The sequence below is a fragment of the Notolepis coatsorum genome, assembly GCF_963971535.1.
Source record: "Notolepis coatsorum genome assembly, chromosome: 12".
In the NCBI taxonomy this organism is placed as follows: Eukaryota; Metazoa; Chordata; class Actinopteri; order Aulopiformes; family Paralepididae; genus Notolepis; species Notolepis coatsorum.
The window spans coordinates 10,807,481-11,095,838 of NC_140176.1; the positions used below are offsets into that span (position 1 = coordinate 10,807,481).

The window sequence follows — 288,358 nt, forward strand, 5'->3', positions numbered from 1 at the left end:
TATACGGATATACATGGAGTCAGAGAGCCTCTGACGGCCTGAGAGTGTTTCGCTGGGGTGTACTACGATGCAACAAACATTTGTATTTCTGCCCCAAAGAGAGAAATTGGAAATCTCCTCAAGCGTGAATGCACAAGCCAGCCCAAAATAGTGACGACTCAGAGAGGAATGGTCCAAGGCTCTCCTTCTCATTTGCAATTAATAAACATACTCTCCCATGTTTAGTAAGAAAATAATTGTTGAAACTGCGTTAAGATAAGATAAGATAAGATATTCCTTTATTGATCCCCTTGGGGAAATTCAGGCATCATAGCAGCATGGGGAAGGGGGGGGGGGGGGGGGGTGGTACAGGTAGTAAAAACAACACAGGCAGTGTAAACAATTAGGTCAATTTGGTCAGTATAGTTTACTATCTAACTAGCTGAAAAAAATATATATTCACAGTGTCACATAAGGTGCAGTATGCATAAGGTAGTGTTATAATTGACTATCTACTGAGTATATCTATCTTGGATTATGGTGACATAATATATAGACATCCTGCATGAAAATGAGGGTCCACCCTCAATAATCTCTGATAATCTAAATGAGGGGTGAATGAACAATATTAATCTTTATTCTAGTATGGTTTCTATACTTGAATACTACTTAATAATACTATACAATATAATATACTGGCGGCCGGGTAGCACAGCGGACCAAGCGTCTGTCTACCACCGCAGAGACACTGGTATCGAATCCGGCTGTCAGCGGTGCCTCCGGCTTGGCCGGCCGTCATACTGACACAATTGGCAGTGTCAGCGGGAGGGAAGCCGGTGGGTGGTAATCTGGTCGTTGTAACAGCGACTCCTACAGGTCGGTCAGGGCGCCTGCACAGCGAGGGGGGGAAATGGTGATGGTAGTGTGACCTCCCACGCATTACACTTCACCAATGAGAGTCCGCGCTGTCAGGTGAAAAGAGGCTGCTGGCTGTCTCCTATGTATCGGAGGAAGCATGTGATAGACTTCAGGGCTCCCTAGACCGACCAGTGGGGGGCACATGCGCACAACGACCAGGAAGGGGAGGGGGGAATTGGCATAAACGACTAAAATTGGGATGGGAGGAAAATACAGAAAAACAGGAGGAGAAAAAGTGGATAAAAAAAACCAATATAATATACTATAATATATAGTATTGAACAAGCTGGAAGGAAGGCTAGCTCTGTGGTGAGAGTCGAGCTGATCAAACTAGAGGTGGTGGCAGAGAAGAAGATGAGAAGTCAAGTCATCTTTATTTCTATAGCACAATTTACAAATGACTAAAGCCAAACCAAAGTGCTTTACATGTACATGATAAAAACACATACACTACAGTAATAAGTAAATACACCAAAATTACAGAAAAGGTACTGTACAATTAAGAAAAAGACAAGAAACAAGGTGCAATATAAAAGAGACAAGAAATTGGATGAAAAGTCCAGAGTAGCAGCAAAAGTGGCAGGCTAACTCTGGTCAAAGGCCAGGGGAAAGAGGTGCGTTTTGAGCAGTGATTTAAAATCCCACTGTATGGGGGCGACAGTGGCTCAGGAGGAGGGAGAGAGCAGTCGTCTGGCAATCCGGAGGTTCCCGGTTCGATTCCCGCTCCTCCCGGCCAGCGTGTCGAATCGATGTGTCCTTGAGCAAGACACTTAACCCCTAATTGCTCCCGATGAGCAGGTTGGCACCTTGCATGGTTGCCTCCGCCGTCTGTGTGTGAATGTGTGAGTGAATGCGTGAATGAATGGGTAAAATGTGAGTAACAAATTGTAAAGCGCTTTGGATAAAAGCGCTATATAAAAATGCAGCCATTTACCATTTACCAAAAGCCTCTAGGCTCTGGGCAGATCTTATGTGGGGGTCTGGAGAGGCTGTTCCAGAGCCGAGCGGCAGCAGCAGCGAAGGCTCTATCTCCACTAGTTTTAAGCCTGGTCCTATAGGCACCTCCAGCAGCAGATGGTCAGCAGACCTTAGGGCTCTGGATGGGGTGTGGTGGTGATGCAGGAGCTATCCTGTGTCTACTGTGTGTGTGTCCTGCTCCACAACCGTGGGCAGGGAGGGACTGCTGCCAGAACTGTAGAACTTGAGAAACTATTTGGAATGTCTGATCACCTAACCTGCATGGACTACAGTGTAGGATCCAATCCAATCTGAATAAGGGTACACAGGTGCAATATACAGGACTACTGATGCATATCAAGCCAGTTAGGGTACCTTGTGTGTATACTGTACCTGTATATTGCACCTGTGTACTCTTATTCATAGTATATATTCAGATTGGAATTCTTTATTGCCCATATTTAACCCTAACCTTAACCATAACAACCACATGCCAACTGTAAACCTAAAATTAATAGCTTCTTGTGGGGCTCGGCCAATGTCCCCACAATGACCCAAAAAAAACGTACTTATGGGGACTATTAGTCCCCACAACAGTTGGCAAACAAACAAACAGACAATCAGACACACACACACACACACGCACGCACACACACGCACGCACACACACGCACACACACACGCGCGCGCACACACACACACACACACACACACACACACACACACACACACACACATGCACACTCTCCATTCTCCCAGCTGCTACTGCTATCTCTGTAAACTGGTCCTAATTGGTGTAAATATTGGGTAATGTACTGAGGTGGCGAGAGATAACCTATTTGTCAGATATCCAGTCAGCCTTTCAGCCTCCACTGATTAAACAGCTCACATCAACACAGGCCAGGAGTGGTGTCCCCCCCCCCCCCCCCCCCCCCCCCCACACACACACACACACACACACACAGGGGCGTCGTTTTGGTATGGCAAGGTATGGCACTCACCATACCTTGGCAAATTAATATTTATAAAAAAGATTTTTTTTTTTTTTTAATATAAATTCAAATGTTGATTTAGAATGTCAACATTATGAACAAAGCTTCGAACTATTCGGTACAGCCCTATCCTGTTTTGATATTGTCAATTATCTCACTTTTACTATCTATAGGTGACTTTTAGGTAACTAACTCAAATATGCCGCCAGGAAGGAAAATGGACATACGGACGTTTTTTTGTCAAAGGGCAGCAGAGACAGTGCAGTTCAGCATTCAGTAACCCATTAGTTAAAATTACATTCTGCTCAGCATAATTTGTATGCAAAATATTGTGGTTCCCTGCTTTAGTCTGTTGACACATTTATATACTAAATGCTTTTGTAGTCCTGTGTCATACCTAAATGTCATATAAGTGAATTGTATAGAAACAACTCACCAAAAGTGACTATTGCACAACTGATTTGACCCAAAAATCCACCAAGGGGGGGGGACAAATGAATGAATGAATGAAAACTTTATTTAACAGATTGCAGAATGGGTACAATACAGTACGGCTCAATACACACAATTGTTAAGGGGATGCAGACCTGAGAAAGACGTTTGTCTTGTTTCCATCAGGGTCCCCCATTTTCAATTCATATAGACATTTATGACATACACAACATACATGACATTTATGGCATAGGGACATATAGGTATTTAGTACTGATACATTTGTGACATAAACGGTATTCAAATATACAGTACTGTTACCCCTAGATCCTGACAGAGTATATACATATGATGGGGAGGGGACTGTACATTAGGAGGGGGTGGATGGGTGGGAGAGAAATATACATACGGCGGGGAGGGAATATATACATGCGGTGGGGAGGAGACTGTCTATTAGGAGGTGGTGGGGGTTTTGGGCATTTACGGTGGCCAGTTTCGAATTGCAGCCTCCCGTAGGTGCTCTTTAAGAGCGGTTTTGAATGTGGGTAGGGATTCACATTCCTTTACAGCTTTGGGTAGGGCATTCCACATTGATGTGGCATAATTGCGAAACGTGTTTAGTCCCTTGTTTGAGCCGAATCTGGGTTTAACATGATTTGTTGAGCTTCCTCTGGTGTAGTGGTTGTGGTATTCACTGACCTTTGGGAAGTATTTGGACATGTACATGGGTACCTTAGTCGTATAGTGTATCTTATAGACCAGGCCCATTGCAAGTTGCTGTACTCTGTCGTCTACTCTAAGCCATCCTAGGTTGTCAAAGTGGGCAGGGGTGAGGTGGGTTCTGGAGGTAAGGTCAAGTAGTAGTCTGACCAGTTTGTTTTGTGATGTTTGTAATTTTGTTTTAAGCGCCTTTGAGGTGCTTTGGTACCATGAGGTGCACGCATAGTCGTAGTACCCTTGAATGAGTGCTCCTGCCAGAGTCTTCAGGGTATTCTTGTTTACCAGAGAGGAGATCCGGTACAAGAATCTAGTTCGTTGGTTGACTTTTTTTATTACATTGGATGCCATTTTGTCACAGGAAAGATTTGCCTCTAGGATGGAAACCAGGTAGGTAATTTCATCTTTCCTTGTGACAATATTGTCACCCACTGCAACTGAGAAGCCGTCGGTCTTGCTGAGTTTGTTATTTGAACCGAAGAGAATGGACTCTGTTTTGCCCATGTGTAATGATAGTTTGTTATCAGCGAGCCATATGCAGATTTTGCCTATAGTTCTGAGCTGAGGGTTTTTTCAACCTGCAACTTGTTCTTGTCAGAGACCAGCAGGGCTGAGTCGTCCGCAAACAGGAACAAGTTGCAGTCACAGGCTGACAACATGTCATTTGCATAAATTAGGAAGAGTAGCGGTCCTAGTATGCTTCCTTGTGGAACACCACAGCTCACTGTGAGGGGGGGATAGAGTACCGTTTACCTCTACCATCTGTTCTCTCCCCTCCAGGTAGGATTGCATCCAGCTCACTTATAAACTATCAAAACCAATTGCTTTTAGCTTGTCAATCAGAATGGAGTGATTGACAGTGTCGAAGGCCTTTTGTAGGTCCAAGTCAAGTCAAGTCAAGTCAAGTCAGTTTTATTTGTATAGCACATTTCCAGGCAGCGGCAGCTGACACCAAAGTGCTTCACAAGCAAGTTGATAAAAACAAATTAGTGTGAGGCAAGGTATAAGATTAAAAGAAAGAAAAAAAACATAGCAAAGCAATGAAAGCAACAAAAACAAACAGTATGGTGCAAGATATAGGATTAAAAACATAATAAAGCAATGAAAGTAATAAAAACTGGTAGGACACAGTAAAACAAAGAGGATAGAAGGGCCAGGGGTCTAGTGGTGGTTAAGTAGGGGGGAAGGCCAAGGAGAACAGGTAGGTTTTCAAGAGTGATTTAAAAGCCTGTACGGTCTGGGCAGTCCGTACGCTGAGGGGGAGGCTGTTCCACAGTCACTTTTGTAGGTCCAGCATGACCAATGCCGCAGTATTTGCCCGCGTCCACCTCTTGTTTGATGTGGTCGTTCAAATAGAGAAGGCATGTGTCAGTGGAGTGGGACGTTCTGAAGCCAGATTGGAATTCGTAGATTAGATTTTTTTTCCGCCAGGTACTTTTCGACCTGTTCGTAGACTATTTTCTCCATGACTTTCGAGATGGAGGTAAGAATAGAAACAGGGCGGTAGTTGCCTGGGTCTAATTTGCTGCCCTTTTTGTGCAGAGGGGTTACTCTCGCAATTTTGAAGTCCTTGGGGACGTGTCCCTGTTTTATAGAGAGGTTTATTATGTGTGTGATGACTGGGGTGATGGTGGCTGCTGCATCTCTGAGGAATTTGGAGGGGATGTTGTCATGGCCAGTGGCCTTGTTAGGTTGGAGGGCGCTCAATTTTTTTAGTACCTCATCGGTTGTTACCATTTCAAGTTTGAAGTCGTCTTTGTGGACCCCTAGGTTTTTGTAGTATGCTACTGTCTATGTGTTCTACCCCATAATGCCCTGAGTGGGAGGGTAGTTTGTTTACCAGTGTTGTGGCTATGTTTGTGAAGAAGATGTTTAAGTAATTGGCTACATCCAGCTTGTCTGTGATGAGCATGTTGTCCGTCTTTATGTTTATGTTTGAGAATCTGGTTTTAAGTTTTTTACTGCAGCCTAGTTGATTATTGAGTAATTTCCAAAGTTCGCGGGTTTGTTTTTGTTTTCCTCAGTTTTGTCGTTGATGAAATTTCTTTTTGCGGTTTTGATCATGGTGTTTACGTCATTTCTTAGTCTGTTTATTTGAATTTTTAGTTCAACCACGTGGGCTTGGAATTCACTGTTTGAGCTTTTGAAAAGCTTTGTCTGACTTTTATGAATACTCTGGATGTAATGCTATTCATTTATTTTGAATGTCTATAGGTTGAAATACTCTGGATGTAATGCTATTAATTTCTGCCACTATGGTTCTAACTGTTGTCTCTAACACACACTACACAGCACAGTCGAAGTGTAAAGATCCCCCCCCCCCCCCCCCCCCCGCACATGTTCCCCCTTTATTTTATTATCCCAGCAAGGAAATTATCATCATAATATGGTAATATTATGGTAAGTAGCATTGTAGTGGAGCCACTACATGACTAATGTTATGTGATCCACGTGTTATTGTACAGTAACAACCTATTCATCCATAATTACAGGGGGAAGTTGAATGTCCTTTTTTTTTTTTTTTGTACAGTGAAACATATCCGCCGCCAACACAATAATGAATTCTAAATGTTGGTACAACACTGCCCTCTGTTGACCAAACGTGTCAGCACAGTGTATTTCTATCACTCGTCTCACCAGACACAAATCTGAGAAGAGCTGCCTATAGTGGGCGGTATGGTGGCACAGTGGTTAGCACTGCTGCCTCACAGCAAGAAGGTCCTGGGTTCGGACCCCAGCAGGGGGCCTTTCTGTGTGGAGTTTGCATGTTCTTCCTGTGTTCATGTGGTTATCCAACTCCAGTACATGGCGGCAATGCAAGTTATGCAACAATCATGGATGCACAAAAAAACTACCATTGTGTGTCCAATGTGGGAAGAGCATCAGACAAGTTGGAATTGTAAAGATTCACCAGCGCAGTCATACAGGAGAGAGGCCCCACCACAGTGACCAGTGTGAGAAGAGCTTGAGTAACTCTGGAAGCTTAAAGAGACACCAGCAAATTCACCATCTATATGGTACGTTCCACAGGTTAGAATAACCACTCTCTTTTCCTCCACTATTTCCATATTCCATACAGATCTTTTCTCTTAGATTGAAAAGGAGGTGCTGTTGTGGCCCCACACTGGAACCCCCCCCCTTTCTGATCAGATCAATGGAATCTGTTTAATGTTAAGCAACTCCTCAAAACTCACAATATGCTCACTTTTGTCGATGGCCTGTTATATTCTCAGGGTTCCCACTCGTCCTGGCAAAGCTGGAAATTCAGAGACTAGTTTTCCAGTCATGGAAAACCTGGAAAAGTGACTAAAATGTCCAAATATCCTGGAAGAAAATCTATGCTGTCTTGGAAATGTTTAATAGTATTTTATCCCCTCACTCATGTCATGTATTTTTTATCAGAAACTCGACTGATAATAGCAGTGTAGCTGAATTTGTGGCCCACGCTCCCTTTGTCTTGGCCACCATGGCGTTTGACAAGCTCATGCTTATTCTCCTTATTTTTAAAGTGCTGTAAAATCCTAACCGTAATGACTACAAAACGTACATTTTGTGCAGCTAAAGAGAAAGTAATTAAGCATTACATCACGCGACGGAGTGTGTTATAGAAATTAGATCACACCTATGGGTGGTTGTTAGGCCCGAGGCACAGCCGAGGGTCGTTAGGTGTGATCTAATTTCTATAACACACGACTTCAAGTGGTGTAATACTTTTATACAATGGCCGAATTCATCCAACCTTATTGCTATACAATAAACACACAGTAATTGAAGCATAAGAGATGTATTCACAAAACCATCCGCAGAAAAAGTAGGTGTCCGGGACATCCAGTGAAATCGCTTCGTGCGACAGTGTCCTTTTGCAGAGGCAGGTTGCTACAAAGCATGCCATATAACAGTGAAGTTACCGGTTGTTATTTGATTGATTGATTGAAAGTTTTATTAACAGATTGCAGAATGGGTACAATACAGTACAGCTCAATACACACAATTGTTAAGGGGATGCAGACCAGAGAAAGACTTTCGTCTTGTTTACATCAGGATCCCCCATTTTCAATGCATCATAACATATATGACATACAGATAGACAGTGCTACATCTATACATAGGTTGCTACAAAGCATGCCATCTAACAGTGAAGTTAGCGGTTGTTATTTGATTGATTGATTGAAAATTGTATTAACAGATTGCAGAATGGGTACAATACAGTACAGCTCAATACACACAATTGTTAAGGGGATGCAGACCAGAGAAAGACTTTCATCTTGTTTACATCAGGGTCCCCCATTTTCAATGCATCATAACATATATGACATACAGATAGACAGTGCTACATCTATACATAGGTTGCTACAAAGCATGCCATCTAACAGTGAAGTTAGCGGTTGTTATTTGATTGATTGATTGATTGAAAATTGTATTAACAGGAGAGGGAGGTTCTACAACGAATGCCATCTAACAACACACTTCCCGCGATTTATATTTTGTTTCACAATGAGTCATGAGACTCATGACCAACATTGTGTAAGCAACTAACACATTCCACGTGACTTTATCGTTTTTGAATGAGTCGTTATGACGATATCAATAGGTACGTCCATTCATAAAGATTATTAATTTGTCCGCCATCTTGGTTTCATTCATAAAACACGAACGGCGGAGTGATTCGGAAAAAAATGTATTAGGTTGTGGGCGGGTTCTGGGATCACGTGGAGTGTGTTATGAGAAATAACAACGTCTGAAAGAAGTGTTTCAGCCAATCAGAATCAAGAAATTTGCATGCCATTGTATATAAGTATACATGACAGAAGGCATGTAGGCCTGCAGAATAGTCTTGTTCACCGCAAATGAACCTTTTCTGACCATTTGCTTTGTTTGTTTGCAACGGTTTGCAGCAAACACAAAGCAAACACAAAGCTAACATTTTAAATAAGTTGCAATTGTTTGCCTTGTTCGCTGAATTTTGACGCACCTCTGAACAGTTTTTTGAATGAATGAATGAATGAATGAATGAATGAATGAATGAATGAATGAATGAATGAAAACTTTATTAACAGATTGCAGAATGGGTACAGTGCAGTACAGCTCAATACATACAATTGTTAAGGGGATGCAGACCAGAGAAAGACTTTCGTCTTGTTTACACCAGGGTCCCCCATTTCCAAATCATCGTAACATATATGACATACATGACATACAGATAGACAGTACTGCTACATCTATACATTTATGACATACCAGATTTGCAATTACAGTACTGTATTTGTGATACAAAAAGAGTCCAGAAAGAAAAGAGTATATACATTAGGCGTAGAAACTGTACATTGGATTGGGTAGGTGGGGGTGGGACTGTACATTGGAGGTGGTTGGGGGGGGGGGGGGGGGGTGTAGGAGTGGGGGGGGGGGGGGGGGGACTGTACATTGGAGGTGGTTGGGTGGGTGGGGGGGGGGGGTGGGTAGGAGGGGTGGGTGGGGGACACTGTACAACTGTACAAACAACACTGTACATTGGATTATTGACAAGACCATACTTGGTAATTTACTGTACATTGGCGGGGGTTGTGTTCGGACATTTACAGGGGCCAGTTTCGAGTTGCAGTCTCCCTTAGGTGTTTTTTGAGAGTGTTTTTGAAAGTGGGTAGTGATTCACATTCCTTTACAGCTTTGGGTAGGGCGTTCCACATTGATGTGGCATAATTGCGAAACGTGTTTAGTCCCTTGTTTGAGCCGAATCTGGGTTTAACATGATTTGTGGAGCTCCCTCTGGTGTTGTGATCGTGGTATTCACTGACCTTTGGGAAGTATTTAGTCATGTACATGGGTACCTTGGTCGTGTAGTGTATCTTGTAGACCAGGCCCATTGCAAGTTGCTGTACTCTGTCGTCTACTCTAAGCCATCCTAGGTTGTCAAAGTGGGCAGGGGTGAGGTGGGTTCTAGGAGTAAGGTCAAGCAGTAGTCTGACCAGTTTGTTTTGAGATGTTTGTAATTTTGTTTTTAGCGCCTTTGAGGTGCTTTGGTACCATGAGGTGCAAGCATAGTCGTAGTACCCTTGAATGAGTGCTCCTGCTAGAGTCTTCAGGGTATTCTTGTTTACCAGTGAGGAGATCCGGTACAAGAAACGAGTTCGTTGGTTGACTTTTTTTATTACATTGGATGCCATTTTGTCACAGGAAAGATTTGCCTCTAGGATGGAACCCAGGTAGGTAATATCTTCTTTCCTTGTGACAATATTGTCACCCACTGTAACTGAGAAGCCGTCGGTCTTGCTGAGTTTGTTATTTGAACCGAAGAGAATGGACTCTGTTTTGCCCATGTGTAATGATAGTTTGTTATCAGCGAGCCATATGCAGATTTTGCTTAGTTCTGAGCTGAGGGTTTTTTCAACCTGTAATTTGTTCTTGTCAGAGACCAGCAGGGCTGAGTCGTCCGCAAACAGGAACAAGTTGCAAAGTTTTAACAAAGTTAAACAAATAAAACTTGATTCACATTAATTTGCACATTGACATTCAGTACTACTCACATTATGAATTGAAAATGGGGGACCCTGATGTAAACAAGACGAACGTTTTTCTCTGGTCTGCATCCCCTTAACCCTTTCACTGCCGCACTACCAAACGGTTAACCCTTTCACTGCGACAATACACTGAAGGTTAACCCTTTCACTGCCACACGACAGCCAGTTGTGTGATAGTAAAGGGTTAACCTTCTGTAGTGTGGCAGTGAAAGGGTTAACAATTGTGTGTATTGAGCTGTACTGTATTGTACCCATTCTGCAATCTGTTAATTAAAGTTTTCAATCAATCAATCAATCACACTCTGATTTGTCTCAATAGTACCCAGCTGCAGCTCCGGAGACCAGCGCGTACAAGCCCCGCACATACAAGCCCGCACATAGCAACCCCTCGCTTCCATTGGCTGATTTTGGTCACGTGATTTTGGGTCACGTTGCACGTTGCACTGCGGGATTGATTGATTGATTGATTGAAAACTTTATTAACAGATTGCCGTATGATTTGGGTCACGTTGCACTGCGGGATTGATTGATTGATTGATTGATTGATTCATTGATTCATTGATTCATTGATTGATTGATTGAAAACTTTATTAACAGATTGATTGATTGATTGAAAACTTTATTAACAGATTGCCGAATGGGTACACGTGACCACAGGCCCTGATTGATTGATTGAAAACTTTATTAACAGATTGTAGAATGGGTACACGTGACCTGACCGATTGATTGATTGATTGATTGATTGATTGATTGATTGATTGATTGAAAACTTTATTAACAGATTGCAGAATGGGTACAGTGACCGATTGATTGATTGATTGATTGATTGATTGATTGATTGATTGATTGAAAACTTTATTAACAGATTGCAGAATGCAGTACAGCTCAATACACACAATTGTTAAGGGGATGCAGACCATGCAGTACGGTTACATTTGTGACATACAGTAAATATATACAAGGGGGAGGGAACTGTACATTTATGATGAATTGAAAATGGGGGACCCTGATGTAAACAAGACGGAAGTCTTTCTCTGGTCTGCATCCCCTTAACAATTGTGTGTATTGAGCTGTACTGCAGATATATTTCAATTGCCTTACTTATTTACATAAGTATTATAGGCCTACAGCAGTATTGTACAGACAGTCTGTGTGAAGTCTGTGTGGTTATCCAGCTGCACAAAGGCAGAGCAAGAGGCTCTACAGAGGGTGGTGATGATAAAGCCATGATAAAGACCTTCAATCAGCTGAAGGGGAATCCCTCCAAGCTGCTGTCAGCGCTACACACCTTCGGCCGCTCTGGTATCAGCCATGCATCAAAACGTGCACACGCACTCAGGCGAGTCGCTAACCGTGCTGGGCCAAGTATAGCGGCTCAACCCACCTCTGTTGCCCGTCGTAAAATGAAGCTTGGGGGTCGACGACGGCTCGCTGCGGGGAGGCCGAAGAAAAGTGTGGTGAGCACAGACCATCGCTATAGTTTCCCAACAGGAGTAAAGTCTGGAACGCACCACAGCCTGTCACAAGCAGTAGAGATGTGTCGTAGCAATCCGAAGTGACATTGACCACCAATATAGCATGTACATAAAGACCCAGTGCCTCATCCGTAGCTAATATTGCACTACCACAGGACCTAGCATGTCCTACCATGCTCTGTAAATAACTTATGTACATATACCGATATGCCCTACTCTGTTTACTTGTTTTATTGCACAATGTCGTTCTATTGGATTCTATTATATGTTATTACTATTGTATTATGCACATCTTTGCGGGCACGACCACCCGCATTTAATTTTTTTTTTTTTTTTGATATTTTTTGCACAAATCTCTCCAATATTCAAAACATCTCTTTCCACATCACCATATGCAACTTCCAAGATTTGCCTTTTTCTTTTTTGTAAGAACATACAAAACATGTAAAGGACTCATACAAATACATTAACAACTCAAGTTCAAGTTCAAGTTCTTTAATAGTTGTCATACAGAAGTACAGAATACTTTCATACAAAATGCTTCTTACTGTTACGCTCCAGAGACTGTGCTAGACAAGATAGTATCAAATAACATAATAACATAATATAGCATGAATTTAGAAGAAGAAAATGAGGTCACAGTGTTCGGTAAGCGTCCCAGACACATGTAGGTGTGCATGATAGCATGCATGCATGTGTGTCTCCAACATATGTATGTGGGTACGTGTATTGATTGATTGATTGATTGAATTGATTGATTGATTGAAAAGTTTATTAACAGATTGCAGAATGGGTACAACTGACATGGAAAATAAAAAAGACTTACGAAAAAAAGAAAAATACTATACTAAACATTGTGCGTATACATCCCTGATATATATACTTTGCATGTAGACCGATCTACCTGCGAGCAGGTATGTGCTGCATCCTCTATCGGGATGCCACCCTTCTCCATATTGCATGTGAGAGAAAGCGTCCCAGACACATGTAGGTGTGCATGATAGCATGCATGCATGTGTGTCTCCAACATATGTATGTGGGTACGTGTATTGATTGATTGATTGAATTGATTGATTGATTGATTGAAAAGTTTATTAACAGATTGCAGAATGGGTACAGTACAGTACATCTCAATACATACAATTGTTAAGGGGATGCAGACCAGAGAAAGACTTTCATCTTGTTTACATCAGGGTCCCCCATTTTCAATTCATCATAACATATATGACATACATGACATACAGATAGACAGTACTGCTACATCTATACATTTATGACATATCAGATTTGCAAATACAGTACTGTTTGTGATACAAAAGTGTCCAGAAAAGGAGTGTATATACATTTGGCGTAGAAACTGTACATTGGAGGAGGTTGGTGGGGTGGGGTTGGGTGGGTTGGGTGAGGGCTGTGTACGTAAGCATGTGTACATGCCTCACATGTGTGTGTGTGTGCATCTTCCAGGTATGCGACTGTACTCCTATCTCTTGTGTGTGTCTCGTATCCATGTGTGCCTCCGCCCCCTATGTGAGTGTATATCTCAGGTGTGCATATATATGTGCGTCTCAGCTACGTATGTGTGTGTCTCCTATGTACATGTATATCCCCCATATGTGTCAGTGAGAGCCTATACCTCAACTATGTGTATATGTAGGTGTGTGTATGCCTATTTCCTATAAGTGAGTATGTGCATGTATGTGTGCCCCTGACATGTATAACTTAGCCTTGTGCATATGAGTGTGTGTAAACCTATTATGTACACATACGAATATGTGTATCCTAGATACTTGTATGCGGCTAAACATGCACATATGAGAGTGTGATAGAGACAGTGACCATTCCATAGATATACCATCCGGACATAAAATCCATGTACATACATATATAACACATTATAAAGTACAAGTACCATCAGATCAGATCCCCTTTTTCATATTCATCCTTGATATCATTGTAACCCCACCTTAATCATTTGTCCCCAGACCGTTCAGTCAGGTGTAGAAAACTGTCCCATAAACGTGTATGCAAATAAACAACTTGTGACAAATAAAACTCTTGACTTGACCACCAGCCTCTCTATCTAAATGTTATATTGTTAACTGTCTAGTTAGGCATTAACTGTGTTAATCTAAATGTTATATTGTTAACTGTCTAGTTAAGGCATTAACTGGGTTAATTAATCTAAATGTTATATTGTTAACTGTCTAGTTAAGGCATTAACTGGGTTAAGTGGGGAGTGCGTCATGGTACAGTTTCAGTAAGTGGGGAGTGTAAACAAGTTGAACGCGTCACGTGAAATAACGTTACGTGAATAAACATATAACGTTACAATGTACAGTTTCTGACAGCTGGCTGTGTTGTGAAATGTGCATAACGTTATGAATAAACCGCGAAGTCACGCGAAATAACGTTATAAACGCGAATCTGGTAGTATATTTATTTGTATCTTCTTGAGATGATAACATTAACATCCGCATTTTACCGCATGGCGAGCTAAACCAATCAGAGAGGGGCTTCGCTCAACCAATCAAAGAGGGGGCTGCAGAAATGGAGCCCAACCAATCAGAGAGGCGTCTGCAGAACTTCAGCCATTGGGTGGGACCCAAATCACGTCACCAAAATCAGCCAATGGAAGCGAGGGGTTGCTATGTGCGGTGCTTGTATGTGCGGGGCTTGTAAGCGCTGGTCTCCGGAGCTGCAGCTGGAAGCATCTCATTTGTCTTCCACGGTCATGCGGTCCTCCTTGGTTTTCCAATCCGGTAGGTGGCACTGTGGCGAAAAACGAGGGTCCTGAGACTGTACTGTAGGTCTCCGCTGCTATGCCGGATTACGCCAAACCGAAACTGTTGTTTGGGAGTGGACTCTTCGAATAGTTTGGCACAGGTTTGGCGTCCCCTGCCCTGGGGTAATCGACACTTGCCAATTTGGTATAGTTAGTATAGCAAGTTGTATAATATATATTCGTCCGGACACATCACATAACGTTACATTAACAGTTAACGCGAACCTAAACCCGTTTTAGAAATTGTATTGGCAACTTTCACCGAACGGTATTTGAAGTTAAGAGCGCGACACGCGTTGTGGACCCGCGGTGTGCGTGCGTGTTGTTGCCATTGTTCGCTAAGTTAGCCGTCTGGTGGTCCACGCCATTTCACTGGACATACTTTAGAAAGGCGAGAGAAAACATGTCGCGTCTTAACGGTGTGGTGGATAATCTCTCGTTGTCTTTCCAAGACGACACGAGAGGCCGTAGAAAGTTACTTGTGTATGACTGTCGCTTCGAGGACAGAAGAAGTAGAACCGACACAGGTCCAGCAGAGAGGCGGCAGCTGGAGACATCCCATTTGGACTTTGACCACTTTCTGCAAGAAGTATCGAAGGCAAGGAGACAACAACACGGCATGCCGCATGTTTCTTCTTCTTCAACCCCTGCTGCTAGCCAGTGTGTACCGAGGACAGCTAATGTTGGTCGAATACAAAAATCTAACACAATCATTATTATTATTATTATTATTATTAAGAATTCCAATGCACATGTTATTCCATTTCCCAGTTATTTGCATCAGGAGAACTTCTTCTGACACTCATCTTCAAAACACCAGTTTCATGGTTTAAATAGAGCGCCTTGCTCTCTAGTCCTCTCTTCCAACAATAGTTGTCTCTCTTCCAACATGGCTGCCTGTAAACAGAATAATCTGGCTGGTGGTAATTGTATTGAATTGTTTTTTTTGTATTTTCTATTGAAATTCTATCAAATGTGCTAAATATAGATGCAACAATGCATTTTTAAGTTTTGAAAGATTGCGTCCCTCCCAACTATTCTTTGACATCTGTAAGGTTTGCTTGTATATAAGCGTATGTATATATTTTCTCCCACCCACCCCCTCCTAATGTACAGTCAGTCTCCTCCCCATCATATGTATATATTTTCTGTCAGGATCTCTGGGTAACAGTACTGTATATTTGCATATCGTATATGTCACAAATGTAACAGTACTATATACCTTTATGTCATGTATGTCCCTATGTCATAAATGTCATGTATGTTGTGTATGTCATAAATGTCACTATGAATTGAAAATGGGGGACCCTGATGTAAACAACACACGTATTTCTCTGGTCTGCATCCCCTTAACAATTGTGTGTATTGAGTCATACTGTATTGTACCCATTCTGCAATCTGTTAAATAAAGTTTTCATTCATCCATGGTCTAGGAAAATGATATCAATATCTGTGAACAAAACTTCCCAAACCAGAAACCAAGAGAACACTTGATTATGTCATCGGGGATGAAATGTAAACGGTTCCACAGACAATGGGAGACTGATACAATGTGGACCCCACAGAATATTTGTTTGAGTTCGTATACCCAAATGAGCTGTAGTAGTGTTCTTAGTTCTAAATGTAGGCTACATTTTATCAGGGTTCCCACTCGTCCTTGAAAGCCTGATTGATTGAAAACTTTATTTAACTGATTGTAGAATGGGTACAATACACACAGTACAGCTCAATACACACAATTGTTAAGGGGATGCAGACCAGAGAAAGACTTTCGTCTTGTTTACATCAGGGTTCCCCATTTTCAATTCATAATGACATTTATGACATACACAACATGCAGATATATCACGATGACATTTATGACATACAGATATACAGTACTGTTACATTTGTGACATGCATGATACAGTACTGTTGAACAGAGATCCTAACAGAAAATATATACATACGAGGGGGCGGAGACTGTACATTACCGTCCCAACCAACTAACGTTAGCAGCTGAGCTAGCTAGCAACATCCAGGCGACGTACAACCACCACGATGGATTTTAAATGAAACAATCAAGATGTGCTTTAAGCTCACAACACCAAAAGACCCGGTCATCGACGGAAACAACCGTGGTGGAATCATTCTTTCCCTGGGGAGGAAAAAACCCCATTCACAAAAGTTGGCCAGACCAAGAGCACTCTCCAGGAGGTGTATCTGCGTCACTGTCAGAGTCAACAAATCAAGAGAAGACTTCAGGAAGACTAGATTAGAGTTTGCCAAAAAACATTAAAAAAAAAGCCTGCACAGTTCTGGGTTCTGGAACAACATCCTGGGGGGGGGGGGGTGCAAGGTTGGACATTTTACAGGGGCCAGTTTCTAATTGCAGCCTCCCATAGTATAGTGCTCTCTGGACATTCAGAGACTACGGTAGATTTCCAGTTATGGAAAACCTGGACATTGACTAAAATGACCAAATATCCTGGGGAAATTGTGTATTTAAAATGTATTTTAGCTGTATTTTGTATTAGCTCCACACTCAGATAACTTCTGTAAAACTAGGTGGTGTTGTGGGAAATTATTTGACCAAGTCCGGTGAATTTTAAGAGAAATTTAGATTTGAGTCAATGGATAGGATTTTAGATTGATTGATTGAAAAGGTTGAATGAATGAATGACAACTTTATTTAACGGATTGCAGAATGGGTACAATACAGTACGGCTCAATACACACAATTGTTAAGGGGATGCAGACCTGAGAAAGACGTTTGTCTTGTTTACATCAGGGTCCCCCATTTTCAATTCATATAGACATTTATGACATACACAACATACATGACATTCATGGCATAGGGACATAGGTGTTTAGTACTGATACATTTGTGACATAAACGGTATTCAAATATACAGTACTGTTACCCCTAGATCCTGACAGAGTATATACATATGATGGTGAGGGGACTGTACATTAGGAGGGGGTGGGTGGGAGAGAAATATACATGTGGTGGGGAGGAGATTGTCTATTAGGAGGTGGTGGGGGTTTTGGGCATTTACGGTGGCCAGTTTCGAATTGCAGCCTCCCGTAGGTGCTCTTTAAGAGCGGTTTTGAATGTGGGTAGGGATTCACATTCCTTTACAGCTTTGGGTAGGGCGTTCCACATTGATGTGGCATAATTGCGAAACGTGTTTAGTCCCTTGTTTGAGCCGAATCTGGGTTTAACATGATTTGTTGAGCTTCCTCTGGTGTTGTGGTCGTGGTATTCACTGACCTTTGGGAAGTATTTTGACATGTACATGGGTACCTTAGTCGTATAGTGTATCTTGTAGACCAGGCCCATTGCAAGTTGCTGTACTCTGTCGTCCACTCTAAGCCATCCTAGGTTGTCAAAATGGGCAGGGGTGAGGTGGGTTCTAGGAGTAAGGTCAAGCAGTAGTCTGACCAGTTTGTTTTGTGATGTTTGTAATCTTGTTTTTAGCGCCTTCGAGGTGCTTTGGTACCATGAGGATGAGGTGCAAGCATAGTCGTAGTACCCTTGAATGAGTGCTCCTGTTAGAGTCGTTAGGCTATTCTTGTTTACCAGAGAGGAGATCCGGTACACGAATCTTGTTCGTTGGTTGACTTTTTTGATTACATTGGTTGCCATTTTGTCAGATGGGCCTGGTTTATTCTGTGCCGAGTCTCAGTTCGATACGGAGAGCAGAAGACTATCTGCGAAGTGAGCCCAGAGGCCTTATAGTAAAAAAAAGCGTGGGATGAATACTGATAAGCTGCACCTGCATGACTGTTATGAGAAAGTTGGTCGTTAGAGTGGTTCCAAACAAAAATATGCTCTAGTCTATACGCTAGATAATCTATACCCAGTAAGATGGTTTATATCGTAAATGGAGTAAAGGAATAATATAAATATTGCACAAATAATGTAAGAGGGTGCACATATGATTTTTCCACAATGTGTGTATTTTGTTTGAACTGTTGCTATGATTGTAGCAGCTCTGCCCAATTGAGGGCCCCTATTTTTTGGCAGCCATGGCATTTGATAAACTTTGATTTGATTGATTGAAAACTTTATTAACAGATTGATGAATGGGTACAATACAGTACGGCTCAATACAAACAATTGTTAATGAAGGGGATGCATTGCAGACCAGAGAAAGACTTTCGTCTTGTTTACATCAGGGTCCCCCATTTTCAATTCATGACATTTATGACATACACGACATTAGGGCTGGGCGATATGGCCAAAAACGTTATCGCGATAAAATTATAAAATTATTTTCATATAACTCGATATCGATAATTATCGTCGATATAATGTCTGTCAAGTTTAATTAACTTCTTATGCCCGGCGCCGATGGACGGGCTATTAATAGATTTGTTTTGCTGCTGCGAATGTCTCGAGTTGATGTAGGGCTGGGCGATATGACGATATTATATAAATATCGGGTACAGTTCATTAACGATACACTTTTTCAACGTATCGTGGATATCGTGATGTTTTGCCCAAGAGGATTGTGTCGCGTCAATCTGTCCACACGTTACTCGTTCATATCTCAGCCCGTGCTGAGATGAGCCCATTCCGCGGTCTGTTAATAAAGTTTTCAATCAGACAGATGTATGGATGAATGAATGAATGAAAACTTTATTTAACAGATTGCAGAATGGGTACAATACAGTACGGCTCAATACATACAATTGTTAAGGGGATGCAGACCTGAGAAAGACGTTTGTCTTGTTTCCATCAGGGTCCCCCATTTTCAATTCATATAGACATATATGACATACATGACATACAGATAGTCAGTACTGCTACATCTATACATTTATGACATACCAGATTTGCAAATACAGTACTGTTTGTGATACAGAAGGAGTCAAGAAAAGGGAGTATATACATTTGACGTAGAAACTGTACATTGGAGGAGGTTGGGTGGGGGGGGGTTGGGTACATTGGGATATTGACAACCATACTGGGTAATTTACATTGGAGGTGGTTGGGGGGGGGGCGGGGGGCACACTGTATAAACAAGTAACACTGTACATTGAGGGGGGGGGGGAGGAGACACTGTACAAACAAACACAATTGTACATTGAACTATTGACAAAACCATACTAGGTAAATGACTGTACATTGGAGGGGGTTGGGTTAGGATATTTACAGGGGCCAGTGTTGAATTGCAGTCTCCCGTAGGTGTCCCTTGAGAGAGGTTTTGAAAGTGGGTAGTGATCCACATTCCTTTACAGCTTTGGGTAGGGCGTTCCACATTGATGTGGCATAATTGCGAAACGTGTTTAGTCCCTTATTTGAGCCGAATCTGGGTTTAACATGATTTGTGGAGCTCCCTCTGGTGTTGTGATCGTGGTATTCACTGACCTTTGGGAAGTATTTTGACATGTACATGGGTACCTTGGTCGTGTAGTGTATCTTGTAGACCAGGCCCATTGCAAGTTGTTGTACTCTGTCGTCTACTCTAAGCCATCCTAGGTTGTCAAAGTGGGCAGGGGTGAGGTGGGTTCTAGGAGTAAGGTCAAGCAGTAGTCTGACCAGTTTGTTTTGAGATGTTTGTAATTTTGTTTTTAGCGCCTTTGAGGTGCTTTGGTACCATGAGGTGCAAGCATAGTCGTAGTACCCCTGAATGAGTGCTCCTGCCAGAGTCTTCAGGGTGTTCTTGTTTACCAGAGAGGAGATCCGGTACAAGAATCGAGTTCGTTGGTTGACTTTTTTTATTACATTGGATGCCATTTTGTCACAGGAGAGATTAGCCTCTAGGATGGAACCCAGGTAGGTAATTTCATCTTTCCTTGTGACAATATTGTCACCCACTGTAACTGAGAAGCCGTCGGTCTTGCTGAGTTTGTTATTTGAACCGAAGAGAATGGACTCTGTTTTGCCCATGTGTAATGATAGTTTGTTATCAGCGAGCCATATGCAGATTCTGCCTAGTTCCGAGCTGAGGGTTTTTTCAACCTGTAACTTGTTCTTGTCAGAGACCAGCAGGGCTGAGTCGTCCGCAAACAGGAACAAGTTGCAGTCACAAGCTGACGACATGTCATTTGCATAAATTAGGAACAGTAGCGGTCCTAGTATGCTTCCTTGTGGAACACCACAGCTCACTGTGAGGGGGGGGGATAGGGTACCGTTTACCTCCACCATCTGTTCCCTCCCCTCAAGGTAGGATTGCATCCAGCTCACTGATAGACTATCAAAACCAATTGCTTTTAGCTTGTCAATCAGAATGGAGTGATTGACCGTGTCAAAGGCCTTTTGTAGGTCCAGCATGACCATGCCGCAGTATTTGCCTGCGTCCACCTCTTGTTTGATGTGGTCATTCAAATAGAGAAGGCATGTGTCAGGCATGTGGAAAGGCTTTTATTATAACATTCGTTGTAGTAAAATCATTATGCCTCATTTAGTCATCCTGTTGAGCACTGGTCTCCTGCTCGACGGCCGCGGGGAGCTAACGTTAGTAGCTTTGTTGACGTTGTTCAGCCACAGGACATTCAGGAAGTAAAAAACTAGGAGCTTGCCGATTGGTGCTAAGAACAGCAGGGCGGGTGCAAGCGCTGTGACGTAATTGGCAGACTCGACTGTCAATCAAAATTATATGTTTCCGTCAGAATGAATGAGTGAAGACTTTGTTAAAGGGTTGCAGAATGGGTACAATACAGTACAGGAGGATGAAGACCAGAAAAAGACTTTCGACTTTTTTACATAAGGGTCCTCCATTTTCAATTCATCAAAACATTTAGAGACATACATATATACAGTAGTTTCATTAAAATGCTATTTATTGATTGATTGATTGATTGATTGATTTAAAACTTTATTAACATATTGCAGAATGGGTACAGTACAGCTCAATACATACAATTGTTAAGGGGATGCAGACCAGAGAAAGACTTTAGTCTTGTTTACATCAGGGTCCCCCATTTTCAATTCATCATATTTCATATCTAAATCATATAATATCTCATTGCTAAATATATGCAATATATAATCTAATAATCTAAATCTAATATATAATATAAAAATGCTAAATGCATGGGTATTTTATTTTGTCTTTAATGTTAGCTTGCAAAATCAAATACTGTCTTGGTAAGCCTCATAATGAATTGTTTGGGGTAAAAAAGAAAAACATCGTGATGTGTATCGTGTATCGCCGAAAGGTCAGAAAATATTGTGATATCATATTTAGGCCATATCGCCCAGCCCTAAGTTGATGTCGTCATCAGTCCGCGCACGTTAGCAGTTAGCTAGAGCAAGCGGTGTATCCCATGACAATGTACTAAATATGACCCTAAAATACTCTGTTCCGCCCCAATACATTGCAACGACGTCCACCGTATACCCCACACTACTATAACCGTTACCCTCAGAATTCAAAACACACACCAACTCGGCAGGTAAACTATAAAATAGCGCCGTGCAAGCTAGTAATTATCCTAGCCAGCCTCGTTTCCAAGCGGTGTATCCCATGACAATGTACTAAATATGACCATAAAATACTCTGTTCCGCCCCAATACATTGCAACGACGTCCACCGTATACCCCACACTACTATAACAGTTACCCTCAGAATTCAAAACACACACCAACTCGGCAGGTAAACTATAAAATAGCGCCGTGCAAGCTAATTATCCTAGCCAGCCTTGTTTCCAAGCGGTGTATCCCATGACAATGTACTAAATATGACCATAAAATACTCTGTTCCGCCCCAATACATTGCAACGACGTCCACCCAGGGTTTCCGTTAGAAAAAATTGTTGCCGGCCTCAGTGTCCGGTAGATTTCAATCTACCGGTCAAATGAGAGACATTCCGGTCAGAGTTTATTGAGCTTAAAAACAATTGATAGGCAAAAGAATGACAACAAAACAAAAGAATGACATCATCAAGGCATGTAGATTTATAATATTTTTACTTAAAACTAGGCTACTTTTGCGTATAAAGTCATTATATTCCAAATAAAATAAGTCCAGAGACTCGTGCTGCTGCCGACTTTAAATCAAATAGGTGTCTGTGGGCAGTCGCCCGACATTAATAAACAACAGTCTGTTATAATCACATTTTTATGAGCTAACGAATTCCGTTATATTGGACATTTGTATTAATTATATCAAGCGAAGAACTGAGAAATTTGGCAGAGAGAGACGGCAACATTATCATGGGTCTGCGTGACGACTCTCTCTCTCCACCTCCCAATTCTCCACTTGCACAATCTCAAAGTAGCCATTTCCGACTGACTTCCGGTTGCCAATGGCACTTCCTGTCCCATCCAAATACATTGGTTTTAGCTACTTTTCTCCCCTTATTTAAACAACTTTGTCGTCACAGAGAGGCAATGAAACGTTTGTATTATTATAGTATAGAATGTATTTAATAAGCAAACGTTTGTCAGCAGGGTTTTTGGGCTGTATTTCATGTAAAAACGTTTACTGTTAGCTAATGCTGGCTGAGCAAGGAAACTAACAGAAGCTAGTGGTTAAACAGGCCGGATTAGCTTTGAGCTAACTATCTTTCCCGACCCATGTATTCATTCCATTCTAAACATAACGTTAGTTTACAAAACATGACCCGTCTATATAACGTTGAGGAACAAATTATATAGACGGGTAATGTTTTGAACAACTAACGTTACGTTTAGAATGGAATGCATCGGCAAAGATCCGTTAGCTCAAAGCTATTCCGGCCAGTTTATCAACTTCCTGTCATTTAGAAATATGATTTTATAGTGAAAATCATTACCAAAACGTCCGGAAAAACCTAACGGGAGCATTATAGACGGTCATACAAATGTACAAATGCTATAAGGTGGCAAGAAATGCACTATAAACAATACTTTGCGGCGTCGTTTCTTGCGCTAGCCTCTTGTTAGCCAGCATTAGCCTTAATAGCTTTGAGCTAAGGATCTTTGCCGATGCATAAAGTATTGTTTATAGTGCATTTCTTGCCACCTTATAGCATTTGTACATTTGTATGACCGTCTATAATGCTCCCGTTAGGTTTTTCCGGACGTTTTGGTAATGATTTTCACTATAAAATCATATTTCTAAATGACAGGAAGTTGATAAACTGGCCGGAATAGCTTTGAGCTAACGGATCTTTGCCGATGCATTCCATTCTAAACGTAACGTTAGTTGTTCAAAACATTACCCGTCTATATAATTTGTTCCTCAACGTTATATAGACGGTCATGTTTTGTAAACTAACGTTATGTTTAGAATGGAATGAATACATGGGTCGGGAAAGATAGTTAGCTCAAAGCTAATCCGGAAGGACAGCTAACAGTAGCTACTGTCTAACTGTGATGCATTTTCTGTTTGCAGTCCAATGTTCACCAAAACACACACCCACACACTTATAATTTGTTCCTCAACGTTATATAGACAGGTCATGTTTTGTAAACTAACGTTATGTTTAGAATGGAATGAATACATGGGTCGGGAAAGATAGTTAGCTCAAAGCTAATCCGGAAGGACAGCTAACAGTAGCTACTGTCTAACTGTGATGCATTTTCTGTTTGCAGTCCAATGTTCACCAAAACACACACCCACACACTTATAATTTGTTCCTCAACGTTATATAGACAGGTCATGTTTTGTAAACTAACGTTATGTTTAGAATGGAATGAATACATGGGTCGGGAAAGATAGTTAGCTCAAAGCTAATCCGGAAGGACAGCTAACAGTAGCTACTGTCTAACTGTGATGCATTTTCTGTTTGCAGTCCAATGTTCACCAAAACACACACCCACACACTTATAATTTGTTCCTCAACGTTATATAGACGGGTCATGTTTTTTTTTTTTTTTTTTTTTATTGGTCTTTTTTCCCCTCCATTTTCCTCCGATTTTCTCCCATCCCAATGTTAGTCGTATGCCAATTCCCAGTCCCTTCCTGGTCGCTGCGCACTTACCCCCCACAGTCAGATCATCTGGGAGAGTGGAGGCTACCACGTGCTTCCTCCGACACACGTCCAGCCAATCACCGCTTCTTTTCACCTGGCAGCACGGATTCTCATTGAGAGGGCGTAGCGTGTGGGAGGACCACACTATCCCCCTCACGTCCAATCCGCGCTTAGCAGGCGCCCCGACCGAACTGTAGGAGTCGCTGTTTACAACGACCCGGACCCACCCCGCCAGCTTCTCCCACCCTCTGATACAGCCAATTGTATCAGTGCAGACGGCCAGCCAAGCTGGTGACAACCCCGGAGCTGTGAGCTGGATTCGAACAGGCAAATCCAGCTCAGCTCCGGGGCTGGTGACGAACGCAATCTCCGCTCGGCCACCTAACCGCCCTGACAGGTCATGTTTTCTAAACTAACGTTATGTTTAGAATGGAATGAATACATGTGTCGGGAAAGATAGTTAGCTCAAAGCTAATCCGGCCTGTTTAACCACTAGCTTCTGTTAGCTAATGCTGGCTGAGCAAGGAAACTAACAGTAAACGTTTTTACATGAAATACAGCCCAAAAACCCTGCTGACAAACGTTTGCTTATTAAATACATTCTATACTATAATAATACAAACGTTTCATTGCCTCTCTGTGACGACAAAGTTGTTTAAATAAGGGGAGAAAAGTAGCTAAAACCAATGTATTTGGATCGGCCAGGAAGTGCTATTGGCAACCGGAAGTCAGCCGGAAGTCCCTATATTCAGGTTGTGCAAGTGTGACTTATTTGCGAGAGTATGGCGCTGCAGAGCAGCAGATTCAGCTGTTATTGGCTCTTTTCTGGGAACCGCACAACAGCGCCCCCCACCCAACATTGAATTGAAAATGGCTGAATTGGAGTACTGCTGGAGTACTGCATTGTGCTGCTGTTGCTCCGGCTCTGCAGCTTCACAAAAGTTCGCACACCCAGCACTAAGCTCTCGCTGACAACGTCGTTGTCATTATTAGAAGCAACGATGAAACAAATCATGTAATGATTGTTTCGTTCATCGCATAGGCTATTTAATTTTAGCCTATTTTAATACAATTCAAATAATCAAATTGTGCTTAGACTCAGGGAATTATTTTCACCGGACATTAAGACCGGAGAGATTAAATATGTCGGACTTCAACAGATTTTGCCGGTCAAATACCGGTAATTACCGGCTAACGGAAACGCTGCGTCCACCGTATACCCCACACTACTATAACAGTTACCCTCAGAATTCAAAACACACACCAACTCGGCAGGTAAACTATAAAATAGCGCCATGCAAGCTAATTATCCTAGCCAGCCTTGTTTACTACTTGAGTCATACCTCTCTACGTCTCCTTCCGCTGTCGGCCATCTCCTTCACTGATTGGTTGTTAGTGCGTGTGCTCATATCCAAGCTTGGAAAATCGATATATCGAAACTTTGCGACCACGTTTCATGTTTATTTCGAGGAAATAATTTATCGCGATAGTTATCGTTATCGTTTTATCGCCCAGCCCTACACGACATACACATATACAGTACTGTTATATCCAGACATTTATGACATACAAGATACACAAATATACGGTACTGTTTCAGAGAAAGAGATCATAAAAAAATATATATACATTCGAGGGGGAAGAAACTGTACATTGGAGAGGGTTGGGTGGGTGGGGGGGGTTTGGACATTTACCGGGGCCAGTTTCGAATTGCAGCCACCTGTGGGTGCTCTTTGAGAGCGGTTTTGAAGGAGGGTAGGGATTCACATTATTTTACGGCTGTGGGTAGGGCGTTCCACATTGTTGTGGCATAATTGCGAAATGTGTTTAGTCCCTTGTTTGAGCCGAATCTGGGTTGAACATGATTTGTGGAACTCCCTCTGGTGTTGTGGTCGTGGAATTCACTGACCTTTGGTAGAGCCATATGAAATCCGTTTTCCAAATTCCATAATTTTTCTTCCCAAATTCAGTTTTCTTTCCGTTTTAATATTTCAGAATTCTGTATTTAGTTTATTTTTTGTATTTATTATTATTTTTTAGCATTTTTACAGCTTTTCTGTTTACGCAGGACCGATAGAGGAGAGGGAGAACGGGAGGAGATGTGGGGAAGACATGCGACAAATATCGCCGGGAGCAGGAGGCGAACCCGGGACGGCCGCGTAGCCGTAGGTGTGCGAGGCACTATGCCACGAGGGCGCCCTGTATTTAGCTTTTTACGCTCATTTTACCATCAGAAATAGTGACTAATAAGTGGGAATGAATTTAATAAGATATAACAGTCCATTTAATGTTTTTAAGTGCTGCAACTCAGAAATACAGTTCAATTTTAAACAAAGTCTTACACAAACTCTCCTCTTGAGTCTGCTGATGTAATGGTCGTTTGAAGAGCTGGTGTGTTTTCGGAAGCACAGTGTTTTCCCTTGTTTCTGACATGGCTTTTGGAGACTAAGTGATCTTCGCATTTGTTTTTGCGGGTCCACTCCACGGTATGTTGACAGAATTTGCAAAATTCTGAGGCATAAAAGTCATTAGGATACTGCTCTGCTCTGAGGCTGCGGTTACACCTTTCGTTTCATTTTCGTTTCATTGTCATACGCGTTTCGCCGCGACGTCCTGCGCCTCGAGTCACACTTTCGTTTTTTGTTTGTTTTTGTCACCTGAGCACACTGATGTAGTACACTGCCAAAGCAGTAGGTGGCGAACATGAAGGCAATTTCAACCAATCAGAACTTGAATGTGCCAATACACTTCCTGGTAGCTCCAGCAAAGAAAATGTCAACAAGGCAGACGCCTATGGGCGCCACCATCTTGCCTATTTACTCAATGCAGCAATTCTTTTTCAGCAAAGCCTAATAAAAGTGCAATAAACAAAACGGATACATTCACTGTGTGTTCTGCCTGTCATTTGTTGATGAAACAAAACTAACATCAACACAAGTGACCACCAAGAGCGGATAGTTTAGTCTAAAAAAAGATCGGTAGCATTGTTAGCTGCATGCTAACGTCAATGGAGTATGCCATTATAACAGTATAGCATTGTGGCTAGAAGCTAACGTTAGCTCACGCTATTTAGCCAGCACCAAACTGATGATATCGAGAGCTATCAGTAGTTAGATAACATTAGAGACAACGCTGTGTGTATTAAACAAAGGTGAATAGATGACTGGGCCATTTTGTTTAATGCTTGTTAAGTTGAAAGAGGAACTCTGAGCTAACAGGGTCTGAATCCTGATAGCTCACGTTAGCCAGCTGCTCATGCAATCGGTAATGCTAGCAGAATGAATGGATGTAAACTTTATTTAACATATTGCATATGGGTACAATACAATACGGCTCAATACAAACAATTGTTAAGGGAATGCAGACTGTTGTAGCTTGGACTGGGGTCCTTATAACAATAACTTGACAACACATGGTAGCTGAAGCTATTTGGGACACGGAGCTCTGTCCCAAACACACACACCTGGACAAGAGGCAGGGGAACTATGTGAGAATGCTATTCATCGACTACAGCTCGGCATTCAATACCATAGTCCCCTCCATACTCATAGCCAAGCTCAGGGACCTGGGCTTGGGCTATGACCTCTGCCAGTGGGTCTTGGACTTCCTGACTGGCAGACCCCAGGTGGTGAGAGCAGGCAACTGCACCTCCTCATCCATCACCCTCAACATAGGGGCCCCCCAGGGCTGTGTTCTGAGTCCCCTCCTCTACTCCCTGTACACACACGACTGTGTGGCTCAGCGGAGTAGCAATACAATTGTCAAATTTGCTGACGACACAGTGGTGGTGGGCCTGATCTCTGCCAACGACGAGAGGGCCTACCTGGAAGAGGTCAAGGTCCTGGCGGGATGGTGCCAGGAAAACAGCCTCTCCCTGAACGTCAGCAAAACAAAGGAGATGATTGTGGACTTCAGGAGGTCGGGGGTCAAGGACTACAGCCCCCTCAGCATCGACGGGGCACCGGTTGAGAGAGTCAACAGCTTCAAGTACCTCGGAGCCTACATATCCGAGGACCTGACATGGACCACACACATTGACAGTGTTGTGAAGAAGGCACGACAACGCCTCTACTTCCTCAGGCGCCTAAGGAAGTTCCAAGTCAGCCAGAAGATCCTTAAGAACTTCTACTCATGTACAATAGAGAGCATCTTGACCGGCAACATCACCTCCTGGTTTGGGAATAGCACTGCACAAGACCGAAGCAGACTACAAAGAGTGACACGTTCAGCCGAACGCACAATTGGAGGGGGGCTCCCCACCCTCCAGAACATTTACTACAAGCGTTGCAAGGGCAAGGCTAAGAGAATCATTAAAGACTCCAGTCACCCGAACAACTGCCTCTTTGAACTGCTGCGGTCAGGCAAGCGATACCGGAGTCTCAAGGCGAGCACAGAAAGACTCAGAAGAAGCTTCTATCCCCAGGCCATCAGGCTGCTAAACGAACAATGAATGAACACTACACAACAACAACCACCAAACGCACATAGCACACACATCCACACGCACACACCCACTTTAAACAAACACACTGTAGCACCCACTCCACACACTTTATAGCACACACCCACTTTAAACAAACACACTGTAGCACCCACTCCCCACACTTTATATTTATATTTATGGATGAAGGATTGCACTACAACTCGTACACCTTACTGTAAATTGTACCTAAAATTGTACCTCATCCCATTTCTGCTTTGCACTAGATAGTACTGTACATTAGTACACTGCATAGTATTGTGTATTGTATATTATATGGTAACTCAGAACATTGTACATATGTCTATACCGAACACTGTGACCTCATTTTCTTCTTCTAAATTCATGCTATATTATGTTATTATGTTATTTGATACTATCTTGTCTAGCACAGTCTCTGGAGCGTAACAGTAAGAAGCATTTTGTATGAAAGTATTCTGTACTTCTGTATGACAACTATTAAAGAACTTGAACTTGAACTTGAACTGTTGTCACCGGAAGGGCACGCAGATGGTATCTACTGCGCATGGGCGTTTTCGCAACAACTGCTCCGTGCTGACTACACGCTGTTGTCGAAGCGTTTTTTTTGCGTATCTCCAAACGCAAACACAATTTTGCGTTTCAGCCGTATCCACAAAAAAACACCAAAAAACGCATTTCTGTGTAGATAGGACATCAAACGTCGTCAAAAACGTATAAAAAAACGCCAGGAATACACTAGTCTAACCATAGCCTCAGACTACCATTGACCTCATCCTGACCTCTGACAAGTCCAAGATCTCCAATAAAGGGGTTATAGCATGCGGTTAAGTGATCATTATAATTCTGTACCCGCAAAAAGCTAAAACAAAAGGCTGGCTGTCACAAAACAGTCACATCTAGAGACCTCAAAACCTACTCTAGCGAGGCCTTTAACCTTGAACTGGAGAGCCTGGACTGGTCAGATGAGCTCAATGGTACACTGGTTGAAGAAACATGGCTTGGTTTCAAAACCAAATTTTCAACAATACTAAACAACATGGCCCCCCTAAGAACCACCAGGGTAAAAAAAAAACGCGCTGAGCTGTGGATGCACACTGAAATACTGACCGCTATGAAAAACCAGAGACAAAAATTTTGTAATAGTCAGTCAAAGCTTAGTTAAACTGAGTTTTATGGCAATGTACAGCACAGTGCTATTAGTATGCACTGCAGTATTTATTGCTAATTAAATAAACAAAAGAAGTCACACAGAAAATAAATAGATCTGTTTAACAGACATTGCTTCTGTGGGATATTTGTGGATATCCTGATGAAGAATGTTCTCAGTCAACCGAGGTTTGGATAATAACAAGGTTTATTAACCAAACAGATAGAATACATAGAGAGAATGGCTGAGGGCTTCCCCCAGGTAAAAGACCTCGATAGATCTCGGGAGGAGACCTATATAGGTAACAAGGGGGGGGGGGTGGTCCCATTTGATAGGTCAGATGGGGGGGGGTACAGGTTTGGGGAGAGGGGAGGGGGATGTCTTATTCCACAGATAGGGGGGGGGGGGCACAGGTAAGGGGATATAGGGGAGGGGAATATATTTACATGAGAACATTATATTATACCACAATACTCACTTTTCTCTATTATAATGTGGGTGAGATTAATGTATAATATACCAGGGTTGTTTGGAACAGGTAAAAGTGAATGGGTATGGTACAAGAATGGGACCGATGTAATCCATCGGTTATCAGATAATGAATAAAATAGAAAACAATTACAATAATGAAAATTTTGGCCGATGTGATGTTGGTTGGCATAACTAGGCCTGTCACGATAACACATTTTGCTGGGCGATTAATTGTCCCAGAAATTATTGCGATAAGTGATATTATTGCGGTTTTGAGAGAAATAATTTTTTTGAGAAATGTATTTCCCAAAAGTTTTCAATCAACTTTTTTTTTTTACTAATATAATGATAATAGCATAATAATGCAAGGAAACCGTTTCAAAGTGCAATAAACCTTTATTTAACATTGGAAGACATTTTAAATATCCTAAATTACTACCTAACCAATCAGATATGAGGTAGCGTCAGAAGCAGAGTAACCTCGTTCCCAGTTTTATCTCCGTGAGAGCAATGATAAAACGAGCAGAGCAATGTGTGTGGACAAGAGGCAGGTTGCTACGTTTACTGTAGGAAGGGGCTTTTAGACCCATGTTTTTATTTTTTGCTTCGAAAAGAGGGACGTGGGACATTAGGTAAAATGGCTGTGCAGTATACAACCAAAAGCGGGACACCTGGTCACCCTAATTGTGGCTCGCATTTGTTTACTGTGGCTCGCGGATTATGTGATGGGCAAGCTACTTGGAAAATGTAGTAAGCTACACTACCAGTTACTCTCGATTAAAATATAGCTCAACAATAATCAAATAAACACAAATATATACTATCTCTATTGGAATGGAGACTTTTCAGCACAGGATAAACTAGGGATGGGCAAAAAAAAACAGATCGATTGATCACATGATGTACTTGAGTACTCGTGGAGGAAAACGCTGTACAAAATAAACGTCTTTTCCGGTGTTTTAGACTTTGCTCTTTTATTTTGAAACCCACCGACCGGAAGTATTGTTGTTATTATCCTAGCAGAACCTATGAGCGGACAACTTGTGTCGTCCGGTTCTGTGTTTTTGAGCTAATGATAAAACAAATGTTGAGATTGTTGGTGAACAACTAACTTTAGGTTAGTTTTAACGTTAGCTACTAACGTTAGATGCAGCTACTACAGGCAATCAACGATGAGGAGGAAGCGTCATAGCATCAACGCTAGATCTTTAATCTTTATTTAGCAGTCCAGTTTCTCCGGGCAGTAGCGTATAGCGTTTGTTCACGCTACATCACTACTTAGGTCTAAAAATAGCTACACTACAAAGAACGCTACTTGGTTCAAAAGGAGCGACGCTACCATCACGCTACTGAGAAATGTAGTTAAGCTATGTAGCGTTGCTACTGCCCAACATACGCATGGTGCTCACAGGAGCTCCCGTGCTGTACTCTGTAGTAACGTCAGCGGCCCGCCTCCCCACACGGAGAGGTACTGGTTCCCGCCTCATTAAAACAAACACGCAAATAGCAATTAATTGCGCCCGTCAAAATCATTGCATTCATTTTCATTATTGCGCGATAAATTGATTTATTGCTTATTGCAACAGGCCTAGGCATAACAGTTTAAAATAGAATTATTTACATATATGATTCATGACATGATCGACTGGACTGCGGTCTGTGTTATTTTGATATCAGAGATGTGGGAATAGATATCACCCTTTTCTTTTATTTATCGCTCAAAATACCTATATCAATGAGTGGTCCTCAACTCTGATATCAAACAACAATTAACATAATCATTAGAAGCTATAGCTGTGCAAATATCTTGGCATACCTTCAGTCGTTCATGTCGTGACTCAGGGGAGCTAATGTGATGGTTGTGCATACAGGCATAGTAATAAAACTATTACATACATGTGAGCACTGTCTGTGTGGTCAGAGTGCACAGGGTGAAAAACAAAATTGTGTGCATAATTATTAGGAATAGGATTTACACATAAGGCTAATGTGTACAAAAACATTTTAACAACCGTTAACCTGGTGGTTAATAAAAGTAACATGATTGATTATGGGAAACTGTTCAAAAAAATATATATGCACATTTTATAATGATTCTTGATGAAATTACTTAGGATCCAGTTGTATTTAACCTGAGCTTGAGTGTCACTTTCATCTGTGATTGTCTCAGTTTTGTTGGTCTTTACTTAGAATCAGGCAATTTTCTCCATTTCTTCTCTATAAATGAGGAGATAAAACGTCTTATGCATCGCTTCTGTATGTAATTCTAGTGCATATACTATCAACTGTTCACCATACAGGTGCAAAACAACAACGTTACATGTCCTCTTCTATGAGAGAATAAATAAACTGATTCTTTCTTGTCTGACAATACAATTTTGTAACCTAAGTAATTCAAATGTGATGTAATACAGTAACACAGTAACATTTAAATAAATACATAATAATGTGGACAATGTGGCGTTCAGATGCCTCTTGGTCCACAGGTCTCTGATGATGTCTCTCTTCTTGACGGTGCAGTCGGGAACATTCACTCCTCCATCATTCAGAGGGGGCCTACAGGAGGTCGTCGTCCACTCCCTGTGTACCTTGTCAAGGGTCACCGGTAGCAGTGGGGCGGTCAACTATAGTGGCCTTGCAGACTCTTTTCCTGGAGCCTATGTTGTTCTCCCTCACCACCACACATCCGCCACTGTGCTCACGCTTGGCCCCCATCAGGCCTAGAGACATGGTGGTCAGGGCGTTTTTGAATGTGTTGTGCTGGTTTCGCTGTCCTCTCCTCGTCATTGCGGTACCACTTGATGGAGGGCGAGGGCCCGCCGGTGTAGTGGCTAGTCAGTAGGACGCTCTCTCTCACCGGATGACAAGCTTATCATCGGAATCCATCTTGATGGTCGGGGCTTTGGTTCCCATCTGCAGGTAATGGGTTTGGTCTGCCGTGGTCTGCAGTGCCGGGGTGGAGGCCGTCAAAGGTTGATCTCCTCTTCGTCAGTGTCTCCTTGGTCAGTCTCCTTCGTGGTCCCCTGCTCCACTTTCTTGGGGACGTCTGTGGGCTGGGTTGGATGGCGGCTCTCCCACGGTTGCTGTCGTCGTCCTGGTTGTGTCTGCAGCTCCTTGGCGGCGTCCCTGGTGGTCCTATGCTGTCGTGGGTCGCTCATGTCGCTGGGTTGTGTTCCTCTCTGCCTGGTCCTGCCGTCGTTCGTGGTTCAGGTCACGCGTCGTCTCACTCCTTCTCACTTGTCGTGTCCTCTCACCAATATGATCTGAGGATGATAATTGCCTTAGAAAACCTCCTCATATAAAAGATTCAACGCCTTTCTGCTAAAGAGGAAAATCATTTTGGGATTAATTCAATTCATTGTAAATAAAATCACTTAATTGAAAATAGGAAATGCAAGCCAATTGCATTAGCAGTGATTCCTTATGTCAAGAAGGTCACATTCACTACAATCTTATCAGATCTTGTATCTAACTAGATCTTACAGCATTAGGCTTTAAATAAAATTGTAAATGAATGGCCAAAGTCTTGAATCAGATAAAATAGCTCTTTTTCTTCATAGTCTGTGATGTTAAATTGAAGTTGATCTTACCTGTGCGATGGGTGTGCCTCAGGATACTTACCTCGTCACGCCTTCTCTGGCGTTCTTCACGTCTCAGTGTGGCTTGTCATAATTTAGCATGGGGAAAAACATAAAATCTAGGCAGCCAGTTAATTTTGCATGAAAAACAATCATTTGTTTTGTCATCTAACCCTAACTAACCTTATTGTCATGCACTCGTCCTAATACAACTACCCTACACTGTGGCACTCAACCTTTGATGACTTGTTGCTCTGCTGATAGAGTTGTGCTCTTCCTGATGTCTTGTCGCACAGAATCTGTGAGTCGCTTTGGATAAAAGTGTCAACTAAATGATCAATGTACGTGTATACCTTGTACATTTAGATAATTGTGCTTCAATTTTGGTGGTTGATATTTTGCAGTCATGGAAATGTATTAGTTGTTAAAAGAATAGTCATGCATGTTATTGGTTATAAACAGAGAATAGAAGGAGGAGATTGTAAGTAAAGTTGTTTTCATCATTAATCTTTCATCTCGGGCACTTCTACTTTGTCTGGTTTTATTCAGAATGCATCTCTAATTCGTGTGCCTCTTGAAAAGAGATGATGAAAACGACTGGTTAGTTATTGTTAGTATGGGAATTAGGTAGATTTTCATGACTGCAACATCATCACTTGTCTGATTCATGTTAATTAAGTGGTTCCATCCATTGTTATTCATTGTCAGGTGAGTCCACCAAACCTCTGGTCAGAGTACAGGCATTTGCATTGCTTTGTCTCTCTCACGCCATACCCTGTGGGTTTCAAGTGCCCACTCTGAATATTGTCTGTTATCGTTGGCGTTCCTGTAAAAGAAATTTACATGTGGGTGTTTGGATGCAGATTTGTTTTAAATGGTCAATCGATTGTCTCTCAACTCCACACCATCTTCGGTTGAGTCTCGTGGTAAAAAAGAGAAAATCTGCATCTAAAGCGATACTTCCTACTATACTTAGTATAGTGGAGATACTAAGTTGTCTCTATAGGTGTGGTCAGACTGGCTATTTGCATTGTCTTTCACCTCCACATCGTCCTCAGCTGGTTTGAGTGAGTGTTTAAACACTACTTTGTAATTCAATTTAGAGTTAACTCAGTCTGCCTCTCCTGTAAATACAAAAGACATGTTAATTTCCCACTCCTCTAAGACCATCTGAGTGGGTTCTCCTTGATTGTCTGTGAGCTTAACAAAAACATCAGCTAGTTCTCATCCATCCCATCCTAGGATGTAATGATAGTGTTATCATTTATCAATCATATCGCATATGTACACAAGCACCATAAGTATGTGGAACCACACATTTTGAATCATGTTTAAAAATGTCTTACAATGGAAAGGGCTAGTTATCTTTCATTGGTTCTTTAGATAAACACATTAACTCAAGTGAATATAACCTACTTGTTAACCTAAACATCTTACTTTTAAACATAATCTATGTTGTTTGTGTCCAAGTTTTCAACATTAAAAGCTTATAAAGTCTAATCTAACGCTGTTTATGTGGACTACAATTCCTGTACTGCCATATACTGGAAACCGGAAGTGTTTGTTTAGCTCCCCGTATTGGTCAGTATGACCGGTACGCCCACAGATGCATTATAATTCTGAAACAGACATTGCAATTAGCTTTATGTGACTTATAACGTGTACAGTAATGAAAAAAAAAAACAATCACTCAAGCGATATGGGATAGCTGTAATTTACTGCAATGAGAAGATAGTTATGTCATGCAGTTACATTAGGATTTCATACTTACCGGAAAAAGCTGCCGTGTTGGATCCTCACAGTTCAGTTCAGTTATTGAATAACCATATTAACTTACCCCCTTTTGTGCCCATGTGTATCTTTAATCGAATAGTGGTTCCTGAGGCTGTAGCACGTTACGTGTCGTCAATGCAATGCTCGGCTCGTTTCTCTTGGTTGTCTGGGACAATGCGTTCCTGGAAACACTCTTCTGCATCTCGCCACAGCAACTCAACACTTTCCAATAGCAGCGCGCACATACATATACAAATAAAACATATACTACACGTGGATTTCATATACCCTCGCCCTCGGGCATATTAAACTTTACGTTCGCCTATGGATAAGCTCATAACAAAACCATAACTCCACGGCGCGCATATCGTGACGTCATCGCTCCAAGCGACGTTCATGCGTTACCATTCGCCTCGGAAATAACGCTTTGCAATCCTGCAGTAAGTTCCGCGAGCTCTCAATAGCCTGGAATTTACCTAAACCCAGCGCTTTGTTACCGAATGAGCGCGCCTGTGCATATGTGAAAACGTAAACAAACTGAAACGATAAAACTATACTTCCCAAATGGTAGTTCCCGTGGGCCGGTTTTGTTGGTTCCAAATATTACTATCCTAGTTTGTCGCGTGAATTGCACCTCAATGTTATTCTCTGTATAACGGTACTCGTCTCTCAATGCTCGGCGCGATATCAGTCGGCATATTGTGCGCATACAAACGAGACTTTAAACAGACAAACAATCATTAATACATATAAGTTAACGTGTGTGTATATCTGACTGTATTGGATCGCTGTTTGTTTAGTCGACCAGCATCTGCTGCGACAAGGCATTTATCCCTTGACATAACTATACATCGTTACTAAAGTCATAACGACCGAATACTGAACTTCGAAATTTAATAGCGATATATTAGATTATATATACCTTTTAATCATACTCTCGGTCCCTTCAACCCGCGACTAATGTCCCGTTAAATGTACATTCACGTACTGCCGAGGCATCGCCGGTCATCTTCCCGCTATCTGTATAATCAATTGGTTAATTCAATCCGAATACATCGTTTTCAGGAATGGAAGAGGTTGTGAGCTTAGTTTGAGGTTGAAACTATGAATATTATGACGCTACTCTGGTCATTTCTAATTATGATTCCATCAGCTTCTCGGTCCTAACTTCCCGCCTCTTTGCAGAGGAATCACAGAACGTTTTTAACAGAGTAGCGTTTTCCAAGGATATCACATCTAATAAGCCCACGTTTCTTGCCTTGTTGCCTATATTTTAGTCTGCATCAGCTAGACTTGGGTTAGCAATCCAACAACCTTATTTTGTGCCTTAGCTTTTGGTCGGCTCCAACTCGACCTGGAATAGCACTTCAACCTTTGTGCCTAAACTTTTGGGAATAGCACATATAACCCATCCTCTCAGAACCGCCTGATAAGGACCCAGGTGCACGCGCGCCCTGGTAACGATTCTCAATACAGATCAGATATATTAATGCACATTATTCTTACTCAGCCATGATCTCAATATTTGACAACATTCTGTAATATTCACCTGGCACAGAGAAAAGCGGGAAGGTTTTAATTCCTTGCCATACATTTTTGGTCGACCATCTATTATACTCACTTTTCTCTGTATAGCTGAAACAATACAGCACGCCGGTAGGACGCAAGAATGTCCGTCACAAGTTCGTAGACGCCAATTGTGGGATATTTGTGGATATCCTGATGAAGAATGTTCTCAGTCAACCGAGGTTTGGATAATAACAAGGTTTATTAACCAAACAGATAGAATACATAGAGAGAATGGCTGAGGGCTTCCCCCAGGTAATCAGCTGAAATGACCCAGGTAAAAGACCTCGATAGATCTCGGGAGGAGACCTATATAGGTAACAAGGGGGGGGGGGGGGGGTCCCATTTGATAGGTCAGATGGGGGGGGGGGGGGGTACAGGTTTGGGGGGAGGGCGATGTCTTATTCCACAGATAGGGGGGGGGGGGCACAGGTTAGGGGATATAGGGGAGGGGAATATATTTACATGAGAACATTATATTATACCACACTTCACTTTCAGAATGTTTTAGTCATAACAGGCCAGCCTTTACTGTGTTTTTGGAACATACACATCAAGTAACATAACCTCACCTATATTTAGTAAATCTAGCTTCACTTTCAGAATGTTTTAGGTTATAACAAGCCAGCCTTTACTGTGTTCCTGGAACATACACATCAAGTAACTTAACCACACCTATATTTGGTAACTTATTTTTGGAAATGAGATGTAGGTTGTGTAGCCTACACAGGACAGATCATCCAGTGAGCTCTGAGCTGAAGGAACATGCAAGGCACCACCAAGTTCAAGTTTTTCAAGTTTCTTTAATAGTTGTCATACAGAAGTACAGAATACTTTCATACAAAATGCTTCTTACTGTTACGCTCCAGAGACTGTGCTAGACAAGATAGTATCAAATAACATAGTATAGCATGTAATTTAGAAGAAGAAAATGAGGTCACAGTGTTCGGTATAGACATATGTACAATGTTCTGAGTTACCATATAATATACAATACTATGCAGTGTACTAATGTACAGTACTATATAGTGCAAAGCAGAAATGGGATGAGGTACAATTTAGGTACAATTTACAGTAAGGTGTACGGGTTGTAGTGCAATCCTTCATTAATAAATATAAAGTGTGGGGAGTGGGTGCTACAGTGTGTTTGTTTAAAGTGGGTGTGTGCTATAAAGTGTGTGGAGTGGGTGCTACAGTGTGTTTGTTTAAAGTGAGTGTGTGCGTGTGGATGTGTGTGCTATGTGCGTTTGGTGGTTGTTGTTGTGTAGTGTTCATTGTTCGTTTAGCAGCCTGATGGCCTGGGGATAGAAGCTTCTTCTGAGTCTTTCTGTGCTCGCCTTGAGACTCCGGTATCGCTTGCCTGACCGCAGCAGTTCAAAGAGGCAGTTGTTCGGGTGACTGGAGTCTTTAATGATTCTCTTAGCCTTGCCCTTGCAACGCTTGTTGTAAATGTTCTGGAGGGTGGGGAGCCCCCCTCCAATTGTGCGTTCGGCTGAACGTGTCACTCTTTGTAGTCTGCTTCGGTCTTGTGCAGTGCTATTCCCAAACCAGGAGGTGATGTTGCCGGTCAAGATGCTCTCTATTGTACATGAGTAGAAGTTCTTAAGGATCTTCTGACTGACTTGGAACTTCCTTAGGCGCCTGAGGAAGTAGAGGCGTTGTCGTGCCTTCTTCACAACACTGTCAATGTGTGTGGTCCATGTCAAGTCCTCGGATATGTAGGCTCCGAGGTACTTAAAGCTGTTGACTCTCTCAACCGGTGCCCCGTCGATGCTGAGGGGGCTGTAGTCCTTGACCCCCGACCTCCTGAAGTCCACAATCATCTCCTTTGTTTTGCTGACGTTCAGGGAGAGGCTGTTTTCCTGGCACCATCCCGCCAGGGAGGAGCAGATGTAGCCCTTTACTAGCTTCTCAAAGCACTTCATGGCTATGGAGGTGAGAGCTACAGGGCGGTAGTCGTTGAGGCAAGCAGGCTTGGATTTTTTGGGTACAGGGATAATAGTGGACTTCTTCAGGCAGGTGGGGATGACAGCCTGTTCTAAGGACAGGTTAAATATGTCAGTGAATACTGGGGCCAGTTGGTCGGCACAGACTTTTAGGACGCGGCCGGGGATGCCGTCCGGACCTGCTGCCTTCCTGATATTCACTTTTTTAAAGGTCCGCCTCACCTCATGCTCTGTTACCCTGAACACTGCGCCTCCATCAGCAGCCGACCCCCCCCCCATTTGCCATGGCTTGTGAGCTGGTGTTGTCGTTACCAGCATCAAACCTCGCATAGAAGGTATTGAGGTCATTTGCTAAGGAGATGTCACTGTTCAGTTTGAGGGAGGCGCCTTTGTAGTCTGTCATCGTTTTGAGCCCCTGCCACATAGCTCTAGAGTCAGCTTGTTCAAACTGGAGTTCAATTTTATCCCTGTAGCTCCGTTTGGCCTCTGACACTGTCCTCCTTACGTTGTATCGCGCCACCTTGTGGTCATTCATGTTGCCTGCCACTCGTTGTATGCTTTGGTGCGCTCTCTCAGAGCTTCACGGACGGATTTGTCTACCCAGGGTTTTTGATTTGGGTAAACTCTCATTTTGGTAGTGGGGATTGTTTCTTCCACCGAAGTACAAACATAGTCCAGCACTGTCTCCGTGTAGACATTAATGTTATCTGTGTCGCGGAACACATTCCAGTCTGTGCAGTCAAACGCAGACTGGAGCGTCTCCTCTGACGTCAAATCCCATTTCTGCACCTCTCGCGAGACTACAGGAGTACTTTTGATTCTCTGTTTGTACATTGGTGAAAGAAAGATGGACGCGTGATCTGATTTACCAAAGCCACTATCAGAATGAGCCAGACCAAATGTCATTGCATCAAAACAAGTTTATATGAAACTAAAATAAACTGTAGCAACTGTGGAACTCTCAGAGTCTCTGCCCAGGGCCATCCAAAACTCCCCCACTATTGCTGTCTTCAAGAGGGGTGTGAAGCGACATCTGCAACAATAGGTTAGGTTGCAGTGGGTGCTTGGCCACCACTCTTGAAGAACAGGAACATGACGTGCTGTAATGAGGCTCTTTCAGAAAATTGTGTTGTCTATTTTATCTACCATACTTGTTGTATCTATCTTATCTTCTTAACTCTCTCTTTGTGATTTATTGTATTCTTCTTGGGACCATGTTGGAAACAAGTCGACAGACTTTCACATGTTATCCTTGTACCCCTTGTTTTTATACCTTTGTATAAATTGTATGTACTAAATAAAAATCAAATCAAATCAACAGCCAAACATTCTATGCATGAGTTGGGGGAGATATACAGTAGAATAGCACTAGAGAGGGGTATGGGGAGAGGGATGGAGAAAAAGAGTGTCAGATAGGGGCAGAGAGAAATGGAGAGGGGCATGAAGAGAGAGGGGCAGAGAGATGGAGAGAGGTAGGGAAAGAAACGGGCGGAGAGAGGAGCAGAGAGATGGAGAGGCAGGGAGAGGGATAAAGAGAAGGAGAGAGGGAGGGAGATGGAGAGGCAGGGAGAGAGGAGCAGAGAGATGGAGAGGCAGGGAGAGGGATAAAGAAGGAGAGAGGGAGGGAGATGGAGAGGCAGGGAGAGAGGAGCAGAGAGATGGAGAGGCAGGGAGAGGGATAAAGAGAAGGAGGGAGGGAGGGAGAGGCAGAGAGAGAGGAGCAGGGAGAGGGATAAAGAGAAGGAGGGAGGGAGATGGAGAAGCAGGGAGAGAGGGGCAGAGACAGACACTCTTAATTTACTTAGTTCCTTCTCACACACCCTTCCATGGGCTAGCTAGCCAGCCAGTAGACACTCAGTGTCCTCTGTCTTGACTATGAACTAGCTAGGTAGTCTCTCTCTCTCTCTCTCTCTCTCTCTCTCTCTCTCTCTCTCTCTCTCTCTCTCTCTCTCTCTCTCTCTCTCTCTCTCTCTCTCTCTCTCTCTCTCTCTCTCTCTCTCTCTCTCGCTCTCTCTCGCTCTCTCTCTCTCTCTCTCTCTCTCTCTCTCTCTCTCTCTCTCTCTCTCTCTCTCTCGATAATCGTTTTATCATCATATCGTAGACTTCGTAGCCCACAGATTCCCACCCCATGACACTTGTCATATCACTGTATATCTGTCAACGTGACACTTGTCATATTACTGTATATCTGTCACGTGACACTAGTCATATCACTGTATATCTGTCAACGTGACACTTGTCATATTACTGTATATCTGTCACGTGACACTAGTCATATTACTGTATCTGTCACGTGACACTAGTCATATTACTGTATCTGTCACGTGACACTTGTCATATTACTGTATCTGTCACGTGACACTAGTCATATTACTGTATCTGTCACGTGACACTTGTCATATCACTGTATCTGTCACGTGACACTTGTCATATCACTGTACTCTATCTCACGTGACACTTGTCATATTACTGTACTCGATCTCACGTGACACTTGTCATATCACTGTACTGTATATCTGTCACATGACACTTGTCATATTACTGTATCTGTCACGTGACACTAGTCATATTACTGTATCTGTCACGTGACACTTGTCGTATCACTAACCTTTTGACATTTTCTCTCTGCAGGAATTTTCCATTTCCTCAAAAGAGACATTTGTCGTCATGACTACTGACAGAACAGTGTTGGATTGCAACAAATTTGGTGAGTGAGACTGTGAGACGCACCTTGTTAAAGGACCAACTTCCTCTTTACAAATGACAAATTCACAGATTTTCAGGTACATTCTGTAAAATTTATTGAATATTGACAACACGAAAATAAAGCAGTTTATGTAAACTATGTGGCCGATGTCTACAATTGACAGCAGTGTTTCCCCTAGGATTTTTTTGGTGGGGGGGTAGTAGGCACCCCAAAACTACTAGTGTTGTCGCGGGGCGCGCGTGTCACGGATACATGGCGTCAACAGTGTCGTCATGGACGCCGCGCGCAGTAAGGTGGTTGTTAGTATCGGTGCATTTCTCTACACTGAGCTGAGATGAAACGATTGCACATAAATTAGGTAAATAAATATTAACAATATTGATTTACAACACATAAATTAAGTTATTTACAATTATACATACAGTAGTGACAACACACATATGAACTATTTACAATACAGGGAGTGTTTCCCACAGGATTTTGTGAGACTGTGGTGGGTGAACCTTGGACCCTCTAGGACAGTGTTTCTCAACTGGTGGGTCGCGACCCAAACGTGTGCCGCGGGGCCATTTTGGCCATTTTGATGTGTGTAAAAAAAAAAAAAAAAAAAATTTATAGTTTTTTTTTTTTGCACTACCCATCTTTGTGAAAGTGGCTTCTCAGCTCTGGTCCAGCTGAAGACAAAGCAGAGGAAAATATTGGACATTGAGCATGACCTCAGAGTTTCTTTGTCTACCATCACCCCAGACTTTGAGACTCAGGAGCAAACAACATACCCAGTTATCCCATTAGTTCCCTGTGATGTTAAGCTAAGAAGTCTGCTAAGAAGCATATTATTTATTATTATTATTTTATTTCATTGTGTTTTAACCCTAGTTGCACTTTTTTTTACAACCCCAGTTATCCCATTAGTTCCCCCAAACTTACTGTAGGTCTGTTATGTTAAGCTAAGAAGTCTGCTAAGAAGCATATATTATTTATTATTATTATTATTAAATTTTTGTTGCACTTTTTTGTGTTTATTTCATGTTTTTAACAGTGCATGAAAGATTGTGTATTACTGCAAAAAAAAATCATAGTGGTTAAAAAATTTGGGTCGCGACTTAATGACTAAGGAAAATGTTGGGTCCCGAGGCTAGACCAGTTGAGAACCACTGCTCTAGGAGTCTAGGGGGGTCCGGGGGCATGCTCCCCTGGAATTGGTATTTTTTTTTTTTACATTTTAAAGTTAAATGCATCAATCTGGTGCACTTTGAGAGCAAAATAAAGAGGCCAGATCTATGATGAACTTTGTGCTCAAAACACAAAATCTACTACTACTAGAGAATAAATTTGAGCCATCAAAGAAATTAAGCAAAAGTGGTTACCTGTGTTGAACTTAGGGCTGGGCGATCTAACGATAACGATAAATATCGCGATATATTTTAATAATCGATATCGAATATCGGAAGATTTTTTTTTTTTTTTTATATAATTTTTTTTTTGTGACCTGCAACATGGCAGTTTTAAAACCAGAGACAGTGGACAGACTTGTCTTTCTTGCCTGCAACTTAAAGTAATGGCTTTGCTTGTCCAAATGACAATACTGACCAAATTGAGATTTATTTTTCTCTTGTCCATTTATTTTGTTTGCTTTCTAATTTAAAATACAGTTTGAAACCGTCTGTACACAGTAGGCTATGTGTGCTAGCAGAGCTAGACACAAGTCACGGTGCACATGTGCGGTGGTTTGTCCACCAAAAAAGCGCCAAAAGATCGAAAATAAACTAGCAGAGCCAGAACTGTTCAACTCCCCTGGAGCCACAGCCAGCAGAGAAGCCGGTTTACTTTCGCTTTTAAACCAGCTGCAGCCTGAGAACTGGAGTGTGAGGGGATGTAACACTAAAGATGGCGGCAACGACAAAGAATTGCTGCAAAATAAACATACATCTGTTTAACTTTTTACTTATAACAATTTCGATAATTATCGATATCGAGAAATATGATAACATTATCATATCGTTATCGCGATATGATTTTTTGCCATATCGCCCAGCCCTAGTTGAACTGGTTTATTATTCTTAAAATATACTGGATTACTATTACTACCACTGCCAATACTACTGATACATCCCTATTGGCAATGTATCAGTCTAGGTAATTAATGGGAAACACTGAGGGAGGCACATACAACACTCATAACTATTTACAACCAGTGTCCGAGCGAGCGCACTCAAGTTGTTTGGAAATTCTGAGTGCACACTGGACGCTCTGACCAAAGAGTCAGTTTATCAGAGTGGAGCAGATTCTCAGAGTGAATTTATTAACTCACCTTAACTAGGGCCCTATGAAATCTGTTTTTATCTTTTCCTGTTTTCGGATATGAATTTTCCTGTTTTCGGATTTCTCTGATTTAATATTTTTTCCTTTGGATTTAATAATATTTAATAATAGTACATCTGCAAACAGTGCAGTGCCAGTGTAGTTCAATGTTCAGTGCCAGTTAGGTTATGAGTATTTTTTTTTCAATTCAGTTCAGTTCAATGCAGTTCAACTGCCAGTGCAGTGCAATAACTAAATAATAATTAAATAGTTAAATAATACAAAATAATAATTTGTTTAAAAGAAATCAGAAAAAAACTGTAAAATGTAATTTATTTCAAAGAGATGTCCTTTAACACTTTCAGTGCCAGCAGGGGGCGCACGATTTAGTGCTTGAATGCCCATCATCCACTTCAATGTTAGCGTTAATAACGCCTAATCTATGTTTTAAATTATGGCTATGTGTCTAATCTGCCCGTCGCTTATCAATGACTCATTTTCCAGTCAACATTGTCGAAGCGGATTGTTTTTTTATCGGTTCATTTCCGTTTTATAGCATTTTGAAAAGCCCTCGTTTTCAAGGAAAATTAAAAGATTCGATAATAAACGCCCTGTACTGGAATATTCTAGAATACACAAAAACGTTGTAATTTTTCAGCCTATTTATGAATCGTTTTCAAATAAACGCTAGATTATCGATAGTATATGTGTACGTATGCACGCTATATAGGCGATCTGAAAAATCGATTATCTGATTTCCTCAAAGCCATCGCCCACACACACACACACACACACACACACACACACACACACACACACATAGGGCGAACGCTGAGAGCTCAGCGAATACAACTCTGATTATCCCAAGACTTGTAAAATAGATTCCAGATGTTCTCCAAAAAGATCATTCTAATTCCTGATCGCCATTCCAAAAATCGATTGCTTTTATTGATCCAACGCTGGGTGCTCGAAAAACACATATTCCACGCTGTTCTGAGGGACCAGAATGACTGCAATCGGCTCGGGTTACATGCCTGAAAAGTAAAATGTGGATTCCGGATTTTTCGTTTCTCATCCATTTTCATTGAGTCCATTCCAAAAGGGTGCATTACCATCTGGGAGACGATAGGGGGCGCTTTTTTCACATCTGAGCTCCTGATGGGGCTGGTTTCCCAACGAGAGACTCGGTTGATGAAATATGAATTCAGATCGCTAATAAAAAAATAACACGCTAATTGTCGTGGTGGGCATTCAGGGGGCGGGCTGATAACACGTGTTATGTCGTGGTGGGCACTGAAAGAGTTAAAGGTTCATGCTTCTCCCCATCTCTGGCTGACATCACCATTGTGATACATGATGGTTAGACCTTTGTGTTTTCCTCAGTGAGGGATTCTCTTTTGTCGGTCAGCAGCGTTTTGTACTTGCTGAAGCTTCTCTCTGTATAATTATTTAAAGAAAATATATATATATATATAAAAAATATCAACATTATCTGGCCATCCTCAGTAAATAGTAAATACTATCAAACTTTCCAAAGACCAGAGTTGGGACGGGCCCCAGCGCACACACACACACACACAGAAATGGATAATGGCTTATATGAACTATCCAGTTCATATATCAACTTATATCAACTATCCAGTTCGTTTTTATAGTGTAACGTTACATGAAGGAGAGCGAGAGAGAGACTGAGACTTGTTACGTGCGACGCTAGTCAGTCTCGGAGTTGTCTCGGAATGGATTTGGTAGCTTTTTTCTGCGTCTCTGTAGACCGTGTCGCACCACCGTTTTAAAGTCTTAGTGAAGATTGATTTATATGAAAACCGATGTATGTATAATTTAGCTAGCTCGCCAACATTACTGTGATTAAAGCAAAATTTTATAAAAAAAAACAATAAAAAAAAGAAAATAATAATTGTAATAAAAAAATGTATTATACTTTTTTTCAGGGGGGGCGGGGGGTCCCGTTGGCAATGGTAGGGGAAACACTGGACAGTAACATGTAGGAACACTGGTATAGTCCTTAAATTAAATCAAGACACAGTCGGTAGCTATCAGGCCTACTTGTTCTTTAATTAATCCAGGACACAGTAGGTAGCTATCAGGCCTACTTGTTCTTTAATTAATCCAGGACACAGTAGATAGCTATTTCCTGCAAACATTTCTCAGATCCTTCTAAAGGCCCAATGCCCCATTGTATGGACAGACCTAGGATACAAAAAAATAAATATATGTATGTCTACATGTGAATGGGCTCGAGGCAAGTGCAATACTGTACAGTGCCTGTCTTGGTTTGCTTTCCTTTTTGCTTGTTTTTCTTTTTGTTTTGTTTTTGCTTTCTTACACCGGTTCCTGACAGGCAGCGAGCGAGCGAACTGGAGACGAAATTGCGCGCGACACTGTCCTGATATGACGCGGCGCGTGTCCGAGTGTGTGTGTGTGTGTGTTACCTGGAAGCACGGGCAAAGCAGCCTGCGATTCTCGAACCAATAAAAAGTGTTTAGGGGCGGGACTCGGCCGCGTAATCGCTCAACTAGAGACACAGCGAGCGAATATTTGAGGGGGGAACGACATCGCCGCTCAGTTCGCTGTCGCTCGCGGCAGGTCAGGATAGTCTGATTGAAACTAATACATTTTAATCACTTTTTCTCGCTCGCGTCGCTCTATGTCAGGAAGGGGTGTTATGGTGTGGATGATGGCATAGATGAACTGGAGGAACCCCCCCCCCACCCCCCTTGTCCCAATGTGTGTTTTTGTAATGTAAGTAACTGTACGTGAAAAATCTATAAAAAAAACAAAAAAAAATAAAAAGAACTAAAAACTATAAATTAGTTCATTTTTGAAACCATGAACTTTAGTTAAAAATTTTGAATTATGAACTATGAACTGAAAAATTGTGAACTGAACTAGTTCATGTAGAAAGTGAACTTTCCCAACACTGGTGTAATGATAGTTTGTTATCAGCGAGCCAATTTGGGTCGCGACCCGTAAATGGTAAATGGCTGCTTTTTTATATAGCGCTTTTATCCAAAGTGCTTTACAATTTGTTCCTCACATTTTACCCATTCACTCACACATTCACACACCGACGGCGGAGGCAACCATGCAAGGTGCCAACCTGCTCATCGGGAGCAATTAGGGGTCAGTGTTTCCCACAGGATTTTGTGAGACTGTGGTGGGTGAACCTTGGCCCCTCTAGGGGGGATTTTTTTTTGTTTTAATGTTAAATGTATCAATCTGGTGCACTTTGAGAGCAAAATAATGATCTATGATGAACTTTGTGCTCAAAACACAAAATCGACTAGAGCATACATTTGAGCCATCAAAGAAATGAAGCAAAAGTGGTTACCTGTGTTGAACTGGTTTATTTTTTAGAAAGAAAAAAATATATACTGGATTATTATTACGACTACTACCACTGCCAATACTACTGACACGTCCCTATTGGCAAACTTTATATTTAAAAAAAATTATTTTAATATTTTATAAATATTAATTATTAATTATTATTTTTTGGTTCATTATAAAACTGTGGCGGGATCTAGGTAATTAATTAATGGGAAACACTGAGGGTTAAGTGTCTTGCTCAAGGACACATCGACACGCTGCCCGGGAGGAGTGGGAATCGAACCGGGAACCTCCTGATTGCCAGACGACTGCTCTACCTCCTGAGCCACTGTCGCCCCCCCGTAGTTTGAGAACCACTGGCCTATTCTAATATGCATTTATATTACACAGCGAGATCTTATTATACTTTATTTCACAATTTCTTTGCAGAGGAGCGGCAAGATGGCCAGACCCTCCATCTGTTCCAGAATGAGACGCAAGTCTTGTCTGCAGCAACAGAGCAGTTCATCAGGTTCACACCTCATTACCACACCATGGTCGAGAGCGGCATGTACGAGTACTACAACAGCGAGGAGCAGAGTGGACTACGTGAGTTACAGCGTACATGACTCATCTAATCCACTGGCGAGCTGGTACACTTGGGACCACAGCTTAGGCCACAGACTTAAAAGGAACACACCAACATTTTGGGACAATTAGCTTATCGTCTTCTCCAGAGAGAGACACGAAGATAGATACCAGTTTCCTCTCTGTGCGTTCAGTAGAAAGCTATCTGGCTGCACGTTAGCCTAGCTTAGCACAATGAATGGAAGCGGACAGTGCCGGTTAGCCTAGGCATTGTCCAACTAACACCTCTCCCGCAGGCTAACCGGCACTGTCCGCTTCCATTCATTGTGCTAAGCTAACATTATGGGAAATGGGCTTACCGTCTTCTTCAGAGTCAGACAAGATGATAGATAATATGGTATGTTTCAAAGACATGGTTTGCTAGACATGTGTGCTGAATGTCTACCATAAGGTAACTGGCTAATGACAAACTATCTTGATTTTCTTCAGCTTATGCATTTGCTGAGCTGATCGACAACGCGCTCTCTGCAACATCGAAGAACGTAGGAGTGAGGACGATTGAGATCATATCGGTTAGTCGTGGAACTGCTCTTTTGTATTTATTTCAATGTCTTACTTTACATTGCATTATAGTTTATAATTTATGTTTATATTCAAGCTTATAGCAGTAATGATGGAAGGCATGGTCTGTTAATGGCTTGTTATTAATCTGTATAATGTAACTCATAATGGAGACTCATTTCTCTCTTGTTATTCATCTGTATGGTATAACTTAATTTCAAATTTCACTCTTGTTATTCATCTGTATAGTATAACTTAATTTCAACTTTCACTCTTGTTATTCATCTGTATAGTATAACTTAATTTCAAATTTCACTCTTGTTATTCATCTGTATAGTACAACTTAATTTCAAATTTCACTCTTGTTATTCATCTGTATAGTATAACTTAATTTCAAATTTCACTCTTGTTATTCATCTGTATAGTATAACTTAATTTCAAATTTCACTCTTGTTATTCATCTGTATAGTATAACTTAATTTCAAATTTCACTCTTGTTATTCATCTGTATAGTATAACTTAATTTCAAATTTCACTCTTTTTATTCATCTGTATAGTATAACTTAATTTCAAATTTCACTCTTGTTATTCATCTGTATAGTATAACTTAATTTCAAATTTCACTCTTGTTATTCATCTGTATAGTATAACTTAATTTCAAATTTCACTCTTGTTATTCATCTGTATAGTATAACTTAATTTCAAATTTCACTCTTGTTATTCATCTGTATAGTATAACTTAATTTCAAATTTCACTCTTGTTATTCATCTGTATAGTATAACTTAACACTATGGGTGCCGGCCAGAAATCCGGAAAATGACTGTGGATTGCCAGCGCTATTTGTCTATGGAGAAATTCCCCTTCTTTGCAGGGCTATAACTTTTTAAATTATATTGCTACATTGCCATTATTAGGGCCCATTCAAAGTCCTATATGTATTGTTCATTGTGTAGCAACGTTAAACTTTTTCATTCACATATTCATAGTAAAGTATGGTCTAATGTATAAGTATGTTTTCATCTCTTTCTGCAGCTTTCTCCAGAACGTGATATATAGCCCCAAATGCATTATATTGATGATGAAATACAGTTTGATGGCAATCGGGGCGATATAAAAAATTTCAATTGGACGTACTTCTAGAATGATCTACGTATGATCTGATGATGACCGGATGGGCGGGGGATCGTTTATAATTCCGTGGGCAGCGTTATATCATTCATCTAGTGTGGGTGATATGTTCATCATAACAGTTTATATGGAATACGATCAAAAATAACGCTGAATCTTACCGTATCCTCCTCGCGCCGTTGGGCGATGAGCGTGGAACAGTCATTTACCTATTATGGTATGTAGAAATATCGGGTCCATTTCCAGCTTGTATAATAGTATATATGTCCAAATCATGTTGTTTATCGAGTTATTGGCAATCGATCGCTATGTATTGTGTCGAGATCGAGTCCCGGTAGCCAAACAGAGTGCCCGGAAGTAATACGGCAGACCAGCACAACCTCCATAGCCACCAGATGGCGCTCCTGAACCGCCAGAGAGCTCAGTGGGTCCTCCTGGTGGATCTCAGGCCAGCGGAGGGGAAATATGAATCCGATCGCAGATTTTTGAAATATTGATATAAGGACGCTGTAAAGCCTCCTCCGGCAACTTGAGCATGGCCGGGAATGACGCTTTTAAGCGTTTTCCGGCAGTCAAAGTGTTAATTTCAAATTTCACTCTTGTTATTCATCTGTATAGTATAACTTAATTTCAAATTTCACTCTTATTCATCTGTATAGTATAATTTAATTTCAAATTTCACTCTTGTTATTCATCTCTATAGTATAACTTAATTTCAAATTTCACTCTTGTTATTCATCTGTATAGTATAACTTAATTTCAAATTTCACTCTTGTTATTCATCTGTATAGTATAACTTAATTTCAAATTTCACTCTTGTTATTCATCTGTATAGTATAACTTAATCTCTAATTTCTCTCCTGTCTCCCAGCAGCTCGATGAGGCCATGGGGAAGCCTGCCGTGATGGTCTTAGACAACGGCTGTGGGATGACGTCTAAGCAGCTCAATAACTGGGCGGTGTACAGGCTCTCGAAATTCACCAGGCAAAACAGTACATTTGGAAGGTCGGCTCATCATGATCTAGTAGCCTGACCCTCATTACGACGGTCATTTCATGTATTTTTATTTATTTATCCTTTATTTATCCAGGAATGTCCCATTGAGATACAAGATCTCTTCTTCCAGGGAGTTCTGACCTGATTAGATAATCAGCCGAAAAATTACAACGTGATGACTGGATTACAGTCAAATGCCCTTTTCTCGTCTTTTTCCTGGAATTACTCAAAAGCACCCAAACCATACTTGTAACTGAGGGGTACAATTCCCTGACTGTATTGTTAGATATGATACTTACTACCACTACCTCTTGTACTTTAGACTCTGGCCACCCAGTACTAGGCATAAATAATTATGGTAAACACTCCCACGTAGATGAAACGATCCAACACAAATGTACCAAGTCGAAAGTCTGCGTTTAATAATAATTAATACATAGCAAAAGGTATGTAGAGCAATCACTTAATTACATTTATGATTTGAAATAGGATGCACTTTTATGGCAAATGAGTATTCGTTGGTATATCAATAGAGAACGTCCAATCTCTGGTGGCGCAGGCGGTAAATATACAACCTGGAATATTTAAGGAATAATAGCAATGATACTTTGATGATTATAGAACTGGATACACTAGGGGGGAATTCCGGTCGCTTGTAAGACAACTGGAGAAGGGGGGGGGGGGGGGGTAGAGTCTGGCTGTATCCGTCTGGCCGAGGGTATCCTGGGAGAACCCACGGTTGTGCGGCTCGGTGCCTCAGCGATCCTCGATCCACAGATGAAAGCAGTTGGACTCTCTGTGGGCCGGCTTCCTCCGGTCCACGATGGAGAGACGTGAAGCGACCTCGTCGTGTAGAGCGTCTCCTCACCTGTCGTCCTCTCCGGGGGGGGGTTTCCAACACACGGCAGTGTTGGTCTTTATCCATAGAATAATCACTGTATACAAAGCATAATCCGTGCCTGGGAAGGCGGGCTGTCGTCGGTAGAATAATCCGGTATGCAGGTCCACTCGCTCGTCGGCTCTGGGGCTCCTCGGGTGCAGCCTCACATGGGGTCGGCCACCCTGGATAAGCAGCCAGTTCTACCCGAAACGATGGGGGTACTGACTACGATAGTATTCTCACCGCACGAAGCACTACATATGAATAGACTATTATTAGCTTAATAGACTACGTCCAACTCGACGATATAGTGCCAAATATGACTATTCAAATATTAATATACACGATGTCTCAATACCGATGGTAGGCCGAACTTGGCCTTACTCCCACACGTGGCGTCGCGGGGAGGCTTTACGTCTGTCACTCTATTGGAGGGTAAGAAACTGGACTAAAAAGGAAGTCCTACTTTAGTAGCGCAGTATATATACGCACTATGAACAAATAGTACCATTAGTGGTGCGGTAGCCAGATTCCTACGCGGAACTAGGACTTGTTCGTACATGTTGAGCGGTACGTTTGAACTGGGTCTGGGGGGTATGGCAGCCTGGCACCAAGGTCTCGACCAATAGTAGAATGGAGACTATTATGGGATGTTCAGTAGGCTAGAATGGATATTCAATGCATATTGTACAAGGAATATACAAGGGATATCAGGGAATATTAGAGAATATACAAATACAATTAAATATATATATATAAATAAATATATATATTCGGTTTAATCTGGCCCTTCACAACAGCCACCCCCTGATTGGTCCCAGACCTAATCAGTTAAGCAGAGACAGATTAATCGCGTTGTCTATTTACACATAAGGGTTTGCTGTAGGGGTCAGTCAACTTCACAAAGTCATAGGGTTATAGGGTCATGGTCATCATCGATTGTGTCTGGGAGTCGGGGCAGTTCTATGAGCCTCGCCGTGGGACGGGTGTAAGTGCGACCCTGGACAAGCACTTCAGCTGCTCGGACCTTGCCGTCGGCACCGGTGATCACTTTGCTTACGCGGCCGGCCGGCCACATAGCTCTGGGCAGTGATTGATCAATAATCATGACGACTGTTCCTTCTGTCAAATTGTCTCTCTCCTTTACCCACTTCTGGCGGGTCTGTAGAGACGGTAGGTAGTGCAGTAGGAATGTCCTTTGTTGTGCACTCTCTATGGTAGTGCAATCATCTATGTTGGGGTCTGCGGAGATAACAGGGCTCAATCCACAGAACATAAGTTTCTTATTCTCGGCCTCCTCTTGACTTGCTTCCCTCGGGATAGGCGTGGGCCACTCTCCTTCCGGGAGCTTTAGGAATGCTGGGCCGTCACTGTAGACATTGCGACGGGTGAGGTCATCTAGGGGCATTCCCCGGGTGATGACGTCAGCTGGGTTCTGTTTTGTATCAACGTAGCGCCACTCTGTTTCTCCGGTTAATTCTTTGGTTAAGTCTTGAATCTCGGTGACTCTGACTCCCACGAAGACTTTGTACTTGCATGAGTCCGATTTGATCCAGGCGAGTACCGTCGTGGAATCTGACCACAGGATTGTTCTAGACACCGGTATGGTGAGCTCACGTTGGATGAGCGTGGCTAGGTGCGCTCCGGCTAGGGCTGCGCAGAGCTCTAGACGTGGGATAGATTGTTGCTTGCGTGGGGCTATTCTCGAGCGGGCGAGGACAAATGCTGTGTAGATCTCTCCCCCCTCTTCTTGGGCCCGCAAGTAGGCTACTGATCCGTATGCGACCTCTGAGGCGTCACTGAAGACGTGTAAGTCCATTTTACATGTCTCTGGCCTCACCGTGGGTGGGAAGTAGCTTCGGCGCATATTAACGCCTGGGAGTGAGTGGAGCTCCATCTCCCACTCTCTCCAGGTGGATGCAAGGTGTGCGGGAATGGGGTCGTCCCAGCCCTGGTCCTTGTCCCACAATGCTCGTACAATCATTTTTGCCCTGGTGGTGTACGGTAGAATACATCCTAGCGGGTCATATTGTCGGGCGAGTGTTGTGTACACACTCCGTCTGGTGGTCGGCGCCGCCGCCGGCCTTCCCTGCTCCGTAGTCAGGGGCTTGTGTCTGTAGTGAAGCGAATCTGTTTTGAATCGCCACACCAATCCCAGGGTCATCTCCTGGGCTTCTCCCGGGATTGTAGCCATCCAGGTCTCGCTGCTGGCTGCCTTGTCCTCGGAGGAGAGGCTGCGCAGTACTTGCGGATCGCTGCTGGCCCACTGCCTGAGATCAAAGCCGCCTTTGATCAATGAGGCGCGGAGTTTAATCAGGAGAGCCTCGGCTTCTTCCTGGGTTGAAAGGCTTTGTAGACAGTTGTCTACGTAGAAGCTGTTCTTTACGCTGTGTCGGACCTCTTCGTCCGCTGCTGGGTCCTCTGCTACATGTTTCTGTAGTGCAAATGTAGCACAGCAGGGGCTGCACGTCGTTCCGAAGGGGAGGACTTCCCATTGGTAGATGGCTGGGTGCTCATCTCCTGGCTTCTCTCTCCATAGGAACCGTAACAGGGGCTTGTCCTCCTCTACTAATCTCACCTGCAGGAAAATTCCTTTAATGTCCCCGCTGATGGCCACCTTTTCCTGGCGGAAGCGGAGTAGAACGCCGAGTAGGGAGGGGCCGAGTGTGGGACCGGGCAGTAACTCTTTATTCAGATTTTGGGATCCGATCTGGTAGCTGCAGTTAAATACTATGCGGTCTTTACCGTTGTGATGGACCTTGTGGTGAGGCACGTACCACGATTCAGTGGTCTGGTCAGCCTCTTTAATGTCCATCTTTGTGACGTGTCCCGCTGTGATGAGCTTCTCAATCTCGGCGCGGTATACACTCTCTTGGGCGGGGTTCTTGGCTAAGCGCCGCTCCATGTTCAGCAGGTACCGTTCTGTGGCGTCTGTCTTGGCGTGGAAAGTAGGCATTCCTTCTCGCCGCAGGAGTGGCGTGGCGTATCTCAACACGCCGTTGACCGGGACTCTCTTGGTCCCTGTCTCGAGGAGGTGAATGGCGTAAATGTCATCTTTAGAGCGAATGTCTTTCTTTCCGTTCTTAAAGGGCATTTGTTCCAAGGTCCATAGCCGCTCTACGTGTTGCAGGAGTGCGGTCTCTCCCTCTGTGACTCGGGAGTGGAGACATCTAGTGGCTGTACTTCGGTTGAGAGATTTGGCGAGCGGGCCTTGGAGAGTCCATCCCAAACGGGTCTCGACTGCTGCAGGACAGCCTCGGGGTCCGGTATGAACCCGGTCTATCGGGACAATGAGGTCTGCATGGTCGGAGCCTATCAACAGGGTCGGCATAGCATTGTCTATGAGCGGGATCGGTAACTTGCGCAGATGTGCATATTTCTCCATCAGCTTGGCGACGGGGTATGTGTACCGCGACAGTCCTATTTCTTGGCTGGTGAAAGCGTCTGTAATCTGGTACCGTCGCTCAGGCTGGCCGCTTGCTGCGATAGAGAATGAGACATTCTCGCCCTTTATCGTCTTCAAATCTCGTCTTATTGTCCGAATTGTCATTTGGGTTTCGCTTCCCCGCAGCCCTAGCTGGGCCGCAGCGGAGGCGAGCAGAAGGGTCTTCTCTGACCCGTCATCGAGGACGGCGTAAGTGTCCAGGACTTTATTCTGGTAGCTTAGTGTCACACGCACTACTTTTAGGAGTACTCGGGCTCCACTGCTGCTGGCGGGATCGATGTACATGACGCTCACTTTGCTGCTGGATGGTGCGGGTGAAGGGCGCCTTCTGTTACTGTCGTGAAGTATGTCCAGATGGGCTCCATCGCACTTGGTGCACCTTTTCTTTAAGCGGCATTCGGCTGCCATGTGTGAGCGCGCACAGCGAAAACAGCGCTTGTTGGACTTTATCCATTGACTTGCTTCCTCCGCGTTCAGCTTGGGGAAGGAGTCACATTGCGCTAGCCAGTGTTCTTTCTCACAGTAGGGGCACACTATCTTCCACTTCTCCGTTCTGGAGGGGGTACTGTGGCTCCTGCTGCTCGGTACTGACTCCGATTGGTGCATCACAGTCACCGATCTTCTTCCATCATTTAGTCGTCTGGTTCCTTCTCTGGAGCCAGGGGTGCTCCGTCCGAATGTATCTAGCCGTAGGCTGCTGACTTCTCTCGCCAGGAAGTCTGCTAGATCGAGGAGGTTCGGTTCGGGGCCATTCGGGTCTCGGTGGTCTCTCTGCCGCCTAAAACGCTCTTGTCGAGCGGGCGGCAGCTTCTCCAAGATCCTTTCCACATTTGAGTTGGCGTAAAGTTCATGCCTCCCCTTCTCTCTCTGCGCTCCCAACATCCCTACCAGGGACTGCACTCTGATGGACAGGTCGTCCAGTGCTCGATTGTCTATTGCTGGGGGTAAGCGGTCGATGTGTCGGATCTCCTGGATCACGTAATCCCATATGCGCCCATACCTCTGGTCCAATGCTACCAGCGCTGCTGTGTATGGGGTGGTGGAAGTCGCGTAGGCGAGCGCTATATTATGTGCGCGGGATACCTTTAAGTGCTTCAGTAGGATGGCGTATTTATGGCGTTCATCCAATACATCCACCAACATGGTCTCCAGACACATGCGGAGTTCTGTATACTGGGCCCGGTTCTCTTGGGTGAAGTCGGGTACCATAGGCGTGCCAATGTATGACGCTGACTGTGGATACATCGGCGAGCGTTGGGGGAGAGGCCTCCTAGGCGAGTCTCCTCCCGCTCCTTGGTATGGGCTGGTACCGGCAGTGTACCATGGCCCGCTTGTCCAGGTGCTGTTCCTCGGTGCGGGTCGTGCGTCGTGCTCACCCGTGTGTAGAGTCGGGGGTCTGTAGCGCAGCTCCGCGGGAGTATAGCCTGGGCTGTACCGGACCTCCTGGTCCGGTAGAGTACTGTGCTGTCGTCGGGCGCGGTTCTCCTCCTCTTCCTCTTCGTCTTCAGTTAGGTCATCCAGTGCTTGTAGTCTCTGGTTTAGCCTCTCCACAGGATATGCTGCTCCTTCCCGGTTGCTAGGTCTCGCTTGGACCGGTGGGGGGAGGTGGTCTGTGGGGGGTATAGACCTCGTCTGTTGGTCAAGTTCAGGGTTGTTTACTCGGCTAGGGGATGCCGCCCTGGAGGTGTGTCTAGACGAGTTCCTGGAGCCTCTGGCGGAGGGAGAGGGTGTTGTCCGTCTGATCAGCTGTTCTATTAGTTGCGCTTGCTGTCTGTCGCGCTCTGCGTCCCGTAGAGCACCAGCAGCTGCTCGCTGGCTGTCTGCTCGGTCTCGGGCCACATTCTCTTCCATCTGAATGCGTCTTATTTCTAGTAGTATATGCTCTTCTTCGCTCCGCTGCTGGATCTGCAGTCGGTCGCGTTCAGCAGCGGCGTTCAGGCTGATGAGGAAGGCCTGCTGTAGGGTCCTCTCTGCCTCGCTGGGAGAAGGCGGTTGTATAGGGGAGCCTTCCCTCGGGGTACTCCTTGCGGAGCCTTGGAGCTCTATCTCCACGGTGCTCTCCCCGTCTTCTTCCGTGCCGAGTTCTCTCTCGGTAGCGTTGTATTCCTCCCGGGACTCATCGGGGACTACTTCTTCAGTACTGTGAAGTCATGTCTGGTTCCCACTGGTCCCCACCGTGAGCTTGGTCAGTTACATTAGAACCCGTAGGGGCCTCTATGGTCGGGGTAGTCTGGGCATTGGGGTTAGACATACTTTTACTTTCTAGTTTTACCGCGTTTACTGTTAGTAGAAGACTAGGTTGTTGACTGACAGCGTAAGCCTCTAAGTACTGAGGGAGCCGTCGTTCGCGCTGCGGGTGTTGGTTAGGAGGATCGTTTCGTGGAGTGTTCATCATAGGCCATTTCAATATTAATAACACTATATTAATATTACACTAATTACCCTCCGGCTCGAAGGACCAATTGTAACTGAGGGGTACAATTCCCTGACTGTATTGTTAGATATGATACTTACTACCACTACCTCTTGTACTTTAGACTCTGGCCACCCAGTACTAGGCATAAATAATTATGGTAAACACTCCCACGTAGATGAAACGATCCAACACAAATGTACCAAGTCGAAAGTCTGCGTTTAATAATAATTAATACATAGCAAAAGGTATGTAGAGCAATCACTTAATTACATTTATGATTTGAAATAGGATGCACTTTTATGGCAAATGAGTATTCGTTGGTATATCAATAGAGAACGTCCAATCTCTGGTGGCGCAGGCGGTAAATATACAACCTGGAATATTTAAGGAATAATAGCAATGATACTTTGATGATTATAGAACTGGATACACTAGGGGGGAATTCCGGTCGCTTGTAAGACAACTGGAGAAGGGGGGGGGGGGGGTAGAGTCTGGCTGTATCCGTCTGGCCGAGGGTATCCTGGGAGAACCCACGGTTGTGCGGCTCGGTGCCTCAGCGATCCTCGATCCACAGATGAAAGCAGTTGGACTCTCTGTGGGCCGGCTTCCTCCGGTCCACGATGGAGAGACGTGAAGCGACCTCGTCGTGTAGAGCGTCTCCTCACCTGTCGTCCTCTCCGGGGGGGGGTTTCCAACACACGGCAGTGTTGGTCTTTATCCATAGAATAATCACTGTATACAAAGCATAATCCGTGCCTGGGAAGGCGGGCTGTCGTCGGTAGAATAATCCGGTATGCAGGTCCACTCGCTCGTCGGCTCTGGGGCTCCTCGGGTGCAGCCTCACATGGGGTCGGCCACCCTGGATAAGCAGCCAGTTCTACCCGAAACGATGGGGGTACTGACTACGATAGTATTCTCACCGCACGAAGCACTACATATGAATAGACTATTATTAGCTTAATAGACTACGTCCAACTCGACGATATAGTGCCAAATATGACTATTCAAATATTAATATACACGATGTCTCAATACCGATGGTAGGCCGAACTTGGCCTTACTCCCACACGTGGCGTCGCGGGGAGGCTTTACGTCTGTCACTCTATTGGAGGGTAAGAAACTGGACTAAAAAGGAAGTCCTACTTTAGTAGCGCAGTATATATACGCACTATGAACAAATAGTACCATTAGTGGTGCGGTAGCCAGATTCCTACGCGGAACTAGGACTTGTTCGTACATGTTGAGCGGTACGTTTTAACTGGGTCTGGGGGGTATGGCAGCCTGGCACCAAGGTCTCGACCAATAGTAGAATGGAGACTATTATGGGATGTTCAGTAGGCTAGAATGGATATTCAATGCATATTGTACAAGGAATATACAAGGGATATCAGGGAATATTAGAGAATATACAAATACAATTAAATATATTTATATAAATAAATATATATATTCGGTTTAATCTGGCCCTTCACAACAATACTCATATTCAAAACGGTATAAAACGGAAATGTACGGATGAAAAAACAATCTGTTTTGGGCATGTTGACTGGAAGCAACTCACTGACAGTCGACGGCGTTATTAGACCCATAGATAAGATATAAGATATATTTTAAGCACTCGCAAATGTCGCAGTCTAAAACTATATCCATTGAATAAAGACCTGGCGATGAAGGGGGATCAGCGCCCCCTGCTGCTGGTGGTCAATGTGTTAATATACCTAGCTATTACCTAAATGTATAGATAAATTCACCATTAATGAAGATTCAGCTATTTAGAATATAGAATAGAACAAGCAAAGCAAGCTTGTTTGGTTCCAGCTCAAATATAATTCACTTAGTGTCTCCCACTTTCTTTGTATTGGATGGAAGAAGTAAGGTGTGGGACTACATATAAAAACTATATATATATGAATAATATCAGCCGATATATCGATATTGGAATATTTTACTCCCTAATATCAGTATCGGCATCTGCCCCAAAGATAAAAAGAAATCGGTCGGGCTCTATTGTAAAGGTGCAACTAGTCCTCAACTAAAGACATTCTTAGTTGACTAATAGCTTTAAATCTAATGTTAAACAATATTTTGTCCCCCTCACTGCAGTGAAAACGCAGGATATGTTCGGCCAGACCCCGTCCCACGCAGCCTAAACAGTGACATCTCTTACTTTGGAGTAGGAGGAAAGCAGGCCGCGTTCTTCATTGGGGATTCAACCAGGGTAAATACTTGATTGATTGATTGATTTTCTTTTATTTGTCTCGAACATAGAAACATAAAACAAGTTTAAAAAAAAAAAGAAAAAATGATAGGCAGTGTTAGCGGGTGGGAAGCCGGTGGGGTATGTGTCCAGGTCGTTATAAACTGCGACTCCTACAGTTTATAACGTAGACTGTGTTCAGCAGGGAGTGGATCTGGGGGAAATGGCGTGAACCTCCGCACTCGTTACGTTCCCCCAGTGAAAAGAAGCGGCTGGCGACTCCACATGTATCGGAGAAGGCATGTGGTAGTTCTATAAATAGAAACAAATAAATAATAATAATAATAAAGCAGGTGCATTGGTTGCCGCAATCCTTCGCCGTTAACCATACTGTTTGTTCCCGGAGAGTCAGCATTGCCTTGGCTCGGGCTGATCGCTATACTAACTCGTTTGGCTGAGTTAGGGGGAGGGGAGCCGTGGGTGGGTCCTGGGTGTTGTGGACAGCGACCCCTACAGTTCGGTCGGGGCGCCTGCTCAGCGAAGGTGGGATCTGGTGAGAGGTAGTGCGGCCTCCCACACGTTACACTCTCCCAGTGAGAATCTGCGCGGCCAGGCTGGCTGCCAGCTGGCTGCACATGCGTCGGAGGAAAGCATGTGACAGTCTCCGGCCTCTCGGACCAACAGTAGGGGAAAGTGCGCAACAACCAGGAAGGGGGGTGGGAATTGGCATAACGACTAACAGTGGGATGGGAGAAAAATCGGAAAAAAGGAGGGGAAAAAAAACATACTGTTTGTGTCATTTTTGATAAATGCGCAGACTGACTGGGTTATTTTTCTGGCCTGTTGTGGGTCGCAGCTCAAAATCTACGCTTCTCTTAGCCCGCTTCATTTTGCAAGTTGCCCGAGCTACATGTATAGTCACTTCTCCGCACCTACTCCCAAACTCTGCACGCGCAGATTGATAAACCTAGATCTCTGGACAATCCAGAGAGTCTCCGTGGGCAATCTGCGCATGCAGAGTTCGGGAGTACGTGCGGAAAAGTGACGATAGCTTGGGCCGAGAAAGTGCCGATCGACTTGGGATTGGTCTCTCTGTGACATGCAAGTCTGTTGGCTCACGTCTCCAGCACCCCCACAGCCGTAGCTACAACCACTTAAAGGGAAGATGAAGCAGTGCGATAAATACATATTCATAGCATCACATTAGTATTTAGATAAGCCACAGAAGAAGTCACGTTATAAAAATAAGCAGTTTCTAAGAAAAAACGATTTGTTGTGTACATTTCTGAAGCATTTAGCATTATGGGCGCGGCCATTTTGTTGCTGACGTCATACCGTGGCTTGGGTGTATACACTCTGGTTAGCTGCCTATATTGAATGGGTCAGTCAGCAAATAAAATGTTGCCTACAAAACAACGGGACCGCGGTGGTTCTGTTTGTATTGCTCCTGGCTGTTCAAACTAATTTTACCATGTGAGAGAGAGGAAAGTTGGTTAATTTCCACAAACTACCAGTGAAAAAAACAGTGTTGTTGACATGTTGGCTCGGGCTGGCTGCACTCAGGCGGCGCGACCAGCCTGTTGGACAGGGAAGGAGGATCTGCAGAGAACACTTCATTGCCTCGGATTATGTTGTTGGGGTGGGATGTTTGTCCAGAAGACCACTAATCAGCTGAAGCCGGACGCGGTTCCCTCGGTCTTCGACAGACAGACCGGCGTTAGCTCTCGGGGCCCGGCGTTAGCTCTCGCTAGCTAGCGTTAGCAACCGGAGCGTCGCGGAGCATTCAGCCTGCTGGCTACACAGCTTGTGTAGCCAGCAGGCTGAATGCTCCGCGACGCTGGTTGAAGTGGGTCTAGGTAGCCAGCAGGCTGAATGCTCCGCGACGCTGGTTGAAGTGGGTCTAGGTAGCCAGCAGGCTGAATGCTCCGCGACGCTGGTTGAAGTGGGTCTAGGTAGCCAGCAGGCTGAATGCTCCGCGACGCTCCGGTTGCTAACGCTAGCTAGCGAGAGCTAACGCCTGGCCCCGGCTGGTGCCAACTAGCTAGCGATCGCTCCCGAGAGCTAACGCCGGTCTGTCTGTCGAAGACCGAGGGAACCGCGTCCGGCTTCAGCTGATTAGTGGTCTTCTGGACAAACATCCCACCCCAACAACATAATCCGAGGCAATGAAGTGTTCGCTGCAGATCCTCCTTCCCTGTCCAACAGGCTGGTCGCGCCGTCTGGGTGCAGGCAGCCCGAGCCAACATGTCAACAACACTGTTTTTTTCACTGGTAGTTTGTGGAAATTAACCAACTTTCCTCTCTCTCACATGGTAAAATTAGTTTGAACAGCCAGGAGCAATACAAACAGAACCACCGCGGTCCCGTTGTTTTGTAGGCAACATTTTATTTGCTGACTGACCCATTCAATATAGGCAGCTAACCAGAGTGTATACACCCAAGCCACGGTATGACGTCAGCCATGACGTCAGCAACAAAATGGCGGCGCCCATGTTGAAAACAGGGATATTATATTATATTTTTCAGACAAATAAGATAGATTTCACATTTGATTATAGAACCCTGTCTTACACAAGGTACACAACAAACAAACTAGGATCACATTGCTCACTGCTTCATCTCCACTTTAATGTCAAGGCTCTCATCCACATTCATTCATGTTCTCCCCCCGCTCTCTCCTCCATGAGCTCAATGTAACAATTTTACAAATATAATAATAAGTAATATAATATATAAAATAATATATAGCACCTTTCACACATGGACCGCAGTCCAAAAGTGGCCCACAGCAAATGGCATACAATGAACATAGGCATACAGTCAGTTAGCAATACAGTTGAGAATAAAAACAATGCATAAAGTGCAGACATAAGAATAGGTATAAAAGTAGTGCAACGTAGAACGTGCAGACATAAGAATAGGTATAAAATAAGTACAATTAGTACAGTGTTGCTCGAAGGCATGTGAACCCCCCCGGAACAGCCATTCCCCCAAACACCCCACACTACTACAATATAAACACCCATATTACTACCTACTATGCTAATATGTCTATACTACTATGCACTCAGAGTGTAGCACTCAAGTTCAAGACTGCTAGAGGAACAATGCCACCACTTATCCTTAGTTGCCACAGGTGTACCACTCCTGCTGACTTGTTGTACACAATTTGTAAGTTGCTTTGGATAAAAGCGTCAGCTAAGATAAGATAAAATTATCCTTTATTAATCCCCTTGGGGCAATTCGGGTGTCAAAGCAGCATGGGGGGGATACAGAGCTTCACATTCCTATACAGTCCAGTATATATATATTTATATAGATACAATATAAAATATAAATATAAATACAAATACAATATAATATAAAAAAAAAATACGACTAAAATTAAGACGGGGAGAAAAACAGAGAAAAATCGGAGAAAGAGAGGATTTAAAAAAAAAAAGTACAAATACAAGATAGTCTAGTGATGGGAGTCTCTAGTTCTCAAGTTCTGACAATGATAGTTCTGGCAGCAGTGCTAAATGACTAAATATAAATGTACCATAGAAAAGCGTTGTTTGTCTTTTATGTCTTTGTTGTAGATTATCACGAAAGCAAAGGGCTCCCTGGACGTCCATGAGCTTATTCTCTCAAAAGAGGAGTTTGAGAGGAAGGAGAAGAACAACGAGGATATTTACAGTGGCATCATCAGAAATAGGAAGGTATGTGTTCTTTAAAGCCCCAATCCTGATTTTTATTGACTGTGAAAGTATGGGGAATATTCGTATATATATATGTACTTGACAAGTTTAATTTGTAGATGGAAAATATGCTTTTTGGAACAATAACCCATCATGAATCAGAATGTAGATCTGTTTAACTCCAATGTTTACAGATGATACCAACGCGAGCGTATTGCAGCGCCCAAAAGCCCCAAATAATTTTTTTTAACTTTTGTCTAAATGGCTGCATTTATATGGCGCTTTCATCCAAAACGCTTTACAATTTGTTCCTCACATTTTACCCATTCACTCACACATTCACTCACCGTTGGCAGAGGCGACCATGCAAGGTGCCAACCTGCACACCGGGAGCAGTGTCTTGTCTAGTGTTAATCATTGTATAAGATCTCATTCAATGAATTACAGAATGGAAATATATATAATTTTAAAAATGTTGGTGGTAAGTCTACCAATTTGTTTACGTTGTTTGGATCATGTAGTGAGCCTTTAAATAGCTCTGTGCAGAATATGTCTCGCCGGCCCTGTTCAGACCTGTATGTAGCATCCAGACTGTGTCTAGATCCAGTTGAGATGGATGTCAGTTCACACCTGGCATCAGAATGCATCTCAACATGCGTCTCCAGTGACTCGTGATCATCAGGTGGCATCTTCGTTCCGAAGGTCGCCTATCACTCTCCAACCCATTCTGTCCCCACTTCTTCTCTCCAACTCCGTGACTCCGCCTCTCACTCCGCTCCAATCACAAGACGTCGTCTACCCAGCCTCTTCTTGGTCTTCCACTTCCTCTCTCGCCATCCACCTTCCCCATCATCACCACCTTCTTGAACATCTCCCCGCTGGATCCTCTCAGCACGTGCCCGCACGTCATGACCGAAGGAAAAGCCTGCGTGCCACTCACACACCGCCATGCACGGCGACGGGAATGCCAACCCTGCGGGGGCCGCGCCATCTCCCCCAGTCCCGGTGCCCCCGCCACCACCAGAAAAAATCAGCGAATCCCACGCCCCCACTCCCAAACTCCACAGAGGAATGACAGGCCCCAGGACCCACAGCCACGCCAAAGGAGCCACAACTCCAAACACTCAAGCAGACAGACACAACAAATGAGAAGACACGTAGGATGTGGGAACGGAAAAAGGATAGAAAGCACAGAGGAAATTGGTAGCTATTCTTTTTGTCTGACAGTCAGCACATTTCCCATTAAGTTGGCATGTTCCTTTAAGAGCTGCAAAGATCTGGTGAAATGATCACGCTCCTGCATTTTATATCACAATATATATATATATATATATATATATATATATATATATATATATATATATATATATATATATATATATATATATATCACCAAAAATAAAGATATTGCAATGTAGATTTATTTTCCAACATTGTGCAGGCCTAGTTCCTAGGAGACTTGTTTATAGTTTTGGGATATGGGTGGGATTATGAGCATAATTGCCCGTAATCAGCGTTTTCTTTTTCTTTTTGTGGAGTGTTCCTTTAAGTTAAGGGTTTTTATTATTTTATTACAGCGTATTCACCTTATCTTGGCTCGCTCACTTTCATCCGTTCCAGATCCATTTCCTTGTTGCTGAAGATGCTAGCTTGTGTGGATATTCCCAAACCAAATAAATGTCTATCTGTACACGTACGCACGCACACACACACATACACTGTATATGGGTGACACATTTAAGGAAAAACCTGAATAAGTTATATTTATGATCAAATGTGTGGTATATATTTTTGAACATACATGTAAATATAAACATTCATTAGCACATGTTCAGATATCATCAATATAACCATTCAATAGAGTCAGCATTTTAAAGGACATAGGTACTGCCAGTTTCAACGTTTGGTGCCTGTGCAAATAAAACGTCTAGGACACCTATATTTTTAGGTTTCAGTAAATAAGATAGTGTCTTGAGAAGGTAGCAGATGGTAAAGCCCAAGGGTCAACGTGGCATTTCAGTCACTACTGTAGATAGTTACACCTCATAGAAATGAAACAAAATAAAGTGCAGACTTTCATTTAATTTTAAGTATTTTCATCCAAATTAGGTGAACGATGTAGGAATTACAACAATTTCTATGTGCCTCCCTCTTTTTAAGGGACCAAAAGTAATTTGACAATTGGCTGCTCAGCTGGTCCATGGCCAGGTGGGTTATTCCCTCATTATTTCATTCATAAGCAGTTAAAAGGTCTAGAGTTAATTTCAAATGTGGTATTTGTATTTGGAATCTGTTGCTCTGTCAACTCAATATGAGCCATCATTGGGCAGAACAATCCCATCAGAGATAGCAAAAACATTAGGTGTGGCCAAATCAACTGTTTTGGTACATTCTTAAAAAGAAAACAAACCTCAGCAACACCAAAATACCTGGAATACCACAGAAAACAACTGTGGTGGATGACAGAAGATTATTTTCCCTGGTGAAGAGAAAACCCTTCACAACAGTTGTCCAGATCAAGAACACTCTCCAGGAGGTACTGTAGGCATATCTGTGTCAAAGTCAACAATCAAGAAAATACTCACCAGAGTGAATACAGAGGGTTCACCACAAGATGTAAGACATTGGTGAGCCGCAAAAAGCATCTAAAAAGCCAGTACATTTCCTGGAACAACATAATTTTTTTTCTTCTATAAAAAAAAATTATTTTCAACATCAACACCCTTTGGAGGCCAAACCCGAGATAAGTCGCGTTAACTCGCCATGCTCTGGGCGCCAAACCCGAGAAATCCCGGGTTTTAATCGATATTTCTTTTATTAGCTATATCCATTAATTTTTCATCCATCCAGCCTGACGTTATCATTGGGAATGGGTCTGAGCTCGCAAAGGGCAAATACCGCCAACTAACGTCTCCCGGATGGTATTGCATCATTGGAATCCCTCTGGCTGGGGCTGTGCATCAATCTAAGAAGTCTGGTCCAGGTTTTCCTTCTCGGGCATGCAGTATCGTTATAACACATTGACTGGGGACATTCGGAGCAGCGTGGATTATGTGTTTTGGACATATAACGTTGGATCAATAAACGCTATCAATATTTGGAATGGCGATCAGTTATTGATGACTATTCTTCTGCATTTGTGACATGCCTGGTGCACCCAGCAATCACAGCGCAGGCATGTCACAAATGCAGAAGAAGAGAAGAAGCCATTTTGATGCAACGCTGCCTCGTGATGTTTACACGTTTATAAAAATTATTTTAAATGTTTATTAGCAACGCCGAGCTTTCAAACCATCACATATCTCTGTCCGAAACCCTCGTGCAACTGTGAGTACCTTTGAAAGTTGTCTGTGATACTTGTATAACGAACGGTTCGGGCAGAACCAGTGCTTCATCGTAAATCTAGGTTGGTTAGCTATGGACTAGCAAGTGACTGTGGATTCACTCGTCCAAACCCTGTTGGTGTGCTTGGTATATAATGTTGTATCCTCCTGCAGGTTGCACCATCTCTCCTTGGTGTATAATGTTGTGTCTTCCTGCAGGTTGCACCATCTCTCCTTGGTGTAATAATGTTGTATCCTCCTGCAGGTTGCACCATCTCTCCTTGGTGTAATAATGTTGTATCTTCCTGCAGGTTGCACCATCTCTCCTTGGTATATAATGTTGTATCTTCCTGCCGGTTGCACCATCTCTCCTTGGTGTATAATGTTGTATCCTCCTGCAGGTTGCACCATCTCTCCTTGGTGTATAATGTTGTATCTTCCTGCAGGTTGCACCATCTCTCCTTGGTGTATAATGTTGTATCCTCCTGCAGGTTGCACCATCTCTCCTTGGTGTATAATGTTGTATCTTCCTGCAGGTTGCACCATCTCTCCTTGGTATATAATGTTGTATCCTCCTGCAGGTTGCACCATCTCTCCTTGGTGTATAATGTTGTATTTTCCTGCAGGTTGCACCATCTCTCCTTGGTGTATAATGTTGTATCCTCCTGCAGGTTGCACCATCTCTCCTTGGTGTAATAATGTTGTATCTTCCTGCAGGTTGCACCATCTCTCCTTGGTGTATAATGTTGTATCCTCCTGCAGGTTGCACCATCTCTCCTTGGTGTATAATGTTGTATCCTCCTGCAGGTTGCACCATCTCTCCTTGGTGTATAATGTTGTATCCTCCTGCAGGTTGCACCATCTCTCCTTGGTGTATAATGTTGTATCGTCCTGCCGGTTGCACCATCTCTCCTTGGTGTATAATGTTGTATCCTCCTGCAGGTTGCACCATCTCTCCTTGGTGTATAATGTTGTATCCTCCTGCCGGTTGCACCATCTCTCCTTGGTGTATAATGTTGTATCCTCCTGCAGGTTGCACCATCTCTCCTTGGTGTATAATGTTGTATCCTCCTGCAGGTTGCACCATCTCTCCTTGGTGTAATAATGTTGTATCTTCCTGCAGGTTGGCGACTCCTCACACGTGAAGGAAGACGGGGAGCAGTTTCTCATCCCAATTATCGCGATGGAATTTGAGAAAGAGAGTTTCACCGCGGTGATAATCACCGGAGTAGTCTCTGAACACGTCGCCTTGCTCAAAGAACAATTCCACCTGTGGACCAGAGAACTGGCGTGAGTTCATCCGGGTTATTTATTATAGTTTTGATTTATTGTTTAGTTTATTTAATGTTTAGTTTTTTTTTATTAGTTTCAGTTTATTAGTTTATCCCTGACTAACTCCCCATTGTTGCAACATGCATGTGTGAGTGTGTGTAGCCATTAATTCCACATTACTTATTAACATTAACAGGAATAATTAGAATTCTATAACTGAGCTAGAAAAGGTTAAACAATATCGTATACTGTTACACATATACAGATGCATTCCGTACAGAGTGAAATAAGCTACCAACAGTGTTCTTTACAGAGTGAAATAAGTGACCAACAGTGTTCCGTAATTTCAACGTGGAATTAAGGAACATCAAAATAAAAGCACACGTTGAACTTGATCATGCATATTTATTATAACATTTAATTACAGCACTATGTTATCAATACACATTTATAAAACAAGGCATATTTAGCCAAAATATGTTGCCAGAACATAAAAAAATAAAAAATAAATCTTAAAATTTGTAAAACAAAATGTACTTGCTAATGCGCAACCCCAATGTCACCTACCCACGACCCCACTTTGGGTCGCAACCCGTAGTTTGAGAACCGTTGGTCTATATTACCGGTAATCAACACCATTGTGTATAGAATATGGTTACTCTATATTAATCAACATCATTGTGTATAGAAAATGGTTAGCCTATATTAATAAACACCATTGTGTATAGAACATGGTTAGTGAATACTGTGAACAATGTTCAGACATGGGCACAATTTGTCATTACGCAGACTTTAGGTTGCAACATGTCTTTTTTTAATATCCTGTGAGATAATGAGACGACAATATAAATTATCGCTATCCAACTTCCAACTATACAACTTCCTAAAATTAAATGAGGACAAAACTGAAATCCTACTGGTCGGCCCTATAACAAAAAGAGAAATGTTACAGAGCAATATGGGGCAACTTACTCCTTGGATCAAACCCAAAGTCTTGGTGTTATAATAGACTCAGACCTAAGCTTTAAATCACACATCAACAAGGTGACAAAAACATCATTCTTCCACCTTAGAAACATTGCTAAGGTAGAGCCATTTATAAATCAAAAGGACGCTGAAAAACGGATCCATGCCTTTATCTCAAGCCAACTTGACTACTGTAATGCACTCCTCAAAAAACACGCAATGACTCCAACAAAACTCTGCAGCTAGGCCACTAACTAGGAGAGACCAAATCAGTCCAGTATTAGCTACCCTGCACTGGCTTCTGGTAACATTTAGAATCAATTTCAAGGTCCTTCTCCTTATATACAAAGCACTAAATGGAACAGGACCAAGCTACATTGCGAATTCTCTTGTCAACTACAGTATGTGCCTTCTAGAATATTACGATCATCTACTACTATATATATATATATAATATATACTGGTCTATTGAAGGATCCCAACCACAGCCTAAAGAAAATCTGGGACGCAGCCTTCGCAAACTATGCACCAAAGCTATGGAACATCCTACCTATGGACATTAGGGAAGCTAGATCTCTAAATATTTTCAAAAATGGCACTGCACTATTTTACTCTTTTTATTATTGTCTATTTTAAAACTGCCATACAATCAAACCATAAACTAGCCTATTGGGATGTTGGATCCTAATGTGAAAAACAATTTATATACAGTATGTCTGCAATGCATGTTTTGTGCCTGTCTTTTTTGCTGCTGTGGAGCACTTTGAGCTGCAATTCTTGTATGAAAGGTGCTATACAAATAAAGTGTATTATTGTTATTATTATTATTATTATTTTTATTATTATTATTATTATTATTATTATTATTATTATTATTATTATTATTATTATTATTATTATTATTATTATTATTATTATTATTATTATTATTATTATTATTATTATTATTATAAATTAGTACTTTACACGTTGCCCTTACATTGAGCCACTAGATTGAGGATTTACACACAAGGTCGTCTGGAGTTAGAACTATTGCAGCTTTCCAGCTGGTTTGAAAATATACCACACTGGCCTAAGAAACTCACTATAACCTTTGATACGACGTACGGTTTGCAACCATTTCCTCAGCAGAACATACATGAACCTGGGTTTGCACAAGGTCCTTGAAGTGCTTAAAGTGCTTGATTTTTTTTACAAAAAAAAGTCGAGGCCTGGAATTCCTTGAAAACAGCCCATTTTTTTAACAAGGTGCTTAAAAAGTCCTTGAAATTCAAATCAACCATTCACATTGAATGATTTGTTTATCCATGATAAAATTGTTCTGAATCAAGAATGTTTTTCTTTTAATTTAAAGTAACTAATTGTCGGAAATGAGTTTTAAGCCATACATATTGGATCAGGTTTATTTTCTATAAAAAATTGCATTTAAAAGTTAATTGTATCCTTTTAAATGCCCTTTTAAAATGAAAAATAGTGCTTGGAAAAGTACTTGAATTTCATTTTGCAATGTCTGTGGGAACCCTGACATGTATTTGATTAATCGTGTGCTTCCTATTTTTGGAAAAGAACATGTACAATGGTTTTTTTAAGGCTTAAAACACGTTATTGGAGCCTGGTGAGAGGATGTAGTACGTTTCTCAATACTCAAGGGATCAGTGAAATGATGGCCTGTACTAGTCAACGTCATGCCAGACGAAGTTTACGCAGGGCCGAGCCTGTCCTTTAATTCTTTGTTTTCCTCTCATCCGTTTTAGTCACATTTACCACTACTACATACATGGTGTCCATGGGAATGGCGGTCAAAACAGTCGTCCCAACCTTGACATCCAGGTAAGGCCGTGCTTGTTAGTAGGGATGGGAATCACCAGAGCCCTGTATCTATCTACAATAATGTATCTTCTTGTCTGACTCTGGAGGAGACGATTTCCCTTTTTAATCCTGGTGTGTTCCTTTTAAAGGAACACACCAACATTTGGAGAAATTAGCTTACCATCTTCTCCAGAGAGAGACAAGAAGATAGATACCCGTTTCCTCTCTGTGTGTTCAGTAGAAAGCTATCTGGCTGCATGTTAGCTTAGCTCAATGAATGGAAGCGGACAGTGCCGGTTAGCCTTCGGGAGAGGTGTTAGTTGGACAATGCCTAGGCTAACCGCCCATGTCCGCTTCCATTCATTGTGCTAAGCTAGGCTAACGTGCAGCCAGATAGCTTTCTACTGAACGCACAGTAGAGGAAACTGGTATCTATCTTCTTGTCTCTCTCTCTGGAGAAGACGATCAGCTAATTTCCCCAAATGTTGGCGCGTTCCTTTAACTCGCTCTTCCACCAGATCACCCTGCGGGAGAAGCTCAACCGGCCCCCCCGTATAGTGGAGCTCAAGCAGGTGCAGGACGACATGCAGACGCTCTACATCAGCGCCGCTGCCGCCGACACGTTCGAGTTCAACGCCTGCGCCAACTTAGACTCCAAAGTGGAAGGAGTGTTGAGATACCACCCCTTCCTCTACGACAAGGAGACCTACCCCGCAGACCCCTCCAGCACACAAGGTAACAATCTACCCCGCAGACCCCTACGTCACACCAGGTAACAATCTACACCGCAGACCCCTACGTCACACCAGGTAACAATCTACACCGCAGACCCCTACGTCACACCAGGTAACAATCTACCCCGCAGACCCCTCCAGCACACCAGGTAACAATCTACCCCGCAGACCCCTACGTCACACAAGGTAACAATCTACCCTGCAGACCCCTACGTCACACAAGGTAACAATCTACCCCGCAGACCCCTCCAGCACACCAGGTAACAATCTACCCCGCAGACCCCTACGTCACACCAGGTAACAATCTACCCCGCAGACCCCTACGTCACACCAGGTAACAATCTGCAGCCCGATCTCATTTAAAATATGTAAATAAAGTACTAATCGACCACAGGAAAAAAGGTACATAATGTACATTATATTATTGCTCAACCGGCCCCCCCGTATAGTGGAGCTCAAGCAGGTGCAGGACGACATGCAGACGCTCTACATCAGCGCCGCTGCCGCCGACACGTTCGAGTTCAACGCCTGCGCCAACTTAGACTCCAAAGTGGAAGGAGTGTTGAGATACCACCCCTTCCTCTACGACAAGGAGACCTACCCCGCAGACCCCTCCAGCACACAAGGTAACAATCTACCCCGCAGACCCCTACGTCACACCAGGTAACAATCTACACCGCAGACCCCTACGTCACACCAGGTAACAATCTACACCGCAGACCCCTACGTCACACCAGGTAACAATCTACCCCGCAGACCCCTCCAGCACACCAGGTAACAATCTACCCCGCAGACCCCTACGTCACACAAGGTAACAATCTACCCTGCAGACCCCTACGTCACACAAGGTAACAATCTACCCCGCAGACCCCTACGTCACACAAGGTAACAATCTACCCTGCAGACCCCTACGTCACACAAGGTAACAATCTACCCCGCAGACCCCTCCAGCACACCAGGTAACAATCTACCCCGCAGACCCCTACGTCACACCAGGTAACAATCTACCCCGCAGACCCCTACGTCACACCAGGTAACAATCTGCAGCCCGATCTCATTTAAAATATGTAAATAAAGTACTAATCGACCACAGGAAAAAAGGTACATAATGTACATTATATTATTGCCAAGTAATATATTTACGCATTGTATAACGAAAATGTAACATAATGTATTACAAATAAGTACATATTTTACATATTGAAATTTCTTTTAAAGTTTTCAGAAAGCTTTTAAGTTCCCCAGCTGGGGATCGAACCCTAACCTTAAAGGAAAACTCCAACATTTTGGGAAATTAGCTTATTTAACATCTTCCCTGGAGTTAGACAAGAAGATACATACCTTTTTTGTCTCTGTGCGTGCATTTTAGCTTTGGGAATAGACGCTCCGTTAGCATAGCTTAGCTTCATCACTGGAAGTGGGGGAGGGTTAGAGCCTTACAGTGCCTTACAGTGTATTGCAAGGTCTGACATTGACCAAACTTGATATGCATGACCTTGGTGGGCTCTAGGTCAACTCCTGAAAAGGGGGTCAATGTCAGACTTTGCAATCAAAAGTTAGGGGGCTAATAACCCTTGCCATAATTTCAGTGCGCCCCCTAACTTTTGATTGCAAGGTCTGACATTGACCCCCTTTTCAGGAGTTGACCTAGAGCCCACCAAGGTCATGCATATCAAGTTTGGTCAATGTCAGACCTTGCAATACACTGTAAGGCACTGTAAGGCTCTAACCCTCCCCCACTTCCAGTGATGAAGCTAAGCTATGCTAACGGAGCGTCTATTCCCAAAGCTAAAATGCACGCACAGAGACAAAAAAGGTATGTATCTTCTTGTCTAACTCCAGGGAAGATGTTAAATAAGCTAATTTCCCAAAATGTTGGAGTTCCCCTTTAACCCTAACTTTATGTCTTAACCATAACCTTAACGTTAAGCGAATGTTAAAACTAACCTTAACTCTAACTATAATCGTAGTTGGATAGTGGTGAGAGCACTTATAATTTATATTCATACTGTATATAAATGATATAGGTAATGCGTCTAAAATTTAAAAAAATGTAATTTTTGCTGACGATACAAATGTTTTCTGTGAGGGAGAGAACCTCCAAATGCTTTTAAAGAATGTCGCAGCTGAGCTATCCAAGCTGAAAGTGTGGTTTGATGTAAATAAATGATCATTAAATATAAAAAAAATAAATAATCATGATATTTGGTAAACGTGATATACAAGTAAATACACCGGTTGAACTAATGATTGATAGTATTAAACTGGAGAGGGTATTTGAGAATAAATTTCTGGGTGTGATAATAGACCACAAACTCAACTGGAAACCTCATATCAAATATGTCAGGACTAAATTGGCACGGAGTGTTGGTGTTTTATGCAAGATAAGACACATTCTAAACCAAAAAACACTGTATACACTGTACTGTACACTCTTCCTACCATATATGAGCTACTGTGCGGAGGTGTGGGGTAATACCTACAAAAGCACTCTACAGCCAATATGCACCATGCAAAAAAAAAGCAATAAGAATAATCAACAATGTAGGATATTATGAACACACCAATAACTTATTTATAAAGCTACAAGCATTGAAATGTATGGACTTAGTGGATTTCAAAACTGCCCTCATTGTATACAAAGCCAGATACAAACTAATCCCAGGCAACATTCAAAAATGGTTCAGAGACAGGGAAGGATAATATAACTTAAGAGGGAGAGGGAATCTTAAACAACCAATGGTACACACTACGCTGAAAAGCATGTGCATATCGGTGTGTGGAGTGAAGTTGTGGAATAATTTACCTGAATACATCAAACTGAGTAAACATGTGGCACAATTTAAAAAGCAGCAAAAAAAATACACATTAGAGAAATACAGAAATGAGTAATGAGGATAAACAAAGTTATGTTATATTGTGTTATGTAGTGCTGTACTATATTCACTGCTGTCAAGTGAATCAAGTTTCTTTTTAAAATCTTTTTTTAATATAAGTAAAAGTATATTCTATATTGAAATATACTAAATTATGTTATATCTAGTCAAATTAATGGAAGAACAAACATAAATGTAAGGGGGTAGGGATCAATAAGCTTAGCTTCCCTCTACTCCTTTTTTGGACATGTCTGCTAACCAAACACATTGCTCTTGACCTTTTGTTTATAATTCCCTTTTTTTTATTTTTTTTTTTTATGTTTTTTAATTTGTTATGATTGTTTGGTTTGACGGAACAAGATACCGTGATTTGTTTGGAGAAATATGGAGAAGTACATGTTCAAAAATAAACTATTCATTCATTCATTCATTCATTCATTCATTCATTCATTCATTCATTCATTCATTCATTCACTCTCCCGTGACTGCAAGGATTGTTGTTGTTGGTTCAACTCCTGGTTGCAGCGTTTGTTTTGGACTTTTGCGATACGTGATACGTAAATATATTACTTATGGCTATAACATAAATGTACATTATGTACCTTTTTCCTGTCGTTGATTAGTACTTTGTTTACGTTTTCTGATGAGCATTTTAGATAGATAGATAGATAGATAGATAGATAGATACTTTATTAATCCCCTTGGGGAAATTCAGGGTATCTCGCAGCTCACATAGTGTACAGACATTTGACCATTCCCATACAGTAGTTACACGTTATGTCTGCATCATGAATTAAAATAAGTACATGATAAAATTCAATTAAATCATACCCATCAATATTAAAAATTAAAATTAAAATAGGAGCGTGATTAGATAAAAGCAGGTGTATAAAAACAGGTGTAAAAAACAGATGTAAAAACAGGTGTAAAAACAGGTGTAACTATAATACGCTGTTGTACAGTCTGATGGCTGTGGGGACAAAGGACCTCCTGTGCCGCTCAGTCCGTGAGTGCAGGGAGATGAGCCGTCCGCTGCGACTGCTGCTCTGCCCCACCAGGGTGTGGTGAAGAGGGTGGTTGGTATTGCCCATGATGGCCAGCAGCTTGCTCTGAGTGCGGCTCTCCACCACGGTCCCCAGTGGGTCCAGTCTCCTCCCTACCACTGAGCCAGCCTTCTTGACCAGCTTATCCAGCCGTCTGGTATCCCTGGCCGTGGTATTACCACCCCAACAGACAGCGGCGTAGAGGAGCACACTTGACACCACTGCCTGATAAAACATAAACAACATTTCCCCACACACATTAAAAGATCTGAGCCTCCTAAGGAAGAACAGCCTGCTCTGTCCTTTCTTGTAAAGTGCTTCCGCATTAGCAGCCCAGGCCAGCTTATCATCTAGGTGCACTCCTAAATATTTGTATGATTGCACCGTCTCAATGTTGTTTCCCCGTATGCTGACTGGTACGTTTTGACTCAACTTTGGTTTTGTCGTCTGCATCGATAATAGTAGTTCTGTATCGTAACGGCTCTCGCTCGGCGTCACTTCCGCACTGTACCTCGCTTGTGCACGCGCACTGAATAAAATTCCACAATGTACCTTTATATCCCAGTATTCGTCTGACCACACCCCCATCAGCTTACCTTCATAAGCAGGTGTGTGGCCACCTACTCGCCTCCTTCTTCGCTTTCACCACAAGGAAGTGCTTTTGGTAGATCCCCACTTGACGAGGTTGCTAAGTTGAAGACAGTTGAGACGTGTTTACATTGTGCTTATTTTTTTCTTCTCTCATAAATATTCAAAAAGAAAAATCTAAGTCATAATGTCTACCTCGGAGAGTAGACCCACTCTTCACCAGCGGTTCTCCATTCCTGCCTCCGTCGTGCGTTCTGGTGCGGGGCTGTTGCCACTTTCGTGGTTGCCAGCCAAGCCCGGGAGACAGCCGATGGGTAGTTTGCCTCTCCGAGGAGCCGGTGCATCGGTGGCGGTGGCCTGATCCCGACTCTGGTTCCTCTGGTTCCAGGGAATCGTCCGTTCTTGAGCGGCCGGTTCCTTTGGTTCCGGAGGATTTGCGACGCAAACTTTTCGCGTCTGCCCGTTCACGTCGCAAGATGGTGTCCTGCAGACACGAACGGCCTGGGTTTGGGGAATTGCTGGAGACCAGCGAGGATGCGTCGGTCTCTGCATGCCCTATGGAAACTGAGGATTACATGGTAGAGGCGGACGGATTCTTGTTTGAAGGCCCAGTGGAGGCGAGTATCCCACCCGTCCAGGTAGCACTGGAGGGGGGTGAAATGTCTCCTTGGGGTGCCTTGTTCGAGGATGTCGGGGAACCACCTCGGCCTCATCAGCAGGATGCCCTGCTATCAGCCACATCAGACTGTGGCTCCTCAACCGGTCGAAGCCTGCTGCATGTTCGGTGGAGGGAAGTCAGCAGGGGGAACTGCGTGCTTTGTTCCCCGAGCTCATGGCAGTAGCGGCCGCTGCAAACGACGTGCCGCTGCCGCAGCCATTGCCTGCTCCTGCCCCCAATGATCTCATAGGTCATCTCTGGCAGCGTCGCCCGGTGAGAGGGGTGGACGTTGTCTACCCATTTTTCCCCTCAATGGGGGCCTATGTTCGTCGGGGCCAGGTGGTGTCTCACATCATGGGCCTTACTCCCGCCTACGTACCAGTTACGCGGGTGGCGGGGTTGGTCGAAGGTATGAGAGAGGATGTGCCACGGCTTGATAGGCCGATGGCCGCTCTCCTCTGTCCGGATATGGTGTGGGAACCGTTATGCAAGCCGGTTCTCCAGGGAAAATCGGCTAGGCGATTGGCATATTGGGGTGACCAGTCATTTGTCGCTGGTACACAGTCGCTGGCTGCTGCTTCTAACATCGCACAGCTGGCTAGATTTGTATCGGGGATAATGACGGGCGGCACGGAACTGACCGAGGTACAACACGATCAGATCACCCAGGCGGCAGGAGCTGTCCTGCATCTTACCCAGGTGCAGGCCATAGCCGCTGGGAAAGTGCGCGCCCTGGCTACCCTGAACCAGCGCCACCTTTGGCTGGAGCAGGCCCGTGTGCCAGAGAAGAAGAGAGCCCCTCTTCTGACGGCCAACCTCTCTGATGCTGGACTATTCGGGAAGGCCCTGCAGCTGATGACCTCAACGTGCAGAGAGATGGCAGAGGAGAGATCCGTTCTCCAACCCCATTTTCCGCCTCCCGTCCTCGCCGGTGGAGTCAGAAGGCTTCCACGTCGTCGAGCTACCTCCGCCGTGCCTACCACTGCCTCCGCCGCCACTGCTGGCCCATCCAAGTAGGCCAGGAGGAGAGACGGTGCTTCTGCTGCCGCCGGCCCATCTACGACCGGAGGAGACGGTAGGGATCGACGAGACCAGCAGCCGATTGTCTACCGTCCCTCCGGGGCTTCTCGGGGTGGCAAAACCCGAGCGGCTCAAGGCAGCAGACGCCGCTGAATTAGTGACTTTTTCCCCCTGTGGTCCCCTCTATACCCCTCCCCGGCCCTCTCATATTTTGTGCCTAAATAAAAAGTCCCCTTAAAGGGGGACTGTATTTTTTGGCCGAACAAACTGTGTGTTTCTTCACCAATACATATGATGAGGCTGCGAAATGTGAATACATTGTTTACATTGAGGGATGAGTTACGTTCGTGTTATGAGATTAAGCAAGGTCTGCAAGCATACACTCAGTCATAGAAAGGTTCTATCTTAGCCTGACGCTCCACATGCAGGTAGAAGCTGGTTGTATGATCTGTTGCTTACACAAAGTAATGTTGATCCACAACACTGTTGTGTTAGTTGCAGTAATACTCGTATACACACGTTCCACGGCCTAGCCGTTATACTATCTGTCAGTGTTTTTTCTATGTACAACATAGAATGCGGGTGTAGGATTCACACACACACACGACTTGGTTTTGTTATAAATCCTGTTCACAGTCTGTGGGTAGCGTGCATTGTATTAGCTTACGCTATGCATTAGCGTTCTACCAAAGGTTTCAAATGCTACAGTTGTTATTGTGTGTAGGGGTAAAGGGTTTTTTGTGAGGGGGTGCCGAATAAACCCCTCCTTCCCACTTGATTGGTCGAGGGGATTTTTTCTCATCTCCTGTTGAGCCAGTCAGGGCCAACGACTTGGCGGGGGAGGGGGGGGGGGGGGGGGAGGGGTTGTCCTGACGCGGCTCCTATTACAAACAGGAGTTGTGTGCGGGGTTTCCCCCCGTCATAGCATATACGTTGCTATGACGACGGCTTCCGTGAGTTAGATCTTTACGTAAGGTCTGTGGTGTCAAAGTGTCGGGTTAGAGCGTAGGGCTTACGGGTCTGCTATGCTCGATTTTATGTGTAAACTTGAGTCAGTTGGTCACGTGACTCACAGTTGCCATGTCTTTTTCATACTACGACTCATGTGGGAAGGCTTTCTGGGGATTTTCGGTCTAAACCCTCTAAATAAGGGGTGACTGGATGTAAAAATATAAACAGTTTTTACTCCCGGCTGTGCAGATTGGGTTTTATGCTGTTGATGCTTCCTTCTTTTTTATTAAAAGGAGTTGGGGTTAGGGAGCATCACACCCCTCTTGTCGTTCCCCTGGGCGCCTTGGGGATTCAATGAAAGGTCTAAATAGCCTGTTTATTGATGTGGATATGCCCGATGCACACATAGTGCTAGCTCGGGGTGTTCTGTTGAACATCAGGCGACTGACTGGTGCGCCTTGGTTGCTTGGGGTTAAAACAGCGTTTTTATAAAGCAACTGGGATGGGGGTTTTTTCCTCTTCCGACGACCTATGTTGGTTGTCGACGGATTCTCGTTCATATCTGGGGGATGATGACGGAATGGATCTGAACATATGTAGAGGGGTCTCACGCCCTGGGGGTGGGCCACCGGGCACGGTTCGCACCGAACGGCTGGGTGGCGCCTTCTTTTCATGTTTTAAGGTCAAACACGCATATCTGCCCCTTCTCTTGGAGTAGGCATGTCGGCGTGGTTAGGGCACGGGACTGGTTCTGGTCACGCTGGTCCGGATCAGTTAAACCCGTTGTCCGCCGGGGTTGGGTTTGCTCTTGACCCCGTGATTTCTGGGGGCAGTAACGAGGTTGTTCCTTCCGTTCGTTCCCGGGTGGCATGCGGGTTGTGCGTGTGTGTAGTCGTGGGGTCAGGCCACGGTCTGCTCACCCTGTGCGTTGAGTTGCTTGAGTGCCTCTTCGCACGGTCCGGTCCGTCGCCCTCCCGTGATCCTCCAATAGGGGGGGTACCCTCCATTAGGGGGGGTCGGGGGGGCTCCTCCCTGATCTGATGGTTGTGGGGGGCCTCAGCGGGGTGTATTTGTCGGCCGATGGCTCTCGCTCGGCCTCCCTTTGTGCGGAAGTGACGCCGAGCGAGAGCCGTTACGATACAGAACGATAGGTTATAACTATAACCAAGTTCTGTTAGTAATGGTGACGCTCGGCGTCCGCCGCCACTGCAGCCCTTGATCTCACCTTGTGGTGAAAGCTTGGGAAGGAGGCGAGTAGGTGGCCACACACCTGCTTATGAAGGTAAGCTGATGGGGGTGTGGTCAGACGAATACTGGGATATAAAGGTACATTGTGGAATTTTATTCAGTGCGCGTGCACAAGCGAGGTACAGTGCGGAAGTGACGCCGAGCGTCACCATTACTAACAGAACTTGGTTATAGTTATAACCTATCGTTCACAGATTTGTTTGTCATTCTTATTCAGGGTTTCCCCCAGGAAAAAGTTAGCTTTTTTAAACACATGGTGGCACTGGTGCCTTGTCATAGTGGCACTGCACCACTATACTATTGTTTAGGATATTTATCATATTTATTCATTATTTGGTTGCATTTGCTTTGTCCTTTTAGCACCCCCTGAGGAGAGTGAAGATGACACGGTGGCTGTGAATCAAGCCAGGGGAAAGAGGCCCATCTTCGAGTGTTTCTGGAACGGAAGATTGATACCGTACACCACAGTGTCTGAGTGAGGACCCGAACCATGTTGTATATTTCATGCATAAATGAGGTGCACAGATACTGATAGCAGGCTAAATGACTCCCACTCAGTGTAGACGAATGTTACAGATACCAGAGGGGGGGGATTCACATGTGTTCTTCCTGTGGCCCAGGACAGTTTGTTGTGTACCTTGGGTAAGACATGGTCCTATAATCAAATGTGAAATCCTGCTTATTTGTCTGAAAACTCAAATGTAATTTCCCTGTTTTTGCCATGGGCGCTGCCCAGGGGCGTTTTTAGGGTTAGAAAACATTGGGGGCTTCAGCCCAGGGGGGTGGAGGGGTGCCCCCCCCCGCCTGTTACTGTTCCGCAACTGTAAGTTACTTCCGGGGTAGGCCTGATTGGCCCCGACAGGCACGTGACAAGCGCGGCCACGCCCCGCGGCGGCGCGGCAGCCTCAGGACGCGCAACGATCGATATGCACATTGGCTAATCATAAATCCCATTATTCCACGCTGAAAAAAAACGTTCGGCAAGCTGATCCAAGATGGAGGGGCTTCGTTTGGAATCAAGGATCTATGATCCGCCCACAGGACTGTAAAAGCATTTTTTTTTTTAAATCCCATCAATGATACTGCAGTGGAGCGATGGCGCCCCTAAGCGGATCTGGCCGGTACTGCATGTTTCGAAAATCAAATATGTGGAAAGATCCTGCTAGTGGATCGGGTACCTAATAAGCGTTATAAATATGGAATAAAACAATAACAACTTGCCACGAGTATATACGTGGCTCTGGTCCACAACGCATGGAATCGAAACACGTATATACTCGTGTCTGGTTCTTAAAGTGTTATAGGCTAAACACTGTGCGTAAAATATAGGCTAAGCGGTGGTAAAAGGCAACTTTGGCTATAGCCTTCTAAAACAGGCTAAACTTCATTTTGGCTTCTTGAGTTCACATTTCTTTGGTTTGCAGTGGTGCATCTGCGGGCCAATGTTCCGAGACATATTACATTTGATTTGTTAGGCTATTTGAATACACCAGCCCTAAATGGTGAATTCAAATAGCCTAACAATTATACAAATATATAAATATGTTGCGTAACATTGGCTGTTGCGTTGTTGCAAACTGGGGAGGTGTGAATTAAAGAAGTTAATACTAATAACAGGCTGAAAAAACAATTAGCCTATTTAATAGGCTAAACACAGCGCGTAAAATATAGGCTAAACAGTGCGTAAAAGTGCGACGTCTTTTATGCTGCGCTGTGACAGCACTCCATCGTCGTGGACACTGGACAGCCAGCTGAAGCGTGTGGGCCATACATCCCAAAGTAAAGGGTTAACCGTCTGTATTGTCACAGTGAAAGGGTTAACCGGCTGTCGTGTGGCAGTGAAAGGGTTAACGGGGTCTGCTTGTTGCAGGTTGGACTGGTGCGCCCATACAGTTAACGGGGTCTGCTTGTTGCAGGTTGGACTGGTGCGCCCATACAGTTAACAGGGTCTGCTTGTTGCAGGTTCGACTGGTGCGCCCGGCCCAAGAAAGGGGCGCCGCTGCCTGCGGAGTGTTACAGCCGCTTCTCGGGGGTGCTCTTCAGCAACGACAGGTTCCCGGTCAGCAAGAACAAGCTGAAGTTCATGGACCTGGAGCTGCAGCTGAAGGACAAGGCGACCATCTTCACCCGCGTGGTCAACGGACAGGTACTCTTTTGATTGATTGATTGATTGATTGATTGATTGATTGAAGTTTATTTCAAATATGCAACAACAACAAACAAACCTGTGAGTCTATGGAACACACATCTGTAAGGTTTCTTTCAATACAATTCATTGTTATTAGGGATGTCCGATATTATCGGCCTACCGATATTATCGGCCGATATTGGCATTCAAATGTGATATAGAAAATTATCGGTATCGGTTTAAAAAGAAATATATATATATAGAAGATAGATACCAGTAGATACCTCTGTGCGTTCGGTAGAAAGCTATCTGGCTGCACGTTAGCCTAGCTTAGCACAATGAATGGAAGCGGACAGTGCCGGTTAGCCTAGGCATTGTTCAACTAACACCTCTCCCAAAGGCTAACCGGCATTGTCCGCTTCCATTCATTGTGCTAAGCTAGGCTTACGTGTATCTTAAAATTTTATCTTAAAGGCCAACTTGCAGGTTGTATTTTTGTTCAATAAACAATGTGACTAGGGCAACAGTGACTTTCATGAAGAGGGGGAAAAAATTATCTAAATTGACCCAGTTTTAGCGTTTTTATCAAACATTTTGTCGACCAAACCACAATCACCACGCACATGCATATTTTAATCCATGGTTCATAACGTGCATGTGTCATCTTAATGATGACGTCACACAAGGTGCAGGGCAGCGAGGGCCTGAGAGTCACTCGCAGGTAGTGGCAGGAAGCAGAGAGCCTTGCTACTACTAGCCGAGGACGGAGCTAGTCTCTGTTTCACCTAACACTATTGCTCCGTGATCATAGCCATTCATCTCTAAAGCTAACCACTATTTGTAAAAGCCACAACCACGTTACCATATTTGTAATAATGTAAATCATTGTGTCGTTGTACATATTGTGTATATAACGTTAGTAGCTAAGTTAGCTAGCTTGCTAGCCAGCATTCTCGAAACTCCTAACATCACCCGATTTAAAATGGTTCTCGCCTCTTTGTATACCTTTGTCCTCACAAGTATTCTGCCAGGGAACTTATGGACACGACAATAGTAGTAGTTATAAGGTGTTTGAGCTTGTAACGTTAACGTTAGTTAGCTAATGGCTATCGTAGTAGCCCGTTTCGTGACCGTGATGCACCGAGTGCTATCCGAGGGGCTACTATCGTATCAACATGCCGTGACGTGTAGCTTGCTAGCCGGCATGATGTGTGTGCAGTGCTTTGCCCCACAGGTCTGAGAAGAGGACCTGCACATTTGACTCGTTCCCCAAACTCTTTTACATGGCCCGATTTAAAATGGTTCACGACAGTAGCCATAATGCTAACGTTAGCGGGGTGACGTTAGCCAGAGCCATATAGCCAGTAGTACTATGACCCGGACGGGCATAAGGCATAAGTTGCCTCGAGTGACGTCACGGCCCTGCTAGCGTCTGATAAGCTTTTTCATTTGCTCCGTGCATGTTATTCGTGCGTGGACCTTTTTAACCCTTTCTGAGTGGCATTTCCGGCGTCAAATGGAAAAAAAAATAATGAAATTAGATACAAATGATGTAAACTACCCATAATTGAAGAGTAGGGTTTAACCTGCAAGTTGGCCTTTAAAAAAACGTTTTTTTTATTTTTATTTTTTTTTACAATACATATCGCCACAGTCTACGATGTGTATCGCAATGTATATTTAATATTTTCTCAGTAGAAAGCTATCTGGCTGCAAGCTAGCCTAGCTTAGCACAAATTAATCGAAGGGGATATGGACCACTAGCCTAGCTTAAAACTCCAGGGGAGGCGTTTTTGGCCAACAGCTAGGCTAGCTGGTCCATATCTGCTTCTATTAATTTGTGCTAAGCTACGCTAGCTTTCAAGAAGCCTATTGGAACGTTAGGTTCTGATATGATGTTGATTAATATATCTGCATTATTGTATCCCATTTTATGCTTGGCTCTTGCTGCTTGTTTTACACAGATTTGATGTCTTATTTCTTACTGATGTAAAGCACTTTGAACTGCAATCCCCTGTATGAAAGGTGCTATACAAATAAAGTCTATTATATTCTATTAGCTTGCAGCCAGATAGCTTTTTTACTCAACGCGCAGAGAGGACATCGGTATCTATCCTCTTGTTTGACTCTGGCGAAGACGATGATAAGCGCATTTCCCATACTTTTGGCGTGTTCCTTTTAAAGCTTTTCTGACTATGACGTCAACAGGAACAACGGGTTAAGATCCATAAGGAGTTCAATCAGTGGCTGAAGAACTGCCACGAGAGGTTGGACAAGCAGGTGAAGTTCGTGGGCTACAAGGCCACCGTCACGCGGACGGACGTGAACACCAAGAGGATGCAGCATCCCTGGGCCACCTTCTCCTCCATCGTATGGGACGAGAAAACATACAAGGCGGGCCAATGTGTGAGTACATCATGCCTTTCCTGTAAATCAAGTCGAGTGTTCCTTTATTTTGATTTGAATTTGATTTGAAATCTTTATTTCGAACATGTAAATAAAACAAAAACAAATCATTAATATATCATTAAAATTAAAATAAATAAAAAAGAACATAACTCAATTTACATGTTCGAAAAGGAATAGGAAGAAGTATACGCTTATTTTATCCTACCCCTTTTCCACTACTCAAAATGAATGTAATTCCTTACTGATTTAAATCCTTACAAAACAAATACTGTATATATATATATACAAATTAGGGGTGTAAAGGTACACGTATCCGTACCGAACCGAACCGTTTCAGTGTGTACCGTACCGTACCGAACAGCTGTGTAGTGTACCGAACTAATACAACGGTATGTTAACCACTAACGACCGCCCACCGGGGGCTGTTTTTTTCACAATCTAATATAATTATAATTATTAAAAAAGATTAAAATTAAAAATACAAGTCGATTATTAATTTCAATATAGAATATTCGTTGACAGCCCTACAAGTACAATTAGTTACTGCACACTACATCACCCCTGAGTGGAGCATGGAAAGCCAAACCTTCCCCCCACTGTACCGAAAACCCGTACCAAACCTTGACTTCAAAACCAAGGTAACGTACCGTACCGGGTTTTTTTTGTGTGCCGTTACACCCCTAATACAAATATGGTATAAAACATAAAGAATATATGTAAAACGTGAATAATAAAACAATTTAAACACCCCGTGAATGTCAAATCCCTTCCTCATTCATCCCTTTACCTCGTGAAAATAATTTCTTTATAACTCCTTTGACTCTTTGACACACACGTCTCATTCAGGTGAAGCTCCAGAGATCCCACGTCTACGGCTCCATCGAGGAGTTCCTGCTGTACGGCGACCACGACGGGGACGTGTACTCCACCTGTGGACAGGTCAAACTGGCTCTGGTGAGGGAGAAATGGTTGACTTAATTTAAAGGAACACGCCAACATTAAAAGACAAATGTGACCGCTACCAGCGATGTGTCATACATTGAAATCTGAAAATATTTGAGGAACATAATGCTTATTTGAATCTATTTTTTTTATTTTTTTTATATCTTCCCCCCCACCCCCCTCCTTTTTTTCGATTTTTCTCCCATCCCACTGTTAGTCGTTATGCCAATTCCCAACCCCCTTCCTGGTTGTTGCGCACTCCCCCCTACTGTTGGAGACTGTCACATGCTTTCCTCTGACGCATGTGCAGCCAGCCGGCAGCCAGCCTGGCAGCGCAGATTCTTACCAGGAGAGTGTAACGTGTGGAAGGTCACACTACCTCCCTCCGGATCCTACCCTCGCTGTGCAGGTGCCCCGACTGAACTGTAGGGGTCGCTGTCCAAAACGCCCAGGACCCACCCATCAGCTTTCCCACCCCTAACACTGCCAATTGTGTTAGTGTGAACGACCAGCCAAGCTGATAGCAACGCCGAGAGCTGGATTCGAACCCAGCGTCTCCAGCGTTGATGGCGAGCGCCTTGCCCACTACACCACCTAGCCGCCTTATTTGAATCTAGTTAAACCTCAAGTCTCGGAGCAGAGCAAATTCTAGTTTGTCTGCATTTTTAACACCTTAACACGGATACTAGGTGTGTGCACAATAGCTCTTAAATCCACCCCTAACCACTCCCCCACTGGATTATCTGTCATCTGTCAGTGACTCAAAAATGATCTAGAACTTTGCCGTTTTTAAACCAATAGAGATATTCAGAAAAAAAAATCTATAGTGTTTTCCACAGCCTTAGGAAGCTGTGCAGACTAACAGCACGCTGCCATGCAAACACAGAAGTGCTTTATGAGGATGAGATTGTCTTTTTCTGGCATGCAATGTTAGGTTGTTAATGTCTTCTTTGATAGTAGGTATTTAACTTTGATAAAGTTAGGTAAAACCACAAAAATAAATAGTGTAAAAAAAAAATAAGAATAATAAATGCTGATCCTAAACAAAAATAACAAAATCAGTTTTTAGAAAAGCGCTTTGTTTGTTTGTGTTTGATTATGTTACATCCCTAAAGGAATGGCAACTATTACCATTGTATTACTATAACATTTTCTTTGTTTCTAAAAAAGTTTTGTGTACATGTAGTATAAGTCTAGTGTCTTTTGAAAGTGACACAAGTTCGAAACTGACGCTTGTTGGCTGTTTGGTTTTATAACCCGAGATTGGGATGTAATAGGTCAAGCAGGGTGTCAATCAAATGTCCACTGTATGCACACATCAAGGAAGCAAAAAGGAACATAATCCTGGTAACGGGGGAGACTACAATATATTTACATTTGTTAGCCATGCTAGCGATCTAAGGAATAAATCAATGCCGAAGCTAGATATGTAAAAGACTCACACTCACTGCCATGCTAATTTGGCAAAATTCGATCCAGCCATTTTCGTTTGAAACAACCTTTAGTCGGGGTAGTGCCATGGTTTCTCCATAGAACCCTGTTGTACCTTTCTAGAGCAGCAGCTCACAAACTGGTAGGGGACAACCAGTGGCGTTGCGCAATATCTCGGGGCCCCCCCGCAGCTCAGACCATGAGGCCCCGCCCACTCCCCTAAATCAATAATAACGTGAAAACAATTGCGGGCTCCCCGCGAGGTCCATCCCATAACAGCCGACCCTAATGTCCAGGCCAGCTCACCCTCCGCCTATGCAGGCTCTGACACTACTTGCAGTTTCAGTAAATCCTCTTAATTACAATGACCCATAATCTCGTGCCATGTCTGAATATCGTTACTGGCCGTCCCGCTACAACACACATCATTATTATCATCACACTGGACATTGCGGCCACTTAAACCATGTACTAAAACATTTACGGATTAGATTCCAGTTCCAATGTAACCTGTAGTCTACTCGTACCATTCTGCAATCTGTTAAATAAAGTTTTCATTCATTCATTCATTCATGAACAGCAGATCAGTTGTTGCAGATCACCGCGGCGAGTGATGGACAGCATATCAGATGCATGAAAACACGACTCCATACCTTGTTTGTTGTTCAGTGCTCCAAACATGAAACATGTCAAATATCCACTCGCCGCCCTCCAATTCCAGATTGGCGACAGTTGTCATCATTGTTGTTGTTTCCCCGTTGCAAAAAAGCTATCCAACGATGTTTTTTTTTTTTTTTTTAACACATTTTGTTACTCGCTCCATCTCGAAAGTGAAAGTGCTTTAGGGAAATATACACACACGGCCCGGTGGGACTATTCCATTGGTTCTCCCAGTCCACGTGACCATTTCTAGCATTTCAATTGGCTATAGTGACAGACAGGCCTTTGATTCCTACCGGTAGATCATACAGCTTCAACACTGGCCTCTCGCAACTCTGCTGTCCGGAGTCTGACACAACATAGCAGGGAGGGGGGGCCCCGCCCTCTGCGTGAGATGCATCCAGCTGCAGCCCCACAGAACCATACTGGGCTCCCGCTCCTTACAGCTTCAACACTGGCCTCTCGCAACTCTGCTGTCCGGAGTCTGACACAACATAGCAGGGAGGGGGGGCCCCGCCCTCTGCGTGAGATGCATCCAGCTGCAGCCCCACAGAACCATACTGGGCTCCTCTCACTGCCACACTGCTGTTCCCGCACGTTACGACATCTAAGAAGATAGCCTACAGTGGGGGCGGGGCCCCCTAGGCTCCGGGGCCCCCCCGCACCGCAGGGGCCTCCGCGACGCCACTGGGGATAACTCAGTCACGTGATTCAGCGGGTAATGCTGATTGGCTATAGTGTGGCAGGTGACTGGTGTATGTTTCACAAAATAGGCAAATAGGAGTTCCAGTGCTGTGTTTTACACCGTATGTATGAAACATTAACACTACTTCCAACCCTCTGAAACCTAATGAGTCTGTGTATCATCCCACATTAACATTACAGGCTTTTGAAGGCCGTAGTGTGGCTCAGTTTTTTAGGACAAATATCCAGATATCCTATAAAACTTGCGATTGCACGGAATCCATTGATACCAAACATGTCGGATACTATTTTTACCTGGAAAGGGGATCAATATCGCTCCAAAGTTCCCATCCCAAGGATTCCCATTTGCTGATGCCATAGCACGACTGTATAGGTTTCTGTACTGTAGTTTGAAACATTTGTATTATTATTTCTTCCGTGCAATTAATTAAAATGTCTTTAAAAGGGACCAAAAATGTTTACTTGAAAAGTGTAACCCTACTTCAAAGTGTAATGGTGTGTTGCGTGATGTGGCTCATGATGGTTCTCCTTCTTCAGGAACCAAGGGCGCTCCATGACGAGTTCAGGACCGTCCTCATATCAAAGATCGACCGGACGGTCACCAAAGCTGCCATCAATAAAGCCATCGGCGACGACCTCGCCAAGTGAGCAAGGCATTTGAGTAGCGGATTGGAGGGGTGGTGGGATTTGGTGGTTCAATCCCTATGCACCCATGTATTTAGTTAAAGGAACACGCCAATTTTTTTTGGAAATTAGCTTTACCGTCTTCTCCAGGGAGAGACAAGAAGACAGATGCCAGTTTCCTCTCTGTGCGTTCAGTAGAAAGCTATCTGGCTGCATGTTAGCCTAGCTTAGCACAATGAATGGAAGCGGACCGTGCCGGTTAGCGGTTAGCCTTCGGGGAGAGGTGTTAGTTGGACAATGCCTAGGCTAACCGGCACTGTCCGCTTCCATTCATTGTGCTGTGCTAGGCTAGCTTGCAGCCGGATAGCTTTCTGCTGAACACACAGAGAGGAAATTGGTGTCTTTATTATCTTGGCAAATTGGCCATAATGTTGGCGTGTTCCTTTAACCCATTGAAACCGGGAAACACATTTGTGTGTATATGCAGGCTATATAATGCATTCTTAGCGGGCGTTTTAGGTCTAAAATGGGTGTGATTAGTCTCTTCATCATATCCAGTAATGTGGTTTATTTTGTATTCCAGGCTGCCAGATAATCTGAAGGTGAAGTGGCCAAAAGGTAACCCATGGTCAACGAACGCTGTTCAACCTGCAGGGACTATATTAGGTAATATTGTTACTTAGGCTGTCAAAATTAACGCACAATTATTTTAACGCCACTGTTCCTTTTAATGCACAATTAACGTTTTTAACTCATTCCCCGCCAACAACGAGTTTACTCGTTATTGGGAGCCGACGCTTGAACGCCAACAATGAGTATAGTCGTTATTTGATCGTTTTTCCTTTTTTTCTATATTTGTATTCATTATTCACCCAGGGACCTTGGTGTTAGCATAGGGAATGAGTCTGAGATAGCCAAAGTGCAATACCTGCCGCATCCAGCTAGATGGCGGTATCGAGCACCCTTTGTAACCTTGTGTAACGGCCGAATGTCTCCGGTCTCACTTTTCCTTGTCGGCCGAATGGAGCGGTTCTCCCGGTTCCATTGAAGCGTGTCAAATATCAAGTTCAAGTTCAAGTTTCTTTATTAGTTGACATGCAAAGATACAGAATACCTTCACATGGAATGCTTTTTTCTGTTATGCTCCTATGAGGATCATAGGACGCTTGGATCATACACATACAGCTCATTACAGTAATATTCCCCAATTATTACATTTTAGATAGTAATAATGGTACAGAGCCTTGAGACAAACATATGCATATTCACCACCGCAAACAGACTGGCAGCCGTCATAGGCAGCGCCATTTACGGAAGGAGGGGGGAGTGGGTTGGGGTTGTTACAGGGCTGTAGGGGGGGGGGGGGGGTGATCCCTCACACGAGGCAGCCGACAGTGCAGCGCCAATGCAGAGGAAGGGGGGGGGGGGGGGGAGGTGGGGGGGAGTGCACAAGCCAAGTCCTGGGTGGGGGAGGTAGGGATTGCGGGTGGGGAAGCCTCTCGCCACTCTTATCTCCCAGAGGGCCTTCGACTCCAGCAGCTCCCTGTTTCGACCTTGGTCCAGGAATTTGTTTTGGCTGACTGACTGGCCCATTTATCCCAGCCACGTCACTTTAAATTTTATTTGAATAGAGTGAAATATAACTCTATTGATTTGAGTGGAGTGAGTTTTAACAACTCCGTCCAAATTACTGAATGCATTATTAGTCCAAGTGTCCAAGTGTCTTATCAGTTCATTTTGGTAGATCCTGTGCGCGGTAAACAGATCCAAAATCTTCTTATTGCAGTCCAAAAGCTTCGATAATCCAAAAATGACCATGTCTTCAAGTTGGTAGCCCGATTATGATGTCCCAATAGGCAGAGAGGGTTAGCCTTATTCTGCTTCTTGAAGAAAATATGCAATCCACTGATTAGATCCATTTAGAGTTGATTTGAGTATAGTCCGGCCACCGGCACGAAGCAGAGCATAGCAGCGTCGGGCACCATGGAGCAGTAGAGGCGGCGGTAGGAACGGCCTTGAAGGCCTAGGGAGAGAGGAAAGAAATGCGACTTGTCTCTGCAAGAGGTGGGAGGAGAAGATCTTGTAACCCGTTAAATGCCAGTGTGTGTGATGGCAATATTTTCAATATATCAAATGCAAAGTGGAATTTTCTGGGGGGGGTTATTACAGGCTAGTATATGTCAATGATTAGCAACAACACTGATTTCAAAGGATTTCATTTTTTTTGTAATATCAGATAAAATAAATACTCTGCCAATAAATGCCAGGGTTAGCTAGAGACCATGAGTAACTATGCCAAAGTGACTCATAAAGTAAAAAGGTACTGTGTAGCTCAAGTCTCCTTGATAACAGAGGTCAATGTGAACCCACTGCTCCCATGACCTCATAACATCACCTCTTAACCCTTTGCTAGTAGTTTGTAGTTTGTAGAGTCCTATTACCTTATTTCACACCCAGACCTACCTCCCCCAGACCCTGAGACCTACCTCCCCCAGACCCTGAGACCTACCTCCCCCAAACCCTGAGACCTACCTCCCCCAGACCCTGAGACCTACCTCCCCCAAACCTACCTCCCCCAGACCCTGAGACCTACCTCCCCCAGACCCTGAGACCTACCTCCCCCAGACCCCGAGACCTACCTCCCCCAGACCTACCTCCCCCAGACCCCGAGACCTACCTCCCCCAGACCTACCTCCCCCAGACCCAGAGACCTACCTCCCCCAGACCCCGAGACCTACCTCCCCCAGACCTACCTCCCCCAGACCCCGAGACCTACCTCCCCCAGACCCAGAGACCTACCTTCCCAAGACCTACCTCCCCCAGACCCTGAGACCTACCTCCCAGGCCCCAGACCTACCTCCCCCAGACCCCGAGACCTACCTCCCCCAGACCTACCTCCCCCAGACCCCGAGACCTACCTCCCCCAGACCTACCTCCCCCAGACCCAGAGACCTACCTCCCCCAGACCCTGAGACCTACCTCCCCCAGACCCCGAGACCTACCTCCCCCAGACCCCGAGACCTACCTCCCCCAGACCTACCTCCCCCAGACCCCGAGACCTACCTCCCCCAGACCCAGAGACCTACCTCCCCCAGACCTACCTCCCCATGACCTACCTCCCCATGACCTACCTCCCCCAGACCCCGAGACCTACCTCCCCCAGACCCCGAGACCTACCTCCCCCAGACCCAGAGACCTACCTCCCCCAGACCTACCTCCCCATGACCTACCTCCCCATGACCTACCTCCCCCAGACCCAGAGACCTACCTCCCCCAGACCCCGAGACCTACCTCCCCCAGACCCCGAGACCTACCTTCCCCAGACCTACCTCCCCCAGACCCCGAGACCTACCTCCCCCAGACCCCGAGACCTACCTCCCCATGACCTACCTCCCCCAGACCCTGAGACCTACCTCCCCCAGACCCAGAGACCTACCTCCCCCAGACCTACCTCCCCCAGACCCTGAGACCTACCTCCCCCAGACCCCGAGACCTACCTTCCCAAGACCTACCTCCCCCAGACCCTGAGACCTACCTCCCCCAGACCCAGAGACCTACCTCCCCATGACCTACCTCCCCCAGACCCTGAGACCTACCTCCCCCAGACCCAGAGACCCACCTCCCCAAGACCTACCTCCCCCAGACCCTGAGACCTACCTCCCCAAGACCTACCTCCCCCAGACCCTGAGACCTACCTCCCCCAGACCCCGAGACCTACCTCCCCCAGACCTACCTCCCCCAGACCTACCTCCCCCAGACCTACCTCCCCCAGACCCTGAGACCTACCTCCCCCAGACCCAGAGACCTACCTCCCCCAGACCTACCTCCCCCAGGTGTCAGGTCGTACAGTTTCATGTCAAAAGGTCAATGTAGGGGAGCTCCAGTAGCTCACCACGTACCGCGAGTGCTATTTCAGCGCCGTGGACAACCGCGCTCGCGCGGATCTGGGGCTGAGTGCGTTCGAATCCCGGACGGCAACCGTGCCTTTCCCAGAGTGTCTTCCCCCCCATCTGAACCCTTTCAGCCTGCTTCTGTCGGTCGAACTTGACCAAGTATGAATGCGAAGAAAAGCGATAAACGCTAAAAAGAACCAGGTGACTGGTCAAAGTTTGAAAAAAAAAGGTCAATGTATTCAGATGAGTTTGTACATTGCTGTTTAAGGTATATTTTGCTATTACAATGGCTATAGGGCGCAACGTGAATTCTACTGAATCCATAGGCGTTTCGTCCACGCTACTATTTTCAAATCAAATGCATATGATAGGTATCATGTTTCATCATGAATGCATGAAAGGGGGGGGGGGGGGGTCGTTTCTGATTAATTGATTGCCAATAACGGCATTCGTTATTACCACAACACACGGCGATCAGGGGGATGGGTATGAAAACCATGCACGATCAAGCTGAAATTGACGTCAGATTGTCCTTACCTGTGGTCGGTGGTATTCCAAAAATAATATTTGATCGCCATCTGGTCCATCCTATGCCCATCTGGTCCACGACATAACCCACCACAACATATGGATCGGGGGTCCCGAAAACGATTCAATGCGATCAAGTGAAGCCCTAGGTTTCCCATTACTAGAAAAGTCCGTCCGGAGACATTTAAGTGTTACACCCGGTCTGGAACAGGGTTTACTGCACTCTCGATACTGCCTACTAGCAGGATCTGGCCGGTACTGCACCTTCGGAGTCCCAGTATGCCTTTTAACGGCAACATACAGGTCCCTGACATTGAATAGGATATTAAAATAGAAAAACAAGGGGAAACGGTCAAATAACGTATATTATACGTTTTTGGCCATCAACCGCTGGTGCCCAATAACGTATATATACGCGAATGGCCCCGAAAGTGTTAACAGTGATCTAATGCATCATTTAGTTATCTGTACCTTTTGATAGTGATCTAATGTACGTTTTGATAGTGATCTAATGTATCATTTAGTAATATGTACCTTTTGATAGTGATCTAATGTACGTTTTGATAGTGATCTAATTTATATTTTAGTAATCTGTACCTTTTGTTAGTGATTTAATGTATCATTTAGTAATCTGTACCTTTTGATAGTGATCTAATGTACATTTTGATAGTGATCTAATGTATCATTTAGTAATCTGTACCTTTTGATAGTGATATAATGTATCATTTAGTTATCTGTACCTTTTGATAGTGATCTAATGTACGTTTTGATAGTGATCTAATGTATATTTTAGTAATCTACCTTTTGATAGTGATATAATGTATCATTTAGTAATCTGTACCTTTTGATAGTGATCTAATGTACGTTTTGATAGTGATCTAATGTATATTTTAGTAATGTACCTTTTGATAGTGATATAATGTATCATTTAGTAATCTGTACCTTTTGATAGTGATCTAATATTTTCTTCCTCCTTCCTGTTTCAGGGCCACTGCATGTGGAAATCCTCAACAAGAAAGGAGACTCTATATCCACGATGCCCTCAGGCGGCAACAAGAAACTCATGATTGAACTCCGAGTTGTCTGGCATGGTGAGATCATCAGTGTTTCATCTGAGTAGACTAGTGCTAGTGCTCTAGTCTGGTGTGGCTGTGTCCTATTTGTGCTCTGTCCCCTCCTGTGTGGCCGTGTCCTATAAGGCTGTCCCCGAAGCCTGTTTTTGGGATTCGAACTTCGTCAGAGTTTTTAACGAATGTTCGAACCTTCGTTTTTTTTTTTTAAATATATATATTAAAAAAATTATTCAAAACTAAATTCTCAATTTGAATAAAGTGATTCATCTGATTAAATTAGTCTCTCTTTTTTTTATCAACTTTCTTTAATCAATATCTAATCAGTTTTTAATCCTATAATATTAGTGTAGCCTAATCTTTATCTGCAACTGTGAAGAAAAACCCCATTGGTTTAAACAGAATGAATAGACACAAAATATAAAAGAAATTAAAAGAAATGTTTATTAAAAATAAAAAATTCGAATGTTGATTTAGAATTTGAATGCCAACGTAACGAACGAAGGTTCGAACGTTTGGGCTCAGCCCTAATGTCCTATTGTGCTCCTGTGTGGCTGTGTCCTATTTGTGCTCTGTCCCCTCCGGTGTGGCTGTGTCCTATTTGTGCTCTGTCCCCTCCGGTGTGGCTGTGTCCTATTTGTGCTCTGTCCCCTCCGGTGTGGCTGTGTCCTATTTGTGCTCTGTCCCCTCCGGTGTGGCTGTGTCCTATTTGTGCTCTGTCCCCTCCGGTGTGGCTGTGTCCTATTTGTGCTCTGTCCCCTTGTCTGTCCCCTTGTCTGAAAAGCAGTGTGTGTTGGATTGGAAGAACGTCTACAAACTCATAATGTCTGTCCTCCATTCATCTGCAGGTCCTAATGGTGATCAAGAGACAAACTCTCACATTGCTCAGTTTTCATCAAAGTGGGCGTACTGGTTCAAAACGATGGGTACTGTTCTTATTTCTTTTTCATATGGTGTCATTTTGGCAATTTGAGTTAATGTCCTTTTTTGTTTGTTGATTGCCAAAACATTTCTCGCCGCACGGCCGAGAAAGCGCCATCATTAATGATTGTATAATGACATTTAAAAAGTCTAGACCCCGAAAAATAAGACATCACCCCTTTCCCCTTTTTTATTATTATATTATGCATCTTTTTTCCTGTGGTCAATTAGTACTTTATTTACATTTTCTGATGAGACCATGTTGTCATGCAATATTATCCCAAACATCTTGCCGTCTGTTTGTAGAGAATCTGAACAAGTTGGGGAAACACACACTCTACCTGAACACTGTCCTCAATGAAAGCAATGCCAGTTTCTTGGCTGGAAAAGAGCTACCCAGCTACAAACTACACTTCACCATCACAGGTAATGTAAACACAGCACAGACCATCATGCCCAATATATCAACTCAAGTTTCAAGTTTCTTTAATAGTTGTCATACAGAAGTACAGAATACTTTTGTACAAAATGCTATCCATGATGTGTGCCCTAACCTCTCCTGTCTACCCTTTACCCCCCCCCCCTTTCTCTCTCCTGTCTACCTCTCTTTCTCTCTCCTGTCTACCTCTCTTTCTTTCTCCTGCCTACCTCTCTTTCTCTCTCCTGTCTACCTCTCTTTCTCTCTCCTGTCTACCTCTCTTTCTCTCTCCTGTCTACCTCTCTTTCTCTCTCTCCTGTCTACCTCTCTTCCTCTCTCCTGTCTACCTCTCTTTCTCTCTACTGTCTACCTCTCTTTCTCTCTCCTGTCTACCTCTCTTCCTCTCTCCTGTCTACCTCTCTTTCTCTCTCCTGTCTACCTCTCTTTCTCTCTCTCCTGTCTACCTCTCTTTCTCTCTCCTGTCTACCTCTCTTTCTCTCTCTCCTGTCTACCTCTCTTTCTCTCTCTCCTGTCTACCTCTCTTTCTCTCTCCTGTCTACCTCTTTCTCTCTCCTGTCTACCTCTCTTTCTCTCTCCTGTCTACCTCTTTCTCTCTCCTGTCTACCTCTCTTTCTCTCTCTCCTGTCTACCTCTTTCTCTCTCCTGTCTACCTCTCTTTCTCTCTCCTGTCTACCTCTCTTTCTCTCTCCTGTCTACCTCTCTTTCTCTCTCTCCTGTCTACCTCTCTTTCTCTCTCTCCTGTCTACCTCTCTTTCTCTCTCTCCTGTCTACCTCTCTTTCTCTCTCTCCTGTCTACCTCTCTTTCTCTCTCCTGTCTACCTCTTTCTCTCTCCTGTCTACCTCTCTTTCTCTCTCCTGTCTACCTCTCTTTCTCTCTCCTGTCTACCTCTCTTTCTCTCTCTCCTGTCTACCTCTTTCTCTCTACTGTATACCTCTCTTTCTCTCTCCTATCTACCCCTCTCCCTCTCTTTGTTTCTTTGTTTCTTTGTTTCCCTCCCTCCCTCTCAGAGGGTAGTGCAGTGAGTTTCGTAGTGGGTGCATTGAGCTCCCCTCTCCACGTCGGGGTGCCCTTTGACATTCCGCTGGAGTTCGTGGACGACTACGACCACCCAGCCATGCCCCCTGTAGATGCCAAACCTGGACTTGAATGCAGGTGGGTGTTACTGAGAAAGTACACTTTCTTGATGCAATGTCTCTGAATTTGGTTTACAAGTAGGGTGTGCTACTGATAGATATGATTAGGGATGCTCGATATTGGCTTTTTTACCGATACCGATATACCGATATTGTCCAACTCTTAATTTCCGATACCGATATCAACCGATATCAACCGATACCGATATATGCAGGGTTTCCCCCCCAATTTTTTTTTATAATTTCAGGTAATTAACATTACATATCTCTTGTTGTGGAATTAACACAACATTATGCATACTTTTGACAATAAATAAAATCTGAATTTGTTCTTACTTGCTTGCCTGGGTAAATAAAGGTTATAGAAATGTAAAAAAAAATTATAATAATAATTTTTGAAAATTGATACCGATATTTTCCGATATCACATTTTAATGCCGATAATATCGGTAGGCCGATAATATCGGACATCCCTAGATATTATGTATTCTAAGTTGGATGTGAGTTAATCAGTAGTTTGTTTCTCTGTCTCAGTGGTCTGGATGTGAGTTAATCAGTAGTTAGTTTCTCTGTCTCAGTGGTCTGGATGTGAGTTAATCAGTAGTTTGTTTCTCTGTCTCAGTGGTCTGGATGTGAGTTAATCAGTAGTTTGTTTCTCTGTCTCAGTGGTCTGGATGTGAGTTAATCAGTAGTTTGTTTCTCTGTCTCAGTGGTCTGGATGTGAGTTAATCAGTAGTTTGTTTCTCTGTCTCAGTGGTCTGGATGTGAGTTAATCAGTAGTTTGTTTCTCTGTCTCAGTGGTCTGGATGTGAGTTCATCAGTAGTTTGTTTCTCTGTCTCAGTGGTCTGGATGTGAGTTAATCAGTAGTTTGTTTCTCTGTCTCAGTGGTCTGGATGTGAGTTAATCAGTAGTTTGTTTCTCTGTCTCAGTGGTCTGGATGTGAGTTAATCAGTAGTTTGTTTCTCTGTCTCAGTGGTCTGGATGTGAGTTAATCAGTAGTTTGTTTCTCTGTCTCAGTGGTCTGGATGTGAGTTAATCAGTAGTTTGTTTCTCTGTCTCAGTGGTCTGGATGTGAGTTAATCAGTAGTTTGTTTCTCTGTCTCAGTGGTCTGGATGTGAGTTAATCAGTAGTTTGTTTCTCTGTCTCAGTGGTCTGGATGTGAGTTAATCAGTAGTTTGTTTCTCTGTCTCAGTGGTCTGGATGTGAGTTAATCAGTAGTTAGTTTCTCTGTCTCAGTGGTCTGGATGTGAGTTAATCAGTAGCAGTGTTGTCACAATACAAAGATTTAGACTTTTATACCAATATCAGTCCAAGTATCACGATACCGATTCTAAAGCTATACCACGGCAAAAACCTAAAATATCAGGAAAAGTAAGATGACAGAACATGGACAATTATTTATAAAATGAATTTATATATATTTTGTCGCTGTTGAAACGTAAATAATCTAAAATAATACAACGATTCTGTTACAGCTGCTGAGCTATATACTATAGCTAATGTCCATTTGTTATTATGTGTACTATGTGTTATCTCTCCACGCTATGTTAGTGCCAAAAGACTATATATATATATAGCCTAATTAACACATGAGAGTGGCGAATGAGAGAGAGAGAGAGATAGATAGATATTCTAATTTTATTTGTCTCGCTTAATTCGACACACGCGCATAAGAGAGTCGTGCGCGCACAGTGCACACAGAGGAAGACATACACAAGTGCGTAGTGACGTAGCGTTGCCATCAAAGCAACAAGCTAGACCGTTGAGAGCGTGTGTGATGGAGAAGCTGCCTTTGCTAGCTAGACTAGATGTGTTGAGTATTTGTCTGTGACTATTTTCCCTATGCTCAGTCGACACTGTTGACACGCCCACTTCGCAAAGCGTGCTCTCTCTCTCACACACACTGCTCCGGTCACGCATCCTGCTCGTATAAAATACGCATCAGGCTATTATTAAGTATACTAGTATTTAAGTATCTAGACTAGGGATGTCCGATATTATCGGCCGATATTGGCATTCAAATTAGGGCTGCAACTAATGACTAATTTGGTAGTCGACTAATCTGCAGATTATTTTTTCGATTAGTCGACTAATCGAAAACCAATGTAAACAACAACAACAACAACAACAAAAAAAATGTTTTTTTTTTATTAACTTTTTTTAATTGCCTATCTTTGTGAAAGTGGCTTCTCAGCTCTGGTCCAGCTGAAGACAAAGTGGAGGAACAGATTGGACATTGAGCATGACCTCAGAGTTGCTTGTCTACCATCACCCCAGACTTTGAGACTCTTGTCAGGACCAAACAACAACATCATAACATGATGATCCCATAGCAAATTAAAATAATGACTCATGAAACATTTGAATTTGGATCTTTAAGCCACTTTAAATGAAAATGTATTTGAAGAACAATACAGCAATCACTCATAACAAGATAAATAAATTAAATAATACAAATTAAAGTGGAAGTGTACTTTAATTAACTTTTGTTTGCTGTGTGTGAGAGGAGTCCGTGTGTGTGTGTATGTGTGTGTGTCTTACTCTGATCGCTGTGTGAGTGAGAGGAGTGTGTGTACTGTGTAATTTGTGTGTGTGTCTTACTCTGATCGCTGTGTGAGTGAGAGGTGTGTACTGTGTAATTTGTGTATGTGTGTGTGTCTTACTCTGATCGCTGTGTGTGAGTGAGAGGAGTGTGAATGTGTGTGTGTCTTACTCTGATCGCTGTGTGTGAGAGAGAGGAGTGTGAATGTGTGTGTGTCTTACTCTGATCGCTGTGTGTGAGAGAGAGGAGTGTGAATGTGTGTGTGTCTTACTCTGATCGCTGTGTGTGAGTGAGAGGAGTGTGTATGTGTGTGTGTCTTACTCTGATCGCTGTGTGTGAGTGAGAGGAGTGTGTATGTGTGTGTGTCTTACTCTGATTGCTGTGTGTGAGTGAGAGGAGTGTGTATGTGTCTGTCTTACTCTGATCGCTGTGTGTGAGTGAGAGGAGTGCGTGTGTAATGTATTGTGTGTCTAGTCTGATCATCATCTCCTGCAGGGGAACAATGTTTTCAATGTCCAAAATTTGCTATGGGATCATCATGTTATGATGTTGTCTGGAACCCTGAGAAGCCACTCTCACAAAGATAGGTAGTGCACAAAAAAAAAAAAAAAAAAAAAAAAAAAATTAAATAATTTTTTTTTTTTTTTTTAATGACTAATCGACGCAACAATTTCTCGTCGACGATTTTTTATAATCGACGTCGTCGATTATGTCGACTAATCGTTGCAGCCCTAATTCAAATGTAATTATCGGAAATGATCTGTATCGGTTTTTTGTTCTTTTTACATTTATTTAACCTTTATTTACCCAGGCAAGCAAGTAAGAACAAATTCTTAATTAATTTATCGTCAAAAGTATGCATAATGTTGTGTTCATTCCATGACAAGAGATGTGTAATGTTAATTACCTGAAATTATTCCGTTTTTTGGGGGGGGGGGGGGGGGACCCGCATATATCGGTATCGGTTGATATTGGTATCGGAGTTGGACAATATCGGTATATCGGATATCGGTAAAAAAGTCAATATCGAACATTCCTAATCTAGACTAATAAAATTGTGGAGTATTGAACCATTTTTAACAGCTGGGTATCGCAATACTTTTCTAGTATCGGTGTATCGTGCAACAACCCTAATCAGTCGTTTGTTTCTCTGTCTCAGTGGTCTGGATGTGAGCTACGAGTACGTGGTCACCTGTGGGACAACGTTAACCATCCGAGGTGTCAGGGTCAGCGGCAAAGTGCAGAGTTACCACTCTAAGGTGAGAGATAAATGCACTCCTGTTTTTCTGTCCTAATTTGGTTTAGCAAAATTCAGGCAAACATATTATAGGTAAGTAAAAAGGGCCGACACCCAATTTAAAGCAACACGCCAACATTTTGAGAAACAGTGCCGGTTAGCCTAGGCATTGTCCAACTAACACCTCTCCCGAAGGCTAACCGGCACTGTCCGCTGCCATTCATTGTGCTAAGCTAGGCTAACGTGCAGCCAGATAGCTTTCTACTGAACGCACAGAGAGGAAACTGGTATCTATCTTCTTGTCTCTCTGGAGAAGACTTAGCCCCTTTCGTGACTGATGCGAGCCCTGCTTGAATACGCAGTCACTGGTTCCCACGTTACTAGCCATGTTAATGTGCGCCTCAAGCACTGCTTAAAAGCGAGCGGTGGGTCCAAAATATATCACATAGACATTTCAAAGGTACCCACCGTTGCGGCAGGGTTTGAAAGTTCGGCGTTGCTAATAAACATTTTAAATAATTTTTATAAACTGGTCAACACTGCATTATTTCCGGCGTTGGGTGCATGATGCGCATGCGCTGTGATCACAGCGCAGGCGCACCAGGCAGCCAAATACGGAAATGCAGTGTTGATCAGTTTATAATTTTTTTTTAAATGTTTATTAGCAACGGCGAGCTTTCAAACCCTGCCGCGTGTGTGTGTGAAACCCTAATGCAACGGTGAGTACCTTTGAAATGTCTATGTGATATATTTTGGACCCACCGCTCGCTTTTAAGCAGTGCTTGAGGCGCACATTAACACTTGGACTGCCATGAAACGTCTTTTCACGTCATTGCTGGCCATGCTCAAGTTGCCGGGGGACGCTGTACAGCGTCCTTATATCAATATTTCAAAAATCTGCGATCGGATTCATATGTCCCCTCCGCTGGCCTGAGATCCACCAGCAGGACCCACTGAGCTCTCTGGCGGTTCAGGAGCGCCATCTGGTGGCCGATCGGCGCAATCGCCAAACAGGATGTTGAATAGAGGTTGTCATGACGACCGTAGTACTTCCGGGCGCTCGCTATAGTTCATGGGACTCTGGCTCGTCACGCTACACGGTGATCGATTGGCAATAACTCGATAAACAACATGATTTGGACGTATATACCATTATACAAGCTGGAGATGGACCGGGTAAAAATATATCCCATAATGATAAGATTTCTACTCGACGATGATCGCCCAACGGCGCGCGGAGACTGGGGTGAGTTTCAGCGTGTAACGTTACCGTCTTCGATACTAACTGCTATTATCAACATTTGACCCACATTAGATGATTGGTATAACGCTGCCCACGGAATTATAAACGCCCCCTCGCCCATCCGGTCAACATCAGATGCCGTGTAGTAACTTCTAGAAGTACGTCTAGTTGGAATTTTTTATATCGCGCTGATTGCCATCAAACTGTATTTCATCATCAATATAATGCATTTGGGGCTATATATCACGTTCTGGAGAAAGCTGCAGAAAGAGATGAAAACATACTTATACATTAGACCATACTTTACTATGAATATGTGAATGAAAAAGTTTAACGTTGCTACACAATGAACAATACATATAGGACTTTGAATGGGCCCTAATAATGGCAATGTAGCAATATAATTTAAAAAGTTATAGCCCTGCAAAGAAGGGGACTTTCTCCATAGACAAATAGCGCTGGCAATCTATGGTATATCATGAATTTAACCTTAGGCAACCAAAGTGTTAACATGGCTAGTAACGTGGGAACCAGTGACTGCGTATTCAAGCAGGGCTCGCATCACAGTCACGAAAGGGGCTAGAGAAGACTGTAAGCTAATTTCCCCAAATGTTGGCGTGTTCCTTTTAACACTTTGCCGCCCAACCACGAGTTAACTCGTGTTTCGATTCCACCCGTTGAGGACTTAACTCGTGGCAAGTTGTTATTGTTTAATTCCATATTAATAACGGTATTAACGTCCCCGATCGACTTGCAGGATCTACCCGCATATTTGATTTCCGAAACATGCAATACCGGCCAGATCCTCTTAGGGGCGCCATCGCTCCACTGCAGTATCATTGAGGCCGAATGGGAAAATAATTTTTTTTACTCTCTGGGGCGTTTCATATGAGCCTGGATCCCAGCCGAACATCCTCCATCTTTGATCACGTTACCGAACGCAGATTTCAGCCTGGAATAATGGGATTTATGATCAGCCAATGGACATATCGATCTACCAGATTCCGATGAATAATGACGAAATGCTGCCGGCGATCACATGGCCTGACGGTAGGATACTATTCACCCAAATTACAGCCGGATTGGACATTGTTGTAACACGCAAGCGATCGATCAGTTGAATGTGGCTACTTGAACGCACACTGTATTGCTAATCAATAATATTAATCGGCTTCCCCCGCCGCCCCCATTTCATCCATAGATGCTCTGTAATAGTCCGGATGCTAAGCAGTTTGTTTTATTTCATTCGTATACATACAACAGAAATGGCGTTTGATATAACGTGACTAGCCTTTAGCCTCATATCTAGCTTCCCAGAAAAAAGACGAGACGAAAACTGCGATAAAGCTTATATTCACGGCGCTATAAAATGACAACCAACCAATGGATTTTTTTTCTTCTTTAAGCCATTATGAAGGCACGGTTTATGCACTCAAGTGACAATGAGAATGGACAGATAGCAATACTATAAAGTATATATATAGCTGTTAGAAAGTACATCGGTTTGTTAACAAACCCTGGTCGTCCAGAACCATATTACACTGCAAACCGTGGTCGCCAATGTGTTAAGAATTCCTACATGTTCCTATAGTCTAAAACAGTCTAAACATTTTAGTGATAACAAATGATTTTAGTGATCTCTCCCTAATCCAGTGGTCCTCAAACTTTTTAGTGATCTCGCCCTAATCCAGTGGTTCTCAAACTTTTTCTAAATTGGTTTAGTTTAAATGTATTGAAATAACATCAATATCATGAGCTTTCAAATTGTGCAACCACTTAACAATAACATTCTACATCAGTAACAATAACCAAAAATTGAGGGGAAAATAATTAAATCAATCCCTTTGCTAGAACAAAAACATAGATAACAATACAGTTCAATGTATTGACTGTGTGCTTTTAAAAAAAGATAGAAAAATCTCACCAAGAGAGAGATGAGCTTCGTCGTACAACACGGCACGGTGGTGTAGTGGTTAACACTGTCGCCTCACAGCAAGAAGGTCCAGGGTTCGATTCCCGCTTGGGGACCAGGTTTCCATGATGCCAGTTACCCAGGTGGGGGTATCTCCCGGGCCTTTCTGTGTGGAGTTTGCATGTTCTCCCCGTGCTCGCAAGGGTTCCCCCCCCGATAAGATAAACCCAATGGAAAAACATGCACAACAATAGATCGCTAACGCTGTGGCGTCCTTGACGAAGACGGACAGGAGCACTTGGATTGGTCCCCTGGCGCGGCTCACGTTGACGCCTGTCTGCTCCCGGCTGCCCTTGGGGGGGAAGGACGACGGGATGGGTTTATCGCAGATACGAATTGCATGCATGCATCGCATGTGTGCCGATTGATGACCTCTGAGCAGGTCCTAAATTATTATTATTATTATTGACTTGGTTTGGGTTTATTGATGTTACCATCACACTTGTTTATTGATGTCAGGCTCAGCTTCCCTCAGGGCAGATGATTTACAGGGGTTTTTGTAGACACAGTACTGAATTCTGCCATCCGGACACATACTATTTGAAATATGGATATAGAATATAGAATATCAGGCCTATAAATTACCTTATTATGGCCAAGTCACACGTCTATGGGTCGGGCCGTGTGTATGCTTTTACCAACGCATTTGTGTTTCCGGGTTCCTGTTTTGCGCTCTGATTGGCCACTGACCTATGCTATTACGCCCCCCTTTACGCTCTCGCCTGAGACGCGCTGTGAAGCACCGCAGCGGGGCGAGGCGGTGGTTTCAATCACTGAGCTGTCTGTCTGTTGTTGTGTGTCTTCTTAGGTTCGGCTACTGTACATGGAGATGAGACCCCCCGCCTCTCTCTCCATACAGTACCAGCAGCTGCAGGTCTGACGAGCACAGAGTTGCCAGTCGATAATTCTTGCTATTTAAAAATATTCCTCTTCTTCTCCCCCACTACTCCTCCAACGGGTGGTGGATGGTTTTATGTTGACGGTAGATGGGGAAACACAACTAACACTCATCTTTATTAAATGTTGTTTCGGGGTTTTCCCACGAGAATGCACGCCTGGTTGCGTCTATTATGGAGAGAGAGGCGGGGGGTCTCATCTCCATATACAGTAGCCGAACCGAAGACACACAACAACAGACAGACAGCTCGGGGAGAAACCCGAGCGCGTCTCAGGCAAGAGCGTAAAGGGGGGGCGTAATAGCATAGGTCAGTGGCCAATCGGAGCGCAAAACAGGAACCCGGAAACACAAATGTGTTGGTAAAAGCATACACGCGGTCGGGCCAAATCTCCCCTTTCCAATGGCAGAGTTCAATCTGGATTTAGTACCACCAGGCGCCCCTGACAGGGCAGCAAAAATACAGAAAAATGTTTTGTACACTTGATCTCAAGAAGTTTCAAGTTTCTTTATTAGTTGTCATACAAAGATACAGAATACTTTTATATGAAATGCTTTTTTCCGCTATGCTCCTGAGAGTGTGCTAGATAAAAATAGATAAAGTATAAAATAGAAAGTCAAGTACGTAGGTGAGTTATTCACCGTCAAAGATTAATTAAAGATTAATTAAATATGAAAAAAGTATATTCTCCTTTGGTTCATTACAATTTACTCAAGCATAGTAACCGACACAATATTTCTGTCACTGGGAATACATTCCCTGAGGTCCATAGATGTCCCTAGATACCAAGAACATGTAAATGGACCTTGTAGAAGTGGAACAATCTTCCATCTACTTGGGTATGTACTTTTAGGCACATTTTCTCAAGATATGACTAGGACTTAAGAGGTTAACACATTCATGGCCATTTGGATCCGTTTAAAATCACTGTAGACGGCCAGCATTTCTAAACAGACTTGCATAGTCCGTGGGGCTGTTTTCGGATATACAGAAGCTACAGTTAAAACTCAAGCTACATATGATCGGTATGATGGTCCACCACGAATGCATGAAGGGGGGGGACGGGGGGGGGGGGGGGGGGACGGGGGGGGACGTGGTTTCTGATTATTGATTACCAATAACCGCATTAGCCTCATTCGTTGATCGGGTGGATGGCTATCAAAACAAGCCCTGATCAGCATGTAATTTACGTGAAAAAGATCTTACCGTGGGCCGGTTGGATCCCCCAGAGCATTTCTCAGTTATCGATCGCCATCTGGTAGATCGATATGTCCATTGGCTGATGATATATTCCTTTACTGCATAGTGAATTCGGCGTTGCAAAAGGTATTCCAAGCTACTATGCTGCACATCCAGAATCCAGCTAACTGGAAACTCCATTGAAAGTCAAAAAAAGAGTGCACCGTTCTGCCACAGGGCACACTGCATTATCGAGACAGCGCCCCTAAGAGGATCTGGCCGGTAATGCACTTTTCAGAATTCGAAGAGGAGGGTAGATCTGCAGTGCAGCTCGGTGACATCGAGTAGGTTAATACAATGGAATAAAAGCCAAAACAACCTTGCCACGGACATGTCCATGGTTGGTCCTCAACCGTTGGATTCGAAACACAGATTTATACGTGGCCGGCCCCGAATGTGTTAAAGGGAGATGCACAAGTCAAGGACCGCCTGGCTAATCTTTTATAAACACAGGGGCACCAGTTTCACAGCCGTCTACCAAAACAAAGAACAGAGAAGCTCCGATAACAACAGACACAGAGGGAGTGACACGTCATTATCTGATCATGAGATGTTGCTGCTATATATATTAATGTTCAAAATCTCAAATAGTGCTCCTTTAAAAACAACATTTCCTTAACACACAAATACCCATTTATTCCGGTGAAATAGGTAGAAACGGTAACAATGTGAGAAACACTGATACATAATGTGTATATTTATTTTGTTTTGCAGACACATGACCTGAAGGTGGTCTTACCTGGTCTCAGACAGGACTCGCAGACTGTCAAGATCAGTCTTCTCCCCGGTGAGGCATTATTTAATTCATTCACACATCTTTATACTAGGGCTGGGCGATTAATCGATTTTATCGATTAATTCGAATGAATGATTTAGGACGATTTAAAAAAAAAAAATCTTTTTATTTTTTAAGAGTCACCTTTTATTTTACAAAAAGTGATGTTTGGTGAAAGTTAGATTTGCACTTTATTAATCCCAATAGGGAAATTCATTCTTGTTTGATGATCAAGAGGCACCTTTTATTTGTTTTAAGTGAAGTTTGGTGAAAAAGCAAGTTATTGCACTATTAATCCCAATAGGGACATTCATTTTTATTTGATCAAGAGTAACCTTTTATATATATATATATATATATATATATATATATATATATATATATATATATATATATATATATATATATAAAAGGTTACTTTTGATCAAATAAAAATGAAACGCCAAGGAAAAGAAAACTAGAAACGCCAAGGAAATCATTCAAATAAGCTTTGTTTTTATTTGACACAAAAATTATCAAACCAAGATGAATTTCCCTATTGGGATTGAAGTGCAAACCTAACTTTCACCAATCTTCACTTTTAAAAATTATATATACCGTATATATATACCGTATATAATTTTTTTTTTTTTAAGTGAAGATTGGTGAAAGTTAGGTTTGCACTTCAATCCCAATAGGGAAATTCATCTTGGTTTGATCATTTTTGTGTCAAATAAAAACAAAGCTTATTTGAATGATTTCCTTGGCGTTTCTAGTTTTTAAGAGAGAAAAATCGATTAAAATCGTAAATCGGATGTGGTGTGAAAAAATCTGAGATTTTATTTTTAGACCATATCGCCCCCAGCCCTACTTTATATTGTATATAAGGCCATCCATGGGAAGCTTCTCTTATACCTCTCTAGCTTACTTTCCTTTTCCTCTAGTAGCTGCCAGACCAGGTCCACTATATGGCTACTGCTACTATAAGATGCAACACTGAACGGCACAGAAAATTCTTCATTCCGGCAGCCATCAGACTTTATAACGCATCACTGTGCCTCACTGCATCACTGAGCACAGGGTGACAGTACTATCTTCCTGGACATTTACTTTTAAACCGACATTGTACATTTTGACACTTTTATACTGTATACTCACTGTATATTTCTGTATATTTTGACTGTAATATTTTAGAATGTATATACATAACATAGAAAATGTATATCCCGGACTGTATTTGTATTCTTATTCGTGACATGTTTACTGTGAGCGATCTGTAGTGCCAAATTTCCCTTGGGAGGAATAAAGTATTTCTATTTCTATTCTACCGGTATTCTATAAAAGATTCTGAAAGAAAGAGTAGTCACTGAACTAGGAAAGACAGCCTTCTCCCACTTTGCACCTCTGGCTTGGAATGACCTGCAGCAGCTCATCCAACTGGGATGCCCTGGTCTGACTTGGCAAATTCAAATATTAATTGCAGAGGTCCTTGCAGGAAGTGTCCTTGCTTTCTGTGATTTTTGTCCCCGATGATTATTTCTGTAGCGCTTTCAGCTATGCACTTTTGTTGTTATGTATATTTTATGTTTTTATGTACTGTATATTGTATTGCTGCTTTTATCTTGGCCAGGTCTACCTTGCAAAAGAGATATTTTTATTTGTATTATTATTAATTTAACAATCAACAAAATCATCAATCATGTTTGTACAACAGTGGTCTTAGAATCCTGATTTACAAGCTAGCGTTCCAGGTTCCTCACTGGTTTATTTGTCAAACAGTCAACGGCCCGTTGGCTTTGAGTTATTGCTGCACGTTCTGTTATAAGAAACGGCGACTGCCGACTGGTCCAACGAGTGATTTATGGCAGTAACCTGGAGGTCAAAGATGAGACAAAATACCCTGAGCTGTGGAAAGGACGATGGAGGAAGACAAGCATCATCATCATCATCAAACCTTTATTTATACTTGTTAAAACCAAACACATGTGGTCCAGCTGGTAGCTTAGTGACATCAAACCTGACATCAAATAGTTTTCTTGCAGTGCTTTTTGTCATTTATGTGTATACATTCTATTTGAGACAGAAATACAGCCTAATACAGCGACCTCCTTAATGTACTAATTGTAAAATACAAAAGAAGTGGTGAGTGCTTTCAGCTATTACGCCCTAAAACTCTTTATTTGATTGTCTTATTTTTCTTTATTTCTATTATTTTTACTTAAATATTTTATTATAATTTTTTATGATTTAGTTAGTTATTCTTTTATGTCTCATTTTACTGTTTATACTAGTATCTACTATCCTACTATGTCTATACTACTACCTACTATGCTACAATGTCTATACTGCTATGCTACTATGTATATACTACTACCTACTATGCTAATACTGTATGTCTATACTACTACTATCTACTATGTACTATGCTACCATGTCTATACTAATACCTGCTATGCTAATTATCTATACTACTATGAGTGTAGCACTCAAGTTCAACACTGCTAGATGAACGATACTTCTTACTCTTCGCTGCCAGAGGTATACCCCTTTTGCTGACTTGTTGTTGTACACAATTTGTAAGTGGCTTTAGATAAAAGTGTCCGCTGACTGACTACACACAGTATGTAAAATGTGAACGTATCACAAATGTTGTGCTCGTTTTCCAGGTAAACCACATTCTCTCCACGTGACGCCAGACGAGAGCCCCGTCACCATAGAGAACAAAAGCCCTATGAGCTTTAACATCGAGATCCACGACGAAGCTGGAAACATCACGGCGCACCCCAAGATGATCGTCCGCTGTCAGGTACGGGACATTCCCAGCAATAAATACAGCCCAACAACACGACACGACACACAACACAACATAACCCTCGGAAGAGACTAGTCCTAGACTAAGGAGAAGTCGCCTATTCTCGGTCCTTGCCCCACAATGGTGGAACGAACTTCCCACCACAGTTAGGACAGCCGAAACCCGTCCAATCTTTCGCCGTCGACTAAAGACGCACTTCTTCAATCATTATTTGAAATGAAAAAAAATATATATATATAAATACAAAAATAAAACTCTAACCCTAACTAACCTTACTGTCAAGCACTTGTCCTAATAAACTAACCTACACTGTAGCACTCAACACTTTGATGAACATTGTTACTCAGCTGATAGAGTTGTACTCTTCCTACTGTCTTGTTGTACAAAACTTGTAAGTCGCTTTGGATAAAAGCGTCAGCTAAATGACAAAAATGTAAATGTCGCCCATCTGGTCAGGAACTTGGTTAGTGTAAGGGGGGAGGGGGAGAGGGGGGCCAAGGGAGTTCAGAGTCCGAACGGCTGTTGGAAAGAAGCTGTCCTTGAAGTGGGTGGTTTTTTGCGAGGATAGACTTGAAGCGCCTACCCGAGGGCAGGGGCTGAAACGGGGGTAAACTTGAAGCGCCTACCTGAGGGCAAGGGCTGAAACGGGGGGTGTGCTCGGTGTGAGGGGTCCATTTTTCGGGCACGGGTGGTTCTGCGGGAGGTGAAGATGGAGTCCAGGGAGGGAAGGTCACAACCTATAATTTTGGAGGCCTTGTTGATGATGCGCTGGCGTTTGTGAATGGAGTGTTTTTGTGCAGTACCAGACTATGATTGATGAGGTGAGTATGCTTTGTAGGATGACAGTATAAAATTGGACCAGCAGGTGGTGGTGGTTTGACCCAGTTGCCTGAGGAAGTACAGACGCTGCTGGGCCTTTTTTGTGATGGAGGGGGTGTTGGTGTCCCATTTTAATCATGTCACATTGTAGTGCATGAGGTACACAACCTTTTTTTGGTGTGTAAATTAAAAGGACAGACAAGACGTATGGATTTCAGTCCCAAAGTAGTTGGATAGTTTTAAAATGTCAAATCAGTCATTTTTCAGTGATTAAGACTATTTCAATTTTGATCCTATTCTAAAAAGAACATGTTTTATCATTGATCCTATTCTAAAAATAACATGTTTTATGATTGATCCTATTCTAAAAAGGACATCTGTTTTATCATTCATCCTATTCTAGAAAGAACATCTGTTTTATCATTCATCCTATTCTAGAAAGAACATCTGTTTTATCATCGATCCTATTCTAAAAGGAACATGTTTTATCATCGATCCTATTCTAAAAGGAACATGTTTTATTATTGATCCTATTCTAAAAAGAACATGTTTTTATCATCAATCCTATTCTAAAAGGTCCTTGTCAAACACATTTTCTTAGTAAACCAAGAGGGGGAAGTTTGCTGGAATAGAATCATGATCTTGCTGGGCCAAACGAATTACTTCACTATGTTGTCATAGTTGGACCTGGTGTTTTAAGATCCAGCAGTTGAATGAGAAACATGGATTCCAACCAAACAGACACGGTCACACTCAGGAGAAGTATATCTCTCGGGTTTATGTCCGTCATAAAGAATAGTATTACTGGTCGTTCAGGTAAACAGTCCAGTTTCGAAATCACATCATCTTTTCCTGGAAGGACTGGGCAACAAAAAGCCTTTTCTCCTTCGCATTTGGTCATAGTTTACTGATTTGTCGTTTAAAGGTAGAATCTGTAATGCCATCAAACGGCAACCTCTATAGTGTTGGGCAAGTTACTCAATCGTCAAGTTTTCTGATTACACAGCTGTGGTGGGCCTGATCTCTGCAAACGACGAGAGGGCCTACCTGGGAGAGGTGGAGAACCTGGCGCTGTGGTGCCGGGAGAACAGCCTCTCCCTGAACGTCAGCAAAACCAAATAACGTATTGTGGACTTTAGGAGGTCTGGGGCAAGGACCTACAGCCCCTTCAGCATCTATGGGGCGCCGGGTCGAGAGAGGGAACAATGTCAAGTACCTCGGGGGCCACATATCCAAGGACTCGACATAGACAGTGTAGTGAAGAAGGCACGGCAGCGCCTCTACTTCCTCAGGCGCCTAAGGGAGTTCAAAGTGAGTCCGAAGATCTTAAAGAACTTCTACTCGTGGGGCGGCTACGTGGCGTAGTGGGCAAGGCGCTCGCCACGAAATGCTGGAGACGCTGGGCTCGTCAGTTCGAGCCCAGCGCTCCACATTTGCTTTCAGTTTAGCTGGTCGTCCGTACTAATACACATTGGCCGTATTAGGGGGTGGGAAACTGATGGGTGGGGATCGGGCGTTGTGGACAGCGACTCCTACAGGTCGGTTGGTGCGCCTGCGCAGTAGAATCAGGAAGTGTCGGGGGCAGCGTGAGCCTCCCACGCGTTACTCCTCGCCACTGAGATCGAGCTGCGCAGGTGAAAAGATGCGACTGCTGTTACCTCAAGTACCGGAGGGGACTCGTGCTATGTATGACTTAGTCCACATTGCAGCCGGCTTGTGGGAGGCAAGAAACGGCGTCCGTGACAGGGGAGGGTTGAATTGGATGATACGAAATTGGGATGGGAGAAAATATAGAAAATGGGAGAAAAAGTGGATAAAAAAAAAAAGAACTTCTACTCGTGCACAATAGAGAGCATCCTGACTGGTAACATCACCTCCTGGATTGGGAATAGCACCGCACACGACCGCAGCAGACTGCAGAGTGCGGCTATATCAGCCGAACGCACAATTGGAGGTGGGCTTCTTCCCACTCTCCTGGACATTTACACCAGGCGCTGCAGTATGAGGCGCCGTTTGGGACAAAAGCCTGACTAATACAAGACACCGCCTATCCAAAGCCTGACTTATACAGGACACCGCCTATCCAGTTATCCTGCGCGACCCAGTTGGTCCGCGAGAGAGGGCCAGTTGGTGCGCCGATTGGGACAAAAGCCTGTCGAATACGAGACACCGAGGCCCAGTTGGTCCGCGCCCGCCGACATGTTTTTTCGAATACAGACACCAAGGTCCAGTTGGTCTGCACGCGCCGAGCCGCCAACATGTTTTTTCGAATACAGACATCGAGGTCCAGTTGGTCCGCGCGCGCTGACATGTTGGGTGTCGCTCGCGGACCAACACTTAAAAGAATAAAGTGGTGTACTCCTTAATTTATGCACTTACAATCACCAGAAAGGCTTTCGAAATGCCATGTTGGCCTCAATATTTCCAAAACAAATATGAAAAGGTTATGAAATGAACAACATAAACAAGAATGTGATAAAATATGTAATAAAACGGAGCTCAGACTGTATCTGTATTACATGTCATATATGTTATGATGAATTGAAAATGGGGGACCCGGACGTAAACAAGACGAAAGTCTTTCTCTGGTCTGCAACAATTGTATGTATTGAGCTGTACTGTACTACCCATTCTGCAATCTGTTTTCAATCAATCTATCTCAACGCATACGTTTGATCGTAGAAATCGTGACGTCAGAGTGTCTTCGATAATGTTGGGGGTCCTTAATTCCTGTATGCGAATTCTTATTGGCATCATGCAGCACTATCATCATCATCCGTATCAACTAACATTACAAGTACATTAGAGGAGGAAGTTGGACACATGTTTCATCATTAAATACTAGTATACTAATATACTAACATTACCATTTGTAGACCATAATATGAGTACATGAGAAGCACTTTGTTCACTTCAAGTAAAGGGATACTTGCCTTACTAAGGTTTATTTTGTCACATACATACCAGGGCATACCGTTTTTTTTAAGCTATAGCAATCATCATACTAGCTAGTTTTGATTATTTGCTGACATTTAATGATGAAACATGTGTCCAACTTCCTCCTCTAATGTACTTGTAATGTTAGTTGATACGGATGATGATGATAGTGCTGCATGATGCCAATAAGAATTCGCATACAGGAATTAAGGACCCCCAACATTATCGAAGACACTCTGACGTCACGATTTCTACGATCAAATGTATGCGTTGAGATAGATTGATTGAAAACAGATTGCAGAAGGGGTACAGTACATTACAGCTCAATACATACAATTGTTAAGGGGATGCAGACCAGAGAAAGACTTTCGTCTTGTTTACGTCCGGGTCCCCCATTTTCAATTCATCATAACATATATGACATGTAATACAGATACAGTCTGAGCTCCGTTTTTATTACATATTTTATCACATTCTTGTTTATGTTGTTCATTTCATAACCTTTTCATATAATTTGTTTTGAAAATATTGAGGCCAACATGGCATTTCGAAAGCCTTTCTGGTGATTGTAAGTGCATAAATTAAGGAGTACACCACTTTATTCTTTTAAGTGTTGGTCCGCGAGCGATACCCATCTGGGTGGCCCGCGGACCCATCTGGGCCTCTCTCGCCGGACATCTGGGCCTCTCTCGCGTACCAAAAGTTGTCCGCGCGCACGGATCAAAACATGTCAGCGCGCACGGACCAACTGGACCTCGGTGTCTGTATTCGACAAAACATGTCGGCGCGCGCAGACCAACTGGACCTCGGTGTCTGTATTCGAAAAAACATGTCGGCGGGCGCGGACCAACTGGGCCTCGGTGTCTCGTATTCGACAGGCTTTTGTCCCAATCGGCGCACCAACTGGCCCTCTCTCGCGGACCAACTGGGTCGCGCAGGATAACTGGATAGGCGGTGTCCTGTATAAGTCAGGCTTTGGATAGGCGGTGTCTTGTATTAGTCAGGCTTTTGTCCCAAACGGCGCCTCATACTGCAGCGCCTAGTCAAAGAGAATAGTCAAAGACTCTATAGCCACCCAAACAACTGCCTCTTTGCACTGCTGCGGTCAGGCAAGCGCTACCGGAGTCTCATGGCCGGTACAGAGAGACTCAGAAGAAGCTTCTATCCCCAGGCCTATCATGATGCTCAATGATTCTATATGCAACACTAACACACCCATCTACATTCATTGCACACACATCCACATGAACACACTCACTTTAAACAAACATTCACCTTTAAAAGTCCCCTATTGTAAAAATGGCCTTTTCCAGTGTTTTGCATTGTTTTCAAGCTATGTGGGGTTGTACCAACACAAAATGTGAAATCTCTACCAAGTCCCGTTTCTGCAGTTCAGCTGAGACGATAACGCCCCTCACTGAAACATTCTGAATTGACTCGGATCTGTGACGTGTAAGAAATCTGATCTGCCACCGCCCGCCCGCCCACAATCAACTGTGATTGGAGGAGTTAGCATAACGTTGAAAGTATGAGCAAAAACGGGCAAGCAGCGAGAGGAAATAATGCGGAAGCGGTTTCCACAGCAGAGTTGCCACCTTCAGCTGTTCCACTGTCAGCACTTTCTCAAAAGTGTTCGACGGTGTTCCTAATCGTTTCCTAATGATACCGTGCTCCACAAGCAATGAGCCAGGGCAGTGGCAGTTTTTGGACTACACGCTGTTGTTCAGGAGACTCAGCCGCGGCTGAGATGAGACTCTTCCTTCACCGGCAGCGCTTCTCTCCTCTGTCTCTCCCTCTCACAGACACTCACACACATACTGAACGGCAGCGCTTCTCTCCTCTCGTCTCACAGACACACACACTCGCCCAACTTACGTCACATACACGCACATACACGCACGCACACACACACAGGTGGGTGACTGTCAATCAAAGCGCATTGCGAGTATGGGCGGAGCCCAGCCAAAAACAGCTTGTACTTTGGAAGGGGAGAAAGTGGTGCACCAAAGTACTTGATTAAAAATACAAAACAATGCATTTTATTGAAAAAAAAAAAACGTACAGATGTGTTCCATAGATTCACAGGAATGGGATGCTCGATATTGGCTTTTTTACCGATACCGATATACCGATATTGTCCAACTCTTAATTTCCAATACCGATATCAACCGATATCGATATATGCAGGGTCTCCCCCCCCCCCCCCCCCCCCCCCCAAATGGAATAATTTCAGGTAATTAACATTACATATATCTTGTTGTGGAATTAACACAACATTATGCATACTTTTGACAATAAATAAAATCAGAATTTGTTCTTACTTGCTTGCCTCGGTAAATAAAGTTTATAGAAATGTAAAAAAAAAAAATATATATATATATATTTTTTTAAACCGATACCGATATTTTCCGATATCACATTTTAATGCCGATATCGGCCGATAATATCGGACATCCCTACTTTTAACACTACACCATATTTGATCTATTTATTACAAAATATTTGCACTACATTTATTCCATACCTAATCTTTGCATTTTGTACCTAATTATTTGCATTATTGTACTTCATTTTGTACTTTAGGTTGTACTTTAGTTTGTATATTGTATTTTTTTGTAGTGTTTTTTTTTTTTTTTTTTTTTTTTACTGTATGAAGCACATTCTCCGGGGGCTCATACAGAACCAAGCATTTCACTGTAATGAACATGTACTTTATATGTGACAAATAAAATAAAACTTGAAACTTGAACTTGATAGTACATAGTAGGTAGTAGTATAGACATAATAGCTTAGTAAATAGTAGCATAATACATAGTATATAGTAGTATAGGCATAGTAACATAGTACATGCTCCAGTATGTTCAGAACTCAGCTGCCAGGGTTCTCACTCACGCCAAGCCCTGGCAGCACATCACCCCCACCCTCATCCACCTCCACTGGCTCCCAGTCAAGTTCTGCATCACCTTCAAACTCCTGCTCCTCACCTACAAGTCCCTCCATGCCCTCGCCACCCCGTTACCTGTCTGATCTCCTCCACCAGCACACTCCATCCCGGAACCTACGATCCTCTGATCTAGGTCTCCTCTCCATCCCTCGCACCAGGTTACGGACTTTTGGGGACAGAGTTTTCAGCGTGGCGTCCCCTACCCTCTGGAACTCTCTCCCCTTCGAAATCCGCAACGCCCCAACCCCTGGACACCTTCAAATCTGCTCTAAAAACACACCTCTTCACCAAGGCTTTTCCCCATCAGTTCGTTTAGATTAGATTAGGTCCATTATCCCTTACCTTCCCTCATCCCCCTTTCTTCCCCCTATTTCCCTAGCCCTATTTTTTTGTCCCGATTGTGAAGCGACCTTGGGTTCTATGAAAGGCGCTATATAAATTTGATCTATTATTATTATTATTACTACTACATAAGAACACAGTAAGAAGGTTAGAGCACCCTGTGCGCACTAGTCTCAGCTGCCTGGAAGCCACCCTTCTCTTCTAGATACAGATGGTCACCACTAATGCTTATTTCCACGTCTGCTGATTTAGAAGTTCATGTTTTTCTCCGTGGTTTTTTGAAGGTGCCTGAGCTTCAAACTGTGGCTGTCGACTGCAGCGCCACTGGAGCCGGGCTTCTCGTGACCAAACCAATCGACCTCAAGATGACGAAAGGAGAAGAAAAGACCATCAGCGTAAAGTTTGACCTGCTTGTAAGTGTTACACCGGTGTAATTCTCGATTACCTCTGTCTTGTTTATTTCAAAGATCCACGGGGTGAGACTTTGATTGTGATTTGATTTTTTATAAATTTTGATTTGAAATCTTTATTTCGAACATGTAAATAAATACAAACAATATAAAATCAAAACAAATCGTTGATATCAAGAAATTAAATGAAAAACAAATTATAAAAAAAAAGCAAAACATAACTCAATTTACATGTTCGAAAAGGAGTAGGAAGAAGTATACACTTATTTAATCCTACCCCTTTTCCACTACTCGAATGAGTGTACTAATTTAAAACCTTACAAAACAAATATATATATATATATGCAAAACAAAAAAAACTAAAATTGTATATGTAAAACATGAAAGAAATCAAATAATTCACACCCGTGTGTGAATGTCAAATCCCTTCTCTAGAGCATGAAGCACATCACGGCGGTGGTGAGGGAGCTGAGGGTGGTGCCCAGCACACAGGTCACCCTGCTGGAGGTCTACTGTGAGAGCAGTGGCAACGTGCTGAGGGACAAGGAGGAGGTGGCGTGGGGAGCCGGAGACGTGCTGGACAACCTGAACTACCGGCTGTATGACGAGGGGGGCAGGGAGGTCCCTCTCACAGACGGACTGGCCTCCAGAATAAAGGTATATCTACAGTTGCAATCAAAAAATGATTCAACCCCCATTGCATATTGGGCTTTTTGGCTCAAATATACAATTTCCCAACCTGCTGCAAACGTGATGCATAGCCAGACACTAGCTTCTTCTTCTGACAGCGTTCCTGAGGAATCTTAGCCCATTCCTCGTGGGCAATGGCCTCCAGTTCAGTGATATTCTTTGGTGTGCGTTTTTGCAACTGCCTTCTTCAAATCCCACCAGAGATTCTCTTATGTGGGGTTCAAGTCAGGTGACTGTGATGGCCACTCTAAAATCGTCCATTTCTTCTTCTGAAACCAAGCCTTGGTGGACTTTGAGGTATGCTTGGGATCATTGTCCCGTTGGAAGGTCCAATGACGCCCAAGCTTTAGCTTCATCACAGACGGCATGACGTTTCCTCCTATGATTTCCTGATACTTGACTGAATCCATGATGCCCCCCCCTCACACGCTGCAGGTTTCCAGTGCCAGAGGCAGCAAAGCAGCCCCAGAGCATCACTGAGCCACCACCATGCTTCACTGTAGGCAGGGTGTTCTTTTCAGCATAATGCTTCATCCTTCTTCCTCCAGACACACCGCTGATCCATAGGCCCAAAGAGTTCCAGTTTTGTTTCATCGCTCCACAGAACAGAACTCCAAAACCTCTGTGGCTTATTTATATTGTTTTGAGCATATTTGAGACGACTTTTCTTTGTGCTTTTGGGTCAGTAGTGGTGTACGTCTTGGAGTCCGGGCATGGAACCCTTCAGTGTTTAGTATGCGCCTTACTGCGCAAACTGAAACCTCAGTGCCTGCTGCCACCAAGTCTTGCTGCAGGTCCTTTGCAGTCAGTCGAGGGTTTTTGACCACTTGCCTCTTCAGGAATCTGGTGTCGGCCGCTGATAGCTTCCTCTTTCTGCCACGTCCACGTAGTGTAGCCACTGTTCCTTTAACTTTGAACTTGCGAACTACGGTTCCAACTGTATTTCTAGGAACATTCAGTGCTTTTGCTATCTTTTTGTATCCTTTTCCTTGTTTGTGCGAGGCAATTATCTCTTCCCTGAACCTTTTGGACAATTCTTTTCACTTAGCCATAATTTCTAACATGCAATCAAACGTCACTCTCAACAAACCCTTAGCCAGTCCAAGTATTTATGTGTTCTATCTCAAGCACACTTGAACTAATTGCCCTTGATTAGTTGCACCAGGTGTGCTTGAGACAGGGGGTTGAATAATCTTGAGACAGGGGGTTAAATAATCTTGAGACTGCAGTAGTGATTAAAGGTAGCATTTTCTGTTGAATTTTGATAAAAACCATTGTAATTTTCATTTAATTTAACTATTTAAACTGTTCTTGTCTACTTTGTTTATTGCAAACAGCTGACAATTAAAAATGTTTGCCAAAAAGCCCAATATGCAATGGGGGTTGAATAATTTTTATTGCAACTGTATATGACGAGGGAGGTCCCTCTCACAGATGGACTGGCCTCCAGAATAAAGGTATATCTATATGACGAGGGAGGCAGGGAGGTCCCTCTCACAGATGGACTGGCCTCCAGAATAAAGGTATATCTATATGACGAGGGAGGCAGGGAAGTCCCTCTCACAGATGGACTGGCCTCCAGAATAAAGGTATATCTATATGACGAGGGAGGTCCCTCTCACAGATGGACTGGCCTCCAGAATAAAGGTATATCTATATGACGAGGGAGGCAGGGAGGTCCCTCTCACAGACGGACTGGCCTCCAGAATAAAGGTATATCTATATGACGAGGGAGCTCTGTCTTACATCTTACAACACATATACAGAAACTACAAATAGCTCAAAATAAGGCTGCAAGGCTAGCTCTCCACTGTTCAAAGCGCACTAACATTGGAGTTATGCACAGACAATTATCATGGCTTCCGGTTGAGAAACGTCTGCAATCCCGTCTCATTACTTTTCTCAGAAATGTTCAAGTTGTCAAAAAACCACAGTATTTTTATGATCATATAGTTTACATAAGAGAAGAACATGACCATATGACCAGACAAGCTACGTCAGGCCATCTAATGGCACCTAAACCGAGAACAAATCTACTAAAATCTTCTGTGACTTACAGAGCTATCATGGAATGGAACTCATTGCCAAGCTACTTAGCTGAAATAGAAGAGGAAGTTAAAGTGCCATCTGCTGATGAGCATGCACTGAGCCCTTATGGCATAGCGGTGAAAACCAGTTGACTGTTGGTTGTGTTTAAGTTGATGGCGGTGAGTGCTGCTCAGGAAGCACTATTTGTTTGATTTTAGTTATTTTATTTGAATGCTTTTTGCTGGTAGATATCTTGTTCAATATCATCCTAACTGATGTTGATAGTGATGTAATTGATGATGTGATTGATGTTGATGTAATGTATTGAATGTTGTTGTATATTTGTGTGTGCCTGACCCCAGGAAGAATGGCTTTTGTCAAGTGCAAAAGCGAATGGGGATCCTAAATAAACATAAACATAAACACTTGTTCTTCACTCATTCTGCACTGGTTGCCGTCAAGCACCAAGCTCATTGTCACTTGAGAATGTTACTGAATATTTGAATCCTGTCTCGATGAAGTCATCGTTTCACCTTTGTTGTTTGTTGTGTGTGTGTGTGTGTGTGTGTGTGTGTGTGTGTGTGTGTGTGTGTGTGTGTGTGTGTGTGTGTCAGGTGAACTGGACGGCTGACGTGAATCTGGAGGACGTGGCCCAGGGGAACCTACCCACCATCCAGGTGCAGACACTGGTGCATGAGAAGCACTTCTACCAGGTGTCCTACCAAGACCAGAATGTGCTGGTAAACACCTCCTTCACTGTGATGTAAGTCCCATATGACACAGACAGGACTGTCAGAAACACCACCTCCTTCACTGTGATGTAAGTCCCATATGACACAGACAGGACTGTCAGAAACAGCACCTCCTTCACTGTAATGTAAGTCCCATATGACACAGACAGGACTGTCAGAAACACCACCTCCTTCACTGTAATGTAAGTCCCATATGACACAGACAGGACTGTCAGAAACACCACCTCCTTCACTGTAATGTAAGTCCCATATGACACAGACAGGACTGTCAGAAACACCACCTCCTTCACTGTGATGTAAGTCCCATATGACACAGACAGGACTGTCAGAAACACCACCTCCTTCACTGTAATGTAAGTCCCATATGACACAGACAGGACTGTCAGAAACACCACCTCCTTCACTGTAATGTAAGTCCCATATGACACAGACAGGACTGTCAGAAACAGCACCTCCTTCACTGTAATGTAAGTCCCATATGACACAGACAGGACTGTCAGAAACACCACCTCCTTCACTGTAATGTAAGTCCCATATGACACAGACAGGACTGTCAGAAACACCACCTCCTTCCCCGTAGTGTCAGTCCCATATGACGCAGACAGGACTGTAAAAAACAGCACCTCCATCACAAATCAAATCAAATGTATTTGTAAACCACCTCTAGTTTGGTGGTGATGTTGGTTGCTGGTTGCTTAATTAGTATTAGTTTGCTTTGTTTGATAATAATAATAATAATAATAATAACTATTTGTATAGCACTTTTCATACAGAGGTTGCAGTTCAAAGTGCTTCACAACAGTAAAAAATAAAGGCATAAGCGAGCATAAAAAGATAGACAGGTAGAATCACAGTGTTTCACATTAGGATCTAGCATCCCAATAGGCTCTCCGCTTACAGTTTTCAGTAACACAAATGGTAAAAAGTTTAAAATGATTCAGTTTAAAAATAGTCAAAAAATTATAAAATAGAACGGACATAAAAAATACAGGCATGAGCGAGCATAGCAAGATATGGCAAATCACAGTGTTTCACATTAGGATCTAGCATCCTAATAGGCTCTCTATTCAGTAATACAAATAATCACAGTGTTTCACATTTGGATCTAGCAAATAATAAAAATAGTTTAAAATGATTCAGTTTAAAAATAGTCATCAGTAAGAAGTAAAAAGTGCAATAACCGACACATGAATTTGATAGGCAGTGTATAAGAGTAGGCAGGGTAAGAATAGTGCAGGTAAATACAAGTTGTGTCAGGATATCCCTGATGTTTCCTCTTGCCACTAGGTGGTAGCAGATATCTATCAGTGAAATGCCTGAGCAAAGAGATGGGTTTTAAGCTGTCTTTTAAAGATGTCTAGTGAGTTGGCTTCCCTGATGTTTTGGGGTAGTTTGTTCCATAGTTTTGGGGCATAGTTGATAAAGGCTGCATTACCGATCCTCTTTTGACTGCTTCTGGGAGCCTCTAGTAGTCCAGCAGCTGATGATTGCAGTGTTCTTGCTGGTGTGTAATTTATTAGAGTGTTGGCGATGTAGCTAGGTCCCTGTCCATTTAGAGCTTTGTATGTAAGGAGAAGGACCTTAAAGTCAATTCTAAATGTTACAGGAAGCCAGTGTAAAGCAGCTAAGACTGGACTAATGTGCTCTCTCCTTTTGGTTCTAGTTAGCAGTCGGGCTGCAGAGTTTTGGATTAGCTGAAGCCTCTCTGTGGTTTTCTTAGGGAGACCTGTGAAAAGTGCATTACAGTAGTCTAACCGGCTAGATATGAATGCATGAATTAGCTTCTCAGCATCGTTCTGATTAATAAATGGTCGTACTTTTGCTATATTTCTGAGATGGAAGAACGATGTTTTCGTCACTTTGCTAATATGAGAATTGAAGTTCAGTTCTGAATCTATGATAACCCCAAGACTAGTGACCTCAGATTTGATCCAAGGGGTTAGTCCCCCCAGGTTCTTTATTAATGTTTCTTTTTTAGTTTTGGAGCCGATAATTAGAATTTCAGTTTTGTTCTCGTTTAGTTTCAGGAAGTTCTTACTCATCCATTTATTTATTGCCAGTAAGCAGTCTGTAATGGAGCTAATCGCTGTATCATTTGGTTCAGCAGATATGTACAGTTGTGTATCATCCGCATAGCTATGGAAATCTACATTATGTTCTCTGATGATATCATCATCATTTCTTTTTTGTTATTGTTTGTTGTATTCATTGCATGTTCGAAATAAAGACTTCAAATAAAAAAAAATTAAATCACCCAGCGGTAACATGTAAAGGGAGAAGAGTAAAGGACCTAAGCAACTCCCTTGTGCAACTCCATAGTTGTTGTCGTATATATCAGACATGTGATCTCCTAGTTTAACATAGAATTTCCTCCCTCTGATGTATGTTTTAAACCAGCCCAGCACATGTTCTGAGAAACCGACATGGTTTTCAAGACGATCGATTAGAATATCGTGATCGATTGTATCAAATGCTGCACTGAGATCTAACAGGATAAGGATGGAGATCTTATTCTCGTCAGAGTTTAGTCTGAGGTCACTGATTATTTTGGTGAGGGCAGTTTCAGTGCTATGATATTTTCTGAATCCTGACTGAAATTCTTCTAAGATGTTGTTTTCTTCAAGAAAGGAATTTATTTGAACTGAAACTATCTTTTCAAGTACTTTACTAATGAATGGTAGGTTGGATATTGGACGATAATTTGCCATTTCATTACTATCCAAGTTAGGTTTTTTTAGTAATGGCTTTACAACTGCTGTTTTAAAGGCATCCGGGAAAATACCAGTCCTAAGGGAAGTGTTTATGATATCTAGCACAGGGCTTGAAACACTATTAAATACCCGTTTGAAGAAAGCTGTAGGTATAGGGTCAATGTCTGAGGTGGAGGAGTTACATTCTGAGACAGTTTTGCAGAGTACATCTAATGTGATGCATGTGAAACTTCTCATGGTTACATTGCACGGTTTGCCGCAATCAGCTGTATTTCCATCATGAGTAATGCTGGCCCTGATCAAGGTTATTTTGTTGTTAAAGAATAGTGCAAGTTCTTCACACTTAACCGTTGATGACTGAGGAGGTGTAGGGGCAGTGTTGAGTAGTACATTAATAGTGGAAAAGAGGATTCTGGAGTTTCCAGCATTTTCTGTAATGATTTTAGAGAAGTAATCTTTCCTTGCTAAGCGGATGGTTTTATTATAAGCAGTTAAAGCATCTTTGTATATATCACAGCATATGGTGGTTTTTGTTTTTCTCCATTTTCGCTCCGCTGCACGACATTTCCTTTTTTCTTCGTTGACCATATTATAGTTTAACCAGGGCGAGGCTCTAGTTTTCTTCTTTTTCGTTTTTAATGGGGCGACAGAATTTAATATAGATGACATTGCATCATTGAGATTTTCTACCATTTCATTTAGAGAGCGGTCATGATTGTGTGGTTCATGTAGTCTGATAAGATCAATGAACTTTGATTCAGCTTTGTCGTTTAGGAGCCTCTTTTTAACTATGATTTATTTTTTTGTTTTAGTAAGGGTTATTTGAGTATCAAAAAATATACAGTGATGGTCGGAGAGAGGTAATTCAGTTATTGAGATATTTGTTATGCTTAGCCCAGTTGTTGTTATAACTAAGTCTAGTGTATTCCCAAGCCTGTGAGTTGCATTTGTTATATGCTGTATTAGGTCAAAGCTATCCAGTAGATTTTTTAGTTCTATAGTTTTGGAGTCTGTTTTCTTATTAAAATGGATGTTCAAGTCTCCATTTAGGATCACCTTATCATATCCGGTAACACATAGTGAGATCAGTTCAGAGAGCTCCTGTATAAATATTGGTGAGTGTCTAGGCGGGCGGTATATTGTGACAATAATAGTTGATTCTGTTTTTAGTTCAATGGCAAGATATTCCATTGACATGAACTCGCCTAGTTCTTTGATTCTAAACAAGAGTTTTGAGGAGAAGATTGCTGCAACTCCTCCGCCCCTTTTATTTTTTCTGGGTATTTGAAAAAAGTTATAGTCTGGTGGACCAGCTTCTATCATTATTGATGTAGCTGTGTCATTATTTAGCCATGTCTCTACTAGGCAGATGCAATCTAAGTTATTTTCTTTAATCAGATCATTTACTAAGAATGTTTTATTATTCAGTGATCTCACATTTAGGAAAGCTAATTTTATTTGTTGGACTTCTTTAGAGGAGGTCTGCTTTGGCTTGACCGTGATGGCCCTGAGGTTAATAGCAGGTAAACGCATTGATGGCGTATATTTTTCACCATGCCATTGGCTGGTTATGATTACTGGTATGTTTTGAGAGATGGCATGGCAATTGTGCTATACTGCACTGCACTGATTGTACTGTGCTTTCGGGGACATTTGATCAGACGAGATGACCTTGTGTGATATGGGGGGGGGGGGGGGACGCCTTGTGCTGCTGCACTTCGTGGTGAGATTGTGTCCTTCATGACTATCTCTCGTGCTGGTATGAGCTTAATATTCTTGGAGGCCAGGCATCAAGGCATGACGCATGTTTGCTGCTAGGAGCTTTGAACCTAAGCGATTTGGGAAGAAGCCATTTCTTTGAAAACGTTCTGGGTTATTCCAGAAAACATTGAAGTTGTCAATGAATTTCAGGCTGTGTACAAGACATGCAGCCCCTAACCATGAATAAAAATTTAGGAGTCGACTGATGGCTTTTATTTGTATTCTTTTTTCTTTTCAGACCATTACCTGATGAAGCGAAACAACTGAAAGCTACTCTGAGTGACTGCAACATCAGGATGGGTGAAGCCCTGCCTGGAATGATCTGTGAGTCTTTAACATGATCTGCCCTTAACACATCCTGCGCCAAAAACGAGTTTACTCGTTATTGCCCGCCAATCTAATAACACCAACAACGAGTTTACTCGTTTTTATGATCGTTATTTCCTTTATTCGCTATTGCCATTCATAATTCATCCAGGAAGGCTCCGGGAGCCAGCTGGACTGTGTCTGATATTGCAACGCCTCAATACCGCTGCCTGGTGAATTTCGGGCGAGTTGCACTCCACTCTAAACCGGATGTGGCGCTCTGTGCATCGGGGAAAATGTTCCGGCAGAGCTATCTTGTTTCGTGGATCCAGACAAACACCTCGAGTGCATTGGATCGCTTTCGAGACGCAAGAATCAAGATGCTTTCGGCGTTTATTGTGTCGTACAAACGGAAAATGGATCTAGCAGATTGAAATCAAATAATTGGAATATTTTTTCTCTAGACTCATCGGCCACAGGTAAGAGGAATCTAACGTTAATTCCAGCTCGATTGTCCATTTATTTCATTGCAATCCATCTGATCAACGTATGATGTCGTACTAAAGAAAGCCGTTACTGACAATCAAGGAATCATAAATGACCCCCCCTCCCCCTTTCCTTCACGCATGATGGAGCATAATGTATAGCGATCATATGCATTTGAATTTTTTAATATAGCGTGTATAGGAACGAAACGCCAATCGATTATGTATAATATGTGTCGGGGCCTATAACTCGCGTTTAGGGGTGTCCCGATCCGATCACGTGATCGGGATCGGGGGCCGATCACGTGATTTTCAGAAGATCGGGATCGGGAAAAAAAAAGAGGACAAAAAATGGGATATTTTTTATTTATTTAAAAAAAAATGTTTAATTAAAAAAAAAGGTTCACGTCTTAAACTCATACTGAGGCCTTAGTTTTGGTTTTAAATTGCATATCATCATTCATTTATTTATTGTCACAGAGCAGAAGAATTTTGCCAAAACAAACGCATTTCCTTTGATTTAATTATACATCAAATGATTTATGTCAAGGATGAGGGACATCCACTAGTTGCAGAACTTGCAGTCACCTGATTTTTACAGACGATGGCACCATTGCTCTCATGAAGCAGCAGGTTGGAGGCGGAGTTTTTAGATTACTCCGGTTGCAATGCCTCGCTTGAATGAAGTTAACTTTTCACCTGGATAACGTCAACATTCAGGGTGAATGTAATGTGAGAAATTGGGATGGGAGAAAAAAATTATATATATAAAAAAAAAATTATCGGATCGGGAAAGATCGGTATCGGTAGATACTCAAAATCACATGATCGGGATCGGATAGGGAGCAAAAAAACGTGATCGGGACATCCCTACTCGCGTTCTAGGAATTACTGCTCTACACTCTAAAAACATACTGACATTCACGACGGTACTAACACGACAATGTATAAATGGAAAAATGTACGTTCCCACATCCGGAACGATAGATACCCGATGTTGAATGGGCCATATTAATGTATATATAGCCATAATATTTAAAAAGTTATAGCCCTGCAAAGAAGGTGAGCGACTCCATAGGGTTACAGCACTGGCAGAGAGTGGTATAAGATGGGCAAACTAAAGGAACACGCCAACATTTTTCAGTAGAAAGCTATCTGGCTGCACGTTAGCCTAGCTTAGCACAATGAATGGAAGCGGACAGTGCTGGCTAGTTATGATAATATTATTTTTTGTCCACTTTTTCTCCTCCTATTTTTCTGTATTTTTCCTCCCATCCCAATATTTTTGTCAATATGCCAATTCCCCCCTCCCCTTCCTGGTCGTTGTGCGCATGTGCCTCCCACTGGTCGGTCTAGGGAGCCCTGAAGTCTATCACATGCTTCCTCCGATACATAGGAGACAGCCAGCAGCCTCTTTTCACCTGGCAGCGAGGACTGTCATTGGTGAAGTGTAACGCGTGGGAGGTCACACTACCTTCACCATTTCCCTCCCTCGCTGTGCAGGCGCCCTGACCGACCTGTAGGAGTCGCTGTTTACAACAACCAGATTACCACCCACCGGCTTCCCTCCCGCTGACACTGCCAATTGTGCCAGTATGACGACCGGCCAAGCCAGAAGCAACGCTGACAGCCGGATTCGATACCAGTGTCTCTGCAGTGGTAGACAGACGCTCAGTCCGCTGTGCTACCCGGCCGCCCCATCTTTATTGTTTATTTATGGTTTATTCTGATGTTGAAAAATGTCTTTCAATATAAAACGTGGTGAAATTATTTGAATGTGTATTAGTATAAATGTTTTAACAACACTGTGATAATAATACAGAAAACTGATCATTTTGGTCACTATAACTGTTGTGAAGGGCCAGATTAAACCGAATATATATATTTATTTATATATATATATTTAATTGTATTTGTATATTCTCTAATATTCCCTGATATCCCTTGTATATTCCTTGTACAATATGCATTGAATATCCATTCTAGCCTACTGAACATCCCATAATAGTCTCCATTCTACTATTGGTCGAGACCTTGGTGCCAGGCTGCCATACCCCTCAGACCCAGTTCAAACGTACCGCTCGACATGTACGAACAAGTCCTAGTTCCGCGTAGGAATTTGGCTACCGCACCACTATTGGGACTATTTGTTCATAGTGCGTATATATACTGCGCTACTAAAGTAGGACTTTCTTTTTCAGTCCAGTTTCTTACCCTCCAATAGAGTCACAGACGTAAAGCCTCCCCGCGACGCCACGTGTGGGAGTAAGGCCAAGTTCGCCTACCATCGGTATTGAGACATCGTGTATATTAATATTTGAATAGTCATATTTGGCACTATATCGTCGAGTTGGACGTAGTCTATTAAGCTAATAATAGTCTGTTAATATATAGTGCTTCGTGCGGTGAGAATACTACCGTAGTCAGTACCCCATCGTTTCGGGCAGAGAACTGGCCGCTTACCCAGGGTGGTTGACCCTATGTGAAGCTGCACCCGAGGAGCCCCAGAGCCGACGAGCGAGTGGACCTGTATACCGGATTATTCTACCGACGACAGCCCGCCTTCCCAGGCACGGATTATGCTTTGGATACTTTGATTATTCCATGGATAAAGACCCCCGACACTGCCGTGTGTTGGAACCCCCCCCCCCTGGAGAGGACGCAAGGTGAGGAGACGCTCTGCAAGACGAGGTCGCTTCACGTCTCTCCCCCGTGGACCGGAGAGAGCCGGCCCACAAAGAGTCCACCTGCTTTCATCTGTGGTCCAAGGATCGCCGGCGCATTGAACGGCACTACAGTGGGTTCACCTGGGATACCCTTGGCCGGACGAGGCAGCCGGATTCTACCCCCCCCCCCCCCCTCCTACTCCTGTCGGCTTACAAGCGACCGGATTAACCCCCTCTAGTGTATCTAGTATAATCATTAAAGTATAATTGCTGTTATTCCTTAACTATTCCAGGTCGTATATTTACCACCTGCGCCTTCAGAGATTGGACATTCTCTATTGATATACCGACGAATACTCCTTGCCATAAAAGTGCATACTATTTCAATTCATAAATGTAATTAAGTGATTAAGTGCTTATTCTACACACCATCGCTGTGTAGAAATAAAGACCTGTTTCTAATTCGTACATTTGTGTTGGATCCGTTTCATCTACGTGAGAGTGTTCATGATAATATATTTATGCCGTGTACTGGGTGGCCGAATATTAAGTACAAAGGTAGTGGTAGTAAGTATCATATCTAGTAATACAGTCAGGGAATTGTACCCCTCAGTTACAATTGGTCCTTCGAGCCGGAGGGTAATTAGTGTAATATTAATATAGTGTTATTAATATTGAAATGGCCTATGATGAACACTCCACGAAACGATCCTCCTAACCAACGCCCGCAGCGCGAACGACGGCTCCCTCAGTACTTAGAGGCTTACGCTGTCAGTCAACAACCTAGTCTTCTACTAACAGTAAACGCGGTAAAACTAGAAAGTAAAAGTATGTCTAACCCCAACGCCCAGACTACCCCGACCATAGAGGCCCCTACGGGCTCTAATGTAACTGACCAAGTTCACGGTGGGGACCAGTGGGAACCAGACATGACTTCACACCCCGCCAGTACTGAAGAAGTAGTCCCCGATGAGTCCCGGGAGGAATACAACGCTACCGAGAGAGAACTCGGCACGGAAGAAGACGGGGAGAGCACCGTGGAGATAGAACTCCAAGGCTCCGCAAGGAGTACCCAGAGGGAAGGCTCCCCTATACAACCGCCTTCTCCCAGCGAGGCAGAGAGGACCCTACAGCAGGCCTTCCTCATCAGCCTGAACGCCGCTGCTGAACGCGACCGACTGCAGATCCAGCAGCGGAGCGAAGAAGAGCATATACGTCTAGAAATAAGACGCATTCAGATGGAAGAGAATGTGGCCCGAGACCGAGCAGACAGCCAGCGAGCAGCTGCTGGTGCTCTACGGGACGCAGAGCGCGACAGACAGCAAGCGCAACTAATAGAACAGCTGATCAGACGGACAACACCCTCTCCCTCCGCCAGAGGCTCCAGGAACTCGTCTAGACACACCTCCAGGGCGGCATCCCCTAGCCGAGTAAACAACCCTGAACTTGACCAACAGACGAGGTCTATACCCCCCACAGACCACCTCCCCCCACCGGTCCAAGCGAGACCTAGCAACCGGGAAGGAGCAGCATATCCTGTGGAGAGGCTAAACCAGAGACTGCAAGCACTGGATGACCTAACTGAAGACGAAGAGGAAGAGGAGGAGAACCACGCCCGAAGACAGCACAGTACTCTACCGGACCAGGAGGCCCGGTACAGCCCAGGCTATACTCCCGCGGAGCTGCGCTACAGACCCCCGACTCTATACCCGGGTGAGCACGACGCACGACCCGCACCGAGGAACAGCACCTGGACAAGCGGGCCATGGTACACTGCCGGTACCAGCCCATACCAAGGAGCGGGAGGAGACTCGCCTAGGAGGCCTCTCCCCCAACGCTCGCCGATGTATCCACAGTCAGCGTCATACATTGGCACGCCTATGGTACCCGACTTCACCCAAGAGAACCGGGCCCAGTATACAGAACTCCGCATGTGTCTGGAGACCATGTTGGTGGATGTATTGGATGAACGCCACAAATACGTCATCCTACTGAAGCACTTAAAGGTACCCCGCGCACATAATATAGCGCTCGCCTACGCGACTTCCACCACCCCATACACAGCAGCGCTGGTAGCATTGGACCAGAGGTATGGGCGCATATGGGATTACGTGATCCAGGAGATCCGACACATCGACCGCTTACCCCCAGCAATAGACAATCGAGCACTGGACGACCTGTCCATCAGAGTGCAGTCCCTGGTAGGGATGTTGGGAGCGCAAAGAGAGAAGGGGAGGCATGAACTTTACGCCAACTCAAATGTGGAAAGGATCCTGGAGAAGCTGCCGCCCGCTCGTCAGGAGCGCTTTAGGCGGCAGAGGGACCACAGAGACCCGAATGGCCCCGAACCGAACCTCCTCGATCTAGCAGACTTCCTGGCGAGAGAAGTCAGCAGCCTACGGCTAGATACATTCGGACGGAGCACCCCTGGCTCCAGAGAAGGAACCAGACGACTAAATGATGGAAGAAGATCGGTGACTGTGATGCACCAATCGGAGTCAGTACCGAGCAGCAGGAGCCACAGTACCCCCTCCAGAACGGAGAAGTGGAAGATAGTGTGCCCCTACTGTGAGAAAGAACACTGGCTAGCGCAATGTGACTCCTTCCCCAAGCTGAACACGGAGGAAGCAGGTCAATGGATAAAGTCCAACAAGCGCTGTTTTCGCTGTGCGCGCTCACACATGGCAGCCGAATGCCGCTTAAAGAAAAGGTGCACCAAGTGCGATGGAGCCCATCTGGACATACTTCACGACAGTAACAGACGGCGCCCTTCACCTGCAACATCCAGCCGCAAAGCGAGCGTCATGTACATCGATCCCGCCAGCAGCAGTGGAGCCCGAGTACTCCTAAAAGTAGTGCGTGTGACACTAAGCTACCAGAATAAAGTCCTGGACACTTACGCCGTCCTCGATGACGGGTCAGAGAAGACCCTGCTGCTCGCCTCCGCTGCGGCCCAGCTAGGGCTGCGGGGAAGCGAAACCCAAATGACAATTCGGACAATAAGACGAGATTTGAAGACGATAAAGGGCGAGAATGTCTCATTCTCTATCGCAGCAAGCGGCCAGCCTGAGCGACGGTACCAGATTGCAGACGCTTTCACCAGCCAAGAAATAGGACTGTCGCGGTACACATACCCCGTCGCCAAGCTGATGGAGAAATATGCACATCTGCGCAAGTTACCGATCCCGCTCATAGACAATGCTATGCCGACCCTGTTGATAGGCTCCGACCATGCAGACCTCATTGTCCCGATAGACCGGGTTCATACCGGACCCCGAGGCTGCCCTGCAGCAGTCGAGACCCGTTTGGGATGGACTCTCCAAGGCCCGCTCGCCAAATCTCTCAACCGAAGTACAGCCACTAGATGTCTCCACTCCCGAGTCACAGAGGGAGAAACCGCACTCCTGCAACACGTAGAGCGGCTATGGACCTTGGAACAAATGCCCTTTAAGAACGGAAAGAAAGACATTCGCTCTAAAGATGACATTTACGCCATTCACCTCCTCGAGACAGGGACCAAGAGAGTCCCGGTCAACGGCGTGTTGAGATACGCCACGCCACTCCTGCGGCGAGAAGGAATGCCTACTTTCCACGCCAAGACAGACGCCACAGAACGGTACCTGCTGAACACGGAGCGGCGCTTAGCCAAGAACCCCGCCCAAGAGAGTGTATACCGCGCTGAGATTGAGAAGCTCATCACAGCGGGACACGTCACAAAGATGGACATTAAAGAGGCTGACCAGACCACTGAATCGTGGTACGTGCCCCACCACAAGGTCCATCACAACGGTAAAGACCGCATAGTATTTAACTGCAGCTACCAGATCGGATCCCAAAATCTGAATAAAGAGTTACTGCCCGGTCCCACACTCGGCCCCTCCCTACTCTGCGTTCTACTCCGCTTCCGCCAGGAAAAGGTGGCCATCAGCGGGGACATTAAAGGAATGTTCCTGCAGGTGAGATTAGTAGAGGCGGACAAGCCCCTGTTACGGTTCCTATGGAGAGAGAAGCCAGGAGATAAGCACCCAGCCATCTACCAATGGGAAGTCCTCCCCTTCGGAACGACGTGCAGCCCCTGCTGTGCGACATTTGCACTACAGAAACATGTAGCAGAGGACCCAGCAGCGGACGAAGAGGTCCGACACAGCGTAAAGAACAGCTTCTACGTAGACAACTGTCTACAAAGCCTTTCAACCCAGGAAGAAGCCGAGGCTCTCTTGATTAAACTCCGCGCCTCATTGATCAAAGGCGGCTTTGATCTCAGGCAGTGGGCCAGCAGCGATCCGCAAGTACTGCGCAGCCTCTCCTCCGAGGACAAGGCAGCCAGCAGCGAGACCTGGATGGCTACAATCCCGGGAGAAGCCCAGGAGATGACCCTGGGATTGGTGTGGCGATTCAAAACAGATTCGCTTCACTACAGACACAAGCCCCTGACTACGGAGCAGGGAAGGCCGGCGGCGGCGCCGACCACCAGACAGAGTGTGTACACAACACTCGCCCGGCAATATGACCCGCTAGGATGTATTCTACCGTACACCACCAGGGCAAAAATGATTGTACGAGCATTGTGGGACAAGGACCAGGGCTGGGACGACCCCATTCCCGCACACCTTGCATCCACCTGGAGAGAGTGGGAGATGGAGCTCCACTCACTCCCAGGCGTTAATATGCGCCGAAGCTACTTCCCACCCACGGTGAGGCCAGAGACATGTAAAATGGACTTACACGTCTTCAGTGACGCCTCAGAGGTCGCATACGGATCAGTAGCCTACTTGCGGGCCCAAGACCAGGGGGGAGAGATCTACACAGCATTTGTCCTCGCCCGCTCGAGAATAGCCCCACGCAAGCAACAATCTATCCCACGTCTAGAGCTCTGCGCAGCCCTAGCCGGAGCGCACCTAGCCACGCTCATCCAACGTGAGCTCACCATACCGGTGTCTAGAACAATCCTGTGGTCAGATTCCACGACGGTACTCGCCTGGATCAAATCGGACTCATGCAAGTACAAAGTCTTCGTGGGAGTCAGAGTAACCGAGATTCAAGACTTAACCGAAGAGTTAACCGGAGAAACAGAGTGGCGCTACGTTGATACAAAACAGAACCCAGCTGACGTCATCACCCGGGGGATGCCCCTGGATGACCTCACCCGTCGCAATGTCTACAGTGACGGCCCCGCATTCCTAAGACTCCCGGAAGGACAGTGGCCCATGCCTATCCCGAGGGAAGCAAGTCCAGAGGAGGTGGAAATTAAGAAGTCTGTGTTCTGTGGATTGAGCACCGTAGCCTTTACCGACCCTAACATAGACGATTGCACGTCCATAGAGAGTGCACAACAAAGAACATTCCTGCGGTACCACCCGGAGTGCAAGTCCCCCGCTGATATGTCAGCAGCTAACTACGAGGAAGCAGAATTGCTTCTACTGCAGCGAGCCCAGAGAGACTCGTTCCCCGATGAATTGGCCTGTCTACAGGGAGGAAAGCCCGTCCCATCCGACAGCAGATTAATTCATCTGGCCCCCGAGAGCGACGCTCACACCCTCATCAGAGTGGGTGGTCGCCTACGCAGAGCCCCCAATCTACCGGATGACATTAAATACCCGATCGTATTGAACAGCCGACACAAGGTCACAGAGCTGATTATAAAGAAATACGATGAGGATGTACATCACGCAGGAGCAGAAAGAGTCTTCGCGGAAATCAGACGTCGTTACTGGATCCTACAAGGAAGAGAGGCGGTACGACGCTTCCAGCGAACATGTCTAGACTGCCGCAAGTGGCGCGCGCAGCCCAGCATACCAAGGATGGCTGACCTTCCTCCATGTCGCCTCCGAATCGGTGACAAGCCATTCCACTCAACGGGTATGGACTGCTTTGGCCCGCTGCACATAAAGAAAGGAAGAGGAACCGAGAAGCGGTGGGGTATTGTATTCAAATGCATGACCACCAGAGCGATACACATCGAGCTTCTCCCGACCATGAGCACAGACTCATTCCTTATGGCCTTCCGTAGATTCACATCACGGAAAGGAAGACCGTCTACCCTATTGTCCGATCATGGGACAAACTTCAAAGGCGGCGAAAGAGAGCTGAGAGAGAGCTTCCAAGCTATGGGCCCAGAACTTAAGACCCACCTCGCTCCAGCACAGGTTGATTTCCAATTCAACCCCCCAAACGCACCCCACTTCGGTGGCACTTGGGAACGAGAAGTGCGCTCCATAAAGACAGCCCTGTACGCAGTACTTGGGGCCCAGACTGTGGCGGAAGAAGTCCTAATGACAGTCCTCACGGAGATTGAGGGAGTACTTAACTCGAAGCCCCTCGGATATGTCTCCAGTGATGTGGCGGATATCGACCCAGTTACCCCCAACACACTCCTGATGGGGCGGCTAGATCCGGCATTACCCCAGACAATGTACCGGCCTGAAGAAGGGAACGGCCGACGAATGTGGAGGTACAGCCAAGTATTAGCCGACAAGTTTTGGAACAGTTTCCTACTGCACTACCTACCGTCTCTACAGACCCGCCAGAAGTGGGTAAAGGAGAGAGACAATTTGACAGAAGGAACAGTCGTCATGATTATTGATCAATCACTGCCCAGAGCTATGTGGCCGGCCGGCCGCGTAAGCAAAGTGATCACCGGTGCCGACGGCAAGGTCCGAGCAGCTGAAGTGCTCGTCCAGGGTCGCACTTACACCCGTCCCGTGGCAAGGCTCATAGAACTGCCTCGACTCCCAGACACAATCGATGATGACCATGACCCTACAACCCTATGACTTTGTGAAGTTGACTGACCCCTACAGCAAACCCTTATGTGTAAATAGACAACGCGATTAATCTGTCTCTGTTTAACTGATTAGGTCTGGGACCTATTCAGGGGGTGGCTGTTGTGAAGGGCCAGATTAAACCGAATATATATATTTATTTATATATATATATTTAATTGTATTTGTATATTCTCTAATATTCCCTGATATCCCTTGTATATTCCTTGTACAATATGCATTGAATATCCATTCTAGCCTACTGAACATCCCATAATAGTCTCCATTCTACTATTGGTCGAGACCTTGGTGCCAGGCTGCCATACCCCTCAGACCCAGTTCAAACGTACCGCTCGACATGTACGAACAAGTCCTAGTTCCGCGTAGGAATTTGGCTACCGCACCACTAATGGGACTATTTGTTCATAGTGCGTATATATACTGCGCTACTAAAGTAGGACTTTCTTTTTCAGTCCAGTTTCTTACCCTCCAATAGAGTCACAGACGTAAAGCCTCCCCGCGACGCCACGTGTGGGAGTAAGGCCAAGTTCGCCTACCATCGGTATTGAGACATCGTGTATATTAATATTTGAATAGTCATATTTGGCACTATATCGTCGAGTTGGACGTAGTCTATTAAGCTAATAATAGTCTGTTAATATATAGTGCTTCGTGCGGTGAGAATACTACCGTAGTCAGTACCCCATCGTTTCGGGCAGAGAACTGGCCGCTTACCCAGGGTGGTTGACCCTATGTGAAGCTGCACCCGAGGAGCCCCAGAGCCGACGAGCGAGTGGACCTGTATACCGGATTATTCTACCGACGACAGCCCGCCTTCCCAGGCACGGATTATGCTTTGGATACTTTGATTATTCCATGGATAAAGACCCCCGACACTGCCGTGTGTTGGAACCCCCCCCCCTGGAGAGGACGCAAGGTGAGGAGACGCTCTGCAAGACGAGGTCGCTTCACGTCTCTCCCCCGTGGACCGGAGAGAGCCGGCCCACAAAGAGTCCACCTGCTTTCATCTGTGGTCCAAGGATCGCCGGCGCATTGAACGGCACTACAGTGGGTTCACCTGGGATACCCTTGGCCGGACGAGGCAGCCGGATTCTACCCCCCCCCCCCCTCCTACTCCTGTCGGCTTACAAGCGACCGGATTAACCCCCTCTAGTGTATCTAGTATAATCATTAAAGTATCATTGCTGTTATTCCTTAACTATTCCAGGTCGTATATTTACCACCTGCGCCTTCAGAGATTGGACATTCTCTATTGATATACCGACGAATACTCCTTGCCATAAAAGTGCATACTATTTCAATTCATAAATGTAATTAAGTGATTAAGTGCTTATTCTACACACCATCGCTGTGTAGAAATAAAGACCTGTTTCTAATTCGTACATTTGTGTTGGATCCGTTTCATCTACGTGAGAGTGTTCATGATAATATATTTATGCCGTGTACTGGGTGGCCGAATATTAAGTACAAAGGTAGTGGTAGTAAGTATCATATCTAGTAATACAGTCAGGGAATTGTACCCCTCAGTTACAATAACCATGATATGAAATGTTCATCCCGTCCCCTTCCCTCATTCTTCTCCCAGACTTAGAGCTCATAGACCAGTACGGGAACGTTACCGAGGCGCTGACCTCCGCCTCTGTGGACCAGATCACTGCGGAAGGCGAGGGCCTGGATAAATCAACCCTGGCCTTGACCTGGCAGGTGGGGACAACGTCTCACTAGGGATGGGCATGAGTCATGTTTGATCGAGTACTCGTTTAGCGAAATCAAATTCAAATCGAATGTATTTGTAAGGCCCGACAGCACACGTTAATGTCCCCATGGGCCGGACACGTCGTACAACAAGTCAAGAAGAAACATTACAATAAATTCAAGAACAAAACAAAAAACACCATGAAATCCCAAATAAAATGTTAAAGGCGACATGCATTGCTATTCCTAGCACTATTTGGGCAACTTTACACAATTCCTGTGAGTCTATGGAACACCTCTGTAAGGTTTTATTCAAAAATATTCATTGTTTTATATTTCTAATCAAGTACTCAAAAGGCCAATTTTTCTCACTTTGAATTTCGTTCCGCCCATAAGCACTTTGAGTGACAGTCATCCACACAGTCTGCGAGTGGCAGAGAGAGAGAGAGAGAGAGAGAGAGAGAGAGAGAGACACACGGAGCACTGTGTAAACAAAGCTGCGTGTGTGAGATTAGCAGGTCCCCTTACATTTACATTTAGTCATTTAGCTGACGCTTTTATCCAAAGCGACTTACAAGTTCTGTACGACAAGCCATCAGGAAGGGCACAACTCTATCAGCTGAGTAACAATGTTCGTCAAAGTGTTGAGTGCTACAGTGTAGGTTAGTTTATTAGGACAAGTGCATGACAGTATGGTTAGTTAGGGTTAGATAATATTATTATTTTTTTGTCTCTCTCTCTCCCTCTCCCGTTTGAGGAAGTCTTCCACTGTGCCGCGCGCTACAGCCATAGACGGGGCGTTAGTTATGCTCCCGAATCGAGAGAGAGAGAGATAGAGAGGGGGAGAGAGAGAGAGACAGACAGAGAGAGACAGACAGAGAGACGACAGCGCGGCGCGCGTGTGTGTATGTGTGCTCTGTCGCGAGGGTGTATCTGTTTCTCCCTCTCTCTCTCTCTCTCGCTCGCTCTCTGTCAAACCCCGTTTGATGAAGTGTCGGGTTCACTATGCGCGCTACAACCACAGAGCCAATAGGATCACTATCCGCTCCATCCTCGCCTCGTTATGTCACGATGCGAGTCAAATCAGAATGACCTAATTAAATCGAGCAGAAATGGTCTGAGCTGAATGAGAGCAATCCGCCAATATGGTATTTAGAGACACAGACACATTGATACTAACTACTATTACTATAATACAATGCTAGACACTGAAAAAAGCCATTTATAATGCATGTCACCTTTAAATAAATAAATGCAACACTCCCAGACACACCCCACGCGAAGCTAAGGGAAAACTCACAAAAGACCTAGCGATATGAAAAAAGCACCACAGGCAATGTGGAGGGGAGAAACCTTAGAAGGGCCGTTCAATGGGGGATCTCCCTTCTTAGATGTCGGTGATAGTAGTGTTGCTATTAAACAGGCGAAACTGTTGGTAAGTATGTACATATACGTGTAATGAAACACAAATATGTACATGCAATAGCAACTGGGGTACATAAGAACATTTTGAAAGATTGAAAATAGAATAGACCTGATGACGGATCAATGGAAATCTATTTTTAGCATCTTCAAGAGCATGGTGGCAGCAATAACAATGCACAGCGATGCGTATTGTCAGTTAAAACAGTCAGTTACCATTTGTAATAATTACCTTACCTCCACTCTGTCTGAAGCAGGACTCTCCACTCATGGAAACACCGATTTCTTGAGGAAAAAAGTGTTTTGGTACAGGATGGATTTTCTTTGGCTAGCAGTATTAATGGTGTTTGGGTCCATGTACAGTAGCACAACTAACGTTAACAGTTAGCTAGCCACAACTGTTTAACAACTGTTATCCGTTTTAGCTATCTGTATTCCAACGCAACAAAACGTTCCTGGTAATGTTTACTTCTCTCCAACTCTCGCAGGTTTCCACTGTTGTCTTCTTGCAAGAACTCACGCCTTGCAGGATTTCAGAGCGAGATTTCAGTTTCAGTTCACAAAAACAAGCACTTTTAGTGGACATACTTGGTAACCAAATAAAAAATGTAGTTCCCTCAAAAACCATTCAAGTTCAGTTGAGACTTGATTTGATTAGATTTTTATTTGGAAATTACAAACACATCATAAAAACGATATTATCCTGACCAATTTGTACTCTTGAGGATATCACCTAAAAGCATTAATTAAAACACTGATTTCCAAGGTGGTCCTCGATGGAAGACATAAAAACATAAAACACATAAAAACATGAAAACATAAAAACACAGCACATAGCCTACTAGGAAGAACTAGAGTTTCAGTCCCCTGTGTCTACTCAGCCCTAGAATCTGATGTCCTGCCCTATGGCTGCTGAGCCATTTGCTCTTCCCTTAATTGAGCCTTTACCTTTGTTTTAAAATGCTTTTGGTTTGACTTTGCTTGGTAGGCAGAGGTAGTTCATTCCAAAGTACAATACCTGTGTAGAAAAAGGAGCTTCTTGTCATCTTACTCCTAGCTTTAGGAGACGGCACTTACTCGATCACTCATGCCCATCCCTACATCCTGCACTAAAAGAGTACCGGTAATTTTCGGACTATAAGGCACACCTGAATATAAGCCGCAGCAGCTAAATTGAATGATGTGTGCATATATAAGCCGCACTGGACTATAAGCCGCAGGTGTTTTAATGTTTAATTACCATATGTAAGGGTTCGTGCACAGAGGGGATTGTCGGGAAAGAGATGGCTGTTTGAGGAAGCTCCCATTTATTAACATTTCAACAAACAAGTTGCATATTTGCATAACGTATTCAAGTGTTACCATTGACACTCCTCCACGCTGTCAGGATCCACTCGCAAACTTGAGCGAAAGTTGCTTTTCGCATGCGACCAGTTTTGGTGAATGATTTATCGCCGCTAGTCGTCCACGCCTCCCACTGAACGCGTAGTGCCACTTTGACCGCACAAGTGACACTGATGTCGAGTGGCTGCAGATGCTTCGTTGTGCCCCCAGGAATCACAGCTGGCATTGAGTTTGTGCTCTTGATGGCTGCTTTCACAGACTCTGTTATATGGGCCCTCATGCTGTCCAAAACGAGCAAAGCTTTTTTTTTGGCGAAATAATCCTCCAGGGCGCTTGACGTAGCACTCATTCAGCCACTCCTTCATTACGCTTTGTTAAAGGTGGTGGACTGTAACCTGTAAAATCCATAGATTTAGGAGGTCCCCTAGTGGCCGTTAGCTGTAAAAATCCATAGATTAGCCACACCGTTATATAAGCCGCAGGGTCGAAAAATGGGGGGGGGGAAGGCGCGGCTTATAGTCCGAAAATTACGGTAGTCGCAATTCAGACATGTTCAATAGGACTGACTCGTTTTGCGTTGACCCCCCCCCCCCCCCAGGAGAGCAACCGCTCTGTGGTGGTGTCGGGGGTGAGGTTCCAGCCCGGGACGCCTGGGACCCGGGAGCTGAGCTTCACCTGGAAGGACTTCGTGGAGCACGTCAGAGTCCGCCTGAACGCAGGGGTCCCTGCACAGCTGAAACTGACCAGTGGGCCACAGCAGGTAGGAGTCTCTAGGCAGTCTAGGGGGTTGGGGATATAAATCCATACGGCAATTTAATAACCATATCTTGTGTGTGCCGATATTACAGTATATTGATACAGTGACGCCAAGTATCAATATTAAAAAATATGAGGTGATCAGAGGTAGGTACCCACTCAGCCCTCTAAAATCCACTCAGCCTTCTCAATACACTCAGCCCTCTAAAATCCACTCAGCCTTCTCAATACACTCAGCCTTCTAAAATCCACTCAGCCTTCTCACTACACTCAGCCTTCTAAAATCCACTCGGCCTTCTCAATACACTCAGCCTTCTAAAATCAACTCAGCCTTCTCAATACACTCAGCCTTCTAAAATCCACTCAGCCTTCTCAATACACTCAGCCTTCTAAAATCCACTCAGCCTTCTCAATACACTCAGCCTTCTAAAATCCACTCAGCCTTCTCAATACACTCAGCCTTCTAAAATCCACTCAGCCTTCTCAATCCACTCAGCCTTGTCAGCCCGGTCAGCTAACTGCTAGCATCCAGAGCCGTGGGACTGCTTGCATCTTCAGCACTCCAGACACCTCACCTGTAACACCAACACTGGATCATCCGACTGTAGTGTCACGTTCTTTTCATGTTTTTATTTTTTTTATCACAAACAGCCATTATCTAAACCCAGCCACTGCTTGTCAGCCCTTACAGGTGTTGAACGAGAAGGGGATCCCCACACCCTTCCTCCTGCAGCTGTGTGACGCGTGGGGGAACCCCTCCACCGACCAGAGGGTTGTAGTGGAGCTGAAGCCATCCACTCCGGACTTGAAGGTGTTCACTTGGACCACGAATACACACAACACTGTGTGCTCACACACTTTCTGAGCCATCGCTCACAGTTAGAAAACGTTAGTCGGTTATTATAACGAGGTGCTTTGGTGTTTTTTTTTTTTTTTCAGGTGACGTCATCTGTTATCTCACAGCCGGTAGATGCGGAGGGGAAGGCCGTGTTCACCGTCAAAAGCGTGAGTGGACCGAAGTGAGTATGACTTTGTATTTATCATTATTATTTATTATTATGTTTATTTATCATTATTATCTCCACCGGAGCATTCGAGTTTTCACATTGAGCAACGGAAAGTATTATTTTGGAATTAATTTCCAAATTGTTGTCCATTGATATGACAACAGTACATACAGTTCCATATAAAGTTATGCGACACCTTTTTAATGCAAGAGGGCGACCGTGAACACAAGAGGGCAATAGCCCTCCATCAGCTGATGTTAGGCCAAAGATGCAGACTTTGCAGAATTGTCCATAATACAATATATACATGCAATATATACACACAAACTGTACATATACAGTATATATATGCAATTCATACACACACACACACATACTGTACATATACAGTATATACATGCAATACACACACATAAATATACATAATATTACCCAGAGATTTGGTGTAGAGAAAGAAGAGGAGGGATCCAAGGGCCGAGCCCTGGGGGACACCCATCTGTAGGGGTTCGTTGAGATAGGATGGTAAATGGTGCATTTACACTGTGCTTTTATCCAAAGCGCTTTGCAATCTTTGTTCCTCACACATTCATCACACACCAATGGCGGAGGCAACCATGCAAGGCGCCAACCGGCACATCGTGAGCAATTAGGGGTTAAGTGTCTTTCTCAAGGACACTTTGACACTATGCCCGGGAGGAGTGGGAATCGAAACGGGGACCTTCCGACTACCAGACGACTGCTCTACCTCCTGAGCCACTGTGATAGTGGATGGTGGGGTTCAGGGTTGTGTTTCTGATGAGTGGTGTGACTCTGGCTTGTTTTAGAGAGGTGGGCACCACCCCAGAGTTGAGAGAGGAGTTGATGGTTGCAGCAGTCAGGAATGGGAGGATGTCTGGTGCGATGGTCTGGAGGAGTGGGGAGGGTATCGGGGTCCAGCTGGCATGTAGTGGGACGGTTTGACGTCACCCGTGTCTGTACTTCAGTGTCTGTAATGGGAGAGAAAGATGACGGCGTGAAAGATGAGGTTCCTGTTTCAGCACTTGGAGTGGATGGGGTTTGGGAGAAGCAGCTACGGATGTTCTCCAAATGTTTCTGAAAGTCCTCCGCAGAGAGTGGAGGGGGCGCGGGGGGAGGGGGTATGGTGACGTGCAGTTTGTGGAGGTTCTTAGCAGAGGCCTCGATCTTATGGTGAAAGAAAGAGGCTTTGACAGTAGTAATGTTTTCATGAATGATGACAAGAGGTCATGATAAGCAGTGATGTCACCGCTGAGGCGGGTCTTTTTGCACTTCCTCTCTGCAGCTCTCTGGCTCCGTCTTTCCTCTCCAACTGCATCCGTCAGCCACGGTCTGGGTGTGGAACGGCTGGCAGGCTTCTTGGCGAGGGGACTGAGCTTGTCGAAGGAGGATGAGAGGGCTGAAAGGAGGGTGGAGGATGAGAGGGCTGAAAGGAGGGTGGAGGATGAGAGGGCTGAAAGGAGGGTGGAGGTTGAGAGGGCTGAAAGGAGGGTGGAGGATGAGAGGAGGGTGGAGGATGAGAGGGCTGAAAGGAGGGTGGAGGATGAGAGGAGGGTGGAGGATGAGAGGGCTGAAAGGAGGGTGGAGGATGAGAGGGCTGAAAGGAGGGTGGAGGATGAGAGGAGGGTGGAGGATGAGAGGGCTGAAAGGAGGGTGGAGGATGAGAGGGCTGAAAGGAGGGTGGAGGTTGCCGTATCTGAAGGGAGAGCAGAGAAAGTCTCACTCGAGGGTAGAGCTGACGGGATGTAGTGGGTGGTTTGGGGTTAAGCACAAGAGTTAGTGAGAAGGATACAAAGAAGTGGTCTGATAGATTGAGGAGAGTTACCGTGGTGTTGATTATGCTGGAGTCACAGGAGAATATGAGGTCCAGGGAGCTGCCCGCTTTGTGGGTGGGAGGCATGACAGTGGGAGTCAGGTCGAAGGATTGTAGGAGAGAGACCACTGTGGCAGACTGGGAAGGGTCAGGTACAGTAGGTTGAAGTCACCCATTAGCACCATGGGCGGGTAGCAGAGCTTGGCAGGGTTGCTTCCAAACTGGTGTGGACGGCCTGAAGTTATAATAATAATTATAATTTTTATAATAATAATGCAGGACCTCTTTAGAGGTCTTTCTTCGGCATGCAACGAACTGGACATGCAATGGGAGCGGCACACACACAGGTTGGCCTGAAGGAAGAGATTAAAGTAAGCACATGGTGAGGGCAATACAGGTAGATATAAGTAAGCATGTATATACAGTATATACATGCAATATATACACACACACATACTGTACATATACAGTATATACATGCAATATATATACACACATACTGTACATATACAGTATATACATGCAATAAATATACACACATACTGTACATATACAGTATATACATGCAATACATATACACACATACTGTACATATACAGTATATACATGCAATATATCCACATACATACAGTACATAACATGAACTGCTTGAGGCCCTGCCCGCCATCAGTTGGCTGTACATTTTTGACAAATCAAAATAAAATGTATTTGTAAAAGCCCGCAATCACAAGTAATGTCCCCATGGGCTGGACAAGTCTTCTTTAAACAAGTCGAGAAGAAACATCACAATAAATCAAGAACAAAAAAAAAACCAACATGAAACCCAGACATACCCCAGCGAAGGTAAGGAAAAACTCACTAAAACCTAGCAATAGGAAAAAAAGCACCACAGGCAATGTGGAGGAGAGAAACCTTAGAAGGGCCGTTCAAGGGGGGATCTCCCTTCTTGGATGTCGGTGATAGTAGTGTTGCTACAGTATGGACGATCGATGGGTGGAGAATAAAACAGGCGAAATAGTTGGTATGTACCGGTACATATACGTGTAATAAAACACAAATATGTACACCTTGTCTTCCCCCAGGGTTGAGTATGAAACATGTTTGTCACCTTGTCTTCCCCCAGGGGGGAGTATGAAACATGTTTGTCACCTTGTCTTCCCCCAGGGGGGAGTATGAAACATGTTTGTCACCTTGTCTTCCCCCAGGGGGGAGTATGAAACATGTTTGTCACCTTGTCTTCCCCCAGGGGGGAGTATGAAACATGTTTGTCACCTTGTCTTCCCCCAGGGGGGAGTATGAAACATGTTTGTCACCTTGTCTTCCCCCAGGGGGGAGTATGAAACATGTTTGTCACCTTGTCTTCCCCCAGGGGGGAGTATGAAACATGTTTGTCACCTTGTCTTCCCCCAGGGGGGAGTATGAAACATGTTTGTCACCTTGTCTTCCCCCAGGGGGGAGTATGAAACATGTTTACCACCTTGTCTTCCCACGGGGCAGTATGAAACATGTTTACCACCTTGTCTTCCAGGGGCGAGTATGAGCTGAAGTTCCGAGGGGCCTTAAACAGGAAACCCCTCCCGGCTCCGTCTGTAAAGCTCACAGTCATCCCTGATCCTGACAGACCCGTTCGGCTGTCAGTGGAGTACGACGCCATGGCTACGTTCCCTGCCGGGGGCACTCTTCCAGGTCTGCTCTCTCTCTCGCTCTCGCGCTCTGTCTGTCTGTCTACACCTCTGGCATCGTCTGCTTTGTTTTGGATACTGGTATCGGAGCTAAAATAGTAGGGTATCAGTATTGGGAGAATGTCCCCAATACTAAAACCTGATGACCAGAGCTCTGTGAATCATGTTAGAAATCAAAGCAAAGACACTTGATTTAAAACCTGATGACCAGAGCTCTGTGAATCATGTTAGAAAATCAAAGCAAAGACACTTGATTTAAAACCTGATGACCAGATCCCCGTGAATCATGTTAGAAATCAAAGCAAAGACACTTGATTTAAAACCCGATGACCAGATCCCTGTGAATCATGTTAGAAATCAAAGCAAAGGCACTTGATTTAAAACGTTTAGTAAAATATTTAATAGGGTGTAAAAAAGCACTAGCGTTTTAACACATCCGTGTCTTCTTGAGAGTGATGTGATATTTTTTTTGCACTGTATTAAATGCCCTTTTAAAATGAAAATGAGTGCTTGGAAAAGTGCTTGAAAGTCCTTGAATTTCATTTAGCAATGTCTGTGGGGAACCCATGCTGTTGTCTGTGCCCAGTGTTCTCGGTGACTGTGGTGTCTGAGGCGGGCAGTCCGGTGCGCAACGTGAAGCCTGGGGCGCTGTCCATGATGCTGTGGAGGGGGGAGTCGTCGACGGAAAACAGGCCTCCAAAAGGGGTGAGTGAGGGGCGCTGTCCATGCTGCTGTGGAGGGCGGAGTTGGTGGAAAACAGGCCTCCAAAAGGGGTGAGTGAGGGGCGCTGTCCATGCTGCTGTGGAGGGCAGAGTCGGTGGAAAACAGGCCTCCTAAAGGGGTGAGTGAGGGGCGCTGTCCATGCTGCTGTGGAGGGCAGAGTCGGTGGAAAACAGGCCCCCTAAAGGGGTGAGGGAGGGACAGTCAGAGAGGTCAGTAGCTACACTGCTCCCACCAGCAGGACAGGATAACTAACTATATTAACAAATACAGAGACCAACTATTACCATCCACTGTAATTACTGGTATCCAAACACATGCTTGCAAACATACGTGTCTCATGCGTGAGAAAGAAGAAAGAAAAAAGCACCAGTCACTAGCATACCAGGGACAGCTGACAGACGGTAGCCTAAACGCTAGATATGGTGTTAACATAGAAGACGTTAGCCGCTAACGTTACTGTGAAAGAGAGAGAGAGAGAGAGAGAGAGAGAGAGAGAGAGAGAGAGAGAGAGAGAGAGAGCGAGAGCGAGAGCGAGAGCGCGAGCGCGAGCGCGAGAGCGAGAGAGAGAGAGAGAGAGAGAGAGAGAGAGAGAGAGAGAGAGAGAGAGAGAGAGAGAGAGATGTGGCTGTACCTTATAACCACAACGTAATGTTAGCCTAGCCACATTACTGTGAAAGCCAGTAAGATGGAGAAAGAGAGCAGACGAGAGCGAGAGAGAGAGACAAAAGTAGCTAGGTTAATATTTAAATTAATTTCAGATGTAACCTACCTAGTGACATTAGGCTTGGGCTTGGGCTCTCAATGTCCCGGCCCCTCACCCTGTCTCTGTCTCTCTCTCTCTGTCTTTGTCTGTCCAGCCTTGCCCCTCCCCCGTTTTCCGCGTCATGAAAAACATTGTAGTCCTAAGAGAGAAGAGACCCAGGGCTTTTGATGGACATCGAAATCTCATAAAACTACACTACCCAGCTCACATCAGCCTCTGTCAAAGCTGTTGAAAAAATTCTGACATTATTTTTGTGGTTATATCTCACGGGTCGAACAAACCTGAACGCTATTGCCATAAAATAGAACGTAGTTTGTTTCTTTACCTTTCTATGAACGTCTAGAAAAGAAACTATGATGAATTGAAAATGGGGGACCCTGATGTAAACAAGACGAAAGTCTTTCTCTGGTCTCTGGTGTGTATTGAGCCGTACTGTATTGTACCCATTCTGCAATCTGCAATCTGTTAATACAATTTTCAATCAATCAATCAAAACGCATCTCAATCTGATGAAAAATGGCGGAGCTATTTACATTATAAAAAAGTAACTGTACTTACAGTAGATTTCATTCAAATGTGCTGCCCTGTTACGGGCGCCTGGTGGTACTAAATCCAGAGATCATGACCATAATAAGGTAATTTATAGGCCTGATATTCAGTACTGTATCTACAAAAAATAACTGTAAATCAGGTGCCCTTTATTAATTTGCTTAGGTTTATGTACTCTTGATCTCAGGAAGGTGCTGAATGCGCTTAGTGGCAATTTTTCATGCCTGGTCAATGTTAGCATGGTGTTATTCACCGTCAAAGGTCGAAATAATGATAATTGATATTCTCCTTTGGTTCATTACAATTTACTCAAGCCTATTAACAGACACAATATTTCCGACACTGGGAATACATTCCCCGAGGTCCATAGATGTCCCTAGATACCAAGTACATGCAAATGGACCTTGTAGATGTGGAGAAATCTTCCATTTACTAAATATTGTTTCATTTGTAAGTGCAAGAAAAAAAATGATTACGCTGCCAGTTGATGGATATAAAAAGTAATCCAAAAGCGCACTTGGTTAACTCTTGTTCATACAGTCATAATGTGCACAAAATATTAGACCAATCTGCCTTGTAGTTTGCAAGATTTGCTGCAGACAGATACACACACACACACCGGGCCGACGACACGATCTGGTCCTGGCCAGCGCCTGGTGGGGACGATGCTGCAGACAGATACACACACACACACCGGGCCGACGACACGATCTGGTCCTGGCCAGCGCCTGGTGGGGACGATGCTGCAGACAGATACACACACACACACCGGGCCGACGACACGATCTGGTCCTGGCCAGCGCCTGGTGGGGACGATGCTGCAGACAGATACACACACACACACCGGGCCGACGACACGATCTGGTCCTGGCCAGCGCCTGGTGGGGACGATGCTGCAGACAGATACACACACACACACCGGGCCGACGACACGATCTGGTCCTGGCCAGCGCCTGGTGGGGACGATGCTGCAGACAGATACACACACACACACCGGGCCGACGACACGATCTGGTCCTGGCCAGCGCCTGGTGGGGACGATGCTGCAGACAGATACACACACACACACCGGGCCGACGACACTATCTGGTCCTGGCCAGCGCCTGGTGGGGACGATGCTGCAGACAGATACACACACACACACCGGGCCGACGACACTATCTGGTCCTGGCCAGCGCCTGGTGGGGACGATGCTGCAGTAAAGTCCAGTGTTGCTGACCAGTGTTTTTTATTGACTTGTCTTTCCCCAGACCATTCCACTGAAATGCAGTAAACCCAGGGAGAATGAAAAGAATGACCGTTTCCACTTCAGGTACACTAATATGTCTTTGTTCTATACAGGGTTATGTTATGTTACCGGTATGTTATGAATTGAAAATGGGGGACCCTGATGTAAACAAGACGAAAGTCTTTCTCTGGTCTGCATCCCCTTAACAATTGTGTGTATTGAGCGGTTGAGCCGTACTGTATTGTACCCATTCTGCAATCTGTTAATACAATTATCAATCAATCAATCAATCAAAGGGGCAAAGTGCAGAATTACCCCCAAACAAATCAAGGGTCGTGGCCAGAAGAATTGCCCCAAAATCTTGAATTGAGTCATATCTTGCAAATTAAGTATATTATCAGCTATACAGCAGCATACCAATGAGAAGATTATATATATATATTTTTTTTATATACACTTTTTCTCCCCATTTTCTATTTTTCTCCCATCCCATTTTCGTATATCCAATTCTTCCCTCCCCTGCCCTGGTCCATTGCTAGCCATATCACTGAAGAAGGACATTGTCCGTCTGCTATCTATTCAGGCTGCCATTAAAAACATTGAACCTGAGAGTGCTGGTCCGGCTACCCTGCTTTTTGATAGACTATGCCTCCCACAGGACGGTTGTAGTGAAGACAGAAGCCTTGCATCACGTGTCCCCTCTGGTACACGAGGAGGCAGCCTGTCGCATCTTTGCACCGCAGCACCTCGAACTCTCAGTGGCGAGGAGTAACGCGTGGGAGGCTCACGCTGCCCCCGTCACTTCCTGCTTCCGGCGTCACCAAACCGACCTGTAGGAGTCGCTGTCCACAACGTCAAATCCCCACCCACCGGCTTTCCCACCCTCTAACACTTGCCAATTGTGTTAGTATGAACGACCGGCCAGCCGGTAGCAACGCTGAGCGCTGGGCTCATACCCAGCGTATCCTGCGTTAGAGGCGAGCACCTTGCCCACTGTGCCAATCAGCCGCCCATGAGAAGATTATATTTTTATATTTTCCTCTCTGTGCGTTCAGAAGGAAGCTATCTGGCTGCATGTTAGCCTAGCTTAGCACAAATTAATGAAAGCAGATACGGACCGCTTCCATTCACTTGTGCAAAGCTAGGCTAGCTTGCAGCCAGATACTGTAGCTTTCTACTGAACGCACAGAGAGGAAATTGGTAGGGCTGTCCCCGACTAAGGATTTGGATGGTCGACTAGGATTGGCCAAAATTTGCCGTTAGTCGACTATTGGTCGACTTAAAAATGTTTGTATTTTGTATCATTCCATTTGGGCTGTGGGGGGTGCTTAATGTCTGAAGGAGTCGACTGAAGGCTTCTTGTCCTCTGCAAAAGAGTTTGGGAAAAGGGCCTTCATGTTCTCTGCTCCCTCTGCCTGGAATGGACTTCAAAAATCTTTGAAATTGCAGGCCCTCACTACCATATCTGATTTTAAAGTTCAAATTAAGGGCATTTTAAAGAATGAGATGGGAGAATGTCGCTGCTTCACTGCATAATGTGGTGTTATATTTTATATTTTTAACCTGACCTTCTCTCCCCAGCAACCTCCTGCAAAGCCTCACCTTCCATCCTCTTTCTGCCTTTTTACCCTACCCTCCAATCTCCCCCAATCCCATTCAATCTAATTTGCTGCAGCTCAAATGTATCCCCTTGCCCCACTTTGCCTTTTATGTCTCTGTCTGTGTTTTGTGTATTTTTGTATGTTTGTTTTTGTTTTTGCTGCCATTTTGGCCAGGTCTTGCTCGAAAAAGAGATCTTTGATCTCAAGTGACTACCTGGTAAAATAAAGGTAAAAAAAATAAATTAGATGGGTGAAATCCTCTTTCAGTGCCTCTGTGCCTGTTTTCGTAGGCAGTTAGCCTCTGGTATGCGTGCCATTAGCGTTAGCCACACTTCTAGGCCTCTTTTCTTTTGGAAAGAATGATAAGAAAAATTATTATATTCGACTAAGAGGTTGGCCAGTCGACTACGGCTCCTTTCGACCGATTAGTTGACTAATCGATTAATAGGGGTCAGCCCTAGAAATTGGTATCTATCTTCTTGTCTGACTCTGGCGATGTTAAGAGCATTACCCATAATGTTGGCGTGTTCCTTTAACTTGGAACACAGAAAATGATTATTTTACAACTATAAGCAAATTGCCCCAAAAATATTTTATTTATCCTGGAAATGTGTGTCTGTGTGTTTGTTTGTGTGCTTCATTTGAACAGAGAGAAAATCATTCCACAACAGTCCGGAAAGTACACCATCCAGTTTTCTGTCCATATGTCCATGACCGTACTAGACAAAACACAACTGTACGCTGTGTGGAGTCACCTGGTTGGTTAAACCTCAAGCACTTTCCACACACACACACACAATATGATAACTAAACCCAAACCCAATGAGCCTGTTTGCTGCTAGCTTGCTTGACCACTGTTTTTAATCAAAAACAATATAAACAACAACGCTGCTTTTCACAGTTTTACTTTCTTAATCTGACCATATTTGACCCCCTCTGTTTTATTGAGGATTTGACTGTTGCTAGCTATCAGTTTTTAGCCTTTCTTTGCTTTTAGCCCTGTTTATCTAGCTGTTTACCTCTTCATTGTCTATCGTTTATTATCCTGGCTAGTTGCAATGTGCCAGTGCTCTGCCGTTGTTGTTGTTATTATTGAGATGGTCTCTAAATTGGTTCAGATGACAACCACTCTTGTGTCAAGTAGTTGCAGATCTTTGGGTCCTCGTTACTTTGGTTCACTGACAGAAATGACTCATCTCCAGCCGTGTCTCCTCCTCTCCTAGCATGTCATAAATGTTGTGGCCAATGGTCCTATCAAACTGGCCCCAGACTGTCAGCCACCAACCCCCGTGATTTCCAACAATGACGTAGTCGCCAACCGAACCCTGGTGGAGGATATGACTCTGGTGATAATGGTGAGATGACATCGTCAGGGAATAGGGCCAGGGGCTCATGAATCACTCTGCGCTAGCATTTGTTAAAAAAAAATTTGTTGAAAGACTTCAGCTAATATACTGTTAAAAACCTTTAGAGATTTTAAAAAAATTTAAATTTGTTTACACACACACACACATACAAGGTCTTACTAACTACGCGATTGAATGGCTTGTTTCAAGAGGGACGGTTCTTGTCACTGTGGCACTGCAGTAAAGGCACAATGCACATATTTAACATGTTGCCAGTGTTGTTACGAACCCCTCATTCTGTAAAAACAATGCAAAACACAGGAAAAGGTCCCCTTTAAGTGAAAAACAAAGTAGGATTATATATAAATGAGTCCCATGATGTTCTGTTGATTGATTCCAGGACATGTATGGTAACCATGGCGTTGTGTTGATTGACAGGACACGTATGATAATTGGGCAGGGCTGGCACTGCAGGGGAAGGTGGTGGTTACCATGAAGAGCTCCAGTGGAGGCGACAGTAAAGACCTCCCCCAGTTTATAGGCAAAGTCAGTCACATGAAGTTTGAGCTGGAGATGGGGAAGGCCCACATCTCGGTGAGTAACTGGTGTCTTCTAGAAACACGTGGTGGGTCATTTTGGTATGGATGGATGTACCAGGATTTATTTGCCTTTTTATTTTTATTTTATTTTTTGTGACCAACTTTTTATTTTATCTTTTTTAAAGACAAGTTCAGAGGAAAGAGACATTCACATCAGCAGTTCATACAAGTTCCTACAGTGGCATACAAACGTGTCTTTTCAGTATATAGATTGTCCGTCAGTATAGACATGTACTGTGTAGCCTGCCTGCTGGCAGTTGTGACAGTCTCTTCCTCTGATCTGGCGGTCCTGTGGCTGCAAGACGGCCCAGGTCGCTTCTTAACCCCCCTCCCAGACCCCCGGGTTCGCATAGACATTTTAGGAAAGGAAGAAACCATGATGTATACATGTATAGAATAAAATGTTGACGTTTTTTATTTTTTTACGTTTTTGCCCCAACTGGACCTTCCTAAGATATGTTGAATAATGATCCCCTCCCCCCTCAAACACCTCCCAGTCATGTTCCAACCCCCCTCCCCCCTCCCCCATCTATAGCTCAACATGAAAATATTCGCAATTAATCGTAAAAAGAAATCGCCGAATTTAATTTCAACCAAAAATGCTTAAACAATAATGTTAGTGATAGAAGGGAACTCATTTTGTCCGAAAATGGAAAGCTTGCCAATGTTCACGAGGCAGAATTGTTACAATAGCCGATAATCCATTTTCCCAATGATAAATCCCTATACGGGTGGACCTCGCGGGCAGCCCAGAGTGACGTCAGACTACACCTCCCTATTATCCTGGGTTATAAGCTAATAAACTTATGACAACAACACTATGATCCAAGCGAGGTTCTTTCTTCCACAGATATATATATATATATTTATTTACATTCTGAGGAAAGTCCAGTTGTGGCCGAAACGTCAATAAATATCGGTGTTGTGCTGTAAGTACAGTGTGTGGGATCGTGTTTTACACACCTGTACAAGAGTTTTGCATCTACACACGTCTCAGTGTTGTTTACTCAGTGTTGTCGACATGCTCTCTCTGTAGAACCTGGCCATCATGGAGAACAGTCCTGGGCAGGATGGAGGCGAGTACATCCTGCACTTCGAACCTGTGGTGGAAGAGATGAAAGAGCCCCTGGCCTCCTTTGAGCTCCCCTTCCGCTTCTACAATGGTATGATCCTTTCATAATAATCACACCCACACCCACCTCCAGGTGCCGGGGCCAAACCAACGATGCATCGATTAATCGAAATGCATAGATTCTAATGTGACGATTCAACTGCATCGATTTGAACATTTTTGAATCGATTATAATATATATATATATATATTATAATAAAAAAAATTAAAAATAAAGATTTTTTTTTATTTTTTTTTTGTATGTAGGCCTATTGTCTTTATTGACCTATAGTCCATTCATGCTGAGTGAATCAGTTCCCCCAGCCACATTTGTGTATAAAAGATTTTGGGGGGAATTAACTGATAGAAAATATTGAAAAATAAAAATTTTGCTGACGATACAAATGTCTTCTGTGAGGGAGTGAACCGCCAAATGCTTTTAAAGGATGTCGCAGCTGAGCTAACTAAGCTGAAAGTGTGGTTTGATGTAAATAAATTATCATTAAACATTAAAAAAAAAAAATGCATGATATTTGGTAAACGTGATATACAAGTAAATACACCGGTTGAACTAAGGATTGATAGTATTAAACTGGAGAGGGTATTTGAGAATACATTTCTGGGTGTGATAATAGACCACAAACTCAACTGGAAACCTCATATCAAATATGTCAGGACTAAATTGGCACGGAGTGTTGGTGTTCTATGCAAGATAAGACACATTCTAAACCAAAAAACACTGTATACACTGTACTGTACACTCTTCCTACCATATATGAGCTACTGTGCGGAGGTGTGGGGTAATACCTACAAAAGCACTCTACAGCCAATATGCACCATGCAAAAAAAAGCAATAAGAATAATCAACAATGTAGGATATTATGAACACACCAATAACTTATTTATAAAGCTACAAGCATTGAAATGTATGGACCTAGTGGATTACAAAACTGCCCTCATTGTATACAAAGCCAGATACAAGCTAATCCCAGGCAACATTCAAAAATGGTTCAGAGACAGGGAAGGAGAATATAATTTAAGAGGGAGAGGGAATCTTAAACAACCAATGGTACACACCACGCTGAAAAGCATGTGCATATCGGTGTGTGGAGTGAAGCTGTGGAATAATTTACCTGAATACATCAAACTGAGTAAACATGTGGCACAATTTAAAAAGCAGCTAAAAAAATACACATTAGAAAAATATAGAAATGAGTAGTGAGGATAAACAAAGTTATGTTATATTGTGTATGTAGTGCTGTACTATATTCACTGCTGTCAAGTGAATCATGTTTTTTCTTGTAATCTTTTAATATAAGTAAAAAGAATATTCTATATTGTAATATACTAAATTATGTAAAATCTAGTAATATTAATAGAAGAACAAATACAAATGTAAGGGGGTAGGGATCAATAAGCTAAGCTTCCCTCTACTCCTTTTTTGGACATGTCTGCTAACCAAACACATTGCTCTTGACCTTTTGTTTACAATTCCTGTTTTTTTTTATGTTTTTTCCTTTACAGATTTTTTAATTTGTTGTTATGATTGTTTGGTCTGACGGAACAAGATACCGTGAGTTGTTTGGAGAAATATGAATAATAACATGTCCAAAAATAAACTTTTCATTCATTCATTAAAAATTAATAGAATCGAATCGAATCGTGGTCAAATGAAGAGATTTCATGATGCATTGAATCGTTGCCTGAATAATCGTAATCGAAATTAATCGCTGGGAGGTCGCATCGTTACACCCCCTACAATCAGGGCCGGATTAACGTCCTCGGCCGTCCGGGCCGCGGCCCGTTGGCCTCTAGTGATGAGGGGCCTAAAAAAAATATATATATATATTTTAAAAAAAATTTGGAGGCCCCTCGTCACTAGAGGCCCCAGCATTTTTTTTTTCTTCTTTTACTTTTATTTTTTATTTTTTGGAGGCCCCTCGTCACTAGAGGCCCCACTTTTTATTTTTATTTGTTTTCTTATTTTGGAGATCGATATCATACTGTGACACTGAAATGAAAAAATATTTCATCAACTAAAATATACAGTACGTCACACCCTCCCATCTACAAGTGGCTAATCTTGAGTATTTTTTCTCCTCTTCATAAGAGTTTGAGGTTTTCCGTTTGAGGTAAAAACAGCAATAAAAAGTCAAAACGTGCATCTCCACATCCCAGCCCCGACGCCTGAATACTTTTACCAACGGATTTCCAGTTCCGCGTTCGCGTTCTGCGCTCTGATTGGCCACTGACGTTTCTGGTAGCGCCACCGGTTAAGCTTAGGCACTCTTTCGAAGTTGGTTAAGGTTAGAGTTTGTCTTATAGCAGGGCGATAGAACACCAGCCCTGATTCCATACTCTAACCTTAACCAACGTCGAAAGAGTCGCCTAAGAAACGTCAGTCAATATTTCTATTGTATTTTTTTTACATACATACATACATACATACATACATACATACATACATACATACATACATACATACATACATACATACATACATACATACATACATACATACATACATACCCACCCCCACCTAATAGACAGTCCCCTCCCCACCGTATGTAATGTACCGTAATTCCTCTAATAGTAACCCCGGCTTGTATTTGTTTCAACTGTAGCGGATACCAGGCTTGTATTAGGAGGAGGCATGTATAAGAGAGAGGCTTATATTTCTAATTTTCAAACGGATCATAATGAATAAATCAACATTTTGTGTCAGTTTGAACCCAGTAAAATGTACTGGGTTCATTTATTGAAACCAAGTACTGTATGAAATACGGTAGTCAACAGTGCAATTACAGGTGGTCAAAAAAAGTTAAATAAAGTAAAATAGTGCAATCACAATACTGGTATAATAATAATAACTTTGTTTTATACAATTCTGAGGTAGGCTTACTCTCTTGGTAAACATTAACACCATACCATTATATGGTATTTACTGCACAGCCAGGCCAGCATATAACAACAATAACAAAATATATTGCCTATGGTAAATCCGTTGAGGGAAATACCATAATTCCTCTAATATACATGAAACCCGGCTTGTATTAGGAGGCCGGCTTATAATTGCTTAGCTCAACAGCGCACCCGGTCATTAATAGAGACCCGGTTTTTAATTGAATACCGGTTACTATTAGAGGAATTACGGTATATATTCTCTCCCCACCGTATGTATATTTCTCTCCCACCCACCCACCCCCTCCTAATGTACAGTCCCCTCCCCATCATATGTATATACTCTCTGTCAGGATCTATGGGTAACAGTACTGTATATTTGCATATCATATATGTCACAAATGTAACAGTACTATATACCTGCCATAAATGTCATGATGTCATATATGTTGTGCATGTCATACATGTCACTATGAATTGAAAATGGGGGACCCTGATGTAAACAAGACAAACGTCTTTCTCTGGTCTGCATCCCCTTAACAATTGTGTGTATTGAGCCGTACTGTATTATTTGTACCCATTCTGCAATCTGTTAAATACAATTTTCATTAATTCATTAATTCACAGACAGTAACACAGGACAAAAACACATTTCAACCCCCTAGGACAAAAACACATTTCAACCCCCTCCCTTCCCTAATTATAATTTAAATTGACATTCACGTAAAAGTAAGCTTACTATTTTAACACTTTGGTCGCCAGGCTTATATTCTTAATATACCATCCTCCGCCAGCTCTATTTGTCTATGGAGAAGTTCCCCTTCTTTGCAGGGCTATAACTTTTTAAATTGTATTGCTAAATTGACATTACTATGGCCCATTCAACATCAAGTATCTATTGTTCAGGGTGTAGCAACATTATACTTTTTCATTCACATATTCATACTAAAATACGGTCTAAAGTATAAGTATGTTTTTATCGTTTTCTGCAGCTTTCTCCAGAACGTGATTTATAGCCCCAAATGCATTATATTGATGATCAAATACAGTTTGATAGGAATCTGCGCGAGATAAAAAAAATTCAAATGGACGTGCTTCTAGAAGTTACTACTGATCATCTGATGTTGACCGGATGGGGGGGGGGGTCGTTTATAATTCCGTGGCCAACGTTAGATGATTCATCTAGTGTGGGTGATATGATCATTAGAGCAGTTAGTATCGAACACGGTAAAAAATAACGCTGAATCTTACCGTAGCTTCCTCATAGCGTTGGGCGATGAGCGTGGAACAGAAATATTCCTATTATGGGATGTAGAAATATGCGATCCATTTCCAGGTTGTATAATAGTATATACGCCCAAATTAGGGCTGGGCAATATGACCAAAAACGTTATCGCGATAAAATTATAAAATTATTTTCATATAATTCGATATCGATAATTATCGTTGATATAATGTCTGTCAAGTTTAATTAACTTCTTATGCTGCTGCGAATGTCTCAAGTCGAGTTGATGTCGTCATCAGTCCGCGCACGTTAACAGTAGCCGACAAGCGGAGCATCTCATGACAATAAATATGACACTAAAACTCTTCCGCCACAATATATTGAAACGACGTCCACTGTATACCCCACCCACACTACTTAAACGTGGCCTCAGAATTCAAAACACACACATACTCGGCACGTAAATATATAAAACAACGCCGTGCAAGCTAATTAGCCTAGCTAGCCTGTTGTTTATAAGTGGTGTATTCCATGACAATGTGCTAAATATTACACTAAAATACTCTTCCGCCACAATATATTGAAACGGCCTCCACTGTATACCCCACACTACTTAAACGTGGCCTCAGAATTCAAAACACACACATACTCGGCACGTAAATATATAAAACAACGCCGTGCAAGCTAATTAGCCTAGCTAGCCTGTTGTTTATAAGTGGTGTATTCCATGACAATGTGCTAAATATTACACTAAAATACTCTTCCACCACAATATATTGAAACGGCCTCCACTGTATACCCCACACTACTTAAACGTGGCCTCAGAATTCAAAACACACACATACTCGGCACGTAAATATATAAAACAACGCCGTGCAAGCTAATTAGCCTAGCAAGCCTTGTTGTTGAGTGAGTCCTAGTACCTCTGGGTCTCCTTCCGGATCTCGTTCGCTCTCGGCCATCTCCTTCACTGATTGGTTGTTAGCTGTTGTGCGTATGCACGTCACGTCATCACGTAACGTTGGTTGTTGTTAGTGGGTGTGCTGAGCCGAGGCTGAACGGAGCCAAGCTTGGAAATCGATATATCGAAACTTTGCGACCACGTTTCATTTTTATTTCGAGGAAATAATTTATCGCGATAGTTATCGTTATCGTTTTATCGCCCAGCCCTAGCCCAAATCATGTTGTTTATCGAGTTATTGTTAACGGATTGCTATCCGTTGTGTCTAGCTCGAGTCCTGGGACTATTACCGAGTGATCGGACCGAATTGGAATGAGCACCAGCTTCCATTTCCTGTTTCCGCTCTGGGCGATCCGCCGATCGGCCACCAGATGGCGGTCTTGAACCGTTGGAGAGTTGAGAGGGGATCAACAGTAGATCTCAAGTCTCCGGGGGAGAAATATGATTTCGATCACAGATTTTTGAAATATTGATATCAAAGACGTGGTACGGCGTCTTTGGCAGAATGAGCATGGCGGGGAATGACGTGGTACGGCGTTTTTGGCGACCATAGTGTTAATATTATATTCTTGTCTCCAAAGTGTGTGCATGTGGGGGACTGTACATTGGAGGTGGTTCGGTGGGTGGGAGGGGTGGGTGGGTGGGGGACACTGTACAACTGTACAAGCAAAACTGTACATTGGAATATTGACAAAACCATACTTGGTCATTTACTGTACATTGGAGGGGGTTGTGTTAGGACATTTACAGGGGCCAGTTTCGAATTGCAGTCTCCCGTAGGTGTTCTTTGAGAGTGTTTTTGAAAGTGGGTAGTGATTCACATTCCTTTACAGCTTTGGGTAGGGCGTTCCACATTGATGTGGCATAATTGCGAACCGTGTTTAGTCCCTTGTTTGAGCCTAATCTGGGTTTAACATGATTTGTGGAGCTCCCTCTGGTGTTGTGATCGTGGTATTCACTGACCTTTGGGAAGTATTTTGACATGTACATGGGTACCTTGGTCGCGTAGTGTATCTTGTAGACCAGGCCCATTGCAAGTTGCTGTACTCTGTTGTCTACTCTAAGCCATCCTAGGTTGTCAAAGTGGGCAGGGGTGATCAAAGTCCTTTTAGCTTGGCCCTCAGAGCCCACCACTTCTAAATATTCTATATATTTTTTAAAGTGACATAAAAACGCCACTGTGCGTGCGTGCACGTGTATGTGTGTGTGGGGGGGGCCTCCACAAGAATCTGGCCCAGGGGCCTCTGAAGTCTTAATCTGGCCTTGCCTACAATGTATCAATAATAAAAACACCAGAGCGCTCGAACGCTAACTCTAAATGTCCACGCATTCCATAAAACCACAAGGCCGTGAGCTGGGGGCATGTTCACCTCCCTGAGATCTGTACAGAAGTGAGACGGTAGGAATGGGAGCGGGCGGTCGGGTAGAGTTTCAAATCAACAGCGTGTCTGATGGTCTTGCTTTGTAGACGTGGAGAACCAGAGGCAGGTGTCTGAACTGTCCAAGAAGAAAGACCAGCTCTCGGTCGCCATCACGGCCTACAAGGGCATCTTCACCAATTCCAGAAAACTGTACAAACTGTTAACCGGTAGGCCTCTTCTCCCCTTCTTAAATACTGTGGTGTGTGTGTGTACTTAGTGTGTGTATGTATGTACTTAGTGTGTGTGTGTACTTAGTGTGGGTGTGTACTTAGTGTGGGTGTGTACTTGGTGTATGTATGTACTTAGTGTGGGTGTGTGTACTTAGTGTGTGTACTTAGTGTGGGTGTGTGTACTTAGTGTGTGTACTTAGTGTGGGTGTGTACTTGGTGTATGTACTTAGTGTGTGTGTACTTAGTGTGTGTATGTACTTGGTGTATGTACTTAGTGTGTGTGTGTGTGTGTGTACTTAGTGTGGGTGTGTACTTAGTGTATGTACTTAGTGTGTGTGTATTTAGTGTGTGTACTTAGTGTGTGTGTGTGTGTGTGTGTACTTAGTGTGTGTGTGTGTGTACTTAGTGTGTGTGTGTCATGTCTAATGGCTCATTGTTTTTAACCAGCACAACTAGAAGAGGCCAATACCAGAATGTCTATTATCAGGACTGAGTTAAGGAAGAAAAACGCCAATGAGTCACAGCCGACATCTGTGAGTTATTGATTATGATTTATTATGATTTCTATTTTCTACATACTACCTCTTAAAGTAACATTATGGGAAATGTGCTTACTGTCTTACCGTCGGAGTCAGACAAGAAGATGGATACGGATACGGACCAACTTGCCTATAGCTGTTGGCCAAAAACACCTCTTTTAAACTCTGTATCCGCTTCCATTAATTTGTGCTACTGTAAGTTTAGGCTAACGTGCAGCCAGATAGCTGTCTACTGAACGCACAGAGAGGAAATTGGTATCTATCTTCTTGTCTCTCTCTGGAGAAGACGGTGATGTTGGTGTGTTCCTTTAACATCTCTAGAATGGCTCATAAGATGCCTTCTCGTATGTTTGGATGAAGACAAAATTTGTGTTGATGATGTTTATGAAAAAATTAAAAAAAAATTATATTAATTTAGATCTCGGAGATCAACGACGTCCTGAGAGAGACGGGTGCTGAGACTGAGAGGATAAAGCAGCAGCCCAGGAGAGTCTGCTCTCTGAACGATCCCTTCCAGAACGGCCAGGACGTCCTGGGAAAGGTTTACCCCTCTCCTTACATTTCTCTACATCACTTCACAACTATTCACTATTTCTGCCACTGAAACAGAAAACTTGCTCTGAAATCTCGCTCTGAAATCCTGGACACTGTGGAGTGTATGGATAGTACGCTTAACGTTACTGTGAAAAGTTTCAGCTAGCTTAGCGCTGTCTAAAAGATAAAAACAGTGGTTCATGTTTGTGGAGGTAATGTAATTATTACAAATAGTAACTGACTGTTTTGACTGACAATATGCATTAAGCATCGGGTATATTGCTGTGCATTGTTATGTCTGCGGAGCGAAACATAATACAATTGGTAGTAGGGATGCCCCGATCACGTTTTTTGCCACCGATCACCGATCGTCTATGAGCCATATCGGCCGATACAGATCGTTTTTGGTTTTATAAAAAATATATATATATATTAAATAGATTATATATATATATTTTATTTTTTTATAAAATATATATATTATATAATCATACTTGTAGTTGTATTATCTGCGAGACATCGCCACCACGCAACAAGTCAAAATGCTCGCTATCTGCAAACAGCTCCACTGTCTGTGTGTACTCCAGCTACAGCCAGGATTCTCCGGCGCTGCAGCTGGACCCTATTTGTATACTCTGCTTTGGTCAAATCACATTCAGCATGCCCTCAGCTCGAATATGCATCGAATCAATGTTATAAGACATTGATATCAGGAGCTATCTGTAGCTACTGCTAGCCGGCTAGATAACGTTAAGACAACGCCTCAGTGAACTATTTAGTTTACTGGGACATTTCATATAGAGCTAACGTGAGCTAACGTTGGCTACCGAGCTAACGGAGGTATCATGCACTCGACTATTGCTGGAGCATTTGTTGATATCAGCAGCTATCAGTAGCTCGCCAGCTAGATAACGTTAGACAATGCATCATGTATTAAACTAAAAGTGAATAGTTGACTGGGTCATTTAGTTTAAACAGTAACGATAGCTAGGTAGCTAACGTTAGCTCACGGAGGTCCCATGCACTAGACTATAGCAGACTGCCGGAGGCAATAGGAGCCTCTTGTTGACACGGGTGCGGGAGGGGCAGGGGAGGAGGAGGGGCCGTGCGCTGCAGCAGCTGTGTGCTTGAGAGAGAAGTCAGCGAGTGAGATCTCCGCTAAGAATTGGATCATGTTTTTCGATCGGTTTTCACGATCGGCGAAAATAAAGCATTATCGGAATTCACCGATCTCATATTTATACTGAATATCGGCCGATACCGATCGCTGGCCGATCGATCGGGGCATCCCGAAACACATATTCCACGCTGCTCTGAGGGTCAACAATGAATGTAATCGTCTCGGGTTACATGCCTGAGAAGTAAAATGTGGATTCCGGGTTATTTTTTTTCCATGCATTTCCATTGAGTCCAATCCAATGGGTGCATTACCATCCGGGAGACGATAGGGGGCGGTATTTTCCCTGTTCGAGCTCATAGACAGTCCCAATGATAACGTGAGGCTGGATTGATGAAAAATGAATGGATATATCATATCGCTAATAAAAGCAATAGCGATTATCGTTGGCACTCAATGTAAATCATTGCTAAACAAACGTAGTGCTGAACATATACACTTTGACTGCTGTTTTGATAGGGTTAGGGTCTTTACTCTTGGCTACATTTGGAAAAAGAAACACAAAATCACTTAATACGGACTCTATTGATCTATTTGTGACGTGAAATAAATCTTGATCGGGCTTAAGAGGTTAAGATGCGTTCTAAAAATAGCCCTAAAACAATTACTCAAGCACTACTGGAGCAATCCATGCTCCAGTAGTGGATCTGGAAATACATTCTTGTGCCCATGCCTAGTGTTTATTTGTGCCCCTCATGTCAGGTTGGCCACCTGGCCCTGTTGCTGGACGACACCGCCGCCAGGGCCGTCTCCTGGCACATCAGCCGCGACATGAACTGTGTCATCACCAATACCACGGCTGCGGCACAGAGGATCTACGATGACACCAACGGCATGCAGGAGGTCATGGCCCTCGATGCTGTGTTCTTTAGACAAAGCGACAGGTACACACAGCGTTTGGACCTACAGAAACTTAAAGGAATGGGAAATGCACTCACTGTCTTTTCCAGAGTCAAGATAAGAAGATCGATACCAATTTCCTCTCTGTGCGTTCAGTACAGGATAGCTATCCGGCTGCTAAGCTAGCCTAGCGCAGCACAAATGAATTGAAGCGGAATACGGACCAGCTAGCCTAGCTGTTGGCCAAAAACACCTCTGGAATTTTTAAGCTAGTGGTCTATGTCCACTTCCAACAGTCTGTATCCGCTTCCATTCATTTGTGCTAAGATAGGCAGCCGGATAGTCCCGTCTCCCTCCCTCCCAGTGAGCTGTGGTGTTACACAAGGAAGCATACTAGATTGATTGATTGATTTGAAAATGTTATTAACAGATTGCAGAATGGGTACAATACAGTACGGCTCAATACACACAATTGTTAAGGGGATGCAGACCAGAGAAAGACGCTTGTCTTGTTTACATCAGGGTCCCCCATTTTCAATTCATCATAACATACATGACATACATGACATACAGATAGACGGTACTGTTGTTACATCTAGACATTTATGACATACCAGATCTACAAAAATACACACCAGAGTACAAAAAGAGTCTAAAAAGAGAGTATATACATTTGAGGGGGAAGAAACTGTACATTGGACCTTTACTGTTCCTAATTTATGGAAATGACATGACACCAGCCTGTGACTGCAGCTTGTTCCTGTTCACGGATGACTCTGCCCTGCCTGACGGGGACAACTTGTTCCTGTTCACGGATGACTCGGCCCTGCCTGACAGGGACAACTTGTTCCTGTTCACGGATGACTCGGCCCTGCCTGACAGGGACAACTTGTTCCTGTTCACGGATGACTCGGCCCTGCCTGACGGGGACAACTTGTTCCTGTTCACGGATGACTCGGCCCTGCCTGACGGGGACAACTTGTTCCTGTTCACGGATGACTCGGCCCTGCCTGACGGGGACAAGTTACAGGTTGAAAAAGCCGTCAGCTCTGAACTCTGTAGAATCTGCACCTGGCTCGCTGATAACAAACTATCATTACACCTGGGTCAAACGGAATCCATTCTCTTTGGATCAAATGGCAAACTCAGCAAGGCCAACGGCTTCTCTGTTACTGTGGGTGACAATATTGTCACAAGGAAAGATGAAATTACCTACCTGGGTTTCATCCTAGAGGCTAATCTTTCCTGTGACAAAATGGCATCCAATGTAATAATAATAAAAAAAGTCAACCAACGAACAAGATTTCTGTACAGGATCTCCTCTCTGGTAAATAAGAATACCTTGAAGACTCTTAACAGGAGCACTCATTCAAGGTTTCTACGACTATGCTTGCACCTCATGGTACCAAAGCACCTCAAAGGCCCTAAAAACAAGGCTCCAAACATCACAAAGCAAACTGCTCAGGCTACCCTCCTTCAAAACCGTTCTCAAAGAGCACCTACGGGTGGCTGCAATTAGAAACTGGCCCCGGTAAATGTCAAAATCACCCCACCCCACCCCCTCTAATGTAGATTTTCTTCCCCTTCTGATTTATATTTTTTATGATGTTCTCTCTTTCTTACATAGTACCGTATATTTGTATGTCTCTAAATGTCTTTATGAATTGAAAATGGAGGACCCCTTATGTGAACAAGGTGAAATACTTGTTCTGGTCTTCATCCTCTTAGCAGTTGTTTGTATTGAGCTATACTGTATTGTACCCATTCTGAAATCTGTTAATAAAGTTTTCAATCAATCAATCAACAGCTTTCTACTGAACGCACAGAGAGGAAATTGGTATCTTATCTTCTTGTCTGGCTCTGCAGAAGACGGTAAACACATTTCCCATCATGTTGGCGTGTTCCTTTAACCCTTTCACTGCCACACGACAGAAGGTTAACCCTTTCCTATCACACAACCGACGGCCGCTGTCGTGTGGCAGTGAAAGGGTTAACCTTCTGTGTGTCGCCGCAGTGAAAGGGTTAACCGTTTTGGGTGTGCGGCAGTGAAAGGGTTAAAACGACGGCCTTTCACAGCACAGAATAGTAAAGATACATTTGGAAATGTGGGCTACATTGTGTGTGATGTATAACATTTATCAACTGCAGAGTTAATGCACATTGATTAACCCTACTTGATGTAAATGTATTGTTTGCAGGCCCTTGCCCCACATAAGAGATGGCCAGAATATATTTCATCCCACTGGGAATCCAGTGTTTGTCAAAGACCTCCTGATATACCCCAAGAATGATAAAGAGTGTCAAAAGGGTGAGTTGCCTTGAATGACTACACATGCTTTCTTTAACTGTGTCTCTGACTGAGTTGTAGCAGGCTCTGTGCTGTTCCAGAGGCGTCTATTCCAAAGGCAACCGGTTCATGCTTCCGCATTCGCGCTTTGCGCTCTGATTGGCCACCGCTGTTCCTGGTCGCACCAATCGTGTGACGACAAGTTCTTTCGCCGGTTAAGCTTAGGCAACTCTTTCGAAGTTGGTTAAGGTTAGAGTTTGTCTTAGAGCATGGCGATAGAACTCCAGCCCTGATTCCAAACTCTAACCTTTTTAACCAACTTCGAAAGAGTCGCCTAAGCTTAACCAGTGATAAACTAGGCGTTAGGTAGTTTGCTGCTGGTCGAGGCGGAAATGGGCGCGTCACGCGATTGGGCGCACATGTCGCATGACCAGAAACGTCAGTGGCAAATCGGATTCGCAAAACGCATGAACCGGTTGCCTTTCTCGAATAGACGCGTTCCAGAGTGCTTGCTGTCGTTAGGGTTAGGCTTACCATTGTGTCTACTGTTGTTAGGGTTAGGGTTAGCATTGTGTTTATTGTCGTTAGGGTTATCATAGGGCTGGGCGATATAATGATAACGATAATTATCGCGATATATTTTAATAATCTATATCGGGGGGGGAAATATCGAAAAAAAGAAATATCGGATTTTATTTTTTATTTTTTTTTGTGACCTGCAACAGGGCAGTTTTAAAACCAGAGACAGTGGACAGACTTGTCTTTCTTGCCTGCAACTTAAAGTAATGGCTGTGCTTGTCCAAATGACAATACTGACCAAATTGAGATTTATTTTTCTCTTGTCCATTTATTTTGTTTGCTTTCTAATTTAAAATACAGTTTGAAACCGTCTGTACACAGTAGGCTATGTGTGCTAGCAGAGCTAGTCTCCAGTCACGAGTCACGGTGCACATGTGCAGTGGTTTGTCCACCAAAAAAGCGCCAAAAGATAGCAAAGAAACAGGGTTTTTCAAACGGACGTTCAAACCATCGTTTTTTGATCATGCAAAAAATGTACGCACATTTACGCATATAACGTAGCGCATATGCGCATATTACTACCTCTTTTTCTCCCCCTGACTTTTCTATTTTTCTCCCCATCCCAATTTAGTCGTTATGCCAATTCCCCCCCTCCCCTACCTGGTTGTTGTGCGCATGTTCCTCCTACTGGTCGGTACAAGGGAACCCTGAAGTCCACCACATGCTTCCTCCGACACATGTGGAGACAGCCAGTGGCTTTTTTTTCACCTGGCAGCGAGGACTCTCATTGGTGAAGCGTAACGCGTGGGAGGTCACGCTGCCTTCACCATTTCCTGCCTTTCGCAGAGCAGGCGCCCAGACCTGACCTGTAGGCGTCGCTGTCCACAACGCCAGATTACCACCCACGACTTCCCTCCCCCTAACTCAGCCAAACGAGTTAGTATGACGACCGGCCCAAGCCGTAGGGCAATGCTGACTCCGGGAGTCGAGACCGCAGCCTCTTGCATTGGTGACGAGCGCAATCTCCGCTACGCCACCCGACCGCCTTGGCTCCTGCTATCTTAACGTTAGCCAGTTAAAATGTGCATAACATACCTGTGTAACGTTAAGTAACTTGTGTTCAGCTGGGAAAGTCCAGCATCACTGCATTCACTTGGTTTAATCCAAACGTCCATTCGGAAACGTATTATGAAATAAAACGGGTGAGTGTGAGTCACTCAACTTGCTCTTTTTTGCATGATTGATTCATTTCCTGATAATGTATGATGACGGTGACCCCTCATCATCGACTAGACTGTTGTTAAAGATGCCCCGATCGATCGGCCAGCGATCGGTATCGGCCGATATTCAGTATAAATATGAGATCGGTGAATTCCGATAATGCTTTATTTTCGCCGATTGTGAAAACCGATCGATGACACGCGCGAAAATCATGATCCTATTCTCAGCGGCGTTCTCACTGTCTTCTCTCTCTCTCGCACACAGCTGCAGCTGCTGCACGCTTTGCCCCTCCCCCTCCCAGACCCATGTCAACATGCTCCGGCATAGTCGAGTGCATGAGACCTCCGTGAGCTAATGTTAGCTACCTAGCTAACGTTACTGTTTAAACAAAATGACAGAGTCAACTATTCACTTTAGTTTAATACATGAGGTAACGTTATCTAGCTGGCTAGCTACTGATAGCTCCTGATATCAACGTCTGATATCATCATTTTGGCATTTGGTTTCGCAGTAGTTGGCTAGTGGTGGCTAACTAAGCTATCGTTCCGTGAGCTAACGTTAGCTACCTAGCTAACGTTACTGTTTAAACAAAATGACAGAATCAACTATTCACTTTAGTTTAATACATGAGGCATTGTCTAACGTTATCTAGCTGGCTAGCAGTAGCTATAGATAGCTCCTGATATCAATGTCTTAGAACATCATTCGTTTTTGCAGCTGTTGGCTAATTAGCTATCGTGCTTCATAGCCTTAACTGAACACTGAGAACATCTTATAAGTTTCAGGTCATAGGAAAATACTTTGACTATAATGGTCAGAAGTAAATTAACTTAGATACTGTTACGCTTACCCAGTACTATTCACTTTACTTAATTTCTAAGATTAGATTAGATCATTTAGACCCGACTTTGAGAATGCCTGTGTTAGACCTACAGTATAATACTGCCAGCTGCTATAAGAAAACCAAAAACGATCGGTATCGGCAGTGTATCGGCCGATATGACTCATAGACGATCGGTGATCGGTATCGGTGGCAAAAAACGTGATCGGGGCATCCCTTGTGTCTGTGTTCGCGCGTGACTTTCGAATTATTGTAAACACAACATAGTACTGTGATATTATTTAAAATTTTTTATTATCTTTTTCCCCTTCTTTTTCCGTTTTTCTCCCCTCCCAATGTTAGTCGTTATGCCAATTCCCAATCCCCTTCCTGGTCGTTGCGCACTCTACCCCCTACCGTCGGTCAGGAAGGGCGGAGACTATCACATGCTTCCTCCGACATGTGTACCCAGCCCACCACTTCTTTTCACCTGGCAGCGCGGACTCTCACTGGGAGAGTGTAACGTGTGGAAGGTCACACTACCTCCCTCCAGATCCTTCCCTCGCTGAGCAGGCGCCCCGACCGAACTGTAGGAGTCGCTGTTTACAACGACCCGGACCCACCCACCGGCTTCCCTCCCGCTGACTCTGCCAATCGAGCCAGTATGACAGCCGGCCAAGCCGGAAGCAACGCTGACAGCCGGATTCGATACCAGTGTCTCTTGCGTTGGTGACGAGCGCTTAGTCCGCTGCGCCACCCAGCCGCCCAGTACTGTGATATTCTGATATATATCACATTCTGATATATATATTTTGTGTAAAATAAATTTCAACATTTTTTAACAATTTTTTTTTAATTAAAATGAATAGAAAAGCGGAGGTTCTAATCCATTAATTAAGATTTGAATGCCAACGTAATGAACAAAGGTCAGAACGTTTGGGCTCAGCTCTAGTACACCCCCATTCATTATTATTGGGGTGTACTTCAGTAGAAAATAGTTCCTACATGAAACTTCTCACAATGAGGTCTGTGGATTATCTCAAGTAACCGGGTCATGATTTCTGGAAAGTTTTTCAAATGTTTTTTTGGTGCATTGAGCCTCACCGTGTGCCATTCAGCTCCATTGTATTGTGACGGCAGATACTGTATCTCTACATCAGATATCTCCAAAACTAAGTAAATCACACTGAAACGATCCGGATGGATAGATATTACTCAAGGAAAGGGGGTTAATATGTTTTTTATTTTGGATGAACTGCCCCTTTAACCTAAAACAAAAATAAATAATCAATCATACACATTGTGAAATTAGCACTCTGTTGATTGTTGTCTCCTTGTGCCTCTCCTAGTGTTTGGCAACATTCTGTCGGAGACCATTTTGATGGATGACCTGGACTCTGCAAACAGCTACAGGAGGGCGGTGAGTGAGAACAAACATTCCCTTCCGTCTAATCTTCTGTTGGTGTTACACAATCTGATTGGTTGGAAACTGGGAGGCCTTTCAGTGCATCCGGTAAGCACTGCTGCATTATGTTTATGTTTATGTTTATTAAAGGATCCCCATTAGAGACACATGAAAGAGCCTCTAGTCTTCCTGGGGTCCAAAAAAGTGTTTTGGTTTCTAAAATATGGGGAAGAAGGTGTTAACATCATGCTAATCATTCGTGTTTTGGTTTCTGGGATATTGGATACAGAATGTGTTAGCATTATGCTAAGCATTAGTGTTTTGGTTTCTGGGATATTGGGAACAAAATGTGTTAGCATCATGCTAATCATTAGTGTTTTGGTTTCTGGGATATTGGGAACAAAATGTGTTAGCATTATGCTAATCATTAGTGTTTTGGTTTCTTAAGATATTGGATACAGAATGTGTTAGCATTATGCTAATCATTTTGGTTTCTTGGATATTGGATACAGAATGTGTTAGCATTATGCTAATCATTCGTGTTTTGGTTTCTGGGATATTGGATACAGAATGTGTTAGCATCATGCTAAGCATTAGTGTTTTGGTTTCTGGGATATTGGGAACAAAATGTGTTAGCATTATGCTAATCATTAGTGTTTTGGTTTCTGGGATATTGGGAACAAAATGTGTTAGCATTATGCTAATCATTAGTGTTTTGGTTTCTGGGATATTGGATACAGAATGTGTTAGCATTATGGTAATCATTAGTGTTTTGGTTTCTAAGATATTGGGATCCGAATGTGTTAGCATTATGCTAATCATTAGTGTTTTGGTTTCTTAAGATATTGGGAACAGAATGTGTTAGCATTATGCTAAGCATTAGTGTTTTGGTTTCTGGGATATTGGATACAGAAGGTGTTAGCATTATGCTAATCATTAGTGTTTTGGTTTCTGGGATATTGGATACAGAAGGTGTTAGCATGATAACTAAATGCTAACAGTTTCTGCTTCCAATGTCTCGGAACCAAAACACTTGCACCAGTGATCTCTGGATGGATGGAAAGGATTCTTAAAAGAGGAACACCAACCCAAATGAAGAATTCCAATATGTTCATTCCATGGCCTACAGTAGGAAAGTTCAATCAATATCTGTGAACATAACCGGCTCAGTGGCCTCGTGGGTAGAGTGTCCGCCCTGAGTTCGGGAGGCTGGGAGTTCAAGCCCCGGCCGAGTCATACCAAAGACTATTTAAAAATGGTACCCATAGCCTCCCTGCTTGACACTCAGCATCAAGGGTTGGTTTGGGGGGGAAGTCCTTGCGACATACTAGCGTCATGTCCAAGGGGTGTACTTGTACATCAAGCTGCCTCACGCTACGGAAACACAAGATAGGCTCCTGCCCCATGTGCCGTTACGGCTCGAGAACCATTGGTTCTCAAAGGCAAACTTCTTCTCCCAAAGCCAGAAACCAAGAGAAGTAAGACGCCAACTTTTGATGTCATCAGGTATAAAGTCAGGAGGTGCTCCATTGACAGTGAATGGGAGACTGATTCTCTGGACTACTGAATGGTTGTTTGAGTTTATATAGCTAAATTACCTTTATTCTGTAGTACACTTAAGTTTAATGGGGATCCAAATAAACTTAAGTGTACTACAGAATAAAGGTAATTTAGCTATATAAACTCAAACAAACATTCAGTTTGTCAGTCGCCGTTGGTTTTGCTCCGCGAAGATTGTGCATACTTTTAGTTATTATGTTTATTTTTAGTACCTTTTTTATGGAAACATCACTGGCGGGGACGTCGTACGACCGACAGTCACTTATAGACCTAAACTCCAGACTTAAAGAGGAGTTTAGCGACACTTTATGCCAAGATTGGCCATCGGAGATCAGGCGGGACAAAGACAAAGAAGGCGGCAGGACAAAGAAGAAACACAGGGGAAGGAGGAGCGGAATCAGAATAAGGCTAAAAAGTTCAGCTTACCGACCGGCGATTCCATCCATTTTACTGGCCAATGTACGTTCGCTGGAAAATAAAATGGATGATCTTCGGGCGAGGGTTCGATTCCAGCGAGAGGTGAGAGACTGTAACATCATGTGCTTCACGGAGGGAGACATGGCTGAAACCAGCGACTCCGGATCACAGCGTCTCTCCCTCGGACTCCTTCACCGTCTTCAGAGCGGATCGCACAGCAGCCTCCGGGAAGGGCTCTGGAGGGTGTGTCTGTCTCCTCACAAACAACGGCTGGACTAGCCCGAAGGAGATAAAGATTCTCTCCAGTTCATGCTCCCCGGATCTCGAACATCTTTCCATTCAATGTCGACCGTTTCATCTCCCCCGAGAATTCACCGCCATTATCATGACGACGGTGTACATCCCTCCCCAAGCGAATACCGTCAGGGCCCTGGCGGAGCTACAGGGGCAGCTCAACATCCACCAGATCAAACATCCGGACGCAGCAATGATCATAGCTGGCGACTTCAACCAGGCGAATCTGAAGAAAGTGATGCCATCCTTTTTTCAGCACATCGCCTGCTCCACCAGAGGAGGAAATACGCTGGATCATTGCTACACCCCGTTCAGAGCCGGCTACAAGGCAATTCCGGCTCCGCCATTAGCGGGAGCCACAAGCACATCGGATCATGACTCCATCTTTCTTGTTCCTGCTTACAGGCAGAGATCACGTGACGCTGTCGTGTCACGTGAGGTAAAGAAATGGTCCGACCAATCAGAGACGGCACTACAGGACGCACTCGGTGACGTCGACTGGGGTATGTTTCAGACCAGCTCCAGCGGCGTCAGCGAGTTCGTGGATGTGGTTGTTAGTTTTATAACAACACTAGCTCACACTATGGTCACTTTACACAATGAAAGGTCACTTTAAAAACAAGAACAGGAGTGGTTCTTGTATAGTAAATAGATGGATAGCAAGCTAGCATAAGGACACATAGTATAACGCTAGATTGTATAGTATAGCATTGTATAGTAGTGTACATAAAACCCAGTGCCCCATCCGTAGCTAACAGTGTATTGCACTATCACAGGACCTAGCATGTCTTACCATGCTTTTGAAAAGCTCATGTACATATACCTATGTCTTTACTCTTATGACTTGTATTATTGCACAAATGTCGCATTCTCATCCCTTGGATTCTTATTATTATATTATTGTATTACTGTACTATGCACAATCGTTGCGGGCAAAACCCCCCGCATTTCACTGTATACTTGTATGCCGTGACAAATAAAACGCTTGATTTGAGTAGGTCCAGAGAATCAGTCTCCCATTCACTGTCAATGGAGAGTAGAGTACTGTTCTTAGTTCTGAGTTTGAACATGTACTCCCATATTCAGAACATTCTGATGTCTGCTCTCAGTGTCACCTATACTATACCATCTCTCCCAACTTAACTTTATACATGGTGACAACACAGATTTTAGTTTTAGCACTCTCGTTTTTGGATTTTTTTGGAAGTGAGTCGTTAGCCTTCCCTAATATCTTTGGACTGTCTTTGACCATATGAATAACATTATGAAAATGCTCAGATTGTCCGTAGTTCCCCTTTTAAATGGACTATCCCTTTAATGTTCTGCCGTGTACAGGTGGTGCAGAGCGGGAAACAATGCCCCACCATCCTGACCAGGAAAGGCGAGCGGATAAGCCAAAGGGGCACGTTTGGGGGCGCGCACAACAAAGCCCCTCCCATCGACAGACTGCCTTGTGTGTTCGGGGCGCCGCTACCACCGGACTACTATGACCTTCAGGAGCAAATAGGTCAGAGTTTCTAATAGATACACACCAACATTATAGGAGATGCACTTACCGTCTTTTCCAGAGTCGGACAAGAAGATGGATACCAATGGAAGCGGATATTATGAACCACTAGCTGGAAAGAACAGCTAGGCTAACTGGTCCATATCTGCTTCCATTCATTTGTACTGAGCTAGGCTAGCTTGCAGCCTGGTAGCTTTCTACTGAACACACACAGCGAAGAAGTTGGTATCTAGTATCTTCTTGTCCGACTCTGGAGAAGACGGTAAGAGCATTTCTCATAATGTAGAGATGTGTGTTGCTTTAATTCGGTTTCAGTTTTTCTCCTCCCCTTTCACCGGGAATAGTGAACTCATGAACTTACTTCCCTTCCCCCCCAATTCACCCAGACCTGCTCCAGCACTACAGGGTGGCACTGCTGAGGAGCCAGCATGCGCACAGCGAAATGCAGAAGCTGACTCCTGACATGGAGCGCAAACAGGGGGAGATGGATCAGAAGCTGCAGCAGATGCAGGAGGTCGAAGAACAGCTCGGTGCGTTCTGCAGCCTCTGGACAAGAAACGTCACATGTTTTGGTCGCATTCTTCTTAGGGATGCATGTTATTATTATTATTATTATTTTTTTTTTATCCTTTATTTATCCAGGAATGTCCCATTGAGATACAAGATCTCTTCTTCCAGGGAGTCCTGAGTTATATCGGTAACCATATTTGTATCGGTAGATGATAGTGATTGTTGTTTCATAAATCGGTATTGGTCTGATGAGCAAAACTGGGCTGGTGTGAACAACTGATGTTTTTTTTCCCTCTGTCTAGCTGCCATTGTTGTGCATGTGTTGTTGTTTTCTTTGCCATGCAGAGTTTGTTGGGTAATTATTACTTAGTGCATGTGTCAATGACGCAGCACAGGATTGTGGGCTAACATTGCTATCCAACATTGGTAATATCGGTTATCGGCCATAACGGAAATGTTAATATCGGTTATCATATTGGTGCATCCCTAGTACTTGTAGTTGATGTGTAATTGATCTGTTTTCCACTTCCAGCTTCCAGTACTCCGGTGAAGAGGAAACTGCCTGGCGAGACACCGGGCAGCAGTATGAAGAAAGCCAGGCAGAGATCTAAATAACAAGAACTATGAAGAAAGCTATGCAGAGATTGAAATAACGAGGGAATTGTGCTACCTCACTGTATTTCTATATTAAGTATTTTACTTTTATAAGACTTTGTATGAAAACTGACATTTCCAGATTATTTCCAGAATAAGTTTTCTTTGAATTTTGTACACCTTATAATCCGTTGACACAAATTGTTTTATATTTTATGTTTGTTTGTTTTTTGTTTTGTTTTTCATTCCCTGACATTTAAAAGTGTCCGGCAGTGACCAGTATCTAGTATAAACCACTCTGTCGTTCGGGTCGGGTCTGGTCTGGTTCAACGTCAAATACCTTTGTTTGCCATGATGGCCATGATGCCACATCAGATATCGGTACCAACTACTGCTGCAAAACTTCACATAAGATTCACCCTTACAAACATGTCCAATGTATCTTAGTCCCATGCAGTTGTAGTTGTAGTAGAAAGATGCTTTCTTATTTTTGTATTTATATATATAAAATACGATACTAGTATGCAGAAATAGATAGGTATAGTTGTAAACAGACTGGGAGTTGCATATATTGGGTGTGGCTGTACAGCTGAGACGCTTGTGGATCCAAAGAGACCAACTGCATCCATCCAAGAATTTTTTTAAAGATTTTATATATATATATGTATGTATGTATGTATGTATGTATGTATGCATGTATGCATGTATGCATGTATGCATGTATGCATGTATGCATGTATGCATGTATGCATGTATGCATGTATGCATGTATGCATGTATGCATGTATGCATGTATGCATGTATGCATGTACAGAACTGCATGGTTTTGACACTAAACTACATGGGACTAACATATATATAAAAGAAGCAGTGAAGCCAGACCAGCACTCTCAGGTTCAAAATTGAATGGCAGCCTGAAACAAACATGTTTCGGAATTACATATTCATTCTTCAGTGTTATAGCTTGAAGAATGAATATGTAATTCCGAAACATGTTTGTTTCAGGCTGCCATTAAATTTTGAACCTGAGAGTGCTGGTCTGGCTTCACTGCTTCTTTTATATAATACTTAATGGGATTTCAGCACCCAGTGTCGTATCTTGAGAGTGCGGTCTAACTTGACTACTAACATATATATGACATGTTCATAAAGGTGACACACTTGTGGTTCTAATGAGTCCAGTTTCATTCGAATATCCTGAGGTCAGAGATCAAGGCCCTACCAATAGTCAGTAATGCTGGCTGTCTTTTATCCTTTTTTTATAGTCGTTTTCAAACGACTATACGATTGTACAATTGTTACTATTGTTATCTGTACTATGTTAAAACGTTTGTCACAGCAATATAATCGTATAACTACAAACTATGTGCCACACCAGAGATGTTGATACTAAAATGTGGTACAGACATCTGGCCTTTTTACTAGAATTTGCCACCTTGCGTGGTACCATATAGTCAAGTTTCTGGTCTTGGCCCAGTTGAGATTTCTGTTTTATCACAAGTTATGTGGTTGTTTTGTATTAAATTGAGAGCATTTATCAACATTTCATCTTTGTTGGAGTTGTTATTTCACTGGTGGACTTTATTCAATTGATTGGCCCAAACTGCTCCGTCGTTTTCTTAACCCTTTCACTACCACACTGCAGAAGGTTAACCTTTCACTACCACACTTTAAGGTTAACCATCTAGTGGTAGTGAAAGGATTAACCTTCTGTAGTGTGGTTGTGAAAGGGTTAACCATTTGCCGAGTGGCAGTAAAAGGGTTAACCATTTGGTAGTGAAAGGGTTGAGTGAAATGTTCTGTATGCCATGTTTTTTGGTAATCAATTCAATAGCCCTTTTTCAATTTTGGCAACGGATTCTCTATAGTCTATCTATCCTATATGTAAGCTAAGCAACACCATTAATCTATAGAGTAGGATAAATCTGCAGTGCCGCAGCCCGGGGGCTTGTACTGTGTGTGCGTCGGGCCTGTACTGTGCGGTGCACTACTGCACATGCGAGAAACAAAGTAACATATATAATATAGGACACTAGAAACATAAAGTAACATAGGGAAAATAGGACCTAATGTCCAAAATAGCTAAATAGGTACTTACATTTTCACTGAAAGACATCTTTGGTTCTTTTTCAACGAAGAATAATGAATGCTTAAAGTAATACTATAGGTTAATTAAGTAATACTATATAGGTTTATTAAACGAGCTAAAAAAACTGACTCTTATACTCTCACCTGCCTCCAATGTAGTCTCCCCACCCAACCACCTCCAATGTACAGTTTCCCCACCTACCCAACCCCCCACCCCACCTACCCAACCTCCTCCAATGTACAGTTTCTTCCCCCTCAAATGATGGACAGTACTGTTACATCTAATAAAAGTATTACTTAATTAACCTATATAGTATTACTTTAAGCATTCATTATTCTTTGTTGAAAAAGAACCAAAGATGTCTTTCAGTGAAAATGTAAGTACCTATTTCGCTATTTTGGACATTAGGTCCTATTTTCCGTATGTTACTTTATGTTTCTAGTGTCCTATGTTACTTTGTTTCTCGCATGCGCAGTATAGCACTGCACACAGCAACTTGCAATGTGCCTGGTCTACAAGATACACTACACGACCAAGGTACCCATGTACATGTCAAAATACTTCCCAAAGGTCAGTGAATACCACGATCACAACACCAGAGGGAGCTCCACAAATCATGTTAAACCCAGATTCGGCTCAAACAAGGGACTAAACATGTTTCGCAATTATGCCACATCAATGTGGAACGCCCTACCCAAAGCTGTAAAGGAATGTGAATCACTACCCACTTTCAAAAACACTCAAAGAACACCTACGGGAGACTGCAATACGAAACTGGCCCCTGCTGCTTTAATTTGAGGGTGTTACATCTATAATGCGAACCATGTAGGGATTGTAGCCATTTTTATACATAGTCCCTCTACTATTTTAGGGGACAGAAAGTAATTGGTAAATTAACATAAAGTTTAATATGATGTGTGGTGGTATGTATGGGGGGGGGCGTCTAGTCTACTGCTTTTCTGTGTCCTATTCACTTGCGCGGCACTGTTGCGTTTTTCACCTATATTTACTGTATTATTATTATTATTATTATTATATAAAATGGTTTAAACAAGACAACGGCTTTGACTAACTCATAATTTGCTACAGTAAATGCCTACATAATGCATCCTGTAACAGAAACCAGGGACGAGGCACACTTTTACGCATGGCATGAATGCGATGTCATAGTGGCGTAAATCAAATTTAGGCCGCTTATTCTTATTTCTTATTATGTAGGTCTGTATGATGACTGAATTTGAGTGCTGGACGGGGGCATATAGGCGCTGTTTAATTGCCTCGAGGAAACGGAAAGAGGACTGTGGCTCCAGAGCGCACACTTCTCTGGGGGTCTGGGGCTGGAAACGTCATTCAAGGACATTTGATGAAAGCGATCAGCCTTGCGCGCTGCTGAACTGTTACCAAAAACGCGTTATATTACTGGAATAGTGTTATGTACTAGAGGCCTGGTCACTCCTGTGTCACCAGGGCAGGCAGGTGAGGGCTGCCAATTAGCCAATTAGTGCTGATTGGTTACCTGCTGGGGAGCTTCAAAGGCAGACCCAGAAACACACATGCAGGTTCTGTGCCTAGTGAAAGAGCTGTCAGGTTCTTACAGTCCTTGTCCGTTGGGTTACCAGTACATTAGCTTATAGTTATATTAGTAGTTCCTTGGTTTAGTAGCATTTTTGAGTTAGAGCACAGGGTTTTGGTGTTGATTACACATAGGTTGCGTACCCATGAGCCAGGGTCGTAACAATTGGGCGCTCGTCCGGGATCTTTTACCCCTAGCACTTTGTTTGGTGATTTTTTTTGTGTTGCACGGGGTGTCATCATATTATGGTTTGGGTGGTGTTCGTTACACATGGTGTAACGTGGGGGCTGAGCCATTTTCATCAAACAGGTGAGTATGCCGTATTTGTTTGTAATTTGATGTGACTACTTATGCTGTTAAAATATATAGTTTAGTAGGCACCACATGTAGATAGGGATATTATTTTCTGGTTGTTGGTTAGCGTCCGGTGCACCGCGTACTCCTGGGGCGGTCAATGAAATTATTGTATATGATCTTTGACTGGTAGCAGGTGTGGTTGAAGAAAGTTAGGTCTACAGGGCATTAGTTTAAGGGTAGGTAGGTTAGGGCGGCCAGGAAACACAGGTAGTGTGGTAGGGCTTGATTTAGTGTTTCTTAGGGTAGACATGTGGTAGGCCGGGGTTTTCTGCAGTTTAGACGTAGAAGCATATGTGGTCACATCAGGTTAGAAGGCGCACCTGTTTGGAATATTTTGTTGGATTTATTTTGTTTGTTTAAGTGTTTGGTGAGCATACCTGGTAGCACCTAACACCCTGCGTGTATGACACGTCTATTTAGGGTGGGTGTGTTTTTTTTTTTTTTTGTTTGTGCAACCTGGACAGGGGAGGAAACTAACTTTTTGGCTTACCAGCCAACTGGCGAGTATCTGATTTTTTTTACCAGCCAAACAGATTTTTTACCAGACAAAAAAAATTGCTAATTGTGATAATTACTTCTTTGTATGTCAAGCCGCGTCAATGTTGTGTATGCATCTGGGTAGGCACACTGTGCCTTTAAGACAGCACGGTGGTCTTACGACAGTGCTGTGAAGTACCGTCAAGTGTTGTGGTAACGTCAGTTGGGTTGGTGTGCTGTTGTGCACAGTGCATTGGTTGAGCTAGCCCCTTTCGTGACTGCGATGTGCAAGCCAGGGGCTTTTGAGCATGAAATAAAATGTCTAACCTTACGTCGTAGTCCGGTGCTTTTTTGGAAACATTATAGTCATAACAGATACACCTAGCTGGCTGCTTTGAGCACACGGGGCTAACGTTAGCTAGCAAGCAGCTATAGCTAAAACGCTAACTAGAAGCTAACCACTGTATACAGTTCCAGTAGACAACATTACACCTCTGTGATTTAAATGTGTCCTTAGTAACTTATACTCGAGGGTTGTACTAGGGTTGGATGCAGTTCCCCGTTGGTCAGTCTGTCTGTTTTCCATCTTCTGCTGTGTTTAACGTTATCTGTTTGCGAGTGCTCCTGATGGCTAGCCTAGTACCGCGGGACTTTTATTATTATATGTCCGCGGGTTGGCCAGTACTGCGCAAACGTTTATTAAACATTATATGTCCGCGGGTGGTCTTGTGCAGTGCTCTCGTGGCACTGTCAATGTCAACTAAAGCGAACACTCAGAAGACGCGCACCGTTTGCCAGTGCAGTGATTGCAGAATGTTTTATTTTTTTATATACTCGCCAGCAGGGGAGGAAACTAACTTTTTGGCTTACCAGCCAACTGGCGGGTATCTGATTTTTTTTACCAGCCAAACGTAAAAAATACTAGCATTTGGCCAGTAAAGTGGACTAATTTCCTCCCCTGAACCTGGAAAGGTGCGCTCCGTAGAGCTCACATTTCCACCGCGTCCCTTTATGGTTGTTATTATTGGCATTAGCATTCTTCATGGTTCTTCAGTGGTTCTTTGTGGTTCTTCAGTGGTTCTTTAGTGGTTTTTCAGTGGTTCTTTGGTGGTTCTTCGTGGTTTGTTAGTGGTTCTTAGTGACTGTAGGGTAAAGTGAGTAGCTTGTGGTGACTGGTACAGTAACGATGGCTACCATTAAGGATTTTGTTGAGAACCCCTCTGACGAGATGTTGGGAAGGTTTTCCAAAGAGCAGCTTCTGAAGCTTGCTGTGCACTACAATGTGGAGCTTACTGCCAGTGAGAAGCGGTTAAAAGCGACTGCCTTGGGGACTTTGAGGGCTATACTCATTGAGGAGCAGGTGATTGTGGCAACGGTGGATGAGCTTCTTTTGTCTGAGGTGTCTCCACAACTCTCTGGCGTGGCGGAAGGTGTTGCCATCGATTGGGGGCCTAGGGAGTTGGCATTTAGGGAAAAGCAGCTACAACAACCCCCAAGGGAAAAGAAAGCGAGGCCGACCACGAAACACCTGGCGCAGAGACTTGGAAGACGATGCCAAGAAGATGGGACACACCTGGGGCCAGCTTGAGAGGTTGGCTCAGGATCGGGATGCTTGGAGAACCCTTGTTGACGGCCTATGCCCCAAACGGGGTAAAAGGCGTAAGTAAGTAAGTAAGTAAGCTACAACAAGAGCGTGAGTTTAAGGAAAAACAGCTACAACAAGAGGAGAGGAGAGATGAGAGAGAGCGGGAGCTTAAGGAAAAACAGCTACAACAAGAGGAGAGGAGAGAGGAGAGAGAGCACGATCGTGCAATGAAGGAGCTTGCATTTAAGCATGCTGCCTTGCAGGCGGGTTCTCTGCATCCAGAGTCACGTTCCGGGTTTGATGTAGGCAGGAATATTAGGATGGTGCCACCATTCTTTGAGAAAGACGTGGAAAGATATTTTCCCCTTTTTGAACGGGTGGCAACCACATTGAAGTGGCCTGATACCGCCTGGACACTGCTGCTGCAATGTGTTTTGGTTGGTAGGGCACAAGAAGCCTACACTGCTCTGTCCCTTGAACAAAGCGCTGATTATGAGCTGGTTAAAGCTTCCATATTGAGGGCTTATGAGTTGGTCCCCGAGGCCTATCGTCAGCGTTTTAGAGGTTATCGTAGGCAGGAGGGGCAGTCTTATGTTGAATTTGGAAAAGAGAAGGAGAACCTGTTTGACCGGTGGTGCACCTCGCAAAAAGCAGAGTCAAGGGAGCAGCTCAGACAGTTGGTTCTCCTAGAGGAATTTAAGAGGTGTGTTCCTGATAACGTTTCCACCCATCTAAATGAGCATAAGGTATCGAAGATAGCCGACGCTGCTGTCTTGGCTGATGAGTTTGTGTTAACACACAAATCTGTCTTTGTAGAGGAGGGCCGTGTGGAGTCCAGGGGTAGTAGGCGTCCTTCTCAGGGGAGCCGGTTCCCGGCACCCGTGTCTGCTGGTCGGTTTACTTCGACTCCTAGGCAAGGTGGCTCTGCTAGTGCATTCCCAGAGGGGGTTATCTGTTTTTACTGTAAGGAGCCTGGTCATATCGTTGCTGGATGCCCTGTACTTAAGCAGAAAAATGTAAAAACGGTGGCTCTGGTAGAAATCATAGACAGGACACCTATGCCGACATTGGAGGGTGGGGTGTGAAGTATCAAAGGTGCAGACAGGGAGCTAGAGGGCTCCTCAACATTTAGGATGGATGGATTTGTTTCACTGGTTGGTGAATTAGGATCAAGGCAGGCTATTACAATATGGAGAGATACAGGAGCTTTCCAGTCTCTCATTCTGGATGGGATTTTGCCATTTTCGGAAGATTCTTCATTGCATTCCGGTGCCATTGTTCAGGGCTTTGGAGGAGGCTTTGTGAATACTCCTTTGCATGAGGTCTCGCTAAACTCTCCCTTAGTATCAGGCAATGTTGTCGTAGGAGTGTGTTCTCACATTCCCATAAAGGGGGTGTCCTTCATTCTAGGGAACGATTTGGCCGGTGGCAAAGTGCTGGCTACTCCAGTTGTAATTCCCGTCCCTGTAGTTTCTGAGGTTCCTGATGAGCTCGCACAGAAGCATCCAGGAGTGTTTCCTGTGTGTGCGGTAACACGCGCAATGTCAAAGGTCAAATGTGACACCCATGAGGTTGTTAACTTAGATGGTGATATGACACTTAGTGACACGTTCTTTGTTGAGTTGAAAAGTGGCCCTGATGAGGGGTTTGGTAAGGTGATTCCGTCTCATGAGCAGTTGGTACTAGAGCAAAACAAGGATGTCTCCTTGTCGTCCCTCTTTGAAGAGGCGGTTTTAGAGGATGAAATGGTAGATACGTCTCAAGGATACTTTGTTAGCAATGACGTGCTCATGAGAAAGTGGACACCACCTAACCTGTCCAGTCTGGATGACTGGGGCAGTGTGTTTCAGATTGTTGTTCCAGCCGTGTATCGTCCTGAATTACTGCATCTAGCACATGATCATGATCTTGCTGGTCACATGGGGGTCAGGAAGACTTATGACCGTGTGCTGAGACATTTTTGTTGGCCTGGTTTGAAGTCAGATGTGGCACAATATTGTCGCTCGTGCCATGTGTGTCAGGTGGTTGGTAAACCAAACCAGAAGATCCCTCAGGCTCCTCTGCAGCCTATCCCTGCCGTTGGGGAACCTTTTGAGCGGATCCTCATTGACTGTGTTGGTCCCCTCCCTCGAACTAAGACAGGGAACCAGTACCTTTTGACTATTATGTGTGCAGCGACCCGTTTTCCTGAAGCCATTCCTTTACGCAAGATCACAGCCCCAGCTATATCCAAAGCTCTGGTTAGGTTTTTTTCGACTTTTGGTCTACCAAAGGTCATTCAATCAGATCAAGGGTCTAACTTCATGTCCCGTCTCTTTGCTCAGGTCCTCCAGCAGTTGTCTATCCAGCATTGCCCTTCCTCTGCCTATCATCCAGAGTCCCAGGGGGCGCTGGAGAGATTTCACCAGACTATCAAAACAATGCTGCTGGCATATTGTACGGAGTTCGACAAAGACTGGGATGATGGAATTCCTTTGCTTCTGTTTGCTGCTAGGGAGGTAACCCAGGAGTCTCTTGGATTCAGCCCGGCTGAGCTGGTGTTCGGCCACACAGTGAGGGGTCCTTTGAAACTGCTGAAGGAAAAGTGGTTGGCTGACCAGACTCCTTCCTCTACTAATTTGTTGGACTATGTGTGTGACTTCAGGCTTAAGCTTAGTAGAGCATGTGAACTAGCGAAAGAGAACCTAAAGGTAGCCCAAGGAAAAATGAAGGTGTGGTATGATAGGCGGGCCCGACATAGGGTGTTCTCACCGGGAGACAAGGTGTTGGTTCTCTCGCCTATTCTTGGGTCTGCATTACAGGCTAAATACAGTGGGCCATACTCCATTGAGCGCAAAGTTGGTGAGGTCGACTACTTGATTAAAACTCCCGACCGCAGGCGCAAGAGTAGATTATGTCACGTCAATATGTTGAAGGCGTACAATGATAGGGCTCAGATTGACCAGTCAGGGGTCAAGCCTGTGGCTGTTCTAACAGTTTCTGCATCTCCTATTGTAGCCGACTGTTCTGTGTCGAAGGAGATTTCTCAGGGCCGGTTGCCAAACACCCAGATACTAGGTGACTTGGACTCACACCTGTCGTACTTACCACTTCCTGAGCGTACGGATGTGGTGCGCCTACTTAGACAGCATACACGTTTGTTTTCTGATGTCCCTAGTCGTACTAATGTACTCGAGCATGACATTGATGTTGGTAGTGCAGGGCCAATTAAGCAACATGCCTATAGGGTGAATCCGGAAAAACGAAGGATCTTGAGTAAGGAAGTAGACTATATGGTGAGACATGGCATTGCGGAGCCCAGTTCTAGTGCGTGGAGCTCCCCCTGCCTGCTTGTTGATAAGCCAGACTGCACTCATCGGTTCTGTACTGATTTCCGTAAAGTTAATGCAGTAACCAAGCCGGACTCGTACCCTCTGCCTCGGATGGACGACTGTATCGATCGGGTGGGTTCAGCAGCCTTTGTAAGTAAATTGGATTTGCTAAAGGGATACTGGCAGGTTCCGCTTACTCCGCGAGCACGTGAGATATCCGCTTTTGTCACACCAGAGAGTTTCTGCCAGTATACAGTGATGGCCTTTGGCATGCGAAATGCCCCAGCGACGTTTCAGCGGCTAGTGAACAAGGTCCTGGGCGGGGTAGCGTTCTGTGAGGCATATCTGGATGACCTGGTTATCCACAGTTCCTCTTGGTCACAACATGTGGAGCATCTGGCCGAAGTGTTCAAGCGGTTGGGTGATGCTAACTTGACAGTTAACCTTGCGAAATGTGAATTTGGACAGGCCACGGTTACCTACCTGGGTAAGGTGGTTGGACGTGGGCATGTGTGCCCCATTACAGCTAAGGTGGAGGCTATAGTGGGCTTCCCTGCTCCCATCACCAGGCGGGAGTTAAAGCGCTTCCTAGGTATGGCAGGGTACTATAGGAGTTTCTGTAGGAACTTTGCTTCTGTTGTTGCCCCTTTGACCAATCTGCTCAGTCCTAAGGTACCTTTCGTGTGGACTGAGACTTGTCAACAGTCTTTTGAGAGCATCAAGGGTATTCTGATTAGCGCTCCCGTTCTGTCAGCTCCCGATTTTCAACTGCCATTCAAGTTGGCAGTGGATGCTAGTGACCTCGGTGCTGGAGCCGTCCTCCTGCAAGAGGATGCATTAGAGGTGGAGCACCCAGTGTGCTACTTTTCTAAAAAGTTTGACAGGCATCAACTGCACTACTCTACTATAGAGAAGGAGGCGCTCGCTTTGGTTCTTGCCTTGAACCATTTTGATGTTTACGTGGGATCCTCCAGTTTACCCCTTGTTGTGTATACAGACCATAACCCTTTGGTTTTTCTTCGCAGCATGGTGAATTAGAATCATCGTTTGATGCGATGGAGTTTGTTCCTCCAGGCGTATAACTTGGATATTCGCCACATTCGTGGGAGGGACAACGTGCTAGCAGACGCCCTCTCACGATCGTAGTACCGGTGTTTGTGGTACCCGTTATCGCTGTTGTGGTAGAGGCCCTGACAACTAAGGGGTCACAGTTGTTTTTGTTTTGTTTATGGGTTGTTGTGTAGTGGTTGCCTCTTGGGCAACCAGTTTGGTGGGGGAGGTGTTATGTACTAGAGGCCTGGTCACTCCTGTGTCACCAGGGCAGGCAGGTGAGGGCTGCCAATTAGCCAATTAGTGCTGATTGGTTACCTGCTGGGGAGCTTCAAAGGCAGACCCAGAAACACACATGCAGGTTCTGTGCCTAGTGAAAGAGCTGTCAGGTTCTTACAGTCCTTGTCCGTTGGGTTACCAGTACATTAGCTTATAGTTATATTAGTAGTTCCTTGGTTTAGTAGCATTTTTGAGTTAGAGCACAGGGTTTTGGTGTTGATTACACATAGGTTGCGTACCCATGAGCCAGGGTCGTACTTATTTTTTTATTTATTCTGTTTGTATAGCCTAATTTAGCAGCGTTTATATAATTGTAAGTAAAAATGAAGTGCGCGCACTCCGGATTACCGAAAAGGACAGGCCTACAACAACTTCTTGTTCACTTTTTACTCACTTTTCCACTGATCAATGCGACGCCGTTCCAGCACAACCAGGGCAACAACGCATATTCAGACCAAGAACCGAGGCAGAGGAACAAGTGAGTGGACGAAATTGTCACATTTGATTTACCTTTTAAATGTTATGTTTGCATTTACAACAGTTGCATGGTTTGCTCTGTGAGCTCATAAAAAAAATTATTCATACATTTATTAATTTAAGTATTTTTTTGATGGATATATAAACGGCAAAACTTGATTGCCCTTATTATGGCAATTATAGGGCGTCACAGCAGCATCGCAGGTAACATTATAAATATCATGGGTAAGTATATGAAAGGGAAAAATTAGAATAAGGGACCTTAATGTATATCATGATAACCGATCACACCTATAAAGACAGCAAAAGCATTAGAATGCTCTATCATCAGAACAAAAAAATAGTAGCCTATTGCCCCCCCCTCAGCCTACTGGTCGTGGTTCCTAGTGCTGAGTGCATACTGTAACAGTTACAAGAGGGGAATGCAACAGTATGCATATATCAGTCAGAATATAACCAATAGCCTATATGTGTGCAGTTGCGCAAATGTGTTTACATTATTGAAATGTGGGTTATCATTTCCCCCCCATGTACATGTCAAAATACTTCCCAAAGGTCAGTGAATACCACGACCACAACACCAGAGGGAGCTCCACAAATCATGTTAAACCCAGATTCGGCTCAGACAAGGGACTAAACACGTTTCGCAATTATGCCACATCAATGTGGAACGCCCTACCTAAAGCTGTAAAGGAATGTGAATCACTACCCACTTTCAAAACCACTCTCAAAGAACACCTACGGGAGACTGCAATTCGAAACTGGCCCCTGTAAATGTCCTAACCCCCTCCAATGTACAGTACATGACCAAGTATGGCTTTGTCAATATTCCAATGTACAGTTTTGCTTGTACAGTGTCCCCCACCCACCCCTCCTACCCAACCCCCCCCCCCCCCCCCCCCAACCACCTCCAATGTACGGTCCCCACCCAACCCCACCCCACCCAACCTCCTCCAATGTACAGTTTCTACGTCAAATGTATATACTCTCTTTTCTGGACCCTTTTTGTATCACAAACAGTACTGTATTTGCAAATCTGGTATGTCATAAATGTATAGATGTAGCAGTACTGTCTATCTGTATGCATAGGCGGCGGATGGGCTTATGGTCTAGGTAGGCTGTATTGGGAACGAAAAATTTGACCTTTTATTTTTGGTTTCACGCAAACTGTCCAGGTTCTGATTTCATATACACACACACACTACTAGGCTATACTACAGCGAGCCCCACTCATTTATATATAGTGCAAATTAAGTGTTCAAATGAAGGCATCCAATAATATATGAACCATTGTCTTACCTTAATGCAGATAAATGCGACGTTTCGTCTTGGTGAGAATTGAATCACAAGTTGCAATGAAGTGAAAGTTTTTCGTAATTTAGATCTCATCATGCTTTGAAAACAATGTACATACAGTAGCTCTAAAAAGTTTCCACGATTTGATGAACTCGGACTCTCATCATGTCCTCTTAGAGCAAGCCCTTGTTTGCCAAGATAAAACAATATACAGCCTCAGGTGATCGCTAGTTATGCCTCCTCGCTTCTCTACAAAGCGATCGGCGGGCTGAAATTCAGAACACAGATGTTTGCTTTACTCTGCCTGCGGGATCAGATTCAGGATGATCATGTGAATGATGTGATTGGCCACATTATTTAACCTGAGCCTATGCGTGATTGGTTACTGCCTGTATACCTGGAATGTTAAACGCTGCCACAGATTGACACCTTCGTCGTTGACACCTCGGCCAGCGAGCCGGCTGCAGCACAAGACACACACTAGCCAGCAGCCTGCGCATATATATTATATACATTTCAACAGTGGCGGCCGCTGGCGCTGGTGCCTTGTGGTTCGCAGTTCACGTTAATAGGTCGAGTTGAAAATGTAATGCTCTGAGATGCTCTGGAGCAATCTCTCTCGGTCTCTCGGATCAATCAAATCAAATAATTAACACATGTATGTTGTCATTTTAAACAACTCACCATTCATTCATTATGCATCAGCAGCAGCTAAATTATGTTTATAATGTTTGTATAATGTTTATACAAACGGGTGCGTGTGATGTGATTGGTACAGACAGTACTGGATACGGTCTGGAATGTCAACTGTGTCACCACACCTACCCATTGACACCTCCGTCGGGGCGACCCCCCCCCCCCCCCCCCCCCCACACACACACACAGACAGGCTGCCTAATTCTGCAGTATGCCCAATATTATTTATATATAAATGCTAAATATTTACATCAGACATGTACAGACAATGTACAAACAAACAATAATTCTACATATTAGGTACAGGCAAGCATATGGTGTTAGAGTTCTGCAGGGATGTTGTTGACAAGTTCTTTTTTAACCATGTTTTGAAGTGGGGGTGGGTGGGGGTGGGTGGGGGCTCCTGCCTGCAGGGCCGTCTGGAATGTTAAGTGTCCACCTATTGACGGTCGGCCGACCCCAGAGCTAGTCTTCCTGGGGTCCACACAGAAAGACAACACAAAACGCAAAACATAACAACATGAGATACATATGACAATCACAATTAACAATGATAATCTAAAAACAGTAAAACATTGTAGACATCATTAGAATCAGAATATTTTGCTCACATATTTAAGTAGTGCATTCTCAGGTGGTATTTGAAAGACACTTTACTATTCAATTTACTTTTGTTCATTGGGCAGTTATTCCAATGATTGATGGCACGATAAACAACAGTCCTCTTTAAAGCATTTGATTTTGGACGTGGTAACATAATCTGTCCATCATCAGCTGACCTAGTAAAATAAGAATGAACCTGACTGCATCTGACAATTTGTTTGTATAAGAAAACAGGTTGAGATGAAAAGACAGTGTTCCTGAAAAATTTAACTGTGTTGAAAACCAGCCTATTCTCCTTAGTGTGCCTTTGAGGTGCTTTGGTACCATGAGGTGCAAGCATAGTCATAGTACCCTTGAATGAGTGCTCCTGCCAGTCTTCAGTGTATTCAGGCCGTCTGGAATGTTAAGTGTCACCACACCTATCCATTGACGGACCCCAGCCCCCCCACACACACACAGGTACACAGGGAAAAAAAATAAAGGCAATTTTTTTTTTTTTTTTAAATAAATAAAAACAATGTGTCGACTGGTCTGGGAAGGCACAGCCTGCCCCAGCCTTATACACCCGCCGCCCATGTCTGTATGTCGTGTATGTCATAATATGTTATGATTAATTGAAAATGGGGGACCCTGATGTAAACAAGACGAAAGCCTTTCTCTGGTCTGCATCCCCTTAACAATTGTATGTATTGAGCTGTACTGTACTGTACCCATTCTGCAATCTGTTAATAAAGTTTTCAATCAATCAATCCCCAGAAACTGGTGCGCCTATGTTGTCCACAAGAACGTCAGCTGCGCCGTGGTGGGCGGCACGGAGAGCTTCGTGCAGCCGGAGTGCGTGAATATTTTAGGCAACCAACTTGTGTTTAGCGTTTCTCTGATTGGCCAATACGCCCATGTGACCACGGCAGCGCGGAAATAGGCTGTCTATTGCCTCGCGCTGCAGCGCGGAAATAGGCTGTCTATTGCCATTCTCTAAGTCAAACTCTAACCTTAACCAGCTCCTTAACAGCGCCTAAACTTAACCCTTCTAACCTTAAGCAACTCCGAAACAATGCCTAACCTTAACCAACTCCGAAACAATGCTTAAAGTTATGCCTAAACTTAACGGCGAAAGAATGCGAATGCACGTTAAAAAAAAAAAAAAAAAAAATGAAGGGAATCGAACTAGCCAGCAACGAGCCGTAGGATCCACAGCCATGCAGCCTTGCCAATTGAGCTAGTTCTGGATACTGAATAAGGGGCGGTTACTGGCATATAATGCTGCCGCGGAGCTCCGCTCCGCTCTGCTGCTGCCGCGTCGCCGCGGGGGCGTGGCTAGACGCAAGTTGGGCGTGGTTAGACACAAGTTGGTTGCCTTTAATATTTAGGCGAGCCGCTCAACAGAACGGAACAAACGAAAACCAGCTTCCGCTGAACGTTGACCAATCCGGACACGAGACGAGCGCAATCAGGAAGCTCTCTGGAGACGCAGCAGCACTGTGAGTAGCTAAAGCTCAATGTCACAACATTTAACAATACCATTGTTACAAAGGATCAGATTAAACCGAATATATATATTTATTTATTGATATATATTGCATAGTATTTGTATATCGTTTGATATCCCTTGTATATTCCTTGTACATATACACGGAATGTCCCTTTAGCCTACTACAGACCATAATATTTCATTCTCCTATTGGACAGCGGTCCACCGGCGCCAGGGACCGGCCTCCGGAGTCAGGTTCAAAGTCACCGACACGACATGTCTGTACATGCCCGGCCTTGCCTAGGGATACGGCGACAGAAATGAGATTGGCACTAGTTTGTTCACCGTGCATATAAATACGGCGCAGGTGAATACAGAAGTATGTTACCCAATAAGTTGAAGCCTCACCCACGATACAACGTGCGGTGAAGTATGGCCTGTTTGGCCCCAGAATAGAGCATGGAGACCGCGTGCGAATTAATAACTGAATTGTCAGAGTTTGGCGCTATACCGTCGAGTGCGACATATTTCTATTAAGTCAATAATAGTCTATTGTGTATAGTGTATCGTGCGGCTAAGTTCTACAGTGACCAGCATCTCCAACGCTTCCTCGTATTAGCTAGAGTTCTTATCCAGGCTGGGCTGACCACATGGCGCTTTCACCCGAGGAGACCTAGACGAGAACCGTGTGGACATGTACACTGGATTAATCTACCCGACGACTACATAGCCCTTTGCGGCTGGAATATATTTGCTTTGGTCCTGTGATTTATGGAGCGGATAATCGCCGACGCCTGCACGTGTTGGATTTACCCCGCGAGGAGTCAAGTCGAGTCGGCGCCTCAGAGAGCCTGAGGCCGACTAGCTTTCTTCACGGAGAGCTTCGTGCAGCCGGAGTGCGTGAATATTTTAGGCAACCAACTTGTGTTTAGCGTTTCTCTGATTGGCCAATACGCCCATGTGACCACGGCAGCGCGGAAATAGGCTGTCTATTGCCTCGCGCTGCAGCGCGGAAATAGGCTGTCTATTGCCATTCTCTAAGTCAAACTCTAACCTTAACCAGCTCCTTAACAGCGCCTAAACTTAACCCTTCTAACCTTAAGCAACTCCGAAACAATGCCTAACCTTAACCAACTCCGAAACAATGCCTAAACTTAACCGGCGAAATGAATGCACGTTAAAAATATTGCCATTCTCTAAGTCAAACTCTAACCTTAACCAGCTCCTTAACAGCGCCTAAACTTAACCCTTCTAACCTTAAGCAACTCCGAAACAATGCCTAACCTTAACCAACTCCGAAACAATGCTTAAAGTTATGCCTAAACTTAACGGCGAAAGAATGCGAATGCACGTTAAAAAAAAAAAAAAAAAAAATTGAAGGGAATCGAACTAGCCAGCAACGAGCCGTAGGATCCACAGCCATGCAGCCTTGCCAATTGAGCTAGTTCTGGATACTGAATAAGGGGCGGTTACTGGCATATAATGCTGCCGCGGAGCTCCGCTCCGCTCTGCTGCTGCCGCGTCGCCGCGGGGGCGTGGCTAGACGCAAGTTGGGCGTGGTTAGACACAAGTTGGTTGCCTTTAATATTTAGGCGAGCCGCTCAACAGAACGGAACAAACGAAAACCAGCTTCCGCTGAACGTTGACCAATCCGGACACGAGACGAGCGCAATCAGGAAGCTCTCTGGAGACGCAGCAGCACTGTGAGTAGCTAAAGCTCAATGTCACAACATTTAACAATACCATTGTTACAAAGGATCAGATTAAACCGAATATATATATTTATTTATTGATATATATTGCATAGTATTTGTATATCGTTTGATATCCCTTGTATATTCCTTGTACATATACACGGAATGTCCCTTTAGCCTACTACAGACCATAATATTTCATTCTCCTATTGGACAGCGGTCCACCGGCGCCAGGGACCGGCCTCCGGAGTCAGGTTCAAAGTCACCGACACGACATGTCTGTACATGCCCGGCCTTGCCTAGGGATACGGCGACAGAAATGAGATTGGCACTAGTTTGTTCACCGTGCATATAAATACGGCGCAGGTGAATACAGAAGTATGTTACCCAATAAGTTGAAGCCTCACCCACGATACAACGTGCGGTGAAGTATGGCCTGTTTGGCCCCAGAATAGAGCATGGAGACCGCGTGCGAATTAATAACTGAATTGTCAGAGTTTGGCGCTATACCGTCGAGTGCGACATATTTCTATTAAGTCAATAATAGTCTATTGTGTATAGTGTATCGTGCGGCTAAGTTCTACAGTGACCAGCATCTCCAACGCTTCCTCGTATTAGCTAGAGTTCTTATCCAGGCTGGGCTGACCACATGGCGCTTTCACCCGAGGAGACCTAGACGAGAACCGTGTGGACATGTACACTGGATTAATCTACCCGACGACTACATAGCCCTTTGCGGCTGGAATATATTTGCTTTGGTCCTGTGATTTATGGAGCGGATAATCGCCGACGCCTGCACGTGTTGGATTTACCCCGCGAGGAGTCAAGTCGAGTCGGCGCCTCAGAGAGCCTGAGGCCGACTAGCTTTCTTCACTGTGGAGCTACAGTCTACGGAGAACAGCTGTATTCGTCTGTGGATCAAGAGGCTATCGCACCGTCTCCTGTACTCGGAGTCTCCTTAGTCATCGTTGACCAGACGTTCTACTACCGACAGATCCCCTACCCCCTGCCGGCTTACTACCGGGGGGACCCTTCCAGTATCTCCCGCTATATTACTAGTGTACCATAGATATAATTCCCTAAGATTCAGGTTGTATAATTGCTTCCTGCGTAACCAGAGAATGGACATTCAGTGTTGATTTGCCTACGCACATTCCTTTGCCTTACAAGTGCATTCAAAGTATAATATAAAGTATATTATGTACCCTTTGCTCCATTAAATACTTGATTATACCTTTGTGTGGAACCGATTTCATTGTGGGAAGTGTTCATCATATTCATATATCGTGTACTGTATGGCCAGTAATTAAAGTACATAAAGCGGTAGTGGTTTAATGATACCATACTTATCAATACAGTCAGGGAATTGTACCCCTCAGTTACAACCATGTTTGCTTTAAATCACCGATATAAACTAGTTTTTTTGTGGCGTATATTTGTTGCCAGCGTGTTAATTTGTATAGTAGTTCGGCTTATTTTGGTTAAAGAACCATTGGGTGTGAAAGTCAAACACCCAAGTTCCAAGGACCCCGTTTGCTAAGTAGCCATTATTAGCAATTTAGGGTCATGTTGACTAAACGACACCAGCACGGCTCACGTCTTCCAAACATAACTGTTACCTGATCTAGCTTTATCTTTTCATGTCGCTGTAAATTAACATCACGTTAAGTGAGTCAGCAGCTTTTTACATGCCTTAATTGTATGAGGCAGCAGTGGCCTTCCCTGGACTGTCTGTTTGTAGTTCTTTATTCCAACATGGCCCCCTGTAAAAAATTGGAAACCTCTTTCAAAAGAAAATGTCTAATTTCTGTGCTGTGGTTGGAGTAGACGAGACACTACATAACCACGTTATTACTGTTACATGTTCCACTGTTAATATCCACCAATAAGACATGTATTTCTCATATCAACGCATAGTAGCAACCGTTGTTCCATTGCTATGTACAAAACAATGGTTGATATACGTTCCAGGCAACCATGTTGGAAGAATGGCCTCTTATTTGGTGCAGTCGGAACAACCATTCAACCTCATTGAGTATAAGCACAGTAACCAACTGAAAAGCAGGGCAAATTTCTCGTGTCATTGTAAATATGTCAACAGTAGGCTTGTCAAATATCTATATTTAACGGAAACGCTGAACTAAGAACCCCTTTCTTTTATTGATTGAAACCTTTATTAACAGATTACAGAATGGGTACAATTAGGCCTGTCACGATAACACATTTTGCTGGGTGATTAATTGTCCCAGAAATTATTGCGATAAGTGATATTATTGCGGTTTTGAGAGAAATAATTTCTTTGAGAAATGTATTTCCCAAAAGTTTTCAATCAACTTTTTTTTTTTACTAATATAATGATAATAGCATAATAATGCAAGGAAACCGTTTCAAAGTGCAATAAACCTTTATTTAACATTGGAAGACATTTTAAATATCCTAAATTACTACCTAACCAATCAGATATGAGGTAGCGTCAGAAGCAGAGTAACCTCGTTCCCAGTTTTATCTCCGTGAGAGCAATGATAAAACGAGCAGAGCAATGTGTGTGGACAAGAGGCGGGTTGCTACGTTTACTGTAGGAAGGGGCTTTTAGACCCATGTTTTTATTTTTTGCTTCGAAAAGAGGGACATCCTCTCAATATGCGGGACGTGGGACATTAGGTAAAATGGCTGTGCAGTATACAACCAAAAGCGGGACACCTGGTCACCCTAACTGTGGCTTGCGTTTGTTTACTGTGGCTCGTGGATTATGTGATGGGCAAGCTACTTGGAAAATGTAGTAAGCTACACTACCAGTTACTCTCGATTAAAATATAGCTCAACAATAATCAAATAAACACAAATATATACTATCTCTATTGGAATGGAGACTTTTCAGCACAGGATAAACTAGGGATGGGCAAAAAAAAACAGATTGATTGATCACATGATGTACTTGAGTACTCGTGGAGGAAAACGCTGTACAAAATAAACGTCTTTTCCGGTGTTTTAGACTTTGCTCTTTTATTTTGAAACCCACCGACCGGTTCTGTGTTTTTGAGCTAATGATAAAACAAATGTTGAGATTGTTGGTGAACAACTAACTTTAGGTTAGTTTTAACGTTAGCTACTAACGTTAGATGCAGCTACTACAGGCAATCAACGATGAGGAGGAAGCGTCATAGCATCAACACTAGATCTTTAATCTTTATTTAGCAGTCCAGTTTCTCCGGGCAGTAGCGTATAGCGTTTGTTCACGCTACATCACTACTTGGGTCTAAAAATAGCTACACTACAAAGAACGCTACTTGGTTCAAAAGGAGCGACGCTACCATCACGCTACTGAGAAATGTAGTTAAGCTATGTAGCGTTGCTACTGCCCAACATACGCATGGTGCTCACAGGAGCTCCCGTGCTGTACTCTGTAGTAACGGCAGCGGCCCGCCTCCCCACACGGAGAGGTACTGGTTCCCGCCTCATTAAAACAAACACGCAAATAGCAATTAATTGCGCCCATCAAAATCATTGCATTCATTTTCATTATTACGCGATAAATTGATTTATTGCTTATTGCAACAGGCCTAGGTACAATACAGTACGGCTCAATACAAAACAAACTGCTAAGAGGATGCAGACCAGAAAGACTGTTGTCTTATTTACATCGGGGTCCCCCATTTTCAATTCATCATGACATTTATGACAAACGGATATACAGAACTGTGTAGTAAAAAGGGATCATAAAAAATATATACATTCGAAAGGGAAGAAACTGTACATTGGTGGGGGGGGGGGGGGGGGGGGGGGCGTTTGGACATTTACAGGGGCCAGTTTCTAATTGCAGCCACCCGTAGGTTGAAGGAGGGTAGGGATTCACATTCCTTCACGGTTTTGGGTAGGGCGTTCCACATTATTGACCATCACATACATTCTTTCCTCATTTTAGATCATCTCTCTTGAGACCATGGGTCGCCACTTCGGAGATTTGGCCAAAATCAGGCACGTCGTCACTTATAGTCTGTCCCCCTTTGAGCAGAAGGCCTTCGCCAACTATTTCTCCAAGGGAATCCCCAACACATGGAGACGGTTTACAGCCTCCGTGTTCAAAGTCGCTCCCCGTGAGTATTTTATATTTGCAGCTGACACCGAAATGTGTGTTCGAATGTGGCTCTTAATGAAACGAGGAGGCAGAAGTTAATTACTAGGCTAATCCAAGAAATTGTCATATGCTCACAATAAGGACATCATCATTTGATAAAATTCTTAATGAATGCCCCACACCATTTATATCCAAAGTTCTAGGAAAAGGGTAAATAATAAAGTAAATTCTCTTGAGGCATATTTCCTGATTTGCAGTCCCAAGTGAAACAATATTGTACCTCCATTCTTTTTTTCCAACACTAGCTAAATAGTTTGTTCTCCATCTAGTATGTCCTTCAACACAGTTTCAGCCTAAAGGGCCTTGTTGTTTTTTACGGTGTTGAGCATTTTGTATTCAATGCTCTTCCAAGAGCAGTCCTCCACACACTTCACTTACAGTCAATTTCATTAGGTGTTACGTTTTGGTCACTTGACCTGATGAAGGTCGAATGACCCAAACTTATTAAATAAAAGATTTAGTTGGGCAACCTTTTCTGGGTTAAAATTGCAATTGTAATTGTTACTAGGGCTTGGTATCGAAATTCTATACCTTTTAATCTATTGATCAAATTGATTCAATATAGAGTATCGAAAAATGCTGTCGTATCGAAATTTGACATGACACATAGAATGACATTCTATACCAAATCTTGATACCCGAGTAGTTAATCTCATCAGTGTCAGTGAGCCAATAAGCATATTTGTTCCAAGATATACTATTACTTCTGTTCAACCACAATCCAAATGTCATCATCTAAAATGTAACAACGCCTCCAATTGGCTCACACGGCACATGTGACGCACATACTCTGCAAAGTAAGATATACAGGGATGGGGACAGGGTTGTTTTGGTACTGGTATAAAATCCCAGCTATCAGTATTTGCACCGGTATTAAACATTTTCAAACTATACCCAGCCCTACATGCAACCTTGTGATCTGCAGTCATGTGGTGTGCTTTATAATGACGGTGAGTATATTTTGACATGTTGCACTGCTGTTGGTTATCTATATATTATTTGTTAATGACATATAATAATAAGTAGGGATGCACGATAATTATCAGCTATTATGACGTCATCCCGATAAACCCGATAACGTTATTAATAGCTCCGATAATATAATATATTTTTTGGTAAAAAAAAAAAATGCGGTGTGGGTGAATTGGGATGAACTTAAGGGTGTTTGTTTTTACTGTAGGCTCCTCCCGTTTTGCCAGTACTGTGGTACGACTGTTAGCGTGTGGTTTAGGAAGAGGGTGTTTTACACAAATCCAGCACTCCCTTTCTTGGCTGTGACGTAGCCACGTAAGTTTCTGAAGCAACGCAGATGTAAACAAAGATGGCGTCGGTAGTGTGGGAATAGTTTCAGAGGAAAAAAGTTTGCTTGCTATTTGTAACAAATGCAATGCAGAAGTTCCACGAGGAGGGAAAAGGGCAACAGAACTTATAATACATCCAACCTAACAAGTCACCTGCAACATCACCACCGCTACGATGGTGTGTTATTGTGTTAAAGTCTACGATGACGCGCGAGCAGCTAAAGCTGCTGCAAATCTAGCCCCTTTCATGACTGTGATGCAACCCTTGGTTGAATACGCAGTCACTTATTGCTCCGTAGTAGCCAGGTTAATTTGCACCACCAAGCACTGCTTAAAAGCTAGCGGCTTGAGCCCTTGGGTCATTTCTGTCAAACTTCTTTAATTTAGCAAACGCCTCGTCAATAGGTACAAGCGCCGCGGGTTCCTTTGTAGCTGGCTTTGGATTCACAGCAGCTTTAGCTGCTCGCGGGTCGTCGTAGGCTTTTAACACACCATCGTAGCGGTGGTGATGTTGCAGGTGACTTGTTAGGTTGGATGTATTATAAGTTATTGACGGATTGTGAATTTTCTGATTCAAATTATATTTATTTGGAAAAATAAATATGGTCACTTTATCAGTCAAAACTGTTGTCATGGCTTTGTTTTGTTCATAGTAGTAACGCTCATGTCATGATAAATCTGGTTAGGTCAAAACTACAGGAATATACATTTAAAAAAAAATTGTATAATACAATAAATATCGGTTAGCATAAAGCATAAAGTTATCGGTATCGGAGTCAAAAAATCAATATCGTGCACCCCTAATAATAAGTAATAACGTTCTGCCCCTCCCTGACTGGAGTACTAGTAACTTCTTAGTGAACTATGTAGTCTTAGTCTATATGTTTCACCCATAGTTGAGGGAACAGAACCTGTGAACTAAACGGAGTCAAAAAATCAATATCGTGCACCCCTAATAATAAGTAATAACGTTCTGCCCCTCCCTGACTGGAGTACTAGTAACTTCTTAGTGAACTATGTAGTCTTAGTCTATATGTTTCACCCATAGTTGAGGGAACAGAACCTGTGAACTAAAACAACACATTAAAGGGGCACTTTGCCAAAAAACAATGGTGATTTATTCTGCACATAATCTCTCATGCATCCAAAAAGACAAATAGTGATGTCATCGGGGACATTGAATCCTTGTGTTGTGTTAATTACAGCTCCATGAAATCATGTAGATGAAAAATAGCAATACCTTATAGAGACTGTTACCTTATATCATTGAGCGGTAATTAAAACAACACAAGGATTCAATGTCGCCGATGACATCACTGGTGGCCATATTCAAACTCATTTACTCAATAACTGTGAAACTATGAAACTAAATGAATGTGAGCAAAACTGTTTTAGTAGAGTTTTTGGCTATGTGTGATTTTGTGCAAAATAAATAAATATTGCTTATTTGATTACGTGCCCCTTTAATTGTGAAGACAGCTTGTCAACTCTATCAAGAGCCAAAATGTCATGTTCCAATCCTGTGACTCCCAATTGCCCCATCAGGAAGCAACAGTTGGAGCATCAAGAAAAAGGGGCAGAGCTTGAGATTCTGGGTAACATCTGGCTCTTGCCGTGTCCCAATACCAGTTAGAATGAAGAAATTGACTGCATATGCCAAAAACAACGCCTTGTCCAACAAAAGCAAACCATGCGGTCCAGACCCATGGGACCACCATTCAAATGTCACAGTACAGTTAAGCTTGATGTGGCACAACGACGGTCATAAATGCACAACACCTAGGGACGGATGCGTGACCCAAAACATGAGTCTCATTGGCCATGGCTCTTTTTATGTGAACATATAATAACACATTTTCATTTAGTGCACAGTTATACATGGTGTACCTTTTTAAAAGTGTGGAAAATGTAGGTGGAAACAAGTAAATATTGTAAAGATTTAACAAAAAGGTTCACTGTGTACCTTCACTGTCCGCCTCCACCTTGTTTCATTCCTATTTTTCACAATAAACATGATTTATTCCATTCATGTCTTCATTCATAATTATTTTTATAACAACATTTGTATAACAAAAAACGAGTGGCACTTTTATTAATACATGTGATCTAGCAGTTAAATGGCAAATATGAACTATATATGCTGTCTAGATTGCTTGTAATTGAGATTAAGTTAATATCTGTATATATATAAGTATTTTCACATGAATATAATGTTGTGGAGACGGCGTGGATATTGGGAGAGGTAACAGAAACGCAAACACCACAAGGGTTAAATAGTATTTTGTTTTTTCCCTATCCACAGCAATGATCCTCATGTACTTGACGTACACATGGGGCAACAACGTCCACACACAAGGCAAGAGGAAGAATCCTGCTGACTATGAGAATGACGAGTGAACCCATGCCACACTTATGATCTCTGCCCACTTCTGTTTATTCCTATTCTGTATGTTTCACCAATAAAGATACTAAATATTTATGTGAAATGGGTTTTTGATTTAAATCTCTTTAATTGAACAAAAGTAGGGATGTCCGATATTATCGGCCGACCGATATTATCGGCCGATATCAGCAGTAAAATGTGATATCGGAAAATATCGGTATCGGTTTAAGAAAAGAAAAAAACAATAACAATATTTGTTATATATACAGTGAAATGATTAGTTACCTGAAATTATTCAGTTTTTTGGGGTGGGAAACCCTGCATATATCGGTTGATATCGGTTGATATCTGTATCGGAAATTAAGAGTTGGACAATATCGGAATATCGGTATCGGTAAAAAAGCCAATATCGAGCATCCCTAAACAAAAGCATTTTTTTTTTTAAACACGTTATTTGTTGAGAAATTTTTTAATTCAACCAGCCCTGGAAAGTCTGGTGCTGATTGGTTTTGCATGGCTTACTTCATGCAGCTTTTCTCAGAGGTAATGAGCTCTTAACACTTTGAGTGCCGGCCTCCGTGTCCTATTTACCCTGTTGAATGCCACCACCCACTTCAATGATAGAGCTCTCATATTTGCGATCGCATAAACTATATCTTAAATTATGGCTGTGTCTAATATGGCGCTTATCAATGACTTGTTTGCAGTCAACATTGTCGAAACGGATTGTTTTTTAATCCGTTCATTTCCGTTTTATACCATTTTTTTTTTTTTAAACGCTCGTTTCTTGAAACTTCCAGAAGATTTCAGAAGATTCTGTGATAATCGCCCTTTACTGCACACTGGAATACACAAAACACATTGTCATTTTTCGACCTATTTATGAATCGTTTTCAAATAAACGCTAGATTATCGATAGTATATGTGTACTTATGCACGCTATAGAAGCGGCTGAAAAATCCATTATCTTATTTCCTGATCGCACACACACACATATGGCACACGCTGATATATAGGTGAAAATAGCTCTGATTATCCCAAGACTGGTAAAATAGATTCCTTACCTCAGATCAGATGTTCTCCAAAAAGATTATTCCAATTCCTGAACGCCATTCCAAATATCGATCGCGTTTATTGATCCAACGCTGGGTACTGGAAACACACATTCTCCGCTGTTCTGCGGCTCGGCAATGACTTCGATCGTCTCCGGTTACTTGTCTGACAAGTAAAATGTGGAAGCAGGACTTTTTTTTCTCCATGTGTTTCATTCAATCCAATGGGGTGCAGTACCATCCGGAGAGACGATAGGGGGCGGTATTTTCCCTGTTCGAGTTCAGACAGATCCCCACTGGTAACGTGAGGCTAGATTGATGAAATATGAATGGAAATCGCTAATAAAAGAAATAACGATTAAAAAAACGGCAGCTCGTTTCTGGCACTGAACGGTTGGCATGAAATAATGAATTATGCCGTGGCTGGCACTCAAAGAAGACTTGTTGATTTCTGAAATGAATGGCAGTGTGTTATTTACAGTTTTTTTGCGGAGGGATTAACAATTGGCATGTAATGCAATTACAGAATATTTGGTAACTCAATACATTAGTTACTGGGGAAATAAATTATTATAAATTGGCGATTACCTTTTTAACGAGACATAATGTTAAATTGTGCATTCATTCTAAAAATATAGAAATACAACATTGAACACATCATGAAATATGTTGTATAAACAAAACATTACAATTACTGTGTAAATTAATTGTCTATTTACCTATATACATTTGAAGAGGCAAAATAATCCAAAAATAACAATGTAATTAGATCACTGTACTTAAGTCCAGTTCCGGTTATAACGGGGTAATTACTCATCTGAAATGGATTGCATTGGTTCTGAAAATAACCATCCCGTTTTGGTCTGCACCTTATTTATTGCACACAGATCGATAAGGAGAATTCCCTGTGTACTTAACACGTTTGCTCTTGTTGGGTTTTGTCTTTGCTTTGGCAAAGCCATACATTTACTATTATTATAATAAATCATGCGTATATACACTCACAATGGTTGTACATTGCTTTTGAAATAAATAGCTGTGTTCAAGCTATTGAAGTATGGGACTTAAAAAAAAAAAACGATCAAATATTTGTATTGCTTTTCTTTTTTCATAACAAGACCACACAATACAGTAATAACAATAATAAACAACAATAATAGACAGGACTTCACATGACAACAACAGCAGCAACAATAACAACAAGTCAATCACAAGCAACTACCAAACTCATAGACTCCTTCTCTAAAATATCAGACTACGCTATAAATTGGTCAAAGTCAATCATCTTGCCATTGTGGGGGGGTGATAGGAGTCCTGCAGCTCAGATCCCATCCTTCCCCTTCCCCTCAGGGAATATTAGATATCTAGGAATCAACATTTCACCCAGACTGTCAGAGTTATTTCAACTCAATTTCATCCCACTGTTAAAAACAATAGAAGATGACACACAAAGATGGCTAAACTTACCACTCTCACTAATAGGTAGAATATCAACTGTCAAAATGTCAATTCTCCCAAAAATAAATTATCTATTCACTATGATCCCAACCCAGCCTACCACCAATTGGTTCAACTCCCTGGACTCCACCATTACTAAGTTTTACTGGAAGAATAAAAAAGCAAGAATTAAGTTAACCACCCTTCAAAAAAACAAAAAACAAGGAGGACTTGAAGCACCTAACTTTCTCAACTATTATCTGGCCAACCAATTAATATACATCTACAAATGGATTCACCCTACCCAACAATACAACCCCTGGGACGACATTGAGAAGGACATGTGCATGGAAATCTCACCACAAGATCTGCCATTCTTTAGCACAAGCATAAAACATCACTCTTGTTTTAGGAATACAGTCATTTCCACAACTCTGACAGCCTGGTGGAAAGCCAACAAAATCACTGGTAACACACTAACCCCCTGTAAATACACACCAATCTGGCACAACCCTGACTTTCAACTCGGCAAAATGGGGGACCCTGGTGGAAACAAGACGAAAGTCTTTCTCTGGTCTGCATCCCCTTAACAATTGTATGTATTGAGATGTACTGTACTGTACCCATTCTGCAATCTGTTAATAAACTTATCAATCAATCAATCAATATCAATCAATCAATCCATATACTTCCCAGCTTGGAAACATAAAGGCATTACTCATCTCCACCACATCTTCACAGACAACAGCCTAATCACTTATCAAGATTTGACTGAAGGATACGGCATTGGGACAGACCAACACTTCCAATTTCTACAGCTGAAATCAATTTTGAAATCAAAAATTAACACTACACAGAATGATCTTGAACCACCTCCAATTATATTAGCAATGAATAAAATAACATCACAGAGGAAAATATTTTCAAAAATATACAAAATACTGGCAAGCGCAGACACTACATTCCATCTCCCCTTCACAAAATGGGAACAGGACTTGGCTTTCTCTCCCAATGCCGTATCCTGGGAACAAATTTGCACCAACACATTCACAATGACTAACAACACTAACCTTCAATTAATCAAATATAAGGTGTTACACAGAGTACATATCACACAGCACAGGATGTTTCAAATGGGATTTGCAAGCACAGATGTATGCTCCCATTGCACCCTCAACACCCCAGACAACTATTTCCATGCCACCTAGCTCTGCCCACCTGTTCTAGACTTCTGGAATTCCGTCATCAATACACTATCCCGGGTCATGAGCTGCAGCATTCCTCTCTCCCCCTCCCTCTGCCTACTTGGGGATACTACTTCTATCAATTTATTAGTCCAGAACACCAAACCCCTACTTGTTTCTCTAGCTGTTGCCAAGAAAACTATCCTCTTAAACTGGAAGACAAGAAAAAAGGTGAATACTGGCCAATGGTTAGGCCTTCTCTCAAATTACATATCACAGGAAACAATCTCAACCGTGGATCACATCGAAGTCTCACAATTTAATAACATCTGGAAATTGCTTGTGGATAATCTAGGCTCCTAATCATAGGAGATTGACCTGTGAGCCATCCACTCCATAACCCACCCTTCTCTCAATCCCCCTCTACTTTACTTACTCCCCTCTCTGCCCCCCCCCCTTTCCCTTGTCATGTGTATTCGTTGTTGTCCTTCATTGTCCTTAGTTGTAATTTGTTTGTCAATATCTAGTCTGAGTTCCCCCCCCTCCGAGAGGGCAATGAAATATATATTTTTTTAATATTTTTCTTTTACTACACTTTTTATTTAATTTTGTACTGTAAATAATTAAAACATATAATAAATAATAAAGTTGTCCCCCGAAGAGGGGGGGGTGGATGGAGTGCCCTCAAAAAAAGGGCCGGGAAAAAAGCAAAAAAAAAAAAAAAAAAAAAAAAAAAAAAAACCCTAACCCTGTCAAAAAAATAAAATAAAATAAAAATAAAAAATAACAACAATTTAAAATAAGAATAATAATAAAAACAGTATAAAATAAAATAAGTTGCCACAAAATATACCCTTGTATGGGACTTTTATGTTGAAATCAACCGGCCGGAAACGGTGGAAGCGGTGGAAGATTCTCGGTTGGAAGCAGCAGCTCAAAGCTCATCATCATATCAACCGGCTTCAGAAGAACACGCTGCTACACATAACGTTACATGTAACTGTCTCTCTTGCAATGATGAAGCAACTCGTCTTTGATGTTTACTGATTGGCTTTATTTCCGTTCGAAGAGAACATCTTTATTCCGAACCGTAAAACTGTGAAAACATACATGAAATACAATAAATCACTGATCAAACCATAATGACATACATACATATTATCGGTCTTTGCAAGGTTGGTTGTTAACCCACTGAACTTAACTACAAGCGCATTACGGCCCCAAACGTACCTTGTTGACTGCATGCAATATGAGAGGAAAGTTAAGAGCTCTGGTGACGATGTGTCTTGTCTGATGTTCGTGGAGGAGTGAAAAGGGGCAGAGCCTCGTAGTGGCTCTCTATTTATAACCTGAGGGCGGGTCTACTATGACATCATCGCTATGACCTCACAATGTTCCAGAACGTTCTAGCCTGTTCTAACTGGTTCTACTATGACATCACCCTGCAGCGTAAAAGGACTTAAACTATGACACTCCTGCAGTTACATTACAGCTTCATGGAACAAGGGTGGCATAACAACCACGGAATAAGAAGACGGAACTCGCAGCTTCTCTCAAGATATTAGTTATTATTTTTGTGTTCTGTATTATTGTACTGTGTCCCATTTAAGGCTAAATAAAACACACAATCCGTGAAGATGTCTGTGGTCGGATTTGACGTCGGCTATCTCAACTGCTATGTAGCGGTAGCTCAAGACGGAGAGATAGAAACCGTCGCAGATGAATACGGCGACCGATGTAGTATACCGTGAGTGAAAACTGCTTATTTATTTCATTTAGTCTTGTATGTCTTATTGCTTATTTATTATTGTATGGCATACACAGGATTCAGGCTGTGGCCTACTACACACAACACAAGACGTTTTAAGGCGTGAAGCTATTAATTCTCGCTTGTTAGCAGCCAGCTAGCTAGTTAGCTCGCGTGCTAACGCGTTCCATCAGGGACTTCAACCCAATAGGGGATATCTGCAGAGCCGCAAGCCCAACGTATGGGCGGGGCTTCGTGACTTGTACTCTGTTTGAGGCGCTCTGCAGATATACCCTACTCCTTCAACCCGTACAGTAAGCAGCACGTGAATGTTGACGCTAATGCTAATGCTAGCTAAGAGCTGCTAGCTACGAGCTAGCGAAGCCATTGTGACTTGTCAAATGAATTGCATTGCAAAGTAAATATCGCAATGACCATCAGCACCACTTCGGGTTGGTCTCTATAGAGGCCGATAATAAGACCACGATCATACGACCCAGCTTTGCTAAGTCACTGGCGGTTGCCTTTTCACGAATTTCTAATTCAATGCAATGATGATGGGAGGAGGAGGCCGGATTCTGTCAAAATGGACTTGTTCGTTGGCTTGGCATCACTGTCCTCCCCGGCTATGTCACCCCCTGCTCTGAAAACAGCAGTGTTTTTCTTGATATTTTGTCTTATCATCAGGGCATCCAAACACTCTCTCCCATATTTGTGTTTCCATACAGATCATGTGTGTCTTTTGGGCCCCGGAATCGATCGATCGGTATCGATGCAAAAATCCAGGTATGTATTCATCATGGGAAGTTGTGCGGAAAAGGCAAGATGAACCTTCATGCCTGTATAGATCACGAGCACCGACGCCTTGGGATGCCTTCATGGTGGATGTACATTGTGTGCACGGGAACAACATAATATTATGGTAGTTCTATTCTGACACTGATTCTATTTTTGACCTTCCATCCCACTACATTTGTATGATATAATACCTAAAACGCGTACCAGCACAATTTTACTCGTCACTTATTATTATTATTATTATTATTATTATTTTTAAACATTTTAATTCTCAATTAATATTTGTATTTCTATATTCTTTTTTTATTCTAGTTGTGGTGTCATTGTCCTCTTTCTCTGTGCACACATCAAGCCAAATTAGTTGTATGTTTGACATATTTGGCATTGGCAATAAACCTAATTCTGATACTGGTATGACAATCCTTTTGGAATCGGTAAGTTAACCCATTCTGCATGAGAAAGTGTTACACGCCCATTACTCTAGCCACAGGTTAGCAACACATTAGGCTTAAGGCTGGGCATCGTCACTGATTTTCTGATTAACAAGTTCCAGATTCAATTAAATTAGGCTTGATGGTGCTGGTTTCAGGGGACCAGCACCTGCCATTGTTGTCAAAAGATGTAATTTGGTGAACAGGGTTAACCATAGTAGTTCAGCAGAAACTAAGGCAAACTGTTATGGTTTGACAACGACCCCAAACGCAACGACACAAGAGAGTTGGATTCAGAGTTGCCAAATACAAGGGCTTGTTTATTTGGTGACTAGAATAAGTGAAACAGGGAAAGCTGGTCAACAAGAAACAGGTACAATGAACAAGGGGCAAAGTTCTGCTGCTCTGCAGCTTCTCCCGGAAGGGTAGTCTTGGGAAGCAGGAGCAGACCTCTGTACCGCTCTGCAGACTCTCACGGCGGACCTCTCAGATGTTGTGCAAGACCGAGAGAGGGAGAGAGGGAACGGGTCAGTGACAGAGCAGACTTGAAACGAGCTGGAGGACAGGGTGTTATATTCTTCGTGTTAAACAACACAGTGATGAGCAATATTCCAAAAACAGCCCAAGTGAATATCTTCATGTAAACACACAGTGAGCAAAAATCCAAACACCGTCCAATTGTGAAATACTATCTTCGTGTAAATACACAGTGAGCAAAAATCCAACACAGTCCAAATGTGAAACAATATCTTCGTGTAAATACACAGTGAGCAAAATCCTAACACAGTCCAAATGTGAAATAATATCTTCGTGTAAATACACAGTGGGAGGTGGAAGATCCCAAAATATTATTCCAAAAAGGAAAGGGCAAAAACGATAATGGCTGGGTGAGTGACTGTCTGACAAAAAGGTGGTAGACTTCAGTGTAAAGGTTACACACGAAAATCGGAATTAGGTCAAGACAGTCAATCTAGATAAACTCACCCAGACGAGCTGCGTAAAAGGAACAGGAACAACAGTGGAGGCGAGCGCGCGCCACGGAGCAGGTATCCAAGCGGAGGCTTCTAGGAAAGCGGAGGCTTCTAGGAATTCCTGGAGAATAGCACAGTGAAACAGCAGCAACGGGGAAAAACATCCAGCGACAAATCAAGACGAACCAACAACTTAGGGTGGGGAAAACGGGGTATAAATAATGAGGGATCGATTGATTGAAAGGCAGTGACAGCTGGGGAATGTGATTGAAAAGCGTGGGGAAGTGAGGGAACCAATCAGCGACGTCTCAGATGACGTCAGCGGGGAGAAACGTGTGAACGAGGGAATTGAAATACTTGACAGAAAAAATGAATGAAAACAAAGCGAGGGTGGTTAAAGGAACAGAACGAGTGAGAAGGCAAGGACAGAAACCTCACAGTACCCCCCCCTCAACGGGAGCCGCCCGGCGACCAGGCCGACCCGGCTCGTCAGGATGGGCCCGATGGAAGTCGGTGATCAAGCCGGGATCCACGATGAGCTGCCGGGAGACCCAGCTGCGCTCCTCAGGGCCGTAACCCTCCCAGTCCACCAGGTATTGGAATCCCCGGCCCCGCCGACGAACGCCCATCAACCGGCGGACCTGCCACTGGGGGTGACCATCCACTAGCACAGGAGGCGGTGGATCAGGAGCCGGAGGCATAAGGGGACTGAGGGAGACGGGCTTAACCCGGGAGACATGGAACACGGGGTGGATGTGCATGGATGCAGGAAGCTTCAGGCGCAGGGCCGCCGGACTGAGTACCTTCAGGACCTCGAAAGGACCGACGAAGCGAGGGTTGAGCTTCTTGGCCGAGGACCGTAGCGGGAGGTCCTTCGCGGAGAGCCACACCCTCTGCCCAGGGCGGTAAGTCGGCGCGGGAACCCGGCGCCGGTCGGCACCACGACAGGCGCGCTCAGATGTCCGGAGCAGCGCGGTCCTGGTGATCTCCCAAACGCGACGGCAGCGGTCGAGGTGGACCTGCACGGAGGGAACTGCCACTTCCGTCTCCAGTGCGGGAAAAAGAGGGGGCTGGTAGCCTAGGGAGGCCTCAAAGGGGGAGAGGCCGGTGGCGGAACTGACCATTGAGTTGATCGAGTATTCAACCCAGGGAAGGAAACGACTCCAGGATGCCGGCCTCTCGGCTGCCACACACCGAAGAGCAGACTCCACGCTCTGGTTCATCCTCTCCGTCTGCCCGTTTGTCTGGGGATGGTAGCCGGAGGAGAGACTGACCGTTGCCCCCAATCCCTTGCAGAAAGCCCGCCAAACCTGGGAGGTGAACTGGGGCCCCCGGTCAGAGACGATGTCCTGGGGGAAACCGTGAAGGCGGAACACGTGGTGCGTCAGGAGGTCCGCCGTCTCGGCTGCTGAGGGAAGCTTGGAGAGGGCCACGAGGTGGACCCCCTTGCTGAATCGATCCACCACGGTCAGAAGGCAGGTGTTCCCCTGGGAGGAGGGTAGTCCAGTGACGAAGTCGAGCGCCACATGTGACCACGGACGGCTTGGAACGGGAAGTGGCTGCAAGAGCCCGGAGGGTGCCTGGTGAGAGGCCTTGCTGCGGGCACAGACCGCGCAGGCCAATACGAACTCCTTGACGTCGTTTCGCATGGTGGGCCACCAGAAACGACGAGCCAGGAAGGAGAACGTGCGATGGACGCCTGGGTGGCAGGCGAACCGGCTGGTATGGCCCCACAGCAGTACCTGGGACCGGACAGAGTCAGGGACGAAGAGACGGCTCCTAGGGACGTTGCTTGGAGCACGTTGGAAGCGTAGGGCACGCCTCACCACACCCTCGATGCCCAAGGTGATGGCTCCAACCACTCGGGCCTCCGGGATGATGGGAGATGGGTCCTCAGAGGGTGGAGCCCCCTTGGAGTGCATCCGGGACAGGGAGTCGGCCTTCGTGTTGCGGGAACCGGGGCGGAAGGTCAGCGAGAAGTCGAACCGACTGAGGAAACTGGCCCATCTCGCCTGCCGACCGTTGAGGCGCCTGGAAGCGCGGATGAACGTTAGGTTCTTGTGGTCCGTCCAGATGGTAAAAGGCTCCTCGGCACCCTCTAGCCAATGACGCCACTCCTCCAGAGCCGCCACGACCGCCAGTAGCTCCCGATTGCCGGTGTCGTAGTTCCTCTCGGCGGGGAGGAAGCGACGCGAGTAGAAGGCGCAAGGATGTACCTTCTGGTCGGAAGGAGAACGCTGGGATAGGACAGCGCCCAGGCCAGAATCCGAGGCGTCCACCTCCACGATGAACTGTCTCTTGGGGTCAGGGTGGAGCAGGATAGGAGCGGAAGTGAACCTTCTCTTGAGGGAGCGGAACGCAGCGCATGCCGCTGGGGACCAGTCGAACGGCAGAGCGGGGGAGGTCAGCTTGGTAAGAGGCTCCGCCACTTGGCTGTAGTTCCGGATGAACCTTCGGTAGAAGTTTGCGAACCCGAGGAAACTCTGTAGCTCCTTCCGAGTGGTGGGTTCCGGCCAATCCTCCACAGCCTGGATCTTGCGAGGATCCGCTCGGGTCAAGCCCTTCTCCACGATGAAGCCCAGGTAGTCGACGGAGTTGGAGTGGAAACGGCACTTCTCCGCCTTGACGAAGAGCCGATTGTGGAGGAGGCGCTCCAGCACCCGGCGGACATGCAGGATGTGTTCCTCGAGGGTCCTGGAAAAGATAAGAATGTCGTCCAGGTACACCACCACGAACACCTCCAGCATGTCACGGAGGACATCGTTCATGAGTGCCTGGAATACCGCCGGGGCGTTGGTGAGACCGAACGGCATCACAAGGTACTCATAGTGGCCCCTGGGGGTCTTGAAGGCGGTCTTCCATTCATCGCCCTCACGGATACGGACAAGATGATAGGCACTTCGGAGATCCAGCTTGGTGAAAAACGAGGCCTGGGTCAGTGGCTCGAAGGTGGAGCTCATGAGAGGTAGGGGGTATTTGTTCTTGATGGTGATCTCGTTGAGCTGACGATAGTCGATGCAGGGTCGCAGGTCCCCATCCTTCTTTCCAACAAAGAAGAACCCGGCCGCCACCGGGGAGGAGGAAGGCCGAATGAGTCCTGCTTCCAATGACTCAGAGATGTAGAGATCCATCGCCTTCTTCTCCGGGGCAGTCAGACTGTAGAGGCGGCTGCCGGGAAGGGGAGCCCCTTGGCGGAGGTTGATGGCGCAGTCATAGGGGCGGTGAGGTGGAAGGGACTGAGCCCTGGTCTTACTGAATACCTCCATGAGGTCGTGGTACTCGGGAGGAACGGACGAGGGATCCGGGGGCAACTCACCAGCCGGTCTCCGGGGCGGGGGACAAGACGCCGCCTGTAGACAGCGGGCGTGACAGGAGGAGCTCCAGCCCCTGATGGTACCGGAGGCCCAGGCGATGTGGGGCTCGTGCAGCGCGAGCCAGGGCCTACCCAGGACCACCGGGACAAGGGGGGATTGGGTAATGAGGAACTGGATCCTCTCTACGTGGTTCCCAGCAATGGTCAGCAAGACTGGGCCGGTCCGTTGAGAGATGTCGGCCAGGCGGTGTTGGTCCAACGAGAAGATCTCCAAGGGCCTCACAAGGGCCTCAAGAGGTATGTTGGCTTGGGTGGCAAACTCGAAGTCGAGGAAGTTCTCGTCTGCCCCAGAGTCGATGAGGGCCTCCACCGTGGCACGTTGGTCCCCCCAGGCCAGGGTGACGCTCAACAGATGGTCAGGTGGTGCGCGGCGCTGGGAATGGGAAAAACGGCTCACCAGGATCTCCCGGGGTCTTGGTGAGCCCGATCTTTTGGCCGGGTAGGGCAGTCGGCGATACGGTGTCCCGCACCTCCGCAGTAGAGGCAGAGACCGGACCTGAGCCTTGCCTGACGCTCCGCCTGGCTCAGATGAGAGCGTCCCAGCTGCATGGGTTCCTCCTCGCGCACCGGACGGGGAAGCCTGTTACCCACAGTAGTGTTGGGGACGGGGCGTCCAGGAGTCCGGGGTGCTTCAGGAGGTGACAGTCGGGCCCTCTCGCGCCTTCTCTCCAGGAGGCGTCCGTCAATACGGATGACCAGGCTAAACAGCTCCTCGAGGGAGTCGGGCACCTCCCTGGTAGCGAGCTGGTCCCGGACTGCGTCACTGAGCCCCCTTATGAAGGTTAGGCGAAGAGCAGGTTCGTTCCATCCGCTCTCCACCGCCGCCAGTCGAAACTCCATGACATAGTCCGTCACCCTGCTGCTCCCTTGCCGGAAGGTCCCCAACCGGGCTCCAGGGTCCAGACCTCGGGCTGGATGGTGGAACACTCTGCGGAGCTCCGCCACGAAGTCTGGGTAGGAGAACAAAAAATCTGCTTCCATTGCCCAGGAGGATGTGACCCACTGGGCAGCATGGCCTGAAAGTAGGTTGGTTATATAAGCCACTCGGGACCCATGAGCTGAAAAACGGCTTGGCTGATGACGGAAAACCAACTCACATTGCATGATGAATGTGGCACACTCCTCGGGATTACCGTCAAACAGCCGTGGGACGGAGAGAAGGGGTTCCCGAGGTGCGAGATCTGCTGGGGCTGCGGGGAATGTTCCTGGAGGGTGTGAGAGATGAAAAGTATTAACGGCGTCGCCCAGCGAGTTAAGCTGGGCGAGAATCTCGGACTGTTGTCCCGCCATAGCGGCCATTGAACCCTGCATAGGCAGGACCTGGTCCCTGAGGTTCTGCACCGCAGCCGCAGCCCGCTCTAGTTGGAGACCGTGATCCCTGGTCAACTCGACTTGAAATGCAAGTGCGGTTCTGACCCCCTCTGTGTCGGCTGGGGTCGTCATGGTTGGTTCGTAATGTTATGGTTTGACAACGACCCCAAACGCAACGACACAAGAGAGTTGGATTCAGAGTTGCCAAATACAAGGGCTTGTTTATTTGGTGACTAGAATGAGTGAAACAGGGAAAGCTGGTCAACAAGAAACAGGTACAATGAACAAGGGGCAAAGTTCTGCTGCTCTGCAGCTTCTCCCGGAAGGGTAGTCTTGGGAAGCAGGAGCAGACCTCTGTACCGCTCTGCAGACTCTCACGGCGGACCTCTCAGATGTTGTGCAAGACCGAGAGAGGGAGAGAGGGAACGGGTCAGTGACAGAGCAGACTTGAAACGAGCTGGAGGACAGGGTGTTATATTCTTCGTGTTAAACAACACAGTGATGAGCAATATTCCAAAAACAGCCCAAGTGAATATCTTCATGTAAACACACAGTGAGCAAAAATCCAAACACCGTCCAATTGTGAAATACTATCTTCGTGTAAATACACAGTGAGCAAAAATCCAACACAGTCCAAATGTGAAACAATATCTTCGTGTAAATACACAGTGAGCAAAATCCTAACACAGTCCAAATGTGAAATAATATCTTCGTGTAAATACACAGTGGGAGGTGGAAGATCCCAAAATATTATTCCAAAAAGGAAAGGGCAAAAACGATAATGGCTGGGTGAGTGACTGTCTGACAAAAAGGTGGTAGACTTCAGTGTAAAGGTTACACACGAAAATCGGAATTAGGTCAAGACAGTCAATCTAGATAAACTCACCCAGACGAGCTGCGTAAAAGGAACAGGAACAACAGTGGAGGCGAGCGCGCGCCACGGAGCAGGTATCCAAGCGGAGGCTTCTAGGAAAGCGGAGGCTTCTAGGAATTCCTGGAGAATAGCACAGTGAAACAGCAGCAACGGGGAAAAACATCCAGCGACAAATCAAGACGAACCAACAACTTAGGGTGGGGAAAACGGGGTATAAATAATGAGGGATCGATTGATTGAAAGGCAGTGACAGCTGGGGAATGTGATTGAAAAGCGTGGGGAAGTGAGGGAACCAATCAGCGACGTCTCAGATGACGTCAGCGGGGAGAAACGTGTGAACGAGGGAATTGAAATACTTGACAGAAAAAATGAATGAAAACAAAGCGAGGGTGGTTAAAGGAACAGAACGAGTGAGAAGGCAAGGACAGAAACCTCACACAAACTAGAGTGAGCTGGATATGTGCTAGAAATAACATTTAGCAACAAAAATCCCCTCCACACATGTTGTATATTGAATAACAATTAGTTTTGTATGGTTATGCTGGAAATGGCACATTTTATTTTAGATTTTTTTTGGCGACCCCACACTTAACACATTGTGCGCCATAAACGGTGTAAGTCGTTATTGCCCGCCACGCGTTGAACGCCAACAACGGTTTTTGGGATCAATATTTCATTTTTTCGCCATGGCATTCATAATTCATCCAGCCTCCCTCCGGACTGCAGCGGCACCCTGTCTGAGATTGCAACGCCTCAATACCGCCGCCTGGTGGATGGTCGGGCGAGTTACACTCACGTCAAACCGGAAGTGGCGATCGGTGCATCGATGAAATCCCTCCGGCAGTCATATCTTGTTTCGTGGGTCCAGACAAACACTTGAGTGCATTTGGATCGCTTTCGAATAGATAATCGATGTTGAATGGGCCATAGTAATGTCAATATAGCTATATTAATATATAAAAAGTTATAGCCCTGCAAAGAAGGTAAACATCTCCATAGGCTTACAGTGCTGGCAGACTGGGTATAATGATGGGCACAATGCCCGGCGCCCAATGTGTTAATGTATCGCGTTAATTCAACGTGGAAATAAGGAATATCAAAATAAAAGCACACGTTGAACTTGACCATGCAAATTTATTAGAAAATGAAATTACAGCACTTATCAATTAAATTAATGAATATTCAACAAAAGCAACGTAATTGTTTCTGTATACACATTTATAAAACGAGGCATATTTAGCCAAAATATGTTGCCAGAACATAAAAAAGAAAAGAATGCGTTCCATGCGCTTTTCAAGAATATAAAAAAACGAGACGTAAACTCCAAAAAGCCATCAAGCTTAATACCCCAAAATATCCACTGATTATCCTGGAGTGCCACACAAACAGAGTTGAATCCAGCTCTCCCATTTGAGCTGTCAGTCCAAACAGGTCTGTGTCGCGACCTTGTAGTCCCAGATTCAAAGCATTGAGTCTGTCAAAGATGACTGCTAGATAATAATAATAAACAAGCATTTGACCATTTTCAGCACAGTTTTCTCTGCTCCAAAATATTATTTTCTTTCTGAAAGAGAGCTAGCGGTTCCGTTTTTTAAATTCAGCATGTCTAGTTTTCAAGTGCCGCTGTAATTTACTTGTCTTGTTTCGTTTTAGTAGTGCTAAAGTAGTAGTGCTAAAGATTCCACAATTTTTTTGCCAGCATTTGGAACACACTGCCTGGAAAGTACCCCCCCCTGGAAGTGCTTTAGTTACCAATGTAACCAATGTAACCACCCCACTTTGGGTCACGACCCGTAGTTTGAGAACCGCTGATCTACAGGTATGAATGCTCCCCCCTCATGTCTTCATGCCTGTAGGAAAAACATGTTTTTGAGTGGAGGGGACGATTTCAAATGAACCTATAAGTTATCTATTTAAAACTGATATTTTTTTGCATAATATTATACAAAATGATTTAATCTCTTCTATTTTTGTACAACAGGTCATCCGAAACCCCAAGAACACTGTCCAAGGGTTCAAAAGATTTCATGGCAGACTTTCAGACCCGTATATCCAGCGTGTGAAATCCAACCTGGTGTTTGATCTTGTACAAATGCCCACTTTAAGGCCGAAGTCCGGTGGAACTGGCATCAAGGTAAGAGATGAATGTGAAACATCAACAACTGCATTCACGTAAAATAATAATATTGAGATAGATTTTTGAAATTAGTTTGAGTTGCCGGCCAATTGCCATGGCACATTGCATTTATGTTAGATCCACGGGAAGTTAAATATATTGTGTTATTTTGTGCTATGCCTATGTGACCGCTTTCCAATGCAAGTCATCTCTTTACCTTAAAGGTGCTGTAAGTGGTATTTATTTGTTAAAAGAAGTGATATAAAGGGAAGTGGAACATGGAACAGCCTTCCGGTCCCCTTAAGGGAATGTCCCACCCTGTCCGCGTGAATATTTTAGGCAACCAACTTGTGTTTAGCGTTTCTCTGATTGGCCAATACGCCCATGTGACCACGGCAGCGCGAGAGAGCGGCAGCGCGGAAATAGGCTGTCTATTGCCTCGCGCTGCAGCGCGGAAATAGGCTGTCTATTGCCATTCTCTAAGTCAAACTCTAACCTTAACCAGCTCCTTAACAGCGCCTAAACTTAACCCTTCTAACCTTAAGCAACTCCGAAACAATGCCTAACCTTAACCAACTCCGAAACAATGCTTAAAGTTATGCCTAAACTTAACGGTGAAAGAATGCGAATGCACGTTAACACTTTGAGTGCCGGGACCCGTCTTTAGACGTCTTTGCTGGCCATGCTAAAGTTGCCGGAGGAGGCGTTACGTCGTCCTTATATCAATATTTCAAAAATCTGCGATCGGATTCATATGTCCCCTCCGCTGGCCTGAGATCCACCAGCAGGACCCACTGAGCTCTCTGGCGGTTCAGGAGCGCCATCTGGTGGCCGATCGGCGCAATCGCCAAACAGGATGTTGAATAGAGGTTGTCATGACGACCGTAGTACTTCCGGGCGCTCGCTATGGGTCATGGGACTCTGGCTCGTCACGCTACACGGTGATCGATTGGCAATAACTCGATAAACAACATGATTTGGACGTATATACCATTATACAAGCTGGAGATGGACCGGGTAAAAATATATCCCATAATGATAAGATTTCTACTCGACGATGATCGCCCAACGGCGCGCGGAGACTGGGGTGAGTTTCAGCGTGTAACGTTACCGTCTTCGATACTAACTGCTATTATCAACATTTGACCCACATTAGATGATTGGTATAACGCTGCCCACGGAATTATAAACGCCCCCTCGCCCATCCGGTCAACATCAGATGACGTGTAGTAACTTCTAGAAGTACGTCTAGTTGGAATTTTTTATATCGCGCTGATTGCCATCAAACTGTATTGCATCATCAATATAATGCATTTGGGGCTATATATCACGTTCTGGAGAAAGCTGCAGAAAGAGATGAAAACATACTTATACATTAGACCATACTTTACTATGAATATGTGAATGAAAAAGTTTAACGTTGCTACACAATGAACAATACATATAGGACTTTGAATGGGCCCTAATAATGGCAATGTAGCAATAGAATTTAAAAAGTTATAGCCCTGCAAAGAAGGGGACTTTCTCCATAGACAAATAGCGCTGGCAATCTATGGTATATCATGAATTTAACCTTAGGCAGCCAAAGTGTTAAAAAAAAAAAAAAAAAAAAAAGAATTGAAGGGAATCGAACTAGCCAGCAACGAGCCGTAGGATCCACAGCCATGCATCGTTGCCAATTGAGCTATTTCTGGATACTGAATAAGGGGCGGTTACTGGCATATAATGCTGCCGCGACGGAGCTCGCTCGGCCGCTACGCTCCGCTCTGCTGCTGCCGCGTCGCCGCGGGGGCGTGGCTAGACGCAAGTTGGGCGTGGTTAGACACAAGTTGGTTGCCTTTAATATTTAGGCACCCTGTCCACCTTTAAGGGCCAACTCAGGAAATGGCTGTTAGACAGCCAAATATGCACTCATTAGGGATGTTAGTGATGTTGTACTGACTGAATGTCATGTTAGTGTGGTCATGTCAGTGATGTCAGTTTTTATGAATGAACGTTGTATGGTCCGTTTTGTGTTTGTTTTATGTTAGGACTACGGGTGGAAATTAGCCCTGTGCTATTCCCGGCATATTTACGTCCTTATCATGCTGTGATGTTATGCATACACATGTAAATGATGTTCATTAATTTGCATTGTCCTTAATAAACAAATCTTTATATACATGTTAAAATAATAGCTCTACATTCTGCCAGTCATCACTGATACAGAGTGTTGGGTCAGCAACATGGGTCTGCCAGTTCCTCTGCACTGCAGTAAACGGAAAACACTTTATTCAATCAGGAGAGGGAACTCTCAACTGAAAAAAAGAAAAGTCTGACAAAAAGAAGAAAAAAAACAGTTTTAAGCAAATATGTGTTTTTAAACATGTTAAATAATCTGCCAGTGCAGTAAGCAAATCTGGCTTGCCAGATCAGATCACAAGGAGGAAGTTCAACCTCTACTGTGTTCAACAATGAGTGTGTGAATGTGATATATCACGAGGAAGTTCTCAACCTCTACTGTGCAACAATGAGTGTGTGAATGTGATATATCACAAGGACGTTCTCAACCTCTACTGTGCAACAATGAGTGTGTGAATGTGATATATCACGAGGAAGTTCTCGACCTCTACTGTGTTCAACAATGAGTGTGTGAATGTGATATATCGCAAGGAATGTCATGGTGAGGACATTTTAATAAACTCATGACAACACTGGTGTTACCGTACATTTTAGAAGATGGCGCTCAATATCTGTAGATCGCTTATTTAGATCTTTAGATCTTAGTTATGCTATTGATTTTTCTGTTGCCCATAATTAGGCAATTTCAGCCCAGCAGAGCAGTGAAATGCACACCTCCACACTAGGGATCCCATGATGAGGACATGTTCCCATGGTTAATAAACATGTATTACCGGTGACGCCGGGTATTTTACAAAACGACGCTCAATATATGTAGGTCGATTACCTTTATTAAATGTTATGCGGTTACATTGCTCTGCTGTATCTGTCCGCCTACATCTGTTTAATTAATTTACAAGGAGTATCTGTTTGTTGGGACAGAGTTGACGTTGGGTTCTAATTTAAAAAAATAAATCAACGGACAGTAATGCCTTCCATACATTTTCAATCCATTCATTGATGGATCAGTGTACCTGCAGCCATAGATCTTTAGATCTTCCCCTTACTTTGAACAACACAAATGCTCACTGTCCCTCTTAAATTCAGTGCATCGTGCAAACACACTGTTACTGGTCTGGACCAGTCTGTCATCCTGAATTATTGCCAAATCCTCCTCCGCCGTCGTTGTTTAGCCTGTCGTGTCGTCTAGACGAGCCTTCTTCCTCTCTCTGTCACATGAAGTGAAACCTGCTCTGTGCTGCGGCTCTGCTGTGCGTGTAGACGGATCAGGCATTTTCAGTTTATAATGTTGTCTGACCAAGTATTGATAACGTGCTTAGTATTTTACAAATAATTTTTTTTATTCAATGAATGTGGGCACTGAAATGCGAAAATGTATTAAATGGGTTTTATTTCTATAAAATAAAGAACTTGTGGATGCCTGAACACTGAGAAACACAGACTACCACGGCAAAGCCTAGTGTACACAACGCTCTTAACATGCCATTCTTTAGAAGTCTGAAGTCTGAACTTAACCCTTTCACTACCATACCACAGAAGGTTAACCTTTCACTACCACACTACAGACGCTGTAGTGTGGTAGTGAAAGGGTTAACCTTCTGTAGTGTGGTTGTGAAAGGGTTAACCATTTGTTGTGTGGCAGTGAACGGGTTAATCTTCTGTATTGTCGCCGTGAAAGGGTTAATCATTTGGTAGTGTGGTAGTGAAAGGGTTAAAAGGGAGATATGTGGTTCTTGGTCTGAGGGACTCCACTCTGATGCGTTTGTCTTTACTGTGTGAAGGTCATGTACATGGAGGAGGAGAAGGTGTTCAGCATAGAGCAGGTCACTGCCATGCTGCTCACCAAGCTGAAGGAGACTGCAGAGTTTGCTCTGGAGAAACCTGTGGCTGACTGCGTGGTGTCTGTGAGTATCACACATTATTCTATTCATAGTACTCTCGTGGTGTGTTCTGCCATACAATATGACATAATGGCCCAGCTCGTTGGCCACGGTTGTCATTTAAAGGAGCAAATCACTAAACAAATTATTCTATCCTGCCAGATTGTTTTGGTGTGATTTGCCTAGTTTTTCTTCCTTTGTTCTTGGCTCCTCTAAAAGTCTAAAGTAGTACAAAAAAGAAGCAATAACATAGCAATCATAACAAAAATAGCATTAATTTACAATATAATAATCACAATGTAATAATCACAGTGCAGGTGTGTTGCAAAGTGGCAGTAGAATTGGTGATAAAGTACCACTAATTAATTAAAGTCCTTTAATTAACAAACTGCATGGGTTTAGTGTGTGCAAGATAGTAGTGTGTCCAAATCAGTAGCAGAGACGGTGATAAAATGGCACTGTATTACTCCAGTCACAGGCCGGTAGCCAGCCTCTAGTGTTATTTGTTCATGAGTCTGACTGCCTGGGGGAAAACACTGTCCTGGAGTCTGCTGGTCCGGGCCTTGAGGCTGCGCTACCGTTTGCCGGATGGCAACGGCTGAAATAGTTAGATTTTTGTGGCTGGGGTCCATAATAATCCTGCAGGCTTTGCAGGACGCTCGCAACCACAGATGTTCTGGGGGCAGAGGGCAGAGCTTGAGGTGATGCATCCAGTGAGGATGCTCTCTGTTGTGTCTCTGTAGAAAACCGTAGGATCTGGGGCCCCATGCCGAATTTCTTCAGCCACCTGACTGGTGTGCTTGTCCCTACACAAAGCACGGCATTGGTGTGCTTACTGCCCCCCCCCTACAAGAACTTCCCTTACAAGTTAAAGGTGTTCTGAACATTTTGACAAAAAATCAAGGCTTTTCTGACTTGTAGATCCAGTGAAAAACAGCAGCGTAAATGATAGCGCCATGGTTGTAATGCTTTGAATGCGTTCTCTTTTCTTATCTACTATCTTTGGAAGCGGGCTTGTGCAGGGGAATCTGGGAGCAAAGCTGCTCATTGGCAAATGGTAGAGGACCTTGTGGTTGAACCAGGTGTCTCCCGTGTGTCTAACTTTATTGAGTATGCGGCAGGGCTTCGCTGAACAAGAGCATACTTGCTCAGCAAATCCTCCCTCGGTCAAGCAAAATGGTTAAATAAATTAAATGCTTGTTTTGAAATGATCTAAGAAGATGAGACTAAGAGTAAGACCTGTTTCCTCTTCACCAGGTTCCATGCTACTACACTGATGCAGAGAGGAGATCTGTAGTGGACGCAGCACAGATCGCCGGGCTCAACTGCTTGAGGCTCATGAACGAGACAACTGCAGGTTTGTAACATGAAGGCAAGATGCCAAACCGCGTGAGACTTAGTTTATTGATCATGTTCTGTACTGAAGGCATTTTAATCTTTTTTTGACTTCAAGTCAAGTGCCTTGATTCAAGAGATTTATTTGTCACATACATACATGAGACATGTAGGGAAATGAAGGTGGCCATGCCCGCCTTGATTGTGCAAAAATACAAATAATAAAATAGAATAGATAATAAACAGACATGATAAAAAGTTATATGAATAAAATACAATACAATGCTAAGCTTAAGAATTTAAGGTAATGAGTACTATAGACAATAATTAATTAATCAATAAACTCACAACAAAGCCGGTATTACCGGTGACACCGGACATTTTACGAAATGACACTATCTGTAGAGTGATTACTTTGATATTTAATGTTATGCTCCACTGTGTTTGTCTGTCTACGTCCATTTTCCGATGTAGATTCACTGATGTGTTAATAGCTTACAAGGGATCTGGGTGATGCAAGCCCGGTCTTGTTACAACTATTCATTATAACAGAAATTAATAATCAAAGGAAACGTACAATACCAATGAATGATTTCTGTAACCGAATGAGATAACCGTTAACTGACTAACAGGGCTGTACGCTAAGCTTTTTCACTAGGGGCACACTTGCCCCTAAATGAGAAATTTAGGGGCAAAAAATATTTTTTAGGGGCACATTTTTAAATAACAATTTTACCATTATTAAAAAAATATGTTCCTCCTGCCTCATTACTGTGGTCCTTTTATTTAACATTTAAGTGCGTTTGTTTTCAGGTTTGTATCTTTTATAATGAACCAACTGAGAAAGTGTGTAAATCACTAATAGAACAAAAACAACAAATCTAATCAAATCAAATCAAATTTATTTATAGGGCCCGACAACACACGTTAATGTCCCCATGGGCCGTACAGATCTTCTTTAAACAAGTCAAGAAGAAAACATAACAATAAGTCAAGAACAGAACAAGAACACCATAAGGTGCAAACATTTTTAGATGGATGCAAATAAATGAAAGAATGCAAGCACTCCCAGACATACCCCACGCAAAGGTAAGGAAAAACTCACTAAAACCTAACAATAGGGAAAAAAGCTCCACAGGCAGTGTGGAGGAGAGAAACCTTAGAAGGGCCATTCAAGGGGGGATCTCCCTTCTTAGATGTTGGTGATAGTAGTGTTGCAGACGGACAGTTGGTAAGCATGCACTCATGTGTGTAGTGGAACACAGATGAGTGCATGCAATAGCAACTGTACATTTTGAAAAATTAAAGATAGAGCTAATAGCGATAGCAACTGAACATTTTGAAAGATTAAAGATAGAGCTGATAGCAATCTATTTGAGGCACAGGGGCGGCGCAAAGAGGGTCACGTCCTCCCCGTCTTAGTCAAGGGACATTTAACACTCCGGTCGTTGCTCAGGGACAGCCGGAGACAGGGAGATAGGGGGCGGCGCAGAGAGGGTCACGAACTCCCCGACATCATCGCGGGACATCCGGCACTCCGGTCACCACTATGAGACCTCCGGAGACAGGGGGGCACGCAGAGGGGGTCGCAACCTCCCGGCCTTCGTCACGGGACGTCCAACACTCCGGTCAACACTCCAGGACAGCAAGTCATAGGGAGACAGGGAGACGGGACAGGCGTTAGACAGCTCATGAGATTGTAGTAGGCGGACATAGCAATAGATACAAGTGGTAGGCATATATGTGAATGGAGTAGATATATGAAGTAGGCGTATTATGTGAATAGAAATGGAAGTACTTAACCCAGCAATGAAACCGCATTGACTGTTAATCTGTTAACAGTCTGTTAATACTGTTAATCAGTTGACAGGACCACGGACAGACGGCGGTGAATAACTGATCCAAGGCCTCGGAGGTGCATGTAGAGCAGTCACTACAATCTTGGCCAAGACCCCGAGGCATCCAACACCTCAAACTGTGTGTGTGTGTGTGTGTGCGCGCGCTTGTGTAGTGCTCCTTGATTGAGATCACCACAACACACACACACCATTGCATTAATCAGGAGGACAAGACACTCTGCATACATTTGTTTCACAATGAAAAGTGCTTTAGAAATCAAATGAATTATTATTGTAAATAACCCCATGAAAGGTTTATTTGTATGGGTAATTACCTGCTTCATATTTGTGATGTTACTGGTTTCAGTGTGTGCCTAAAGTGATCAATGTGTTGGGCCGTTTATAGAGATCTATGCCAATTAATGTTTATGTATATCCGGGACTTTTTTTAATAAGAATTGAGAGGTATTTGTATATGTGACCTTTATTTTGAAAACCGTGTTGCGACGCAACCTTATTTACATTTGCGCTTTTGACAGTGAAATGTTCAGTCCAACTTAGCTGGAAGGAAAGACTAATCAAAAAGGTTTAATTGACCCGTATGAGGCTCTTACGGTAGGACTACTCACCTAATGCATAGCTGAACCTAAACGTTAGGAGTGTCCGTGTCCCCGTCAATCAATCATCACATCATCACGTCAATCATCATCATCTTATCATCTCTCCACATCGGACGTGGTTGTCATAAGATGGACTGATATCCACTCCGTTGTTCTTTTTTGCGTCTTAAATGTATTGAAATGAGGTGCTTCTTTGGCGATGCAATAGCCCATATTGAAAGGAAGAGAGCCCACATTCAGTTTCGTTTTGCTAGGAATTATGGGATTTGGTGTTGGATGTATAGACTACGCAGATAGGGACATGGTCTTTAATCGCACGATAGACTACAAGTACCAGGTACTGTATATAGCGTGACCCAGATTCACTCCACACGCAAATCTTTTTTTTCACTCAGGCTATCAGTGATCGCAGTAAGTTCATTCATTGCCGACAGATTCTTTCATAGCACCACGACATTGTGTCGCACTGTACAGCCCTGGTTGTAGGCTAATGTTTTTTTTTTTTTTTAAATGTATCCAATTTGTATGGATTAATTTAGGAGTGAAATGCGAATGAAGGGTTGAAATCACAACTCGCAACGTTGCTCCCAAATAATATTTCCAACTCGCAACGGCCAAATTAAGGGGCAATTTGCGACGAGATCATCGCACTGTACAGCCCTGACTAACGTTAATTATATATATAATGATCTAACATTGACAAAACAGAATTGCTCCACCTGCCGGCCAAATCCTCCCCCCTGACGACCTTTCCATCACAGTCGAGAATGCAGCTGTGACCATGTCCCGACCGCCAAGAACCTTGGTGTTATCCTCGACGACCAGTTGAACTTCTCTGCTCACATCGCAGCGACAACCAGAACCTGCAGATTCTTCCTGAGCAACGTCAGAAGGATCCGCCCCTTCCTGACAAAAGAAGCCACCCAACTCCTCGTCCAATCAACAGTCATCTCCCGCCTCGACTACTGCAATGCACTGCTCGCTGGCCTCCCGGCCACTGCCACCAAGCCTCTTCAACTCATTCAGAACGGAGCGGCCCGCCTGATCTCAAACCTACCGAAGTCTGCCCATGTCACCCCACTTCTTAGGGACCTGCACTGGCTCCCCCATTGCTGCACGAATCCGCTTCAAGGCCCTCGACTTAGCATACCGTGCGGCAAAGGGAACCGCTCTCGCCTACCTCCGGTCAATGGTCTCTAACTACACAACCTGAAGACATTGTGTCGCACTGTACAGCCCTGGTTGTAGGCTAATGTTTTTTTAAAAAATGTATCCAATTTGTATGGATTAATTTAGGAGTGAAATGCGAATGAAGGGTTGAAATCACAACTCGCAACGTTGCTCCCAAATAATATTTCCAACTCGCAACAGCCAAATTAAGGGGCAATTTGCGACGAGATCATCGCACTGTACAGCCCTGACTAACGTTAATTATATATATAATGATCTAACATTGACAAAACAGAATTGCTCCACCTGCCGGCCAAATCCTCCCCCCTGACCGACCTTTCCATCACAGTCGAGAATGCAGCTGTGACCATGTCCCGACCGCCAAGAACCTTGGTGTTATCCTCGACGACCAGTTGAACTTCTCTGCTCACATCGCAGCGACAACCAGAACCTGCAGATTCTTCCTGAGCAACGTCAGAAGGATCCGCCCCTTCCTGACAAAAGAAGCCACCCAACTCCTCGTCCAATCAACAGTCATCTCCCGCCTCGACTACTGCAATGCACTGCTCGCTGGCCTCCCGGCCACTGCCACCAAACCTCTTCAACTCATTCAGAACGGAGCGGCCCGCCTGATCTCAAACCTACCGAAGTCTGCCCATGTCACCCCACTTCTTAGGGACCTGCACTGGCTCCCCCATTGCTGCACGAATCCGCTTCAAGGCCCTCGACTTAGCATACCGTGCGGCAAAGGGAACCGCTCCCGCCTACCTCCGGTCAATGGTCTCTAACTACACACCCTGAAGACCCCTACGCTCTGCATCTTCTGGCCGCCTCAGACCTATCCAAGCTCCGGGAGGGTCATCAAAGAGAAGTCACCTATTCTCAGTCCTTGCCCCACAATGGTGGAATGAACTACCCACCCCAGTTAGGACAGCCGAAACCCGTCCAATCTTTCGCCGTCGACTAAAGACTCACTTCTTCAACCATTATCTGAAATAATATATATTTTTTTCTTTTTTATTATAAATCTAACCCTAACTAACCTTACTGTCGTCATGCACTTGTCCTAATAAACTAACCTACACTGTAGCACGCAACACTTTGATGAACATTGTTACTCAGCTGATAGAGTTGTGCCCTTCCTGATGACTTGTCGTACAGAACTTGTAAGTCGCTTTGGATAAAAGCATCAGCTAAATGACTAAATGTAAATGTAAATTATTACATTATTAATAATTATTACACAAATCACAAGACACTTCTGTTAGTTACAGATGGATCAGTACACATAGAAAGGTTTTGATTTAACAGTCACACACTCACCTGGGGGATACAAGCACGGTCTGACTTGTTCCCCCAGTGATGGGCTTTTATAGCTGCACAGTTACCATGGATACCCTAGTATTAAATATACAATTACTTAATCAAATTAATTTAATGTAACATGCTAGATCATCTGTTACACTGGGTTTGAATCTGAAAGATTGCCAAATCCTCTGCCATCGTTGTTTAACCTGTTGTGTCTTTTTTCTCCATGTGAAGTTAAATCTACTCTAAAAGTGAAAACTACACTTGTGCTGTGTGACTCTGCTGCACAGACCTAAAGATAGCTTTGCTATTTCAGTTTATAATGTTGTATAAAAGTATTGATAACACACTTAGTATTTTACAAATGAGGTATTTTCTTTTCATTTGATGAATGTGGGCACTGATATACGACAATGAACTAAATGGGTTTTATTTCTATAAAAACAAAGCATGAGCCTGAACACCGGGTAACACCTACACACCTGATTCCTTTTACTAGTCACCTAGTAAATAAAAGCTAATGATTGACTTGCTTTATAATCCTCTTCATAGTGGCGCTGGCGTACGGGATCTACAAACAGGACCTACCCGCTCCCGAGGAGAAGCCCAGGACTGTGGTGTTCGTAGACCTGGGTCATGCTGGATACCAGACATCAGTGTGTGCCTTCAACAAGGGCAAACTCAAGGTGTGTTGAGAGTGAGCAGGGCTAGCTTAACCTTACGTAATAACTTATTTTTTTATTTTATTTTTTATTATCTTTTTTTTCTCCCCTCCCAATGGTAGTCGTTATGCCAATTCCCAATCCCCTTCCTGGTCGTTGCGCACTGTACCCCCTACCGTCGGTCCGGGAGGGCGGAGACTATCGCATGCTTCCTCCGACATGTGTACCCAGCCCACCGCTTCTTTTCACCTGGCAGCGTGGACTCTCACTGGGAGAGTGTAGCGTGTGGAAGGTCACACTACTTCCCTCCAGATCCTTCCCTCGCTGTGCAGGCGCCCCGACCGAACTGTAGGAGTCGCTGTTTACAACGACCAGGACACACCCTCTCCGGGTTTCCCACCCGCTAACACCGCCAATTGTGTTAGTATGGACGGTCGGCCAACCCGGAAGCACCACAGCTGGATTCGATCCCACTGTCTCTGTGGTGGTAGGCAGACGCTTAGTCCGCTGCACTACCCGGCCGCCCCGTAATGACTTATCTTGAGGAACTTGCCTGTCACGTGCCCATGGAGTGCACCCAACAGGCCAGCTCCTCGGGCAACTCATCACGCTAGGGTTGGCCAATATATTGATAATTGTCTTAGTTTTTACATCTTCAATCTACAATTGCCATGGTGTTATTGTATTTAAAATGGTCCATTTTCTTTAACTTTTCCTAAAACTGCTGCAATGAGATTTTTTTTGATTAACATAAAAATATACAGTATGTATATTCCTTTCTACGACCGTATTGTTAAAAATCCAAAACTTTGCATGGATTCACAACGGTAAACCTTCATATTCTGTATACCTTCATCGCACATTATCAAAACTCAGAAAACCCTTGAGCATGTTGCCAAATAATATCCAAATAATAATAATAAATGAAGTACCCTCCTTCCCCTGTACATGCCTCTGCCCCTCCTCTCCCTCTCTCAGATCCTTGCCACAGCATGCGACCCAGAGTTGGGAGGGAAGGACTTTGACGAGATGCTGGTCAGGCACTTCTGCGAGGAGTTCGCCAAGAAGTACAAGCTGGACGTGAAGACCAAGCCCCGGGCTCTGGTCCGACTCTACCAGGAGTGCGAGAAGCTGAAGAAGCTGATGAGCGCCAACGCCTCCGACCTGCCGCTCAACATCGAGTGGGCCTTCATGAACGACATCGTCTTCACCGGGGAGATGAACAGGCAAGCTTGCTGAACGTCTTCTGTGTTTCTTTGAGGATTTACAGGGTATCTGCGGGGTGTTCAAAAGTCTTAAAGTCCTAAATTCCATTTGCACAGGTATAAAAAAAAAAAAAATTGTGGGGCAGCCTGGCTGTCGGGAGATTTAAATATATTAAATATTTTTGTATTAAACATTTTTGGGAGAGCCTGGTGCATCTGGCTTGTATGAAATGCGCAATAATTTAAATTGGCGCGCAAGTGCAGCTGTCAGTTTAGTGTCGCTATGTTTATGGTTTGGTCATGAAATTGGTATTAGATTTTACTGGTATTAAAAGCGTCTTAAATTGAACCTGTTGAAACCCGCAGACACCCTGATTTATGACTTGGTGTATCGATGTGGTTTTACTAAGGCACCCCTGAAAAGATTTTTCCCCCCCACGGCTCCCCAACTCCCCAAACACATGTTTCGTAACATGTCAAAGCTGAAGCTATTACCCATACACCACCATCTTGTTTGTGGCATATTTAAAACTGATAAAAACTGAAGGTAAGTGAGTCTTTATTTGTCATCAGATTAACACATGTGATGGGCGACCCACAGGAACACACGCATGCACTGAGTCGCTGACTAAGTGTTCTCTGCACTTCCCATCCCGTCGTCCTCCCCCCGCACCCGGGGACCAATCCAAGTGGACGCAACAGTGTTAGCGATCTGTTGTGCATGTTTTTCCATTGGGTTTATCTTATCTGGAGGGGAAACCCTTGCGAGCACGGGGAGAACATGCAAACTCCACACAGAAAGGCCCTGGGTAACTGGCAAGACGGCAACCTGGTCCCCAAGTGGGAATCGAATTCACGATCTTCTAGCTGTGAGGTTACAGTGTTACCACTACACCACCAATTGGAAGAATGAGCCTATAAATAACGTATATAATATAATGTCACCATTTAAATGAAAATAAAAAATATTGCCATAGGCCCTTTTGGGTTTTGAATGGAAATGGAATAGAAATTGCAACCTACCATTTAAAAATTAAATTATCTTTTACCAGAGTTAAAATCACAGGCATATAGGCTATGACAATAATAACTTCCTTCTGAGAGCAGAGAGATTGTGAAACAGGACTTGCGTAATGCTTCTCTCTCTCTCTCCATACACACATCAACATCACTCTTAGAGAGGGTGTATTCGTCTCCAGAAAGCTAAAGCTATCTATACTCTGGTCACAGTGTGTGTGCTGGCACAGTGCTTAAAACTCAGTGTGGAGATACAGTAGGTCTGGCTAGTGCGCTCTGCGGTCCATTTGCAGATAATTCTGTCAGTTAATCTTGGGCTTTGGCGGTAAAAACAAACAGCTGATGCTGTGGAGAGAGAGAGAGAGAGAGAGCTGAACGAGTCCCGGAGCCAGTCGTAGTCTTCATTCATAGGGGGCAGATATTTTAGCCGTCTTTGTTTGGAACAAATGAGACTCGATCAGGACACACTATTGCCCATTTGCTCTTAACTAAAGTTGAGAAACCATCTTTGCAACGTAATTACACATTCAGTAGCGAGTATTGCGTATCCTATTTGATATGGCATTTTTAAATATAAGCACAGTCTATATCTGCTTATAAACCTGTTTTGACATGTAATTAAATCATTAAAATAAGATTCGTTTATTAATCCCCTTGGGGGAAATTCAGGCATCATAGCAGCATGGGGGAGGGGAGATACAGGTATGGGCATAGTAATAGTAGAAGACGTAAGTATAGGCAATACAATTATAGTACAGTGTAAAAGTAAGCAGTGTAAATCATAAGCTGTGTGGTAAAATGTATTATTTAGAATGTGAAATATACAGGCTTTGCACGCCACCCCTGGACAGTAATGGGTGCCACGGCAGCCATTTTGGGGACCGCTGATCCACTTCATTAGACAATCGTGCAGGATCTGAGTGGTGGTTTTGTCTCGTTCTAGGGTTGAGTTTGAGGAGATATGCTCTGACGTCTTGTCCAGACTAGAGGCTCCACTGCACAGTCTGCTGGAGACCACCAGTAAGTATTATCCCCTATGTACTGTATGTATAATATAGGAAGGAGCTTTTCCTAAGGCATTTGTTTACACTCTCCTTGTATACCTCTGTGGTTTGTTTGTGAACGATACTGAAGGACTAATACGATGTGGGCGTTCAGCATTTTTGTGTGGCTATGTTTTGTGAGCTTGAAATCACAAGGTTCTACATTCAGAGCATTTTTTAGATATTGAGCTGGAAGGTTTTTAACATCCATGGAACAAAACTACCGGTAATATGAACATTTATATTGTATTGCCTATTTAAATAAACATTTTCAAAAATGTTGTCTACAGCTGCAATGTAGAGCTATATATCTTTTTTTACAGAATTGTCAGATATAACCTTACAATAAACTTTTTTAGATATTGAACGGGAAGGTTTTAAACACCCATGGAACAAAACTAATATGAACATTTATATTGTATTACCTATTTAAATAAACATTTTCAAAAATGTAGAAATTTTTTACAAAATTGTCAGATATAACCTTACAATTCCAATGTCCCGATTTGTGTCCTCCTCTGAAAATGTCCTTTCTGTCCCGTCAGAGCTCAAGAAGGAGGACATCTATGCAGTAGAAATAGTGGGCGGAGCCTCCAGGATTCCGTCTGTAAAAGAGAGAATTAGCAAATTCTTTGGGAAGGAGCTGAGCACCACCCTGAACTCTGACGACGCCGTGGCCAGAGGATGTGCCCTACAGGTCAGCCTCTCTTTCCTCTTCACTCTGCCCTCAGAACGCCCCGGGCTCACGGGACCAGGATGGCCTCAGCAGAAACTCCAGATGGAAGTGGCTTATATTGTGCTTTTCTGAAGCTTATGAGATTATTTTAGTGTGCATCATAACTGGCCAATTGTACGTGACCAACGAATTGCATAGTGCCTCTTTAATAACACACGCACTGACCGCAACTTGGATTATTATTAATTATGTCCCCAACGGAAAACGTTATTTGCAATGAAAATATATATAAATCATCTGTTTTATCTAATGAGATAATGTTTTTTCAGTCTGTTCACCTCATTCCAATCATTCTTATTGCAGTAAAATGGGATTGTAGACAAAAAAAAGAAACTTAAATAAAAAGAAAATATCTATATTTGGTGCCAGTCTATTGATAATGTGTTGTAATAATGTGTTTTGGGCGACAGTGGATCGGGAGATAGAGCAGTCGTCTGGCAATCCGGAGGTTCCCGGTTCGATTCCCGCTCCTCCCGGGCAGCGTGTCGATGTGTCCTTGAGCAAGACACTTAACCCCTAATTGCTCCCGATGAGCAGGTTGGCACCTTGCATGGTTGCCTCCGCCGTCGGTGTGTGAATGTGTGAGTGAATGGGTAAAATGTGAGGAGCAAAATTGTAAAGCGCTTTGGATAAAAGCGCTATATAAAAAAGCAGCCAGAGGAAATATGATGATAGCCATGCCATTGTTGGGACATTCCATAGACTTGCATTCATTCCCTAACCCCTTAGCCAAACCTTAAACTAGCTCCATTAACGTCACGGTAGCCAAATGCGTCCACATTTTTATATGATTCTATCACATTTTCACAACAATAGCGAATATAACTTACCCTGCACCGTTTTCATTGAGGTTTCTTACAAATTAACGATGCTTTATGTTATCCTTTTTATATGCGGATTATCATTAAAATCTTAAATTGTACCATATGTCCCCTTTAGACAACATATGTAAGGCTACCAGCGCACTTTTGTTATGCTAATTTGCTAGCCATTCTCGGCCACAGTGTATGCAGGTCGCCTAAATATTAAAGGCAACCAACTTGTGTCTAACCACGCCCAACTTGCGTCTCGCCACGCCCCCGCGGCGACGCGGCAGCAGCAGAGCGGAGCGCCGCTCTGCCGGCATTTTCAGTCGCCTAACCCCGAGCACACTGCTCACGAACGGACGGACGGGCGGCTGCCTCTTCACTTCCGCTCCCATGTTAACGGACGATAGTAGGCACACTGGCCGCGAGCGGGAGCGCGCCTCGCGAACGGCTCGCGAGCGGCAAGCTATTTTTTCGCCTCGATCCTATTTGAGGCACAGAAATACAATTGAATATCTGCATTATTACCACAGATATAGATGTTGTTCAACCAGCTGTATCTGCAAATAAACGCCCAACCCCCCCTGTCTGTATGTTTGTTTATACCTATAACTATTACAATGTTGCATAATAATAATAATAATAATAATAATAATAATAATAATAATAATAATAATAATAATAATAATAATAATAATAATAATAATAATAATAATAATAACAGCAGGATATAGCAGTCATTATGTCAATCCACCTTGTCACCTATAATGACAAACGTTTTATTTGTTTCCTGACAGCTAATTATGATTGAACAGCAACCAGTAGGCTTATATATCAGTGTATATTTTATTAACAGATTGCAGAATGGGTATACACTACAGTACAGCTCTTTCTTTCTCTCTTTCTCTCTCGTTTTCTCTCTATCTTTCAATAGATGTTGTTCAGCCAGCTAATGTGTCTATCTTTCCCAATGCAAATAAACAATATTACTATTACTATAGTTAGTACCCTGCCCTGTCTGTCTGTTTGTTTGTCTATCTGTCATATCTGGTTGCCTGTCTGTCTGGCTGTCTGTCTGTTTGTTTGTCTATCTGTCTATATCTGGTTGCCTGTCTGTCGCGACAGAGACAGATAGAGAGGGGGGGGGGGAGAGGGGGGGGAGATAGAGAGAGGGAGAGAGAGGGAGAGAGAGAGAGCTCTTGCTGCTGCTGCGGGGCTCCACGCTGCTCTTTCAGGAGTACAGTCACACTGATCATCATTCTAAAATGACTGACTTTGCATATAGACTAGGCATTTACAGCTGTCCCAATGTAAATGTGCCTTCCTTGGTTCGCTTCCGCACGCTCAAGTCGTTGGTCCAGTGTGCCTGACCAGACGCGCGATCTCACGAGGGAGCCGCGCGTGAAATTCATTCGTGAGCAGTGTGCTCGGGGCGTAACGCTGCTGTGTTCAGATCACATTCCCTCACCTTTTAAGCCGGTGCTGACCTGCGAACTAGGTGGCAAAGGGTCTTGGGATTTGTAGGCTTGAGTTTTGACGGATCATTTTCACCTTTTAAACCAATGCTGCCATCTACTGACAACAGAACGGTAGTTGTCCAAACGTCCATTTTCAGAAAACACCATCGCCCTGAACAGATTCTAACAATTCCAACTTCTTACTGGTACATACGTTCATATCTAATAGTCTTTAGATGACTAAATATAGATGAATACTCATGAAATTTGATATATATACTCTAAAATAAGTATGATTTCACATCATCTACCTTCCAACGGTGAACTCCGGCTGGCCTGTGAGTAATTACCCAGAATGTCACGCAAAAAGGGGCGTGGCCGAATATTGGTAGGTTGATTCGGAGTGGACGATAATGGCTTACGTTCCGTTACCTTGTGGAGAGAGACCGGCCAATGTCCCCACATTGACACAAAAAAACCACACACACAAACGGAACAAACATGAACACAACCAAATAGGGGTGGGAATCACCAGAGACCTCACGATACGATACTATCGCGATACTTGCGTCACGATACGATAGTATCGCGATACTAAATATATCGCGATACGCTGAGTATTGCGAATTTTTAATTTTTTTGATAAAATTTTATTTATTACCTTTTTTCAACTGCACAGTAAAACTGTCAACATGTTTTAATAAAATAAAGTTCAGTCTGTTCATCTCACTTCAATAATTTTTATTGCAGAACATGGTATTTTCTCAAGCAGACAGATGTAAACACTGTAATCTGTGTTGCATGTACCTGACAAACTGAACTGTTTGTATTAGTCATATTCCAACTTAAAGGGGAACTATTTTACTATTTCTTTCACTATTTGGGCACTTTTACACAATTCCTGTGAGTCTATGGAACACCTCTGTAATATATATATTTTTTTTATTCATTGTTTTGTATTTCTAATCAAGTCCTCAAAAACAGCATTTTTCTACCTCAAGATCTCGAGCCGTTTTGAGCTAATGTGGACTGGGGTGCAGGGGCCTGTGTGCAGCTGTTCTTGTATCTCAACATTAACATGCAGCGGTGTCTTTCTGACATCACATATCGCGCACATTTTCAGATGACTCAGTTCAGTGAGGGTGAATATTGTGAGAGGAGAATTGGAAGAATGCGCCAATATGAGAATTTTGAGACATAGATCATATTAATATAAGTTTACATAGCTAGGAAACAATGCTAAACACTCAAAAAGGCCATTTATAAGATAGTTCCCCTTTAACTGAATGCACGTGTGTGTGTGGACTACTGTACTATTACAGGTATTGAAATGAACAATGCAACTTCCTTATACAAAAAAAAAAATTCCCCACCCCTACAACCAAAGGGCAATGCTGGGGAGGGGCTTTGTGAAATGCAAAGATGTTCTTGATTTGATGCGTGCTGAATAACGCCCATCGCTGTCTAAACATTGACTGATCTAAAACATGGTGCCTGTATCTCCACAGTGTGCCATACTGTCGCCTGCCTCCAAAGTGTGGGAGTTCTCCATCACAGATGTGGTTCCGTACCCCATTTCTCTTAAATGGAACTCTGCTGCTGCAGAAGAGGGTTTCAGGTAAATCACCTTTCATGTCTCTGATCTTGATTAGTCATAACAGGATTTACTTAGAAATAATGATTTTGTTTGTGTGTGTGTTGCAGCAATTGCGAGGTATTCCCAAAAAACCATGCCGCACCCTTCTCCAAAGTGTTGACGTTCAACTGGCCAGGGCCTTTCTCCTTGGAGGCCTACTACAACAACCCCAAAGAGATGCCATACCCCGCCCCCGACCCCACCATCGGTATGTAGCTTTAACTCATTGACTGCCACGCTGTTTTGTTTTCCCATCTTTACTCAATGGCGCCAGCGTTGATGGCCATTTTCATGGTGTTTGCGGACCCATCGTGTGTTCTGTATTATAGCTATGGAGACAATAGTATGGCTAATTTGACAGGCATTGTTTATAGTGCAACACTGACAAACCATTTAATTTCTAAATGTTTGTGCGCTATTACACGCTAAACATCACCTCTTTCCAAAATAATCCAGTATTTTTTTCTAGATCGCAAGATATGACGTGTTATATGCATATGCCCAAATCGTTCGGGTTGCCCGCCTGAAACCTATATTTCCAAATCAAAGGTATATACCATATATAGATGTTTCTTCACAAAATCATCAAGGAGGGGGTGTCGTTTTACGAAGCAGCGTCGTTACCAAAAGCATGTTTTAGGTTCGGTAAAAGACGACGCTGTGATCGACACAAAAGCATGTTTTAGGTTCAGTAAAATATACCTAGAATAGACCATACCTTAGTCAGAAGGTACTCTAAAATGAGTAAATCGGGAATCCCATCGCGATCGCAATTATTCGTGTGCATTGGGCACGGCTAAAATATACGGGGGGAAAAGGGGTTGCCACCTGGCGGGATTCGAACGTCATTGCAATTTTAACGTAGGCAGTGGTGCAAGGGAGACGGGGAGGTCCGCGCAAGTGTTTAGAATGGGGATCAAAACCCGAGAGAACTCGGGTATGGCGCTCAACGGTTGGCGATGAAACCAGAGAAATGTCGGGTTTGGCGGCCAATGAGTTAAGGGATAGTTCAGATTTATGGAACCCTTTTTCTTATAATGTTGTTGATTGGAGTCCTTTCTCAGCACAGTCCATACTGCTCCTCATACTGCTCCTCATACTGCTCCTCATACTGCTCCTCATACTGCTCCTCATACTGCTCCTCATACTGCTCCTCATCATACTGCTCATCATACTGCTCCTCATACTGCTCCTCATACTGCTCCTCATACTGCTCCTCATACTGCTCCTCATCATACTGCTCATCATACTGCTCCTCATACTGCTCATCATACTGCTCCTCATACTGCCTCCCGCTAGTCAGCCACACAAACCAATGGAGCTGAAGCTCACTGAGATCTACTCCACACAGTGCTCACAAAGTAGCTTTAGATTATATTCAAATGTATTGTCATCATACAGCACAAGTACAGTACAATAAAAAGAAGTTTGGCATCCAACCAGAGTGAGAATGTAGCAGTAAAGTGCGATAGTAATATACAATGCACAGGTGATGAAACTCGGTATAACATATATAAATGAGTACTATTAAGTATGAGTATAGTGCTAATCAGATGTATGTACAGAGTTGTAGTTTTAATATGTACAGTGATGGAGGTATAAAGACACTTTCAGACTTCTTCTGTCGGCTTGTACAACTTCTCAAACAATCTCCAGAAAGTCCAGTGTGGTTGAAAGTCCGATAATAACTGATATGGGCAGCATTCTGACGAGTTGTGCACACTGAGCCCAAAGGTTCAAACCTCCGCTTTTGAAATAATTTTTTATTTATATTTGATCAGAATGTGATATATATCACAGTACTACGTTGTGTTTACAATAATTTGAAAGTCACGCACGAACACACAGACGCAACACAGTTAACGTTTCACGGTGAGGAGCGGTCACGTCATACATTATCAGGAAATGAATCACTGCTATGCACGTTTAACTTGACAACGTTAAGATAGCAGGAGCCGTCACAGGAGAAGACTCCTGTGACCAGTAGGTAGATACTTCTACTTTTACTAACCTTTTTTGACCGCGGCAATATGCACATAATTATGTTCTACGTTATATGCGTAAATGTGCCTAAAGTCAAGACTCGACAGTACTGAAACGGAAAAATTATTTAGGACCACATGTGACCGTTCGATGACCTAAAGTCCTAAACTAATGTTAGCTGCTAATGTCAACCAAGCTGGTCCCAGAGAGGTTTATTTCTCCTACAGTGAGGGATAGTGTCTAGGGTTAGGGTTAATCTCATGATTAAAAACGATGGTTTGAAGGTCCGTTCGAAAAACCCTGCCGAAGTTCGAATCCTAAGAACGGGCTTCGGGGACAGCTCTAGCGCACTACGGTTTCTTTCATGTCTGCTCATCCCTCTGTCCTGCAACCCACACATTTAAAAAACAAGAAACGTCCCTGTGTCGTCCTCCAGGCCAGTTCCCCATCCAGCATGTGGTGCCGCAGGCGTCCGGCGAGAGCTCCAAGGTGAAGGTGAAGGTGAAGGTGAAGGTGCGCGTGAACATCCACGGCATCTTCAGTGTGTCCGGCGCCTCGCTGGTGGAGGTGCAGAAGACTGACGAGACGGAGCAGCAGCCCACCGACAGCAAGGAGCGAGAGGTACACACCGCCCCTCTTTCTCACTCTGTGGTCCTACCTTCTCCTGTATTCTGGGTCACCTCAGGGGGTTTGTGTGAATATGTAATGAGCCGTTATCTCAAAAGCTAATTTGTTGCTACCCATACTTTTCTTTAGAGCAAAATGCAGACCGAGCAGGAGGAGTCGAAGGGAGGAGCAGACGCTCCGAAAGAGACGGAAGAGAAGACTACGCCTGAGAACGAAGAGATGGAGGTCAGATGTGCTGCTGATGCTGTGTCACTGACCCCGACCCCCAGAGACCCTGACACTGGTAACGTCGAACCGTCCGACTACATGCCAGCTGGACCAGCTACCCTCCCCACTCCTCCAGACCATAGCACCGGACATCCTCCCATTCCTAACTGCAACCATCAACTCCTCACTCAACTCGGGGGTGGTCCCCACCTCCCTAAAACAAGCCAGAGTCACGCCCCTCATAAAAAAACCAACCCTGAACCCCACCGTCATAGCCAACTATCGCCCTGTCTCTCTTCTCTCCTTCCTTTCTAAAACACTTGAACGTGCTGTATCCAACCAACTTACTGCTTATCTCTTACAGAATGACCTCCTAGACCCCAATCAGTCTGGCTTCCGGACTGGCCACTCCACAGAAACGGCCCTCATTGCGGTCACAGAGGCACTTCACTTAGCAAAAGCGAAAGGCCTCTCCTCTGTCCTGATTCTCCTAGATCCATCTGCAGCCTTCGACACAGTCAACCATCAGATCCTCCTCGCGGCCCTCGCAGGAATGGGAGTGGCTGGATCTGCGCTGACATGGCTGACATACCTCAATGACCGCTCCTACCAAGTGTCATGGAGAGGGACTCTGTCGGCCACCCGCCCCCTCCGGACGGGTGGCCCCCAGGGCTCGGTCCTAGGACCCCTTCTCTTCTCCCTCTACACTAAATCACTGGGTAACATTATCACGTCTCATGGCTTCTCATATCATTGTTATGCCGATGATACTCAACTCTTCCTCTCCTTCCCTCCCTCAGATATCCACATCTCTGAGCGGATCTCGGCCTGTCTGTCCGACATCTCCGCCAGGATGACGACCAACCACCTCAAACTGAACCTAAGCAAAACAGAATTGCTCCACCTGCCGGCCAAATCCTCCCCCCTGACCGACCTCTCCATCATAGTCGAGAATGCAGCTGTGACCGTGTCGCCGACCGCCAAGAACCTTGGTGTTGTCCTCGACGACCAGTTGAACTTCTCTGCTCACATCGCAGCGACAACCAGAACCTGCAGATTCCTCCTGAGCAACGTCAGAAGGATACGCCCCTTCCTGACAAAAGAAGCCACCCAACTCCTCGTCCAATCAACAGTCATCTCCCGCCTCGACTACTGCAACGCACTGCTAGCTGGCCTCCCGGCCACTGCCACCAAGCCTCTTCAACTCATTCAAAATGCAGCGGCCCGCCTGATCTCAAACCTACCGAAGTCGGCCCATGTCACCCCACTTCTTAGGGACCTGCACTGGCTCCCCATTGCTGCACGTATCCGCTTCAAGGCCCTCGACCTAGCATACCGTGCGGCAAAGGGAACCGCTCCCGCCTACCTCCGGTCAATGGTCTCTAACTACACACCCTCAAGACCCCTACGCTCTGCATCTTCTGGCCGCCTCAGATCTACTCCTATCCAAGCTCCCGGAGGGTCATCAAAGAGAAGCCGCCTATTCTCAGTCCTTGCCCCACAATGGTGGAATGAACTACCCATCCCAGTTAGGACAGCCGAATCCCGTCCAATCTTTCGCCGTCGACTAAAGACTCACTTCTTCAACCATTATCTGAAATGATAAAAAAAAAAAGAAAAAAAAATCTAACCCCGACTAACCTTAATGTCATGCACTTGTCCTAATAAACTAACCTACACTGTAACACGCAACACTTTGATGAACATTGTTACTCAGCTGATAGAGTTATACCCTTCTTGCTGTCTTGTCGCACAGAACTTGTAAGTCGCTTTGGATAAAAGCGTCAGCTAAATGACTAAATGTAAATGTAAATGTAGTTGATGTTGTTTCACTGACTCTGACCCCCAGAGACTAGTTAATGTTGTATCACTGACTCTGAACACCAGAGACTAGTTGATGTATCACTGACCCTGAACACCAGAGACTAGTTGATGTTGTATCACTGACCCTGAACACCAGAGACTAGTTGATGTATCACTGACCCTGAACACCAGAGACTAGTTGATGTTGTTTCACTGACCCTGAACACCAGAGACTAGTTGATGTTGTATCACTGACCCTGAACACCAGAGACTAGTTGATGTTGTATCACTGACCCTGAACACCAGAGACTAGTTGATGTTGTATCACTGACCCTGAACACCAGAGACTAGTTGATGTTGTATCACTGACCCTGAACACCAGAGACTAGTTGATGTTGTATCACTGACCCTGAACACCAGAGACTAGTTGATTCATCACTGACTAAACTTTGGGACATTTGGAATTGAAAGATCTGTGCTTCTGCTGACTCAGATCCATGTGACCAGAGTGAAAAGCTGAGATCCATGCGTGGAGTACCAGGCATGCCTCTAGTACCTTAGCTAAGATAATTGTGTGCACAGTAGCCTCTGTTGCTGAAAGCCTGTGAAAACAGAATCTTAGCTGTGTGGATGAATAAGGAGGGTACTGTTTCATGGCTTTTGTGACATCACACTTCCACCACAAGGAGGAGAGGCAGTGTGTTAATTGGTGTGACAACCCCCCAGGTGTTGCACTTCTAAATGTATCCAATCGAAACTGGCATGTGTTCGCGTATAAATCAGTGACTTCATTAAATGCGCTTCTATGCTTCCCAGTCAGACGGCTTCCCTCGCTACATGCTGCGACACGCTCATCGTTCAGCTATATGTTGTCCTGCTTGATTACAGCTGGCAATTCCAGCCAGAGAGTCCTGTAGAGTTTACTGTATTTTGGTGCAATACTGAGAGATGGACGTGTGTGATGGTTTGTGTGTGGTGGTGGATCTTCCATACACCTTGGGGTTATATTAGGGACAGGGGTTATTAGTTTGACTGAAAACCTGACAAAGTTTGTTCTGCGCTTTGTCTTCCTCCTCTCTCTCATCTCGTCTAGACCGTGACAGAGGAGGGGAAAGGGGAGAAGAAGTTAGACCAGCCCCCACAACAAGCCAAGAAGCCTAAAGTCGAAACAAAAGTCCTGGATCTTCCAATTGAGTACAGTCCACAGTGGCAGCTGGCAAAAGATACGCTCAACCTGTTTGTAGAAAATGAGGTAAGTTATTCCAGGGTTTCCTCAAGCTGTCGCCCTCTTTTCTTGATCCTAGTAGTAGTAGTTTTATTCAGTCATCACACACAATACAATATGCACAATCATTCTAAACAGTCTTTGATTTTGGCAGTGACTGAAAAGGTATAGGCTGAAGCATAATGCTTATATATTGCCTGTCCTGTATTCTTATCAAACGGGAGTTACCCCCCCCCCCCCCCCCCTGTTCCAAGGGAAGCTGCTGACGTCAATCTCTTCCTCTGAAGGTTCTCACAGATGGAATACTGCCATGATTAATTTCATGATCAAACTCCCTAATGGGATCGTTACCAAACCTGTTTTTCGAACACCTAATGCAGCCTTCTAGGAGTGCATGCTGATACCCGTAGTGCATTTAACAATAATGGGCTTCATACACCTAACCTTAAACGGTAATTAGAACAAATTATGATTCCTTGTTGTCACATCAGATAGATTATTACTGAAACATGAAGTCAGCTTTGTGAACGTATCCTGCAGCTTAGTGGGATGATGATGGTTTGTGGGATGATGGTCAAAGACATTCCATTGTGCCATGTTTCACTTGAACGTATCCACGTCGGAGATTCTGTTGCCAAAACATCAAAGTGTGGGGGGGGGGGGGGGGGGGGGGTTTAATGGTAAATAGTTAAATACGGGTGTGGTTGAATCTTAACTCATTCAGCGCCAGCTATTAGACTGAGCCCGTCATAGCAAGGCCACGCTTTAAAAGATAGGAGTGCGTCACCTTGTTTGTAGAGCTATAACTACCGTAAATCCTCAAATATAGGGCGGGTCTTCTATTTACCTCAGCTGCAAAGAACACCAGGCCTTCATTAGAGAGAGGCTTATATAAGAGGCAGGCCTTAATTTCTAAAAATGACACTCATGGACATAATCCCTTCATTTTCAGATTTTTATTGCATTATTATTATTATTTTTTTTTTAATACGTACATTGTCTGTCTACATTTATTTAGACTAGCATTGGTATTTAAATATTGAGTGCAGTTGAGTAATTGTGGGATTAACGTAATTCACACACTGAAGTTGGAACTGTCTACTAGGTTGTGGGGTCCAGGGACGGTTTAGCGTGTGGTACCTTCTCGACTTCCTCAGCCAAATCGAGTTGTTTACATGCAGTAGCTTTAGCTACTAACGTTATCAATAGCCATCATGGTCTGTAATGTGTCAACTGGACAACGCCAGCCTCGTCTGCCAAAGCCGTATAGATGGCGAACGTTAACGTTTGCAAACGAAGTCAACGTCATCCAGCTGACACCACAGATCTAGATATTATGACAACGTTAGCTAGCGCTAAAGCTAACCAGAGGGGAACGTTAATGTACGGTAGTCAGTGTAGCGGGAGGCAGCACTTGATTTCCATTGGCAAGAGTTTATCTCATTCTATATCACGGCACGAAAAATCTAAAAAATACTTTTTTTTGTGACCTTATATTAGAGACCGGCCTGTGTTTGTCTAAATGCATCAACCCCCCCCCCCCCCCCCCCCCCATTATAAGAGGCCCCTCCTTTATTGGAGGTCCCTCCTCTATTTGAGGATTTACGGTATATTCTATATTATAGCTATGGATACTGTTGTGAAGGATCAGATTAAACCGAATATATATATTTATTTATGGATATATATTTAATAGTATTTGTATATCGTTTGATATCCCCTGTATATTCCTTGTACATATACACTGAATATCCCTTTAGTCTACTAACAGCCCATAATAGTTTCATTCTACCATTGGACGAGAACCTGGCGCCAGCAGCCAAGCCCCTTGGTTCAAGTTCAATCGTGCCGACGAACATGTCGTTACAAGCCCGGTTCCGCGTAGGAATACGTCTGGCGAAATACGAATGGTACTATTTGTTCACAGCGCATATATATATGGCGCAAGTAAAGTAGAGCTTTCTTTTAGTCCATTAGTCCTTTACCCTCCAACCTAGTAACAGACGTGAAGCCTCACCCACGACGCACGTGTGGTGCAGTATGGCCTACTTGGCCTCAGAATAGGCATTGAGACATCGTGTGGATTAATAGTTGAATTGTCATAGTTTGGCACTATACCGTCGAGTGGGACGTATTTCTATTAAGTTAATAATAGTCTATTATGTATGGTGCATCGTTCGGTTAGAGTTATAAAGTGAGCAGTACCCCCATCGTTCCTGGCGTTATCTAGAGTCTTAACCAGGCTGGGCAGACCACGTGTGGTGCTTGCATCCGAGGAGCTCTGGGCCAGGACGAGTGGACCTGTACATTGGATTACTTCACCCGGACGACGGCGAGCCTTACACGGCTTGGATTATCTACGTGCTTTGGGTGCTTTGATTATGCCATGGATAACAGCCAACACTGTCCAGGTGAGACGGCGCTCTACCCCGAGTGAGGTCGCCTCACGTCTCTTCGTTGTGGACCGGCAGCTACCGTCTACAAGAGGGCCCAGCTGTATTCATCTGTGGACCGAGGTTCTGTGGGCACCGTGTTCAGCACTCTGAATTCTCCCAAGAAATCATCGGCCAGATGGGATATCGCCAGCGGCTCTCCTAACCCCCCCCCTTACTGACTTACAACCAGCGGGACCCCCCTTTAGTGTATCCAGCTATAATCATTTAAGTACCATCGCTATAGTTCCCTAAAGAACCAGGTTGTATACTTGCTCCCTGCGTAACCAGAGATTGGACATTCAATGTTGATTTACCAACGAATACTCATTTGCCTTACAAGTGCATTCAAATCATAAATGTCATTAAGTGAATGTTGTATATACCCTTTGCTATATAAAATATTCGATTTATACATTTGTGTGGACTTCGTTTCATCAGGTGGGAAAGTGTTCATCATATCTACATCATGTACTGTGTGGCCAGTATTTAAAGTACATAAAGCAGGTAGTGGTTTAATGATACCATACTTATCAATACAGTCAGGGAATTGTACCCCTCAGTTACAATTGGTCCTTCGAGCCGGATGGTAACTAGTGTAATATTAATATAGTGTTATTAATATTGAAATGGCCTATGATGAACACTCCACGAAACGGTCCTCCTAACGTAGAACGCCCGCGGCGCAGACGACAGACACCTCAGTACTTAGAGGATTACGCTGTCAGTCAACTACCTAGCCTTCGACAAACGGTAAACGCGGTAAAAGTAGAAAGTAAAATTATGTCTGACCTTAACGAACAGGTTACCCCGACCACAGAGGCCCTAGTGGGTTCTAATGTAACTGACCAAGCTCACGGTGGGGACCAGGAGGGAGCTGACATGCCTTTACCCCCCGCCAATACCGAAGAAGTAGTCCCCGACCAGCCCCGGGAGGAAGACAACCCTACAGAGAGAGAACTCTGCACGGAAGAAGAGGAGGAGAGCGCCGAGGAAATAGAGCTCCGGGACTCCCCAACGAGTACAGCCAGGAGCGGCTCACCTCTACAACCGTCTTCCCCCAGCGAAGCGGAGAGGATGCTATCACAGGCGTTCCTCGTCAGCCTGACAGCCTCTACCGAACGCGATCGACTTCAGGGTGAACGCGATCGACTTCAGGGTGAACGCGATCGACTCCAAGCACAGACGCTTAGCGAGCGCGAACAACTCCAAGCGCAACAACGGAGCGAAGAAGAGCGCATACGCCTGGAGATGAGACGCCTTCAGACGGAAGAGAATATGGCAAGAGACCGAGCAGACACCCAGCGTGCCGCTGACGGTGCCCAAAGAGAGGCAGAGCGCGACCTCGCTCTCATCCAGCGCGAAACCGAGCACGACAGACTACAGGGCGAGCGCGACAGACTACAAGCCGAGCGCGACAAGCTACAAGCGCAACTAATGGAGCAGCTGATCCTCAAGGCAACACCCTCTCCCTCCGCCAGGGGTTCAAGGAACTCGTCGAGACAACAGTCAAGGGCAGCGTCTCCTAACCGAGCAAGCGACCCTGAACTTGACCAACAGACCAAGCCTATACCCCCCGCAGACCCCCTTCCCAGACCGGTCCAAGCGAGACCCAGCTACAAGGAAGGAGCGGCATACACTGCGGAGAAGCTAAATAAACGACTACAGGATCTAGAGGACCTGATAGAAGAAGAAGAGGGAGAGGAGGAGAACCAAGCCCGACGACAGCACAGTACTCCACCGGACCAGGAGGTCCAGTACAGCCCAGGCTATACCCCCGCGGCGCTGCGCTACAGACCCCCGACTCTATTCACGGGTGAGCACGACGCACGACCAGCCCAGAGGAATAGCACCTGGACCAGCGGGCCATGGTACCCTGCCGGTACCAGCCCACAGAGAGGCGCAAGAGGAGACTCGCCTAGGAGGTCTCTCCCCCAACGCTCGCCGATGTATCAGCCATCCACGGCGTCATACATTGCCACACCGACGTTTCCAGACTTCACCTATGAGAATCGAGCACAGTACACGGAGCTCCGGATGTGCTTAGAGACAATGATGGTGGATGTCGTTGATGAACGTCACAAGTATGCAATATTACTGAAGCACCTGAAAGTACCGCGAGCGCACAATATAGCGCTAGCCTATGCCACCTCTACGACCCCATACACCGCGGCTCTAGCAGCGCTGGACCAGAGATATGGACGTATATGGGATTACGTAATCCAAGAGATAAGGCATATTGATCGCCTACCCCCAGCAACAGACAATCGCTCATTAGACGACCTGTCTATAAAAGTGCAGTCCCTGGTAGGGATGCTGGGAGCGCAACGGGAAAAGGGTATGCACGAGCTATACGCCAACTCTAACGTCGAGAGGATTTTAGAGAAGCTGCCACCCGCCAGACAAGAGCGCTTCAGGCGGCAGAGAGACCACCGTGATCCTAACGGTCCCGAACCATCCCTCCTCGATCTAGCCGACTTCCTGGCGAGAGAAGTCAGCAGCTTACGACTGGATACGTTCGTGCGGAGCACACCAAGCTCCAGAGAGGGACCCAGGAGAATAAACGATGGAAGAAGATCGGTGACTGTCATGCACCAATCAGAATCAGTACCGAGCAGTAAGAACCACAGTACCCCCTCGAGAAAAGAGAAGTGGAAGATGGTGTGCCCCTACTGCGAGAAGGAACACTGGCTGTCACAATGTGACCTGTTCACAAAGATGAATGCAGAAGAAGTGAGTCAATGGATAAAGTCCAACAGGCGCTGTTACCGATGTGCGCGCAGTCACATGGCAGCCGAATGCCGCCTAAAGAAGAGGTGCAGTCGGTGTGACGGAGCCCATCTAGATGTACTACACGACAGTAACAGAAGAAGGCCTGCACCTGCACCATCGAGCAGCACCAAGGCAAGTGTCATGTACATTGACCCCGCCAGCAGCAGCGGCGCCCAAGTGCTCTTAAAGGTAGTCCGTGTGACATTGAGCTACCAAGATAAAGTCATGGACACTTACGCCGTCCTTGATGACGGGTCAGAGAAGACCCTTCTGCTCGCGTCCGCTGCGGCCCAGCTGGGACTGCGGGGGAGCGAGAACCAAATGACGATTCGGACAATAAGAAGAGATTTAAAGACGATAAAGGGCGAGAATGTCTCCTTCACTATCGCAGCAAGCGGGCAGCCAGAGCGACGGTATAGGATTACAAATGCTTTCACCAGCCAAGAAATAGGACTATCACAGTACACCTACCCCATCGCCAAGCTGATGGATAAATATGTGCACCTGCGTCAACTACCTATCCCGCTCATAGACGGCGCCACCCCGACCCTGCTGATAGGCTCCGACCATGCAGACCTCATCGTCCCGATTGACCGGGTCCATACAGGACCCCGAGGCTGTCCTGCAGCAGTCGAGACCCGCCTAGGGTGGACACTACAAGGCCCCCTCGCTAAATCTCTCAACCGAACAGCAGCCACTAGCTGCCTCCACTCCAGAGTGACAGAAGGAGACACCACACTCCTGCAGCATGTCGAGAAGAAAATTTACTGGCGACGTCGTGCGCTGCTCCGCGCCTCCCTGATCAAAGACGGCTTTGATCTCCGGCAGCGGGCCAGCAGCGACCCCCCAGTATTGCGCAACCTCAACCCAGAGGTCGCAGAGGACCCAGCAGCAGATGAAGAGGTCCGACACAGTGTGAAGAACAGTTTCTACATGGACAACTGTTTACAAAGCATTTCGACTCAAGAAGAAGCCGAGGCTCTCCTACTCAAGCTACGCGCCTCCCTGATCAAAGGCGGCTTTGATCTCAGGCAGTGGGCCAGCAGCGATCCGCACGTATTGCGCAGCCTCTCCCCCGCGGACAAGGCTGCCAGCAGCGAGACCTGGATGGCGACCATCCCAGGAGAAGCCCAAGAAATGACACTAGGACTAGTCTGGCGCTTCAAAACAGACTCGCTCCACTATAGACACAAACCCCTGACCATGGAGCAGGGAAGGTCGACGGCGATACCGACCACCAGACGGAGTGTGTACAGAACACTCGCCAGACAATATGACCCGTTGGGATGTATTCTACCTTACACCACCAGGGCAAAGATGATTGTACGAGCACTATGGGACAAGGACCAGGGCTGGGACGACCCAATACCCGCACACCTTGCCTCCACATGGAGAGAGTGGGAGACGGAGCTCCGCTCACTCCCAGGCGTCAATATACGCCGCAGCTACTTCCCACCCACAGTGAGGCCAGAGACATGCAAGATGGATCTACACGTCTTCAGTGACGCCTCCGAAGTAGCCTATGGATCGGTGGCCTACTTGCGTGCCCAAGAGAAGGGAGGAGAGATATACACTGCTTTCATCCTGGCTCGCTCAAGAATAGCCCCACGAAAGCAACAATCTATCCCGCGTCTAGAGCTCTGCGCAGCCCTAGCAGGAGCGCATCTAGCCACGTTAATCCAACGTGAACTCACCATTCCGGTGCACAGAACAATCTTGTGGTCAGATTCCACGACAGTACTCACATGGATCAAGTCTGATTCATGCAGATACAAGGTCTTCGTGGGAGTCAGAGTCACCGAGATTCAAGAGTTAACAGAAGCAGCGAGCTGGCGGTATGTGGACACCAAACACAACCCAGCTGACGTCATCACCCGGGGAATGTCCCTAGATGACCTCACCCGTCGCAACATCTACAGTGACGGACCAGAGTTCCTCCAGCTCCCGGAAGAAGAGTGGCCTACGCCCACCCCACGGGAAGCGAGTAAAGAGGAGGCTGAGAACAAGAAACCTATGTTCTGTGGACTGAGCACAGTCGCCTCCACAGACCCCAACATAGATGATTGCATTACCCTACAGAGTGCGCAGCTGGGGACATTCCTGTGGCACCACCCAGAGATTCAGTCCACTGCCGACATTTCAGCAGCTGACTACGAAGAAGCAGAACTTCTTCTACTACAACGAGCCCAGAGAGACTCGTTCCCCGACGAGCTAGACTGTCTACAGGGAGGAAAGCCCGTCCCATCAGACAGCAGACTGCTCCACCTGGCACCCGAGAGCGACGCCCATAATCTCATCAGAGTGGGTGGTCGCCTGCGGAGAGCCCCCGATCTACCGGATGACGTTAAGTACCCGATAGTCTTGAACAGCCGACACAAGGTCACAGAGCTGATCATACAGAAATACGACGAGGATGTACACCACGCAGGAGCAGAGAGAGTCTTCGCGGAGATCAGACGTCGCTATTGGATACTTCAAGGAAGAGAAGCGGTGCGACGCTTCCAGCGAACCTGTCTAGACTGCCGAAAGTGGCGCGCGCAGCCCAGCATACCCCGGATGGCTGACCTACCTCCCTGTCGCCTCCGACTCGGCGACAAGCCATTCCACTCCACAGGCATGGACTGTTTTGGCCCGTTGTATATAAAGAAAGGAAGAGGAACCGAGAAGCGGTGGGGTATTGTATTCAAATGCATGACCACCAGAGCGATACATATCGAACTCCTTCCAACTATGAGCACAGACTCATTCCTTATGGCCTTCCGAAGATTCACATCGCGGAAAGGAAAACCGTCTACATTGTTGTCTGATCACGGGACAAACTTCAAAGGCGGAGAAAGAGAGCTGAGAGAGAGCTTCCAAGCTATGGGCCCAGAACTTAAGACCCACCTCGCTCCATCCCAGATTGACTTCCAGTTTAATCCCCCGAACGCACCCCACTTCGGTGGAACCTGGGAAAGAGAAGTACGTTCTATAAAGACAGCCCTGTACGCCGTGCTTGGGGCCCAGACTGTGGCGGAAGAAGTCCTAATGACAGTCCTCACGGAGATCGAGGGAGTATTGAACTCGAAGCCCCTCGGTTACGTCTCCAGTGATATAGCAGATGTCGACCCAGTCACCCCCAACACACTCTTGATGGGGCGGCTGGACCCCGCGCTACCCCAGACAATGTACAGGCCTGAAGAAGCGAACGGCCGAAGAATGTGGAGGTACAGTCAAGTACTAGCTGACAAGTTTTGGAACAGCTTTCTACTCCACTACCTACCGTCTCTACAGACCCGCCAGAAGTGGGTAAAAGAGAGAGACAATTTGACAGAAGGAACAGTCGTCATGATTATCGACCAGTCACTACCCAGAGCTATGTGGCCGGCTGGCCGCGTAAGCAAAGTGATCACCGGTGCCGATGGCAAGGTCCGAGCAGCCGAGGTGCTCGTCCAAGGGCGAACTTACACACGACCCGTGGCGAGGCTAATAGAACTGCCCAGACTCCCAGACACTATCGATGACGACCATGACCCCATGACTTTGTGAGTTGACTGACCCTTACAGCGGACCTTGAGTGGTAGACAGTGCGGTTAATCTGTCTCTGCTTAGCTAATTAGGTGGGACTAATTAGGGGGCGGCTGTTGTGAAGGATCAGATTAAACCGAATATATATATTTATTTATGGATATATATTTAATAGTATTTGTATATCGTTTGATATCCCCTGTATATTCCTTGTACATATACACTGAATATCCCTTTAGTCTACTAACAGCCCATAATAGTTTCATTCTACCATTGGACGAGAACCTGGCGCCAGCAGCCAAGCCCCTTGGTTCAAGTTCAATCGTGCCGACGAACATGTCGTTACAAGCCCGGTTCCGCGTAGGAATACGTCTGGCGAAATACGAATGGTACTATTTGTTCACAGCGCATATATATATGGCGCAAGTAAAGTAGAGCTTTCTTTTAGTCCATTAGTCCTTTACCCTCCAACCTAGTAACAGACGTGAAGCCTCACCCACGACGCACGTGTGGTGCAGTATGGCCTACTTGGCCTCAGAATAGGCATTGAGACATCGTGTGGATTAATAGTTGAATTGTCATAGTTTGGCACTATACCGTCGAGTGGGACGTATTTCTATTAAGTTAATAATAGTCTATTATGTATGGTGCATCGTTCGGTTAGAGTTATAAAGTGAGCAGTACCCCCATCGTTCCTGGCGTTATCTAGAGTCTTAACCAGGCTGGGCAGACCACGTGTGGTGCTTGCATCCGAGGAGCTCTGGGCCAGGACGAGTGGACCTGTACATTGGATTACTTCACCCGGACGACGGCGAGCCTTACACGGCTTGGATTATCTACGTGCTTTGGGTGCTTTGATTATGCCATGGATAACAGCCAACACTGCTGAGTGTTGGAACTACCCCCCCGAGAGGAGTCCAGGTGAGACGGCGCTCTACCCCGAGTGAGGTCGCCTCACGTCTCTTCGTTGTGGACCGGCAGCTACCGTCTACAAGAGGGCCCAGCTGTATTCATCTGTGGACCGAGGTTCTGTGGGCACCGTGTTCAGCACTCTGAATTCTCCCAAGAAATCATCGGCCAGATGGGATATCGCCAGCGGCTCTCCTAACCCCCCCCCTTACTGACTTACAACCAGCGGGACCCCCCTTTAGTGTATCCAGCTATAATCATTTAAGTACCATCGCTATAGTTCCCTAAAGAACCAGGTTGTATACTTGCTCCCTGCGTAACCAGAGATTGGACATTCAATGTTGATTTACCAACGAATACTCATTTGCCTTACAAGTGCATTCAAATCATAAATGTCATTAAGTGAACGTTGTATATACCCTTTGCTATATAAAATATTCGATTTATACATTTGTGTGGACTTCGTTTCATCAGGTGGGAAAGTGTTCATCATATCTACATCATGTACTGTGTGGCCAGTATTTAAAGTACATAAAGCAGGTAGTGGTTTAATGATACCATACTTATCAATACAGTCAGGGAATTGTACCCCTCAGTTACAGATACAATACTATGGCCCATTTGACATCACCTATCTATCGTTCAATATTGTGAAATACAATAAATGTTTCCATCCATACGTTCCCGTGTTATACCGTGGTGAATATAAGTGTGGTTTTAGAGCGGTCTGGGGTAATTCCCGAAATGCTGATTTATAGCCGTATACGTCAATTCTACTATAAACGTTGCCGTTTCTTGCCTGTACACGCTACTATTCCCAAATCACATCTATGTCATAGGTATTAGGTTTCATCATGAATGCATGAAAGGGGGGAGGCGGTTACACAGGCCAAGATGCAAGGTTACAAAGGGTGCTCGATACCGCCGTCTAGCTGGATGCGGCCGGTGTTGCACTTTGGCGATCTCACTCATTCCCTATGGTAACACCAAGGTCCCTGGATGAATAATGAATAGAAATATCGAATAAACGACCAAAACCTGAGAAATCTCGGGTCTGGCGCCCAACCGCTGGCGAGTTAACCCGACTTATCACGGTTAACCGTCTGTAGTGTGGTAGTGAAAGGGTTAAAGGATAAAGCCAGTAGCCAATAGTTTTCTTGTTTTCTTATTGTCAACATAGCTTACAAAAAGACCAAAACCTACAATGCATTTGTTCTGCTCTCAATACTCTTCCTACTCTCTCCTACCATTAGGAGCTTTGAATCGGAAAGCCATACAGTCCCATCATATGTTAAAATCATTACATACAGCTTGCAAACTCATATTTCCATATTGTAATGTATTATCATAAAAAACAGGGGCATTGTAGTTATTATAAAATGTACTTCAAAAGGCAACAAGCTCTATCAATCAATCGATGTACAGTAAACGGAATGATATCGCATAGGTACATTATACCTCAGTCAATTACAATAACCATGTTCATCAATCAACGATTAATTATGCTGACCAATGCAACAGTACGGCTCTGGTGACTTGACAACAATGTAGTTCCATAACTTTTGGATATGAGCTACATATGGTGGCTAGATGGACCATACGTGTAAGTAGGAGAAATGCATTGTAGGTTTTTGTCTTTGTAGGCTATGTTGACAATAACGCATAGAACAATGTGCACAGCCACCACACGGTTCATATTTGCCCTCTTGAACACATTGTTGTCCATTTTGAGTGCGAATGTGCTGATGTTGCACATTAGGGAAACACAAAACCCTCCAGACCCACAACGCAGCTATGCGCTCAAGAGTAGCTGGAGACACACTAGCTAATAGGAGACCAACTGACAAGACAGTTGAGATAGAATCTGTACTGTCGTTAAACCGCAACCTTTAGACAAAAGAGCCCCTCTTGCTATTGTGCTTCGTTAACTTTATATTATTTTTTGGCCTGTGTGGATTGGATTTCAGTGTACCAAGAGCTCTCAGGCTCTACCAAGAGAGGTCTGGAGAAATTCACAGGATAATAAGTTACTAAACTCCAACCCGCACGTAAACAAAGCGGAGCTCTTTTGTCTCGAGGTCACTGGTTGGCGGCATCACAGATTCTACCTTAACACTGATAGCAGCTACTCATCATGCGTGCAGGATATCATCCCCACATTGCGTCTCTCTTATTATTGGAAGCATTCATTAATATCTCTGGTATTTTGTGTTTTGTTCAAGCCGATTCCACCTGCAAGTGTTTAGCTAGACGAGCTAGCGGTGTCACTGTGTTGAGGCAGCTGACGCCAGCTGTGTAGCCAGTTTGCTCTGCAATAGCTCCGTACCCTGAGCCACGTGCGCGCCGAAGAGCCGTAACGAGGCCAACTATCAGCCCTGGCGTAGGACACGGCTTCTTTGAGTCGCCTATGAGGAAGCCATTTGCCACATTTAGTACAAGGCACACAAAAAGTAGTTTGGGCTGGCTGAAATAGTCAACATAAGGAGCAGTGTGGCCCCCAAGTGGGCGCTAGACCACCAGATCACATCCTCTTTTAGCAGTGGCGTGTGTCATCGTTGTGAATAAGTTTGCGAGTGCAAGCGGCGTGATGTGGATAATGCTGAGGCAATGATTTCGGGAGATGCAGAGAGCCACACGTGCACATGCGTCTCACAAAGTGTCCCATAAAACATCCCTCCACAATTTAATTTAGATGATAGGATTTTGCTCGACAATATCATAATTTCATCCTGATATGATAAACTGATATGATACATTTTTGTGTTTGTGTTTGATAACACGGATTTAGTTTCAAGTTTCTTTATTAGTTGTCATACAAAAATACTTTTATATAAAATGCTTCTTTCGGTTTTGCTCCAGAGATTGTGCTAGATAAAAATAGATTTTAATAAGTATAAAATAGAAGTCAAGTACCTAGACAAAGTGTTCAATGTACATATATACAATATATGTAACTGAGTTACAATATACAGTACAATGCAGAAATGGGATGAGGTACAATTTAGGCACAATTTACAGTAAGGTGTGATGAGGTATGAGTTGTAGTGCAAATTCTTTACCAATAAATATAAAGTGTAGGTGTCTAAAGTGGGTGCTGCAGTGAGTTGTCTGTTTAAAGTGAGTGTGTGCGTGTGTGCTGTGAGTGTATTTGATGGTTTGTTACATAGTATTATTGTCATTTAGCATCCTGATGGCCTGGGGATAGAAGCTTCTTCTGAGTCGGCAGTGAAAAGGTCATATTGGTTATTTATCATTTGTTTGTTTAATATCTGCAGCGTTTCATGATCATGCTGGACACGCGGGAGAAAGCGAGGAACAATGCCAAGAATGACTTTTCCGTATACTTGTTCGACATGCTGGACAAGTTTGGCGATGTGAGTAATCTATTCTGTGGATAACTAAATGTAAAAAAGAAAAACGCCAAATATGATATAATGGCCATAATATCACTAGGGTTGTCGCCTCCTAGATGATTAAGTTCTTATTCCACCAAGGCCTTTGTTCGTTGAATAGTCCTTTTTATGTTAAGGAATTACAGGCATATCTCTCACTAGATTTAAAGAGGACCTTCTGCACAGTTGACCTACAGTATCTCAAACCCCACCCTCCTTTCTTTTTTTTGGATTTTCTTTTTTTTATTATTTTTTAAACAAACACATAAACAAACATGACAACACACGATAAGATACACAAGCATTAGTTGACAGTGCACATCCAATGAAATCACATTTTAGTTAATTGTCATATATAGGATATACCCTTAATACCTGTTATCTAAAAACCTACACACATATGCTCCAGTTCGTACCCCCCCCCCCCCCCTCCCGGACCCCCCATTGGATAATCCATCCATTTTCCCTCGCTCCTAACCAGACATTACCATTATATGCTAGCTTTTATTTTCTCCACCACTTCTAACCACAATGTCATTTTGGATTCATTGAGACCCAAAATTCTTGCTGTAGATATTTCTTGATAGATCACATCGAGATATGTAATAATCCAGACCTTTCGGCACATTTTTTCCGGTTGGAACCATCGTGATGCTATCAGCTTTTTAGCCACTGTGATACCCGATAAAACCAATCTCTTTAGCTGTGGATGTACTGCACACTCAAAAACATCATTCAACAGTAATACAGAGGGGTGTACAGGTATATTCCAAGTTACGAGATTTGATAATTGCTGGGTCACCTCTTTCCAGAATATCTTAACTGGTGGGCAGTCCCAGTACATGTGCATAAATGTCCCCTCGTCCCCATTTGTACATAAAGAGCATTTTCTTGATCCTGAACTGTTTCTTTGTCTGTCTGAGGGAAGCAACAGTTGTGATTGGAGAATCAAGAAAAGAGGACAGGATTTTTCTATTAAGTCGAGTGCTGATCCGGCTACCCTGCTTTTTGATATACTGAACTTTATGGGATTACAGCACCCAGTGTTAGAATTTGTGAGCGCGGTCTAACTTGACTATATCTATTAAGTCAACTAATTTATTCGTTGACAAAACTAAAAGTCGTATGACTAGTATTGGTCATCTTTATTTATCCGAGGACACCACATTTGATGTTTCTGTCTTGTTTTATTAATGATGTGTGGTTACTCTTTTTCAGGGCAGAGATAAACTGGAGAAGACAGAGGAGTGGCTGTATGAAGGGGACGAACAGAAACAACAAGTGTACATTGACGAACTGTCCGAGCTAAAGTTGACCATTATGGTAGATAAGATATTCCTTTATTGATCTCAATAAGAAAACAATTAAATTACACTGGCCTTATCCTCTTAACATTAAATATCATCGTATTGTGGTCTTTGCTTACATTCTCCTATTCTCAAGGTCCAATATGTCCATATCTGATGTAATGTGTGTGTTTCTCAACATGCCCTTCCTTCTCCAGGAGCTGTTCTCTGACTGTAACCCCACTGCCACCAAGCCTGCAAGCCCAAGGTGGTGGAGCAGAATGCGCCGGTGAACGGGCAGGAGAAGGCCCAGGACAACGGTACCGAGAAGTGATCAGCTGAAAACACGGGCGACCCCACCTCAGAATCCACAGATAAGCCTGACATTGACCTTGATTAAACAAGTGGATAAGCCCCACCCTCCCCCCTCCAGGCTTGCGCATCAGTCTGAACCAAGCGCACCCTTCCTCACCGGTGCCATCATCATCATCCTCCTCGCCTGGCAGATGACACGGTGGAGGAAAACCTTTCCCCCCCCCCCCCCCCCTCTGAAACCATCTGGCAAGATTATTACTGTAGCCTCTGTTGAATTGTTTAAAGAGCACTTCCGTGGAATCCGACAACGTTAGAGGGAAGGTAGCATGTTTTCAGATTGAGACGCAGCCCAGGTGTGTCGGAGCTGGTGAAGTGTCTCAATTGACCATATTCGCACGGCAGCCGTTTTGCTCTTATGTCGTGCTCAGCTCGGGATTCCTTTCCACCCCGTTCCCACCCCATTGTCTGATACATTTTTGTTTTGTTTTTCATTCCCTGACATTTAAAAGTGTCCGGCAGTGACCAGTATCTAGTATAAACCACTCTGTCGTTCGGGTCGGGTCTGGTCTGGTTCAACGTCAAATACCTTTGTTTGCCATGATGGCCATGATGCCACATCAGATATCGATACCAACTACTGCTGCAAAACTTCACATAAGATTCACCCTTACAAACATGTCCAATGTATCTTAGTCCCATGCAGTTGTAGTTGTAGTAGAAAGATGCCTTCTTATTTTTGTATTATTTATATATATAAAATACGATACTAGTATGCAGAAATAGATAGGTATAGTTGTAAACAGACTGGGAGTTGCATATATTGGGTGTGGCTGTACAGCTGAGACGCTTGTGGATCCAAAGAGACCAACTGCATCCATCCAAGAATTTTTTTAAAGATTTTATATATATATATATGTGTATGTATGTATGTATGTATGTATGTATGTATGTATGTATGTATGCATGTATGTATGTATGTATGTATGTATGTATATGTATGTATGTATGTATGTACAGAACTGCATGGTTTTGACACTAAACTACATGGGACTAACATATATATAAAAGAAGCAGTGAAGCCAGACCAGCACTCTCAGGTTCAAAATTTAATGGCAGCCTGAAACAAACATGTTTCGGAATTACATATTCATTCTTCAGTGTTATAGCTTGAAGAATGAATATGTAATTCCGAAACATGTTTGTTTCAGGCTGCCATTAAATTTTGAACCTGAGAGTGCTGGTCTGGCTTCACTGCTTCTTTTATATAATACTTAATGGGATTTCAGCACCCAGTGTCGTATCTTGAGAGCGCGGTCTAACTTGACTACTAACATATATATGACATGTTCATAAAGGTGACACACTTGTGGTTCTAATGAGTCCAGTTTCATTCGAATATCCTGAGGTCAGAGATCAAGGCCCTACCAATAGTCAGTAATGCTGGCTGTCTTTTATCCTTTTTTTATAGTCGTTTTCAAACGACTATACGATTGTACAATTGTTACTATTGTTATCTGTACTATGTTAAAACGTTTGTCACAGCAATATAATCGTATAACTACAAACTATGTGCCACACCAGAGATGTTGATACTAAAATGTGGTACAGACATCTGGCCTTTTTACTAGAATTTGCCACCTTGCGTGGTACCATATAGTCAAGTTTCTGGTCTTGGCCCAGTTGAGATTTCTGTTTTATCACAAGTTATGTGGTTGTTTTGTATTAAATTGAGAGCATTTATCAACATTTCATCTTTGTTGGAGTTGTTATTTCACTGGTGGACTTTATTCAATTGATTGGCCCAAACTGCTCTGTCGTTTTCTTAACCCTTTCACTACCACACTGCAGAAGGTTAACCTTTCACTACCACACTTTAAGGTTAACCATCTAGTGGTAGTGAAAGGATTAACCTTCTGTAGTGTGGTTGTGAAAGGGTTAACCATTTGCCGAGTGGCAGTAAAAGGGTTAACCATTTGGTAGTGAAAGGGTTGAGTGAAATGTTCTGTATGCCATGTTTTTTGGTAATCAATTCAATAGCCCTTTTTCAATTTTGGCAACGGATTCTCTATAGTCTATCTATCCTATATGTAAGCTAAGCAACACCATTAATCTATAGAGTAGGATAAATCTGCAGTGCCGCAGCCCGGGGGCTTGTACTGTGTGTGCGTCGGGCCTGTACTGTGCGGTGCACTACTGCACATGCGAGAAACAAAGTAACATATATAATATAGGACACTAGAAACATAAAGTAACATAGGGAAAATAGGACCTAATGTCCAAAATAGCGAAATAGGTACTTACATTTTCACTGAAAGACATCTTTGGTTCTTTTTCAACGAAGAATAATGAATGCTTAAAGTAATACTATAGGTTCATTAAGTAATACTATATAGGTTTATTAAACGAGAACCAAAGATGTCTTTCAGTGAAAATGTAAGTACCTATTTCGCTATTTTGGACATTAGGTCCTATTTTCTGTATGTTACTTTATGTTTCTAGTGTCCTATGTTACCTTGTTTCTCGCATGCGCAGTATAGCACCGCACAGCAACTTGCAATGTGCCTGGTCTACAAGATACACTACACGACCAAGGTACCCATGTACATGTCAAAATACTTCCCAAAGGTCAGTGAATACCACGATCACAACACCAGAGGGAGCTCCACAAATCATGTTAAACCCAGATTCGGCTCAAATAAGGGACTAAACATGTTTCGCAATTATGCCACATCAATGTGGAACGCCCTACCCAACGCCCTATCAAAAACACTCAAAGAACACCTACAGGAGACTGCAATTCGAAACTGGCCCCTGCAAATGTCCTAACCCAACCCCCTCCAATGTACAGTAAATGACCAATTATGGCTTTGTCAATATTCCAATGTACAGTGTCCCCCATGTTTTGTTTTTGTCAGACATTGGATTTGAAACCGAACAATATAGGTACAGACGTTTAGCTTTAATTTGAGGGTGTTACATCTATAATGCGAACCATGTAGGGATTGTAGCCCAGTGGCGTCGTTAGCCCTGGGCTTCCGGATGTTTTTCTCCTAGCCCCGGATCTAAAAAAAAAAAAAAAATTGTTTACTTTTTTTTTTTTTTTTTTTTATGTCAGCATCCCCATTGTCTTTGCTGAATGTTTGTTAGTGTTTGGTATTTTTTATTGGTTTTTAGTACTTTTAAACATTTTTAGTAAGTAGTTTTCATTTGATCCTATAATTTTTCATTCACCGATTTGTGGACTTTTCTTTTAGTGTCCTGAAAGGCGCCTTATAAATCAAATGCATTATTATTATTATTATTATTATTATTATTATTATTATTATTATTATTATTATTATTATTATTATTATTATTATTATTATTATTATTATTATTATTATTATTATTATTATTATTATTATTATTATTATTATTATTATTATTATTATTATTATCATCATCATCCAGGAGGGAAAAGACACTTTGGATAGTAGGGACTGCATCTCTGCCTGTCCTGACCAGGAAACACTTTGCAACTGTGATCTCCTCTGGCAATAGTTGGATATTGTAATGTGTGGCGAGGGGTTGCAGCAATTCCACTGAGGGAAACTGGTCTGAGGCTGGATAACATGCCTGTATGCCTCTCATAAGTTGTTATCCAACTCATGAGAACCTGCTCTCAAGCTCTGGATAGAACAGTCTCTGTCTCAGCTGATCTCCTGAGCTGAGGTCTGAGCTTGTGCCACAAGATGCCATTACATATGGCCTTTGTCCTGTCATACATGTCCACTGCCATCTCTGAGGTGCGATAACCTTTGAGTGTGTCCTGCACTGTGCTTTTAAATAGTACAGATAGGTATTGAAGATGTGCACTTTAACGCAGCAGCACCTGGAGCCTCCATACCCATGTCCAGTGTCCACTGACAAAGACATGCTCATGATACTGTGATAAACTATAATAAGCTTTAATCGAACCCTGGTTCATTTCCTCGGATAGTCCGGTTGGTTTGGGGTGGTGTGAAAGCTCATTCACTCTTGCAAGTGAACCCTGCATTTGAGATGTGAATGCAAAGCGGACCAAAGGCAGGAAAATACCCAAAAATCTAATATCTTTTTTATGAGACTTTTTTTTTCGATTGCTTAAGCATGATTTTTAAAACGGGGCCCGGTGTTTCAAAACACACAATTAGCACAACCACACACACAATTATCAGAACACCTCAGATCCTTTGCTAAATTAAACACTTGTCAAAACCATACACTAATTTAAAAAAACTACATTTTGTTACTATATGAAACACGTTTTATATGACTTAATTCTGTTTGAACCAGTTACTCACACTGCTGTGCTTAACCTAAAACACATTTAGCTATTCTACTTCTCAGTGATTAGAGTACTGTAAGTGAAGTACGCAGAGAATGTGCAAATATACAATAAATTCACCAAACACTACACAAGACCAATGCTGTAGACTGATGAAAATATTATTTATTTATCTACATATACCCAAATCAATGATGCAGACTGCTGGAAAAAAAACATTTTCTCTCCATATACCCAAATCAATGATGCAGACTGATGAAAATATAAATTTTCTCGCCATATAACCAAATCAGTCAACATTTCAACATGGAGAATCACAACAAAACATGTCCCAGTTTTCATGCTACTATGTGCATAACACTGTAAGCTCAGCAAATATCAGACAAACATAAAATACTGTATCCAGTAGGCCTACAGGTTAAAATTACAGTAAAACAAAAACAATTTTGAAAAAATTTAAATAGAGTACAGAAAATACTAGACATTATCTCTAGTATCAAGATACTTTTTTGCTCTGTGTATTGTTTTGCAAAAAGTGTGAGGCTGACATTGTGCTTATAGAGGTGCAAATCTGGGCCTATGTTTTGCTCCTTGAGTGTAATGTTTTGATAATTGTGTAATACTTTTGATTTGAGTGTTTATGCAATTGAAGAAAACTGTAAAGACTAGAGATTAACTGTTTATTTCTTTTGTACATAGGCTGTGCATATGTTTGTTTGTTTGTTTATTTGCTTATGTGTATGATTCTTAACTGTTTTATTTTGTTATTGGTGTATATGTGTGTATGTATGTACAGTATATGTATATATATATATGTGTATATATGTATATTTGTACTCCTGTTGGGGCCTCTTGGACCAGATCAATGTTTTATCTGGCTAAATAAAGGTTAAATAAATAAATAAGAAACTGATGATTTGGTCCTGTTAACTTTGAATTTTCTATGGGGACTGCCCAGATCCCTCTCATGGACATGGACCTCACTTTGAGAACCTCTAATGATTCTAGTTCTTCAGTATTCATCTCTAATTACTCTAAAATTGCGTATTACTGTGTTTAAAAAAAAAAAAAAAAAAAAAAAAAGGGGGGGGGGGGGGAACCCCCCTCCACCCCCCTGGGCTGAAGCCCCCAATGTTTTCTAACCCTAAAAACGCCCCTGTTGTAGCCCTTTTTATACATAGTCCCTCTACTATTTTAGGGGACAGAAAGTAATTGGTAAATTAACATAAAGTTGAATATGATGTGTGGCCGGGTGCTGTGGTGGTATGTATGGGGGGGGGGGGCGTCTAGTCTACTGCTTTTCTGTGTCCTATTCACTTGCGCGGCACTGTTGCGTTTTTCACCTATATTTACTGTATGTATTATTATTATATAAAATGGTTTAAACAAGACAACGGCTTTGACTAACTCATAATTTGCTACAGTAAATGCCTACATAATGCATCCTGTAACAGAAACCAGGGACGAGGCACACTTTTACGCATGGCATGAATGCGATGTCATAGTGGCGTAAATCAAATTTAGGCCGCTTATTCTTATTTCTTATTATGTAGGTCTGTATGATGACTGAATGTGAGTGCTAGGCGGGGGGCGTGAATATTTTAGGCAACCAACTTGTGTTTAGCGTTTCTCTGATTGGCCAATACGCCCATGTGACCACGGCAGCGCGAGAGCGGCAGCGCGGAAATAGGCTGTCTATTGCCTCGCGCTGCAGCGCGGAAATAGGCTGTCTATTGCCATTCTCTAAGTCAAACTCTAACCTTAACCAGCTCCTTAACAGCGCCTAAACTTAACCCTTCTAACCTTAAGCAACTCCGAAACAATGCCTAACCTTAACCAACTCCGAAACAATGCCTAAACTTAACCGGCGAAATGAATGCACGTTAAAAATATTGCCATTCTCTAAGTCAAACTCTAACCTTAACCAGCTCCTTAACAGCGCCTAAACTTAACCCTTCTAACCTTAAGCAACTCCGAAACAATGCCTAACCTTAACCAACTCCGAAACAATGCTTAAAGTTATGCCTAAACTTAACGGCGAAAGAATGCGAATGCACGTTAAAAAAAAAAAAAAAAAAAATTGAAGGGAATCGAACTAGCCAGCAACGAGCCGTAGGATCCACAGCCATGCAGCCTTGCCAATTGAGCTAGTTCTGGATACTGAATAAGGGGCGGTTATGCTGCCGCGACGGAGCTCCGCTCCGCTCTGCTGCTGCCGCGGGGGCGTGGCTAGACGCAAGTTGGGCGTGGTTAGACACAAGTTGGTTGCCTTTAATATTTAGGCAGCCGGCTTTCCTGCCCTACGGCTCGTGTTTTTCAGCTATCTATAAAACTCTACTGCCACCCCGTGGAGAAGAAGAGTCAGGATAAAGATGGAACAATACTCCAATGACCATAGATATATAGTTCTATATATCTATGCCGATGACAAGCAGGACCATAGATATATATATCTTCTTCTTCTCTTTCCGGCAGACTGGACGCCCTTTAACGATTTGCTGCCTCTCACTGTTTGGGCTCAAGTACTACACAGTGTTTTTGCCCTGGCCTCATACTGCTTTCACATAGTCCATCCTCATGTTTTCCAATGCGAGCCAGTTCCCATGCCAGTCCAGTGTGCACTGCAGGTCCAGGTCTAATTGGTCATATTCTCCCTTGTATTCTGTAATTATGTTTCCACTATCTCCCTCCATTATCATGTCCAATATAGACATTTATTGGCGACATTTAGTAAATTAGCTGACACTTTTATCCAAAGCGACTTACAAATTTTGTACAACAAGACAGCAGGAAGGGTACAACTCTATCAGCTGAGTAACAATGTTCATATATACAGTGGTGCAGTCGTAATATGGGAACTGCCCACACGCCACGTGCACGCGCGCTCCCGCGCACGCGCATACATGTATGTCATGACTCATGACTCATGTATGTCATGTTATTATGATGAATTGAAAATGGGGGACCCTGATGTAAACAAGACGAAAGTCTTTCTCTGGTCTGCATCTCCTTCATTGCTTTCTACAACGGCCGGGTACTTATCGCACGGCTTCTGCCTCACAGTGACCTACTAACACGCCGTGTAACCGCGTGTGTGCACGACTGCATGCCTGCATATATAGATAGATCTATCTCAGCTATAGGTCCCACCTCTCAATCCCAGGCCTTCCACCCATAGGCATAGACATGTCCCCCTCAATATTGAGAAGAGGTACATTTGTCCCCTAAAATGTAGCTAATATGAAAGACAGCCCCCTCCCCAAATAAGGGGGTCAAAACATTGATATATCCTTCTCACCTGTAACTATATATAATAATACAGGAGAATAAATATTTGAAAGCAACACAGAATGCCTGAGAGCCTAACTGCATTATATTCCATTATATTTGTGTCAGCGAGTACCTGAATGTTGTCTTTTCCTTTACATAAATAAGACATTTCCACCATAAATGTATGCATAAAAGGCACAAATTGGTGCATAAAACTTATAAAAGTACACCAGAATGCAGGAAATGAAGTGTTTGACACTCAAAATGTCTTAGGGGAGGACCCAATGTTAAAACGAAACATACTGTAGGCCCTTGCTTTCACCTCTTACCTTGTGAACAAAACTCCTCTCTCTCTACTTCCTCCCCCACTCCCTAGGTCTCCAAACGCTATCGTAACTACTTACCTGTTAAGCCTTAAGGTCCCCCTATAGGACCCCCTGCTTTTCTTTATCATAAATCAATCAATAGAGACCGTATTAGATCGCCAATTATCATATCATGGGGTATCATTGGAAACCCACACTCATTGGCTACAACCCTGTGTAAAGATTTTCGAGATCGCCAAATGATTGACGGAACTAGAGCCCCGGGAGTCGGGGGTGGTAATGTGTACTTTTGCGTACTTTGGGGCACGCCTCACATATCGGCATGTAACTCGAGAACCGCTGAACAGATTTTGTCACCTGAAAGGGAAATCGACAGGCAACAAATAGGGCTTTAATTCTATATATTGTATTAAAAGAAATGCACACCCGAGCCACTAGAGGTCGGCAAAGAATCGTCCACATGTGGGCCCTTGGTTAAGAGGTTAATGTTTTTAATTTTTTTTTGTAGCAAAGAGTAAAGACCATAACCCTGTCAAAAACAGTAGTCAAAGTGTATATTTTCATTTTACCGATGTTGTATACGATTTATCGGAAATACGAATTTATCGGAAAATGCTAATTATCGTAAAAACCGCAAGGAAATGACTAAATCCAGATTCAACCCTGCCATTGGAAAGAGGAGCATTTTCACTATCCATAGATGTACGATTATCATTAATTACTGTATCTACAAATCCTTCTGTTTAATCATATACCCTTTTGTCAGGATCCTAGGCCCGGTCCTGGCTGGACTGGGCAGGATGGTAACATTGGGCAGTACTCTCCACCTAACTTTGGGCAATGCCCTCTATCTGACATTGGCCCTCGGCCTGACATTGGCGCCCTACCACCCTCTAGTGGTGACAAACAATCGGTGCGCTCCAGTACACTGGACATCCTGACTACTGTGATAACAATAATTAATAGTATGATTAATGTGGTGTCATGGTGTGTACTGTTGTTGTCTTTCCCTTCCCTGGTGTGATGTCATGCACTGTTTTGGGTTGTTAGGAGTTGCTTTTGTGTTTAGTTGTGTTTAGTTGTTATTTGCTTATTGTCTAGGTGTTGTTTGTGATTCTGTGTTGGCCAGGTGTTCTTAATTGTTAATTAGTCGGGGTATTTAGGTGTCTGTCTGTCTCCCCTTCGTTGTGGCGACATTCCTCCAGTTACCCCCTGTTCCTCCACGTCGTGTCGCACCGTTCTCCCTCTAGTAAGTCTTAGTGTTTGTTGTTTTTGTATTGTGAAGTTTGTTATTTAGTTTCTGTATTCTCCTTGTATTGCACTGGATTCTACAGTAAACACCCTTCTCCAAGCTTCACTCCTCGCCTCTGCCTCCTCCATTCCTTCCCTTTCTGTATTATTGCATTCAACCTAACCCCATCGTGACAGAATGTCGCCACCAACATTAACGAATGCAGCAGGAAAGGCAAGCGATACCATCACCGTTGTCCTGGCCCTGATGGCCGGTGACATGAAGAGTTACTCACTGGCCAAATGGGGGTTCCTACTCCGGAAGATCGACCAGGTCGCCACTGAGAACCCGACACTGCAGACGGCGATGTGGGAGATGGCTGAACATGTTGCTGTCCTCATGGAGAAGCATAAGCCGAAGGCTAGTGTAGCTAGCCTGCCGACTGTTCTCAGGCTTACGGTCAGCCTAGATCCTCCCACAGCCGCTGAGGTTGCTCGGATGTCCATCGCCGGTCGGACGTCCACAGCTAACCTAGCTCCGCCGGTTAGCTTAGTGTCAAGAGCTAACCAGCCACTCCCAGCTAACCTAGCTCCGCCCATTAGCTTCATGCCAATAGCTAACCAGTCACTCCCAGCTAACCTAGCTCCGCCCGTTAGCTTCATGCCAATAGCTAACCAGCCACTCCCAGCTAACCTAGCTCCGCCCGTTAGCTTCGTGCCAATTGCTGACCGGCTGTCCCCTGTTAGCACAGCTCCTCCTGTTAGCTCCGCCACTATAGATGGCCAGACGTCCCCAGTTGGTACAGCTCTACCCGTTAGCTCCGCTCATACAGCTAACCAGACGTCCACAGCTAACATAGCTCCGCCGGTTAGCTTAGTGTCAAGAGCTAACCAGCCACTCCCAGCTAACCTAGCTCCGCCCGTTAGCTCCGTTTCAATAGCTAACCGGCCGTTTCAAGCTAGCACAGTCTCCACTGCCAGACTAGGCTCCAGGTTCAGGGTGAGCCTAGTATCTGAGACAGACCAGATGTCTCCAGCTAGCACAGTCTCCACTGCCAGACTAGGCTCCAGGTTCAGGGTGAGCCTAGTACCGGAGACGGACCAGATGTCCCAAGCTAGCCAGGCATCCCCAGCTAACATAGCTCCGCCCGTTAGCCCCGTCCCAATAGCTAACCGGCCGTCCCCAGTTAGCACAGCCCCGCCTGTTAGCCCCGCTACAGTAGCTAACCAGACGCCCACTGCCAACCTAGGCTCCAGGTTCAGGGTGAGCCTGGTAGCGGAGACAGACCAGATGTCTCCAGCTAGCACAGTCTCCACTGCCAGACTAGGCTCCAGGTTCAGGGTGAGCCTAGTACCTGAGACGGACCAGATGTCCCAAGCTAGCCAGGCATTTTCAGCTAGCACAGTTCCCACAGTGAGTCCAGGGCCCACAGTTAGCCTAGCCCCCGAGGCTAGTATGGCTAGTAAGGCCTCCACAGCTGGTCCAGCTTCCACGCCCAGTCCAGCCTCAGCTCTGGGTCCTGGCTCCTCATCCCCGGATCCTACACCACGCCTCGCCGCCGAGACCGATCCGGTCTCCACGCCCTGCCCGGCCTCTCCACCTGGTCCGGCTGCCGTGCCGGCTCCCGGCTCTTCGACGGATCCTGGCTCCCCGTCTGGTCCAGCTCTGCGCCGTGATCGGCGTCCTGGTCCTCGCCGTGGTCTCCGCCGGGGTCTTCGCCGTGGTCTTCGCCGGGGCCTGCGTGGGATCCTGCTCCGGGGGTCGTCGCCGCCGCACCTCCATTCCGGCTCTCCTGAACCGGTCCCTAGTCCGGCGGCTGGAGGGCCTCTCGTCCGGGATCCGGCTCCAGGGTCCAGCTCCCCTTCCCGGGCTTCTACACCTGTACCCACCCCCCCTCGTCGGGCCTCGCTTCCCAGGTCCAGCCCTCCTCGTCGGGCCTCGGTTCTCAGGTTCTGCCCCCCTCCCCGGGTCTCGGTGCCCATCCCCACCCCCCCTCGTCGGACCTCTGTTCCCAGGTCCAGTCCTCCTCCCCGGGCCTCTGTTCCCGTCCCCACCCCCCCTCTCCGGGCATCTGCGCCCGTTTTCTACCCCCCTGGCTGCTATGCCCCTCCTGGGTTTTTCGTTCAGCCTCCTGGTCCCTCGTCTTCGGGTCCTCTCCCTGGGTCCTCTCCGGGGTTCCGGCTTCCTCCCTCACCTGCTTATGGACGTTGTTTTCGGGTGTCTGGAAGCCACCCGTTGAGGGGGGGGTACTGTCAGGATCCTAGGCCCGGTCCTGGCTGGACTGGGCAGGATGGTAACATTGGGCAGTACTCTCCACCTAACTTTGGGCAATGCCCTCTATCTGACATTGGCCCTCGGCCTGACATTGGCGCCCTACCACCCTCTAGTGGTGACAAACAATCGGTGCGCTCCAGTACACTGGACATCCTGACTACTGTGATAACAATAATTAATAGTATGATTAATGTGGTGTCATGGTGTGTACTGTTGTTGTCTTTCCCTTCCCTGGTGTGATGTCATGCACTGTTTTGGGTTGTTAGGAGTTGCTTTTGTGTTTAGTTGTGTTTAGTTGTTCTTTGCTTATTGTCTAGGTGTTGTTTGTGATTCTGTGTTGGCCAGGTGTTCTTAATTGTTAATTAGTCGGGGTATTTAGGTGTCTGTCTGTCTCCCCTTCGTTGTGGCGACATTCCTCCAGTTACCCCCTGTTCCTCCACGTCGTGTCGCACCGTTCTCCCTCTAGTAAGTCTTAGTGTTTGTTGTTTTTGTATTGTGAAGTTTGTTATTTAGTTTCTGTATTCTCCTTGTATTGCACTGGATTCTACAGTAAACACCCTTCTCCAAGCTTCACTCCTCGCCTCTGCCTCCTCCATTCCTTCCCTTTCTGTATTATTGCATTCAACCTAACCCCATCGTGACACCCTTTATTCATTTGCTTAGATTTTTTGTACACATGATCTCAATAAGGTGGTGAATGAGCTCAGTGAGCATTTTCTCCTACCGTATCAATTTTTGATCAAAGATGCAAATATCATAAATCATAATTTATATTCTCCTTTACTTCATTACAATTTACTCAGCCTAGTAACAGACACAATATTTCTGACACTGGAAATACATACCCCCAGGTCCCTAGATGTTCCTATACCAAGAACATGCAAATTGACCTTGCAGAAGTGGAGCAATCTTCCATTTACTTAGGCATGTACCTTTAGGCGAAAACGGTCTACAGATTAACTGACGGGCACATTTTTCAGAAAACACCTGAAAATTGCATACCCAAAGTAATCTGCAATTTATTATACCTTATACTTATAGCACATGCATGAGTCTGGTCTCCTTTGAAAGGAAACATTCTGAACAGGAAGAATCACAATTTTTTTTTTTTTTTTTTACATCCATTTGAATTATCTTGCAAACAGAGGCCTCTTACAGGTTCCAGCTGATATGGTATGACCTGGAAACCACAATGGGTCCATAGCCTAAACGCATTCTGACTTATCGTACAGAACTTGTATGTCGCTTTTGGATAAAAGCGTCAGCTAAATGACTAAATGTAAATGAGTGTTTTACACAACTTTTTATAATGGTATGTCTATACATTTTTCCAAAATGGCCACTTGGTCTCCAAACGCTATAACTTCAACACAGTCAAAATCTCAGGCTCTAATGAAAGGTTACCCATAGTTACACATTATGTATAATTTTTTTTTTAAATAATAATCAAAAATATATATACATAATGAAGCACAATCTCAGGAGGCTCACACAGAACCAAGAATTTCACTGTACCTTATGTGTGACAAATAAAACAAAACTTGAACTTGAAAAAAACAGTTTTTTATTGAACATCTGGCATAAAATATGTACAAGTACCAAATTAGAAAAACATGTGTAAAAACATGTGTAAGATAAGATAATGTCACTTGTCCTAATATACTAACCTACATTGTAGCACTCAACACTTTGATGAACATTGCTACTCAGCTGATAGCAGGTGTCCTGTTGTACAAAACGTGTAAGTCGCCTTGGATAAAAGCGTCAGCTAAATTACTAAATGTAAAAAAAAAAAAGAAAAAAAAAAAAAGAAGAAAAAAGGTGAACTTGGGTCTAAATGTCCTCGCCTCCTAAACTACATGCAACATATGCCAGTCACGATGGCAGTTGCGCTTTAGCATGAGGTGCTTGCACCTCAGTCGCCCTGACGTTGTGCTCTCAGTGATGTAGGTCGACCAGTGAGGGCCGGTTTTAGCAGGTACAGCAGGCCCTGCCGGTTCCGTGGGGGGGGGGGGGGGGGTGGCAAGAAGAGACGACCCCACCAATGCCAGTTCCGCGGCGAGGGTCGCTCTGAACACCTTCTGGTGCATCGGCACGGCTCCTCTCCCCGTCTCCAGGTCCTTGTGGAGGAGGAAGGCGTTCACTACGGCGATGTCCATGAAGTGGAAAAAGAATGTCTTGTACCACTTCCGGGTCTTGTGGAGGACCTTATCGTACCGTGTGAGGTCTTCTGAGAGGTCCACTCCCTCCGCACACCTGTCTGGACAGAAAAAAACACATCATTGAGAAAAACATAAATATATCGAACACAAATTACTACATCTCAAAGGGCATTACACATAATATTAAGTGTTGAATATATAGTAGGTACCGGTTGTACTCAGTCACTGCTGGTGGAATTGGGATGTCCTTCTTCTGCCACTGCCCATCTGGACTTCGGATTCTGCTCTGGACTGTGTCACCACCTGCATGGGCCGTGTGGAGTGTTGAGCAGAGGGAAAAAACCAGCGTGTCCTTGCACTGGACAAACAGAAGGGAGTCCTTGCGGATCCAGCGGATGCTGCCACGGGGAGCCTTCCTCTCCAGACAGTTGGTTTTGGTCTTAGGGAATCCAATCCTGCTTGTGCATATGTCTCCGCACGCCCAGATCCTCTTCTGAAGGAGGTCCTGGAACAGGGCGGGACTTGTGTAGAAAGTGTCTACAAACAGCTTGTAACCGGTGCCAAGCAGTCGTGTGTCGGTTAGCTCCATCACCGACTCGTAGCCGAGCCCCTTCCCAGCCCTTCCCGGGAGCCTTCCCTCATATACAGAGAAGTCCCAGGTATATCCATTCCTGGAGTCTGCCAGCAATATGAGTTTATACCCCCTGCAGACGGGTTTGTTCGTCACGCCGGCTCCAGAGGAAACCCTTCGCTCCCCAATGGTGACTTCCTGGCCGGGGTGAAAGTTCCTCTTACACGCGTCCCTCATCTCCACATACAGCGGTTTGATTTTGGACAGCGGGGTCGAAGGCCGCCGTGCCCCTCCCCCGCTCGTTTGCAGCATCGTCTGCCGAGCTGTTCAGACGAAGGGCGCTGCAGATCCTGAGGAACTTTCTACGTGAAATTGCCTTCTCGGGGAACGACAAGCGGTACAGTTCGTCCCCTCTCGCCAGTAATCGTTGAGTGAACAGCATTCCACTACACCCATGTAAATGACCATAGACAAGTATGAATACATGTCCTCCAAAGTGATGTCAGTCCAGGGGCGGGAGGGCGGTGAGCAGTGTGTGGAGCCGTAGTCGTTAGTGTTGTCAACTACGGTCTGTAAAGTAGAGCTTGTGAAAAAGAGCTGGAAGAGCTGCAGGGCCGTGTACGCCGCTGTACGTATGACCCGGGGTCCTGGTGGGTTGGCGGGTCTGAAGGTCGGCTGTGGTGGAATGATGTCTGGATCACAGACATCATTCCACCTCTCTCCAGGCGTGCCTCTCCCTCTCCATCTTGCTCTCCTCGATCCTCTTCCTTGCCTATTATTATATGACAATAAAGTTAGTTAGTTCACAGCGTTTTCTTCTTTTGTTCACAAAACTTGATCAGCTGACACACACAAATACAAAGCCACCCATCCATAAACACAGCCCCCCCCCCCCCTGCTGAGTAGACAAACGATGCCCTGGGCTTTACAAACTGAAAAAAGTGTTCAGATTCAAACTAAATAGATAGATTATATTTGTCATTGCATGTAATAATACAACAACACTTTTACTGTATGAAGCACAATCTCAGGGGGCTCATACAGAACCAAGCACTGTAATGTCCTTTAATAGTTTACATTTTTTAAATATGTGACAAACAAAACTTGGAGCCATCCATTTAGCAGCATAAAAAGATTACAATAAAAATATATACACATATAACACTCGCACAAATATACATATATGATAATTATGAAAGCTAAACTAAAACGTATTTATATAGAAACACAGTAATAATATAATAAGTGCGATATCTTGTCCTCCAATGTATTGTTGTTCCGCTGAATCCGAATCTAACTCAGAATGTCCTCTCTCCCCACTTTCCTCTGATTCCTCTAAGTGATACTGATTTAGGATTAAGTCTATACTATCTTCGTCGCTTTCTCTTCCTCTTTTCTTCGCCATTCTTTGACTCTAAATTGTACCAATACGCACCAATGAAGTAATACATGGAAACAAGACAAACGTCTTTCTCAGGTCTGCATCCCCTTAACAATTGTATGTATTGAGCCGTACTGTATTGTACCCATTCTGCAATCTGTTAAATAAAGTTTTCATTCATTCATTCATTCATACACAGCAGCAGATGAGGTCTGGACATTTACGCCGAGAGAAACCCGTTATATATCCTGGGAAACACCCCTCAGGTGAGGTATCGTCGTTTCATTGGCTACAAAAACCGCCCAAAATGTTTTCATCGTCAGAGGTGATTGGTCCGGTCACCGGGAGGCGAAACCGGAAGTGGTAAATTTTTCGAAACTGATGCTCGTCTTCTTCTTCTCGTAACCACAGAAAGGCGCATACCGCCACCTACTGTACAACCCAGCAGCTAACGCTCGTTGGCTGTTTGGTCAAATTCAACATACGGCCTTGAACTCTAGCATCATACAGCTTGACCACCAATCCCTCCTTCCACAGGCACAGCACATAATACCATAGCTTTCCTCGTGTCTAAATCAAGGGTAATATAACCTTCGTACTATCTTTTACTACATTTGGTTAGTATAACCAGTAACCACAGAGTACCACTGTGGTTATCGATCTTCCTTTTATGACCAGAAATTACATACATGTACTTGGATTTATCTACTGAAATTTTAAATCCCCCACTTTCCAGCCACGTTCTCCAGTGCATCTCATATCCCAAGGGGGTCAATAAAGGAATATCTTATCTTTATATTATCTTATATCTTTCCAATAATGAACTTCATATTGCCTCCCTCTTTTCCAAAATGCCCTGACAGCTACAAACAGATACAAATGTGTTTCTTTTTAGTTTTTTGTTTTAGAGGCTTAATTTGAAAAGAATATAGGACAAGCATACAGTATATAAGCATTATGCTTCAGCCTGTACCTTTTCAGTCACTGCCAAAATCAAAGACCGTTGACAGTCTGGGATGATTGTGCATATTGTATGTGTTATGACTGAATAAAACTACTACTACTACTATCAATCTCCACTATTTTTGATAATACTCAAGCCACTCTAACTTGTATAGTCAGGAACGCCCTGATCAAATTCAACATACAGCCTTGAACTCCAGCATCATACAGCTTGACCACCAATCCCTCCTTCCACAGCACATAATGCCTTTTCTATGTCCAGTAAGACGGCAACCACTCCTCCTTTATTTACCATTACATAGCTTTCCTTGTGTCTAAATCAAGCGTAATATAACCTTCATACTATCTTTTACTACATTTACATTTAGCTGAACGCTTTTATCCAAAGCGACTTATATGTTTTGTACAATAAGTCAGCAAGAAGGGTACAACTCTTTCAGCTGAGTACCAATGTGAATGCATGAATGAATGAAAACTTTATTTAACAGTGTTCATCAATGTTGAAACTTGGGCACTGCAGTGTTGAGTGCACAGTAGTAAAGACATATTAATATAGTAGTAATATAGGCAAGGAAGATTATTTAGAAAAGTGCGTGATAGTAGAAGACAGTACAAATGTTATTTTAATTATTCTGTCTGAATTATTTTGTAAACAGATGCCTCTGACATGCAGCAAAACACAATGGGGCCATAGCCTGAAGTCTTATCTATGTCCAAAGTTGATAACAATACCACAGAAAATTTGTGTTTTACACACTTTTTACAAATTTACCTCTTCTCAATATTGAGGGAGACATGTGCCCTGCAACCCCTCATTAATATATGTATGGGTGGAAGGCCTGAGATTGAGGGAAGTGGGACCTATTAGCCCCACTGTGTATTGCTCTGCGCAATTTAAACCAGCCACCAACCCCCCACAGACACACACAAAAGCCACCCACCCCTCATACATAAACACCCCCCCCCCCCTCCAGACAAACAATGCCCTGGGCTTTACAAACTGAAAAAAGTTTTCTGATTCAAACTAAATAGATAGATTATGGACATTTACCGGGGCCAGTTTAGAATTGCAGCCACCTGTAGGTGCTCTTTGAGAGCGGTTTTGAAGGAGGGTAGGGATTCACATAATTTTACGACTGTGGGTAGGGCGTTCCACATTGTTGTGGCATAATTGCTAAACGTGTTTAGTCCCTTATTTGAGCCGAATCTGGGTTTAACATGATTTGTGGAGCTCCCTCTGGTGTTGTGATCGTGGTATTCACTGACCTTTGGGAAGTATTTTGACATGTACATGGGTACCTTGGTCGTGTAGTGTATCTTGTAGACCAGGCCCATTGCAAGTTGCTGTACTCTGTCGTCTACTCTAAGCCATCCTAGGTTGTCAAAGTGGGCAGGCGTGAGGTGGGTTTTAGGAGTAAGGTCAAGCAGTAGTCTGACCAGTGTGTTTTGAGATGTTTGTAATTTTGTTTTTAGCGCCTTTGAGGTGCTTTGGTACCATGAGGTGCAAGCATAGTCGTAGTACCCTTGAATGAGTGCTCCTGCCAGAGTCTTCAGGGTATTCTTGTTTATCAGAGAGGAGATCCGGTACAAGAATCGAGTTCGTTGGTTGGTTGGTCTACTATTTTAGGGGACAGAAAGTAATTGGTAAATTAACATAAAGTTGAATATGATGTGTGGGTGGTATGTATGGGGGGGGGGGGGGCGTCTTTTCTGTGTCCTATTCACTTGCGCGGCACTGTTGCGTTTTTCACCTATATTTACTGTATTATTATTATTATTATTATTATTATTATTATTATTATTATTATTATTATTATTATTATTATTATTATTATTATTATTATTATTATTATTATTATAATTATATAAAATGGTTTAAACAAGACAACGGCTTTGACTAACTCATAATTTCCTACAGTAAATGCCTACATAATGCATCCTGTAACAGAAACCAGGGACGAGGCACACTTTTACGCATGGCATGAATGCGATGTCATAGTGGCGTAAATCAAATTTAGGCCGCTTATTCTTATTTCTTATTATGTAGGTCTGTATGATGACTGAATTTGAGTGCTGGACGGGGGCATATATGGGCGCTGTTTAATTGCCTCGAGGAAACGGAAAGAGGACTGTGGCTCCAGAGCGCACACTTCTCTGGGGGTCTGGTCTGGGGCTGGAAACGTCATTCAAGGACATTGGATGAAAGCGCTCAGCCTTGCGCGCTGCTGAACTGTTACCAAAAACGCGTTATATTACTGGAATAGCTACTTCTTTTTTTATTTATTCTGTTTGTATAGCCTAATTTAGCAGCGTTTATATAATTGTAAGTAAAAATGAAGTGCGCGCACTCCGGATTACCGAAAAGGACAGGCCTACAACAACTTCTTGTTCACTTTTTACTCACTTTTCCACTGATCAATGCGACGCCGTTCCAGCACAACCAGGGCAACAACGCATATTCAGACCGAGAACCGAGGCAGAGGAACAAGTGAGTGGACGAAATTGTCACATTTGATTTACCTTTTAAATGTTATGTTTGCATTTACAACAGTTGCATGGTTTGCTCTGTGAGCTCATAAAAAAAAATTATTCATACATTCATTAATTTAAGTATTTTTTGGATGGATATATACACGGCAAAACTTGATTGCCCTTATTTTGGCAATTATAGGGCGTCACAGCAGCATCACAGGTAACATTATAAATATCATGGGTAAGTATATGAAAGGGAAAAATTTGAATAAGGGACCTTAATGTATATCATGATAACCGATCACACCTATAAAGACAGCAAAAGCATTAGAATGCTCTATCATCAGAACAAAAAAATAGTAGCCTACTGGTCGTGGTTCCTAGTGCTGAGTGCATACTGTAACAGTTACAAGAGGGGAATGCAACAGTATGCATAGCAGTCAGAATATAACCAATAGCCTATATGTGTGCAGTTGCGCAAATGTGTTTACATTATTGAAATGTGGGCTATCATTTCCCCCCCATGTACATGTCAAAATACTTCCCAAAGGTCAGTGAATACCACGACCACAACACCAGAGGGAGCTCCACAAATCATGTTAAACCCAGATTCGGCTCAGACAAGGGACTAAACACGTTTCGCAATTATGCCACATCAATGTGGAACGCCCTACCCAAAGCTGTAAAGGAATGTGAATCACTACCCACTTTCAAAACCACTCTCAAAGAACACCTACGGGAGACTGCAATTCGAAACTGGCCCCTGTAAATGTCCTAACCCCCTCCAATGTACAGTAAATGACCAAGTATGGCTTTGTCAATATTCCAATGTACAGTTTTGCTTGTACAGTTGTACAGTGTCCCCCCCCCCACCCCTCCTACCCACCCCCCCCCCCACCTCCAATGTACAGTCCCCCCACCCAACCCCACCCCACCTACCCAACCTCATCCAATGTACAGTTTCTACGTCAAATGTATATACTCTCTTTTCTGGACTCTTTTCGTATCACAAACAGTACTGTATTTGCAAATCTGGTATGTCATAAATGTATAGACGTAGCAGTACTGTCTATCTGTATGTCATGTATGTCATATATGTTATGATGAATTGAAAATGGGGGACCCTGATGTAAACAAGACGAAAGTCTTTCTCTGGTCTGCATCCCCTTAACAATTGTATGTATTAGGGCGGCTACGTGGCGCAGTGGGCAAGGCGCTCGCCACGAATGCTGGAGACGCTGGGCTTGCCTGTTCGAGCCCAGCGCTCCACATTGCTTTCAGTTTAGCTGGTCGTCCGTACTAATACACATTGGCCGTATTAGGGGGTGGGAAACTGATGGGTGGGGATCGGGCGTTGTGGACAGCGACTCCTACAGGTCGGTTGGTGCGCCTGCGCAGTAGAATCAGGAAGTGTCGGGGGCAGCGTGAGCCTCCCACGCGTTACTCCTCGCCACTGAGAGATCGAGCTGCGCAGGTGAAAAGATGCGACGGCTGTTACCTCGAGTATCGGAGGGGACTCGTGCTATGTATGACTTAGTCCACATTGCAGCCGGCTTGTGGGAGGCAGGAAACAGCGTTCGAGACAGGGGAGGGTTGAATTGGATGATATACGAAATTGGGATGGGAGAAAATATAGAAAATGGGAGAAAAAGTGGATACAAAATAATAATAATTGTATGTATTGAGCTGTACTGTACTGTACCCATTCTGCAATCTGTTAATAAAGTTTTCAATCAATCAATCAATCAATCCCCAGAAACTGGTGCGCCTATGTTGTCCACAAGAACGTCAGCTGCGCCGTGGTGGGCGGCACGGAGAGCTTCGTGCAGCCGGAGGTCCTGCCCTGTCCGACACAGCAGCCCAACTGTGCGCAACAAGTGACGTAAGTCCCCGAGAGCCGGACCCATGGGTGGAGGGCGGATCGTTTATTTGATTGGTGTTACTGTACAGCAGTTTATTTTGATCATGCAAGGTGTTAATATGAAGAGCACTGTTCATCTTTCCAAGATAAAGGCCAATAAACCATGTATTCAATGTGCATAACTTAAATCCACACTATTCTTGGGACACTGGGGTGATGATATGATGCTAAAACCTCTCTGACCCTTCTTCCTCACTATACCACACTACCAAAAGGGTTAACATTCTGTCGCGTCGCAGTGAAAGGGTTCAAATTAACCCTTTTGTAGTGTGGTGGTGAAAGGGTTAAGTGAGTCAATTAATGTAACCTAATTCTAGTGGTTTTCTGTGTATATGACCGATACTGTAAGTGTATATTATTAGCGATCAGTGACGTGTTGCCAGTTATGTCATAATTTCATACCCTTATTGTAAAACGGTCATATAATGACGTGATAAAAAATGTCCATGATCATTCAGAGAGATAGTTTGTGTAATCTATTTGATAGCATCAAACACCCTAATATCATGTCATATCTATTAATCAAATGTGTGTTGCAGTTATAATAATGTTTAGATGTGTATTAAGCTTATAGTCTAGGCTAGTCTTAATATATGAGGCGACATAATACAATATTTGCTGAGAAGAATTGTTTTGTATGTCTAATCTTTGTTATTTAACCCATTCACTACCTGTATGTCATGTATGTCATTTATGATGAATTGAAAATGGGGGACCCTGATGTAAACAAGACGAAAGTCTTCCTCTGGTCTGCATCCCCTTAACAATTGTGTGTATTGAACCATACTCAATACGTCCTCGGAGCTCAAAATATCAGAGTCATATTCCGTTTGCGCATGAGTATGTATTCCGCTCGGATCCATTTGAAGTACATGTGAAGTACATGTGAGAATGTTGTCTCTCCCCCCCCCCCGAACTATGAATCACTAAAGACACTTTTTAACTGCTGCTGTGACCCACTGTCACCTCCATTTATATGTAAATACTGATCGGAACGTGCAATATTACTCACTGTGCCTTGTATATATTATATTTATCCATTTTTACCTTATTTTCTAGCACTCGCTTGTATTTAAATTATGTTTAAGTTAAGTATTGTGTGATTTTGTGTGAAAGGGCGGACTAGCAAAGTAAGATTTTCATTGTATGGCAAACTGTCTGTTTAACTGTCCACATGACAATGGACAATCTTGAATCTTGAATCTTCTGGTCCCAGGCATCGGACGCGCTTTAGGCCCATGTACAGGATCGCCTACAAGACCGTGACGGAGCTGGAGTACCGGTGCTGCCCCGGTTACCAGGGTCACGACTGCAGAGAGCTGAAGAACCCACCAGCACCACGTTACACAGAACAGCACTGGTCCAACACGCTTCCTGCTGCCTCTGGACACATCCCGGGGACACCTGGTACGGAGCTAAGCCGTTAAACGTTAAAAGGAACACGCCGACATTTTGGTGAAATTAGCTCACCGTCTTCTCCAGAGAGAGACGAGAAGATAGATACCAGTTTCCTCTCTGTGCGTTCAGTAGAAAGCTATCTGGCTGCACGTTAGCCTAGCTTAGCACAATGAATGGAAGCGGACATGGCCGGTTAGCCTTCGTGGAGAGGTGTTAGTTGGACAATGCCTAGGCTAACCGGTCATGTCCACTTCCATTCATTGTGCTAAGCTATAGGCTAACGTGCAGCCAGATAGCTTTCTACTGAACGCACAGAGAGGAAACTGGTATCTATCTTCTTGGCTATTGGAAATAACATATTGGACTTCTTTACTTGGGTTGGTGTTCCACTTTAATACAAACGTCTTCAGATAATTATCCAACAATGTTTACTCATTATGAATTGAAAATGGGGGACCCTGTTGTGAACAAGCTGAAAGTCTTTCTCAGGTCTGCATCCCCTTGACAATTGTGTGTATTGAGCCGTACTGTATTGTACCCATTCTGCAATCTGTTTTCAAAAAATGTCAATCAATCAATCAAACTTCTTGAGACATATTCTGCTTGGCTTTGCCAGTGAACGTACTACAGCCTCAGTTAATAAAGCATTCGGATTGTTTGTATGCAATGCATAACAGGGCTCAATCTCTCCGTCAACCCTCCCCCGTAGGTCCAGATCAGCAGACGTGGGTTCGAAAGAACCACCCGTGGGGGGGAGGGGGAGGGGCAGGGCCAGCCGCAGGTCAGACGGGGGGCCACAGGGCAGCGCCGCAGCCGGGGGCGGCGGGTCACGGCAGAGGTCACACCGTGCGACACCTGGAGGAGGAGGTGCAGCGTCTCGCCCAGATGGTCCTCCACACGCAGGCCACCGTGACGGACATGTCCTCCAACCTGCGGCTGAGCCTGCAGGAGGACGCCAGCAGGATGCTGGACACGCTGCTGAGCAACCTCCGCCAGCAGCCGGCCAGCGTGCGCAGCGGAGAGACCCAGGTGGTCCCTCTGCTGGACCTGCAGGCCTTCAGGCACGACTACACGAGCATGGACGAGGTGAGGGATGGATGGATGAATGGATGATTTTATTTCTGTCTTTTTTTTTTTTTTTACAAAGCATAGTAGTAGAACTTCCAAAAAAAACTAAAAAATTAAATTACAGAAAAGGTGTAGGCTGAAGCCGAGGCTTATAATTGCCTACCCTTTTTACATTACATTACACTATTTACACACAAAAAAAAATACAAAAAAGTTACATATTTCAGTATATAATTTAGCAAAGGTTACAAACGTTTCATAGTTTTATGTACGAAACTTTTACACATTTATTGATGTTTTTATTTCTTTTTTAAATACTTTTTCTCTTTTTATATATACTGTATATATGTTTTTCTTTTTCTTTTTTCATGGTCAATGAATGATTTTATTTCGGTATTTTTTTACACAAAAAACAAAAAAAAATTATTACCGAAAAGGTGTAGGCTGAAGCAGAGGCTTATAATTGCCTACCCTTTTTACATTACAGTACACTATTTACATTACATTACACTATTTACACACACTTTTTTTTTTTTTTTTTTAAATAAACATAATTCAGTATATCATTTAGCAAAGGTTACAAACGTTTTTGTTTGTTTGTCTGTTTATTATTAACACAGTTAAACAGAAGTAAAAACAATACATAATACTTTATAACGATTGTGAAGGAGAAGTTAGAAAGCCTAGAGGCTTATCAAGAACTTCCCCTGTTTTATAAAATCAAACATACAAAAATATGCATATTATAAAATACCAGAATACATTCAAAAGATTTGTGTTAATACAAACATACATACACACAGTACATACATGCATATACTATGTACATAATAATATATAACAACCCACCCACCTGCCTACAAACCTACCCACCCACATAACCAAATGCATACCTACACTACATGTAACTGAGGGGTACAATTCCCTGACTGTATTACTAGATATGATACTTACTACCACTACCTTTGTACTTAATATTCGGCCACCCAGTACTCGGCATAAATATATTATGATGAACACTGTCACGTAGATGAAACGGATCCAACACAAATGTACGAATTAGAAATAGGTCTTTATTTCTACACAGCGATGGTGTGTAGAGCAAGCACTTAATCAAATCAATCACATTTATGAATGGGAATTAGTATGCACTTTTATGGCAAGAGTATTCGTCGGTATATCAATAGAGAATGTCCAATCTCTGAAGGCGCAGGTGGTACATATACGACCTGGAATAGTTTAAGGAATAACAGCAATGGTACTTTAATGATTATAGGCTGGATACACTAGGGGGGGTTAATCCGGTCGCTTGTAAGCCGACAGGAGTAGGAAGGGGGGGGGGGGTAGAATCCGGCTGCCTCATCCGGCCAAGGGTATCCCAGGTGAACCCACTGTAGTGCCGTTCAATGCGCCGGCGATCCTTGGACCACAGATGAAAGCAGGTGGACTCTTTGTGGGCCGGCGTCCTCCGGTCCACGGAGGAGAGACGTGAAGCGACCTCGTCTTGCAGAGCGTCTCCTCACCTTGCGTCCTCTCCAGGGGGGGGGGGTTCCAACACACGGCAGTGTCGGGGGTCTTTATCCATGGAATAATCAACGTATACAAAGCATAATCCGTGCCGGGGAAGGCGGGCTGTCGTCGGTAGAATAATCCGGTATACAGGTCCACTCGCTCGTCGGCTCTGGGGCTCCTCGGGTGCAGCTTCACGTGGGGTCAACCACCCTGGATAAGCAGCCAGTTCTCTGCCCGAAACGATGGGGTACTGACTACGGTAGTATTCTCACCGCACGAAGCACTATATATTAACAGACTATTATTAGCTTAATAGACTACGTCCAACTCGACGATATAGTGCCAAATATGACTATTCAAATATTAATATACACGATGTCTCAATACCGATGGTAAGCCGAACTTGGCCTTACTCCCACACGTGGCGTCGCGGGGAGGCTTTACGTCTGTGACTCTATTGGAGGGTAAGAAACTGGACTGAAAAGGAAGTCCTACTTTAGTAGCGCAGTATATATACGCACTATGAACAAATAGTCCCATTAGTGGTGCGGTAGCCAGATTCCTACGCGGAACTAGGACTTGTTCGTACATGTTGAGCGGTACGTTTGAACTGGGTCTGGGAGGTATGGCAGCCTGGCACCAAGGTCTCGACCAATAGTAGAATGGAGACTATTATGGAATGTTCAGTAGGCTAGAATGGATATTCAATGCATATTGTACAAGGAATATACAAGGGATATCAAGGAATATTAGAGAATATACAAATACAATTAAATATATATATATAATAAATATATATATTCGGTTTAATCTGGCCCTTCACAACAGCCACCCCCTGATTGGTCCCAGACCTAATCAGTTAAACAGAGACAGATTAATCGCGTTGTCTATTTACACATAAGGGTTTGCTGTAGGGGTCAGTCAACTTCACAAAGTCATAGGGTTATAGGGTCATGGTCATCATCGATTGTGTCTGGGAGTCGGGGCAGTTCTATGAGCCTCGCCACGGGACGGGTGTAAGTGCGACCCTGGACGAGCACTTCAGCTGCTCGGACCTTGCCATCGGCACCGGTGATCACTTTGCTTACGCGGCCGGCCGGCCACATAGCTCTGGGCAGTGATTGATCAATAATCATGACGACTGTTCCTTCTGTCAAATTGTCTCTCTCCTTTACCCACTTCTGGCGGGTCTGTAGAGACGGTAGGTAGTGCAGTAGGAAACTGCTCCAAAACTTGTCGGCTAATACTTGGCTGTACCTCCACATTCGTCGGCCGTTCGCTTCTTCAGGCCGGTACATTGTCTGGGGTAACGCGGGATCTAGCCGCCCCATCAGGAGTGTGTTGGGGTCTGCGGAGATAACAGTGCTCAATCCACAGAACACAGGCTTCTTATTCTCAGCCTCCTCCTGACTGGCTTCCCTCGGGATAGGCATGGGCCACTGTCCTTCCGGGAGTTTTAGGAATGCGGGGCCGTCACTGTAGACATTGCGACGGGTGAGGTCATCCAGGGGCATTCCCCGGGTGATGACGTCAGCTGGGTTCTGTTTTGTATCAACGTAGCGCCACTCTGTTTCTCCGGTTAACTCTTCGGTTAAGTCTTGAATCTCGGTGACTCTGACTCCCACGAAGACTTTGTACTTGCATGAGTCCGATTTGATCCAGGCGAGTACTGTCGTGGAATCTGACCACAGGATTGTTCTAGACACCGGTATGGTGAGCTCACGTTGGATGAGCGTGGCTAGGTGCGCTCCGGCTAGGGCTGCGCAGAGCTCTAGGCGTGGGATAGATTGTTGCTTGCGTGGGGCTATTCTCGAGCGGGCGAGGACAAATGCTGTGTAGATCTCTCCCCCCCTTTCTTGGGCCCGCAAGTAGGCTACTGATCCGTATGCGACCTCTGAGGCGTCACTGAAGACGTGTAAGTCCATTTTACATGTCTCTGGCCTCACCGTGGGTGGGAAGTAGCTTCGGCGCATATTAACGCCTGGGAGTGAGTGGAGCTCCATCTCCCACTCTCTCCAGGTGGATGCAAGGTGTGCGGGAATGGGGTCGTCCCAGCCCTGGTCCTTGTCCCACAATGCTCGTACAATCATTTTTGCCCTGGTGGTGTACGGTAGAATACATCCTAGCGGGTCATATTGTCGGGCGAGTGTTGTGTACACACTCCGTCTGGTGGTCGGCGCCGCCGCCGGCTTTCCCTGCTCCGTAGTCAGGGGCTTGTGTCTGTAGTGAAGCGAATCTGTTTTGAATCGCCACACCAATCCCAGGGTCATCTCCTGGGCTTCTCCCGGGATTGTAGCCATCCAGGTCTCGCTGCTGGCTGCCTTGTCCTCGGAGGAGAGGCTGCGCAGTACTTGCGGATCGCTGCTGGCCCACTGCCTGAGATCAAAGCCGCCTTTGATCAATGAGGCGCGGAGTTTAATCAGGAGAGCCTCGGCTTCTTCCTGGGTTGAAAGGCTTTGTAGACAGTTGTCTACGTAGAAGCTGTTCTTTACGCTGTGTCGGACCTCTTCGTCCGCTGCTGGGTCCTCTGCTACATGTTTCTGTAGTGCAAATGTAGCACAGCAGGGGCTGCACGTCGTTCCGAAGGGGAGGACTTCCCATTGGTAGATGGCTGGGTGCTCATCTCCTGGCTTCTCTCTCCATAGGAACCGTAACAGGGGCTTGTCCTCCTCTACTAATCTCACCTGCAGGAACATTCCTTTAATGTCCCCGCTGATGGCCACCTTTTCCTGGCGGAAGCGGAGTAGAACGCCGAGTAGGGAGGGGCCGAGTGTGGGACCGGGCAGTAACTCTTTATTCAGATTTTGGGATCCGATCTGGTAGCTGCAGTTAAATACTATGCGGTCTTTACCGTTGTGATGGACCTTGTGGTGAGGCACGTACCACGATTCAGTGGTCTGGTCAGCCTCTTTAATGTCCATCTTTGTGACGTGTCCCGCTGTGATGAGCTTCTCAATCTCAGCGCGGTATACACTCTCTTGGGCGGGGTTCTTGGCTAAGCGCCGCTCCGTGTTCAGCAGGTACCGTTCTGTGGCGTCTGTCTTGGCGTGGAAAGTAGGCATTCCTTCTCGCCGCAGGAGTGGCGTGGCGTATCTCAACACGCCGTTGACCGGGACTCTCTTGGTCCCTGTCTCGAGGAGGTGAATGGCGTAAATGTCATCTTTAGAGCGAATGTCTTTCTTTCCGTTCTTAAAGGGCATTTGTTCCAAGGTCCATAGCCGATCTACGTGTTGCAGGAGTGCGGTTTCTCCCTCTTTGACTCGGGAGTGGAGACATCTAGTGGCTGTACTTCGGTTGAGAGATTTGGCGAGCGGGCCTTGGAGAGTCCATCCCAAACGGGTCTCGACTGCTGCAGGACAGCCTCGGGGTCCGGTATGAACCCGGTCTATCGGGACAATGAGGTCTGCATGGTCGGAGCCTATCAACAGGGTCGGCATAGCATTGTCTATGAGCGGGATCGGTAACTTGCGCAGATGTGCATATTTCTCCATCAGCTTGGCGACGGGGTATGTGTACCGCGACAGTCCTATTTCTTGGCTGGTGAAAGCGTCTGTAATCTGGTACCGTCGCTCAGGCTGGCCGCTTGCTGCGATAGAGAATGAGACATTCTCGCCCTTTATCGTCTTCAAATCTCGTCTTATTGTCCGAATTGTCATTTGGGTTTCGCTTCCCCGCAGCCCTAGCTGGGCCGCAGCGGAGGCGAGCAGAAGGGTCTTCTCTGACCCGTCATCGAGGACGGCGTAAGTGTCCAGGACTTTATTCTGGTAGCTTAGTGTCACACGCACTACTTTTAGGAGTACTCGGGCTCCACTGCTGCTGGCGGGATCGATGTACATGACGCTCGCTTTGCTGCTGGATGGTGCGGGTGAAGGGCGCCGTCTGTTACTGTCGTGAAGTATGTCCAGATGGGCTCCATCGCACTTGGTGCACCTTTTCTTTAAGCGGCATTCGGCTGCCATGTGTGAGCGCGCACAGCGAAAACAGCGCTTGTTGGACTTTATCCATTGACTTGCTTCCTCCGCGTTCAGCTTGGGGAAGGAGTCACATTGCGCTAGCCAGTGTTCTTTCTCACAGTAGGGGCACACTATCTTCCACTTCTCCGTTCTGGAGGGGATACTGTGGCTCCTGCTGCTCGGTACTGACTCCGATTGGTGCATCACAGTCACCGATCTTCTTCCATCATTTAGTCGTCTGGTTCCTTCTCTGGAGCCAGGGGTGCTCCGTCCGAATGTATCTAGCCGTAGGCTGCTGACTTCTCTCGCCAGGAAGTCCGCTAGATCGAGGAGGTTCGGTTCGGGGCCATTCGGGTCTCGGTGGTCTCTCTGCCGCCTAAAACGCTCCTGTCGAGCGGGCGGCAGCTTCTCCAAGATCCTTTCCACATTTGAGTTGGCGTAAAGTTCATGCCTCCCCTTCTCTCTCTGCGCTCCCAACATCCCTACCAGGGACTGCACTCTGATGGACAGGTCGTCCAGTGCTCGATTGTCTATTGCTGGGGGTAAGCGGTCGATGTGTCGGATCTCCTGGATCACGTAATCCCATATGCGCCCATACCTCTGGTCCAATGCTACCAGCGCTGCTGTGTATGGGGTGGTGGAAGTCGCGTAGGCGAGCGCTATATTATGTGCGCGGGGTACCTTTAAGTGCTTCAGTAGGATGGCGTATTTGTGGCGTTCATCCAATACATCCACCAACATGGTCTCCAGACACATGCGGAGTTCTGTATACTGGGCCCGGTTCTCTTGGGTGAAGTCGGGTACCATAGGCGTGCCAATGTATGACGCTGACTGTGGATACATCGGCGAGCGTTGGGGGAGAGGCCTCCTAGGCGAGTCTCCTCCCGCTCCTTGGTATGGGCTGGTACCGGCAGTGTACCATGGCCCGCTTGTCCAGGTGCTGTTCCTCTGTGCGGGTCGTGCGTCGTGCTCACCCGTGTATAGAGTCGGGGGTCTGTAGCGCAGCTCCGCGGGAGTATAGCCTGGGCTGTACCGGACCTCCTGGTCCGGTAGAGTACTGTGCTGTCGTCGGGCGTGGTTCTCCTCCTCTTCCTCTTCGTCTTCAGTTAGGTCATCCAGTGCTTGTAGTCTCTGGTTTAGCCTCTCCACAGGATATGCTGCTCCTTCCCGGTTGCTAGGTCTCGCTTGGACCGGTGGGGGGAGGTGGTCTGTGGGGGGTATAGACCTCGTCTGTTGGTCAAGTTCAGGGTTGTTTACTCGGCTAGGGGATGCCGCCCTGGAGGTGTGTCTAGACGAGTTCCTGGAGCCTCTGGCGGAGGGAGAGGGTGTTGTCCGTCTGATCAGCTGTTCTATTAGTTGCGCTTGCTGTCTGTCGCGCTCTGCGTCCCGTAGAGCACCAGCAGCTGCTCGCTGGCTGTCTGCTCGGTCTCGGGCCACATTCTCTTCTCTCTGAATGCGTCTTATTTCTAGACGTATATGCTCTTCTTCGCTCCGCTGCTGGATCTGCAGTCGGTCGCGTTCAGCAGCGGCGTTCAGGCTGATGAGGAAGGCCTGCTGTAGGGTCCTCTCTGCCTCGCTGGGAGAAGGCGGTTGTATAGGGGAGCCTTCCCTCGGGGTACTCCTTGCGGAGCCTTGGAGCTCTATCTCCACGGTGCTCTCCCCGTCTTCTTCCGTGCCGAGTTCTCTCTCGGTGGCGTTGTATTCCTCCCGGGACTCATCGGGGACTACTTCTTCAGTACTGGCGGGGTGTGAAGTCATGTCTGGTTCCCACTGGTCCCCACCGTGAACTTGGTCAGTTACATTAGAACCCGTAGGGGCCTCTATGGTCGGGGTAGTCTGGGCGTTGGGGTTAGACATACTTTTACTTTCTAGTTTTACCGCGTTTACTGTTAGTAGAAGACTAGGTTGTTGACTGACAGCGTAAGCCTCTAAGTACTGAGGGAGCCGTCGTTCGCGCTGCGGGCGTTGGTTAGGAGGATCATTTCGTGGAGTGTTCATCATAGGCCATTTCAATATTAATAACACTATATTAATATTACACTAATTACCCTCCGGCTCGAAGGACCAATTGTAACTGAGGGGTACAATTCCCTGACTGTATTACTAGATATGATACTTACTACCACTACCTTTGTACTTAATATTCGGCCACCCAGTACTCGGCATAAATATATTATGATGAACACTGTCACGTAGATGAAACGGATCCAACACAAATGTACGAATTAGAAATAGGTCTTTATTTCTACACAGCGATGGTGTGTAGAGCAAGCACTTAATCAAATCAATCACATTTATGAATGGGAATTAGTATGCACTTTTATGGCAAGAGTATTCGTCGGTATATCAATAGAGAATGTCCAATCTCTGAAGGCGCAGGTGGTACATATACGACCTGGAATAGTTTAAGGAATAACAGCAATGGTACTTTAATGATTATAGGCTGGATACACTAGGGGGGGTTAATCCGGTCGCTTGTAAGCCGACAGGAGTAGGAAGGGGGGGGGGGTAGAATCCGGCTGCCTCATCCGGCCAAGGGTATCCCAGGTGAACCCACTGTAGTGCCGTTCAATGCGCCGGCGATCCTTGGACCACAGATGAAAGCAGGTGGACTCTTTGTGGGCCGGCGTCCTCCGGTCCACGGAGGAGAGACGTGAAGCGACCTCGTCTTGCAGAGCGTCTCCTCACCTTGCGTCCTCTCCAGGGGGGGGGGGTTCCAACACACGGCAGTGTCGGGGGTCTTTATCCATGGAATAATCAACGTATACAAAGCATAATCCGTGCCGGGGAAGGCGGGCTGTCGTCGGTAGAATAATCCGGTATACAGGTCCACTCGTTCGTCGGCTCTGGGGCTCCTCGGGTGCAGCTTCACGTGGGGTCAACCACCCTGGATAAGCAGCCAGTTCTCTGCCCGAAACGATGGGGTACTGACTACGGTAGTATTCTCACCGCACGAAGCACTATATATTAACAGACTATTATTAGCTTAATAGACTACGTCCAACTCGACGATATAGTGCCAAATATGACTATTCAAATATTAATATACACGATGTCTCAATACCGATGGTAAGCCGAACTTGGCCTTACTCCCACACGTGGCGTCGCGGGGAGGCTTTACGTCTGTGACTCTATTGGAGGGTAAGAAACTGGACTGAAAAGGAAGTCCTACTTTAGTAGCGCAGTATATATACGCACTATGAACAAATAGTCCCATTAGTGGTGCGGTAGCCAGATTCCTACGCGGAACTAGGACTTGTTCGTACATGTTGAGCGGTACGTTTGAACTGGGTCTGGGAGGTATGGCAGCCTGGCACCAAGGTCTCGACCAATAGTAGAATGGAGACTATTATGGAATGTTCAGTAGGCTAGAATGGATATTCAATGCATATTGTACAAGGAATATACAAGGGATATCAAGGAATATTAGAGAATATACAAATACAATTAAATATATATATATAATAAATATATATATTCGGTTTAATCTGGCCCTTCACAACACTACATGTATGACCTATTTATCTATCTACTACTTTTGGATATGAGAATTTTTTTGTAGTTTGCTTTAAAAATAAGCAGAGATGGAGATTTCCTCAGCATAGGATCAGCTGCATTCCAAAGATTGGACCCTCTATACCTCACTGAGAACTGCCTAAGTGAAGTACCACAATAAGGTTACAAACGTTTCATAGTTTTATGTACAAAACTTATACACATTTATTGATGTTTTATTTCTTTTTTAAATACTTTTTCTCTTTATATATATATATATATATATATATATATATATATATTAGGGATGTCCGATATTATCGGCCGATATCGGCAGTAAAATGTGATATCGGAAAATATCGGCATCGGTAAAAAAAAAAAAAAATTTTTTTTTTTTTTTTTTTTTTACATTTATTTGGCCTTTATTTACCCAGGCAAGCAAGTAAAAACCAATTCTTATTTTATTTATTGTCAAAAGTATGCATGTTGGTTTAATTCAACAACAAGAGATATGTAATGTTAATTTTTACTTTTTTAATGATCATATTTTGCACAGATAATGCTTACATTTAGAAAGCCTTTTGAATGCATCCAGTGAAATTATTAGTTACCTGAAATTATTCAGTTTTTTTGGGGGGAAACCCTGCATATATCGGTATCGGTTGATATCGGTATCGGTATCGGAAATTAAGAGTTGGACAATATCGGAATATCGGTATCGGTAAAAAAGCCAATATCGAGCATCCCTAATATATATGTTTTTCTTTTTCTTTATTCATGGTCATGAAGGTCATGAACAAGATCACCCAGGTCACGGACAACCTGGAGACCAAGAGCCACGCCTTGGACTACCTCTCGGGTCGGGTCACCCAGCACGACGAACAGCTCCGTCTGCTGGTGGAGGCCGCCCAGAGCCCCCCGGCCACCGCTGCGCCCCCTGCGACCGCCGTGACGGACGACGGCGGCGCCGGCCTGCGCGCGTACGTGGACGAGAAGATCCGCGCGCTGAGGGACGAACTGATGGAGGGCATGGAGATCAAGATGGGCGACATGAAGGGCGTGTGTGACTACAAGATCATGGCGCTGCGCGAGCAGTGCGAGGGGCAGGAGACCAACTACCTGAGCCTGGCCGAGCTCATGGACTCCAAGGAGGCAGACCTGCGCAAAGAGATCCTCGACCTCAAGACCAAGGTGGCCGATTCGGCGAAGGCAGCGGCGGAGCTTTCGGCCGCAAACCTCCAGACATCTGACCCGCTCCTCCTGCCCCGCGTGGAGGACCTGGAAGCCCGTCTGAACTTGTCCGAGAGGAATGCGGAGACACGGCGCCTCGTCCTGGAGAAGAAGCTGAGGGAAGAGGCGTCGGAGGGGGACGCGAACCTAGGGAAAGCCCTGGAGCTCAGGATGACCTCTGTGGACGACAGAGTCACCGCTCTGCTGGTGGATATGAGTGCAAACCTCACCGCCGGTGTTCAGGCGGAAGACATGGAGGCCCTACGGAACGAGGTGAACTCTCACAACGGCACTATTCAGGATCTGGAAGATAGACTCAACGCCTTGGACCAGCTGTGCTCAGAAGAGTGCAGGTCTAAGTCCACCGTCATAGAGAACATTCAGCGAGATCTTGAGAGCAGCAGAACAGCAATGGGTGCTATCCAGGCTGGACTCGACGGTCATTCTGAAAGCCTAGGAGCCATGGAGGAGCTCGTCCAGGGGCTCAACTTCAACTCCAGTATCCAGGAGGTGCAGAGTGAGCTCGAGGCCCTCGGGCAGCGTGTGGAGGTGACGGAGGTCTCTCTGTTGGACACAGGCCACTATCTCGGCCGGCAGTCTCAGCGCCTGCAAGACCTGAACGCCACCTGTCGCCAGGTCGACAGCAGAGCAGCTCAGGTGGCCAAGGACCTCCTGGAGCTTCACGCGGCGCATCGCCAGGAGCTGAGCGACCGGCTGGGGGAGCTGAGCGGAGAGGTGCGGTCCGAGGCCGACCGGTGTCGGGAGAAAACGCGAGACGTGGAGAGAGAGGTGGCGGCCGTCGGCGGCCGCGTGGCGAGCGTGGAGGGCGTGTGCGGGAAGCTGGAGCCCATCTCGCACAGTCTGCAGAGGATCAAAGAGGGTCTGAACAAACACGTCAGCGGCCTGTGGACCTGCGTGGGTCGGCTGAACGGCACCCTGAGGGCGCACGCTCAAGACATTGGAGGACTGAAGGCAACGTGCCGGAACCTTCGAGACGACATCTCTGGCGTCGCCAGAGACCTGAAGGATCTGACGACCGGCACTGCCTCACAGACGGGTAAGACGCGTACACTGCTGCACATAGCTACCGTTACTTCAACCGTCAAATGACCACTGCGCTTCCAAGAAATGCGAATAGTTATTTAATTGATCCAGGATATTATATAACCTATATTCCATATGTTTTCAAAGCCGTTTCCTCTCTGGGTTTATATTGTACTTAACCTGATTTATGATCCACGGGAGGTCCAGTGGCAACGCTTTGTGATTCGCAGTTAAATAGTGTTCATGAGATGCTGCCTCGGGGCGCCATGTGGAGCACATTTGTTTTGCTGCAGGTTTTCTCTGGGGCTGTAGGAGTACGTGTTTAATGGAATACC

The 288,358-nt window shown here is 44.4% G+C and overlaps 3 protein-coding genes and 1 long non-coding RNA gene across 4 annotated transcripts; 3 read left to right on the forward strand and 1 right to left on the reverse strand.

Annotated features, from left to right (window-relative positions):
- The first annotated feature begins 14,852 nt into the window (after positions 1-14,852).
- Positions 14,853-174,963, forward strand: smchd1 (structural maintenance of chromosomes flexible hinge domain containing 1). Its single transcript, XM_084326451.1, has 47 exons — positions 14,853-15,365; positions 42,230-42,305; positions 48,384-48,542; positions 49,011-49,093; positions 51,083-51,216; positions 60,052-60,166; positions 63,727-63,846; positions 68,272-68,438; positions 71,141-71,216; positions 71,714-71,930; positions 80,674-80,788; positions 82,276-82,459; positions 84,650-84,847; positions 85,697-85,804; positions 89,126-89,232; positions 89,796-89,878; positions 94,620-94,724; positions 95,552-95,629; positions 95,931-96,050; positions 97,072-97,216; positions 100,901-101,000; positions 107,043-107,115; positions 109,749-109,888; positions 117,221-117,349; positions 117,782-118,003; positions 120,679-120,827; positions 125,527-125,612; positions 137,113-137,231; positions 140,587-140,748; positions 141,427-141,555; positions 141,684-141,763; positions 145,108-145,265; positions 145,848-145,966; positions 148,547-148,608; positions 150,775-150,883; positions 151,349-151,480; positions 151,910-152,065; positions 153,107-153,233; positions 159,737-159,856; positions 160,307-160,392; positions 160,817-160,939; positions 162,812-162,993; positions 165,148-165,257; positions 169,146-169,216; positions 172,808-172,979; positions 173,366-173,509; positions 174,022-174,963. The coding sequence occupies exons 1-47, from the start codon at positions 15,171-15,173 to the stop codon at positions 174,102-174,104; spliced, it is 5,928 nt and encodes a 1,975-aa protein (XP_084182577.1). The 5' UTR covers positions 14,853-15,170; the 3' UTR covers positions 174,105-174,963.
- On the reverse strand, positions 75,642-88,020 carry LOC311238401. The gene is made up of 3 exons (XR_014620359.1): positions 87,877-88,020; positions 85,638-85,801; positions 75,642-76,073 (listed from the first exon to the last, which is right to left on the reverse strand). It is a non-coding gene; the product is annotated as an uncharacterized lncRNA (long non-coding RNA).
- Positions 174,964-190,965: 16,002 nt separating the features above from the next.
- On the forward strand, positions 190,966-198,899 carry LOC311237730 (cytochrome b-c1 complex subunit 8-like). Its single transcript, XM_084325704.1, has 3 exons — positions 190,966-191,050; positions 194,964-195,135; positions 198,780-198,899. The coding sequence occupies exons 2-3, from the start codon at positions 194,982-194,984 to the stop codon at positions 198,872-198,874; spliced, it is 249 nt and encodes an 82-aa protein (XP_084181830.1). The 5' UTR covers positions 190,966-191,050; positions 194,964-194,981; the 3' UTR covers positions 198,875-198,899.
- Positions 198,900-204,170: 5,271 nt separating this feature from the next.
- LOC311237739 (heat shock 70 kDa protein 4-like) lies at positions 204,171-253,487 on the forward strand (the record flags this gene model as incomplete). Its single annotated transcript, XM_084325714.1, has 17 exons — positions 204,171-204,280; positions 205,009-205,066; positions 214,020-214,172; positions 218,057-218,179; positions 219,413-219,512; positions 224,979-225,112; positions 226,067-226,314; positions 228,254-228,330; positions 228,899-229,050; positions 232,861-232,970; positions 233,057-233,196; positions 235,408-235,592; positions 235,728-235,823; positions 238,702-238,860; positions 251,729-251,827; positions 253,064-253,168; positions 253,350-253,487. 17 exons carry the CDS (start codon positions 204,171-204,173, stop codon positions 253,422-253,424), a joined length of 2,124 nt encoding a protein of 707 aa, XP_084181840.1. The 3' UTR covers positions 253,425-253,487.
- Positions 253,488-288,358: the final 34,871 nt, after the last annotated feature.

Bases quoted from the DNA above. Each gene is read 5' to 3' on its own strand.
- smchd1 (XM_084326451.1), top strand. From the start codon at position 15,171: ATGTCGCGTCTTAACGGTGTGGTGGATAATCTCTCGTTGTCTTTCCAA. The intron at 82,460-84,649 runs GTACTCTTTTGA...TGACGTCAACAG, and splicing joins CCCGCGTGGTCAACGGACAG to GAACAACGGGTTAAGATCCA. The intron at 152,066-153,106 runs GTGAGTAACTGG...CTCTCTCTGTAG, and splicing joins TGGGGAAGGCCCACATCTCG to AACCTGGCCATCATGGAGAA.
- LOC311237730 (XM_084325704.1), top strand. From the start codon at position 194,982: ATGGGTCGCCACTTCGGAGATTTGGCCAAAATCAGGCACGTCGTCACT. The intron at 195,136-198,779 runs GTGAGTATTTTA...CCCTATCCACAG, and splicing joins CGTGTTCAAAGTCGCTCCCC to CAATGATCCTCATGTACTTG.